Genomic DNA, 279,339 nt, shown 5'->3' on the forward strand with positions numbered 1-279,339 from the left:
GATTGGTTTGCAGATAAACACCGAAATGAAACTGAAGAAACTGGGCTCTATAGTCGTAGACAGCACCTGTGCGCTCTAGCGTAAAAACTGGCGCATCTTGACTTTCGCGCAGTTGCAAGACTCCTTCGCGTTTGGAAATTTAGCAGACCGCTCTGCGCCATGCTCGGCGGTCCGGCGAAACGAGGGCGTTTTCTTTAACATGCCTCTTAGCGCACTTGACAATTTGGTGGCGAAAAGTGGACATATCTTTAGACCGGTTAAAAGCAGGTCTAAGTTTTGGTGCAGGCAGACCAGACCCCAGACCTCAGTCTGTGCATGGGGGGGAGGATGGAGGCGGGACGTTAGGGTGGATGGAAGTGGTAGGGAGGTCTCAGTGCAGGCGGTGGTCAATTATTATTATTATTAGGTGCGTTCGGAAATCACTCTAATGCCCAAGACTCAGGGTAGTGTGTTCAGAGAGGAAGAGTGCGTGTCCCTCTGATTAATTTCTGAATGAACACTATTAGGGATGTAACGATTCACTCAAGTCCCGATTCGATTTGATTTTCAGTTCCCGATTTTCGATTCTATTTTTTTTTTTAACTGCTACAATGCTTGTCTCTGTGCGCTAGTGTGGTGCTGCAGTCATTCATAAAGGCAATACGCAATGATTTTGGTTTTTAAAAAAACGTGAGTGCTGACTAATGCCTCCATAATCCATAGTAGAAACTACAATATGTTAGTGTACCACAACAGGACACAGTCAAGCGTGAAAATGAGTTGTACATGCAGTTTCGAGCAGGGAAAAATCTATACCGTTGATTTTGAGATATAAATGAATTTGAATGTTTCTATTTAGATACAGCTACTATATCGATAAATCGTTCAACCCTACAGCATATATGACCATGACATAGTCGATGCAGTTTAAGGGATCAACAAAGGGATATCAGCAGGGGCATTGCCAACACACACGCACACAAAGGCACACACACACTTCAAACCTACTTTGCGGCGTGATAGGCTGTTACAGATTAGAGTCCCATCAATCAAACATAATCACATTATTGCTTATTATTAATGTCTGAGTGAAAAACAACAATGATAAAATAACAATTATATACTGTGTATATATATATATATATATATATATATATATATATATATATATTGTGTGAAAAACAACTTAACACTAGTATTTCTTTACACAAAAATAGCTACTATGATAAAATAACTATATATATACATACATATATATATATATATATATATATATATATATATATATATATATATATATATAAAATATATATTATATATATTATATATATAATATATTATATAATATATAATATGTATATTATGTATAATATGTATATTATGTATAATATACATATATCATATATAATAATAATTATAATTATTATAACAATGATGATAATAATTACAATATTATTATTATTGTTGTTCCTATTATTATTATTATATTTGCTGATGTCAAATTTATGAATGAAATACGATGACATCATCCACACATCAGCGGAGCGCAGAATCTGGATCAAATCTCGTTAAACCAAAATCTCTTTAAAAAAACACAACTGAGACCTGGCTTCTCCTGGTCAAAAGTTTAGTCTACTTTCTGTGACCAAATATTCAGGTATGCGGGGGGGGGGCGTGTATAGAAAACGTCCTTGGTGCGCCAGAACACCCAGCGAGGCGTTGTGCCGTCTGCCAAATTCCCAAACACGGTAAACTAGACTTCCCCCGGAACAAAAAATATGCGCAACCTTGTACGCCGAGCAGTTGTGCGCCTGCCTATGAAATTAGGGCCTACTATCTCAGGTGGTGTGTGTACCAATAATCATGCCTAATTTATGCATTTTCATTGTAGTTACCAGGTAAGCTAACATTTTCTTAAGCTTCTTCTATTTCTTCTTCGACTACTCTTTCTAGCACCACGCTGGCTACCACAGGTTGGTCTTGGTACTTTTTACCATTTATAAGCGCAATACAAACATGCTGATATTTTTTCCCCATTCTGTGGGCATCCTAAAAATGTGTTAAGCTGTTAAAAATCATATGGGTGCATTGCCCACTTTAGCAGACATTGTTTGATTTGGTCAACTGTTAGAAAAACCCGCAACACAACACACAATGACACTGACTGGGAAAGGAAAGGTGGCACCCATCTGGCCCACCTATTGCTGCATATCAATACCCATCTTCCCGCATATGGTGGTCAGATGGCCTCGTAGAAGGAACCATGGATCTCTTTATTAGGCTGGACCTCAAATGAAAAGATCTCAACGAGTAATCAAGATGACATAGCTGCTAATATTTTTGAACCAAGTGGCTATACTGAGAGAAGAGAAAGACATGACTGATTTAATCCCACAATAAAACTGTCAGAAGGCCGTTTAAAGGCAATAATTTACATTATATTATACTTTGTACTTTTGTTTTTCTTCTTCAGAGTCCAATCTGTAAAAGACCTTCCGGGAAATTACACAACAGATGCAGTAAAACCAAAAGAAAAAAAAAAGATTCATTAAACCCTCAAATGCCAGCATCACTATATTGGCATTTAGCATGGTTTAAAAATAGGTCTATGATAAATGTATGATATTAGAACATTTTTAATGGTGTCCAGTGGGTGTGTGCGCGCGTGTGTAAATATTGCATCTTCTTCCTTACAAGCATGCACGATAAAAAGCTAATATTGCATTCTATCATGCGCTGCTCTCGCTGATATTGCAGATTAGAATTCAATAGGACATGAGCGAAGCTGTACTGTATGGATGCAAAGGCTTAGATGAGTGGCGATGGCTCCCACTAACAGTAAGCCGGCGCTCTGTCAGTAGAGATGGGAAGGTCGTTTGCTCACAGCATCCCGCGGTGATTTCCATTTGATAATACTTTGTTTTGCGCCGCTGGCTGTGCAGTTACACTGACAATCTGTGGCCATTTGTTATGTGAATCCTCTGCAGACTCATTTGAACCAAAGTTCCCCTTCCCACATTTTTATCCTTATGGCGTCCGTCACTGATGTCTCCATTATATATTGAAAGTACCCTCTTCCCCCCTTAAGAAAATACTGATTCCCATTGATTTAGTGACCTATATAGGCATGACCACCCTCCGCTTCTGTCCTCTCTTCGCACTCCCCCGTTTCTGCCAACACCTCGTGATATCCCCTCATTTTCTCCCTTAACGGTCCCTTATTTCCTCAAATAGTGGCCTCTGCTCTAATTAATGTTGTGTCTCAATTAATCACTGACTGCATCATCTCCAGCCTTTTACACTATTCTATAATAAAATGAAAATGTGTTTGTTTTTAATGACGGACAAAACAGAAAAAAAAAAGTTTGAACATCACTAGTCAATCTGGTGGTTGTGCTACTTTGACCGCTAAATGATATGTTGGGTGACAGGTCAACAGCTGTAAACAAGTCAATACACTCACCAGATATGCCAAATTCCTCACTCCCCATTCTCCAAGCCTGTTCTTTTTTGGCTCGGTCCTGGATGCTATTGGAAGCTGATAGTGTTGTGGCCATAGACTGCAATGATATTGTCTGACATTGTTTTTATTTCACTACGCAGTGTGTGTGTGTGTCTGTTTGTACTTGTGCGTCTGCTACATGTGACATCGTAAGTACATTCTCAAAGCAATGCCGCTTCCAGGTCTCATTTGTCAACCCTCTGCCATGTTAGCAGGGGCAACTGTCCCATCAATTGTGCTGGAAAGCATGGACATTAGCTTAGCATTGCCAAAGGCACGCAGCTGGTCGTATCAACTTATTCATATCTGTTGGTTGTTGTTTACTGGAGCAAGTTCTTGTCACGTAGTACGCAGAGGTGTCAAATCCAGGTCCAGAAAGTAAAAACTCTGCCACAGTCTGGCTTTAGCCACAGGTGCTTCTACTCAACCGGCAGGTAAACGAGTTCTTGAGTTGATCAGATTTCAGACTTCTTACAGGAACTCGCAACAGTAAACAACAGCCGTAGATATGAATAGGTAGATACAACACCTGTCTCTGTGGCAATGCGAAGCTAATGTCCATGCTTATGCTAACATGACCAAAACATGGTTAGTCTACTGTACAGTATATCTGTGACAACAGTGGCACAACCCAGAAGCATGTGTACCATTCTCTTTCTTTGATTGTGGGCAATTCTGGAACCATCAAATTTGATAGCTGCTACACATGGACATTTTGAGTGGACCGGACACTATTTTCTGTCCGTTAAATCCGGATTTCGTTGGTTCGGGTCCATTAACTTGAGGTTCCACCGTAATAGCTTTTGGGGTTATGCCATGCAAACCCATCATTATGACATTATCTTGGCAAATGAGAGGTACTCACTAAAACAGATTGACAGATTTGTGAGATTTAAAGAAATAGGCCTTACATTCAAAAAGTCACAGATGTTTGAATAGCACATAAAAATGGGAGCAAAAACATGCTACATTTATATTTTTATTCACTACACTACCTTTGCTCCACCTTTTCTCCTCTCTTCTTGCTCGAAAGCAGAGAGGCTAATAACAGTCGGCAGCGCAATCTTAAGTCATGTCACATGAAAAGGGATTTAGTGCCTGCTGTTTAATTTGATATTGTCCAAGTTTCTCTCATTGTGTTAACCTGGCTCGTCTCATGTGGCGACACTGTAGGAAGACAGATGAAAAGACGCTCTCAAAGATGAAACCCCACTACAGCTGAGAACACAAATGCGTGGCACTGTGTGTGTGCGTTGTTATATGAAGGTGCTCGCTTGTAATTATTCAGCAGGGTGCCTCGAAATTGCACCCCTGGAAACTAATGCTCTGAAGCGTAATGTTGAATATGGTGCAAACAGCGGGAGATTAATAATGTATCACCTTCTGCCATAACATCACTTCTGCTAAAATGTTCAGGAATCATGCTGGATGGTTTCACTGACCCCAGAAACATTAGGTGCAAAATAAATCAACATGGAAAAACACATTCAATATTTCCAGCATTAAACGGCGTTTTCTAGTGGAGCGGGCAGGGATCACGAACGTAATCGCTGCTGGATGCGTATGATAGCGGGATGAAGAGTAGGGCTCAGTATACACCTGTACTGCAAATGTGAGCCATCCCTTTTTACAATCTTTTCCTGAAGCTGTCTTGCAGCACTCTACTGACACCTGGTGGCTATTTGAGGCACACATTCGTTGAAATATTTCCTGGAATTATGATTTATACATTAGAATGAAAGTCATTTGGAATATACCTGCACAGATTCAGGTTATGATGCCACGTGACGTCGTAAACCAGGGACCCTCCCCTATCTAGATTGTATGTTGATCATCATTAGGCTATACATGTGAATAACACTTTTTTCAGGGGTGTCATTTTTTTTAATTGTGGTTCCGAATCCACTCAGACAGACGGTTATAGTGAAAATATATAAATGTATAAAAACTAAGGGACATCAAAGGGTGCCTCAAAGGTCTCAGTGCTTTGGTAAGGTATATACTGTGCCAAAGTATTGGGAATTTTGTTGTGCCGTTTTTAAGCTTACGGGTTGGTTTACATTAGGTACAATAAGGAAACCAAACGCAAATATTTTGTGTGAACATGGACAGATTGATATGATTCTGTGGATGGCGATGCACTCGGGACTTAGCCCTTCAGTGGGTTAAGTGGCCTCCAGTGTTTCCCAATCTTTATTTAGCCAATTAAGGCACTTTTTTTTTTCCAATGTCAAGTTGATTTGTTTTTCTTTTTTATTATATTGTGAGTTCTTATAAAGTAGCTTTATAAAAGCTTTATTTCTATATCGCCAACCTCCCCACAATATTTGGACGTATCGTGGGGTTTGGATTACATCCCTATACTGTATTTTACAATTACAATGCACAGGTGCACATTCAGCCAACCACCTCCAAATATCTGCACTACAATATAGCAGTTCACAATCAATATGTGTCAACTAACATGATAAAGGGATAAAAGACTTTAAATAAAATGCTTCGTACTCACCGTAGAGAATCTGTAGACAAAATCATCCAGCCTTTTTTGCACTTCAAAGCTAGCTAGTGTTGGATAGTCCGAGCTAGCAAGTTTTTGCTGTTCCTGAAGTGACAAGAAAACTTTTCTGGGTTGAAACAAGCCCCAGCCTGCAACAGTGTTGGCCGACTTATCCTCAGAATATCCAGCTTCTCCTGAAAACTTCACCTTGAAAATGATTTTTTAATCATGTCCGACACCGTCCTCCATGGTAAATCAATCTTTGGCGTGCATATCACAACCAATCAGGAGTGCACACAGTCCAGGGCAGGTTAGATTGATATGGCAACACAGAACATGCAATCTGATTGGAGAAAAAAAAATCTACATACACACGACAAGACACAAACACAAAAAGCTCAATCAAAATTTCAATTTTTCTTTAAGGGAAAGTGCAACATCAAGTGTTTTTTTGTTTGTTGGAAATTAAGGATGCAGAAAAATGCAACAGTAACATTTTTAATAGCCTTATTATTTGGAGACAAAAATACATGGAGGACTGCATTTGACACCTATGTTCACATGTCATTTTTTGGGGCATATAACATTGATATTGTTACTCCTTGTGAAAGTATGACCACACTGTCACTGATTTGTGATCTACACACTCAGAAAGGATGCACGTAATGTTGACCAGTAGCAATGGTGGGCTTTGGCACTGCACACCATCTGGGTTGTGTATGACACAATCAAATCACTGCCAGTCAAGAGAAGAATTCCAAAGCACTCCCTGTATGGTGGCAGTGAACTCAACTCTGCTCACTTTATCTATAAATGTTGTTGTTGATGTTTTTACACATCTAATCACTTGGGAAAAATAAACAGGTAAACCTCGGCAGAGCTGCGTCTTGTTATCCTTCGTTTGCATCAAGTCTGGGTAAAAGATTACATACCACACAGATCTTAATTGTATTGGAGCCTGTGGTAAATATAATGCAATCCTAGTACATAATCGATTATGTTAATTCATACATTTGTATGCTGTATTGTTACCTCTGAAGGCCTGGTAAACTTCAGCACATACAGTATTGTGCAAATATATACTTATGTAAAATATCAATCCAAAACCCTGATTCTTTCCAAATCGCAATTGAGTGTGCCCACTATGTTTTACTGTATAGTCTATATTCCCTGTGATTGACTGGCGACTAGTCCATGCTGTTGTGTGCCTCTTGCCCAAAGTCAGCCGAGATACTTCATTTTGCCATTGACCCTGAATGAGTGATAGAAAATGGATGGTTTGAATTTCAAGCACCTGTGAGATGCTTGCAAGTGGGTGTGAATTATATGCTTCGTATTAAATACTGGTGCACATTCACATGCTCTCTCCCTTTTGAATTAAACAACGAAGGACACAATAACAGCAAGAAAGCTGCAGGACCTTGAAAGCATCTCCAGAGATGCGTGTAAAAACAAACATGACCCTGAGTGATTTAGGGACAGTCAGTTTATTGAACAGCAAATCATGACAGGAAACAACACGTCTTTTTTTTTTTTTTCCTTTTTAACCATGGCATCGCAAACAATGCATAGGACATGTGTGTCAATCACCGCACATGAAGATAAACACCCTCTACGTCATCGAGGTATTGTTGCGGATTGGTGGGGTTGTTTTTTTAAAGTGCTGTTTAATGCACAATTCCTCTTGGAGGAAGTGAACAGAGGTCGTGAGGTGGACTCAGACCGTAAAAACGCGAAGGTCCCTGGTCACATTGTTTATACATTATTGTGATGCTGACATTGACTAGTTTATATTTGTTGCTAATGTGTGCCGCTTCTACTTATTGCATATCAGTGAGCTGGTTTTGTGTGCGTGTGTAAATTTTCGGCGAACGTGTAAAGCAATAAATCTTTAAATGATTCACTAAATAATACATCTTATAATATCTAAGTTACATTCTTATATCTGATTTGTTTAGAATATGTAGGCAATATATATTTTCTGTGGATAATTGCTAATAGTGCACACCATCACATGGATCTCTTCTTTTTGTCTCAACCCGGCATATAGAAACTCTTCTATCATTTCAAATTAACTTAAATACATTTCACATTGTAATTTGTGCGTCTACTCTGCACAACCTTTGGAACCGTCAGTAATCAAAGTGTGATCTTATGTGCCTTATAGTCCTCCTTTGTGCTTTCTTTACAAACACTGAAAAGTTGTCATACACCTTGGGCTCTATTTTTGTGACCAGCATAAATCCTGTGTGACGAGTGGCGTATATCTGCACAAAAGAGGGGTAGACCCAATACTGGTATTTTATAAGAGATTGATTTTTTGGGAAGACTGATGCAATTCCAATAACCGATTAATTGCCCGATTAATTTTTAAAAATGTGAGAAAAAAAAAAACTTCTTTGGTCCCTTTAAGCTTACAATAAAGATATGAATTACAGGTAAAACATGACTGTGTTTCACTTTACAACAGAAAGCAATATGGGCCGATATTTGTTGCCATTTTTGGGGAGGGGGGGTGGGGGGATGTTTGAATGTCATTATCTTTGTCTTATGTTGTAATGTGTTCATGTACACCAAAAAGCAATCAACAAAAATCTGCCAATTTTTGGCCAATATCATCCGATTGAGTTACGAAGAATTCCACAGACGAGCCCAGGCTGACGGATGGGTGAGAGGGAGAGCTGCGCAACTGTGTGCGTGGTCACAGCCGACTTCAATCGTGGACAATCAAAGCAGCCGCTTTCATTCCTTTTAATGTGATGCGCTAGAAGCTCACTAGAGTCTCGACATGGCGGAAGCCGTGAAGTCGACTGCCTCGCCCACACCATAGCTGTGCTGCCCAGAAGAATGATTTAACAAATGCAATATAATGATTCAGAGGGTGCTCACTGTTCACATATTTATGAATGAAATACGTCCCATTAAGCCGTCCAGCTGTCTACCCTAAACGTGGTCTGAGCAGGCATGAGGTTTAGATTCACATTCTACAACCAAATTGTCACTCTGCCAGGCACATCTCCAAGACACTCCTTCTGCTGCACCAGCTCGCCCAGCTTGCCGGAGACCTGTCTGCCAAATTGGCAAACAAACGCAGCGAGCCTTGCACTGATAGGAATATCAAGATCCGCCGGCATGTGCGCCAAAGCGCAGATGTGCAGTCTACGAAAAATAGAGCCCTTGGTGCGGTACAACTCTTCTGCACGGGGAGAGAGGGATGGCACGCGAGTGTGACAGACAGACAGAAGCAAAGAGAATCACTACACATCGGCTACAATACTACATTGTCTGGACACACGCACTCACGAAACCAAATTCACAAGGTCAACAATAATTCATGGCATAAGTAAAGCTTCATGACTTACACAACAGTGTCAAAGCTAACATAAAATAAAACCGGGGGGAAAGGTTTAAGAAAAAAAAAAAAAATCATCATCAATGACACTCAAACAAAATAGGCATGATCACAGGAACAGCACACGTGAGGTGAAAACGGCAGTTGGAATGATGCGAGAAGCGTAAAACTCATTTACGATGATGAGCTTACACAAGCTATTTTTCCTGCGGCTCAGCTGTTACACTCATTACGGCCGGAGGTGCCGGGCGACCTTATGGCTTTCGCTTTAAGACTGCTGACAATTGCCTGCATGTGATTCAGTCGCTTTCATTCGTGGCGTCTCCATCATAGCGCAGCCGCTTAATGGAGGAAGCGGCGTTCAAAAAGACCGATGCTACATTTACAGACTCGAGTCAGTGGGTCTCCGTTGACCCTGTCCAAGGGACACTTCCATTTCAGCGGGGCCAAAGGCTATTCGCTTGGAGCGTTGATGTTTCATGTGGTCCAAATAGGCAACAGTGAGACTCCTGAGACCTATGGAAAGCCCCTCGGACAGGTCAATCCCGGTCCTCAAGACCCCCTATCCAGCCTGTTTTCCATCTCTCCCTACCTGAAAACACTTGATACAAATGATCACAATCGTTATCAGGCTTGTGTAAAGCTTTGTGATGAGAGGATCATTTAAATCAGGTGTGTTGCGGGCAAGGAGAGATGGAAATCAGGCTGGATAGGGGCTCTCGAGCACCTGGATTGAGCACCCCTGTCCGAGGGGGCTTTAGTATATGAAACTTGCATAACAAGGAGATGGATATCAAGGTTATTTAATTAACGATCAACCAGATTTCCAGCGAGACCTGCAGACTTGAGCTAGAGCCAAGGAGTACTGACACCTCCAAGCACGCGTGCTCCCGAGTGCATAGCGCCATTGGCTTGCTGCATGTAAGCAAAAATGATGCTTGTTCAATTCCTTCATCACAACACAAAATCACTACACTATGGATAAAAAGGACGGGAGAGGTAGGTGTGCAAATAAGCCATCATGTACAAAAACAACACATCCTAAAGCATACTTCGTACCATCTGCATATACATGTACAATATAATCAAGGTGAACACGTCAACAACACATACAAACATACAGTGCCATACCACCCATAGAAAGGAACACTGATAGATAATTCTTACTCCCACAGACGAGTACACGTTAAAATGTTGCATCAGATATATCTACAGTGCAACAAATACAGCAAAGTGGGCGCTAGAGCGGAATGTGATTGGATTAAAAAGACGTCAAAGTCACCTTGATTTCCGGTTAGATAAACCAATGGCAGGGCTTTGGAGATGCGATGCAAACATTGAGATATAACAGGGCTGCTTTCCCTGGCAGCTTAAAGCAAACAAGCACATGGACACGTACTGTATGTTTGGTAAACAAAACAAAAATTGGTTTGGATTTTGGATTTCATGAGAAAAGTTTGAGATTAGCTCTTTGGGCCCTGCCAGTTAATTCAAGTCCAGAAAAGTGTCATACATCAACAGCCGCTGAACTATTCTGTAAACAATGATTTATAAACTGCCTTCCACGATAAGTGACTGAACTGTTTACTTGCATACGCAATATAGTCTCATGATACTAGAGTTACTAAGACCCCTCTTCGATTTCAACTCCTGTTATTTCACTGCTCTGTGGAGCCACATTTGTTCAAGCGGGGCGATTCTGGGATTGTGTGAGTGGAGGGGGTGGCTGACAGGAGTGCACACTGTACCTCCAGTCTACACAACACAGAAGGATCTTTGAGAAAAAGACAACAGTAGAGTCACTGTGGAATGGAATCTGATCTACTTTACAAAAAAAGAAAAGAAAAGCAAACGGAGGTAATGAAAGTCTTCTTATGGTTTAAATGTTGTGGCTTCTCAGGTATGCTGGTCTCACATCTACACTTTTCCTGCAATGCATCGCTTAAAAAAAAATTACAAAGGGAACACATTCTTATCCCGGTGTAATTCCAAGTCAGTCACACATAAGGGATATAAACTTGCTAGTCATCACAATTGAGAATCAGTTTTCCCTAACTGTTGTGAAAATGGTACATTTGCTCAGTTCTGCATGCTGCCAGTGTCCTCACCACAAGTACATGCATGAGGTCTTATCTGCAGCCCACACAAGTTGCTCAGGCAGAGCAGATCCTGCAGGATGACACATGCATAAATCGCCTTGGCCGGAAGGTATGCTGTTGTAACCAGCAGAGGTGGGCCTGTCATTCGTCATCCGTCAGCAGCCAGGATACACGTCCGTCATCCATTAATCCATCTGTTTGTCAAGCCGAACAAAACTGTAATCGTCTGCCGTCATGTTATTTTAACCATGCTTCCGTCAGAAAAGATCAAAGGTCCGTCAGTCCGTCTGTCATCAATCCGGGGGAAAAAATGGTCCAACAGATGAAAAATCCATCCATTCATCCATCCATTATCTGAACCGATTTGATTAAAATGGTAACGTTTGCTTACCTTAACCAGAATCCTGTGTCACTTTGTTGCCAAAAGTACAATCCTGGTGGATTAAAATGCTTCGTACTCCTTGCATACAAAATAAAGCATAAATTACAATAAAAGAATGTTTTTTATTTTGAATTCTTCTTCTTCTGTCTTTTAGTGGTTGGCAAACAACTTTTGGTGCATCACTGCCACTTTCTGAAATGGAGTGTGGGCATGAAAATACCATTCCACAACCTCCTATATTAAAAATGTATTACTGTATTACTCCTGTATTAAAAGCTACTGGTATTTTATTACCGGTACTTCTTAAAAAAGCAGTTTGGATAATGGATGGTCAGCCTGAATAAGTCACGATTCTCCCTTTGGTGCATACTGTCACCTGTTGTACATATACAGTCAATGCAGTCTGGGTTGTGTTTCCGTCTCTCTTCAACAAAACAGGTGTCCGTCAATAATGGACTGTGAGGTCCGTTTGGACTTGACCACGTTGGTTATGATTTCACAGACGGACGAAAATCAATTTCCGTCTGCGCTTAGTCCGTCTTTTTATTTAAAAGTTTGATAGTTATGTTATCTTGTTGTCAGAGAATTAAACTATGTAATCCAACATACATATTTTACAGTGAAATATTTCATTCATCTAGTGTTCCCTTTATATTTTTCAGCAGTAAAGCTTGAGATACGAGCATTGGGAAATACCCTGAATAGCATTGTTCGTAAAAATTTCGATATGTGTGCTTATAATTAAGGTAGGTGCACTATTCTATTTTTAATGTGTCACTAGTCTATTTGATTTGGAGATGAGCGCTGTTTTAAATAATCAGGTAAGGAAGAGCTTGCAAAACTGCAGCAAACAAAGGCAGTCAGCCAACCTTGAAATGTCAACAATCATAATACAAAATGACATATTTTGTAATTACAAATTCAGACTCCTTCAAAACTTAAACTGACGCTTGTGGCATGATATCAGGATTGATATGCGCCGACACAGGCAGCTTGGCAGCAAACGGAGGCTCCCTCCTGCATGATTCGGACATTCAAGACAACAAATTTGAAACAAAATGCAGCAGACGATCATTAAAAATACAAACATATAGGTCTGTAAGAATATGAGATGACTCCTCACGCAGGTGGCGGTGTGATGCGAGGGTAGGAAAGGCAGACGAGGATGTGCTTCCTAGTTGTCCCTTTTAGGCAAGAAGCTGAGGATATACTCGCCCACGCCCAAGAAGTAGACCACCTGGGCGATGCCAAAGAGAGGCGCAATCACCAAGGCTCGACAGTAGGCCCCCTTTAGGAAGGCTGATGGGCCCTCGTTACGCAAGATTTTCCTAGAAAGCCCATAATGACAAAGCATTACACAAGTTGGAGCGCAAGTCATGTTGTGGAAGCGGCAGCAGTTAAGACACATTGAGGTCACCTGATGCAGTCAGTCACTCCACTGTACGTGTCCTCTGTGCTCCCCCGGTTCAAAGACTGAAGTCTTGTCTTTATGACTGCAGCGCACAGAGTTCCGGTCATAATATCAGAACGGTTCACGTGTCATCAATAACGCGCAGAGGATCGCCACTCACCGTCGACCGGGTTGACTGCAACGGCCGCTGTGCTTCCTGCTAAGCAGCCCGATATGAAGGACACGTAAAAAGGAGCTGGTCCTTCTGCACCTCGCTTTCCAAAGTTATTCAGGTTAGCAAAAAGAGGGAAGTAGATGATGGAGAATGGAACATCCCTAGGACACAGAAGACAATGTGAAATGCTTTGCAGTACTAAATCTTTTACCGCTGTGCCAGCTTTGTTGTACCTGAGCAAGGTTGCACCGAGGCCCTTGTATAATCCAGCAATTCCCTTTTCCCTCAATAATTGTCTGGTGAGCTGCATTGCAGTTGGCGACTTTGGTTCCACGGTGCCTGCTGGCACCGACTCTGGCATCAGCTTCCTCTGCGCCGCTAAGCAGCACAGGAAACAATTATAAGAGAAAACCATTGTACTTTGTAATGATAGGAAAAATCTGGTTAGAATTTTTTCGCGGGTTCCTTCAGTTCATATGAAAAGTCACTTTGTAGTCTAGTCTTGATGAAGTCAAAGTTTTTGATTTTTGTCAGACCTGGTTTGGAATACGCGACTGAGGCATGGTCTCCCTTTTGAAACATGACATCGAACTAATTGACAGTGCAACTTCCACAGTATATACCTGAAAACTTCCTGTCTTTTTTCTGCATAGTCGCATAACAAACGCCTAGTCAAACTTAACCTTTCAGTCTTCAATTCATCGTCACGATGCGTTTGATATGGTAAAGGTGTACAGCGTTGGCTTAGTTCAAAGAAACTTCAATCTGTTCTTTGAATATGTAATGTCGAATCAAACCAATGCTGGACCCAAGGGAGTGTTTTTTTCCAGTAATAGAATATTGTCGTTTTGGAATACTCTTAGCAGCAATGTTTTTAACCCGCGTTCATAGGCAAGTTTAGTTTTAAATGCATAGCTCAATTGTCCTTTGATGGCTTGGTGGTACTTAACGCCACTCATCTTTATTTACATAGCATTTTAACAACAGCTGCAGCTGCAACCTATAAGACCAAAGAAAGCAAGTGAACTCAGTATTTCGCTCAGCAAATCACTACTTAAGAATCATACAGTATTCAAATATTCATCCATTTTGTGACATTTGTTATGAGAAGGGATGCAGGTGAGTGGGAGCCCATCCAAGCTGACTTTGGGAAAGAGGCGGAGAACACCCGGAACTGTCGCCAGCCAATTGCTGAGCTCACAAAAACAACCGTTTACACTCACTCAAGGACAATCTAGAGTCTTCGATTAATCTAACATGCAAACTCTGAGCAGGGATTCAAACGCCAGAACTGTGAGGCAGACATGCTAAGCACTTTGTCCACCATGCTGCCATATTTGGTACCGATACTGTATGTCATTATCATTATTATAGTCAGCACAGTGGTTGACGTGTCTCCCTCGCAGTTCAAAATTTGGGGAAATCTAACTCTGTGTGACTTTTCAAGATCTGCCTGTGCTTGTGAGGGTTATCTGTGTGGGTACTTTGGCTTCTTCTCACATTCCAAAAACATCCATGGTTGGTTAATAGAAGACTCGTAATTGTCCATAGATGTGAGAGTGAATGTGAATGTTGGCTGGCGGCCAGTCCAGGGTGTCCCCCACTTCTCGCCAAATATCATATGGGATAGACCGGAACCCCAATGAAGACAGGCACTAAATAAAATAGATGAATGATTAGCTGGGTCATTATTAGAATTCTAATCATAATAATTTAACAAGTTAAATATGTTTAATGGGGGTTTTCCAAAGCCATCTTCTGAAGTTTCAAAATCATTTTCTGGGGTTAATTTTTTCAATCTGTATGTCTGTACAAAACAAAGATGGATGTAGTTGTTGCAGTCTCCTCAAAAGACCACATGGGGCCACTATTTCTCCAATTTTTGCACCTATACCAGCTACAGTAACAGTTTGAGTTCTACCTCTTACCAATACGTCCAGCATCTTGGAGCTGAATTTTCAACATCTCCATAGGAGTAGTGACAATAACCTATAATAAAACAGAGTTTACATGTTAGCGTATTTTGTTAAACAAAATGTAATTATTGCTATGAACCTCATTGTACTGTACTATGTCCAATAATGTGCTTTTCATTCAAGTTTTAAGTAAACATTAGCTAAATTGTTTATCATTGTTGTATTTGTTATCCAAAAAACATTAACCAGTTAACTGGATTAAGAATGAGATGTTTATGTTAGCAGCTACAATCTTAATCCAATGTCGGCTACATTTAATCTAATCATGTTCTTTAGTCTTCAAGCCTTTGCCCTCATTGACAACGGGCATTTGCTTTGAGACGTAGCCAAACAAAACAGAGCTCACATATCACCTGGAAACAACATTTCACATTCCAATCCTAAAAATAAGCTTCAAAGTTACATATGGCGTTGACTAATTGTTGCTGGAGGCACAGACAAATGAGGGAGAGCTTAGGTGTTCTACAGACACCGGCGGCGCTCAAGGCGGCAGCAGTTCCAGATGGAGAACAGCAGGATGCTATTCAAGCACCACCTCAATTACTCACCTGGCAAGTGCCTGCACCGCACCCGGCCAGCATCTCTTTGAGCAAAGTGAGCTTTCTGGAGAGACAATAAAGAAAGTAAATTTAAAAAAAAAATGAAAGGAAATGACATTTAAGGTAAGTCCTGCTGCAGTGTAAATGCGAGAGTTTAGATTTATTCATGTAGTTTAAAACTGAATCACCACCACCTGTGAATCTTTGTCAGCCCTTTCAACAGGCCGGACACACACGAGGATGAATTATTGACAAGCTGCTGGGTCAGTCAAGTCAATCATTCATCAGCCTGAATGTATGTCACCACACAGATGGAGACACAGCATTGTGTCGTGGGGGACACTAATTAGTAAAAACCTAAGGCACAGAACTGCTAGTGAATATGATATGTGAAATTGTAAATAGGATTATAGACTGGATTACTGGTGTCTTGCATACAAGTAACTCTACACGTAAACTGTTGCCATGCACCTCGGTGACGATAAAAGAAGGCGGAGGACTAAGTGGGGCCTGGGTTGGAACACAGGCAGCTAATGTGTCATGTTACATGTTAGTGAACGCGATAATCACTGCGTGAATGAGAAGCAGCCCGGAAGCGTGTTAATCCCTCACCCATCCTTGGAGAGGTGATGCCTGAAGAAGTCATTGGCGGCCAATTTGATGGCTTTCTCTGGCGTGACTAGTGTCAAGTTCACCGCCGCTCCTGGGAAGGGAATAGTGTCAAAGCATGAATGATTGAATAGGAAGAAAGAAGGAGACCAAGTCATGGGGACAAATGCATTGTGTTTCCAAAATCAGTGGAACCTCTAAATTTAAATTCCCCTAATGTTGTACAGTTGGGAATTGAAAAATACTTTAAGAAAATCTGTAAAAATAAATGCAAATTGGCTTTTACTTGTTCAGGTGCATCTCAAATTCTAATATCTTTAAAAAAAAAGTTTATTTATTTCAGGATTTCAATTAAAAAAGTGAATTTCATATTATATACATTCATTAGGCGCGTTGCGGTAAGGAACGAGACTGAGTTTGACAGCAGCAAAATAAAAAACAAAAAATATAGTCGCCGAGTCGTATCTGCACACCATGGGATTGACCCTTGCACACATAAACTCGGTGTCTCGAAAAAAGTAGTCTTATCAAGAAACAACATTTCGAGGCGCCACATGGACTGTACTGCATTAATTGTCATGGCACAATTGTCAAGAAGCACATTGTCATGGCACAATTGTTATTACCGCAAACTATATTATACATGAAAACATACAGTATTGGTACTAATTGGCCACCGGCTGAATGTGGCTTAACAATTTTTATTGTGAAAGCTCACGTTAGACGACACAGCATTTTTGATCGTACATTTTACGACACGGTTCACATGCGATTCAACTTAAGAATTGCAGCAAAACTATTGGCCGACAATCCGACACTCATGAAAAACAGCTGTATAGCCCCACACTGCACAACCGTGTCATCTGGTGTGCGACGCAATGAGCGTTTACTCATTCCTACCCAATTTATATGGTGCATTTGAAAGCTAAAGATTTTCCTGAACTGAAAACTGTAAACGTCAAAATGATAAAAAATAGAATCATGGAATATTTCCCTTCGTGCGCAGTGAATCTACAAAGTATATAATATAGGCGTTTTACTTTTTGAATTGAACTACTGAAATAAAGGAAGTCTTCCACAATATTTTAAGATTTTGAGATGCACATATGTAGCACTTTTCTACCTTCAAGGTACTCAAAGCGCTGTCTCCTCATTCACCTACTGATGACACAGGATCAGGAGCAACAGGGGGTTCAGTATCTTGCTCTAGGACACTTCCACACGGTCACAGGGAGGACTGAGGATTGAACGTGCAACCTTTGGTGGGGAGACGACCACTCAACCACCTGAGCCATGGTTCTAAAGTTGCACAAAACGTCAGCATATTGCGAAACCTCAGCGTACTTCATGAAACACTGAGTGGTACTGTTTTGAGGTTTTAATAATCCCAGGTTTACTTATGTTAACACTTGTATGACATGTTACAAATCATCGCTGTCCTGGGAAAAGCACCAATTTTGTATTTTTTTTTTTTTAACATTAATGGGATGTCTGCAATGCGGCAACCCCATTAACGTGAAAAACATTTTAAAAATGAAAAAAAATGGACATGTGTTTTTACACAGGACTGAGACGAAATGTTAAAATGTGACTTCAAACATTGGCCTATACGCTTAATTAACGTTTAATGATAATGATAGATAATAAAAGAAGTCTGATCCTGAAACATACTACAGTGTTCCCTCACTTTTCGCAAATCCCGTAAACGATTGTAAAGTAGGCGGGAGCAGTGGCCAGTGAGGAGTTGACAATAGAAGAACAACAAATGCAAGAGTGGCAGAAAATGTAAACACAGAAAAACAAATCAAAGACCCACCAGCGAGTTTCCACTCTAAAGTGTGGAAACACTTCGGTAAAAATGGGCCATCTGCCTGTCCTGGTTTACAAAAAACATGTTTGTGCACTTTAATTTGTCCACATGTACAGTGTTTACATTTACAAGACTTGGAGGCAGTGGGGTACTATGTAAATGCACGTTTCTTTTTTTTTTTACATTAAATAAATGCATAATTACAGACGCTTTCCTTTTTATGGGTATTTTTTTCTTTTCACATATTTCGTGACATAACGTTAAAAACATTTCTAACAACATATTGAATATCGTAGACATTGTGTATTGTGATATTATCATAATTATGGGCCACATATCGTCACAGTATAGAATCGTGAGTTACCCGTATCGTCCCACCCGTCATCAGCAGCTCGTGCTTCAACTGTTTCCTTGTACTGTACTGCCGGACATACTGGGCTCCGGTACTCCGTTTTTCGGGGCACTCTGAATAACCGAACGGCACATATGAACAACACTCTGATTTTCTCTGAGTAAAGTAGTGCACTCAGGGAGCATTTCCGAACGAACACACGATAAGAGAACGGGCCATTTTGAGGTTGAAGAGCTCTAATGTTCAGGGTCTAATTTTTTGTAAAACAAATTTCACCTAAAAATAATATATATATATATATATATATATATATATATATATATACACGAAGTAGCGAGGGAACACTGAGTTCAGTTTTCACTATTTCCTATCGGAATAAGTGACAAGCAAGTCTGCCTCACAGATGGGAAGTTACAGATTTGAATCTCAGTTTAGTCCAATATGGAATTTGCAAACGTATCCCTTATCTGCATAGGTTTTCTCCAGCTGCTATGGCTTACTCCCGGATTCCAAAACCACACATTAGGTTTAATAAAAATTAGGGGTGGATGGGCAAGCGTTTGTACTCAAGGACCACATTTAATTTTTAAAACAGACGGATGAGAGAGGTCATTCATAGATGAAAATGAAAAAAAAAAAAACGTTCAAATAGTTTATTTTAATAATGAATGCGTTCATTCTAATATTGAATTATAATATTAACCAACTATTTAATGGAATAAAAAATTACTCATTTATAATAGTTTATTTTACAAATGTTTTTGTGTAATGATTAACAGTAAATTAACAAGTTATTTCATGAAATAAATGCATTAAGATGTATTTTAATTAACCAGTTTTAGGGACTAACGCCACAAATATTATAGAACTTTTCATGCTCAATGGGCATTTGAGGGTGTACACCACCTCTGATCCAAAGTCAGCTAGGTTCGGCTAGCTAGCTCACCCATGACCCATTGAGGACAAGTGCAATGCGAAAATGGATGGATGGGATAAGCGACGCTAAATAGGAACTATTCAGAGAGGGTGACCAGCATTCCGGAATGGATTGCGTTTGACCTCAGAGGTTCCACTGTAATTATCTTCAGTCGTCAGTGCATTTCATGTCCTTTGACTCTTCCTTTCCAAATTCCTTATCTCAATCTTCCTAAATTTCCTAACTCACCTCTGTACATCCCAAAGTATCCCTCTGACCGGATGGTCTTGATAAGGCAGTCTGACCTAAAAACAACAGATGAGGAACGTTAAACAAAAACGCTGATGTCGGGTCTTATGTGCAAAGAGAAGACATACATGCTGGTGTAAAGGCGAGATCCATTCTGCTGGTTTTGCAAGCGAGTCTTGGCCAAGTCGATGGGAAACACGCAGGTGACTCCAATTAGCCCAGCGACACCCCCATTGATCAATTTGGCAGGCAAACTAAAAGAAGAGACCAAAGCATGAATGAGCAAGATAAAAGCAAGGCAAGCAAGGATCACAACTTTACCTGATCTGCTTGTCAGCCATTTATATGAAGCCCTGGCTCCTCACTGTTGTGTCAATGTGTCTGTTAACCGTGAGTGGTCGGGCAGTCGTTTTATATATTTGCTTGTTTGTGACAGAAGGCTCTTGCAGTCAAGTGGGATTATTGACTCTCAAGGATGATTTTTAGTCTGCTTTGTTTTCTTGCACTTGCTGTAGGTCAAGTTTGGGGATATCTGAAACACAATGAGAGATTTGGACATTGGTACATGGTACAGCAAATTCAGAAAAGAATGAAAATAAGGGAAATGTGTGCTGTGTGTACTTTTTAACATGAAGCCAACTTCATTTCATTTGTTTTGGACGTGAAGTTATGCATATACTGTATTCCAAATGACCTGCTATTATCATCATCATAAAGAAAGATCTTGAGATATTGCTTTAAATTGTGCAATAAAATTAAAGGCCTTACTCAATAAAAAACCTGCCTAATTTTTTTTGACTGCAAGTCATTGTTTTATAATACAATTTTCTTCCTTTAAAGAAATTTAACAATGATGTATTTTCAAACATGTCAAACTGACAACTGAAAATCATATACAGTTTATGAGTCATACATATGCAATTGGGTTTGTCTTCATAGGTGGACAGTCATGTCCTTTTCTGCAGTGGTGGAATATGGATGCTGCTGCTGACTGTGCCATCATGAACTTGTCACCGTGTCACTCAAACTGACAACACAATTCAGATTCCAGATGAATATTAGGATCGCAGTATTAATTCAGGTATCGGAAACATGCACGTGAGAACGTAGAACGTAATCAGACACTTATGTTGCCATGTTAAAAACAAACGTGTGTCTTTAATTTTGTGAGCCTGCGTATCTGTCTCTCGTGACCTTCATGTTTAAATCGACAGAAGCAGCCATGTTTTTGTTGTACCTATAAACAACCATTTTTGACAGCACATTAAATAGACCTAATGATGCAAAGATGTTGCCTATTTTTGACACTGTGCTTCACTGTGTGAAGATGCTTCCTCTTCCCATTCTCAAGCTCCCCACCCCCTACTGTCACCAATCACGGGCCACCTCTGCAGGAAACCAAAGCCCGCCTCCACCTAGTAATGCGCCGCAGTCACGAGTCACGACTCTCTGCTTTTTTTGAATCACAAGCCTGCTGAGTAGTGTGTTTCTTTGTGTACACCCCACATTCGCAAATATCATTCGGCCGTCACACTCTGCTTGGACAGATTGCACAACGTTTAAGGAGGTTTCCATTACAGACAAGAAGGGGGCAGCTGTACCCTGGTGTGTTTTATTTGGATAGCTTGAAGCACCCCCCAGCCCCGCGGCCGCTCCTCCCACCCTCGGCTCCTCCACATGTGGAGAAAGGACTGTGTGTGTATGTGGAGTTGAGGGGTCAGATGAGGTCGGGGAGCTGCCTCTGGCAACTTTTAACAAAGTCTTTTTACTCAAAAGACATGTTTTTAACATTGGATATAATTATTGGAGAAGAAGAAAAAAACAACACACTTTTTATATGCTTGCAGTGAATGACATGACAACCAGCCTCGTATTGGAAATGCAAACACGTGAACATGTCATCAATGCTTTCCTGTGACCTTCACATTTGTGCTATGTCGTAGTGTATTTGGAAAAGAACATAGCGTTTTTTCCAAGGATGAAGCGCATGATAATTTTGTTTGTTTACTGATGAGCAACTAATGTGACACAACAGTAGGTACACTTGCACAAACTAATGCTATCCAGTGCAAGTTCTCCCTTTGCAAAAATAGTGCTCACTTGTTAATACTTTTTGTTTATTATTGTCTGACTTTATAATAGCTTTATGTGTTCAATTAAAAAGGTCCAGATTTTACGCCACATAAATACATTTTGGAGTAAAGTGAGAAAAGCTATCATTATTTCAGAACACTGCTTTCTGGAACATTTTTGTTTGGAGATGTGCCGTGAGGTTTTTCTAAAGTAAAATATGTGACACGGCTAATTAAAAGTTTAGAAACACTGCCGTAGACAAGCTGTTTGAGAGATAATTAATTCCAATATTTTTGCCCCTCTCTGGTAATTATTTAATCGAAATGAAACGGCAAACTGATAAACCATGAGACCATTTCAAATGGTTATTAGGCTATTACCACTTCAAATTGTATTGGCGGTTATTATGGTTCACAACATTTTCTGAGACTATACAGCTCTGATAGTTGCTCAGTTATTGCAACAAAATGAATGATAGCATTGCAGATAATAGAACAATGGGAGGTGCTACTGATATTTCACCACCATGCTTGAAATTAATTTCAGTGACATATCTTCAGCTGTCATGTAAACAGTAGTTCCGTCACATATTTGCTGATGTGTTCTCGCCCAACTTGAGTAACAATTTCAACGAATACCAGCTTTGCTCAACTTTCTCTTATTTGTGCCACTCTGTTTACTTTTCAATTACTAGTCCGTACAGCAAACTGTCTTGTTGTTTACATTGTTGTGGCCAATAGCCCTTGAACCAGGCAAGCCACTGGCATTGTTTACAAATACATGATCTGTTTTGGACTGTTGAACATTACACGAGTGAGACAGCAACACGTCATTTTTGGGTGCTGTTGCTGTTGTTTCATACAAGTCACACGTTTGTTGTTTTTACGATTGTGAGAGGTTGAAATCGAAAACACGATTCAATTTTGATTAATTGCCCTGCACTAATGTGAATTGTCCACACTGTTTCATCTCTACTACTACATAAACTGTACTTCTTAAGTCTGAGTAGCGTATAACTGGGTTGTACTTGTACACACTTCCACGAATCACCCGAAAAACTGCCATCGCCCATTTTTTAGCCATGCCCGCAGCCCAACTTGTCCAGTGTAGGCCATCACCACACCACGCTGTCGCTTCAGTATGTTATTTATTTGACCTACAGTCTTTTTGCTTGGCTGTGCTGTCATGACAATCAGAGTCTGTGTGAACAAGACAAGTAGCCTCAGTGTGCAGCGTCTGCACTCGCTAACGACAGAGGAATTCCTTTTTGGAAGCAAACTGAGGCTAGAATAATTTCTCACTGGACTACACACAACTACTGTACATAAATATGTGGTTTCAGAATTGTATTGTCGTGTTCCATTGTACCAGTCTAGTTGCATTGGGGCCAGGTGGGTCCAAGACCCAACATATCGAGCAGAATTTATCAAATAAAATAAAATTTCAAAATAATTTTAAAAAAAAGGATGGTATGTGATAGTTGGCACCTACTTTGCACCACACACTATCACCACCTATAGGACTGGAGTGGAACAGTATTATCCTGCACATCATTTTACAGTCAGCAAACATTTTAGGAATGTTATGCCATGATGGGGATCTTGTAAGGAGATAAACCCTGACACCAATACATATTTTAAAGTTTGTCCCTTTAGGCAGATAAGCACTGATGGGTAAACAGTTAGTCAGAGTGATTGTGAAAGAAGTCTCTGCTGCAGAACCTTGAACTGCGGACACGCTCAATAAAACCGGTGAATTCGCCGACTGACATATAGCAGCTCTCGCTGTAACCCTTGTTCATCATTTCAACAATGAGTCCATAAATAATACTTCACAGAATACGATAGTGCCAGGAAGAGAGAAAAACAAGTTCAAAATGTCAAAATAACACAACACAATTCAAATACACACATTATGGTCATTTCTGTGCCTGTCATTTAAAAGAACTACAAGGGTCAACATTTAAAGACATGCTTGATCATCAAGTGACAGTTGTAATGTGCTCTGTGAGTTTTATGTTCATTATAAATAATTTGCTGTTGGCAAGCTGCTACAAAACACAGTTGTATTAGGTATGTAAGTTTGAAGAATGAGCAAGGTTTGCAAAACTACAGAAAAGGATCTAATGTCAAATAGAGGCCACTACTGTACAAGATTAGATATTTCTCTTCATTTAATCATAGGCAGGAATAATTGCAGATATTTTGACATCAAGCTTCATTTTTTTTCATTAAACATTCCTAAAAAAATACTTGCCAGCTTACAATGTTAAATAACCTTTACTGTTCCTGTATAAAACTGGTGCTGTATAAAATAAACCAAGTCACTTGTGGTCAGTATAACAATGTGCTTCTTTTTATGAATAACACTCAATTTTACACAAAGTTAATGAGTAAAATACACGGACAGGAATTATTCACATTATAGAGCATCTTCTAAGTGTTACAAATGACAAACTACCTAAAAAAGTCAAGAAAAATATGCTTTGTTTAAAGGAGAATAAAATACATTTACTGGCAGAATGTATTGCCAATGTCAGATATTGTACTGCAACAGTAGTTGCCTGAAAAACACAGCAAATGAAGTTTTAAAATGATACATGAAAATGACACATTTACCAAAAGGTTGTATAGATGGGCAAATTGTCCGAGCCAATTAAAGAGAAAGTAAAAAGCATGCACATTTAGAAGTGTCCTTCCAACAAGACCTAAAGTGACATTGAGCTTTCAATGGCGGCGCAGATAAGACGCGTAAAAGTGATGACACAGCATGGCAGGGACGCTTGATTTGATCAGCTCTGATTCAGGCACAGTAGAACACACAGAAAAAGGGCAAAAATGCAAAAGAAAGAAGTAAAAGAAGTAAAACTGCAAAAGAAGTAAAATCTGGAGCCAAAATGACCTCAAGTTACTTTACAAGGCAAATTCTTTCCAATCATTCAAATCAGAGTAGGGCGTGCGTCACGCCTCCTTGGCTGCCTCTCAGTCCTCACGTGGCAAACAATGGAATAGGACCCTCACTTATTGACAGTGTCACTTGGTGAATCATTACAGGAAGTGGACTGCACTGAGGTAGTCACATGAGTGCTCCTCGATACAAAACTTCAACACAAGCGGGGAGGAAACTATTAGTGCAGAGTGGGTGCTTATTACCAGTGACAGATGTGGTCTAAACTTATGACAGAAAATGTGCTGAAGACCACTTGAAATCTGTGTCAGAGATGTTTTTGTAATCATCTGAAAAAAGCAACTTTTCGTAAAATAACTTCATTGTGTTTCTCATTAACAATTATAGCAGAAACATGCATAGAACTTCGAACTGTGAGCGCATCTCGTGAGAGTTCAAACTTCAAATGATTAACTCTCAAATGTTTTGGCTTTTTTTCAGTCACACAAGACAGAAAACCTTACAGGAGCTCAATAAAGCCAAAAGATTAACTCAAGATGTTTCGATTTTTCTTTGATTTTGGTGGCGTGGGAGTGGGAGGTATTCTGTACATGTTTTCAACCTCAACCTGGCATTGTATACAAATGGTTGAGTCTCTGGAGTTCCTACCAGGGCCCAACCGATTAATTGGCCAGCCGATTTATTCAGATGATATTAATGCTTTTAAAAATGGTAAACATCTATTTATTGCAGATTTTTGCTCATTCTTTTTTTCCACAAATTAACACATCACAAGATGACACAAAGATAATGACATTCAATACCCCCACCCAAAAAACAACAATCATCCAATTTTTGCCAATTTCTCTCTCTGTTGTAAAGTTAAACATATACTAAAGGACAATATATTGTAAAAGTCAAATGTTCTGCCTGTAATTCATGTTTTTTTATTTGTTGTAAGTGTTAGGGGACCAAAAAATAAGTTATTTCATTCATTAGATTTTTTTATTATATGACCGATTGATCAGTTATTTGAATTTTATTCTGTCAAATATTGGAATGGGCTTCGAAAAATTCATATGGAGTGGGCCCCAAGTTCCTACCCACCAACAAGTATGAGATTCAACAAACAGGTGTGATGCCTCTGCACTATCATGTTAAAGTTGAGCAGAGCTGCATTTTGCTGGATGCACAAATTAGCGTTAGCTAAAAACCATCAGATTCTGAAAAGCGGCACATACTTGATGGGTTGGTTGCATTTTTGTTCCGTGTATCTTTGTGTTTGTAAGTGTTTTAGGAGTAGGAGTACATTTTACAGCTCTCATTTAGCATTTGCTGTGTCAGCTGGTTGTTATGCTTGTTTTTGTGGCGATTTGTGAAATGCTGCCTATTTTTGGACAGCACGGCGGAAACAAGGGATGAACTATGTGGTGTCACAGATAAATCTGATTACTATTCCCTCCTGCCTCCAGCATGAGGATTATAAACCAACTCGTTGCAATCTCTCTTTGCACTCTCCCTCTTGGTGCAAGTGAGAGTTGTGAGCTGGCCACGTACAGCAACACATTCCCTGCACAGGTGCCATGTGCGTGATCGAGTCTGCTGCAATGACTACGAAATAACATCTTCATAGCAGTCTCTGCAAGGATGTGGTGTTGAGTTTAGTCTCTCTCCTGACAGCACACATACAGTGTCCCTTTGACTTGCCTGCCTCTCTGCTTTCCTACAGCATGGATATGGAATAACAAAAGCATTGTGAGTGAGCCCGCCTCAACAACACAAAAAAACACAATAAGAAGCACCGAAGCATCTGGTTTCACTTTACAGACTACAATTGAAAAAATGAATGATATCAATTACTTTCTCACAGCAAAACCAGGGCACGGCAAAGCATCTCAAACAAGTGACATTAAAAGTCATTCCCTGGAGGATTTGAGCACGCTCTCAAAGGCTGTGGCATACAGATTAAACGGAGGGGAATGTGCAACAGAGGACAAACGTTGCATAAAACTTCCGATCAGGATGTACAGGATGTCACCCTACACCACGAATGGTCTGGCTCATCAATAATTTGCGCATGGCTGCAGGAATTTTTTGCAGGGCCGGCAAGCCTCGTAATAAGCTAAAAGCCAAATCTCGGGGTGAGGCTACATTGTTGGCCGACTAAAACCAACAATTTTTTTGTTAAGTCTCTCACGCTGGCCTCTAATCCCAACACGCAACTCAATGTAGTTAATTCTTCAACCTTAGTGTAGTTTTGTGCACAGTTCGCAGTGTCCGCTATAATGACCCACCAGGATTAATAGTGACAATATGACAGCATCTGTGAGAAAAGAGGAGGAGGTGAGCTCACGAATCCACTACTAGCAAGATCCCTCCCGGCATACATGACAACAGCGCCGCTACTGAGAGCGCGGAAGCCGGCATAAAACGACCGCGCTTGGCTGGCCCGGTAGAAATGTCAAGGAAAATGCTAAAATTGTACAGTGAAACACATTCATCACAAAGCGGACTGAACCCCCTGTCCTGCTAGACTCCGAACTGCTAGAATGTGGGATATGTAGTAGTAACGCATCAGAACCGCTCTGAGGTAGGTTTTTCTTCCTCCTCACACAGCTTTTTAAATGGCATGTCAAATAACGGCTAGGTTGTTCGCTTCCTATCGCAGACGCAAGGGTCGCGGGTTCTCACGAAGCTTAGCTAGCGCTCTCACGGCGGGGGTTTGTACATTTCTCTATCCATATGACGCAGTCACGTCATTTTCTTCTATACATTAAATATACACATGTCGATTCGAAACATCGGAGGGCGAGCCTCACACAAAATAAGACAACATTGAGTACATACCACAAATATCTGCTCCCGTTAACCCCTATTTCTCCGGTAATAGAATTCAAAGCTTTACACACACTGTTAATGTTTTACGCTGGCAGAGCGGCTGAACATCGGTCTTACGAGCATCTGAGTACGGTGAAGGGAGGGCGAGGAAGTGGGAGTAAGTTGGGGATGGAGGGAGGGTGGGAGTAATGAAGGTAAGGGGAGGGGGAAGCTGGCAGTGGCTGGAGGATGACTTGAATTGGAAAGGAGGGGTAAAAAAAGAAAGCAAGGTGGATACTAAAAAAGGGGTCCTCTAGTGGTTCTATAGTGGAAGTACACACATATTGCATGTGAAAAGGAAAAAGGTGTAAGCCTGTAGGGGCTGGGGGATGGGAAATAGAGTGACCTTGAAAAGCAGTGCATAAAGTACGTCAATAAATATGTATGTCGTCTCTACAGGGATCATAAATGGAAAACTATAAAGATCTTTAAAAGCTCCATGCCAACAAAATCCACATTTTCCACTGTTTTCTGCATAACAGACAAAATAATTGTGACGCCCAAGCAGTTTGTTGTGTATACAATAGTCAATAAAAGGTGAAAAGCACACTAAACGAGTGAATCAAATCTGTGTGACATAGATAGGCTACTCATTAATCAAGTACACACTTGTGCTTGCAACAGCCAATCAACTCAAGAAAAATGGTTGAAAGGCTACGAACTTAATGCAATGTTAAAATTTAGCATCACCTGCCAATCTCAGACGAATTGAGGAATGAATGGCTTAAATTTATTTGGGGGAAGTTTCCTAAGAATTTTGGAACCAGAACTGTGCCGTTTTTGGGCACATTTCGTAGAGGATGACTTTATAAACGGAAGCTTTCACACATGCTAAAAATACATTTCGGCATTTTAAGCGAGCAAGACAAAGCCATGCCAAATAAATTTGCTAAGTACTGTACATATATATTGTGTTTTACAACTATACTTAGAATTGATGTACCTACGGATGAAATACCAAAGCTTGCAGTCAATGTCGCCAAAATGTATGCAAGCAATGAATGTATTTGCCTGTTACATTCAAGTGAATGGAAGCTGAGCGAGCCTCAAAAGCCTGATCACCCGTATGAGCTTCCTGGTGTTTTTGACCGACTAGAATAGCTTGAAATATATACAACAACCATTCACACTCGCATTGACACCAGTGGACAATTTAGAATCTTTGTACAAAAAGCAGTTTTACTAAAAAATACAATGTGAATGCTGAGAAATGCTATTGCAGAGCCATAATACATACATCACACAATGCATCACACAACATTGTGTGCGTTAATATGTGTCTAATCCCCGCCAATGTGTACAGTGTAAATGCACAAACAGGATATACATAGTCAATGTGAACTTGATATCAATTTACACCAGCTGGTGACAATTATAAAATGATACAAATAAACACATTAAAAAGACATGCTGTACAAAATTACAGGGAACGCTTATACAATTAAATATTGTTTAGGTATGGTTATGCTACATTAGAGGTCTGTGTCGATTATTAAATAACGGTAAGCAAAGTAAAACCACACGGCGGTTAGTGGAGTTGTGGAAGTTACCCTCATGTAATTAATGAAAGGAAAAGTCAGCCCATGCCAACTAAACGGGATGTAACATTTAATTAATATTTTATAGAAGCAGTGGATATCCATACGATGAAAACAATGGAAATTTATCAATTCAAAACTAGCATTAGGGTAACCAGCAGGCAGCTAAAATGATTTTTGTGACAAATAAACATGTTCTGTACGTGAGCCAATGCTGTAAGAACGCTCAACAGCAGTTCGTGTTCGCTCAGATGCTTAATCTTAACCTGACAGTTCTGATTATTCGGTCCAATGTGGGCCAATCAAATTCAAAGGTTCGATAACATAATTGAAATGCCTTTCAGATAATGCATTTCTTTTTTTTAAGAAGACTGGTGGAGCGTTAGATAAAACAGATGCAAGCAGCTGGAAGTAGACAGTATGTGCATACTATGGTTGTGTAAAGTAAGACGAATTAACAGGAAAGCCACCTACACCCAGTGAGAACTTCTCTACTGCTGGCTTTCACAGAGGGGCTGCTCCTCCACCCCCAGGCCCACTCTCCTCAGTGACTCTGTGTACTTTTGCCTTCCCAAACTGACTATGTCTTCGAGCTCATCTGCAAGGTCCCTCCTGCCGCTCTCAATCATGGCCGCCGTCAATCGGGACACTGCCCCAGGCCCAGCGCTCTTTTGTCCTTGGGCCCAGTGGAAGAGCATGTCCAGCACCAGAGCTCCAAGATTGTCCCTGGTGAGAAGAGCAGAATGTCACAATTACATTTCACCTAGGTAGTTAATGACTGCAGTGAACCCCAACAGGGAGTAAAGTAATACAAACAGTAGTGGTATTACATAGTGATATTAGCCACCATATTTGTGCATGAAATGTGTATGTGACTGAAAGTGCAGCATTGGAAAATGCTTTGAGCACATCTAAATTAGAACAGTGCAACATTAATGTACCCTATTTATCATTTCATGACCAAGATTTACAGCTTGGGCTGAACGATTTTGTATATATTGAGCCTTCTGATTACCTAGCATACACCAAGACTGCAAATACAGCCAATAGAAGCATGAAAATACCACCTGTCTTACTAAAGGCATTCTGAAGTCCAAATAAAATGAAATAACATTAATCAGCATGAAATGCATCACGTCAAAGCTGCTAGTGTTGCTTGTACGCCTGCAGGATGTGTCATGCGAGCATGAGGAGTAAGCAGAGGGTGGTGGTGGGGGGAGATGAGCATCAGACTATGTGTGTAATCTCCTGCAATGTCCCAGATGGCTTAGCAGCATCTAACAGCGCAGATTAAAACAATCAAAATTCTCTACCATTTTTCTCCCACTGCAGTCATGGTGCAGCTCACTCTCCGCTAGCATAGAAACAAACATCATCATTGTGTCTTTTACATTTTAATCATGATATGCTGTTAAAAGATTGCTAATTGTATGACTTTATTAATACTGTATTTCTCCATGTTTTTTAAACATTAAGACGCTAAGATAAGGGTGAGAACACATTTCAAATTTAGATGCAATTTAAGTTGCATCTTGATGTGCATCCATGACTACTGTATATTCCGCATTTCTTTTCTACTTGTTTTTTTTTAATTAAACACAAATGAAGTTAGTATTGGTTAGTATTTCAGTCAAATAAACCCAAAACATGGAAAAAATGTGTATTTCCACTCTGATTGGATTCACAGTGTAGGACTTTTGCTTGTTTGCAAATACAAACCTGTATTTGTATTGGATGCGGTCTAATTCCTGGTAGCTTAAACCGAGGTTGATACCAATAACGCGCCAATCCTGCCCAATCTGGAGGGAGATGGAGAGCAGATTGGCTTCTGTCAAGTAGCCGCTCTCAGGGTCTCCAAGGTTCAGAGGAGGAAGCTGGAGCTCTTCTGTTATGTACTTGTTGTCAGCATCTAGCTCCTACCGGAACAGCACAAAGGCGGTGATAATTTATCCTTTAAGATAAAATGCTCAGTTTGACAAAGTCAGAAAGATATTCATTTAACATTTTACATTATAAAGAACTGCACTGCATCTAACAACATCTAATATTTTGGTCACCTTATTTAACTGTGTGGTGGCTATTACAATCATTCTACACAATTGTAACCTTTAACCACAATAATATTAAATAAATATCTCCCTGCATCTATATTGTTAATGAAGCGCTTGTAAGAGTTTGATTGTGCAGGTGAACCTAATGAAGTGTCTGGGTTAGTAATATCAGTGTCATAATAACTGTGCAAACCATGATCATATTGAATGACATTAAATTATGAGGGGAAAAAACATGTCAACTGAAAACGTGTTTTCAACTGACAGGAAGTCTTAGCGGTAAAGTTGCAAGCCATTGGCTGTCATGTCCTTTCCTCTTCCTCACTACTTCCTCTGGCAAACCACTGGGAATCTCCCCTCGGTAAAAAGAGACCTGTAAAAGGTGTGTCAAAGGAACACTTTCAGTGTGATAATTGAAATGTATCTTCATTATCTCAACACAATGAACATGGGAAGTGAATATTAAAACGGAACATGGGCATTTATCCAGAGGTAATGTGTGAACAAGTGATAAAAGAGGGAAAAATAATATTTATCAAAAGACCATTTGAGACTTAAAATTGGCTTTTCTAACATTCATGTATTGTACTTTTTCAGCCACTGTAGTTACTTAGCTATTAAGAAAACTGTCTTACTTCTCCTCTCACTGGACCCCGGAGGCCCTTTGCAGGAGAGATGTAAACTTCCTTCAGATTCTTCAGGCTGGAGTAAAACACAAAACACAGCCTTCCCCCGACACAGTCTGGTCTGTCTGGTGAGGGCAGGAAACCAACATCTCAACACTGCTTGAAAAGCCATGAAAAGTCAATTACTTCACGATAGCACATTGCAAAAATTGAAAAGCTGAGCTCTGAAAATATTGACTTGTGATAAAGTTAATCAAATCCGACTTTTGACCTGTGCAGATATCTAAGCCTCTCTCAAAGCCAGCAAAGAACTGTTCTCCTTCCAGAAGGTCACACAGGTCTGAAGGCTGGGGTCCATCGTACTGATCGGACAGTGACTGCACTCTGTCTTCCACCTGGGGAGGAACCATTACAACGACCATCACAAAGACTTCGATTTCACACACAAGATAAAACATGAAACACATTTTAGAGAAATGGTCTTCACCGCACACACTGTCTCTGTGTAGTGATTTCTTCACCATTAGTTTTGTTTTCATGAGCATCCATCCATCCATCCATCCAATATTATGGGGATATTAACAAAACAGCATCAGTGCCCATTTTACTGTAGTACAATACCAAGCCAAGACAAGCACAAACACCAACCTTGTTAGCTGGTAAACACTGCAGCAGGACTTGCGATGGGTCCGTTTTCCGCTGGAGAACCATGAACTGGACTTTAAACTGCTTTAACCTTTGGTACACCTTTCTTACCATGCCACTAACACAGCTCTGGGTCTTGTACCACAGCCAGTACCTGTCATCAAATACAGCGCACAATGCTGTAACACTAGAATGCTTCATGTATATGCATATCGAGACTTGATTAGATACTTACCAGGAGAAATGTGTAATGTAGAAAATGGCGTACAAGTGGGTGACATAGAGGGACACTTGTGATGTGATGTCCGTCCAGGTTTGGGCAGAGGGGTCTCCATGCAGCAGATACAAACACGACTTGTCAACTGTGTGACCTGCAGACAGACCCAACATCAATATTAAAAAGAAATATTTTACATTAAATAAAATACATTTTTTTTAAAAATCAACAAAGATGTCGAATTGTATTTGGATTCAAGGGAACAGAAAGTAACATGGGAAAAATATGTAATAAGCACAACAAATGCGTAGATAATCTGATGTTATTCCAACTGCAGATGCTCAAATATGGAAATCTTCTGAACCTGATTTTGTTTGCAACGTATAGTTGTCTTTTTTTCTTTTTTGTATATAAACACATATGTTATGCATATAGGGATTCTCAACCAATGTTGGTGGGAACATCGTTAAAAGAATACCAAGCAATCTTTTACAAATCCGTATACAGGTGTATGTATATTTTTTAAATCATGTCTGCACGTTGTACACCAAGTAACAAAAAAAAACAAAAATTGTGTAAGCTAATGAAGCGAGCAGATTGTACCTGTAACCCCTGGTGGTAGTGGGACCTGAACTTTGACTGGCTGCAGGAAATGCATGCTCGGAGTTTGTGAGAGACAGAGGAGAGGACTGACACTAGCTTGTGGATCACCGCACAGCGCCTGTACCTCTGACACTGATACCTGCAGCACCTACGACAGAGGAACATCTCAAAGGTTTAGAAAGTATTCACAGCGCTTCACTTTTTCCACATTTTGTTAGAACCTTATTCCGGAATGGATGATGTTGTACATTCATTCTCTACACACAATACCCCATAATGACAACATTGGAAAATCATTCACAGTTTTTGCAAATTTGTTAAAAAAAAAAGAAAGCAAGAAAAACAACGTAAGCATACGTGTAGGTAAGTATTCATATTATTTAGCATGAAGGCTAAAAATAAAGTGCAGGTGCAACCAGTTTTCACTGCTCATTGTTAAGATGTTTCAGAAAGGTGGCCAAGAAACAGATGGTGACTCTCACACGTCCAGCATTCCTCAGTGGAAAGAGGACAGCCTTCTAGAAGAACCAACCATCTCTAGAGCAATCCATTAATCAAGCCTAGATGGAAGCAACCGCTTAGTAAAGCCCACATTTATTTAAAAAAAAAAAATGGGGGTGTTGTGTGTAGAAGGAAAAATGAATTTATTTTAATTTGGAATAAAGTTCCAAAAATGTGGAAAAATTAAGCGCAATTAATACTTTCCCTATGCACTACATGTCTTTTTGAGGTATACAGTATAGGTGCCCCAAAAGTCAAGATACACTTCCTTTTTATCGATTTTGTTTCAGTTATTATTCTGACATGTCTTTCAAACTTTTAACAGTTTAGGGTTTGCAGTTTTTGTAAGTAAATTATGCACTGTTGAACATCAAAATGTTTGTGTGAAGACTTTGAAGAACTTCAGATCTGTACAGGTAAAACTTTATCATTTTCAGAAACAATTGCTAAATCGAGCTTTTGTCAATGCTGAGGACCAGTGTGGCCCTCTGGATAGACAGTCCCTGGTTTTGCGCAAACGCCTACTCTAGGAGTTTGATGTTTTCTACAGTGGTGGTAGTAGCAGTGTGGCCCCCTTTATGGCTAACCCTAACCCGCTTCTCGGATTTAGTGCTGAACTGCAGTTGGGGTCATAAAAACCTCTTGCCAGGCAGTAATTTTGCAGGTGTGCTCCAGTGTTAATTGGTGAGACATGGGCATGGGAAAGATATAGTTACAAAAACAGCAACGGGTAAGATGTCAAATGCGTATTGACCTCACATCTGTCCAATAATACCTGAAACAAAATAGAAAAAAAAAATGGGGTGTATAGTGAATCACGGGACACCTTGTATATATTGCAGATGTGTATACAGCATATAATACACAACACTGTGACTACCTGTAATGTTACGGTGCAGGTTTGACTGGTGGAGTCTGGAGGGAAGTTAAGCTTGACACCAGGGTCAGCGCTGGAGACTAGAAGGGCTCCTGCTGGTGAAACTGAGCAGTTGTCCCTCACTGGACGGGCTACCACAATAAACCAGGAAAATTGGCTCACGGAACAGCAGGCCAGCTACAGAGATGAAATACATTTTACTGTAAAACTGACACTACTGCAATATTCGTTTCAAACACGATGTTTACAGTATGTGATATTAATTTACCCTGGCTGGACGCCCCAAGGAGTGAATGCTGTGCCTCTCATTTGCTTTCCTGAGAGAAGTAGGCAAAGTGCTCCATGAGGTTCCATCATACTTCCGTACCACCACCTCCTTCCATTTTTTGCGGTGATGTGCGATGCACACCTCTACTGGCTGCAAGGAAAGTTTAGTGTTTACATAAGGCAGATTTTGAAGTAAGCAAACAGTATTCAATGTGCAGCACCTTAAGAAATGTAATGCCATGAGGACGAAGTTCCAGCGGACGACTGAGGAGAATGTCATGCTCTTCGAGCAACACCCACTTTCGCTGTGGTCTCCTCTCGGCCCACTCCAGAGTTGTCGGTGACTGCAGGCACCCCGGGGGGAACAGCAGCTGCGTTCCCCCTGGGAGAAAGACAAGACATCCAGCAGACGTAACACGAAAACTGAAGAGTTAAAGGAGCGAAATTGGGTTTATTGTCAGATGTTAGGAACAATGGAAAAACATAAAATAACTATAAACATATCCACCTGTGCTGATTGAACAGCAGATGTAACTCAGGAATACTTGGTTCTGCTTCATCTGGTGACAAGACAGTTTCGAATGGGAGTAACTAACTACCGGTAAACATCAATGAAATAAATAAATGCATCTGCTGACGATACAAAAAAAATTCATTGAAGCACTACTGAGCCCCCCTTTTGCTTGCTCACCAGGTGCAGGGGGAAGAGGCGGAGGAGTCGGCGGTTGTCCCAAAGGATTATCACGAAATTCTATTTTCAGCAACGGCAATTCATTCAGGCAAGGTGGGATGAAGCGGAGGTCATTGCTGAAGATGAGGAGCTCCCTCAAGGAAAAGAGAGAGCCTGGGCACCACCAGGACATGTGATTTATTGGTAGTCTGGTTGATTATCATCTGCCTCACACAAATTATGAACACACCAATTCATTACACTCATACCCATGGTCTCTGGTAGCCTCTTCAGCTTGTTGTGGGACAGTTCGAGCTTAACAAGCTCTCCCAGAGAACCGATTTCATTTGGTAGTTCTTCAAGGAGGTTATCTGAGACATCCAGTGTCTGTAGTTTTTGCAGCTGGCCTAAACTCGCAGGCAAGGAAACCAGCTTATTTCCAATGAGCGAGAGATAGGTGAGGCTGGACAGCTGGCCTATGTCAGGGGACAGCTCCGAGAAGCAGTTGTGACACAGGAGCAAGGCGGACAACGCAGGTAAGCGGAGGAGACACGGTGGAAAGACGGAGAGCTGGTTGAAGGAGAGATCCACGTGCACCAGAAGACAGAGAGAGTCGAGGGATGTAGGCAAAGTGGTGAGGAGTCCTGGTAAGGGGTTTCCTTGTGCGTCATAAAAACAGTGCCCTTAAATTAGAGAAAATCAGTTTGAAAAACACAGGGAAACTCAACAGACATTTTAATAGGTAAACTTGAGCAACACAAGGAAATATTCATTCATTGAGGTAAAAATGATTTTTGCCTAACTATCTAAAGTACAGAATGCCCCAAATGTTGTGCAATGTGTAGTACAACAAGCATTTGGGGGAAAAACATGTGTCAAAAGGTAAAAAAGGGAGTCCAACCCATCATGAAATTTCATCACGCAAGACATCAGATCATCTTGAGAGACTCAGCTTGGTGTATTTTGCTGTGTCTTTTTTTACGATTCCATTACAGATTACTGGCGATGGTAAAGAGGAAAAGTGTCATGATAACATTCGATTGATGCTTCAATGGACAGAACAAATTGGGCGTCGAGTCGCCTTTCTTATCCAGTTTGTCTGGCTAAATGATAAGTGAGATGATACTGTAACTACAAAAGGAGGCACTAAAGAGACTGCTGCCCATGGTTTTATTTTGTTTTACTTTTATTTGGTTTCATTATACAGTGGTTCTCTTAATATTTGTATGACAATCGGGAATGTTACTTCAAATGGTGCCTGTAAAGTTACAACATAATGAATAATGGCAGAGGTTTGACGATTAAACAAATAATTCACTTATTTTTACATTATTTCCTCAAGGTAAAAGGTTTTGAAATTTTAATTCGGAAGTAAACCAGTGTCATGAAACAACTTTGTGCTCGACTATAGTAGTCCCACGAAAATCTGGAAAGTAGTGGCCGTATATTTACTGTAATATTTACATTTTAACAGTATATCTGTTGTAAAGCTTTACGCATACAGTAATAACACAAAATATGCATGTAAGGAGCAGTTATTATTTTTGCCCACTTGGAGTCACCATTCTCACATTCTACACTGTAGTATCTGTGGCCTTGAATGTGTGTGACCTACGGAGTGACGTACCATTGAGCAAGTAACAGCATAGGTGGCTCTTGTTAGCTCAGGTTAGCCAGTCTGCGTGCAGAGTTACTCGGTATGAATTGTGGCCATTGGCAGCTCGTGTATGAATGTGCTTGTGCATTTATTTTGTTAGCATTTGCGGGCGTATTATAAAATGTTCTAACTAGCAGGGGTAAGCTATAGGGATGGGCAAGTCCCTATACCAGTATCGGTATCAGGCTGACGCCAGCCTCATTTCACGGTACCGAGTCCTCATTAAGGATGCTGATACCAGCCACTGGTACATAAAGAAGAAGAGAAGTCAGAAATTGACTTTACAAAAATATGTTATGTGCACCACTACTTGTCTGTCTAAACACGGCATTCTGATTAATATTGCGTTTTTGTAGAATAGAATGTTTTTATCGATCTCAGGGGACGGCCATTTTGGCTCATAGACGTGCTGTTCTGAAACCCAGCTCGGCTTTGCAGTGGATACATTTCACTTCATTTTTTTAATTATAAAATTTAGAAAAAATGTTAAGAGTGAAATGACCCCAAACTTTGGACATCATTTACACACTCTTCCCTCCTGGCTCAAACTTATCGCTACATGAGTCCGAAGCAACCTTAGCCTGGGATAGAGAAAAAAAAATGCAATATAAAATCCCATATGTATGATTTAAAAATTCATAATACAGAGAAATCGCAAGAAATGATCTGTGATACGGCGAGGGACAGCTGTATAACGATCTAGTAAATTAATAATATACATCAAGTACCTCGTATGGCGAGTAAGCGTAGTTCTGTCAAATGTGGGAGGATACCCAAGGCACCATCCAGTGCACGTTTATCCTCAGAACCAAGTCTCAGGTTACGGAGCCCCCTGAGGTTCCCTGGAATGGAACCCCATAACAGCGGCAGTGCAGATGCTCCCCCCGGGTAGACATCCAGGGTCAGCCGGGTATCAGTCAACACAGCTGTAAGCTCCACATTGGGAGGTAAGGGCGGTGTGAGACACAACACAGAGGAGGAGGACGACGATAGGCTGGATATGGAAGGATTGCAGGTGTCCATGAGGCAAGAGGCTGACCCCGAGACAGCATCTCTCTCATCATTATGTCTCTGCACGCCGGCTGACCTCTCTGATTCCAGCTGCTCATTGTACACACGATTCCAGTCCTTCCTTAAAATCTCAGATGAGTCTGCTTCTCCGCATCTGGACGTATGTGTCACTGCTACATGATCCTCTTCCAATGTACAACCAGCAAGTTCATTTAAATCGTCATTGTTAGTTTTTTCTTCCTCGCTGCTTTTCTCCATTTAAAACACTTTACTACTGTACACTTTAGTCGAGTGATGTGGCCGCTTTTTCTTGTCTGCTTCATGTATGTGTACGTAGAACACGTCCTGACATGTTTAGTGTCCGTAAAAATGCGAACACGAGATAAAATACTGAGAAAAAGATATGATAACCTTTCTGTAGGTTAAGCATTGAACGATAGTCAGCCAGTACTCACCATATCTGTAAACGCGAAATTTAACCTTGAGTCTATAAGTTCTATCTAACGATTGACTTAAATATCACGGTTCTAAAATGTACTGTGCTGTTATCTTATTATTGTGTAACAAAAAGTTTTCCTATTTCGCAGAGACCCTGACTCGGTACTTCCTGAAATACAACTGGGTCAAAAAATGAAACGCCAGAAGTCACTTCAATGTTTGCTCGTTTTGTTCACAGCCGAGTGGCGGAAAATGTTTCAACCACGAATTTCAGTTGATAAGCGACATTTCCGCCCCTCTGGCTCTCTTGATGACACAAAAACGAACGTCTCTTGGTGGATGCCGCGAAAGTTTCAATTGAAGGCGGGACTACGCACATGACGGTACAACTTAATGGCTGACTAGTGTGTGCACCTCAAAGATGGGAGTAAGCCCCTGGGTGTGTTTCTATTGGCCAGCCGTCTGCATATTGTGAGCCATGAACTGTTCTCTCGGAAAGACAGATAGACACATAGATAGATAGATAGATAGATAGATAGATAGATAGATAGATAGATAGATAGATAGATAGATAGATAGATAGATAGATAGATAGATAGATAGATAGATAGATAGATAGATAGATGGATAGGTGGATGGATGGATGGATGGACTCGAGAGTCAATTCTAACTATTTTTCAACTGGTCTTAAATCTGGTCTGTATATGGCAATGATATCTTCTTGTGGACACTTGTTTTTACAGAAACTGTGGTTTTCCTTCGAATTTAGTTTATTCCAAGCATCTGTCAATTATATCAATATTTCATGAAATATTATCAATAACATTTATACGCATATCCTAACATGCACCCACGCTAAAATACTACCTACTCCCTGAGGTATTTGCGAAAGCGAGCCATATTTAGTGAACTGCAATATGCTCTGAACAGTCCGACTTTACACCATACATTCATTAAACTTCCAATTAAATGCTGCCTGTAAATCTTCATCATCTGTAATTTGATGTGCAGATTGATTATTGTGCACATAGTCATGAAATTTTATTAAATACAGTATACCTGATAAATTTTAGTAGTTAGGGTCACCAGTCTTTTAAACAGAGAGCTAGCCTGTTGCTTGGGTACTGATTAGTGCACAGGGCTACCGGTTTGATACTCACTTCTGAAATAACAAATTTGATCAAGTTAGCTTTAGTAATGTGGATTTTGTATATTATGAAGACACTGATCATGTTAATGATTTCTCACAATAATCAGGAAAAGTGAATGTCAATATGCAACACGTTCTATCAATCGCTGCCAGTGTTTACATTTTCAAATAATCCCTAACAATACAATTCTTCGAAAATGACAATGTCCCAGTTCTGGTGAGCTAATTTTGCAACAGGCCCGCAGGCTACTCATGTGATCCTTGGGGGCTAAATTGTTCCCACGGGCACAATGTTGAATGGTGACCTCTGGTATAAATTATCAGTCATGTGGACAAGTCTTTGCTTGCTATCATAACAACCCAGCTAAACATTTGAAGATAAATATGGTAGGTTCATTTTAACCTACTTACCTCATGTTATCAGTGATGATGATTATATCAGCGTAGGGGGAAAAAATTCCATGCCTCTTGAGTGACTTCCTTGCCAAATGTCCTCTCTTCTTGCAAAAAGTAAAGTAGATAAATTTTCTGAAAATGTTGTAATTTGGTTTCTTTTAAAGGGTCCAGTATTATAAAGAACAATATGGTGTGAATACGTAATAATATTGGTAAATTGTTTATTCAACCCCTCTCTTTGTCTCTTTTATAGATGAAATAACAAACCAATGCAATTATCATATTAGCAATGGCCAGGGTAAACTTTACTGGTTGGCTGATTTGCTCTCTGAGGTCCTTATGACTCCCACCTTAAATATTATTGTGCAATTATCAAATTGACAAACAGCACACTTCCAAGAGTCTTTCTAGTGACAAAATGTTCAAACATCTTACAAAAAAAACAGTCTTAAAACTTAATGTAATACAGGAATAATAACAATGGTCACAATGTTAATCAAATGGTGTATATGTTTAGTCGATTGGGTTAGCACGTCCGCCTCACAGTGCAGAGGTCGTGGGTTCGAATTCGGCCCCGGCCTTGTGGAGTTTGAATGTTCTCCCCGTGCCTGTGTGGGCTTTCTCCGGGTACTCCAGTTTGGTTTCTTCCCACATTTCAAAAACATGGACGCTCTAAATTGCCCCTTTTGAATAAGTGTGAGTCCGAATGTTTTTGTTTGTCGTTGTGTGCCCTGTGATTGGCTGGCAATCGATTCAGGGTGTGCCCCACCTACTGCCCCAAGACAGCTGGGATAGGCTCCAGCACGGCCGCGACCCTTGTGAGGATAAGCGATTTGGAAAATGAATGGATGTTTTTGTTTTAGTCAAATCTAATCTTGTTTTGACTGTCAACAATCAATACACACACTTTTTCAACTATTGCACAACAGAATATCCTCTCTGGGGACTCATATTGGCACTTGGATCGCCGCACAACAACATTTTGAAAGGAACATTTCGGAAAAACAGCATACAAAACAATCATTAATACTAAGATGACATTCTCTAAGAATGCATGGGATTCGAAATTTCAACACTACTTGTTGTGTAACAGGCTTTCCCTGTGACTTTGCGACCAGTTCACTTGTCAAGTGGCCCCATTTGTACATTGTGCTGTTCCTACAATATGTGTTTTCTAGCACAGTGTACCATCGTTGCCTTGACAACACAGCAAAAACAAATATACTCGCAGACAGATGAAAATACAGCCACCAGATGAATATTCATAAATGTAATGCAGTGATTGCAATCAAGGATGGGAGATTATCAGGAGTGCCGTGGTTATTAACTTGACTTAATTTGTTCGAAAATTATTTATTCATTGTTGATCTATCTATGCCGGTGACGTATAGTGACAGGTAAAACAATTGTTTCCGCTAAATGGGAGAGGGCACAATAAATCTGTTGACAATGTTACTTATATGAGTAGCCTCTGGCTTTCCTGTGATTACATCAGCTTTGTCTTCAATTAAGCAGACCCAGAGTTCACACTAAGTCAAGATCGTCATTATTTAAGTTTGTGACGTTTTGTTTAGTCGGGTGCAGTGAGATTTTTCTAACGTAAAATGGGTGCCTTGACTACGTACGTTGGAAAGCACTGATGTAATGCATATAGGTTGGGAAATAAATAAATTGTTAATATATCCAGCCACATCCGTCAAGAATTGAGTGAAAAGGTGAATTATGAAAATACAACGGCAAATTTAACTAGAAGAAACAACCAAATAACATATTAGCTCTCCACGTGACGTTTGTTTGTGGTGCAAGTCGTCCTATCTGTGATCGTGCTCCCAAGATGACAACACCGCGGCTTGTAATTGGTCACACGGTTAACTCGTCAAATTTTATTGGTTAACATTCTTTGTGTTCTCAATTGTGAGTGGGCACTGAAGTTACTCATTGCCCGCCTCTTTGTGCATAAAAGCATAACTGTATTCCGCAGCAAACTAGGGTAAACCACCGTGTCGGAATTATTTCATCGGGGTCATATTCACAGTGTTAAAGCTTATTTTCGGCACATAGTTTTACTTTTTTTTTTAAACATGTGAGTTTGGCGGTTTTATTTGGGTCAAAGTTTACCTTACGGGCTAGTCAGAGAACTTAACGCTGTTCGCTGCCAGAGTCACCACAGCATGTAAACAGACACTATCAGAACCACGGACGGCACTCCGAGCGAACAACAGCGGACCGTTTTACAAAACATTATTTAGTCCCCAAATCGGGGAGGGAACGTTGTGTTGTCGCCTGGGCCCCGGTCGACGTTCTTCGACCCGCCTGTCAACGCGCGCAATGTTCCCTTTGGACTCGTCATGGAACATTTCTTTCGCAGGTTGCGGATTCCTGGGCATCTACCATGTCGGAGTCGCCAGCTGCCTGTTGGAGCAGGCGCCTTTCTTGGTGCACAACGCCAAGCACATTTATGGGGCTTCAGCCGGAGCGCTCACCGCCACTGCGCTGGTCACCGGCGTGTGCCTTGGTATGTCAATTGTTGGAGCTAATCAGCCTCACATTGTATGTATGCTGCGTGGCCTCTGGAACCAGGACTAGAGTACAGTACACGACGGCTAATCTTTCGCAAGTGAGGGCGAAATCTAAGCCTGAATTGCGTGACTACAGCATACTGGACACTATTGGGGTGCTACTTGTTCTTTGTTTGGGTTAATGCCCGTTAGAGTTGGCAAAATACTTATGCTCGGTTCTCTAAGTACACATGAACGTATAAGTGTGTGTCCAAGTACCTACTACTTGGATTTGTTGCAACATTTGTTGTGACCTTCAGCTTGTCTCGTCTCGGGGCAGTCTTGTATAAGGAAACTGAAAGTGATCATCAAGTAAAAGTACAAGTATCTTAACAAAAAATAACTGATGGTCACCTTGGAGAATGTTGCTTGAGCTTTGTTGCTCATTTACATGAGTAAATGTAAAGGGGTCCGACTATCAAGTCGGTAAAGTAAAAGTAGTTTTTTCAGAGGGGGTGGTTAGTATTTTGATATTTTTCTATTTATTTTAGTTTGTTTTTATTTAAGGCGGCAGGTTTCTATTTATTTTAGTTTGTTTTTATTTAAGGCGGCAGGGTGACCTGGTCCTAGTGGTTAGCACATCCACGTCACAGTTCGAAGGGTGGATGTTTGAATCCGTGGTCCGGTCTCTCTTTTCTACAGTCGGAAAAAAACGTTACTCATAATAAAAGTTAAATTAACAAGTCAGCAACAATTTAACTACCTGTTATCACAAAGCAATAGCGAATGAGGTGGCGTAATACAACAAATGTGCATAAGACTTCTCTGGTAAACAGATACAGTAATCACTTTGCAGTAGCGGTGCGTCGAGAAGTAGCAACATTCCGCATTTAAATGCATTGTGTAATATGAGCAAAGAAAATTCTGCATAAACATCACTAATACAGCACTAATACAGCGCATGTCCAACACTGTAGAATAAACGCCATAACTGCTCGCTCTCAAATGGCCTCATTGTAGAAAGAGAGAAGGAGTGATGCATTGGGCAAGTCCCAAGAAAGTGATAAAACAACGCCATCCACATTTTTCTTTTATATGTTATTATGGACTAAGTTATTTCGAGCCATAACGGATATGTGTGCATTATTTTCCCATGTTGCAGAAAGTAAAGTTTACTGTTGTATGGTTTTAATCGCATGTTCACTTTTTGCCTTTTCTAGTATCATTCTGAGGTATCACAGAAAGTCAAGAGAAAGCAAAACAAATTTAGCTTTTGAATTTTCACTGACATGGTAAATCCTCACAAGATATACGCAGGTTATGTGACACCATATATGATGGCTGTTCAAACTGTAGTTATCTGTTACTTGAGAGGCATTTTATTCCAGAATTCCAAATTGTACGACCTCGGGACAGTTAGTTTTCACTGTACAATTGTACGACCTCGGGACAGTTAGTTTTCACTGTACATTTTTAGGTAGTCACCTGAACAGTACTATTGTCTTTTTTTCAGTCTCAATCTTTATTATGTTGCATACACAGGAGAGGCTGGTGCCAGTATCATCGAGGTTGCCAAGGAAGCCAGAAAGCGTTTCCTCGGTCCCATGCATCCTTCCTTTAACCTGGTGAAGATTGTGCGGTTCATGTTGCAGCGCACTTTGCCCGCTGACTCTCACCAGATTGCCAACGGGCGGCTGGGAATCTCTCTGACCAGAGTCACAGATGGAGAAAATGTGCTTGTATCTCATTTCAACAACAAGGAGGAGATTGTGCAGGTGTGACTGTTAACAAGGTTTATTTATATTTAATGGATGACAATGTAATAGTTATTCAGATTTGCAATTATTCATAGCCATGTAGTAAATGTCTTGTTTTGTTTCCTCCAGGCATGTGTTTGTAGTGCCTACATCCCAGTGTATTGTGGCATTATTCCTCCCACACTTCAAGGAGTGGTGAGTGGCACAATTATTTACAGTATGCATGACAAGGGGCAATAGCAATCGATGGCACTATTAAAATGAGCTTACAGTTGCCACTCAAATTATAATATCATATTGGTATGGATGACATGATCTGCCATATATGTATATATATATTTTATATATTTACGATATTCTTAAAAAACATTTTTTAATCTGCACTTTCTTCACGGAACAATTATGGATGGACAGCGTTTGTGCACTATAGCTCTTGTTTATATTTTAAATTGCTTAATAAAGCTTCTGCAAAACATAACAATATTCTACGGAAATATTTAACAATTTAAAATAAATGTATGCCAAGTCAAGTCAAATTAATTTATATAGCCCTCAATCACAAAGTCTCAAAGCGCTTCACATATTCATAACGGATAAAATATTAATGACATTCCCTCATCTTAAACCCCAGGATGACAAGGAAAAACAAAAAAACAGGTGTTTACTACATCAATTAGAATGGGGAAAAAAATCTTATTTAATATAAGGAGATTTGTGTGACAGTGTAAAAGTGTCACCCAGTGAGAAAAAGAGACGTCATCATGATGTCTATTGAAGTCGTCATGACAACACCCATTCTCATACAGTGGCCACCGTGTTCAGAATAAAGTTGAATAACAAAACTGCAATTTACTGAAAAGTGAATTTTCCCACTCATTTGTCACTGTGATATGTAGACTTGTGACTTCATGTTAGGATGTATCCTCGGGTCACAACCGAGCTATGTGACTGGTTGACTATATGCTGCCATGGACGTGACCTACTTCAGGCCTCGCCAACTAGCGTGATGATGACTTTAAATCTCGTCATGCTGCGATTTAAAGTCAGTTCATGTTCAGTTTCATAATGACTTTAAATCTCGTCTTGTCCTTTTTTCTCGCTGGGTGACACTAATACGACATCGTAGATTTGTACCACATGCGTCACGGAATACAGGCATGTAATTTGTGGACTATCCTCAACACAGATTGTAGGAGAAATACAGCGTCTAGCACTATATACAGTTGTAATGACAATGGATTCAGCCGTGGTCTTTTGACAAGACAGTTTCTGAAATTGTCCTACACGTGATAAAAGTTGCAAATGTAGTTATGATGCGGACTACAAGTATGAAAACTGAATGTTAAGTGAGTATTGAACATCCTGGCTGTCATGCATGTTTAACTTGCTCGCCTAAGTACAGTCAGTGTTTGTGTTTGTTTTCTCAACTCGGCGAGGGTTTTCTGATTGTGTGTATTTACTTAGCTTTTGTTTAGCATGCTTGGGCGGTCGCAAAGTTTTCCTCTTAATCCATATGGCTCGTCGTGGAACGGAATTGCTCTTCACGGTGACCATTTTGGCTCATCTAACAATGTTATTCCCAAAGACGTCAGTCTTGTCACCCCCAAACTATTTACAGACTAGGGACGTGGACATTTGCATTGCCATGAAAATCCACCCGCTTAGATGGCGTCAGACTCCGCCGTATTTCAAACGCGTTTGGTCGGCCGCTAACAGACTCACGTGACTGGGTCCTGCCCGCTGGTTCGATAAACGCTTATCACTTACTCCTCCTTTGTAGTCTATGCACACTGATTTGCAGAGTGAGGATTTCATCATTTCCTCCTACTTTGCATTCATCAACGGACTCGTTCTCCTTTTCGAGGCAGTATATATACTCAATAATGTAAAATTACACATTGTGAAAGCAAGATTGACGATCATATTGATGACGATAATTATTGCCCACCCCTAATATCATATCAACATCAGAAGGAGCGGCAGAATATACATTGAATTGAAGCAAAAAAATGTTGCATCAACTGTTGATGACGATAATTATTGCCCACCCCTAATATCATATCAACATCAGAAGGAGCGGCAGAATATACATTGAATTGAAGCAAAAAAATGTTGCATCAACTGTTGATGACGATAATTATTGCCCACCCCTAATATCATATCAACATCAGAAGGAGCGGCAGAATATACATTGAATTGAAGCAAAAAAATGTTGCATCAACTGTTGAATTCTCTACATTCTATTTAATTGTAATTACTCTGTTTTTATAAAGTACAATATCGTGGAGTGCTATTTAAAAAAAAAAAAAAATTGGGGGCGGGAGGCTCGAATGGATTAATGGCATTTCTAGAGATCTTGAGATTTTTGGTTGGAGTATTACATTGACTATTTGTGAGTATCATATAAAAACCATCCATTACTTTGGAACAGTGTTTTTGTAAGTGGTTATAAATGTGCTGAAACTAAATTTCAGGATTTAGTTTCTCATTAACTCATTCACTTCCAGACATTTTCAGACCCTCTTTTACCCTAATGTTTGAAAAAAAAATGTAAAAAAATATATAAATAAATTCCTGGGATTGAATGGCTGGACTATGAAAAGACAAGTAAATTTGTCAATGGCAGTGAATGAGTTAATGGGCACATTTGAACTTCTGACATTCTCTGAACACTGTCTCCATCACTTAGCAGCACCGAGGTCTTCTACGAAATGTTATTGCGCAATGGTCAGCCATGCAGAACCCTACCCTCTGTGGCCTTTGTGATGGATTTTGGCAAGATCACACATGCTTGTCTGTACACTGGGGTTGTGACCAACATTTGAGAGTGCCAGTTGTGATTGGCTTACCTCTGACTTTTCGGGTCGTTTTGTCCTCTCCGAGCCTCTGTGGAGCAGAGATTGACGTCACTCCGATCACATCAGCTGACAATTAGTGCCAGTTTTGATGATCAACATCCTCAAGCAAAAACATGAATTGTTAGAAGGGACTGCATTAAACCAAATTAGTTTTTCAAAAAAATAAACAAATGTGTATGCCTAACAGTTTTTTAAGCATTTAAATTCAGAGTATCTGTCAAACTAAGTGTAAAGACATTTATTTTATTTCACATTTATTTATCCCAGTAAGGACGTTGAGAACACATTCTCTTTTGCAATGCCAACCTGTCTGCAGCAACAGAGTAGCATAAAACAACAAAATGTATTAATTTCAGTTTGGTAAGGAAATTTGCAGATAGAATCAAGGAAAGTTACTTGGACGTTACAGCAGCTGCTGATGGGGAGAAAAAAAATACTACTTCGATATGTCCTTTTGAACCCAACTACCTCAGCCTTCTTAGCATATCATTCAAAGTAAATAGATAGCTTTTCCTTGCAGAACAATATATCCCAGAACATTGAAGTAGTCTGGTTGAAAATTAAGAGATGAGAGAGATGTCTGGCATCTGATAGATTTCTTGAGAAATAATCTCTTAACGATTGAGGAAATCAATTGAATTCATTGTCATCTCATCCCTTCAGCGGGAAAACAAGCCAATTCAATCGTAAAAAAAAAAAATGTTGTTAAAAAGTACAGCTGAGTGGACTAGTGATTAGCATGTCTTTCTCACAGTTCTAAGGATCGGGATTTGAATATTGGCTTCAGCCTTCCAGTGTGGATTTTGTACATTAAGTTTCCCTGTGCTTATAGGTTTTCTCCAGTTATTCGGACTTCCTACATGATTCTTAGTTTAATTGAAAACTCTAATGTTACTGTGTGAATGGTTGTGTGTCCATTTGTGTCCTTTGATTGGCTGGTGTCAAATCCAGGGTGTACGCCGCCTCTTGGCCAAAGTCACCTGGAATAGGCTCCAGCTGGGACCACAAAGCTGGTGCCCTACCCTGTTAGTTGCTTGTGAGAAATTGCATCAGATAAAAACGGTTGTGTGGATAATGTTGAAGAATAACAAAGTGTTCACAAGTAGTCTTTTGGTGAATCATCACACCACTACATCACTTGTATAACATGTTGTATTATAATAGTCTAGCAATTGGTCCACTATTTACTGTATTCTAAAATGTCTATTTCTTTTATGCAGCGATACGTTGATGGGGGAATCTCTGACAACTTGCCTCATTATGAGCTGAAAAACACAATCACTGTGTCCCCGTTCTCTGGTGAGAGCGATATCTGTCCGCGAGACACCTCCACCAACATACACGAGCTCCGCTTCACCAACACCAGCATCCAGTTCACCCTCACCAACCTTTACAGAATTTCCCGGGCACTTTTCCCACCTGATCCAATGGTAAGGTCACGGAAGGCGTCTTCCTCTATCTGTATACACGTTCCATGAACTACAGTGAACTTATTGATTCTCGCTGTGTCTAGGTTATGAAAGCCATGTGTAAACAGGGATATAATGACGCACTGCACTTCCTGAAGAAGAATGGTACGAATCAGCACGATGTGTTTTGGATTTTTGTTTTTCAAACAACTTAAGAGTTCATAATGTATTTTTATTCCCATTATGTCATACGCCACTGGGTTATCCCGGTTGGCATGCTACTATGCTAACCTACATATTTTTTTGATTCCTATTCAGGATTGCTCAATTTCAGCGACCCTCACATAGACAGAGCCCTGCTGGCTAACAGAGAAGAGCATGAAGATCAAGTTGACTATGTTCATGCTGATGCCAAAGGTGTTGGTGAGGAGGAAAAGATGCATATGGTCGATGGAACATTAACTGTTCATCCCTCAATAGAAGAGCACATCATTGTACGCCTTCCGCCTACTCTGCACAAAGGTAACATCAAATTATACTATACAAGCACTAAATCAATACATAATCGTGGAAAATTGTGGCCAATTAAATCAATTGCTGTGAAAACTGCTTAATAGCAGCTTCTGTGGGCTTTTTTTTATATACAGTGTAGTGATTGATTGTTAGCAATGTGTGCTTGTTTGCCTCCCTCTGCAGCTTTAATTGAGGCCTGCACAGAGAGAAGGAGCCTGGTGCAGTCGCTTAGCAACCTGCTTCCTTTCAGGATGGCATCTGCTATGATGCTCCCCTACACTCTCCCTCTTGAGTCCGCTTTGTCTTTGACTCTGAGGTACTGGTAGATTTCATCACATTTGAACTCATTATCTGAAATAATCGCATATTAAAGATGTATCTGTTTTGTCCTTTTTGTGCATTTATTTCCATCTTTTTGTGTTGCTATAATTTGATTTTGATGTCATATTTAGACTTTTAGAGTGGTTGCCAGATGTGCAGGAGGATGTCGGCTGGATTCAAGAGCAGCTGGTGAAAGTCCTCCAGCATGTTCTGCGCCAGGCCTCCAAAAGCATTACGCAGCATTTTTCTGCCCGGTAGGTGTGATTGTGATTGTATGTAATTTGGTTGATATTCAACATTTTAATTAATTAATCAAGTAAGAGCCGAATGTTTATTTACGTAAACCCAGCATTCCCTTCTCACGGAGGTGCGCAGCAAGTTCTGTGATCAGCAGAGTGCACACTTACAAGAACAAGGCAGTAGATGGCAATGAACGGCCTTGGTTTTTCGGCCAACATTTAATTGGTTTTTGCTCAGCACATCAGCAACCATTTCACAAGGTTTCATAAACTGTTTTTTTTTTTTTTTTTTTTTTTTTTTTTTTTGCGTAATCGTGACAACCTACGATCGATCTCTTGGCACAGTAAATTAATTGAATGATAGGGTTGAAGTTGATAATGCTCCCCTGAAATGTACTTAGGCAAGCAATTTAATTGGTAACAAGCAGGTGTTAGTTACTGAATGATGCTGAGTCATGTTCCAAAACAGTGGAATAAAACCCTGTTTAACAGTTAACTGCTACTCTACTTATTCTGATATGTACTTTAGATTCTCTTGTCAGCTGGAGCTGCACCACTACCAGTCTCTCCCATCTCAAATCCGCTCCACCAGCCTGTATGCCACCTGGGTGGGTAGCAGCACTCTTTCAGTCCAGGACATCTTTACGCGTCTAGATCAATACAAGAGACAGCTGCTGTCCGGAACATTTTGCGTCAATATGGATCTGGAAGGATCCTTCCAAACGGGGTCGATGTCAGTGGACAAAAGCTCTGCTTCCTTCCTCCCCGCAGAAGGCTTCCCAACGCACACAGGTGGTCTTAATGACTCCAAAGATGCCACGCGGCACTTTGATTCAGACTTGCCACTTATAAATCCAGGTGCACATCAAACAAATTACTATCAGTTTTAAATATCTGTTTGCAAAAGCAGATATTATGTTATTTTGCCCTTTGGGGGTGATTCTAAATGGTAAAAAGGTTACCATGCACACATTTGTGTACTGTATACAATTCAAATAAGCCCTTAGCTGCAATCTGCTCACAGTCGCTCCTTGCTGATGTACTTCTGAAGGTCCAAGGCATGTTTATGTATAGTCAGATGCAAACTTGAACAGCCATTTACTGTAAACAAATATGCACTCTTTTGAAGTGACATGGTTGATGGAGGTGAGTGTTTATGTTTTCCTGGAATGTGGTTTGACTTGTAAGTAAGCACAGGTTAGAGTTGGAGTTTGGCCTTACGCATGCAACGTGTAGCATCGGGCCCTTGCTCTATTGTTTGGTGTTCTTTTGAGACTGTAGGAAGGAAATGGTGAAGCCACCACTCGAAGCCTTTTGCAGGAAGTTACTCCATACATTTTAAGCAACTGTCAATGCAGCAATATGAATTCAATACACAGTGTTGTGGTTCAGATGTGTATGTAATGTATATGATTGAATGATAATCGATGCACCTGTATATTATATAAACCTGCTGTGTTTTTATTATCCATAATCTTACAAGTACATGACAACCACTTACAGCTTTTAGAAACATGATGTAATACATGTACTTTTAGTTGTATTCTAAAGGTCTGTTTACCTCAGGTTATTCTATGTGACCTGATTTTTACCTGATTTAAATTGTTTAACCAAAGAATCATCTTATTATGAACAGGACTTTATCACTAAATTTATTTTGTGATAGTTAATCTACCTACCGTACGTTGTCTTGGACTTGTACTTGTACTGTGAGAAACTGTCTTACTGAGCCTCAAAATCCGTTCAACTGCGTTTAATATCTAATTAAACGGAGAGAGGAAACATTTTGTGACCAACAAATAAACTGGCGTTGTTTACCATAGACAGCTGCTGTGACTGTTGTGTTGATATTATCCAGAAAAGCTGTGACATGGAGTGTAGGTTTTTTGTTGTTGTTGACAACTTGGAAACAAATCTCTCAGCATGATTGGTCTTGTATTTATTAGGTTTGTTTCATTGAACAGCCATAGATCAATGCCAACATTCGAGCTACTTCCACAAAGTGATTTATCGCTCTCACAAATCATTACATAATTGTCATCACACCCTTATCTTGTTGTGCTTTCTTGCATAAGCGGTTAAACAATGAGTCACTGATAAGATGAGGGAATCATGGTTGTAAACATGCTGATGCTGCCACAATTCTTGGTACAACACACTCCAGGGGTAGCCACAGTTCATTTGATAATGCCTTCTGGGAAGTGGGTGACATCTTTAAAATGTTGGACATACACTCAACTGCTCACAAAATTAGGTACACCTGCATGAGCTCATAAAATGTTTGACGTAAGCATTGCTCATCACCAAAAGAACACCACGCCTACAGTGCAGCATGGTGATGGCAGCATTATACTTTGTTATTTTTATCTTCAGCTGGAACTGGGGGCTGAGACAAGTGGAAGGAATAATGAACAGTTTGAAATAGTTGTCCGTGTTAGCACAAAACCTTCAGATTTCAGCTAAAAGGTGAAAATAATGTCATGGAAAGCCCACTAGAACAACAGAAAGATATATGGGGGTTGGGTGCACATGAAATGGTGGCCGGTGTGCGCTGACTCCCATTTAACGTGAGTGAGTTTGAATGGGATTGGTTAATTCTGAGCACAGCACCATTACCAGTTATTAGAGGGTGTGCACATAACATTGTCTCCATTGTTGTTTTGAAGGGAGAAAAAAATTCTTTGATTAATGATATAATCCCCATTAGGGATATTCGATAACTTTTTTTCAGACCGATACCAGTATGAGTATTCATGCTTGAGAACTCACCGATACTGATTAGGCTACGTTACTAGTACTAGTACGTCTAATACTGTACATACACATACACTGCCCCTCCATGATTATTGGCACCCCTTGTTGATGTGTTCTTGAGCTTCAAATAAATGCACTTTTTTTTAAAATATAAGACCAAAATTTTAAAAAGGACAATCCAACCTTTAATTCAAGTGCCTTTATACAGTGAAGGGAAAAATATCCCATATTAAGAAATAATTCTTTTACATCAAATCATGCATGCCACAATCATTAGCACCCTGATGTTAATACTTTTTACAACCCCCTTTTGCCAACAAAGCAGCACCTCATCTTCCCTTGCAATTTCGAGTGCGGTTTCAAAAGATGGGAGAATACGGAGAGCGGGATCTTCGACCATTCCTCTTTGCACAATCTCTCCAAATCATGCAGCGACTGGGGTCCTCTCCTCTTCGCCCTCCTCTGTAGCTCATTCCACAGATTTTCAATTGGGGTTGAGGTCTGGGGACTGAAATGGCCATGGAAGGAGCTTGTTTCTGTGTCTGGTGAACCATATCTACAATTTTCAGTATGAGAATATGCTTTGGAAATAAAAATTGAACTTCTTTTGAGACTTTTAGCACATCTTAACCAAGGGTACCAACAATTGGGGAGGGTGGGGGGGGGCACTGTAAATATTGGAAAAACATTTTGAAACATTTATCTTGGTCTGTTTTTTACAATGGCATTTGAACGAGGGTGTATCAACTTTTTATACTCATTGTAATTCTTTCACCACTATGGAGAGGAGCATCTGAATGTGGGAGGATAATTTGCTTAAAATATTGTCTCGTAGTGTTTGTCACACTTTTTGGATTTTTTTTTTTTTTTTTTAATTTTAACTACTAAAATGAAGTCTTTTTTTAGCAGATGTGTATGCACTTCTACTTGAGTGTTTTTGCCAACCCTATTGAGGACATTATCCATTCATTCATCATGATCTAATACAGCGGCACTCAGGTAGGAAAGTAGAAACACCCTTTATTAGAATTTATTGATTTCCGAGGTGCCATGAATGCAACACCTGACTGCCACTCAGTCAAAAGTTTGTCGTCAAGTTCAGCAGCGTAACTTGGGGGCGTCTCTCCACCAGGGGGCGCACCCCCAGGAGAGGCTCCCAATCCAATCCCATCCAAGCAACTTCTCCCGCACCATGAGCTGATTTGGTCCGGGACAGACGAGGGAAGATGGCGGCCACTGACCAGTCCCGGTCCGAAGCTGCCAAACAGCGACGGCAGGATCAGCTTCAGCGATGGCTGGGCTCGGAGACGGACCAGACGGACTTGGAAGCTCGCGATACCGCGAGCAGCTCGGGCACTCGGCGGGCGAGGGTCCGCTTCGCTCAGGGAGCCGTGTTTATGGCCGCCTGCTCCGCCGGGGACCGGGAGGAGGTGGCGGCGCTTCTCCGCCAGGGAGCTGACATCAACCACGCCAACGTAGACGGGCTGACGGCGCTCCACCAGGTCGGTCGAGTCACTCTGGAAACTTTGAACAGAACATTTGTAAAGTGGGGAAACGACGTTAAAAGTGCGTCGGGGGGAAAAAGTGTACTGAGGGGTTAATCGACACATTTCCGTTAGCCGCTAGTGGCGCTTAAACTTCAGTACATCACTTTGTTCTGTTTGGATTGTTTAAAAAAAAATACAATTCTCCTCATTAGCAGCGCCATATGTGTCTCGCTTGAACACTTTGTCTCGCGGTGACGCCTTCAACGTCACATTTGTAGCAAGCAAGAGGCTGAGTTGCACTTTTTGGACATGTCAAATTCCTAATGGAGTGTGTTGGCTGATTGGATTCAGTGGCCTGTTTCATAAGACGACTAAAAATCTCTTCTCACACTGTTCGCCACGGTTTTTGAGACAAGGCATGAGAAAAGTCTCACAGCGTTTAAACAGAGAATAACAATCCGAAATCTATACACGACAGCCCTGAAGATATTTGTAAGTTGGCAGGGCATTTAATTGTTCTGCCTGTCATTATACATCACTGGCGCATAGACGAACAAAGAGATCATTTTTTTGGTAGCAAATTTAAGACCCTTAAAGTGAAATCGGATTATATCCATCTTTGGTTTGGAATCACTGCACAATTATCACAGTTTGATCATCCAAAACAGCAATACACTAACACCGCTTTAAAAAAACAAATAAGAATCATTAAGCGTAAAAAAACACATGTTGATTGCTATGTTATTCTGTTCTTGAGTCCCTCTACAAATCCTCACTGTCACACAAGCCTTCAGTGATGCACAGTTTCCCCTTTTACTGCCATGCATCATGTCATAAACACACCGGCATTTGCCTTATAAAGTCCCCACACAAGCATGGATTTAGCTATAAATTATTTATTTTTGTTTTTTTTAACTGTTGTCATAGTCTTTTTATTCGCTATTGGGGTTTACTTCCCCTTTAAGACAAATAACAACAACCCAACCAATCCCAAAACCCTCAACAATGCCTAAATATATAACCAACTAGGAGTGCACTGACCACGATTTTCCCGCCGATCTTTAAAAAGCCAAACCTGCTGATTCTTTTTTTTTTTTTTAACCAATCCCAATTTATTTTTTTTCCCATAACCAACAGCATACACTTTCTATGTTCCAATCATTGAACAATAACTGTGAAACAATGTAAACCCACAGAGATGGGCATTCGTCTGTGCTTTAGGAAATTATGTTCTCGACGCCGACGAGGGACGGACTGGGACCACGTGGGTCGGGCAGAAATACGATCAACGCGAGTGCGTTGGATATAAATGCATATTAATAATCGTTTTTCATGATAATGCCAATTTTGTAATCGTGGAGTGTAGTAATTGAATTTCAATTGATTGCACAGCCCTAACATACATATACATACATACATACATACATACATACATACATACATATAAATACAAGGGCTGGGACGATACCGATCCGATACTAGGGTTGCGATCCGATACGTATTGCGATACTTGAATATTATAAAAATATATATTTAAAAAAAACTGAGGCATGTGTTTCCAAATTTTTAACTGAAGTGTCATTTGACATTTATTCAAGTGTCACGATTGAAAAGTGCATAAATTGTTCCAGTAACTGTCCCTGATACACAAGAGTGTTATGGATAAAAGTCCATTCTCAAAGCTCAACTTTAAGGACCTCAAATGTTCCAAAAGTATGTTCTATAACGTGCATAACATCACAACGAAAGTATCGCAATACTGTACTTCTGTACTCATACTGTACTCATCAACGTATCGATACTGGTATCGGCATAAAAAGTATCACGATACAGTACATTGTGATACGATCTTTTTTACCACTCCTAATATCAATCTCTATCTATCTATGTCCGTCCAAGTTAATCAACTGTAAGTTAGCCGTAAAATTGCTATTTAAATGTCTGCACACTCCAAAAGATTGTTCTGGCCCGTGTGCACTCCGGTGATGTCACCGGGGTTCAACGCGGTGTTCCTGCCTCCTGATTGACTTGTATGGTGCAGTTTGTGTGTGCCAACAATATTCCACAAACGTGCCCTCTTTTGGTTGAGTCACACGCGTCACCCAGTGTGGTCCCTCCGCTGTGCTCCATCCCTTTCTCCAAGTGTTGCTCATCAGTTGCCGAGCGACCAGAATTAAATATAGTCGCGCACACTCCAAACTTTCCGTCCCCTCCATCCAAAGCCTTTATGTCTTCTCCACCATTTCTCTTCCCTCTGCCACCCCCTCCTCCGCCTTCTTCTCCCCCGCTCACCAATTCCCCATAGAGGGGACTTTTGGGAGTTCAAGATGAGGAAATGGAAAACTTTTCTTCAACAGCAGAAGCTGCTGCTGTCCAAGGCGCGTTCCACAATGAGTCACTTGATGAGCGAGGGGAAGGAGTCTGCTGGGAGGCTGCGCGTTGCCCCCCTCGTAACATACAAGGGTGCCACAAGTACCCTCTGTTCATTCATTCAGGCTGATTACTCACACTGCTGCCCATCTGGAGGTCTTTTATTCAATACACCAAACTGGCAGGCTTGATTGGAAGTATAAATGAGGAAGGGAGGCTTGCAACAGCTTTGAGATTTAGCCCAAAAGCAAAGCCTCTTTGGTGGCTTAAGACGGCCTGATGGACAAGATTCAGCGGGGCTGCAGTGAGAAGCTGCTAAAGCACAACAGTGCTCATGTCCAGTTATTCCCAACTGGTTGGTCAGGGCCCAAAAGTGGGTCGCGGACAGGTTGCAAATAATTACATGAGCTCCTCAGCTTATGAAGGCACTGACATAAGATGTTTTGAGGTTACAAATGGAACACAATGTAGGCTACTCATTTGCTGGACTGGAAATATTTCATCATTCTCAGTTACCGAATCTCCGTTCATACATCCCAGCCGTCGCGAGAAGTGAAGCCACCGGTGGCCATCCTACATTGCCACTTGCTAAGCTTGCCTAACTTGAATACATTGATTTCCCTATAGCGTTTTCACATTATTTTCTGTCTCTATGGAAAAAATACCAGAGTGTTGTACCAACAGGTCTGCGAGAAGCACTGCATGGTACATTTCGTCCGTACAAATGCAAGTACAATTGTTCTCTTATAAGGTATATCTGCGCGTGCGACTCGAACGATTCGTGTGCAACGTGTTGTCAGAACCATCAACAATGAAATTAAAGCAAAGCCTATCAGGAAAAAAAATCACTGAAGTGTAATCCTAACCTCTGTATGTCACGATTTACAATACTGAGATAATACACTCTAGGGGCGGGACTCTATCGGTACCTCACGATTCAATTCTATTACGATTCAGAGGTCTTCGTTTCGATTGCGGTGCATCACTGCACTGGCTTACATTTTATAGTCGATGTAAAACACTGGTACCTTTTTTTTTTTTTTTTTTTTTAAACAATTGCGGAACTCAGGGAAGAGCAGGGATTTACATTTCACACTGACTTTTATTAAAGTGGCAAGGCAACTTGGTTTACAATAGTGTGTCAACACAAATTTCAAAGAGTGCCAATGGCAGCACTTGCTGTAACAAATGCCTATAACTTCTCCTATATTAAAACATTTAAAAAAGTATTTCAAGAGTAACTTAATCTGATTTAGCGTAACCTGTATTTTAATACTTGAAAGTGCAATATGCAGCATCTGATTGTTCCGCCCTCTTGTCACTTATTAGCTAAGCCTCGCTACAGACATCTGGACGCCCCATGAGCTAGCTAAAAACGGGTGGATTTCTAATATTCCACAAACGCAATATTTTAGTTTAGACTAGTGGGCCTGCATAGAAGATATTCTAGAAAAAAACATGTTTGGGTTGTTCCCCTTTAAAGGGCTCACCTGTTTTCTGAAGCTGAGCTATGATTGGTCGTTATTTGAGCCCTGAGGGTGTGTGATGTCATTTTCAGTCGACAGAAGTGACGAAATGGCCGCCCCCAGAGATGGCTAAAAGCGGGTGGATTTTGTTGCGTAACTCATATTCCACAAACACAATATTAATCCGAATGCTGTGTTTCAACTCGTGGGCCTGCATAGAACATATTCTTAAAAAAATAAGTTTAGGTTGACTTCCGTTTTCAGAAACAATTGTGACATTTTTTTTAAATTACGGTACGCTCTGTAGATGGCATTCTCCTGTACGAACACGTTCAAAAATTCCCGTTTTTTTGGGTTACCGTGTACTAAGTTCAAACTGGAATTTCTGTTTGTTTAAAATTGCCCTGAAAATGTTTCTTGACCAGAAAATACAGTTTCCTGCTATACACAATGTGAATGAAAAAAAATAATAACAGTTTATTATATATGAAAAAAAGAAAACAATTGTTCATTGAATCTAATGTCATATTTTTGGTATTTTGATAAAACCTTTGCTTCAGGTAACGGGATAAACCTGCAACAAATTGCTCCTCAAAATTATAACGTAGCTCCTCAAATGAAGTCATTGATTCGCAAAACTGCTCCGCAAAGAAAAAAAAATCTAGCCTTGGCTGGATTGGCGAAACAGTCATGTGACCGATGTTTCTCTGACAAAACAAATTATATTGTGCAAGCAATCATAAATACATGTGGAGTTGTAGACATAAATATAGGGAGTGGGGAGGAGTCTAATGTGCATTTCTTGTTAACAAAAATATTCAAGTTCAAGAAAAAATTATATCTTATTTAAATTACAAGTGAAATGTATCCGAAAAGTTACTTGAGTAGTTAGGAGCTCATTACTGCACGCCTCTGTTCGCAACTTAGTGACAACAGGAAAATGTGGGTCCCAGGAAGACAACGCGGCTTTAGAATCACTGCTTTTAGACACATTGGGCTGTAGCCTCATTCTTTTGAGGCCTGACAACACATGGAGTCAACTAAAACTCAAGTCTGCCAACCACTGAGGCCAGACTGCGGGGATTGTCGCCATTGTTACATGACTCAGATTTGTGAAATGCTGACAGAATGTTACGTGGCAAAAAAAAAAAAAGAATCTCATCAAACTCATTCAACAGATGTTGAGACACTTTATTCTAATCAATGGCGTTGCAACTCAGTGACGGCACTTCCTGTGTTATTGACCTTTTGGGCAGGCAAAACGTGCAAAACTGTTTCCAGACGATTTTTGGTTCAAGGCATTTTAATTTGTAAAGCACATTTCAGACACAAGACTATTAAAAAAAAAAACATCAGACAGAATGTAAAAGCAAAATAGGGCATTTAAAACAAAACAGGAATTAAATGTCTGAACTTCTAACAAACATTCAAAACGGAAATTTAAAGTTAAACAAAATAAAGAACAGATACAGAGTTTAAAAGTTGCAGTGCAGAATGAGCTTGAATGTGTTCTGCAGCAGCAAATGGGAAGGTCTCAAATGTTACAACAATTTGTCAACGCTTAATTGATAATGTGTCTCCACATTCACATGTAATTGTTACAGTAGATTAAATGTATCTGCATTCTCATTGTGTAGAGCAGTGTTTTTCAAACTGTGTGCCGTTTATTTATGCCGAGATATTATCAGGTGTGCCGTGAGAAATTATCTAATTTGTGTGCCTTTGCGGTCTAGTGCCTGGCAGCGTAATCATGTATTTACTACATTGTAGTACTCTTCCATACCAGCAGGTGGCAGCAGCAGCAGGTAGCCAATTGTCTTTGTTTAGAGACAAGCGAATTAGTGACGCATGTCTATCCAAACAAGCCCATGTTTCACACTGAGTCAGTAACAGTATGAAACATTATAAAATTCTTTTTTCTTTGTGTTTATTTAGTTCCTATTCAAGATGTTATAATATAATGTCTTCAATGTTAACAAATGCTTTTATAAACAATATAACACTTGTTCAAAATAAGCTCTTTTTTTTTTTTCTCTTCACAATTTCAGCTGCTGGTGTGCCGCGGGATTTTTTCAATGAAATAGATGCGCCTTTATTTCCAAAGAAGTTTGAAAAACACTGGTGTAGAGTACCAGTAGACAATGAACACACCAGTTCACAATGTCATGTATGGACTATGAAGTTCTCCATCCTGTTGTTCCCTGGAAAAACAGCTCATTCACTCATAAGACATGCTGTTTTGCAAAGTACTCGAGACCTTTTTGCAGCCCACTTTGCTTGAAGTAGACACAACAAATACACAGAGCATTCATTGTTTTTGTGTTTGAAGATGAGTTTTATGCTGTAGATGTCTTTTTTGTCTTCTAACAACAAACCAAAATGTCCTCTTTACCAACCCCCACTTCTAAACATTCCAAACAAAGCATTGCGTGTTTGTTTGTCCTCGGGCAGGCTTGTATCGATGAGAACGCAGAGATGGTTCAGTTTCTGGTGGAGAGCGGCAGCAACGTCAACACGGGCGACAACGAGGGCTGGACCCCCCTTCACGCTGCGGCGTCTTGTGGCTTCATCCAGATTGCCAAGTGAGTCTTGGACCCACTTTAGTCTATCCGCGTTGAGCTAGAGGACTTTTGCAGGCAGTTGTCTGTCTACTTTGAGCTTCACAAATCGGTGACTTGTTTGTGTGTCTTTTCAAAGGTACTTGATAGAACACGGTTCCCACGTCGGAGCGGTGAACAGCGAAGGGGAACTTCCTCTTGACGTGGCCACGGAGGACCCGATGGAGAGACTGCTGAAAGCAGAAATAAAAAAGCAAGGTGATCTGCTGACTTGACACCATATGGTTATAACGATGTGAAGACAGATGGACAGTTACAGTATGAGATGACCTCACCAACTTTAATATCAATTCTTTTTTTTTTTGATTAATTGAAAGTCAGTTATGGTATAGAGGTATGTCTCTATTGACAGACCTGAGATGGATGCATTTAGTCATTGCATGAAATTAATTGTGTGCTTATGTTCACGTTACAGGAATTGATGTGGACCAGGCCCGAAAAGAGGAGGAGAGGATCATGCTTCAGGATGCCAAGGCGATGCGAGAAGGTGGCGGCACTCTGACCCCTCACCCAAACACGAAGGCAACAGCTCTGCATGTTGCGGCGGCCAAAGGATACATTGAAGTTTTAAAGTGAGATTGGGATCGTGCGGGTCAAAACCTGTTTTCTGGCCCTCCCGAGTTTTTAACGTGGTCTTCTCTGCCTTGTCTCACGTGGACCAGGGTGCTGTTACAATGTGGGGTGGATGTCGACAGCCAGGATGTCGATGGTTGGTCGCCCCTGCATGCAGCGGCTCACTGGGGGCAGGAAGAAGTGTGCACACTGCTTGCGGACCACATGTGCGACATGAGTGCCGTCAACAACGTGGTGAGCAGTTTACAAGCAATCTGTCCTCGCCTTTAGCCGCGTGACGTGGGAAGCCTTTGCTTAGGACCCACCCTGCGCTGTGAATGTCCTTGTAGGGCCAAACACCTTTAGATGTTGCTGATGAGAACCTAGTGGACACACTGGAGGAGCTGCAGAAGAAACAGAACGCTGTGAGTGTGCCCGCGCGCAGGCGACACAACTCTTATTCTGTCAGATGAAACTGATATGACTGATAATGCAAGAGCTCTGAATGTCCTCTGTGTTTATGTGTGTTTATATTCCTCTTCAGCTACGCACCGAGAAAGAGAAACAGACGCCTGTCATCGAGACCAGCCTGCAAATCTCCACTGTACCAGTACGCACACGCAGGTCAGTGCCAATTGTCTGTTGACTACCTAAAATGAACCTGAGTAACGCCACTCACCGACCACGAGAGTAGGTCGACATGCACGAATAATGAGATCCAATACAAGAACTGCATCAAAAATAATGCCTTGACCAATGGATAATCTGTTTTGATTGACACTGTTAAAGGCGAAATCAACCCAAACATATTTTTATCAAGAATTTGTTCCCAGCAGGCCCACTGGTTGAAACACGGCATTCTGACGGATATTGCGTTTGTGGAATATGAGTTAAGCAGCAAAATCCACCCCTTTTTGGCCCTCTCAGGGGGCGGTCTTTTTGTCACTTTTGTCGACTGAAAATGACATCACAACTGCTCAGGGCTCAGGTAACGACCAATCACGGCTCAGCTTCAGAAAACAGGTCATTCGTGATTAGACGTTACCTGAGCCCTGAGGGTGCGTGATGTTATTTTCAGTCGGCACAAGTGACAAAATGGCCGCTCCCAGAGATGGCTAAAAACAAGTGGATTAACTCTTATTTCACAAATGCAATATTAATCAGAATGCCCTGTTTCAACTAGTGGGCTTGCATAGAACATACTATTGAAAAAAAAAAAAGGTTTGGGTTGACTTCCATTTTAAAGAGGTATTGATTCAACAATATTTGTTCATTATTGTGGTTGTAGTTGCAGTATTGTCTATCTTGCCTCTTTCATAGATAAATATGGCAACCAAAATATGAGAAGCACATTTCATTATGATGCAGTGGAGTTCAACACTGCAGCAAATTACAACCACAATCATTAATATTGTGAAAATCTTTGAGAGCGCTCTGCTTGCCAATGTAATCGTTCCACGACTACTGTTTGCGAACCATATTATTACAAACCAAGGTAACGTTTCTCATTGAAAGTAATGAGAATGGAATTAATCCATTCCAGCCGCACAACAAAGTTATGTTTGCTGTATTTTTATCAGTGTTTAGGTTAAAATGAATACTGTACACTACGGAAATAAGTTAAAATACACTAAATTATGAGTAAATAGCAGCGTGTTCACCAGCAAATAACTGCAACATTTTAACCTTTTTGCATGCAATACTGTTTCCGATCACTGTGGGTAGAGTTTGCCCAGAATGGCCACCACATGCCACAATGCAACATGGCTTTCACATTGCAGTTTGGCTGTTTAGTCACATGCGTGAACGACTGGATTTTAAATGCAAGAGATGGAAGGGAATTTACAGGACAACATAAAAGCAACACTATTACCAGCGTGCTCTCCGGTCTCGTGGTCGAAGGTGGAACCTGGGCTCACACTCGCTGGTTGTCACCTAGCATGGGCGTGCTAGCTTGATGTTGCCGGCGTCCACAGATTAAGTGCTTTGCTGCCGCTGCATCTACTCATGCAGGGGTGTCCAAACTTGATCCTCAAGGGCTGTTTTCCTGCCTATTTTCCATCTGTCCCTGTGTGCAACACACCATATTCAAATGATCACCTCATCAGCAAGCTCTGGAGAAGCTTGATAACAATCATGATCTTTTGAATCAGGTGTGCTGCAGCAGGTACAGATGGAAAACAGGCTGGAAGGCTGGCCCGTGAGAACCAGAGCTGGACATGTCTGTACTAAGGCTAGATTTTTTTGTTGTTGTTTTTGTTTTTTTGTGTCTTTCTTTGTGTAAACAATAAGTCAAATACTGAGAGCTAATTTAGAGGGAACAAATCCATGTGTGATGCACACAGCACAAGAAAGCACAACTGTGACTTCCACGGCCATGCAAAGACTAATGGTGAACTGTGAATAGTGCACTCAGAACTGAGGTCATTTTTCCTCAAAAATTTGGTTCGGAAACTGAGGTTCCACTGTAACCCTGCGGTCTGAAAAGTCCAGCCTGGGGGTCGTTCACAGTGCAAAGGTCTTGTTTTTAATTACATTTTTTTTTTTTCTTTTTTATTGGCCTGCGGCATATTGTGAAAACAAAATTAAACATGACCCACATCAGACCATGACAAAAGAGGATTAGGGCCACATAGAAAAGAAATACAAAAGGTTGACCTACATTAGATTGGTTTTAGCATATTTAATAAACAAATGATGAAGATGGTGTTTACGTTCGTTTCACTCAGATTTTTAGAGACTTTTTAGTCCCACAAATTGTATCAGAACTCTGGCTGGTGTTTCATGCCAAGTCAAGTGTGTGTGTGTGTGTGTGTGTGTGTGTGTGTGTGTGTGTGGGGGGCGGCTTTACCCACTATCAAAATACTGTGGAAAATGTAAGCTATGTAGAGATTTGTTAGACATTTAACCACTTGTTCAGTCCAAACTAATGGTTCGTAAACACAGTTTCCTACATGATAAGACTACTGCAGGTTTGCCTGTGTAATTGCTTCAAATTTGATAAACAATATGATTTGTCCACACTAGGTGACGTTTGTGCCACCTGATCTTCCCCTATTTATCATATCATATGTCATGTGAACATGCACACAAACCTGGATTGGGTGATCTAACCACAGTTGTGACGGTGCTGTACCATGAAGGTGTTTGGTTGAGTCAGCTAAGATCTTATGAACAAGTTGAACTTGCTTTGTTGCGCGGGCCTCTAGAAGTCACAGAATTTACGTCTTGCATACAGTACATCGGGAAAGTATTTGCAGCGTTTCACTTTTTCCACATTTTGTTACAACCTCATTCCAAAATGGAATAAAAAAAGAACTCCTCAAAATTCATACTCACAACACACAAAACCCCATAATGTGAAAAATATTTATTTAAAATGTTTCCAAATTTATTAAAAATAAAAAACTAAGAAATCACATGTACATAAGTATTCATAGCCTTTGCCGTGAAGCTCCAAATTGATCTCAAGTGCAGCATGGTTCCACTAATCATCCTTGAGATGTGGAGTCCACCGGTGGTAAATTGAGTTCATTGGACATGATTTGGAAAGACACACCTGTCTATATAAGGTCAAGCGCTGAGAAGCCAGATCATGATCCTGACCTTTTGAATCAGGTGTGTTGGAAGAGGGAGACACCTAAAACAGCCTCGATGGGGGATCCTGAGAGCCGGACTTGGGCACCTCTGGCTGAAACAGTCCTGCTCATTTATAAAAATCACCACAGTGACCTTACATCCAAAGAACCTTACATAAATGAATCACTCACCATAACTTTTTTTGTTTGTTTTTTTAGGTGCATCTCTATCCAGTGTCAACAAATGAAAAAGCTGTATTAAATTGTCTGTGAATGAACGAGTATAGTTACAAATATAAAGTACAATGTATTTCACTCGACTTCTTCTGAATTTTGCCTTGGATTCCGATTGCACAGTTATAATGTGCTATTAGTATCATCAACCTTTTGACAAGTAAAGTCATAAATATTGAGATTTTGTTCCATGTTGAGAAATAAAGCACGAATGAGATGCGACATATCTCAAGGACCGCTTGACTGTTGACAGATAGTCGAGCAATTAGTTATTAGTGCTGCCTACACTAAACCATTGCTCGTTTTTAAAAAGTTAATACAAAGTGTCAATCAAAAGTAAGCATTTTCATTTTTAAAGGCAGAATTGCTTATACTGTCCGGCCAGGTGTACTTAAATGAAGTGTGAAGAGAGTGAAATCCCACTGTGGTGAACCATCTTAAGTCTCGCATGTGTTGATTGGTGGTTGCTCCTTGTAATTGGCTGCACATGGGACTGATTAGCTGTCGGTATGCCACCTGTGTCTCCACTCCCTAGGACTTCAATCTCGCGCATGAGCAGCAAGGAAAAAATCTGCCTCCATGAGCGGGAGAAGCACCCACCACCAGCCCTGCAAAGCAGCCCCGCTGAGGACGAGGAGGATGAAGGCCAGGCCGCACGGGGCCAGTCGCAGAGTCAGCCCAAAGCCTCCAGCAGCTCCAGCTCGGAGGAGGAGAGCGAATCAGAGAGTGACACAGAGTCTGGTGAGAGAGGTTTCCCACCTATGAATTGAACTGCCTTACATGAGCCCAATATAATTCCGGACTTCTTCCTGGCTGCAGAGAAAGCAAAAAACCGAGAGATAATCAACAACTTGAACAACAAACGCAACACCAGCAGCCTCCTTCCTACCTCCATGCCAGCAGGCACCACTGCAAACCAGGTCAAAAAGGTACACTATGCGTTTATATTAGGATGGGGGGTCAATGTCTACAACTTGTGGCTTTTTTGGCCTCTCTGTGACTTTGGAAAATAAATGAGTTTAATTGGCATTAGGTTTTTTATTTTATTTGTTTTTTAAATATTCAGAATTTGAAAAATTACACTAACCAGATAAGATGCATATTGTAATTGGCTATTTTGAAAATGTACTGTGTATTTTACAGGGTTAATTGAAATGGTCCTTTTTATAGCATTTATAGTGGGCATCTTTGGTGGCCGCAATCTCAGCTTGCCTTCAATTTCATGAATATGAGGACACAAATAGGCATCGACTTATTTTAAAGTAACCAAGCGTTGTCTCTCCCCATGAGTTGAAAATGTTTTTTGTTACATGCAGAAACAATATTGTATTCGGTGTAGCACTTAATATCATAAATGTAACACTATTATTTTAGCTGCAGCACAAACATGCCTAAAGCCGTCCTTTCTCCTGATTAACAGGAGCCAGGCAAAGCCGCAGCCTCTGAAGCCCCGGGTTCATGGAGAACATCCCTGAGGAAAGCAGGCAGCTCGGTGACTCTGGGCTCAGTTGGACTGTCTGACTCCATCCCAGACCAGAACAAGCATCCAGAGTCAGGCCTGGGGATGACCCGCTCGGCCTCCAGTCCCCGTCTCAGCTCTGAGACTGAGCCCAAGGTACGAAACGCAGTCTTTGGCCATCTATGAACGCTGTTCTTATTTTCTAAATGCATCATCTGTTCTTCACAGGAGCCAAGACTCGCCCGGGTTCCTCCTATTCCAACAAGGAGACTCTTTAGTATTCCAGACAGTAGCTCTGACAACTCCAACAGGTGAGTTTCTGCTCTCAGGCTTTTCTGCACTTGTGACAGCATGCTTTTTCTCACCGCATTCGTTCCCTCGTTCACCTCATCGCTGCCAGCTGGCTGAGTCGTAGCTCGTCCTACACCCGCCGCCTTCACAGCCAATCAGGGAATGATCTCACTAGCTCCAACCCCTGTTTGCCTCGCAGGTTGGTCATGGACGCCCGGCCTGTGTTTGTCTGCATTGTTTGTGCTTATTTTGGAGGTGTTGCACCATATCACATCTTGTGTGTGTGCTTCAGTGCAGATTTTTGTTATTCTTTTATTTTCAGCTCTTCTTATGGAAGGAGACTAGATGAAGCCAGTGTGAACTCAGGTAGCACAGGAACAGGCACATCTGGACTCAGTCGCCTGAACAGTGCTTTGGCACAGAGGTGTGTATTCACTCCTTCTTTAGCCACTTAAACACTGAAATTCACACAAAGCTATGCATCTTTCAGTCTTTATTTTCAACATGCAAACTCACTTTCAACTAAAAACTGCCTTTTTGACCAGAATGAAGACTTTCCTAAAACATTTAAGTCTCGGCTAGAAAAGTAGTATTTGATGTTGTCGTGTAATGTTGCAATATGTAAAATGATTTGAACTCGCAAGTGTGATTATGAGGAGTAATTGCCTTAAAACACTGACTGTGTAGAAGTTTAGTCAAATGCTTCCAAAGTAGGGCGCACGAATACCAACAACCATATTTGAGAATTGTCTTCCCTTTTGAGCAACGGCCCAATTCTTGGATGTCGAAAAGATTGAGAGAGAGTCTTTGTTGTGAGATGTGCTCAGTCAGACCGATATATTTTTCCCTCCTGAGCTGCTCAGAAATAGTTGGGCCGATGATCCTAAGTATTAAATCTGTTTGTTCAACACCAATTTCATCGGTCACAGCCTCTGCGATTATGACGTGAAACAGAATAGTCAGTGGTGTCAGATGGTAGTGGTGTATGTTTGTAGAATGACTCCCAAGTCATTCACCCGAATAAAAATGACAATTTTTCAACCGCGTTGTACAGTAGTTATTCGACAAGCTAAACAACAGTTAGCCAATTAGCTTTTGTGACGAGAGGTTTTGGGGGGGTGGTTGGAATCTTCCAGTGCATTGTGGCATCATGCTGCCTCTCAAAGGTCAGTCTGGGTATTACGACTGACCTCGTATGTGTGTTGTGTCCTGTGCTAGTCATCTTGAGTACGACACAGTTGGAGCAGTAAGCATGGTGATTTTTTTTTTTTTTTCTTCCCCTCCTCCTGTTGGATTGGCATATTTAGAAATCGGTTAAGGTGCTAAAAAATACATTTGTGTGTACCCTGCTATAATAGCTTAAATGACCTTCAATGAGTTACAGCACCACCTGTTTCTTCTTCTTACTTGATGGTCTTGTTATGCCTGTATAAAATCACAATTGGATTAAGATGAAATACCTTCCACCTCAGTGTGATATTTTTTTTTTCTTTAGACTTCCTCAGGAACAGACTAAGAGGGATCAGTCAACGTTGGACACCAGCTCCAACCCTCAGAACACAACCGGCCCCGAAGCAGAAACCAAGCAGCGGCGCAAGTGAGTCAATACAATCTGTGGAACAATGTTCTTGGTGCTATCTTGGCGATGAACCTGATTTTGCCGCCATTAGGTCCTACTTGACACCAGTTCGGGATGAGGAGGCAGAGGCACAGAGGAAGGCTCGCTCGCGACACGCACGGCAGTCTCGTCGCTCCACCCAGGTGCACTCGCAGCTCAAAAGGCTACAGGATGCGTGACCGCACCTCTCGCTGTGGAATCTTACGCAAATGTCACTCTTTGATTGAAAGGGGGTGACGCTGACAGATCTGCAGGAAGCAGAGAAGACCATGAAGCAGGACAACAAAGTGAGAGAAAAGGAGGAAGATGAGAAGGAAAAAGAGAGAGAAGCAAAGTCTAAGAAGGGAGAGGAAGGGGTGAGCTGGTCTTGTTGTAGTTCTGTCTTTTAAAGCTGCTTATTCGTGTCATGTGACCTCAAAAACTTGGTTCTCCAGGAGGTGAGCTGGCGGTCTCGAATAGCAAGCCTTCAGAAGTCCGACCTGCTGGGTCTCACGCAGCCCGCCGGCACCCCACGGCCTCAGACCACCGATGGGAGAGGTAGATGTCTCCACTTGTCTTTCCAAACTACTCAACTTGGTCTTGAAGTGCTAGGGCTGACGGAGTTGGAAATACATTATAATCAATTTGCCTTTACCCACCACCCCACTTCAGTATTGTCATTTAAAGGGGATGTCAACCCAAAGATATTTTCAACAATATGTTCTATGCAAGCCCGCTAGTTGAAACGAGGCATTCTGATTTAATATTGAGTTTGTGGAATAAGACTGAATCCACCGGTTTTTAGCCATCTCTGGATCGGCCATTTTGTCACGAGGGTCTCCCACCACAAAGTTGCAGGCTTTGCAATTTGAAAATTGCATTCTACTACATTACAATGTAGATTTTGAATTTGATTAATTGTTCAACTCAGTGAAGTACTGCACTTTGCTTTAAACAACTGGCTTTATTCCAGCGACTGAGGCCAGCGCCGGGGAGAGCGAGACTGAGCGATGGGCCCTGGAGCACAGGGAGAGGAGACAAGCTCGAGCCAGGAGGAAGGCTCAGAGGAGTGGGGAGGTATATTTAGATCTTGATAGAATAGAAAAGAAAACAGCACCTGGGAAGTTTTTATTGAAAAATACTGTGTCATCTCAAGCTTGATGACAATGATCCCAGCGGGGAGGAAGAATTCTCGGGCAGCCGGCAGGATCCGCAGGTGCGTGTGCTTTATTTGTGGTCTCAACGGACCCGTAACCAAAGACACCACTCATAAATTGTCGGCGTGTCTCCTCTGTTTACAGTCAGACCAGCTTTTGGGTTCCAGGTATGACTCATACTTTTGACATGTTTCCTCCTCCTGTCAGCACTACAATAGATGCGTCTCACTTCCACTCAGGTCCAGTGTGCACTGTAATGAGGGTGGCGAGAGCAAGGATTTCAAAAAGGTCAGCAGACAAGTTTCTTTTTTCCCTCCCCTCTATCCCTTTTTAATTATGGTTATAAGTATGTCCTTTTTGCTCTTGGACTCAGCTTTTTGAGGAGGTGACCAGGGAAAACAGCCAGCTGCAGTCTCAGCTGCAGGACACGCAGAGGATTGTCAGTCAGACCAGGCTGGATCTCGAAAAGGCCACGCAGGTGCCATATCACAAAACGCACACCCACACATTAGATGAGGTTCAAACACTAGCTGTCTCTCAAATCAGGGCCAGCATACTGTGTGGAGTTGAGTCCACTTGCGTTCCTACCCGTTTGTCACAGTGCTAGATGGCTACATGAATTACCAATGTTGTTTCAACAGAAATGCTGAAGTATTTGAGCTATTGGTCTTTTTTCTATTAAGTTTCTCATTGTAGATTATGAATGATGGCAAGTACCACAATAACGCAACTTCCTTTTAAACGACAGTAAGCATTCATTCAGTCATTTCAGATGCAAAACCGAGAATTCCGAGACTGTTAGTTAACCGAAGCATTTTTTTTTTTTTGGTGAATTGGAAGGGGTCCCGGGACGTTCATGTACAAGAACCAAGTTGTTTGCAGTGGGTTTTTTTGGGTTCTGTTTTAATAAATAATTGAAAAAAAAAAGTTCAGTACTGAAGTTAAGGTTTTTATGGAAGCGAATTGCTGCCATAGATAATTTAGTCAGTGCTTCCATTCTTTTCTATAGATATTTCCTTTTTTTTTTTTTTTTTTCAATAGAAGCATTTCCATCAGCGCTATCATTTGCAGTTTTCAATTTTTTCTCCCTTTGGTTCCATACTGAGGCTCTTTTATAGCAAATAATGCATGCAGCAAATTGTTTACACTGTTAAAGCACAAACATTCAGCGAGAATGCCAAGACTCTCCAGTCTTGGTAAACCAAAGCCACATTTGTTTGAAAACCTTAAATCGATTTCTTTGTGAATAGGCTTCTTCTTGATCCAAGATTCCTTTCAACTTGAAAAATATAAGCATGTGCATTTAATTCCCTCACTTAGTCTGATCATCTTAAAGTTATCGTTGTTTCCACTCTGTCTTTGTTGCATTCCAGAGACAAGAGCGCCTCACTGACTGTTCAGCCCTGTTGGACCGCGAAAGAAAGGTAAAGCATCCTCACTGTTCTCACCTTTTTTTTTCTTGCGTTTTTGTGGCCTTCTTCTGCCTCACTACTGCCACTTCCCCACTCTCACTGTTGACACGCCATCTCTCCCAAAACCACTTGTCATCACTCACTCAACTTTCACGGTCCCTCATCACTTCCACTCCTCCTTCCATGTTCCCCTGACACTGTAGGACCGCAGGATGCTGGAGCGGCGGATGGCAGATCTGGAGGAGGAGTTGAAGGTGAGCACTCACGTGTGCTTTTGCATGCTGCCATTTGGTTAGCTTTGCTTTCGCGTGTGCCATTCAACAGCCTCGTGGGCATGATTTTCCGCAATGAATTTGGTTCACTTTTGAGGTACAATCTGGGATGTGACAAATGGCTGCCATCTTTGTTTTTTTTTTTTGTTGTTGTTGTTTTAAACATGGATTGGGCATTTGAAATGTCTCTAAAATCCTTCATAAAATATATTCACAAAAAAAAAATGATAACCAAAGTACATAAATTATTCTTGTGAGTGTCCACACTGCTCTTTTCCACAAATGTTGCATTTGTGCCATTTAAGTTGAGTTTTTAGGGCAAGTTTGAAACAATTTGAAATGCTGCTGTAAATTTGACACATTGACTTCAGCCTATACCAAGTTTATTGGTGGATATTTTTTCCTGAAACTTGCCAGCCATTTGGAGAATGGGTTCATCAATGAGATGTTGAGAAACAATCAAGTGATACTGCTTTACTCTAATTTGACAGGATTTTTTGGACCAAATTTTCTACAAGCAATATCTCACACCATCCCATCATTCATTTTCAAAATTCTTGGTGCCTTGTACTTTGGTTGAATTGGCGATTCCAGCCAGAGGCAGCATTTTGGCAAATTGTTGGGGAAAGTCTTGTCACATTGCTCTTACAATACAAGATCTGATTCAGAAATTATTTCATTCGAAGATGATCTCCCGCTATATATCGGTTCACATTGTGGTGCATTGAAGCCCAATATAAAATTGACTTGACACTGTTTCAGATATATGAATTATGTAACATATTACAAGTGTGTTAATGTTTGTTTAATACATGTCCAAACAAGTTAAGCTCTATGAACTGGTTCTTCATTTCGCACCAGACTATTTATGGTAGGGCGTAATTTTTCATTTACATCAGTCAGGTCTCTTCTTGATTGGCTGCATTCTGTTCCACATAAAAATGCAGTCATTTTTGGTTGTAAATATTGAACACGTTTAATATTTAATATTGTCGGCGTCAACAATTTACTCTTAACACACCTCAGTCAGACCACAGTATACTCTTATAAAACATAAAATCTGCCGTTTGTCGTAATTGGTCATAAAGGGAACAATCTGAGACTGCTGGGACTCAACTGCACTAGTTAAAACACTGACAAACTAAAAGAAAAGAATGTGTGAGGAAGGGGTCACTAAGCGTAGCGTCACCCAGTCATCAGCAGCTTGGCACAAAGACTGGAAGAGTCACAAAAGCATAGAAGTGGACTACACCAAGTTGTGTGAAAAGTACTGTCTGGAATACTAACGGGTGGATGTGCATTCAAGTTGAAATTAAGTTCACCTGGAAACATTGTGCATTTTAGCTCCATCATGAAGTTTCACCCAAAAGCTGAATATCTCTGACTGTTTTTTGGAGTAGTGTACATCTCACTATAGTGAATGTGGCTTTTTACCACCAGGTTCTGGTTGACCTGAGAGCAGATAACCAGCGGCTGAAAGATGAGAATGGAGCACTGATCCGCGTCATCAGCAAACTCTCCAAATAGACAGAGATGGCATGAGCCACAAAAAGCAGGGACCCTCCTCCTCTCCTTTCTTCAATCCCTCCACACACATTCCTCCCAAAGCCAAAGAGCAAGAGGAGGGGGCAGCTGAATGTCAACTTGGCTTGTAATGCCTTTCAAACAGCTGGAGTGGCTTTTGTGTGCCTTGTTGTCTGTTTGTCACAGGAAGAAGCATTTTGGCGTGATTGACCGGTCCCACAGATGCCAAAATGTCCACATTGGAGGGGGCGTGCACACTCCTATGTGCGCATCCTGTACGTCTGATGCCGCACAAGGCCGATCGGTCTTAAATCTCCCACTTGGTATTTAATTTTTGTGAACACATTTGCATCACACATTCACAAGTTTGTCTTGCTGGCCGCCCTGAGCTCGTGGTAACAAGCAGGAAAGGTTTGGTTTCTACAAGATTCAGCCAACAGCGGTCTTCTCACTACATGAAAGTGTTTGAACCCACCTACCTCTCCCACCTATGCACCCCCCTTACTCCTATGTTTTTGTTTTTATTTTATTTTTTTGGACCACACACACTCCATGCTCTTAAATGAAAAGACCACAGAACCAGGTCACGGCACTTTACTCTCTGCAAAGCAATAAAAACAAATAATTGCTGTTCAGTTGAAGCCTGTTAAGCTATGAATGTTTTTTTTATCATTGATAAAATATAAATGTCATAGTTTTTCATTGTAAATTTCTCTCTTCCAAGAGTGCATGGTTTTGTATATTACATGTGTATAAATATTAGTCTTATAATACCCTTTTTGAAGTAAACCGTCATGTAGCCTTCCTTCACATGTTGGCTTTCTAATATATTAAAATGGATGTTTGCACCCCAAAAGAAATGTAGTGCCTGGTTTCAAATACATGGAGAGAACGTCAGCATGATGATGCGCACTTGTAATTTGTGATTGCTTGGTTTAGTACTGTCTTGCACTTGCTCTGTGCATTGCTCGTTTTTTAGTAGACTGGCATTTGGTCACATTGGATCTGAAGTTCTGATAAGAAACCTGCATTTAGTTTAGTAACAATGACGTGTTGTTTGCAAGGGGTGGACAACACGAGGGTCGGTGTCTTACGATCTTCATTGTTTGAAGATCCATCAGTTTTGATTTCATGAGAGCAAAGTAACGGACCACTGTCCTGCAGGCTAGACAAGCAGAGCTCCTAATAAGGAAGGAGCTCTCTGTAAATATCCCGAAGGTCTGAGAAAGGCAGGGGAACAGGGAGGAAAAGGGAAGCGGATGGATCGCGTCCTTATATGGACAAAGCACTGCTTTTCCCAGGGTTTGTGCCGTCGACCCCTCTTCGATTTGATGCCAGATGCTGCACAAGCAGCTCCCTAACGCCATCAAGTGGTGCACCAAATGCTGAGCTTTGCTTTAACTGGGCCTTCTGCCTTCCGGTGATAACAGGTGTGTGTGCTTTCTAAGGTGATTAAAATGGTCGTTATTGCCCGAGGGAGTTGTGTATGAATAGTTATTCACAGCTTGATCTTGGCAAAAACATTTTTCGAACTTGGTGCATTTAATCTCCGCAAGCCTCATGGTCACTGATAAAGTGGAATTCTGCACATTTCGTCCAGTGCACTTCACAGGCTCCAGGTTCAGCAAATATCATTGGTAAAACTCAGGATGGGTCGTTGGGCAAATGATTAAAAGGAGCTCTCTGATCTTAACCCAAACCTATTTTAATTTGATGCAACATGTCAGGCGTGTAAAATGATTGATCATTTTAAATGAGCTTTTGAAGTTTAAATGCTCCATAGGCATGAATCTCTTCAAAGATGATGGAATAGATAGCTTTGTCATTCATGTACAGTGGTCCCTATAGCTGCTTTATGTAGATGGATTTTTTTTCAACACAAAAAGCAAATTTAGAATTGTAGGCGGTTAAAAGCAGATAGGTGAGTTTTCTGTGAAAAACGGGGAGGAAATCCGTACATAGGTGTCGCAAATGTCAAACCAAAACTACTAGTGTACAACTACTGTGCATTTTGATGGTGACGAGGAAAAATAGTAACACAGTTTTCATTCATACAAAGGTGGAATGTAATTGCATGGCCAAAGTAACAAATGAGGTTAATAATGGTAAACAAATCCTCTATTACAGGGTGTCCTCTGTCCTCTAAAGTTGTGGCAACAGTAACTATTTGGATGAAACATACAGTATGTAGGCCTATGTTGAACTCGTGACCGTAAATTAGTAATCATATCTCCACTCCACGCCACGTTTTGTGACTGTCCTACATTCAACTCCAGATTTTGTGAGCTGCGAGCACACCTCCAGTTTTCCCCCACTGACCTCAACTTTGGATCGCTCCACTTTTGGTAGTTTACGGTTTGATGTGAATATTTCCAGCCATCAAAACTCTGCGTTTTACAGACCGAGCTGCAAATTTAAGCTTCTTGTAAACTTTTACTCCAACTTTAACCATCATTGCCCAACTTTCCAGTTCGTGAGAGAGAAACAGTGTCGCTATAAGGGAAACGGATCAAGTTACCGTTTGTTGTTCACTGTTAAATGCAACAATGCACTCTGGACTAGGCTGAGAATTGACAGTGTGTGTGTGTTTTTTGATAGAAGAAGGCAATGTGCAGCGCCTATCTACCGTACAGTCAATGTGCTCTTTGTTTTGCTGTGTTTCATGTTACGTTACAGTGGGTCTACGGCGGCGAACTACCTAATTTGTACGTACCGTATACGGTAAATATGATTTATCTCTATAGGCTCACGCAATAGTAGTAGAGTCTTGATTTCAACAATGAAATTAACAACATGTAGGTATTAACATAAAACAATCGATTAGGAATTAACGGTGGTAATTGAACGTGCCTTTGCAGTGCATGACGATGTATTCTTACATTCAACTCTAACAAAATTCGCTAGTGCAGGAAAGTCAGCTGGACGGCCAGGTCCCACTATACCACCTCACAATAGTGGGCGTCCACTGTACTGTAGTACAGCAAATATTTGAACGAAAAACACATTTAAGTCATAAATAGGCTATAACTGTCAAATGAAAAACAGTAAGAAGGTAACAGCGTGTTATCTTGTGCCACGTGACCATCCGTACGCAAACTAGTTAATTGCGCACTTGTCATAACCTTGATAGTTACAGCAAATAAGTATTTGTTTGAAAAACATTTATAGGCCATAAATATATATTTTTAAAAATCCAATGAAAAAGCAAGCGCAGCGTTGGGTGTCTTGGGACCGTCTTAAACCAAGGACCCTACTAACGCACTACTAGTAAAGTAATAATTACAAAAAATATTTGGATAAAAAACACTTCTAGGCCATGAATTTAAAACAATCCAATGAAAAAAAATTACCTGAGTAACGTATGCATTCTTATATCGCATAACGTATTCTTACACCATTGGGCCTAACGGAAACCCAGGAGTCCGGTATATTTGAAAGCCGTATGCATAGCCAAAAAAACGTACAAAAAGTGTTCACTGTTCACAATGTTTACTCTATAATTTTCTCGAAATTGATTTTCATGCTTTCAGCTGTGGTTTTATAATAAAATAACACTAAAATGTTCACTGATAATCCATATGTGACAGCTCAGCCTCCCCTAAAGACGATCACCCAGCTCCACATGTCGGGTGACCCTTACACCTTCGTCAGCGAGTCTCTCCCCACCGACCGCCGCTTCCTGCCTCCGCTTGCCAACGGCCTTTTGGGATGGCGGGTGTACAACAGCATCATGCACATGGGCGGTGTGTTCAACGGAGAACGGGGGGAATGCCACCGTGCAGATATTCCTTGTCCTCTATCTGTGACGGTTGAGACAGAGGAAGTTGGTCAAGACTCCTACAGCTTGGATGCCCACACAGGTTGTCTCTTGAATAGCTCCTTTTTAATCATCCATTCATCCATCCGTTTGATAACTTGTGTTTGTTCATGATTCGCAGCAGGGCTCTGTCCCTATTCCCCTTAAATGGTAGCAGTTTACCGTAGTACTATATGAGGACTGCATAACAAAAACTGTGAGCGATTCCCTGTTGATTCTCAAACAGGTGTTTTCACACACACACTGACCTCACCCAGCGTAACGGTCTCCCAGTCTTTCTACTCTCACCGCCACCACTCCAACTTGATGGTGATGGAGATTCTGTTGGCGCGCCATGTGACTTCAGAGGTGGCGTTCACAGTGAAGCTAGCCACTTCCTTCTCCCCTCAGAGCAAAGACATTGATTTTCAGGCTTCTGCTTCCTACAGAGGTGGGAGGTGAGTTTCTCCCCCAAAAATCAAATCCTGTTTCGGCGCAGGTTAACATGCTTCTGTGTTCTAGCCACATTCAAGGTCAAACACACACTGCAGAGTTCCCAGGAGGCCCCTGTTCTTCGGTTCACCTCATCTGGACCCCCATTCCCTCCAGCCTGACGCTGCCACCTGAGCAAAGCCATTACCGCTGGAGCTTCATTGCGGCAGTGGCTGACTCTTTGGACGTCGCAGAGGCCAGTTTTGACGAGGGCCTGGAGCTGTTGGCAACGGGCGGCCTGCGTCGCTCTCACGAGGCAGCGTGGAAGGAGCTGTGGATGAAGAGCAAGGTGGAGGTCGTGGGGTCCGAGCGCCTTTTGAAAGCTGTGATCGGCTGCATGTTCTACCTCCTCAGTGCCTTTCCTTCCATCCACGACACAGCCGGCTTTTTTGGCGGCGTCAGTCCGGGTGGACTGTCAAATGGCTCGGAGGCTCAGGATTATTGGGGTCATGTCTTCTGGGACCAGGTTGGAATAATACCGCAAATGTCTACTGCACCTTTTCACTCTGGTATGTCCTCTAACAGCGATGTCCAACCCAACAGGAGATCTGGATTTTTCCCACTGTAGCTTTATTGTGCCCCAAGATGGCCCGTGCAGCACTGGAATACCGGTCGCGGACTGTTGACGGAGCAAAATACAATGCTCAAAAGCAAGGATACAAGGTAAGGTGAAGCATACTTGCTTGTCATAGGGTGACTTGTGTGACTTCTTATTGGACAAATGAAATGAATAAAACCACAAATAGAACTTACTGCAGTGACATGACAATAACAGTTTGGTTCATGGCTGGTGAGATACTGACATAGGAGTCAGATATACAAAGTTACAAGACACACTCACAACAAGAACACTCACACAGGAGCTACTGTTGTGTGCTGGGTTGGATGGATACAAATATTAATATATATAAATGTTTATTCACAGTACTCCATTCTAAGTGTATGTGGGAAAATACTGTGTTCAGAATGTATTGTGAGTAGGAATATAACAATCAATCGCAAATCGATTTAAAACCGATACGTCCGATTAATCGGTTCGATTAATCGAAAAATCTAATTGATTAAATTCATATAGAAAATGATGTCTTGAAACGTTTTTTCATTCCAGATGCATAGCACATTTTGAATTTGTTTGTCAAATTATGCTTTTGCGCCAAACATCGTTGCATATTGCGTTTGTGGATGACTGCAGAACCACACTAGTGCATAGAGACAAGCATGGTAGCAATTAATTAATTAATTAAAGAATCGAATCAAAAATCGGGATCTGAAAATAGAATCGAATCGGGGCTTGAGTGAATCGTTACATCCTTAATTGTAAGGCATCCAGCTGTTCTCTGTGCACAGGGGCTGAAGTTGGCATGGCAGAGTGCCGTGTCAGGGAGGGAGATGTGCCCTGAGGACATTTACGGACAGCAAGAGATTCACATCAATGGAGATGTCGCACTGGCCTTCCAGAATTACTACTACCTTACTGAGGTTTGCTGCTCAGCTCCACCACGTCATCTCGCGTCTTCTCAAATAAACTCACAGTGACTCGGCTCTTTGTTGCAGGATGTGACAATGTTCACAGATGGACAGGGCAGTCAGCTGATATGGGGCATTGCTGATTACTGGGTTTCCAGGGTTACCTGGAGCCCCGACGACCGGAAGTATCATCTCTTAGGTAAAGGCCACATGATAGTTAGTATACCTAATGTTTTAGGTTATCTGACCAATAATCTGCCAATTCTAGGCCTACATTAACAGGGGTACATTCCAATGTAAGTAAAATCCGTGATACATTTTTATAGCATTCCGGGCATAAGATCTTTAAAGCAGCACTGGGCAAAAAATCGACCTTAATAAAAAATTTTCACTACTCTTTTGAACATTGACTTACAAGTACAGTAGTGAATGGGGCTTCATGCCCTGAGGGGGTCTGTATCGTTTTTACTGGCAAAAAGCAACTTTGAGGAGGATGGGATCAACCCTGGCACACAAAAAAATACAAATGTTCTGAATTGCTTTACGGCATACTCGCTTCCTCCTTTCGCTCTAAGGACGGCTCAGGATTTGACGACGCTACGCGCTGGCACGCATGGGAAATGTGGTTGATTTTTGTCAAAACACTGCCGCTTTTGTCCACATGGCGCTGCCATAATCAACAAAAACTGACAAATGACTGAGAGATTGAGAGAGATGAATAGAAATGGATGAGACAAAAATATTGTACAAAGAGTGTATCAATCCCTCGGTGTTTACAGTAATCAAATAACGTTTTTTTCCAAACGAACAAACTTATCATCTCATACTATATAGCGGACCCCCCCACATACTTGCGGATCCACCTATTTGCGGATTTTGTAACTTTTTATTTTTTTATTTACAATTTTAAACCAGTCCGTTCTTAAACTATTCTTCATGTGTCTCTTTGTATTCTATATTTATTATATAGCCCCCATGTGGCCAAAACAAACACATCAGAAGGAGCAGCACAATGTTCATAGAAGTAAAGTAAAAAATGATGGAAAAAAGTCTAGCTCCTTACATTATATTTAATCATGCCACTACTGTATGTTTCTGTTAGGTGAATTGGCAGGGGTTTACTATAAAAGTATTTCTACTCATGGAAGCAGTTCACGCGATATGCTGTGTGTATGTGGATGGACACTTCTCCGAACACAAATAAGTGCTATATCAGACATGTATAATAATATATAATATATATAACATATATAATAATAAATATATAAAATGGAGAGAAAGAATCAAATCAATGGACAATAAAGTGCATCGCAGTGTTTAAGCGAGTTTAAACACAGAAAATAGATGTGTTTATATGGAGCAAATTTGGTTTGCAGCATAACAGCTGCAACATGGCACTTGGAGCACGTCATACTTTATTCACAAGGCTAAAGCATATAAGTACTTATACATGGTGAATAAATGGTGAATAGTTAATTATTGTTCGTTTTAGGTGTCATGCCACCAGATGAGTATTACCACAATGTCAACAACTCTGTCTACACGAACACAGTGGCCAAATTAAGGTACTTGCATTTGCCTATTTCTTCCATTCATGCATTTTATTTTGTAATCGCACCACTTGACACAATAAAGGTCTTGTGTTTCAGTCTGCAGTTTGCTGTGGAATTAGCTGCTCTTCTCAAACATCCTGCACCAAAGGAATGGCAAGATGTGGCAGACAACCTCCATATACAATTTGATCAACAATCTCTTTACCATCCTGAGTTTGAAGGCTATTCTAAAGGTTGGGTTTTTTTTTTTTTCAACTTTTTACCTTGCTCACGACAACACACATTGAAATGACATATATATGCTCTACTCTGTCTTGCTTGCAGGTTATCCAGTGAAACAGGCCGACACTGTGATGCTGAGCTATCCTCTTGGCCTGCCCATGTCACCTGAGATCAGAAGAAATGACCTTGAAGCTTATGAAATAGTTACTGATCCTCATGGACCAGCCATGACTTGGGTGAGGCACAGTTCCACAGTTTAGTCCACAATAATAATTCATTCTATTTTATTGTCCAGGTTTTAGGGTAACAAAATGGCCGAAGGATTGTTCCTCCCAAATCTGCTTGAAAAACGAATCACACACGTATGGATAAGTGGGCTAAATTTCACACATTCACCCCGTTTTACTACGGCCGACTATGTTTCTCATCAGCACTGTGACTGCCGTGGCAGATGTTTTGACAATCTAAAGATCACATTGGGGTAAACATGGCACCCACAGCCCGTTCAGTTGTGTCCAGGATAGGGCAGTGCAATTACTGTTATTGCAAGTTCCCGACATTTTGAAAGCATCCTGAACGCAGCAGTGGTTCTCAAACTTTTCACACTAAGTACCACATCAAAAAATATTTGTATCTTCAAGTACCACGATAATGTAAAATAACACCTGCGTAGTATGCCCAAGTTTTCATGTACAATGGGACCTAAACTCCGGGATGTACTCAAATACTTCCTAAAAATTAAATAAATAAACCTAGATGTACTCAAAGGCTCCTTAAAAGTAATCCAAATACTTCCAAATTTACCTGAAATACTGCTTAAATTACCCAAATATTCGTAAATCTTAAAAATATTCTGTAAATGTTACCTGTACATACTCTTACTAAAATACTCCCTAAAAGTAACCTAAATATACTTAAATCTATGAAATGCTCACTAAATCTTATCGCAATAAATATAACCGAATGCTCTTAAAATTTAAATATGTGAAGTGCTTTTCTACCTTTGGTACTCAAAGTGCTTCACACTCGCAAACTGAATTTGCGCCGAGTTTGTGAACCGAGGTTTTTCTGTGGAAATACAGAGCCCGTTTGCTCTTCGACATGCGCAAACTGTGCTCTCTTCATCGTTCAGGGCATGTTCGCGATTGGTTGGCTGGAACTTGGGGATGCAGAGAAAGCTCAACGTTTGCTTGAAAAGTGCTTCAGAAACATCCAAGGACCGTTCCAGGTATCGCTCTAGGCTACACAAACTTCCTTATGGCTTACTCAGGTCATGTGTTATGGCCTTGCAGGTGTGGAGCGAGTCATCAGACGGTACGGGCGCTGTCAACTTTCTTACGGGAATGGGAGGATTCTTGCAAGCGGTTGTGTTCGGTTACAGTGGCTTCAGGTCAGTCGTCGGTCATCCCACCTAGCTTGTTGAATCAAATCAATCGATATAAAAATCGTTTTATTATTGCTAGAGTTCAGAAGGAATCCTTGGCCTTTTCTCCACTTCTTCCCGATGACCTGAGTGAGCTCTCCATCCGTGGTGTCAGTTACTTGGGCCATCAGCTGGACTGGCTGTTTTGGAGAGATGAGGTGTGCGTCATGCTGAGGGAACAAGAAGGCGGTGCTGCCAGCGCTAAGATGTGCGATCTGCAGGTGGTCCTCAAGGCAACTGGCACTCAAATCCCTTTAACTCCAGGTAATACATAAAATGTAATGGTGAACAGGGCATCATTGAGGTCATGTGTGCCAATGAGAGGAATAGGTCACATGAATCGTGGCGGCTTCGTTTTCTGTATGTTTTTTTATTTTGTTGCCAGTTATTTTACGCTTTTTTACAAAAAAAGTACTCTCACTATCTTTTGACTCACAACGTACCAAAAGGCTCTAATGTTGATTGCAGCCGCTTAGTTTATTAAGTGATTATTAATTATTATTAAGGTTTTGATTCTTCACCGATTATTCATTGATATGTTGTGTCTTTTTAGGAGCACCAGTAACATTTCCACGAGAGCCTGGATGTGTTTGCAGACTTGAACTGTCATCTAACTGTTGGCCTTTCTGAATAATTTGACAATAATTTGTGTTGAATACCTCAAACTCAAGCCGGGAACCTCTCCACAATACTTGCAGCTCAGCAACCGGCAGCAAAACAAATTTTGTCGTTTTGCTGCCTCGGTTAGCGGTAATGGCTTGAAGGTGTGCAGTGCTACAACAATAAAGGCAAATTCACTGTTTTATTTTTCACCAATATTGAATGACTTTTTAGCCTTAGCAATGGGGTTTTCCACCAAGTATGACGCGCTCAAGGCACATTTGTTGATGAATCAGTTTTGAAGGCCTCATTGGAGAGGCACTCGCCGCATATTGTGCAGAGCGGGCTTCGTTCGTTCGTGCGTGGTAATCACCTGTCACTGTAAATCCATATTTCAAGTAGGTCTTTTGGTATTGTCTGTGAAATTCACCTATATTTTTCTTCTTGGGCATTGGCTTTGCTGAATGTTCACTAGGCCTTTTCCCCATTGCAAAGAAACTTTCCAGATTAATCTGTTTATTTTACTCACTTTGCTATCTTGTGAATTTAATACAGTATAGCGTTGCGTGACCGAGACAATTTGACATGCGTCAAGAGTCAGTCATAGACGGATATAAAGGAGAGAATCCGGTCACTTTTGAAAAATAAAGATTTTTCAGCCTCAGATAATAAATAAATCAAAAGTACTGTAAGTTTATTTCATTCATCTGTGCAACCCGGTCCAAAGTGGCCCGGTGGTTGGGTGCCACTGCGGCAGGTGATGTATTTTTCATGATATTTTTTTAGCCTAATTTTTATGTCTTTTTACATTTTTTCATTCAAATCTGTCAGGCTATTCCTCTTGTGTTGTGTCAAATTTACCTGAAATTCTCTTCAATCAAAATAAAACAAATTTGTGCTTGGTCTTTTTTTTTGCTTGTGAATTACTGCCTAAATATAAGTCCCAATTGAAACCTAGTATAAATATAACTATTTGCAGACTTGTTTAAGATGTATCAATTTTGTGATTTCATCACGTGAATTTTACACGGGAAGAATGTATCACTTATAATTTTACCATCTTCGGTTTATGTATGTATGTATGCGTGTATTTATTCATGTATGTATTTATCACACAAGTAGTGTATCTGTACGTATACTTAAGTGCAGAGTGAGAGTATTTTAGCTACTTCTGTTAAAAGAGTATAAGGCTCGGTGACTGCAAAACGTTCCTGGTTTAAGATAAGAATAAGAAGGGGCGGAGTAAGGTTTATCGGTCTGTGCGTGTTTTGTGGATTTAAATCTGGGCAGAACCCGCCTTTGTATTTTCCTTTGGGGTTTGTTCGATTTCACGATTCGATGGTTTGCTTGGCTCGTTTGATGTTTTTTGCCGAGCTACCCGCCCGTTTTAGAGTACGTGGTGAACAAAACGAACATTGGCTTTTGAAAATGACGTTGCCATACCCTACCTTCCGATTGGCCGATGCAGTTTGAAATTTTAAACAGTTTCTGGTTCGGCAGTGTGGAGGTTGAGCTGGATGTCAATGGTCGGTGTAGTTTGCTTGACGTTAATCATATTGTATGGCTTTTTCATAATATAATATTCGATTTCTTGGTTCACGAAGGAGCGAGCGTTGGACTGTGTTGACGTTTCCTCGTGTTATAAAGGTAAATAATGTGACTTTATTTGCAATAGCTGGCGACAAAGTTAGCTGCTGGGGAAAACCTTTGCCGCCAGCACAAAAAGGACAGAAAAATGTTAGGTTCGCTGCTCAATATTGTGATATGTGGTGTAATTCTTTTTTTCAAGTGACAAAATAGCTCTCAAAATAGTGTTTTTTATTTGCTTTATGTGTGAGGCCTAGGCCAGCGCGTGTTCAAATGTCTGATTTTTTTTTTTGTTTCAATTCCGACGTCTGTGCTGTTTTTTCGATTGTTTGTGGTCTGGTCAACATTTGAAACATCTATGAAGGGACTTTCTGTATGCTGTTTCTGAGCAAACTGAACGCCAAAATCGTGTCCCTAAAACCAGTAGTAACCTTTTCATAGGTAACGCGGCGTTCCTGGTGTTTTGTTTGAAAAATATTTCGCCTTAATTATTTAGCCACCAGGGGTGTCAAATTCAATGGTGGGCCTCGAATATTGGTAGCATTCGGGTTTTAGAAGCCATGCAAACGCGCGCAGTGACACGAATATGCCCTTATTCGGGTTTTTAAAATTATGAATATCGTCCCTGGGTTACTTCCTTTACACCCCGAATATGCGTGCATGTAAACTGCAATCGGAATATGCCAAACGCACGGGACACTCTGCGCATGCTCAACCGTAAGAAATCTTGCTACAGTACAGGAAGGGCTTGTATGCGCGCTGTTTGGCGCGCAACCCACCGGAAATACACGTTTAATAATAAACAAAACATGGCAAAAGCTAGAGTAAGTACGAGATCACACTTTTAAAGATTGGAGGAAACCGTCTGCTTCATTCATGCAGTGAGTGACATGAATAGAATGTGTTTTATTGACGGAAGCAAGTAACAAGCGGAGATGACGTAAAGTGCGTCATGCCGTCCGTGCGTCGCCGTTTCAATCGGGTTGTTTAAATGTGGGGGAAACTTTCTCCGCGCAAGCCATGTAAACGTGTTATTCAGAATGACTCAAAAGTGGGAGTTTTGACTTTAACCTGAATATTGGCTGCATGTAAACGTAAAAGTCGTACCATGTGATTATGTTGTAATTAAGAGGTAGCTTCTGTCGGGTAAGTCCCCACTGAAGGCCCTGGTAACAAATGCATATCCTGCCCCTGTCAAACTCATCACGGTCCATATTCTATTTAGGGTTTTCCTCAGGTCTGGCTTTTTTAATGGTAAAACATTAAGCATTGAAAGTTCGTTCTATGTAAATTATTACTATTAAACCACTTTAATGTGTAATCGCTACATATCTGGAAAAAAGTCACTGCAGTTAGTAATGCTAGTTAATAGTAAAATGCACAGTATAGCTTGTTAATGCGGCTTTCAACCCCAACTTTGTTCCTTTTAGAGAAATATTTCACCCAAATTTTATCTGTTTCAGAGAGAGAATCCCCCAGCTGCCATCATGAGCTCTGTAAAATCGTCTTTGCAGTCTCTGAGGACGATGTTTGCGGTTAAAACACAAGATTTTTTGAATGACATTGATAATGTCCACATGGTTTGGCTTGAGGAGATCAAACAAGAGGCCAACCTCATGTTCTCAAGGTGGGTGTAGAAGTCATGTCATGAAAGTGGATATGTTTCAGTGATTGTTATTGTCGACGTTGAATATATCAGGGGAACCTGGACATTCAGTCACAACTTTGTATTTATTGTCTGCAAATGTTTGTGTTAGTTACCTGTACTTGTTTAGTAATTAGGGTTGGGAACTTGGGAGGGTTACTTAAAAATGTATTCAATACATTTACTAGTTACCTGTTAAAAATGTACTGGTATTTAGTAACGTAAACCAAGTAATCATTAGGGATGGGAATTTCGACTAATTTGCCCGCCGACTAGTCTCAATCTCAGTCTCAATCCGTCTGTAGTTATGGCCACATAGTTGACCCGCTCAAACGCTCGTAGCATCTTCTCTTTTATTTGGTTATGGTTACTCTCGAGTTTGGGCGTGATTGTTTTGTGACTTGGCACCGTGCACTCAGGCTCGATATACAGCATTAATTTTTCGAACCCTTTGCCCTCAACAAAAGAAAGCGGCAGCACATCGTGGGCAGTCATTTCACAAATTAGTTGGGTAATCTTTGCTGTGCGGTGAGCATCACAGCGCCTGGAACTCTCATGCTCGTCTGCCTGGCCCCGCCGCCATCCCCGCTGGGCCCGGCTCCGCCATCATCGACATGTATGTTCAGCATAAACTCGCTTACAACTACTCTACCGGAGCGATGAGAAACCACATCCAAAGGAAACACCTCGATGTGCCAAGCGGTGCTGGGTTTTTTTCGTGGTAGCTTCGACATCTTCAGAATTTACTTTTCTAAATATTATTCCCCAAACTTAGAGTCCCCGCCCCCCACTACGTGGGGGTGGAGCAATTCTCTCTCTTGGTGCTCAGCTTTATAGAGGCAGAGACGTGAGGAACAAGATGCGTAATGCAGTGTTTAACGGACTAATAAAATACTAAACGTTTAATAAATGTTAAACGACTAGTCGCGCACATCCCTAGTAATCATAATATTAAAGTATTGTAACTTGACTGATTTTAATCACTTTTGGATTACTCCAAATATGTTATGAAAAAAAAAACCAATATAATATAGGGCTGGGCGATAATTCTACATCACTATGAATCGCGATTGACACGTGATCGATATCAATAGAAAATGCCTTCGATAAAAAAATCAGAAAGCAAACCCGACCGTGGCATTGTGCTTGTTGTAGGCAGATATGCTGACCACTTGTGCGCCATGCTGCAGACATGGATGGATTGATTGAAGGCCATGTGAAACAATTGCAGTTTTGGAACAGCCCCTGAAGTTAATGCCTCACAGATAGATGGAGACGGATAGATTCCATTTGAAACAACAATTTATCTCATACACACATTTGCATGCTTAATTTTCATACGATATGTGACGTCAACAGTAAAAAAAAATATTTGTGTTTTTTTTTTATTCCCGGTGACAAATTTAGCAGATGATATTGTTAATCCATCCGTTATCCAAACCACTTATCCTCACAAGGGTCGCGGGCATGTAGGAGCCTATCCCAGCGGTCTTTGGGCAGTAGGTGGGGTACACCCTGAACTGGTTGCCAGCCAATGGCATTTAAATAGTAAAGCTGTGGGTGATTCAGGATGGGAATTATGTCTGCTAGCTCCGCCATACTAACAAGTAGTCTGGATGAGAATGGCAGCTCACACGTTTCTTTGTGTTATTTAAAATAAATGAATAAATTCTCCTGCAAAAACAGTCACCATCCATTCTATTTGAGTCACTTTCCAAAATGACTGCGCTAAAACCAACACGTACTATTCAGCCAGTGACCTGTCTCATTTAAACGTTGGTCAACAAAAACCTATATGTTGGACCAGTATTGAGCAATATCGTGAATTATCCCCATTAACTCCAGGAAAGCTTGTTTGGCCAACAAATTAAAAGCGGGCGATCCAGGACTCGACTGCGCACTCTCTCCCCTATAAATGTAATCCTGCAAAAGAATCCACATTTTTGATAAATATTCCTGTAATGTGATTACATTTTTTTCCTGTAACTGTAACTAAATAGTTTTTAAAGAAATATATCTTGAATGCGTATCGCTGTTATATGTATTCCGTTCCTCCCCAAGCCTGCTAGTAATTCAGATGTCAACATGGGCGAAGAATGAAGGTTTTGCTTGATGAAGTTAGACATTAATTTTAGTTGACCTGAATTGGAACCAGATTTGTATTTTATTTTATTTTTTTTAAACATGTACAGTAGCATAAACATTGGTGTGATACTTCTTAACTTGTCCTTTCTTTGAATTGTAGGGATTTTAATTCTGAACCAGAGTTGATGCCCAAAACACCATCACAAAAGAAGAATAGTCGTAGGAGGCGCGTTTCTGTTGGCCGGCAGGAAGAAGCTCAAGTCAGGCGAAGGTTTGTTGTAGTTTGACACAGTCTCAATTTTCAGTATCTATTGAAGCCTGGTCCAGTGTGACTTAATTTGCCTTTTGTGATGCAGGTTCTCGAAGAGTCGACGTAGTAATCTTCGCGGCTCCTCTGTCAAGCCACTGGACTTAATTTCTGAAGAAGCCACCGCAGGCGCTTCTGCAGCTGAAACTAGCACCTACACTCGGCCAAAACGCACCACTCGCAAAAACAAACAAACAAAATCGGTGATTGCGGAGGACGCTAACCCGCTTACTGATATAAGCTCTGACACTATAGATGAATGTAATAAAAAAACAGAGCTGGTTGAAGATGACGGCGAGGCTGAAAAGAGCGAAGTGGGAAACGCAGACGTCCAGCCGGAGGAGCCATGTGACGCGAGCCATTCTCCAGTTAAGGTACAGTCACCTGGCGTTGTCGTCAGCATCCCGGCATCAGAGCGTTTGTCTGCTGAGCAAGCAGCCCAGCCCAAACCCTCTCCTGGACGCACCGCTGCCAAAATTGCGATAGCCGGCAATGGCAGAAGCTCGCGGCGCAGCTCTGTGAGGTGCTCGCTGAAGGTGCGTCACTCCCTTGGCACTTTGCGCCGGAGCATGATTCAGGAGTCTCTGCGCCGTACCTCGCGGCGATCCATGCTGAAGAAGGCGGCGGCTCGCAAGACCAACTCATCACAGAGCAGCAACACTGACGGTGAGAACCAAAACATGAGCAAATTTTCTTCCGATTGTCTGGGTATGTTTCTGTATCATTATGATTTTTTTCTTTTTGTAGCCACTTCTTCGTGTGAGTCCGTGGAAGAGACAGACGAAATGTGAGTACTAAAAAAATGTTTAATTTTATTTTTAATTGCTGGTACACCTGCTGCAACATCTGTTTATCACACAGACAGCAAGACAATTAGGGCTGAATCATTTCAGGAAAACTATTTAATTGCATTTTTTCAGGCAGATATTGCAATTTCGAATTGATTCACAATTATTTTGAGTTATTTTTTTACATTTACAAATGTGACATGAAAATTACATCCTAATAGCAAAACAACCACACTACACTACACTAAAGAGGCTGTGTGAGGGAGGCAATCCTTTAATTTTTTTAAAGTAGTTCAATAAAGCAAGAACTACTGCTTGCTGTCATACATATATAAATATGTGATGTTCCAATCTTGTTTTATTGTAAAACGTTGAACAATGCCTGGGAAACAAACAGGTTGTTTTAACTGCATATGAAGTAGTTCTACAGGTAGAAATGAAAAGACTATTAGTCTTCTCAGAGCATAAGGGGAAAGTGGCTATATTTTTTTTTCAGACCTCTGTTGGATATAATATGGACAAAAAAAACATAGCTTTGGTGTTCGCGTTGTCTAGAATCGCGTTTTGGACCCAAAAACGATAAATCTTTCAGCCCTAGGGAAAATGTATTTAAATATAAATTTGGCCCTCACGCACGCCTTTAGACGCATTTAAAGATTTCACTCTCAGATGCGCTATTTAAACCAAGTCATGTAATGTTAATCTAACAAAGGTTTGCTATCTAAAGCCCAGCGGACAAGAGGCGCCATTGGCATTGCGCCTTCGGCTCCGGGCGCAGATGACTCCCAATAGCCGATTGACGCTGTGCTCCACGCACTAGGCGCCGTTGGTATAGCTGCTTAAAGTTGCGTTTCACGTGTTTTGGCTCATATGACCATTCAAGATGGCGACCGGTTTACGTACCTTGAGAGAGACTTTCATCACCTTGTCCTGTTTTTGCTTGTCCTTATATTCTGGGGACCTGACATCGTTAAAGGCAGGTGTAATTTTGCCAAAAATCAAATAATCGCTTAAAAATCTGCAATGTAGTGGAAACGTTACGTATTATTCGTTCCCTATGAGACAAGTTGTATATTAGATTTTTATTTGAAGTGTAAATAGTGTTTTAAGTGTGCAAGTGTTTTATTGAGTGAATAATAAAATTATGAATAGTGTTATCATAATTAATGACCACCACAGAGAATCGGAACTTGTGGCTGCAGATCCAGAACCTGCTGCGACTGATCGTTCAGATGATCCTCCTCTGGTAAGTTATGATAATACATGAACCAGACAGTGACATATGCAGTACCCTCCTGCTGTTTTTTTTTTTTTTTTCAAACTTGTGGCATACAATTATATGTATGCAGACAACAATGAGTGAGCAGCCATGCTTGGCACGTGTCACTCGTTCTGTGGCAGCAAATTCGCCTAAACTGGCCCCACCTTCACTGTTTACCCCTGAAAGGAACAATTTACAAAAGACAACAGGTATTTGCTTATGCTTTTTGATTTCAAATTTTTGATTTTATTTTTTTAAAATAATGGTTGGCTCTTAAAGGTTATTAAATCGTTTTCCCTTTGTTCCAGTAGACAAACAGACTCCACGGGCTAGGCAAAGGTGAGTTTCATACTTAAATGCTTTTGTCCTTGGTGACCCACATATGGCTGGATGTACAATGCAGTTTCAATTGAATGATTATACTGTATTAATTTTTGGTAATGTGTATTTGCATGAGCATTTGACACATATCCACTATGTCTGTATACGTTCACCGAAATTGTATGTAACTCCGCAAGCGACAACACCAGACAGTGACAACACAGAAATAAAATAATTTTTTTAAATGTATATATTAAAATTAGTATATTATTGTGTAGCCCCCCGTTCTTATATGTACACATTTATGAAGTTTTAACCCCATTTGAAAGAGGCCTAATTCTGATCTGATATATCCAATTCTTTGCATTTTTCTTCTGTTTACTCTGCCATTACACATACCACATTTGTCACGTGAACCATAGAAATGTAAATGCAGCTTGTCAATGCCTGATATCACATACATGCACATCAACCACCACACATTTGTAGCTATTAACGATACTGATTCTTCCTACAGGAGTTATTTCACTGTTTTTTTTGTGTGGTTTTTTTTTTTTTATCTGTTCCCGTTCCTATAGGTCAACTAAAAGCATCAAGCGCAAATCACCTTATACTACGGCAGAAAGCCCTACGAAGAGGTTCTCTCCCCCCAAGAAGAGTCAGAGTGTAATATGCCCAAATAAGTCACAGAAATAAAAATGCACAATTGAATGCTCTTTAAAAAGTTATGGTGTAAAATGCCAGTTTTATAAGTGTATCTCTCCCCTCTTACAGGCTCTCAGACCAAACATGAAATCATTTCTTCACACTGTGCAGAAAAATCAGATGCTGATGATGACTCCAAATTCTTTCACCCGTAATAGTGTTGTCAAGTCCTTCATTAAACACACCACTCCTCTGAAGATTGATCCTAAGGTCAGTGTTAACACCCCCCAAACACCCCCCCCCCCCCCCCCCCAAAAAAATACAACAACAGAAACAGCGACTTGATAAGCTTGCATGCACAGAGGACTACTATAGTCATCCTTTGTACTCTTTTATATTAACAAACAGGGGCGTTGTACACAATTTTGTTGAAATTATAAAGCTGTTTTAGTGTAAATCTGTTCCCAGTCAAGCTGTCAGCATTACAAATCCTTTAACTATACAAGCAATGTTTGAGTATATTTGAGCATGTTTAGTTTAAGTACTGATTCATAAAAGTCATTTTATTGACAGTAATGTTAAAAATGCAAATTGAGTCCAAAGTAATGCCGTTACCAAATGTCCTTTTCAATATACGTGCGTGTGCATCTTGTCATGTTACCAAAAAAAAAAAAGTAGCTGAGCAGTGAATCATTGCATTGCTTTTATTTATTTATTTTTATCTCCCCTCCCTAGATGAGCATGAATATAGTGGTAAGTGCTTGAGCACTATGTGTTGGTCATTTGGTGATAGTATCCACTCATTCACTACTAAACTGAAGCCCCGTTCCTACACCTGCTAACCTGTGTACACCCTTCCATTTGTCTTGAAATGAGATCTGTGAGTGAAGTGCCATTGTTGCGGCCACTTGTGTGAGGACTTTCCAGTTTCAAAAATGCCCCAACCCAACTGTACTTGTCAGTAGGGATAGACCGATTATTGGCCGGGCCGATATTCAGCGTTTTGACAAATATCGGCATCTGCCTTTTTCAAAAATCTGATGGCCGATAACGGATTAATTTAAAACTGTGTTGAAATCAAAACAAAGATGTGGAAGTTTAACATTTGTCATTTTTAAATTTTGGAGGGCTTCATTTACTGTTGAAAACTATATGGAACTATTGTTTAGGTTTTTATTGACCCTTTCAAGATGTGCTGATGACCCTGGGTGCTCCCTGACATTTTTGTTAGAATTGTATAACAAAGATGTATATTGTCAAAAACTGAAAATAGTAATAATAATTTTTTAAGAATCAAAAAATTGTTCAATAAACATATGGTTAAAGACGTTGCAACAAAGTTATTAATTTGTTTGAGATTTTGATGCCAATATTTTCCTTTTTACTGAAAATGAATATGGGCTCCAAATATCAGTTATCGGCCTCCTTGACTACTAATAATCAGTAACGGCCCTGAAAAAACAATATCGGTCTATCTCTACTTGTTATCATCTTCTGGAATTGTAACACTTGTTAACTTTTATTGGCAACATAATGCAGCAGCAATTCACCTTGAAAAATTTGACAACCTCACCCTTTTTGTAAACAAAACGAGTTCAAGATGTTACAGCAGGTGTCTTCAATCCTGTTCCTCGAGGGCCGGTGTCCTGCCAGTTTTCCGTTCCTCCCTGCTACAGATATAAACCAAAGGTCTGCAGAAGCTGGATAACGATACTGATTATTTGAATCAGGTGTGTGTTGCAGCAGGGACAGATGGAAAACAGGTAGGACACCGGCCCTCGGGGGAACAGGATGGAAGACCCCTGTGTTACAGAGACAGCTTCATTGTGGCCACAGTGTATTTTTTCTTTTCCATGTCTCGGGCTCTGTGTGCCTTTTTTTTATATATATATATTTTTATATATACATATATATTTTTATATATATTCATTTTTTTATTATTATGTATATATATATATATATATTTTATTTATATTCATATTTTATATATATATATATAATGTGTATATATATATATAATGTATATATATATATAATGTATATTTATATATATATATTTATATATTTATTTATATATATATTTTATATATATATATATATATTTTTTTTTTTTATTAACTTGTGCCACTGTGATTCAATGTTTTTCTGATTGCACAAATTCTACAGGCAAAAGAGCGGCAAAAGCTGGAAGCACTTAAAAAGAAGCAGGAACTGGAAGAGGAGCGAATGAGGAAAATGGAGGAGGAGAAGAAGAAGAAACAAGAGGAATTCAAAAGGTCTGGTCCGGTTAAAAAGGCTGCCTTTGTGTGATGTCATTGGCCAAATGACATTTATTTTTGCCTGATAGGAAGAGGGATGAGAGGCTAAGAAAGGTGTATGAGGCCAAAGTGAAAGAAGAGCTGAAGGAAGAAGAAAAAAAGAAGAAGATTGAGCAAAAAATGGCCAACATTGATGAGAAAAATGACAAGGTGAGCATATCATTTAAATGATTAGCACAATTACTTGGGTTGGTTGTGCCATGTCAAAATGGGTCAATGTTGGTGCATGAACACAGCGTCAAGCGGCAGAGATGGCCAAAAAAAGAACTGCCATTAAACGTCAGGAAGAACTTGAGCAGAAACGGAAGCTGGAGGAAGAAACTAGAAGGAAGAAGATTCAACAAGCAGTAAGACTTTTATTTATTTCTTTGTCAGTTCATATCTAAACCTGCTTTTTTGTGTCACTGTAACAAAAATTGTAGAACATCATAGCAACCCTGCCCCCGCTGTTTCCTTTTAACAATATTAGGAAAGATGTCCATCTGTTTGGGGCTGAACTATGTCTTTGTGTTTCTCAAATTTAGGAGGAGGAGAAGCGCCAACAGGAGTTGCTGGCTAAAAAGGCCAAGGAGGAAGAATTGAAAGCTAAAAAGCTGGCAGAAGCTCGCAAAGCCTTGGAGCTGAAAAAAGAGCAGGAGCGGGAGAGAGAATGCCTAGCTACTGCTGAAAGGTCATCTTTGAAATACGTTTTACAGTCAACACCCTTTTTAATGCAGGGAAATGTCCAAACTCACCAGCAAAAAATGAAAATATGCAATATAGGAATACCACAAGTGTTTTAAATGCATTGAAACTTATTAAAACACACAGTTGACATTTTGTGTAATACTGGCACATAAAACGGGCGAATTAAGCATTGTATATTTAAACATTAAATGGTCAAACATATCATTTACAGAGCTGGGCATTTTCCTAAAAATTTGCGGTCCATTTATCCGCGATTTTGTCCGGCCGGACCAAATAGTAATCGTCTATAGGCCGGTCCGACTATCATTTTAAACGCGCTTCCGTTAGCGTTTCCGACAACCAACTTCAATGAAAAAGAAAAAAAACGCGTCCCGGCGCGAGATCCGCCTGACAAGCACGAGGCATTCAGCGGAAGGACGACAAAACATCGGCAAATAAAATGTTAGTGTTTGTTCAAGTTTGTCTTAAAACAGCTTACCTTAACTAGAATCCCTTGTTTCATTTTAGCCAAAGGTACTTGTTGATGTTGAAATCCAAAGTTTGCTTGCCATGATTACTTCCAGTGACGGCTTCATCGTCTTCAAAAAAAAAAAAAAAAAAAAGAGGGTTTAAAAGTGAATTTGTCCACTAGGATTGTACCTTTGGCTAAAATGCACTGCAGGATTCTGATGAAAATTAACATTTTAATCGCAGGGCGATATTTGAAACGAAAGACTCCCAGCCTCACCGGGGACTAAATGCGTCTCCTTTTTGCACCTTCCAGAGATGACACATCTTTCAAATCGCCATAACTCATGAACTGTTTAAGATACCAATGTAATTCCAAAGAATTCTGAAAGCAGAGAATTTGAGCTTTATCGATCCCACATACATTACGGTAGCTGACATTTTTTTTCCTGTGAGGGGGCGGGGGAACCCATGCATTATAGTGCAAAATGTTTTTCATATCACCGTAACTCATGAACCGTTTGTGCTAACAATGTAATTTCAACAGATTCTGACATGGCATTGATACCACGTATGGGGGGAGCCGTGAAAATAGACAAATAGATGGGGAAAAATGGGCTTGCAACTATGCTTAGTCCGACTATTTATTTTTTATTTTGTCAAGTTTCCCATCCATCGTTTATCACCTACAAAATGGCCGTCCGTCATAGGTGGACCGGTCCATCATATAGGCGGAATGACCAGCTCTGATAATTTCATTAACAAATGTCACGTATTGCTGGCATTGAGCGGAATCCTTGTACCTTCAAAATCATCACTTTGCAGGAGCCACCAAAAATGGCATGCTTGCTCAACATTACATATAACATTGCATCATCAGAGAGCAAGTCATTTTCAACACTTAAAATTGGTCAGTAATTTGTAAAAATAACACCCACGTGTAGACTGATCAATAAATTGGCAAAATGGGTCTGAATACTTATGACCATATGATATTTCAGTTTTTCTTTTTTCTTAAATTTGCAGAAATTTCTACATTGGGGTTTTTTTTCTGTCAAGACGTGGTGCTGAGTGTATATTAATGAGAAATAAAAATAACTTTTTTGATTTTGGCAAATGGCTGCCATGACAGAAAGTGAAACATATCAAGGGGTCTGAATACGTTCCGTTCCGACTGTATGTGTGTATATATACAGTATATGTATGTTCATGTGGAACCATTCTCAATATTACTCATATACAATATATATACCTGTATATTAATTATTATGCTGTTGTTTCTCCAGGGAGCGGGTTGAAAGAGAGAAGGCTATCGCTCTGCAACGGGAAGTGGAGAGAGCAGCTCGAGAGAAGGAGCAACGAGAATTGGAGGAGAAAAGAAAACAGGTGAAGATTTTTCGAGAATCGTGTAGTAGTATTTGTTTCAGTAAAAATGACCTTTTCAGTTAACATTCAATAAAAAACTCTGGTTCATCACCTTTAATGTTATTGTGTGATTTGTTCCAGCAGGAGGAGCAGCAGAGGTTAGCAGCAAAGAAGGCTGCGAAAGACAAAGAGCCTGCTGCTGAACAAGTTGTCAATGCAAAGGTGAATACAAATCAATTTACACGACCGTAAGAATTGTTTTGGGGTTTTTTTAACTTAGAGGCGGACCGGCCTATAGACGTGTATAATTCTGGACATCAATCAGTCTATTGCTAATCTCTCTTTATTTCCCCCCTCCCATCACTTTTTGTTTATAGACTGCTGTTGCCCTCAATGTGACTATGGACATCGAGGTACCGTGAATCTGTTCTGACTTTAACCAAAACAGTCATTTTTGTTATGTGCGTTATTTTGTTGCTCTTCTTGGTGGATTTGCTACATGATATTGCGGTATTCTCACCAATTGCGCTTCCTCGCATATTAAGGGATTGCCTTAAACCATTAAGGCCTAAGGCGCCTGGCTAAACATCTCACTAAAGCCTAAGGTCGACTTTGGAATCACCCTCTAAAATCTGAAGTTTTCCCAGAAATTCAACATCTGCAAAATAATTAATCTCAGCCGCTGTAGCAGATAGAAACATCATTCCTAACGAATTTGAGTGCTTTGACATGTCTTTCACACAGGCCTGAGTCTATTTACGGTTTCAATCCAAAAAGTAAAAATAAAGTGTCAGAAGTAATATTTTTAATTTAAAAAAATAAAGATTGAGTGGTAATTACCATCTTCTATTCTGTTACAAAGCCGACTATCATCATTGTCTACAAACATACATCTTACCATATAAAGCGGTCGACTGTTCAAGGTCCACAAGTGCGTCGTCGTTTTCACTGCCGTCAATTATTTCGGAGCTCCTGCGATCGTCTAAATCCACCATTACGGCTTGAAAAAATTCCGGACATCTCCCGAGTGCTCACGACACTGTCACGTGTATATTATGATGCATTTCATTGGCTAAGAATTGGTTAAAAAAAAAAAAAAGAAAATGCCGTTAACGTTTTCCCGGCTGTAAAGGTAGAACGACGCAACAGTGCTCCTGGTGCTCCTATAATGGTAGAAACGCGGTTATGTGCTCCCGGCCTTAATGGGTTAATAGGAAGAATTTTTTTTTTTTTTATCTCCTCTTCATGTGTTTCACGTTCTTTGTTAAACAGCAGTGATGGACATGTTTTTTGCCTCATTTTCATTTTGCAGCATTCTGTGGTGAAAACACCTGCAGCAAAAGGCAGCGGCCTCAACGTCACTATGGATGTTGAGGTAAATGGGGAGAGTTATGCATCCGAGGCACACAAAGTGCTCATGTTTCTTTTCAATGTACACTACATTGAGATACTTTCTATACACTCTCACAAAGTGTCTTTCCTCCTGGGCAGAAATCACCACAGTCGTACTCCATCACTCCAAAGGGTGGCAACAAAACTCTGACTTTGTCCAAAAATCCAGAAAACTATGGAATGGACCAAAACAGTGATGATTCTACTGATGATGAGTCAGCGCCAAGAAAGCCCATTCCATCTTGGGCAGAAGGTATGCATTTAAAGTATCATTTAAATGATTTAAGACTAAAGTTGGGTGTAACAAAACAACGACATGAATTGGAAAATCGGTTTTGATTTGACAAATCAAATAGTTACATTTTATAATCATTGCATTCTTGAATCGTATCGCACTCCATGTATCGTGATAGGTATCAAATTGTCTTATGGTAGATGTACACCAGATACATGTAAGTCGTTTTGACGTTGCTGATGATCTGTTGTTTCTTTGAATAGATTTTACTTTGGAGAGTTTGGGCTTTGGAGAGCTTTTACGTGTTGATAGATATTAATAAACATGACGAAAGCTACATCCATACCAAATCAAATGGAATCGTAATACCGCTTAATCGAATTGAATCGTTACATTTTAAAATGGCGACATCCTGGCATTGTATCAACAATCAAAGGGAATCGTCTTGTGTTGAGATAAATTTGCCAATGGCAGTGAATAAGTTCATCAAAAAACAAAATGTTGCTCAGTATTCTAATTATGCGAAAGCAATATTTGTTCAATATGTGTACATTTGAAAGGTAATGAATGATATGATTCCCAATATTGAACAGTGTTGTGAATGCTCTACTTTTGTTAATCGGATGTTGCGCTAACTTGTCTTTCCAGTTATTGACTTAGTCACCAAATTTATATGACAATGACCCATATTTATAACATTTATTGCACACTGTCAATGTCTGATCTTCTTCTTCCCAGGTCATAACCTACAGCAGATAATTATGAAGCAGTACTTCAACCCTCCTGACTTGGACTGCTTCTTTGGAAGGGTCGAGCCACCAAAACTGGAGAACCTGTTTTACAAGAGCAAACCGCGCTACTTTAAACGCACCAGCTCTGCTGTGTGGTACTCACCCCCCAATGCAAACAAACACTGATGTAATGATACCGTGCTGTACATTTTTCTCTTTGAAGTTCTTTCCAATAAAGATGTTCTTGTCTGTTTTTACGAAGATATGTGTTGAATGTCTACGCAGGAAATGTTTGGGATATTAAAAATTGACTTAACACTTACTTTTTTTTGTTTTGTTTTTACCACCGTTGTACAGTACAGTATTTAGGCATATAGCATTGAATGAGGTCGTCTTTGGACATTGGGATATAGTGTTTGTGTTTACTGCATGCATGCTTAACAGTGGTTCCAACAAGTGGATCGTCATCCCTTGTCTGTCAATTCCTATAATATAGGTTACTTGCGTATTCACAATAAATAAAACTGATCAAGTTATACAACCCTATCCTAAGCGTGTATGTATAAGTAATAGTGTCTAGGTATATAGTAAAAAATACTTTAAGAGTTGTACACGATAAACATCAAGTGGTCAATATAGTAAGAGCCCGTCATGGTACAGATGATTTACGTCTTATTCAGTAGATAGAACGTCTCTCAACCCACTTTATTACGTTATGGTAATAACAAGCGGGCAACGTCCTTCACTTGTCGCAGTGGCTGCCGTGGGGGAGTTCACTGAAACGAGGTATTGTAAATGTTATTCTGTTGTATCTGTATGTTTGTTTACTCGTAAATAAATGCGTGTGTGTTGTCACTCCTAAACAAGCTAACGCGCTGAATGCTGCTGCAGTGATAATTAAAATAACTATGAGCTAAATGTAGTTTTAGCAACTACAATTGAAAAGTAAAGTAGCTTCGCACAGAAATGATGATAAACGACCCCGTTGAATTTAATGTGTTGAACGACCACGGCTTTCAGGTCTTCTTATGATGGTGGCCGGAAAAGATAAACCTAATGTTTTTGTCCAATCTCTATTAATGTTTATATTTTCAAACTCAGTTTTAAAGCGTCTGTACTGAAAACTAATTAGTCAGTACTTCAACTTTTAATTCACGTGAAAAGTACTGTAAATAACGTACATGAAAAGTAAGAGCATGAAAGAATATTAAAACAAATCGATTCAACGTTGACAAATGTAGAAAACTATAAAATGAAAACAATGATGGGGGGCGCAGGGTCCAACTCCGACCAGCAGAGGACAGCGTTCACTGACTTTCGAGTGGCTCCAAAGGAGGGCCACGCATCCTAAAATCGAAGAGCTACATACATTCTGTGGAACAGCAGTGTTGTGTCGGTGAACTTAACGGTACATTTTGTGTTTTAGAGACAAAACAAAATAAACATAGACAGACTGAGATAAATCTTTTCCCCCAAGTCGAGTTAACATGCGCACAACTGATCACTGTTATCGATCTGAAATCAGTCTCATTCAGTACGATCATATCAGCTCACCCGAATATGATTTTAAAAACTGCTTGATTTTCTGGTTGTATGTTGGCTGGAAAATGTTTTTGCTGTTATGATAAACTGGGTTAATATTTATTGTCAACCTCCTTGAGAAGAATGGTCACATCACACTATGTTGGGCGGCGGCAGTAAGATCATCTCTGCACTAAATCAGAATGTACATAGTGTTTCCTTGTATGAAGAGAATAAAGCAACCAAACGCAATTTCCCGTTTAATGTTTTTATTGAAAAAAACAACGCGCTCTTCAAGATGATGCAAAAAGGCATGGAAGCAACAATCTTAAGGCCTGGAAGTTTTAAAAATCCACATTTAGTCTTCGTGTTTATTTCTTCCCCATTGAAATCTTTTAAGGTGCTTTGTGCCCCACAAGTAGGTTAATTGTTCTGCAAGCACTCACCAGGAAGTGGAGATTACTTGTTATACCTGTTGTTAATAAGGCTCCAGTTGAGTTTAACACTCAAACACCTAAAATAGTTCTGTGTGTAGAGTGGAATGTGACATACAAATCAGCATTTTCTCAGTCCTGCTTCCTGTTCGTAGCTGCTTTGTTCCCGCCGCCATCAACTAGCACGCTCAGCAGGTCACCTTCAGCCAATGAGATTCCGGAATCATTGGGGGAATTTTGTTGATTGGCTTCTTGCTGCGAAGGTGTGGAGCTGGGAGCGGTCAGTGTATTGAGCCCGCCGTTGCTCGCCTTAACATTGGCGGCGAAGTTACTGAAGCTACTAAGATTGGTGGTGTTCAAAAGATTTCCTGTTGTGCCAGCGCCATTGCTGCTTGTCACATTAATGCTGCTCGAGCTACTGGTGGGATTATTTGGATTTGCTGCTCCGTGACGAGAGGGAGGGGTGAACGAGAACGCCCTTTCCCCCCCGCTCCCTGTCGTTCTAGCGCTCGGGGGTCCTGTCTGGCTATCGGCGGAGGGCAAGGTGTCCAGCGCCAGGCACGGAAGCGGAGGCCGGCGAGACAGCAAGCCGTGCCCGCGCCTGAGTTTCGATATGGGACAAAGCTCGGGAGGAGGGTCGGGGAAGGAGAAGGCCTGGGCGGCGGGAGCGTCGCCGTCCTCGCTCAGCCAGGGGAAAGCCGAAGACGGCGGCGGGATGTGATTGGGGGTGTCGGGGGGCAGAAGCTGTGAGCCAACCGTCGGAGGAGCGAGGGAGCTGCAGCTGCGATCCCATTCGTTCTGAGGCCGTCGGGCAGGTCGAGGTCGGGCCACCGCCGGGGGAACGCAGTGGATGGGCGTCTGGGGGCAACTGTAGAAGCCTGCTCTCTCATACAAGGGCAGGCCGGAGAAGGCGTAATCCTGATCTCGCTCTGCGTTTAACGGGTGGCGGCTTTGGTTAGTGAGCGATGGCGTCTCTGGGTGTAAGTAAAGGGGGAAGCGACTCAGAGGTGCTCCGGGACGGCGGCGCAGGAGAGACACCCGAGAAGAGCGAGGAAAACTGGGGGACTGGACACCCAGGAAGCGACCCAGACCTCCCAACAGCGGGGTGGAGTAGTTGGCTTCCTCGTTTTCTTTAATCTGCTCCAAATTGGACTGAAATTCCATCTCCTCTTTAGGGACACTATAGAGTAAAACAATGTCACAATAGCAATTAATCTGCATTCAGAATGACTCCACATCCACTCACATGTAATCATGGTGCCTTGAGATACAAGTCTAATTTGTTCCTTGACCATGTGACCAGAGCTGGGCTCTTTACCCTTTTTTGCTGGTCCGTCCCCCGTCCGCGACCTGGGGACCATTCTGTCTTCAACCCTCCGTCCTTATTCATAAAAATGATCGTCCTCCGACCCCGTCCGTCCTTGTCCTTTTAAAGCGCTTCCGTCTTTACTTAGTCTGTCTTTTTTAAAAGAGTTCCCGGGACGGACATACAGACCGTTCCGTCGCCAGGGAAAGAATGCACACCTCTGCATGTGACCGTATCTCAAAACGTCTTTCTCCACTGAAATGAATAGAAATAGGTTCAAACCTCCCCCCAAAACACAAAAAATGTTTGTGATTTTTAATAAATAAAAATAGTACTCCGTAATCGTGTACTTTATAAAATCATAGAGTCATATAATTAAATAGAATGTAAACAATCAAACTGTTTGTGCATCATGATTTAACGCTGCAATCCAATTCATTGTGCTGCTCCTTCTGGGGTGCCCGCCTTGCCCACCGGGGAGCAGTACAATACCAGGGTTCAAACATCACATGACCAAACCCCGAAAACTAGTGAGCCATGACGTTTGCAATGTAAACCTGTGGCCACTTTGACGTCGATTTCAGTCGACAGTAGGGGGCGTTGTGACATACAACGTCAGCTTCCTTGGATGGCTGAAAACGGGTCGATTAGTCCGCTTAAATCTTACTCCACAAACGCAATATTAATCAGAATGCTGTTTTTAGACTAGTGGGGGCACATTATTGAAAAGACATTTTTGACTTGACTTCCACATTAAGCATACCTGATATCCAGAGCAGAACCCATGAATGAGGGTTTGCAGTGATCAGCGCTGGCAGCAGTGTAAGGAGGGCGAGGCTCGGACTCATTCCAGTACATGTCCTTCTCAACCAGAGGGAGGCTGTCGTACATCTCATCCACAGACAACAAAGATACCTGAAACACAACGGAACACAGCTAGTACTGACAGTGACAGGCATCATCTGTTCGTACTTAAAGCAGTGATTCCAAACTGTTTTTCAACCAAGGTGGATATTTGACATTACATTGAACCAATCATGAAGTGAAACCCGGTTAGTTTCCCCAGCACATAACACGGATAGAATCAAAACCTGTAAATTGCGATCGACGAGCCAGTTGGTCTCAAAGTCGTCATCGTCTTCACCAAAAGGATTGATAAGCTGCTCAGCCACCTGAAAGCAGGACCAGATCAGATGCAGACTCGCCGTCAAACAGACGGGGTGACGTAATCTGTGGCGTCGGACCTTCAGCCAGCCAACGTAGAAGAAAAACTGCAGCAGCGTAAAGACGGGCAGGTAGAAGTCCAGGTCGTGACCAGGGTAGCCTTGGGCCGGATCCAAGAACTGACGACCGATCAGACAAGCCAGGAAGAAGCTGTAGACCGCCACTGTCGCTACCTACGCACCGCACACCAGTCAAGTAGGGACAGGAATTTACTTTTTTGCATTCGGACCTCATGAGCGCTGTTGAATATTTTCAAAAAGAATCAGCACCTGAGTATACACGAGAGGCAGGCTGATCCAGTCATATCCATACAGCTTCATGCACTTTGCACGTAAACTGTTCAACTCCTACATTTTGAAGAACAAAAAACATGGATCAGAAATGCTTTCTTAGATGTTCCTGCCCGCAGTCTGGACGAACACACAGGACATACAGTGAGAATGGCGGTGAGCGCCACGTCGTTGTTGATGCGACCCTCCGTCCGGGCCCGTAAAGCCAGACTGACAAACCACATGCAGGGAACCCAGAACTTGTTATGAGGGGAGGGCAAGTCATCCAGATGCCTCAGTTCTTCAGTTGTCATCAAACCTGATGGGCACACAAAATGCATGAAGACTGAAGATGAGGAGAAAACACTGTAGCGAGCTTGGACCCAACAAAACAAAAAAGAATACACCTGAGCAAACGTTATCATTTAATATCATTATATTCTCAAATAAAAGGCCAGATCTAACAAAATCGCATCAAGACAATAGACTCACTGTCAATCATACTGTGATTGGCTGGAAGCTTATCCACGGTGGACACCCCCTCTCCCTTAAAGTCACAGGGGGAGGTTAGTTCTCACTAAGCCTGTGTAATATCAGTTGTTCTTCGTAGAGGATAAAGAACACTGGTTAAGATTTTTTGACACTGATGTAAAAATGCCTTTTCTTTTTTTGTAGCACATCAGGATTTTGAGATTTTTCCTTTTTTGTTTTTTAGTTTGACCTTTGAGTGCTTACGCTATACGATTATTACCATGCATTGCACTTTATAGCTTTGATGTTCAGAAAAATGAAAATTCCACTTGTTGCCATTTCCATATTTTTTCAATTTATTTTTTCAATTATATTTTTTATTTATTGATTTTTTATTTCGGCAGTTTGGGTCCTGCAATGCAGAAAGAAATATTATTCAAAGTAGAGGGTGGTTCTAAGTGTGTCTTGGGTCGAGCTATTTGCCTATTGGTTGATCGATATGTTAGTGCAGCAATCACCGCCACCTACCGGGCATAGTACTCAAGCTAAGGTTCAGTGGATCCTTTCGACAGCGTACCTGCCTGCACCAGGTGCTCCATGGTGGGGAACCTCTTGTAGACGGCTGTGCTGACAGAACGGTAGATGAGTACGCCGGAGAGGTTGGCGTACCGCATCAGAGTGCGTCGGGTCAACCTGGCGGCCTCGTCGGCTCCACGCACATGACCTCCCACTAGTGACGCCAGGCGGTCGGGCCAGGGGACATTTTCAAACTGACCCCACCAGCGGGACACCACCAAGGTCACATAGAAACCTGGAAAGCAATATTGAAGTTTAGGATCGTTTACTTTAAAACCGTTCACGTTCCAATGTCCCGCATGCGGGACAGTTACGTCACCATTTGGAAACTGATGGATACGCCATTAAAAAATGGAGTTCCTGGAGATTTGAGTAATGCCCAACATTTTAAGATACTATCATATCTGCAGGTTCAGCGAGCACTTAAGTTTCGCAAACACACAAAAAATACGGAACTCACCATTTCAGCCTCCGAAATTTCCAACATGTCAAAATCAACCAAAAATGGTCCTAGTACATTGCCAACGGTCCAGTAAAAGTATTCCGGTAAAATACTTAGTCCACATCAAGCCTTACATTAATAAAACCACGTTATTTGCTGCTGCAAACGTTACAATTTCCCATCAGATATTATTTTCGATTTTTTTTTTTTTTATCATAGATTGAGTTAGCTTGAACGGATTAGCCCTTACTGTAGGTAAAAATGACAGGAAGGTTAAAGTTAAGGGTGATTCAAACTCAATACACTCAACAGTACATTAGCACGCTTGCCGGCTAGACGGCAACAATGCTGGGTGTTGCAGACTTCCAAATTATTAGATTCATACACAGCCTAGTAAGATTTAATCAGCGTTGCTACAGTTACTTTGAAAAAGTAACTTAGTTACGTTATTGATTAGTTGCTTTAAGAGTCACTGATAGCGTAGTGGTACGCGCGCTCGAGTTGTGTGCGGACAGCGTGGGATCGGTTCCCGTTCAGTGATGGTGTGTGTGTGTGTGTGTGTGTGCACTGCTAATAGGGTTGTGTCAGGAAGGACATCCGGCATAAAAACGCTTTGCCAAATCAATGATGCGAATCATGCGTGCACTTGATTTGCTGTGGCGACTTCTGAGGGGAAAAGCCGAAAGGATAACAACAACATTGACTAGTTTCTTTAAAAAAAAAAAGTTACTTTACTGATTACTTGATTGTAAAAGTAACTTAATTAGATTACAAGTTACTTTAATAGTTACATTCAGCAGATACCGACAACAATGCTCAATGTAAAAATGACACACGGTTTTGCCACTTAAATTGGAAGTGCATTTTTTAACAGTGACATTTAAGAATAACGTGTTTTTATTACAAATAAAATAAAGACAACCTTTTTTACTGACCATAATTATTTTGTTTTTTTAACTGACAAATTTTCACTTACCATACATTTAAAAAAAAAAAAAAAAAAAAAATCTGAAATAAAGGCATACATTTGGTAACCTCCTGTAGTCACACAATCTGACGGGACTTTCTCTTTAAGTTTGAATGCAAGTTTGAATGCAATCCACGTTTTTTTGTTTTTTTTGGGGGGGGGGGTTATTGAAGTTAGAAAACACTTTGACAGTGTGCAACAAACCTTAATAATAAACCTTAATAATTGTTTTCAGCTGACACAAACGTATGTGCTATACAATAGTAGGGAAAGGTGAGTCCTCAACGCGCTGAAATGTGACACGATGCATACATGATGTCATTCCCTAAAATGGGAATATGAAATTGAAGTCTCCCACAATGCCTCACTATGTTCAAGCTGTAAATACCAGAGTTCCCCTTTCTTCCATAATGTACAATTATTAGGAATCAGGTGTCCTTCTGCATTTTATTATTCATGAACATACTTGAATGCACAATACGTGCTTGTGCGTGTGCGCATGTGTGTGTGAGAGGGAGGCACGGTGGCGAGAAATATGGCTGTGTGTTTAGGTCTTGTCAATTCTTTCTCACTGCTGAGGGTGATGAACTGCAACTGCCTTTGCTGGTGAATACTGGCTTCACCTTCAAGAAGACGTAAATATATGCTACATATTAACGTTTTGTGATATTTGAAGAGTAACTGAAGTCTTATTGTTGCTTGACTAGTGAAAGTCATGTGTTACTGGAAAACCTGCACATTTTGGAATAATGCATCACTGGATTCAACGCAGAAGGCATTCTGTATTTAAAATAAATCAGCGTGACTCACCGAGAACAAAGGACACTGGGATGAGCTCTGCATAGCGGTTACAGTACATGGACAGCTTCTCAAACAGTCTCTTCTGCTCGACATTTAGCACAAACCTAGTGTGGAAAAGACCTTATTGGTTAACACATTTACAAATCCGCTCATAAAGCAAAACAAAAGTTTGTGATGGTTTAAATAGCTTGGCAAGCAAAAATGTAGAAAAAAAAGCAAAGACAGAATTTTTGGATTGGATTGCATTACATCGTACAAGTATACTTATGAGTAATCTACGTATAAGCATTAGACGTGCAATTATTTGTTAATTCAGAGAATTATTAAATATCCCTTTATGATGTGAAAATCCACTAATGCGGGGGTCACCAACACGGTGCCCCTGGGCACAAGGTACTAGACCCCAATGTCCACACGAGTAGACTGTGGGTCTGTCCTAAAAATAGATCACCAGTGATGTGACATTGGGATTTCCTCGTAATGTTTTAGAAGTGATCATTTCAAAACGTGAACACCGGCAGAGATTTATACTTAGAAAGCGTTGCCCCCAGCTCCAATCCATTTCCTGAGAAGCAGCTCTTAAAAAAGCTGGTGTCCCCTGCACTAATGTATAAGAATGATTATACCAATTTAGAGAAGAAAGCTCATTATAGTGGTACCTATAAACAACGCTGAAGAAGTAGTAGAGCAGGGTGAAGATGATGAGCTCCCTATAGAGGAGCTTGTAGATGCTGCCCTTCCAGCGCAGGAGCAGGTGGAAGAAAGTGCCGAGGCCTGCGTCTGCCACCCTGCGGGAGTAGGTCACTGTCATTGCCGCTGCCGCTTCTTCTTAAAGGCCGACTTCCTCCTCCCGCATTGGCCTGACATGAAGGACACCTCTGTTGCCTCGTCAGATCGCAGAATCAGCGATCGGCCGGCTTGGTCTGCTGTCTGCATGAATCCGTACGGCGAACATTTGAAATAACAATAACAAAAGCCAAATCTGATGTGGCGTTTTCCAAGACCACGAGAGGTCACGGCTGCTACTCACCACTGAAAACGCAAATGTTTGGCCATGGCTGCGATTGCGGAGTGGAGGAGGCGTATGGTCGGCCTCCGTGGAGCGAGAATGTTGGAGAGAGAGAAATGGGACCAGAAAAAGGAGAGCGTGGAGCTTCGACACCTCCGGTCACTTGATGTGTTAAGCTGTTTTGAGCAACAAAGCTGCATTGTGAGCTCCCGCGGGCTCTGTTAATCTCGATAAATCACACACAGCCGCACAACTGGTTCCTTAGATACATATATCACTTTATGAAAGCTATTTATAACACTCAGGTGCTCTCCAAGTGAAAATCCCTCTTTTATAAGTTCACGCTTCCATGGCAATTGTTTCATTAATATTGTGAAATAGTGGGAGCATGTTGAGCCCTCTGATGGAAGAAATGTGCACAGCCGGGTAGTTTGTGGGCCAGGAGGTGTTAGCTGTTAGTGATTATTAACCCCTGCTGTCTAACCAGAAAAGCAGCGGCAAGGGCGAAGTGCGGACCGAGTTCAATCGTCCAAACTCCTTGGTTGCACTGATCTGTCACATTTGAATTGAATTTCAAACAACTGGACAGTTGGTTCCATCGACTTTGGTGAGTATGACTTACTTGATGATGTTATTATAATTTGCATGTGTCATAGCGGAGTGACCTCAGTTAGCAGTGAACAGTCACTTTACTCCAGTGTTGAACACCTTGTACGCTATTATTGTGTGCTGCTGTGAGGTGTGGTGGCACTTTTGAAAAAAAAAATAAAGGTCATTTATATATATATATACAGTACACTATGTACAAGTAGTGTATAGCATTATTATTATAATATGAAGCATTGTGTAACTTCCCTCTCTCTTTTCCAAGGGGCGCCCACAGGCTCCAGACTGCTCATGCAGTTTCCACAAGAGTGAACACAAGTGAACCAAATTGCTTCTTTTGAGCGATATGGATGCTTTTGAGGGAATTCACAGTGTTCGGATTTCATCCTCTCCGCCGCCCGCAACCTCCAGTCGGGCCTACGAAGTCCTGAAGGCAGGCAGGTCGGGAATAGCAGTGTATTCCTCTGCAGTGTTCTTTGGGACGCCATCCGAGGCTGAGGAAAAGGGCTGCGTGGTAGGGAGGTACGCCATCCTGATCATCATGAGAGCAAATAATTGGTGAAAATGTTCTGTTTTATATTGTTTTAAAGAGATCGTAGTGGAGTCGATATTATAACATATGTATATATGTTCATACGGAAAATGAGATTAGAACTACGGCTACTCCAAGCAGGCCTACCACCAGAGAAATTACTTAGCTCCAAGTACGACCATCATGACCAACATTGAAATAGCATAGTAGGCCCGAGTGTTTATCAAAAACGAGGCAACGGTTGTATTCGTAAAATGTATATTCAATATTATTGTTATCCACTGTAACAATGGATTACTGCACTTCAGTATAGGAAAAATGTAATTAAATAATCATTCAGTTAAAATGTATTAAACCTTCAAAGTACAAAATACAGTACATTGAATTGCACTTCAGCAGTGATTCTCTTTCGTACCACTTTGAGAATCGCTGCATGAGACCACATGTTGCCCTATTGTTAATAACACTAGTCAACAAGTTTTAATTTTAATGGTTTTTAATCAGAGATGCAAGTACACTTATTTAGATTATTCATTTTTGAGCTGACTCCAAATCTGCCCATGTTTTTTCTCTAGCACATCAAGCTTTCATAATAATAATAATAATAATAATAATAATAATAACAATAATAATATTATATTATGTAATCTAGTAATATATTTAGTAATATTTATGAATTAAGGATTCGGTTCAAGCAGGTGGATTTTTTTCCCCAAAGTGCCATGATTATAAATGACAGCACATGGTAAATCTGATGTGCTTGAAAAAAAAAAACTAAAGACATTTTTTTTAATTAGCAGCAAAAATGTTTAGGGACACTTATAGCCAGGGCTGGACTGGGACTCATTTTCACCTCTTGAGTGTCAGGACTCAGACTGGCCCACTTTAATTCATCCATCCATCCATTATCTGTACCGCTTCTCCTCACAAGGGTCGCGGGGCGTGCTGGAGCCTATCCCAGCTGTCTTTGGGCAGTAGGCGGGGGACACCCTGAACTGGTTGCCAGCCAATTGCAGGGCACACAGAGACAAACATCCGCACTCACAATCACACCTAGGGGCAATTTAGAGTATCCAATCAACTTACCATGCATGTTTTTGGAATGTGGGAGGAAACCGGAGTGCCCGGAGAAAACCCACGCAGGCACGGGGAGAACATGCAAACTCCACACAGGGAGGCCGGAGCCGGGATCAAACCCACGACCTCTGAACTGTGAGGCGCACGTGCTAACCAGTCGACCACCGTGCCGCTTCACTTTAATTCACAACGTTTTAATTAAGATATACAATTTTACCCTTATACACTTTTACCCTTATATACCTTGATACACTATATCAATCTAAAATAGTTTACCATTCCTTACAACGTTGTTCATGTTGTATTTGATCGATAATCTAATTTACAATTGAATGTGCTTACAAGAATTCTAACAAGTATGAGAATATAGTTAAAATTGGGCAAAATTACAAAAAGGGACTAATAAACAAGCTACGTCTACATAACATAGGATAAGACATTTTACACTTAACAAGGCAGATTTGTCACACGCTGTTAAACCAGCAAGATTAAGGCAAATACTGCATTTACTATTAGGACTCTTATTATGAAACCTATTCACACCATTTCCGGTTTACTCCTAACACATTAATATAATAATAGTAAATAAAGCGAAAAAAGGAGCAAGAAATTAAAAAAAAAAACATTCGCTGTAGTAGCCAGTCTGACGTTTCGGTCACGTGGACACATACCGGGACACTGGCGAAGAGAGTGGGTGCGCTGTCACGTGACTTGGAAGCCAGGCCGAAAGTGGGCACCGATCAGTGTCCGTTGCCTCACTTCGTAAATCACGAATAAACTCAAATGAAGCGGAAATGGAAATGGTGAATGTTGCGGCTGGCAAACGTGCAAAATAAGCATTCCCCCAAACGTGGCCAGTGTTGCTTGCCTTCTGCTGCGCCTGTGCTTGATGACGTCAGCGTCCGCATTCCTTCACGTTGTGTGTGCGGCACTGATTTCAAACTCTCCAAGTTCGTCACATTTCGACAATTTAACAGCACGGACAGCCGGAGGACGCAGGCGGCGGTCAAACTGAACTGGCGACTGGAGCTTCTCTTCTGGACACTGACAGGGTAAAAGTGTCACTCTTTCTTTGAGGGTAAAATATTAACAAAAGTGTAAGTCGCCTGGTTAGCTTAAAGTTTTGACTGTTCATTACCGCGAGACAGGCTGTAGCTTTAACATTATAATGTTGGGAATATTAAAATAGATAGAAATTGATTTGTTATTTTGAATTGCTCATTTCATTATTGTAATTCACGTTTGCAACCATGCCATGCTAGTTAAATTGACATACGTTGTCCTGTTTATTACAACCAGATGTTTGAAGTCACGTGACTTTGAACGAGGATCCCACTCACACTCTGTACTCAAGTAGAAGTACTGATTCAACTCTTGTAACGAAATTAAATGAAAACATTACAGACTCTGAAATTTCCTTTAGTTCAACATTTAAAAATACATTTTGTTGTAGGTGTTTGTAATTTCAAAGATGAATTGCTTTACATTAGACCGGCATTCCCACGAGAGATCTTGTAAATACGATTCCAAGTGATGTGATATATATATCGGAGACAAATATTAAGCAATGTATGAATCTGTAAAACTGGTAAAAAAGCAACAGTTTCTGGCCGACATTTTAATGCAAAGACAACTGAGGTTAAGATTTTAGCTGTGAACTTTTTTGTTGTTGTTGAATCTGAGTTTCAACGTTTCCAACGTTCCTTAATCTCGAGTCTATTTTCAAAAGGCTGGTATAATTGGAAAGCTTACCAAACACTGACACAGATAACGTATAATAATGATGAGCTTAATTATAGAAGGCCAAGGTACCCATGGTTTCCAAAATAATGGTCAACAGCCAAACAGTTTGCAAAATGGCAATCAGGTGATGTGTGGTTTAATTTGGCACTCAAGCATGCATAGATAAAAACAAATTGAGAAAATCGAGAATGAACAAACACTCCATAAGGTGTTAAATTAAATAGGAAGGAATAAACATAGCACAGTTAAGTGGCATTTGTAGTTTGTAAAATTCATTAAATCACTGTAGGAAGAGCTGGAAAATATGAGCCATCATGGCTGGTCAGTGGAATATCATATGGGACCTGGCCAGAGATGCGTCCCAAAAAATGCCTGTGGTTCGACCAATTTACATCACTTTTGGCAGACGAATAAAAAATATTTAATATAAAATATATAATGTAAGGAATAGAAAGTACAGATGTTTTCAAAAGTAGAAAGTAAAAGTAAAAAGCCGTCAGAAAAAAAAACAACCCTCAAATAATTTATAGATTCTGGAAAAATCAATACAGTAACAAAGTACTTGTACATAAACCATCATCTTTGAGGATGAACAAGTTTGTACTCATAATTTGGCTTCATAATGGGCACAGAAGCATACCAGTGAAATAAGAGAACACCAGTTGCAGAGTCAAAAGAAAACAAATGATCAGTGAGACGAATGGTTCCAATTTGCTCTGGAACATAAAGATTGAACTCTGTTGTATTGGGAAAAGGTCATGTGGTCTGATGAGTTCCGGGCGATGGAACCATTTGTGTTGGAGGTTAACGTGATGCAGCTGTTATGTATAGCTTGTACATGTCTTACTTACATGAGCTTGATTCAGTTGACCACATTTAACAATGTTGCTGGAGAAAATGGATGTCATGAATGACGTGGAATTGAGTCGGTCACAATCCAGGGCCTCAGGCCTACAGTATTGTTACTTGTTAGATCAATGCAAAAATGTACCAAAAATAATTCTGATGACATGGCACAATTGAAACAATGGTGCAGAAATGTGGTCAAAAATAAGCAACAGCGCATAATGTGACTTTTTTTTATGACAAAGTGATAAAGTGAGGCCAAGAAAGGGGGGAAAAAAAAAAAAAAAAAAAGAGTACAGCTGCCCTCGTGGCATACAGTATTTCTAGATAGATTACATACTATTGTGGCTCGGTCTTCTAGGGGCATGCTTCTCGTTTAGGGGACCGGAGGTCCTGGGTTTAAATCCCGGACAAGCCCATGAATTTATATTGGGTGCAGACAAAATATTTGTGGGGGCAGCAGGAGCTCATCTGTAAGGATTTGGGCTTCTTCTCTGCATGCATCTGATGCGGTTGTCTGTGTGTTGTGCAACGCAAAATGTAACCATAAGATTAAGTTTATGCTACGGATTATAATGACGATAATGATTTCAATTGAAACTATAAAAAACATTTTAATGTTTGTTTGTGTACAAATACAGTGGAGAACTGTAATGATGGCAAATCTAATGTGGTAGAAAATAAACATGATTGGTTATGTTTATGATCTCATATAGGTTGGTAGATCTGGATCCTGAGCCACAGCCCAGATTGGAGGGAAGAGGCCAGGTTGGGCCCACAATGGAAATAGACCATGGCGTTCAGTCCCGCCTGCGCAGCTCCTCGTTGGAAATGCATGAAAAAGAAATTCGCGAAAAGGGCTCGGAGATCCTCAGCGAACAGTTAGATGCTGCAAAGAAGGTGCTGTCATGACTTTAACACACACACACACTCAGTGCCGGGAGAAAAAGGGGAAGTGCCTCAAGTGAACTCCTTTCGCATCCTTTTCAGGAACTAAAACTAAAAGATAAGGAATGCGAGCGTCTGTCGCAGGTCAGGAATCAGCTGGAACAAGAACTGGAGGAGCTCACCGCCAGTCTATTTGAGGTCAGCATGTCGAAGTCCCACCCCTTCAAATTATTTGTACGCTAAAAACAATTGTATCTTTGAAAAAGCCGGTTGAACTGAATCGGAATTGTTTCCAAATTCACAACAGGAGGCTCACAGGATGGTGCGGGAGGCCAACGTCAAACAAGCAGGAGCAGAGAAACAACTGAAGGAGGCTCAGGGGAAGGTGTGTGATGTAGTCTAGCTCAAATTACTAATTAGTCTCGGAAGAGCAACAATAGTCTAAATGAGGGCTGAGCAAACTTTTGTCCTCAAGGGCCACATTTGATTTTTAAATTTTGTGTTGCAATCATTAGAAAAGAGGATGCAGTTCATGGAGTGAATGATGACTGCCATGTAAAAAAGCCGCTGATTAGCTCGAGCAATACAGTGAGTCATTGTTGCTCATGACGCGTCGGCCAAAATGTGCTATAACGGCAGGCAATATAAGGAACTCTGGCAGTGAATGAGTTGATAGTTTATTTTACTAATATTTTGATTTAGTTATAGTGCATCAACTAACCAAATATTTAATGGGATGAATGAATATAAAATAGAAACAGCTAAATGAATTCAACAAATTTTACAGGACTCATGAAATGCTTGGTCTAAATGTACTTTCGTTCGGAATGCCTTGGAAAAGCCTGAAGGTCATTTTTCACCCGCGTATTTCTGTATCCGACTGCCAGATCGACGTCCTACAAGTAGAAGTGACGGCGCTCAAGTCCCTGGTGTTGACGTCCACGCCGTCCGCGCCGAACCGCCAGCGGCATCCCCAGCTGCAGCTCCCGGTCGGTGGACATAATCACAACAAGAGTATGAGCAGCGGTTTCCCGTCCCCACCTGGGAAACCAAAACCTCCATCACTTCAGCCCGTGATCAAAGAGGACAGAGAGGTAAAAAATGGCATCACTTTTGCAACCGTATTGTTCTTTTCTTCCCTCAAGTCTTAGGTTTTCGTCTCGTAAAGCGGAAGTCTACCCAAACATATTTTTTTGGGGCATTCTGATTAATATTGCATTTGTGGAATACGAATTAAGCAGCAAAATCCACTCCTTTTTAGCCATCTCGGGGCGGCCATTTTGTCACTTCTGTTGCCCGAAAATGACATCACAGTTCCTCAGGGCTCAGGTAACGATCAATCACGGCTCAGCTTCAGAAAACAGGTGAGCCGTGATTGGTCGTTACCTGAGCAACTGTGATGTCATTTTCAGTCGACAGAAGTGACAAAATGGCCGCCCCCCGAGATGGCTAAAAACAGGTGGATTAACTCTTATTCCACAAATGCAATATTTATCATAATCTTTAAGGTTGTTTTTCTTTCTTGTAACATCTCTTTCTTCTCTCAGCCTGCTGTTCCTGCTCTCCTCTAATGCACTGTCTGCTTTCTGGCCAGTCTTTCAGTATTATGGCAGAAGCAGGGAGTGGGGCTTGGGCCTGACAGTGAACAAGTAACTGGTTCCCCGCTGTCGAGCTCAGCCTCTTGCGTCGCCTCCGTTACCTTGACTTTCAGACTGACACTAAAGGCCTAGATAGACCAAAAAGACGTTCACCATCAGTGACAGACGTTTACCCCCTGTGGCGTCCGGCCGACTGTCGGCACATCACGCTGGCAAAACACACCGCAACGACAGACAGTGACGCTGACCATTAAAGTACCTTCTGCGCATGCGTGAGATGTAATACCCTTCCATACCATCGGCGGCGGTAGTCACCATTTCTCATGGTTAGAAAAATCCAACCGGAAAGCTGTTGGCCGGTGGCTGATTATAACAACGTAAACAATGCATTCGGCTATATTCTTCGCTCACGATGAACGCCCACGCGAAGTAAACCATCACGTTCTTGACACGGTATTGTGAAATACTTACATTGTCAACCCTTGCTCTTGTACTTGTAAGAAGATTAAGGCAACGGAGGCGTGCTCACTATTTTTCCACCTTTGTCACTTCCCGTTGGCGCTGATTTGCTAGCTAACAGCCAATCAGTGACCAAATGCCACGTCTGGCGACGCCGATTCAGCATACGTAAACGCCCCCAAGACGCTTACAGACGAGTTACGACTCTACGACGGTGGTCACTACACCAAACAGACGGCGCATTCAGACGCCGCGACGCTTCACGACCTCCTACGTCGGTTTGGTCTATCAAGACCTTAACACCCTTCACTGTGTCTTTGCTGACAAGATGATTGAGGGACTGTCATGTCTCCACAGATGGACTCAGTTCTGTATGCAGAGTTCCTCATGTGGAAGGAGCATTCGAGCCTAGATCGCTCGTCCGCATTCATGAGTCGCATCTACCGAGAAGACATCGCACCCTGCCTCTCTTTTACACGATCCGAGGTCAGAATCTCCTCATCGCAATCAGTTGAGATATATTTTCTGATAACGGAGGTCTGATGGGTAAAGCCGCTTATGTCCACAGCTGTCCCAGCTGGTGCAGAGCGCCGTGGAAAACAACTCTCTGACTATCGAGCCTGTGGCCATGTCAGCGTTACAAATGGTTAAAGCCTCGGCCGTGGAGTGCGGAGGACCTAAGTGAGTTGCTTTGTGTGTGCAACAACAGCCACACAGTCTTTTCTTTCACCGGTCACTGCTCAACTTGGGCCAGCCAATAATAAATCGAAAGTGGAACCTCTGACGTCAAAGATTGTATGTTGTGGGATGCTGGTCAATTTGTTTCGACTTTGAAACCATTTGTCCAACAGGTAGTAATTAACCCCTTAAGGCCTAAAGCGCCTGGCTCAACAGCTCCCCAAAACCTAAGGTCACTTTTGGAATTACCCTTGAAAACCTGACGTTTTCCCAGAAATTCAACACTTACAAAATAATTAATATCTCAGCCCCTGTAGCAGACAGAAACATAATGCCAAAAGAATTAAGAGCGCTTAGACATGTGGCTTTCACACAGGCAGAGTTTATTATATTTACTAGTAAATAATAATATTCTGTTTCAATCGAAGATGTAAAAATGTGTCAGTACAAGAGAAGGACTATTTTAATTTAAAAACAATCGAGTGGTAATTCCCATCTTCTATTCTTTTACAAATATGTCAATATCCTCATTGTCTGCAAACTATATCATATCACATTCGACTGGTTCCACTGGTTCAAAGTCTACATATCACTGCCGTTACTTATTTCAGAGCTCCCGGCGATCGACGGCGTCCGCCATTAGCCTACGTCTCGAAAAAAATCTGCGACATCCTCCGCAGTGTCGCGACACCGTCACGTGTATATTCTGATGCATTAAATTGGCTAAGAGACGGAGAATTGGATAAAAAAAAAGACAGACGTATCTGCTCTCCCGGCTTTAAAGGTAGAAAGACGCAACAGCGCTCCCGGCTCTAGTGGTAGAAACGCGGTTATGCGCTCCCGTCCTTAATGGGTTCAACTAAAAATACAGAGAGGACTCGGTTTCCAATGGTAACCAATGTTCCAAGTTGAAGCGTATTGTTATTGATGTCAAGTACAAGAGGAGCAAACATCACCAACCTGTCTAAGAGACAGACATCTTTAGCATCTGACTTTCTGACTTCATGGGTTCCAGTTGTAGTTCAAATTCCAATTATTATTATTAAAAGTCTTTAACAAGGGAATTCAATCAGTGGGCACTTTTCCAATCACTGTCTCACTTCCAGATCTTGTGTTTCCAGTTACTTTAGGGGAGCAGTGGAGACGTAAGTCCACTCGGAAAGCTTGTCGCTCTTTCACTAACCCGCATTTACTGCAGCATGAGACGACTCCTGTGCTGACGGCACGGAGAGGCCAACAAACGCACCAGATGCATGCGTCTGACCTCTTGACATCAACACTTTGCTCTTCCATTGACTAACCTCACCTCTGATTGTGCACTTTCGGCCTCGTTCTCAGCCGGGATGTGCCTTTTTACCTAAAAGTGCACAATTGATGTTCATTTTCTGCTGGAAAGACTCGACAGCATGTTTCCATTATTGAAGCTGCAGTTCTTTGAACAGTCCAATTTCCTGGCAGAAAATGCGCCCTAAGCGGCGTGTCGCGACTGTGCAGACATCGCATTAAACTCGGCGACAAGGGGAACTACTACTACATTTCCCCCTCCAGCCGAGCACGGGTAAGGGTCGCTGTGTCCGTTTGTGCTTTGTCACCATCTGCTGCTGTTCCTACGATTCACATGGCCTCGTTTTGCCTCCCCAGATCACGGCCGCGTGTAACTTTTTCACGTATATTCGCTACATCCAGCAAGGCCTGGTCAGGCATAACGGTAAGTTCATTCACAAATGACATTTTTCTGCGTTCTTGTCTTTAGCCAAATCTAAAATGAGATTGTTGTCGTTTTGCACGGCTGTGTCCAGCGGAGCAGATGTTCTGGGAGGTGATGCGTCTCCGAAGAGAAATGAGTGTGGCCAAATTGGGTTTTTACCTCACAGAGTAGAGTTAGAGGGCCTGATTGACCAGCGTGATACGAGGACCAGGACACGTCAGGCTTACAAAGCGGTAACTTATAAGAGGTCAACCAAGAAAGCAGTTGTACTACCACAATAAGTCAATGAAAGGCAAAGTAGATTTTAAGATGCAGTATTTTACAGACCATTGGGCGCACTGTATTTCATAGGCGCATATCAATTGAAAAAGAAAAAAAAAAATCATATATAAGACACTAAAAGTCTTAAGGTGCATTATTTTTGTGAAGCATTGTATGTTAAATAGTTTATTCAAAATGTACCATATGTTTATTTGATAGATTTAGCGCCATTATGCTAGCTTCAGATTGGTCGGAAACAACGGGTAGCGCCGTGTGTCTCGCTTGCTTTTGTTTGCCATGCAAATGCACATGGGTAACTCCCAAGCGGCAAAGGAAGCTGGCTGTGTCATTTACCTCGCGTTGGTCCGGTCCCACAGTGTAACATTGGAAATACGCCGCCAGAAAAACTCAGTTTACGTTGTGTCTAACCAGCGTAGTAGAACTACATTTCGCATGATTCTTCGACTCAAAAGCAGGAAGTAGCTCTAGTTCTGGTAGGATGAAAACAGACGCCTGCTAGCGATTAGATGCGGATGACAATGAGAACGCAAACATGAATGTGAAAGTAAATAGGAAGGAATTTACCTTTACGTTTACCTCTCAATCCCACCGACCGCAATGTTGTGACCGCATATTGGAAACACGCAGCCAGAAACGCGCAGCATAAAGATAATAGGACTACATTTGCCATGATTTTTAGACACAGAAGCAGGAAGTAGGACAGAAACAGACGCCTTGTAGCGATTAGAGGCGGATGAGAATGACAACAGGAACACAAAAGGAAGGCATTTGAATTAAAGATGAACTGAAAAACCGACATTCATCCATACATAGGGCGCATCTCATTATGAGGTGCACTGTTGATTTTTGACAAAATGAAAAGATTTTAAGTGCGCCTTATGGTCCGAAATATATGGTCCTTATGATGTTTCCATGCCTAGTTTTTAATCTTGTGCATGAAGTCTCCCCGTTTTGTTAGTCCATACAAATGCGTGTGTGGTTCAGGCATTTGTACCCAAAGAATTAGTTAAGTAAAATATACAGCAAAAATGTTCTTGCGAAACAATATTACATACATTTAAGTGTCAGTTTTACAAGCATCATGACATTTTAGGTACAATTAGCACAGCAGCTCAGCCACAACTGAGTTGGTATGAAAAGAAATGTATTGCCCGGCACAGTTTAGTTTAAGTTTTTCACATCCAAAATCAACATCACATACGTACTATGCTGCATGAGCTATTCACAACAATGTATAAATGTCGTCCATAGCCATGTTATGTAATTTGCATTGGCTTTTTTACCTCATAGTATATATGTATTATTATAGTTATTTCTAACAGTCCAACTGTATTATGAAGGTGAGAACGAGGAAACGTGCGGGTGCGATAAGTGCAATAACCACTTCTTGGCCTCTAAGGATTTGAGGTCTTCAATGTCAGTGTACTGCCAACTGCCAACAGTCCATTAAAATCAGACCATGCCACACTTGTTCCATTTGTCATTTCCTAACATGTGTTTCTTCGTTGTAACACGTAGATTAGTTGAACGTTCGGGAATGAGGACTGGATTGTGGTCATCGCCATGAATGACCCGCTTACAGCGACATAAACCACTGTTGGGACACACCCATAGTTGTTCCACAGGTTTGTAAGCAGGAATTCAACACAGGAGTACTGAATAAACATTGAGGCCACGTCCCACTCAGAGGGGCTTTATGGAAAGAAAATCTTTCTTTCGGAGCAGAAATTCCTGTAAGCCTGTGGTTTCCGGCTTGAAATACCTTTTGTAAGCTTGTTGCTTTGCTTTGCTTCCGTGGCCAGTTTGCAGGAGGGAGACCTTAATAAATCATTTGTTAATAATTGAGTACAGTGGGAGTGCTTGGTGACATGGCACAAAGGACAAAACACAGCCTCACTCTTTCATATTTGTTGACGCTGCTTCAGTAATCTGCACATTTACATCACAATGAAAGCTTTTTTTTTTTTTTAAGTGGTTGCTTAACTTTCCTCTTGGCAACATCCAGCACAGACTGACTCTTCTTTGTTTGGCAAACACCTAAAACAAAAACATTCAAGATTTTTAATCACACATTGAACCGTTCCTGAATGAATGAAAAGTTACATTTCATCGTCCCTTGCGTCTGCGGTGACTCGCCTTCGACAACAGCAAAGGATCATCAGCGTTCCGGCAACACCACCGAGCACAACAATGGCTGCCGTCACGACCAACGCGGCGGATGGCGAGGAGAACTCTGGATCAGTGCACATCAACCGTAACAGTCACAAGAAAGGAAATGCCAAACAATACGTAGTGCGCACTGTGCAGGTTTGTGGTTTGGGATACAGTATGTTGTAAGGGTTTTGTTTAAGAAATTCCCTAAAAAAAAAAAAAACCTGCGCAAGAAAAGGAACCTGGCAGGTTGAGACACTCCATGTTTTGGGGGCAAACCGGAATTTGTTCTTCACATTCATTCATATCTGAAAAGAAACATTTCATTTACAATTTGGGTGTGATTGGTGTGGGTAGGACATTCAAGGCTCAAGGTAATAGTTGACAACTTCCGATTAATTAAAAGTAAGATTTCAATACCCTGGCATGTTGGAGGTGGGGAGCTCCACTGCTGACTTTGTGCATCACAGCTGATAGACGAAGAACCTCGCAGCTCGAGACCAGGTTGACACTCGTACATGACCACAGAGTCGCAGAGCAGGGAGTAGCCGGACTGAATTCTGGGTATGGGGCCACACTTTGGATCTTGGGGAGAGGTTACCGCACGATTGTCACAACATTATGGACTACCTTACCTGTATGGTCACCTTTCTCACCTGAGTGCGGTTCTTTCCACGGGGCGAGGTCGAGGTTGGGAACGAGTGGGCTGGAGCAAGCCAGCATGGCGTCGGGGTTCTCTGTGCGTGAGAAGGGGTCTTCCGGCACATGTGTGATGTGGCTGTTGTCACAAATGATTCGGGACAGAGAGACGGCATGGAGGTGTGTCCTCTGCGCGCTGGTGAACACTCCCTTTCTCTCCCACCAAAACCTTCAGATAGGAGATTTCTCGCGTCTAAAACTGTGTTTGGTAGAGAATGAGCAGACTTATTCTATACCTGTCACCGTCTCTCAGGGCTCTGAATTGTCTGGCCAGCAGGCAGGACAACAGAGGTCCCACTCTACCTCCGGGTAGAGCTGGTTCAGAGATGGCCCCCACCCACACGTCGATGTTGTGCGGCGTACCGTACAGTTGCTGGAATTTGCGAGCTAGAGTTGGATTAGCCAGAATGTCTGCCAGCGTCGACGTTGTGTTGGGAACCGAGAGGCCGCAGAACCTTCGCCACGAGCTGTATCCTGCGTTGGGGATCGGGTGAGGAAGGTCAGCAAACGCTTGTGCCCGAGGTGCTTTTCGAGTCAACGCTGGTACCTGGCAGGCCGTGGTCCCGGCCCCTCTGAAGGTTGAGGGCCCCGAGGTCCAGAGGCATTCCACCTTCCGCCTGAAAAAGACGCTCTGTGAGCTCTTCCACCATCATCTGATCAGGAGTCTGCAGCTTGGCAGGAGACAGCAAGAGGCCACGTAGCACTGGGTCTATACCGCCTGATGGGGATAGCAGTTAAGGACATATCAAGGACACTGCTTAACTTCCATGCCTCAACTTACCCTCCCGGACAACCCTCCACGAGGCGAACAAAGAATGATGCAGGGGGAGCGAAGGATGCTGGGAGTTTGCGGCGTACCCGGGCCCAAGCCTGGCCACGATTGGCTGCACGGTGACATGAGCAAAACGAAAAGCGGCGGTGGCAAAGATGTTGGCAATACTGGGATCCACATCAGGGTCGTACGCCTTGTAAGGAGGCATCTGCGTGTACATGGCCTTCTCTCCGAGGATTCGTGGTAGGTAGTGCTCCCACGTTAGGATCTGGAAAGAAACACGACTTAAGTCAGCCACTGAAGAAAAGTCAGGGCAAAGAAAAAGAGAACTCATTAACAGGTTTTTATGGAGCGCTGTGGCAGGACACCATTTTAGACCTACAAGGGGCTGTGTACTCTTAAGAGGAAGTCAACCCCCCAAAAAGTCTTTACTATATGTTCTATGTAGCCCCTCTAGCATAAACTTGACATTCTGATTAATATTGTTTGTGGAATATGAGTTAAGCGACAAAATCCACTCATTTTAGCCATGTCAGGGGGCGGCCATTTTGTCACTTTCTGTTGACTGAAAACGACATGACAGTTGCTCAGGGTGCAGGTAACAACCAATCACACCTCACGTGTTCTCTGAAGCTGAGTGAATGGTTGGTTCTGAGGGGATGTGGGGGCGGGGACTAAATATTCAAGGTCCACAACGACTGCCATGTTGGAAGCGCAGTACCTGGTGGATGGCTCCTACGATCTTGCGGGCCTCCTGGTAAAGGGTGTTGGGACTCCAGTGGGGGTTTAGGTCATGTAGTTCTTTGACCAGACGGTTGTGTTCCCGCAGGAAGAGTGTGTGCAGGACCACCATGCCGAGATGCTCGTTGGCTCTTGAATCACCTGTCAAACATGACGCATGAGCTCCAGTGCTGGGAAGTAAGTTACATTTTTCAACTGCATCTAATGACAATTTCATATGACGTCAAAAGAGAGCCGTAAAGTGGGTTATCCCCACTATGGTTGCAGCTGATCTGGAGCATATCCCAGCTGACTTTTGGCAAGAGGCTTAGTATACCCTCGACTGGACTGGACTACACTCACCCGCTTGGAAGCAGGATGTGGCGTTGTCCCGCGTTGTGGAGCCCTCTCTCGGGCCGCAGGGATCCGAGTGAGCCTGCGGGCGAGGCAGGAAGGGCAGGTAGGCCAGCTCCCCGTCCGAGTGCTCCGAGTTGCAAGCCATCGAGCCGAGAGGTGACGAGTGGTCGCGTAGCTCCAGCGCCTGGCTATCGGAGCTCCCGTACACCATACTGGCGTCCACAAAAGAGGTGATGGCGTTGAGCTGCTCACGGTGCACAGCGGACCCAACTCCATCCACACAGCTCGGAGCGGAGCGGAAGAAGGGCATGCAACTTTGGATGCCATAGCGAGGATCGGATGGTGGAATCTGAAGAGAAAGAGCTTTTGGTTTAACAAAAAAAATGAGCACACACAAAGCTAAAGATGAAACACCTCTATGGGGAAGCAAGGTGAATCCCGGCTGCAGGTGCCGGTGCAGTCCGCCCCGCTCTGGAAAGCCACCGTGCTGGGGCTCTGGGGGGTTAGCACCAGGTCGTGGTCAATCCACTGGCCCCATTCGACCAGCAGGTGGGACAGAGTGGAGTCCAGAGAGATGTTGTCATTGCGAGTGAACAGAACCTCCTGAGACACCAGTCGGACCTGCGCGGACCACCGGGGAGATTGGGGAGGGAGCAAACAAACCTGCGGTCAACAGGGCAGAGGAGACAGTGTGTAGCGGATCGCTACACTGGTCTTACTGGTGGCAGGCTAAAGTTGTGATAGGTGCGATGTGGATCCCAGCCTCTGGGTGTCCCCCATGTGTCTTCATACTCTGGAGGCAACCAGCGAGAATAGGGAATGTTTGCAGAGCCCCATCTGGGATGTTCTCTGAGCAGGAGGAGCAGCAACAAAATAGACCCATTTCTCTCTTGAAACTTTGTTATTCTCCTTCAGCAAGGTCATATATTCACACATGAACGAACAAAAACAAATCTGTATGAAGTTACCCTTAACAAAGAATACATTTTATGAGTGCCTAGGTATATATTTTTCTGACACCTTACGAGTTTAAAGCGGAAGTCAACGCACACATATTTCTTTTTCAAGACTATGTTCTATGCAAGCCCACTAGTTGAAACAAGGCATTCTGATAAATACTGTGTTTGTGGAATAAGTGTTAATCCACTCGTTTTTAGCCATTTTGGGGGGCAGCCATTTTGTCTTCTGTCGACTGAAAATGACATCACAACTGCTCACAACGACCAATAACGGCTCAGATTCAGAAAACAGGTCAGCCGTGATTGGTCGTTGGGAGCAGTTGTGATGTCATTTTCAATCGACAGAAGACAAAATGGGCGCCCCCAGAGATGGCTAAAACAAGTGCATTTTGCTGCTTAATTTGTATTCCACAAACGCAAAATTAATCAAACTGCCGTGTTTCAACTAGCGGGCTTGTTGGGAACATATTCTTGAAAAAAATATGTTAGTGTTGACTTCCGCTTTAAGTCATTTCATGAAATCATGAAATTTTCATCAAGTTGGAGATAATGTTTTTTTCCCCTGTTGAAATTAATTGAAATGAATCCGTTTCAGCGCCCCAAAGAACTTTTTTTTTTGGCAGTCTGCAAGTTTGCATGTGAGTATGGCCTACAGTAGCTCCCTGTGCATAAGGGACTGCGGCTCTCCTTGCCCACACATGAGAGAGCATTACAGTACATTAATGGCTCCATTTAATTTTTTTTTTGCTTAACTCGAGCTGTGGTGTATCTGAAGCTTTCCTGTAACACATTTTTGGCTCACAGCACAATTGCTGTGACCAAATGATGCTGGAAACTTGAAAAATTCAGACGTTGGGCCACAATTTTCTTTTCATTATGGGGCCGTTAGATTTGAGCCTTATGAAATCTGCCTAGCAACAGTGGCAGGGCAAACTTGGAATGACCAGAACAGAGAATTCAGGCAGTTCTATTGATCAACATTTTTCTGCTTGCTGTTAACGCAGCATAAGTAGTCTCTGCCCTTCTTTCAGTGTCTTTTGTTGTTTTTAATTGTTGGCTTTTAATATGCATGTTGAATTGTTTTGTGTTTGTTTTCCATTCATTTACAAAAAAAAGTGGAGTTGAGCATGATTTATAGCAAGAGAAATGAAAGATGAAATGATCAGGAGCTGACCTGTTGTTGCATTGGGCTGTGATGGACCGGTAGCGTTCTGCCACACAGCCACTCGGACAGTCGGGTGAGTGCAGTTGAGCCAAGCAGCCAGTGGCTTGCAGTAGATTCTCTACATCTGCTTCACTCAGCAGCTCTTGGGGGACAGAGGGAGGGTGCATTTACGCTTATATTTCAGCAGAGCCATTTTGCATTGTTCTTTTTGTCGTTTTTCTGTATCATTTTTTTATACAACTTTATATAGTTTTATCTTATTATTATCAACATTTTTTAAAATTCTTTTCACAAAATAAAACACTAACTTGTTTGGGAAAAAAACACCCAAATCAAACGAATTACAGCTCTTGGTTAGGATGAGGTCAGATTTGCTCATTTTATAAAAAGGGAGAGAGGGCATACTCATTTTCTTAGTATTGGCTACAGCAGAGGACCAACATTTACTGTACACATCCTAAGGGGTTTTCATTACATGTGTCAAATATACTATTAAAGACTAAATTAAAATTGTAATGTTAGTGTTGTGGGCTTGTAATTATGCATGCAGCCTGTTTAAACATTTTTTTTTTTATCCAGTAAAACGAATATCAACAAATACAAACAAATTTCTTAGTACAGTACAATACATTTTCATTTAAACTTTAAGAGCTCCTTGTTAGGAAACATTCAAGTATATTTTTTATTTAACTTTCATGTGCAATACATTTTTAATTGAGTCATCAATCCACACATGAGGGAGCTCCACATTTCTGTATTTTAATGTCGGTCATTTATGATGGTACTTCGAGAGGTAAGTATGCTTTTATTTGGTGACTTGGTGTATAAAGTTTGAGAGCTTGAAGAAGTCAAGTTTCAACGTCAGCATAATTTTACACATATTTTGTGGTTCTATTAAACCAAATTGCTCTCCAAATCAAAAGAGCCGTGTGCACGATGACGACAATAAGATCACTGCACTGCATCCCGATTCTACCTATAAAAATTGAAATCGAAATCTAATTAAATTTTCAGTGATGTAAAAATAAAAAATCAAGTTGAGAATTGTTTGTCTCCAATGGAAAATATTAGAAACTGCTCTACAGTTGCTACTGTTCTACACCACCGCTTACTCCAACCAGAAAAATAAACACGTCATGAACATGCAGGTGTACCTAGTCAAATGTCCGCCGAGTGTATTAGTTCCAAGTTTCGTACCATGACCGCTGGGCTGCGTCACAGTGTGCGTGTAGACCATTTCTCGAATCAGCTCCACCGTGTTATCCAGTAGCTCTGCGGCCCGAATGTGAGTCCTGCTTGTGCTTTGGGTCTGCTTGAAGTGAGCCAGCAGATCAGTCGGTCTCAGGACACCTTCGGACAGAGAGCTCCTCACCCTAAAAATGGCATAGTGTTAAAACTACTGAAAATGTCTTTTTGGGGGGGTAGATGTGGCCATGGCGCAGGCAAGATGTTGTGGACCTTTCGCTTGTGTGAGCGTAGGCGCCATCGGTCAGCTCAGTGGCTCTGCGAAGAGCCTCCGCCACAAGCAGAGAATCCACATGCACTGTTTATAAAAACATTAAAAACATTACTAGTTGGGCCAAGTATTGTTGCTGGAATAGCACGGTAGTTTGCTAGTAAGGTTTAATTGCATACTAGTGGGCCAAAAGTGGAACTACGAAAGGCTGGACAGTGAAAAGACAAATATGTCAATGGCAGTGAATTAAGCGCAATTATCAAACATAGAGCATTTATTCAATTTTGGACAAGGAGGCTACTAGTGCATGCTAGTGCCTACTAGTTGAGCCTAGTAGTGTTACTAGTGCAGCATATTAGTTTATTTGGTTTAATTGCGTACTAACAACTGTCTTCTACTAGTCGCTAGTAGTTTTCTAATCCTAGCTTCCACTACACATTTGTAGTGGAAAAAACATTAATTTAAATCTTTTTCCTATGACACTGAATTGTGAAAAACAAAACAAATGAAGGCTTGGCTTTCTTTTATGTTAAGGTTTTCCATTTTTAAATTATTCCTAGTGATGCCAAGTTCCAGTCTTCCTTGATGCAAAATTGTCTATGATGCCCTTGTATATCGACCTCCCACCCTACATTTCATCTACAGAGAGATGACACACAATAAAAAAACTTTTCAAAGCATTATTTACTGTTTTTTTTATTTTTATTTTATTTTATTTTTTTAACGTATTGTTGCCCACCCTGTGCGCACACATAATACACATGCCAGAAACCACTAATGGCCAACATCCTTCTAGTAGTAGAAAAAAACGGAGTTAGACACAGTCGTTCTCCTAGTGTGCTGATTTGTCTTGTGAGAACTAAGTGCATACTACATGAACCTTAAACTGAATATCACGGATATCGAATTGGTGCTCAAATGGCTTTCTATAAGTAACAAGCCGAGGTCCCACCTGAGGTGTTGTCAAATGACACTGCTCGCTGTGGGAGGGACACAAGCAGGATGATGGTCACCTACAAGGAGAACACGTTGAAAAGAAGACACCTAGCACAACACTATGAATTTCAACCAACTCACCCTGCGTAAAGTGTCCATCTTGATATGTTCCCTGTTAAAATCAGGCTGCTAGTACAGAACAGTATCTTACTGCTCTGCTGACTGAGGCTCATGGGCAGCGCCAGCAGGTGTGTGTGTATCAAATGGCCATTTATACACTAGCAGGTATGTGCAAAATCCCCTTATCAGGCTCGTTGGTGACAGGAAGGCAACATCAAACATAAACCGTGCCGCCTCCACCTCACAATCTTTTTTTTTTCTAATTGAATTTATGATGAAAAGCATTCTGTCATGTTAGAATCATTTCACATAAATGAATGTGTGTCAGTTGTGCTTCAGGGGAGCCACATGAGGGGTGGGCAAACGTTTGTGCTCATGGGCCACATTTGATTTACGAAACTGCCAAAGTCAGCTAGGAATAGGACAAAGTCGATAGAAAATAATAATTATGTAATAAAAAATAGACACAGTGGGACCTTGGGATACGTGTGCCTTGATTACATTTTTTTTCCCATATATGGGCGGTCAATTGAACAATTTTGTGCGATGGGTTATATGAGCAGAATTTCAAATACAAGTGCTTCAAACATTCACCACTAGATGGCAGCAGCATACTTTAAAACATCAATTGATTAGGTTGCAGTTCAGCTGATTTGTCAATAGACACCACAGAAGAAGAACAAGAAAGAAATTACGTTGGGTACAGTTATGTTTCATACTCAGATTTTCAATGTTTGGGCGTTATGTGTAGAGCAAATGCTTTTCCTTTGATTATTTACAGTAGAGCGCAATCTTTCTGATGAAGAAAAAATACATTTTGGCTGTTTTTTGTATGCGTGGGCGGTCACGGTATTAATTCATATGTAATTCAAGTGTAAAAGATAGTCTTCCTCCTAAAAATTTTTGAAATATATTTTTAAATACCTTACTTGTTTTCTGTGTATTAATGGTGCTCCAAAATGAACTTGCCTTTCCCTATATTCATATGTATTTTTTTCATTTAAGTATTAACTAATCAATTAACCAATTTCAGTTTTGAGATGAATGAATAACCTGAATAAATATATTTTTTACTTTGCCCGCCTCTGAGCTACACTGCGTTTGCGTCTTTGTAGATATAATCTAAGATGTTAATGAGGTAACAGTTTTTTTCCAGCATTGTGCCTTAATTGTGCAAGTCGGTAAAAAACATTGAAGCAGCAGTTTGTTTCTGTGCCAGAGTCGGAGAGGACGAACTGAACGCAGGAATGCAGTTGAAAAGGTCGAGGTGACTCAAAGTAAAACGAGAACATTCAAATGTGAATCCCCAATTTGCTCCTTTGATGCGGCAGGTGTGCGATACAATCACAGGAATCATAAGTCCGGTGTCATTAACTTGTTATTAACATTGATCCACATTAGCTTCGTCTGCTGTGTGCATTCAAAAGTCACCTTTTAGCAATGTTTGTCATTGGGTTTTTTTTCTTACCGGTATTTAAACATTGTGTAAAGATGTTAAAACTGTCGTCCATCTATTTTCTACAGCGCAAGCAAGTCCTCATTAGAGTCTGCCTAATTAACATAAGACACTTAAAAATTGCGATGGACCATTAGATAATACACTTTTTAAAAATTTTATTCAAATAATAGCACCTGGTTAGAACATTTGTTACATAGTTAATTACTGATTAAGGTCGTCGGTACATGCAAAACAAACCAATCTGTATTGCACCAACTGTACATTCATTTGCAAACAACATCATTTCCGTGCAAAATAGGAGCAATTAACGCACTTAGATTTTTAAGGTGAGTACCTTCATTAGTAGTAAAGCAAATAAATTAATCCATATCATCTTGAGGTAACCTCGTGTAAAATGCTGGCATTGTTTTGCCATCTTCTCATGCATATGTGTGTGCGTGGTCAGGCGTGTTGAGACCACAGGAAGCGATCGCAGCGCTCCAGCATGGTCTGAATGGTCGCCCTGAAACACAAAACATGGCTGACTCGTCACATGGGAAAACATCCACAAGAGGCAGTTATGCCAATTTAGCACTTTTGTTGTTAGATTTGGCAACTTTTCAGACTACACTAGCACCCCTCCTGAAAAAATAGCACCTAGCAGCAAATTAAAAGTTGTATTGTATTGTATTGTATTGTATTGTAAGTAGGCAATGGCACCCTAATGCAATGGAAACTATTACTATAACTATTATGCAATACTTGCAGGACTTTTTCCACATAATGCAAACTCGACTGTCCGTCTCAAGGCCCAACTCACCGCTGCCTCTTCTCAGCCACCTTCAGCAGCTCGCACACCAGCTGCGAGTGAGGCGAAAGACTCGGCTGCACCCCGCACTCCTCCAGGATGGCCAAGGCGCGCTCCGGTCCGGCCGTGCGGGCTAGGCGCAAGGTCAGGGCCTCGGGGTTGACATTTCTGCGACAGTCTGCGGAGCCGTTGGACAAAGTGTCTCCGTTCACGTCTGATGTACGGCTGCCGTCCTGAGCCAACTGGATCAGGAGTTTCCACTCGGCCAAGTTTTGTGGCTCCACGCCTGGATGTAAAAACGGTCTTTTATTACTCCAGCCACTCAAGATTGCTAAATTGCTTTTGAGCTTTGAGGTTGCCTGCTGCGAGAAAACAGCTCATATCTTGGTAGTGTGTAGTGAAACGAGGAAACTGAAACCCACCACCAGGTTCCTCCAGGAGGCTGATGTCATCCAACTGACAGATTGTTGAGAAAGCTTCGATGCGGCACTGTAGCTCACAACAGAGGTGGAGATAACCTGTCCAGTACCTGCACACACACGCACAACAAACACAATGCACAGATGACATGCATCAATCTACATTGTCTATCTACTATGACTACTACAAATAAATTGGTTTAATACAGATTTTCTAGACATGAAAAAGTGCAAAGACCCGTGACTGCGGCAGGTTTCTGCCATCTTCTGCTTGGATGACAAGTCTGCCGGAAGTTGGATCAGCAGACACAGGAGGCGCCCATAGCCCCAACTGAAACAGTGAGAATTCCACCTGCAACAGAGGTTGTTATTTCGCATGTATGAGTTTTAATTGTTGACGACACAATAATTTCAGGAGAGCTAATACAAGACAACATCCACAATTCTGTCATTGCAAAGACAATTTTATATGAGGTATTCATACCGTTTGTATTGGATTTAACTATCGTGAGCTAGTGTAATCGCTTCGACTTTTCATGCTGCATGACATGTAAACATGAGGACGACACTTGTTGAAGAGGAAGTCAACCCAAACATATTTTTTGAGAATATGTTCTATGCAGGCCCACTAGTTGAAACAAGGCAATATGATTAATGTGAAGTATGATTTAAGCAGCAAAATCCACATGTTTTTAACCATCTCAGGGGGCGGCCATTTTGTCACATCGCATTAACGTGAAAATCCCCGAAAAATTCAAAAATTGGACATAAGTGTTTTTCGCAGGACAGCGACGATATACAACACAATTGCACTGTTTATAATATAAAGCCTAGCGACCGACTAAAATGAAGCAGAGTTTTTTTTATTTTTCAAATTGTATCCTCCTCCATTTGAAAATTGCATTCTACTCCATTGCAATTTGAATTTGACGAATTGCTCAGCCCTAATTTCAACATTGTTCTCCCACATCACAAGCAGACCTGGGCTGTCCCTCGGGTGTCATCGTGTCAGAGCGCCGAGGTGCATCGTGGGTAAGTGCCAGCTCAAGCCAGTCCTGTCGCAGTGATTCTGGCTCGAGAAGAGACTGCAGGAATGACAACCTAGGGAGAATTCATTCAAACTTATCCACATGTGGATTGTTTTTCCTTCAGGAGAGCGTCAAGCTGCGAGCGTACCTGAGTTCTTCGGTTTGGGACAGGACCAGGTTATCCAGGTAGGCCAAGAAGTGACTTTTGTGAGCCATCCGCATCACATCTGCAGGGGTGATGGTGGGATAGAACGGGGCAAAGGAGCGGACGGCCGCTTCTCCGTGCTTCTCGTACAACCTAAAAGTGGACATATTCAGCGACGTCCTCGGCGGAACTTGCACATTAAGAGAGAATGGAGATATTGACTGACCTGTGCAGGTGAGCGAGCAGAACGGGAGGACTCCAGGGCTGCAGTTCTCGCAGGTAGCGTAGTGATCTCTGTAAATCTCCTTTGTGAATGATTTCCACCATTTTACTGGACTGTGTCACACCTTTGGGAAAACAACTTTTTTCCTTAACTTTTTACACGCAATCATAAACAAGAATTGGCATTTCATTGTGTAAAAAATGTGGAACTTTCAGCCATACAGTGTAAAAGCTTCCAACAGACGGCAAATTGTATTCCACAATGCAAGTTTTTATCAATAACAAGCCTCCCTGTCTGCTCAGCAACAAATTGGGGGCGTTAACATCCTGTCAAAAGTCACGCCTTCAAAATAAAAGCATGGCAATGCAATAACAGTTTAATCCAGACTTTCTTTGGTGCTATGGTGACCGATTTAGCAGAAGGGTCCGACATTATCTCATTCACTGCCACTGACATTTGTCTTTTCACAGTCCAGCTATCCAGTCCTACAAATCCCACAATGAGCCATGCTGCGGTGGCACTGGCTCTGTATGTTCATGATACAATAGTTTCAATGACTATTTCATATTTAGCATCATTATACTGTACTATTTAAGCCTCTAAGAAAATATTAGTTCTGTATAGTTACTTTTTTTGCATATTAATTCTGTTTTAAAATATAATATATTGTATTAGAAATTTTCTGGACTTTATATCTTTTTCAAGCCATTCCTGATGGAAGGACCTGACATGCAGCAAAATGTGTGCATTGCGGTAAAAAGATCAATGATGATTGATTCATTTAAAAACTGATTGACTAAAAAAAAATTTAATATTAAAAAAGCAAGAACATGTTCACATAACCATATTTATAAATTAAATTTGCGCCAGTGAACTTCGGGTGGCCACTGTTAATGTAGAACCCCGTTTAGAAGTCACACTCAAACTATTGTGCGCTTGTTTATTAAGTGTGACAAAAACGGAGGAATTTCTAACCTAGCATGGCCTGGACGAAGGAGCTCTGTACGTCCTGCTGCTCCAGAGGGCAGAGCAGACACATGCGTCGAATGCGGTCTCGGTCCAGCAAGAAGAAGTAGCGCCGCAGGAACGTCGCGCAGCTCAACTCCTGGCCATCTGCCTCCTTGCTGAAGCAGCTCAGTTCTGTATAAAGCGTGGCCAGCTGGGTGAGATTAGTCAGGAGATCAGAGGGTAGCGCTTTAGGAGACACCAATCGCACGGCTTCTTCCGGCGCCACCGTGGCGCCTTCTGAGACCAGCTGACGGTCGCGCTCCACCTCTGGAGGCATCTCGGTGTTCTCCTGTGGCGAGCTCGCCGTAGGTTCTTCTGGTGACTCCTCAGGTTTCTGTGAGCAAGTGTTTAAAAGCGGTTCCCGGGCATGTCGGGCTTCATCCGTGTCTGAAAGAACTCCAGCATCGGAGTCAGGATGAGGCGGCCTGAGGACACGCTCCAGGGCCTTCAGCCACTCTTGTAGGGTTTCTTGCAGGAAATGTGGATCCAGCAGAACCAAGGGATCTTGGATCTGGGAACTGATGTCAGAACAAGATTTCTGTCACAAGATGTACTGTTCATACCGATGAAAGGTGCAAATGCAGTAAATGTACTGATTTGGGAATATCACTACAGGGAACTCAATGTAAAAAAAAATATTTGCAATATGTTCAATGGGCCCCTAGTCTAAACACATTATTCCGATTAAGATTGCATTTGTGTAATAATAATCTATCAGTTTTCATCCATCAAGAGCTGCCATTTTGGCCTGTGGCGCCCTCTGCTGTCGACTTGAATAGCGAATGTCACAGCTCATCAGTTTTCTGGGTTTGGTCACGTAATGTTCGCAAAGCAGCCCGAGGGCACTCTGACGTTCATTTCAGTTGACAGCAGAGGGCAGTACAAGGGCAAAATGTCAGCCCCGTGAGATTGGCGATTTTCTACTGTAGAAAATGAATGGCCTGGCAGGTTTTCTGACAATCTTTCAAAGGTATTTGAAGTTGAAATTGCTATGAGAATTGGTGGCCTATATTGTAGATTTTTATCCTGGAAAAAATATCATAAATATTTTCCGTCCTCCAAAAAATCTTTCACTAAAATAGTTCTTTTGACCTCACCATCAGCACAATTCTCTGTACTCACATGGCCTGCTCAGTGGCCGACTGAAGCTCTAGCAGTTCAGACTCTGTGTTCGGCATGTCAGAATAAACCCTGTGGAGTTCACAGTCAACGATTTAATCACATCACCAAAATCCAATCAATTTAGAAGTGAATCTTGCCGTACTCACTCAATATCTGCATCCTCAAAGAACGGAGCAGAGGTGGCAGACATCTCAGCGTGAGCGCCCTCTCTGAAGTCAGGTCGCTGCCAGAGCTCGGAGTTCATCTGGAGCGTATTGATCTTCTCCGTTGTCTTCTTGACGAAACTAGAAACGCTGAGAGTGGGGGGAGAAAAAAAAAACAACTTTGAGTTTCGGGCAGCGAACACCCAGGACTGGTTGGCAAATGAGCGTGATGCGTGGAAATGAAACATGTCAGCCCTATGCAAACGGATGAACGACATGAAAATAAAACATATGCGGGTTGAAATCTTCACTGGAAAGGGGAAGTTAAAAGCCACTGCTACAACTCAGTCAGTCATTTCAGCTAAGTTTCAGTTCATTGTTTGAGGAAAAAGGCAAAAGTAAACTCATCTGCATCTTAAGGTTATTAGAGTGAACAACAACGAACAAAACAACTAAAACAAAAAATTAAAAAAAAAAACATTTTCATAAGCGAAATAAGTGTTTTGAAAAATAGTAATACATTTCTCATTTACAAAATGAACCATAATCATAGTGAAAATGTTTTATTGGTGCTGCTTGTGTAAATATATATATATATTATATATATATATTATCTATTTGTTTAAAGCACATAATCCCCTGTATGTGTCTCGTGAATGGTTTTACTGTAGATTGTGATGCATCTAATTTGACCTAAGAAGCAGTGTTATGCACTGCATTTATTGCTCCTTGAAATTCCCTGCTGCATCCCCATTTAAGACACTGCAGCTGCTGTGACACTGAGTTCACCTGTCTTTGACGGCCTGCAGTGCAATGCGGGGGGGTTTGGTGCGAAATGAGATGGGCAGGTGGAATTGCAGGCCTTGCTCGGATCGCTCGGCGTCCGCGCGCTCGCCGCTCTGTGAATCTGAATGGAGATCCGGGCGAGAGCCAGAGGAGAAACACAAAGATGGGTGGAGCACTGGTGGCGTACGATGAGAGGGTGGAGACCACATGCATGTAGCCGGAGGACGGGGAGAGGTAAATGCTGTGCAGTACAAATAAAACTGAACACACAAAACTGAAAGCTGAATGCGTGTGTAGGATACAATGACACAGAGAAGAGCATTATTAGAAATTTGGTAAAACAAAGTTGGATTATTATTGTTATGTTCACTCTTCAAATGCATCCATTTGCATTATTTCAATGCCAAATAAGTGGTGCCTTGAGAGAAATGGGAATGCCATTAATCCAATTGATCCTTCCGCCAAAAACTACAAAATTTCTCGTAGAGTATTTTAATTAGAAAAAAATAGCACTCCATAATATTGTACTTCATAAAAGGTAATGTCATAATTCTATAGAATTAAAAGAAATGAAATGAAACAGTTTTTTGTCACATGGCATCAACCGAATGGTCATTGCGCAGCTCCTTCCGGTGTGCCCGCCCGCCTTTGCCACCTGTGGGCAGTATAAGACAGACATCTCAACTCCTCTCTCAGCTCATCAGCACAGCACTAGTAGTAGTCATTCTATGCAGAGGACAAGGAACACTTGACTGTGAGTACTGTTATACTGTCTGCCGAGGCCTTCACTGTTCACTAAATGCTACTTAGCGTTAGTATTAAGCTAGCCGACTGAAAGGCTAACCTACGTGGTTGTTTTAAAGACACAAAGTGTAATTCTCTTTATGTTTAGTATGACAATAAACTTCAACTGGGAGTAGCATTAAACAGCTCAAAGTCTCTTTTATTTTTATATTTTTTCACTAATCGTATCTTCTAAACAGCTGTTGTGAAGTGAGTTTAGTCACTGCCACCATAAAGCGTTGGCGTCTCAAGCCTGCACTTGCAAGCCCCACCCCCCCAAAAAAAAAAAGACCAGTTACTCGTTTCTCAAGGCACCACTGTATAATTTAACAAATCTTAATTTCATTAATAAAAGAAGTGTATGATGGCCTTTCACTTTCAAAGCAGGCGTCTCTAGTGTCTCCTACCGTGGTCCGCTTGATCTTCGTCCTGCACAAAGCTGAACTCTTTGAGCCGCTCCTCCTCCGACACGGACTGATTGATGAGGGAGCTCGTCTCTTCGTCGGACTGGCTCCCTCGGCGACTGATCACTCGGTAGATACCGCAGTCCAGGACGTTGAAGCTCTCCTGGATTTTTAGAAGAAGCAACTGATGTGAAGACATTCGAAGGAGGATAGGGTCATGTCACACAGGATGAGGATTTCCTTTTGCAAGCGGAACACTGTTAACAGATTTATTTGGAGCAGGTTCATAGTTTGCCGGCATGGTTCACTAGTAGTTAGCACATCCGCCTCACAGTTCAGAGGTTGATGTTTTCAATAATTTCAATAGCTAATTATTGATTTAAATATTAACTGTATAGTAAAAATGTGAATGTGTCAGTATAATACTGTTCATGCACATTTTAGCATTTTTTATTTTAACGTGGCCCTGGGCCTGATTTAAAAAAAAAAAAAAAACTGTAAGGAAGGACGACTTTCACATACGTGTGATGAGATGCTGCTTCTGCGACTGCTGCAGGCCGAGTCCAGGGGCTCCAGCTTGGCGATCACCTCATCCAATTGGCCGATCAACTCGGGGTGTGTGCTGGAACTGAGCTGGGACCGAAGGTGTTCCAAGCGGTCGATGGGAATTGATTTTCGGGCCTGAATTAGACCAAAAATAAGGCTTGCGCTCAGATTTAGAAAGCACAAGTAAGAGACATGCATTTCTCGAGAGAAGATGATCTGCTTCTGATTGCTATGCAGTTAAAAGCAGAACACTGTTTTTACTGCGACTTCTTTTTTTTTTAAACATCTACCCTGTATGCAACGTTATACCTGTAATAGTTTTAACGTTTTTCATTATAGCTCGTTTTTATTTCATTTCGACTTTTGTTTGTCAAAGTCAGTTAGTTTTCATTTGATTTTTTCGCTATAGTTAGTTTTATAAACAAAAAAATGCTGTTTCTATTATCTATTCTTTTTTAAAATATGTTTTTATTTTATTGTTTATTGTTTTGGACCGCCCCATCTTTCCCCGTAGAGAAATGCACGAAACCATTTTGGATACAAGCCGCCTTACCCGACTGATGCTGATGGTGTGCTGGAACATACAGCAGACCGAAGCCGCCAGAGACCAGGACTCCCGTCGCAGAAGGCGTTCAATGCAGCGTTCTGCCGACAACAGGGCGAGGTGGGACAGACGGCCACCGCCATGGAGGCAGAAGACCTCGTTGCGGTAGACTGCGATGTCGAGCACGTCTGCAACACCAAAAAAGAGGCTTGTCTAATTTACTGTCAATATTCACAAGTGTGAGTATCACTGTCAGTTACTGTACCTTTGAGCTCTGTCCATAGGAGAACTTGGCCATTGTGAGGTGTAAAGATATAAATGGCTGAATCAGTCCAGGTAAGCAAGTTTTGGTCTCTGTCAAAAAAAAAAAAAAAAGGTACATATGCTCATGATGGGCCATTGTTTGTTGAGAAAATGTGTTTTGATTTCACACTCTGTGCAATAAACATTTAAACGTGTGACTCTTACCCAAAATATAGTAGTTTTGGGAAGGCAATTGATTGGGGGCTCTTCTGGCCTGGGTTGTATTGTGGCTCATTTCTGCAGGCAACAGAGGGTTTGAAGGCCTTCAGTGTTATCGCAGAAAAGAACGATTGGTTGAAGCAAGTTCGAGGTAACTTTACCTCTAAGACCTGAAGGTTGTTACCTGTATGTGATGAGAGGTAAAGGAGGGCAGTTGAGCACCTGTTTGAACTGCTGTGTGCTTAAAACCTCGCCATTAAAACTGGCTTCCCATATCCGAGACCCCGGCCGGGCGCAGTAGAGCAGCGGGGGCTGGCCCACCAACAATCCCTTGTTCTGAGGGAAAAAACATGCTCCATACTCCCCGTCACGCTCCTTGTTCCCCACGCGCCAAAACTTCTCCCTGGAGAAAGGATATAAAAGCATGAAAAAAGATGATTGTGCTGAAAGAAATTCCTAGTTGGACTCTCACAGACAATGGCAATAAATCAGTTCTGACTGAAATAACAGTATGTTAGTTTGAAATAAAATAAGTTATTTTGAAAAGAAAAAAACACATATACGGGTAATGACAATAACAAAAAAGGCAAACAATCATTAAGATTCATTATTAATAACATAATTAAAGAAAATCTGAGAAAAATTGGCTTTTCAGAAGTGTGTATAAAACTAGCAGCCCTTTGGTTAAATCACTACCCAAGAAGTGGCCATCACTAACAAAAAAATAAGGTTGGTGACCCCTACTCTAGGCAATCACAACCCAAACTCACTTTTCTGTATCACAGAGATAACAGCGGCTGAGAGAAGACACCAGAAGCCGACTGTCCTGGTACCCAAGCTGAACCACTTTGGAGTCCACAGTGGTGACAGTCTGAACTGGAAACATAACGAATCCTGATCCCTGTACAACAAACAACAACGAAAAAATGATGCTTAAATAATCATCAGCAAATACTGTTATAGTAGAATTTTGATTCAATTTAATAATTTGAATGTAATTAAAGGGGTTACAAAAATGTGCTCCACTGCAGCGTGCCTCAACCACCGTTCCGTGGTGCATTTGCTACCGAGCCGCACAGAGAAACTGGACATGAATATTATTTATTTTGTTTTGAAAACCATGTGCATCCGCCTGTGCTTCTCTACACGTCAAACCAATTAGCTCAGTCGTGATAAAGTAGTAAAAAAAAATTATCAATTAGCTAGCAAAAATCATTTATAAAAAACAAAAAAACACTTGTCTTTGGAAAGGGGAAAGGCCAAATGATGAGAAAGAACCCAAAAACAATGTTTGGCCACTTTCATTGTTTCAATATTTCTACCATGTTCGAGTGAGAGCTCAGAATTTCACGACAGTACACTGCGCTGCGCCGCTGGCACTCATAGGAAATGTGGTTGACGTCACTCAAAACATTACCACTTTTGTCCACGTGGTGCCGCCATAATCATTGTTGCTTTAATATACAGTACATCAAATTTGGTAAACTCGAGTGTTATTTGTGCTTATCACTGTCAGACATCTTATCAACCAGAACTGCTAGTTGAAACAATGCTGAATGAATGGATCAGCAACAAATTAAGATACAACACTTTGGTGGGAGTACCTTTCCCATCTTAGAGGATCCTGCCCGGAGAAAAGACACCTTGCCCGCCGAGTCTCCGACAAAAACCTTGAGCGCGTTGGTGTCCCAGCAGATCGCAGTGATGTTCTGGCCCCTGTGCTCCGAGGACACGCTCACCCTCTCTGGACGTCCACGGCGCTCCAGCTGCAGCTCCCACACCACCACCAGACCCTGACTGGACCACACATTGTCAATCATTAAGAGATGACAAAGGGTCAAATGGATGTCATGTACAACTTTTACCTTGTTGCAACAGCAATAAAGTCTTCATCATGAGGACAGCACGACACCTGAGTAATAGATCCTTCCTGAAAGGCAAGTCAAATAATCAGGAATGACTTTGATGAATTCATTACGTGCATTAGTACCCGGTGAGGTTTTCTCTCAACAGTGAGTCACATACTACCTTGTGAGTAAGTATAAGCCTTTGTTTCCAGCCCTCTCTCTGAATCAGGTGCAACCCTCCAGCCGATGTTCCTAATGCTAGCCACTTCCTCGATACAGCCAAACATGTGCACTGAAACAACATGAAGGATATGCATAGTCGAATGAGCTGTATATTTTATGTATCGGTACAAAGTCTTAGGCTTCATTCGATTTGACGGTTAAAATGGTGAGGAATAAATTGACTTCAAAATGCCAAAAAGCAGCAGGATGTCCACTGATTCTTGCCCAAACTTATCTCGGATAAGCTACAGCCCATTCACAACTCTAATAAAGACAACTAAATTGGCATTATCTTTTATTTTTTATTTTTATTTTATTTAATTTTGACAGTTAATAAGAGATCAATATAAAACCAGGTTGTTTTGGCGCAGCATCAGAATCAAAATGCTTGAACTTCCTGCTCTTTTTTTTTTTTTTAACTTGAAACAAAGATAACTCAAATATTAACACTTCAATTATACTGAAAATTTGGAAAAGTTTTGGGATCTTTTTTGTTTAAGTATTTATTTAAAATTTTAAGTCATGCAGCTGAGCCTAGTAGCTCCCTATTGTTTTCGTTTGAGCTTTAAAACAAACAAAAAAAAACACATTTAACAAGTTTATCTGAATAGCTTTTTAAAAAAATACCCAAACATTTTTTACACTGCAACACAAGTGGAAACAGCACAAAGTAACACTGAAATTAAAGTACGACCAGTACTTCCATGACAAAATATGAATCGTAAAACATACGATCCAGAATCTTACAATCGGCACATTTAGCCATTGTAGGCCTTAGTCGTGTTTTCGGTATGATGAAGGAGGGTGCTTGACCAAGTCTGACTACTGATCCTAATGCTATAGTGCATGCAGATTTTTTTTTTTTCAAACATGAAACGTTAAAACACTTCAACAAGGGAGCTTGTAAAAAAAAAAAAATCCTCAAGAATAATATGATGCTCCTGAAATCAGCAAAATTCCCAAATAAGATGCATCTTTGTTAAAGCTGGGGGGGGGAAAAAAAGTCACATCTTACAGACCAAACTTCACAGTAGTGTGTGATTTGATCACATGTGATTGTATCTACCTTCAGTCTGCCCGAGTCTAAGCGCAGAGTGGAGAGGAGAGGGTCGAGGCAGTCGAATTCTGCCAGGACATGACTGTGGACATCTGGTACGACTGCTATTCGAGGCATCTTTCCTCACGGTCGTCCACAACTGGAAGAGAACGAGACAGACAGCCTTTAGCAGTCACGTTTGTGCTTGGTCACGTATACTGTGGCATCATATGACTCTCAGCAGGGTACTTAAGTCTCTCAAATTGGTCAGCCATGACTTTGGTTATACAAGTGTAAGCCCACACAGCTGCAATGAAACAGCTCAATTGTAAAAAGGAACCCATAGACAGTACATAAGAAAAAAAAACACACATCCTGTTTTTCAAAGTTAAATTACAATTTTGCAGTAAAGTTTTTTTTACAGTGTCACAACAATGTGATTTGTGTTCAATTTCCTGGTGGTGGTTTTTGAAAATATATGAGGAGAGCGTTATAGTAATGAAACGCTACCTTCAGTTTACAAATTGAAACTAAAAGGTAAAAGCTCTATATTTAGAAGTAGTAGTTGATGTCATAATTTCAAGAAATAGTGAAAAGTAGGAGCCATCTCTTATTTGCTCTTTTATTTGCTAGAACTGTAGTGTAAGTGGATGAATATCTTCTTGCATCATAGCATTATTTCTGACCTAAAAACCACAGGCTGATCATTAAGAATTATAATTTTGAACCTAACTTTGCTCTGGAACAAATAACTACGTTATCCTGCATTCCTTAAGGCTGCTTATTTTAGTTTTAAAACAAGAATGATTGTTTCATATAAAAAAAAAAGAGAGCAGAGAGTGTTTGCCAAACTGATTAGCCGTGATTTGGATATCAACTTGTGCCTTCCACGCACTGGCGGGGAAAACTCACTCAGGCCTAATCCGTAATGAAGAAAAATAGGGAGAGTACTACACTTATAAATGCAATTAGTAACAGGCATCTTAATTGGGGATAAATGCAAGTGTTTAGAATACAAAAGCACTGAACAAGTGACAATCTAGTTACAACCAGTAGGGGGTGAAGGAACCAGTAGTGGGTAACGGTGCAGGCTTTTACTAAATCGATAAGCCAGTATTTAAAAACTCACAAATCAATGTAAAAAGTACATTGTATATGATTCTAAACAGCAGAAATCATTACAGCTTTCTGACCTGTAATGATTAAAAACAAAATGTGTTCTTGTTGAAACAGATGATTCTGTGATATAACACTGATGCCAAACCCTTATTGGAGGGACAAAACCTGAATTAATAAAGTCAAGTTAAATGTTTCTAACACTTTTATTGTGTTTTTAACATAAATAAAGACAATACAGTTGAGCACTGTAAAATTGTGAACCTGTAAACTTCAGTACTATGATGTTGAACATGTGCAAACTAAAGCAAACTGCTTGTCAGTCGTGAAAAACATCTAAACTTCTCAACTGAATGCAAGCATATTTCCTTTTCCTGTAATTGGACCAATGCTGACAAGGCTAAGTATTAGCACTTTGTGGCAGAAAGAAGTATATCGTCGCTGTCCTGAAAAACATGCATGTCCAATTTTGTATTTTTTTTTATTATGTTCACGTTAATAGGATATCTGTAATGCAGAAAGTCCCTTCACATAAAAATATAAAAATCGTGGCAAAAATGGACATAAGCGTTTTTCACAGGACAGCGACGATATGGTTTCATATAAATTTAATTCTTAGTATTAATGTACTTCTAGCCTTACATTTTTCTGTATACTTTATAGAAGGAACTTATATACTTAAAGCTTCCATATAAGTTTATCTTTGACTTTGGTGTATACTTTTCAGTACAAGCCAAGTATACTTAAGCATACTTCTGTGAAGTTTAGAAAATGAAGTATTTAAAAAGTACACTTCAAGTATACTGCTTCCATTTTAGTATAAAAAAAGTTTACTTATAGTATACTTCGATAAACTACTTTTTGCTGAGTCTTCTAGAGATCTGAAAAAAGCGGTACGAGCACGTTGCAGGGGTTAAGTGGAAATAAGTATTTCCAAGATGATAAGTAAATATTCATAGCACATCAATGAAATGTTATTCATTTGTGTGCTATAATTTGTTTCCATGGGGAGACAACCTGTAGCACAGTCGCGTCACTTATCATATTAGTTCACGCGGTGTCAGCTCAAGCGTCGTAGATGACTGATAAAGAAAGTAAAACTGCTGGTGAAACTGAATATTGTTAAGCGTTTTGTTTATGAAATGTTAAGTTTAAATGCCCACCCTTAAAGGGAACTAAGAGCTCCTTTTTTGTGGTAAATATATGAGCTAGATATAAAAAAAGACATGTTTAGTATTCGTGTCGATTTCGTTTTTTTTAATTATATTTTTTTATTCATTTATATGATTTATTTTTAAGGCAACTAATTTAATTCCATGTTTAATTTGAGTTTAAAAAATAATGACTGATAAAGACTCAAATTTTGGAGCTGAAATAATGTTTTCATTTAATTGTGTTACGTTCTACTTTTGGAGAAAAATCAACACATAGGAGTTGGTACTCGTGTCCAGGTTCGGGGTTACACAAGACACAAAAAAAGTTTGGCGACCAATGTTCAGCACCCAAATATCGTAAACCGAGCAACTCCCTGAGTGCATGTGTCACGTGACCGTAACAGGAAGTACTGTACATTCAATCCGTTGTAAACTCGCCGAAAGTGACGTCACACAATTGAACTGAACAGTTAACTCGATAAATATTAACGGTTTACGAACCCTCATGTGACAAACACATTTGTAATTACACTGCATATGAACGCAGTGTTTCACTAGTTTCCGTCGATTAGCAGCGCTCACGCAATCAACCTAAAGGGGCGAGTCGGTCACGAGACGACACGCGTCTGCTGACTGGAAATTAAATACTCGTATTCAAAATAAAGGACAGCTCAAGAGAAGTTCACTCCACCATAAACCTGCTGTAAACAGAGCTAAATTGTTTTAAATTCCCTCACAGATTTTTTTTTTGGTCTGAGGACGATAGCAAGCATGCTAGTTGTTGTTTTGGTTCAGTCGTTGTGCCAACAAAAATGATGAAATGCTGAGTGGCAGCACAATGATACATTTTACAATATATTCCGCCTGGCCTCTATCGTTCGCTCCACTTTTTCGAGAAAATCACTCACGTTACCGTGGGAGCTGAAGCCGAGTGGTCAGCCTCCCTCAGCTGGCGAAGAGTCGACTTCCTGAAAGCGTGCTGACTACTGAGCATGTTTTGCATCTTAAGTGGATGGACGACACGCCTCATGAAGAATCCGCTAATTGGGAAAAAAAAGCCAACTATCAGAAGATGACGTTTATTTCTTCCCTGAAATGAAGGCATGAATTAAAAAAAAAACAAAAAAGTCTGCAGTTACCGACAAAAACAAAACGCTTTAACTCTTTAATCCAGAGTAAGATTTTATATTTACAGTACAGTGCAGACTGTGTGAACCGTGTCTCACACACACACCCACACACACACACATACATACACACACCCACACAACACTCTCCAGTGTGAGGTGTCATTAGAATATTGCTAAATTCACTAACTTCACTATATCTGGAACACTTTTCCTTTCTTTGTCCTGTTCCCAGAGGGGCTCTCCGCACTGATGACATGTGTGGTGTCCTCTGTTTGTCATCCCCAGAGTTTACATGATTTCCATGAGAAATGTGGTCATACAGTATTGTACCATTCTAAAAGTCCCATTACTGAAACCAATCTCTCATCCGTAGAAAGAACACAAAGATTAAGAAACAAGTTTTCGTGACTAAAATGCTGTATGCCTGTCGTAAACGTTAACTGATGTGGCAGCATCTATCTGTCTTCATCACGAGCCTCCTGTGAAGCCACCTGGCTGTGATCTGTAGTCTCAGCAGGCGCTGTAGGCCTCCACGGGACATCCTTGCCCACTTTGTCTTCATTGTCCTTTGCCGGCAAAGCGTTTGGCCTCAGGTTTTCCTCATCATGCGACGCGTTTGCCAGACGTGGAACTTGCTGTATGCCGTCTGCAGCATCTGCTCTAAGTGTGCTGTGAGCTGCAGGGGTGTCAATGGAACAAGGTTACTCAAGGAAAGTATTTGGTTATGACAGTACTGTATTCATGTCATGAGCTCTTTATGTGAAAACTAATCAGTAATCAATGGGTGAAGACAGAATGTGAAATCTCAACGCTGCCTGGAACTACTCAAATATTTGTGGATGTTGTTCTCGAAGATGCCACGCGTTTGGTTGTGAAGGAAGGTGAAAATCCATGGTGGGAAGGAACAATATACATATACTTTGTTCATGTACTCATGCACATTTTTCATGTAAATGTACTTTGAGTATTTATTTTACTGACGACTATTTACTTGTACTCCCTACATTTCAAAACAGTTATCCGTACTTTCTACGCCCTGACTGTCAAAATAGACTCATTACTTTTTCCAACTTCTGCTGATGTAAAAAAACAAAGAAATTACCTGGAAAAATTAGAGACGCAGTGCCATGGAGGAATGTCAACCACGGCGCATTAACAATAACAGAATTGTAGAAGCTAAATTTTCCCATCCTTGGCTTTATTTAAGACAACTGTTTGAGCTTCTCCACAGGGGGGGTGCTAGCGAAAGTTTAATCGGACTCGCCGACGGACGGCCGTTTAAAATTAGAGGGGGAGCGGCCTATAGACGGGTACTATTTCCCCCCCCCTGGAAAAAAAGGTGAATGACGGACGACGGAAGGGTACCCACGCTGCAGATGGATGACGAATAACGGACGCTCAATTATTAGTAAAATGCCCAGCTCTGCTTCAAGTTACACAATTCTCAATCTAACCTGCTAAAACACATACACGTCTGATTTCGCTTTTCAGTTATCATTAGCTTATAAAATTTTTGATGAACTCACAAAATTGGTAACGCTAAATGGGACCATTTATTCAGCCAACAACTCCTAAATTACACATGTTGTCATATGTATTTCCCCCCTCCTTCTCAAAATGAGCACTACATAAGTTAATAAAATATGAAAACAATTTTGTGTACAGAGGTTTTTTTTTTTTTACTGAAAACACACTAAGCAGAGTCTGAATCATTAAATACTTACGTTTTTATTCAAGTACTGACGCTGAATCTTCTCTTGAAAAGGACAAAGCTTGGTCGTCTGAAATCTCTCGAGGTTGGACTTCATTTTAATCAACTGTATGAACCAATAAGACACATGAGGGTCTAAGTCAGACTTCACCAATGTGGTGCCAGCGTATTTGAGTCAGTCCAGGCCAACCGAATGGTATGGAATGTTAAATAATTTCATCATCCGCTGTCTAAATTTAGCTGAAATGAAAAAGGGTCATGTTGCGAAACAATTAGTCACCTTATCCTCCAAAAATGGTGTGTTGACGGGAAAACAGGACCAGAAATGTCTCAACAACTCCCCAGCAGCTGTATAAAGATGCTTCAGTTCCCCTTGAATATCAGACGGTACCATCTCTGCAAATATCGCAAATGAGAAAAGGCAAACAACAATCAATGTGTGGGGAACGCCACCTCCATGTTCTATCAGAGAAACTGGGATGTTTTTCACAGAGATTCCGCAACTGCAGCATGACGTACGATTTATGGCTTGCTGCGATCCTGTCTGCATGAGGAGGCCGCCGGGAGAAAGTGCTGCAATGGCGGAGGTTGCTGCTGCGCTGGTCAAAACCTGCAGAGAGGAACTGGGCTGACCTATTTGCACGATCTGATCTGATGCAGAAGTCATCCGATCCAAATCAAGAATAATCTGAAGTAGACTTGGTTGGAGAATGCACCATTGCATGGAGTTCGGTATACAGTACTGGAATTATGTGCAATTCTTTATTACATACTTTAGGGATTTTTTTTTTCCTCAGAAGAAACACTATATGATGAAATAGTAACCAAAAAAAAAAAAAGAAAAATAGTGCGAGAGCAAATCAGGTAAGTGTATAGTGCTCCATCATACCTGAGTTAGGTTGGGTTTGTAATTGGCCATCTCGTGGCGGATGTGGTTGACGGAGTTGATGATTTCTTGGCTCGTTGTATACTTTAAGGACTGAAGGGGCACCGGCCCATGAGCATACCTTTGTAACAAAAAGAATTGAGAGAGAACGACATTAAAAGCACTGTGGAGAAAAATACAAATATCCAAAAACATACACGCGACTGTGCACGGAGGTGCCACTTGGCAAAATATACCAAGCCAAAGCGGAAATAATGCTAACCTGTCTGATTTTTTGAGGTTTAATGCAACCACTTTTGGTCCGTTTTCCCTTTGCAAATCCTCATACTCTATGGCTTCTTGTAATTTCACCTAAAAAAAATTGCTAAAGTGAGTGATTGTGTACATTGTATCTTCATATGGTGGACACAAAAACCAACAAGAGAACCATTTTACCTTCTTAATGGGAGGCTGAAAGACGTCGGAATCCCGCGAGTTGCCGTCGGTGCTGCTCGTCTCACTACTTTGGTCATTCTCCCTGGAAAACAACGGCGGTGAAGCTTTAGGATGAGGGCGTTCTTCGGAAAGCGACATCTATTACTTTTTTGTCTAGATGTGTACCCCTTGCGTGAGCCTGCTGCCAGCACCATGGCACTGTGATGGTTGAAGCGCTTTATAATGGCGTAGTTGCTGCTCTCCTTCACTGTTCGGTTTGAATTCGAAGTGGAGGGCAGCGGTGTGCACACACCGTAACCCTGTAACAAGGGCAAGCAAGAGACTGATCAAAGTGTTTTTTAAGAAGGAAGATAGTACTCTATAATAATTACTTCATAAACACTGAATAATAGTAATAATATTAAAAAGATGATAAATAACAAGAGTTTGTGCATCAGAATTTAACGTTTCAATTCATTGTGTTGTTGGTGGGTGTGATGGGTTGTTCTTAACCCAAAGTTTTTGGGTTGTTAAAAATACACAACGTGTAATTCTCTTTGTTTTATGTTCAGTTTGACAGTAAACTTTTAGTGGGAGTGACATTAAATAGCTTGAAGCCTCTTTTTGAAGTAAGTTTAAGTCAGGTCACTCACACCTCAAGGCAACACTATATTATCCTGTTGGTGAGTTCCTTTGGATTTTATGGGTTTCTATTGCAACAACTATTTCAAAAGAGAGGAGAAAACAACTTGTGGTATTTGGAGTCTCATTTGAATCGGTAAGACTCCAGTTTACCCATGCATGTCTATGTTATGGTTTTATTTACATTGATTTTGTTAAAGGTTGTGCTGTTTTACATATTGCAGTGGTTAAATTCTTTTTGCAGACAAAAAAGTACAACACCATAATCTTTAGAGTTTTCACTTACACCTGCATCATATTAATGAGACTAACTGTTATTATCTCAATAACCTTTACCTCATCCAAGGATTTATCTTCTAATGACTGCAGGTCAACCAGGGGGTTCTTCACTCCTTGCACCACCATTGATTTTAACCCTTATAAGAAACACAATATTTTTGTTACATATAATATGACATTATGACACATTTGCATTCCTACCTACAACCAACCAGCACATACTTGCTGCCTACCTTTTTCGTCCAGCTTGGCACACTCTGTGAAGATGTCCTGTGTGCCGGTGTTGATGCGATCTCGGTGAAAATACTGCGACTGGAAGAAGCGTGTCCAGAACTCCTTCTCGGTCAGTTCATGAGGCACGCTCTCACAATACTTCTGTTTCACTGCAACACCAAGTGAAGTTGATATAGATTGCGTAAACATGTAGAATGCATAAACAAAGGAACAGTCACAGCCCCATTTACCTGCAGGATAGGTTCTGAAGATAGATTCAATGATATCAGCTGTCAGATTATATCTCAAGCCGTTGCAGCCGTCGGTTTGAGGCCGTATGTCAGCCTATAAAGATAAAAAAGGATCTAAAATGTAGCTGAAATTCAGAATCAAATTGTACATGAGCTTTTATTGAGTCACTCACCAAAAAAGCTCCAGAGATACCAACTTCTTGTTTATTGTTGCATACTGTAGGGTCTGTGTGGTTTAGGCCTCCTAATCGGTTAGCCCAGAATTCCTCAGCACTGATCACTTGACTGACCACTAAATCTTTATATAGTTGAAAAAGCACCGGATCTTCTTGAAGCATCCTATGGGGGGGAAAAAGGGAAACAACAGAAACATACAATACCAGTCAACAGTTTCACCATAGTTATGTAGGGTTGCGGTCTTTCTGTTAATGAATCGATTCTTCACTCATATTGTAAAGGCAGACTAAATATTAGAAACATGCTTTGCTTTACATTGTGAAATAATATGATTTTACTTGCCTAACATTAAGCACTTTCATGGGAAACAATATATACAATCAAGGAGTGCAGACAGAGAGCACAACCACTGAGGCAATCTATATTTTTCATGTCATTTTTTTTTAAGTTTATTTCCACAATGTTGTATCAAAAACAAATTATTGCTTTACATTGTGAAAAATGGACTCCCTCTCAAGCTTCATAAAAAGGGGTCCAGCACACCACCACCTAACAAATGTTATTATAGCTCAGCCTTATTCAAGTTCATTTATAGTTCATTAGCAAAAGCTTGCGGTGCAAGGTAAGCGCCTCACTGTTTATAAGGAAAAGGACATGTAGTTCAGAATTTCCGGTGAGGTCCTAAGTAGAGGTAAAATCTTAAGCCCAAGCCCGAGCCCGAGCCCGACCCGGCCCGATGTCAATCAGTACGTTTGGGTCGGGGGGGGGGCTTCTCTCTCGCTGACTTTTAAAAAAAAATAAATATACGTTTATAAAAATGTATACTAAAACGATGTGTGGATACTAAACTAAGGTCCGCAAAAAAACAGAAGTCGCCTCATCACAACACGTACTGTACTAAACTCTTGCAATGACAATTCAAAGAACTCCTTCCTGTCTCCGTCTATTATCCACTTGTCATTGTTCTTCTTTGTCTCTCTGCCTCTCTCTCTCAAAGCGCCACGCTAGATTCTTAAGGACGTACTGCTGCTGTGGTTTATGGCCCAATTTTCAACCCGTCAAAATGACGGACGGCCTTAAATCTTTCCCGTCAACTCTTAAAAAAATCCGTCAATGATGGAAAATTGTCGGTTAATGTAACCTCTGCCGACACAGAAATATAAAAGATGTAAATGTTTATACAGTCTTGATTTCGTTACAAAAGACAGGCTTTCAGTTGTTATCATAAATCACCCCTCCTCTCCACGAGTCCTCACAAATAAAATATGAAATTTCGGGTTTGCTTCGGGGTCGGGCCTGCAAATCAAGTTTATTGGTCGGGCTCGGGCTGGGTCTGGCTTTAATACCCGCGGGCCTGGGTCGGGTCGGGCTCGATTTTTTTAGGCCCGATCTTACCTCTAGTTTTAAGACAAATACAATACACCATGTTCATGTATACTTTACATTGTAGGAACATTCGTAACCTCAGTGATTCATGTGCAAGAGAACAGTTTAACCCTATAAGTAATTAGGCCGCATTTTGTAATCTAGTGAGCACGTTCTACATTGTGGTCGTAAGTAATAGGCAAATCATGGAGATCTGCCAGTGTTTATGGCTAAGAAGAACAATGCATGGGCAGAAAATGCATCCCCATGAGTACCTCTTGCCTAACTTGGAGACAAGACCACCTTCACGAACAACAATAAAACCTTCTCTGATTGGCTAACAAGTTGCAGTTAAACATATCTCACCAAGAAACCCATACGGGCTAAATTATGAGAAGTTAAAATTACTGTCGCTTGCCCTAAAAACTCAACTTAAATAGCACAAATGGAACATTATTTGTGAGCGGTGCAGTGTAGGTAGTAGAATAAGTAATGTATTTTGATGATCATTTGTTTTTTTTTCCCCTTTAATTTATTTGTTACGGAGCATTTCAGAGAAATCTGAAGTGTCCATTCCAGGTTTTTGAGGAAATTCCTGTCACATTGCTACTGAGAAGCTCACCTGTTTTTCTCCTCCAGTTCCTTGTTAGCTTTCTTCTTGAATTTGGGCAGCAGCTGCTGCAGCAGCTCTTTTGCAGTCTCCCGGTCTTTGAGTGCAGTGCTCTCATTTGAAAAGTGGAATGTGGTACTCTCACCGGAGTGAAGGACCAATTGGAGCTGAACTTTTGCTTTGCCGTCAGGGCTGATTTTCTGACCTGAACAGAGCAGGAATAACACTCCATCACATATTGTCTTTGCATTGTAATGTTTACACAAAAAGAGCTCTCACAGCGAATATCGGCATAGAGGTGGCTGACTGTAAAGCGGTCCTTGCCCTCTGGACTCCATGCTATGCGTTCAGCCATCAAATAAAGAGTGCCATCCTGTTTCTTCTGGCGAACCTTTTTCACCACCAGAAGCACCTCTTCTGACAGTGAGGCCATGGCTCGGATGTGTAAACTGAGAGAAACAAAGCGTGTCAATTTTTTTTCAGATCGTTATCAACCGTGCATCTGTTATAATAAAACACGTGTGTGCTTGAGAGGAATAATAAACAATTAGCTTTGACAAAATGAGCTCCGACTCAACGCTTGTCATCTATGCAAACTGATGAATACTGCAACAAACGACACATCGTTTTTAAATACAAATTCGTACCTTCACCCGAACAATTAACTCTGCTGCTTTGACTACGAGCAACACAGTAACTTTAGTGTAGAGTGGTGGAATTAAAATTAAATATATAAATTCAGCTAGCCAGCATAACGTTAGCTAGCTCTAACAGTGAAGAAAGGAAAAGCTTGAGAGCAAAAGTCGGCAGAAAAACTTACTCTACCTTAAAACTGCTGGGCCCCGCTGCGGATACTTCACCTTGATTCAACACATTATCTCAAAACGAATAACTGGTAAGCCCTGAATCTAAATAAATGAGCCATTTGGTTAAAAAAAATGTAGACTACTCTAAAAATGAACAGAGATACTTCAGCGCCGACATAGCTGGCTGACACCGTGTTACACTCAAAATGTTCGACCGTAAATGAAAGCCCAACGTTTGTTCCGACCGGAAAGCGCTCCACGTGTAAGCAAACAAACAAATAAACCTCTTGTATTCAAATTACATTTAAATTTAATTTTACAGTATATTTATCATAAATATACATAAATAGTATTTTATTCACCAGTAATAATAATAATAAAGATACGTAAATGTGGTTGCACTTTGTCGTGGTTTGGTGGACCATTGTAACCATGCAGCGTCTGATGTGTAGGCATATTACTTAATTTAACTTAAATTCATTTAAATTTGTTCAACGTAAATTAAATGACGTTACATTATAATCATTCATTTTTCCTCCATTTAAGTTTACATTCAGGAGTGCCTCTCGGGTTCTTGCAAGAGAGAGCGAGAGAGAGAGAGAGAGAGAGAGAGAGAGAGAGAGAGAGAGAGAGAGAGAGAGAGAGAGAGAGAGAGAGAGAGAGAGAGAGAAAGAGAGAGAGAGTGAGAGTGAGAGAGAGAGAGAGAGAAAGAGAAAGAGAGAGAGAGTGAGAGTGAGAGAGAGTGAGAGAGAGTGAGAGTGAGAGAGAGTGAGAGAGAGTGAGAGAGAGTGAGAGAGTAGAAAGAGAGTAAAGAGAGAGTAGAGAGAGAGTGAGAGAGAGAGAGAGAGAGAGAGATTTTTGTCAAAATAAGACTTAAGTCATTATCTTAAGAGGAAGGCGATATCGCAACTCCATGGCTATTTCAGAATGTGTCAATATGATTAGAATTTTCACGGGCATGACAAAGTAGAATTAATTACCATCAATTAGGAATGATGCATCATACATAGTGGTACTAAATACGTACAGCATAATATTTAAATATTTTTAAATAAACATGTTGAGAGAAGTTGGTTAACAAGTACAGAATAACATTTCACGTTTAACTCAACTGAATGCAAAATGTAAATCGTGTCGTATCAAGTATTGTGTATGTATTGACAGAATACTTGACATATTTGACAATGCACAAAATAAAGGAGACATGAAGAGCTGCACTAAGTAAATGTTTATTGGAATTAAGAGTTATTAAGAATGTCAAGTCAAGGAATGTCAGTGGTCTTGTTCTGCAATAAACCAGAGTACATGACAGAGAAGCAATGTACATAACAGGGGGGTGCATTACAGTATTTCTTCAATGTATTTATGGAAATTAAAAAGTGTCAATGCATTTTTAATTTTTTGGGGGGAAACAAGCTATCTTATTATTTTACTACAGAAATACATTCCTCTTGTCAATGCTCAACAAAGTACACTGCACAATGTACAGTATCTGACTGAATTTTCCCCATTTTAAATCACAAGATTTACAGTATATACTGTACATGCTACAAATATTCTCAAATAAGATATAAAACCTTATCTTATTTAGGCTGAAATGGATCTAAGCCATTTCCATACTTTTGAATGTACAGTTTACAGAAAATAAATATTATGTATTGCTTGGATCTTATACAATTGGTCATTACCTACACTATAGAGCTTTGATTGTCAAATTGTTTTTTGAAGAAGAATTAATGATTTTATATGAACAGTAACTGGCCTCCTCACATGTAATACAGCCTTTAAAAATGTCCAAATTGATGGGTTGTATTTTGTGCACAATGCGTGGGTCGACAGCCACACTTTTCAATTGAGATGTAAGAGTGTTTCATCTTGCTGCCATCAGCGCAAATCATCTCCACTTCCTTCTTGCTGGTGGCTGTTTCTTGACAACATGAGCAAGAGTGCGTCAGGCTGTTGCTCTCCGCAGAGTACCTGAGCAGATAGATAAGGTTTCCCACATCATCACTGGTGCTAAGCACACATTAGGAAAATGTACAATTGATCATAATGAGAAATCTCACATCGATGTTGACGCTCCACAGGATCCCTCGCAGGTTGTCATTTCCACTGGCACAACTGATTTGCAGTTATTTACGTGCAAATAAGTGGCGTTTGTGTTTATTTTACATTTGGAAGGAAGGGCAACTGGGAATGACAACAGATTGCACATTCATATGTAGCAGAACATTCATCAGATCTCATCAATATCTTACTGGATGCGAGGACGTCTATTGCTGATTCATCACTATCATATACTGTATATCATATATTTCATACACAAAAAATATATATGTATATGGTTTAAATGCCATCATTCCCGTCAGAAAATGCCATTAAATTAATTTTTACGTAAGGAGCTTCTGGAGTCATTATTCCGACTTTCATCGTGTGTTGCATCTTGTTCAACTCACCACATGTCAGGATCTGGCAGCAGTCCACTGTTTGGTTGATAAGCACCTCACCTTCCTTACAAGTTATGGGTGCTTGAGTGGGACACACGCGAGGTTCACAGCGCACACTCAGCGTATCCGCATCACAGACACACTGTTGGCAGCCACTCAACCAGGTGTCACCAATCTTTGGGTGGTAAAGCACAAGTTAAGCATGACCAATACGATATTAGTGACCTGAACCAGGAAAACGATGATCCCTATTGTAGCAGGTACCTCTTTCGGTTCGCCATCAGGTCCAGTGCAACCTTTGACAGGAAACATATTCATTAGGGCTTTAAATACTTTTAGTCACATATACAGTAATCTCATAATTGTTTGTGGGTGACCCTTACAGGCGATGACGCAGTTGTCGGAGTTTGAACCGAATAAGATTGTGCCAGGTGGACAGAAACATCCCTCCACAAATGTGTTACAGTCAGACCTCTGGTAATAGTTTTCTCCTTGGCATTGCTGCGTATACTTGTTATTGTATCTACAATGACGACAAGTAGGAAAATGCTATGACATCAAAACAAAATGTTAAAGTGTGTGTGAATTGCAATGCAGAACTAAACAAGCATGCAAGTACATCAAAACAAATGAAATGAGTCATTACCTTGCATTGCAAGTTGGTTCCACAATCGGTCCACAGGGTTTATAGACTTTATGTGCAGGACATTTATATTCTACAATAAGAGAAATTTGTTTATATATCAAGATAAATAAATGAACCCTTTATAGGGCACATATACAAAATGAAGATTTTTTTTTAAATAGTTTGACTTCAAATAGTCCATTCTTATAAACATATATAAAGTATATATAGAATAATGATATATTGTACCCGCATATAATTCTTTGATTTCATTAATTGGTCATTATAATTATTGTTATTATACCTTTCTTCATTGATTGGCAGGGGACAACCATGGTTGTAATCCGTTACTGTGAGGTGTGGGGCATCCATGTCCACTTTATACAGCAAGTTAGTTAAAGCAATGCTGTGTCATATGTCAGTTTTTGTTGATTATGGCGGCGCCGTGTGGACAAAAGCGGTAGTGTTTTGACAAAAATCAACCATATTTCCCATGCATGCCAGCGTGTAGTGTCGTGAAATCCTGAGCCGTCCTTACAGCGAAAGGAGGAAGTGAGTATGTCGTAAAGCAATTCAGGACATTTGTATTTTTTTGTGTTGTCAGGGTTGATCCCATCCTCCTCAAAGTTGCTTTGTGCCAGTAAAAACGATACAGACGCCCTTAGGGCATGAAGTCGTATTCAACTACTGTACTTGTAAGTCAATGTCTTGCCCAATGCTGCTTTAAGATTCCTTGGCGTAAAAAGGGCAACGCTAAAACCAAAAGCTCTTACCGCACTTCCCCTGTGTCGCGTTCCTCCAATCGACACAGACCGACGCCGCAGTACACATCATAGCGTACGCCTCCAAACTCGAGCATCCCACTTTGGAGTTTGGCATGTGGCAAACATCAAATTTACAGGCGTCGTAATAGTCCTCTGGTGCGACGACTTTGTGGCATTCCTCAAACACACTTTGTACAAAATACAGCCATGAAGACAACTGCTGTACTCATGGGCGATACTAAAGAAACAGGCTCAGTTACCTGCTGATTATGATTTCACAAATTTCAGGGTTACAAGAGGGTTGAGTTGGAGTTGGTGTCGGTGGAGGAGGTGGTTTCTTGCAGTATGGTTTGTTCTTATCTGGTACATGCCACTCATGAGCCATATCGGCGCAAGAGGAGTGAATCTGCCCACTGGGTAATCTGCAGTCATTCTTTCTATTATTGTCACATGTACCTGGTGAAATCAGATAACGACCATTGCGATTGTACCGTAACGTGAAGACTTGTTTCATGTTGTTACTATGAGAGCAAATACGTGATTGGCTCACCGCACTGTCCCTCTGTGTTGTTGTGGAAACGGGAAAACGGCAAATCAACGCTGAACAAAAGTCCCTTGAACGTCACAACAGCTTCGATTGCCGGGATTCTCAGGAGCAGCTCGATTGCAGTGCTTGTGATGATGAAGTCCTCGTTGGAGTAAGTTGGAATTACTTTCTTGCCATTGACGTACACCTGAACACATCACTTAAGTAAGATTCGGCACTCAAGAATCCTGCTTCATGTTTAAATTGGACTTAGTATAATTTAAACATTAAAGTGGAAGTCACCGCAAAAATGTCTTTACAAAAATACGTTCTACGATACTCCACTAGTCAAAACACGGCATTCTGATTAATATTTGTGGAATAAAGAATTTGTGAAATTTGCGTTTGTGGAACATGAGTTAAACAGCAACAAAACACCCGTTTTTAGCCATTTCCGGGGGCAGCCATTTTGCCACTTTCTGTCGACTGAAAATGACATCACGGTTGCTCAGGGCTCAGGTAATGGCCAATCACCTGTTTTCTGAAGCTGAGCCATGATTGGTTGGTATCTGAGCCCGGAGCAACTGTGATGTAATTTTCAGTAGACAGCAAGTGGCAAAATGGCTGCCACCTGACATGGACAAGGATTTTACTGATTAACTCAAGATTCCAAAAATGCAAAATGAATCAGAATGCCATGTTTTGACTAGAGGAGACGCATAGAACATATTATTGTAAAGAACATTTTGGGTTAACGTCCCTTTAAGCATCAACAAAATTTAAAATAAACACATGTTAAGGCAAGAAAATGTACCGTGTTGACTGTACTTGTGCCCCTCTCCTGCGTGAGAATGACTTTGTAGCTTTTGTAATACACGATCAAGCTTTTAGCGCAGGTTACTTCACCAGTAGCATCACAGTTTTCATTGTCAATAAGGATGGTAAAATTGTGTCGAGGAATAATCTCTTTAACCAGGACATAGGTGCAGTTTTTCTGAAAACTGTAGTATTGTCCATCAAATGTGATATAATGTGGATCACCCCAGCCGCTGCAAATACCTACAAAGTGATAGAAATCAATTTGAACAGGACTATTAGTGATTTTAGGATCTTTTTTTCAAGAGGAATCCCTGAAATGCTTCCGGTTTAACTCACATGTGCATTCGTAATGGAAACAGCAACCATCTTCATCATAGACCCTCACTGGTGGATGGCCATTTTCGCACACAGGCATGGTTATTGGCTCACATGGCTTATGTTCTGTAAGGACTTTTGCATCATCACAAAATGAAAAGGTACAATTGCTTGAAATCCAAGATTCACCATGCTGAAAAAGAAAAAATACACATTACTATAGAAGCCCCTTTCACTCTGGCAATCATTATCTTTTCACTGTTCTTCTCATGGCATTTCCACTAGAGTTGAGTTTACTTTTTTGTTTTGACTTTTTCAGCGTTAAAGACAAACTTTAAATCCAACAAGCTTCAATTCTGTAATTTCCACCCATGAACAAATCTTTCAGATTAAACGTGCATTGTCAGTGGCAACCACAAAGTCCATCTATTCATTCAATTTTTTGCAGTTCGCTTAACTTTAATTTTAATTTTCAGGATGTCCTATTGTAAGTGCATTTCCTGATTTGATCAAATATTGCCGAGTGATTCATACTGCTTTTGTGAGAGAATAGCCAATAGTTATTCCGAATACCAGCGTTTGTAGAAGTCAGGTACCTCTCTTGGTGGGATGAGGAAATCGCAGTCTTTGGGGGGAGCTTCAGTGGTACTAGCGGTTGTTGTGACAACTTTTGTCGTTATGGCAGTTGTTGTTAAGGTGGTGGGAGGACTTGGGGGAGTGGTTGGATGACACGGTCCTGCAAACTTCTCAACATTGCATGTCTCATTGCAGTAAGCAATGAAACACCAACCTGCTCCATCTGTCCTATTGTAAATGGTGGTACCTAAAAACAATCAATGAATAATAAAGTCAGTTATATATATATATATATATATATATATATATATATATATATATATATATATATATATATATATATATATATATATATATATATATATGGCAACATGCTTACCAGGAGCAAAAATCTGATCAAGGTATTTGCAGAAGCATTCAGTGGTTCTGCCTGCTGTTGTCTGAGCTGTTGACAAAGTTGTTGAAGGTTTTTCTGTTGGCACTGTGGTAGGCTTTGTGGGGATGATGGTTGTAGTGGAGGTAACCAAGGGTCCTGTTGATGGAGCAGTTGGAACAATTGTATTTGTAACAATTTCAGGGGTTGTTGTGGTAATTGCTTTTCCGGTTGTTGTGGGACCTTCTGTTGTTGTTCTTGGTGTCGTCGAAGTGGCGACAGTAGTGGGCTTTTCTGTGGTTACGGCAACAGTAGTACTGGCTTTTTGTGTAACTATGGTGGTGGGGTTTTTAGTAACTGTAACTGTGCTGGGTTTTTCTGTGGTTGTTGTGACAGAGGTGGGTTCATCCGTAACTGTTGTGGGTTGGAGGGTTGCTGTTGAGTGTCTTGTAGTTGTCGTAGTTTTGCTCTGTACTAAATGTAACCAAGGGTCTAGTCGACGATGCAGTCGGAACAGTTGTATTTGTAACTATTTCAGGGGTTGTGGTGATTGGTTTTCCAGTTGATGTGGCTGCCGTTGTTGTGGGACCTTCTGTTGTTGTTCTTGTTGGCTTCGTTGTGGGTACCTTTTCAGTTGTTAATGTGGTAGGCTTTTCTGTAGCTTCTGTAGTCAGTTTTTCTGTGGTTTTGGCCGTTGAGCTAGGTTGTTGTGTGGTTGTTCCAGTAACTTTTTCTGTAACTTTGGATGTAGTGGTGGTAATACGAGCAGTTTCTGAAACTGTGGTTGTGGGTTTTTGTATTATGGTTGTTGCAGTAGTTGGTCTTTCTGTCGCTGTTGTGGGTTTTTCTGTTGTTGGAAGAATTGTGCTTATCTTTTCTGTTGATGCTGTGCTGGGTTTTTCTGTAACTGCAATTGTTGTGGTTTGGATTTCTGTTGCTGTGCTTGGAGATTCTGTAACTGTGGTTGGTCTTTCTGTTCCTGTGGTGGGTTCTGCTGTGGCTTTGATAGTCGAAGTGGAGACAGTAGTGGGCTTTTCTGTGGTTACGGCAACAGTAGTACTGGCTTTTTGTGTAACTATGGTGGTGGGGTTTTTAGTAACTGTAACTGTGCTGGGTTTTTCTGTAGTTGTTGTGACAGAGGTGGGTTCCTCTGTAATTGTTGTGGGTTGGAGGGTTGCTGTTGACGGTCTTCCAGTTGTTGTAGTTTGGGCCTCTGTACTAAATGTAACCAAGGGTCTAGTCGATGATGCAGTCGGAACAGTTGTATTTGTAACTATTTCAGGGGTTGTGGTAATCGGTTTTACAGTTGATGTGGCTGCAGTTGTTGTGGGACCTTCTGTTGTTGTTCTTGGTGGCTTCGTTGTGGGTACCTTTTCAGTTGTTAATGTGGTAGGCTTTTCTGTAGCTTGTGTTGTCAGTTTTTCTGTGGTTTTGGCAGTTGAGCTAGGTTGTTGTGTGGTTGTTCCAGTAACTTTTTCTGTAACTTTGGATGTAGTGGTGGTAATACCAGCAGTTTCTGAAACTGTGGTTGTGGGTTTTTGTACTATGGTTGTTGCAGTAGTTGGTCTTTCTGTCGCTGTTGTGGGGCTTTCTGGGGTTGTTGTGGGTTTTTCTGTTGTTGGAGGAATTGTGCTTATCTTTTCCGTTGATGCTGTGCTTGGTTTTTCTGTAACTGCAATTGTTGTGGTTTGGATTTCTGTTGCTGTGCTTGGAGATTCTGTAACTGTGGTTGGTCTTTCTGTTCCTGTGGTGGGTTCTACTGTGGCTTTGATGGTCGAAGTGGAGACAGTAGTGGGCTTTTCTGTGGTTACGGCAACAGTAGTACTGGCTTTTTGTGTAACTATGGTGGTGGGGTTTTTAGTAACTGTAACTGTGCTGGGTTTTTCTGTAGTTGTTGTGACAGAGGTGGGTTCCTCTGTAATTGTTGTGGGTTGGAGGGTTGCTGTTGACGGTCTTCCAGTTGTTGTAGTTTGGGCCTCTGTACTAAATGTAACCAAGGGTCTAGTCGACGATGCAGTCGGAACAGTTGTATTTGTAACTATTTCAGGGGTTGTGGTAATTGGTTTTACAGTGGATGTGGCTGCAGTTGTTGTGGGACCTTCTGTTGTTGTTCTTGTTGGCTTCGTTGTGGGTACCTTTTCAGTTGTCAATGTGGTAGGCTTTTCTGTAGCTTCTGTAGTCAGTTTTTCTGTGGTTTTGGCAGTTGAGCTAGGTTGTTGTGTGGTTGTTCCAGTAACTTTTTCTGTAACTTTGGATGTAGTGGTGGTAATACCAGCAGTTTCTGAAACTGTGGTTGTGGGTTTTTGTACTATGGTTGTTGCAGTAGTTGGTCTTTCTGTCGCTGTTGTGGGGCTTTCTGGGGTTGTTGTGGGTTTTTCTGTTGTTGGAGGAATTGTGCTTATCTTTTCCGTTGATGCTGTGCTTGGTTTTTCTGTAACTGCAATTGTTGTGGTTTGGATTTCTGTTGCTGTGCTTGGAGATTCTGTAACTGTGGTTGGTCTTTCTGTTCCTGTGGTGGGTTCTACTGTGGCTTTGATGGTCGAAGTGGAGACAGTAGTGGGCTTTTCTGTGGTTACGGCAACAGTAGTACTGGCTTTTTGTGTAACTATGGTGGTGGGGTTTTTAGTAACTGTAACTGTGCTGGGTTTTTCTGTAGTTGTTGTGACAGAGGTGGGTTCCTCTGTAATTGTTGTGGGTTGGAGGGTTGCTGTTGACGGTCTTCCAGTTGTTGTAGTTTGGGCCTCTGTACTAAATGTAACCAAGGGTCTAGTCGACGATGCAGTCGGAACAGTTGTATTTGTAACTATTTCAGGGGTTGTGGTAATTGGTTTTACAGTGGATGTGGCTGCAGTTGTTGTGGGACCTTCTGTTGTTGTTCTTGTTGGCTTCGTTGTGGGTACCTTTTCAGTTGTCAATGTGGTAGGCTTTTCTGTAGCTTCTGTAGTCAGTTTTTCTGTGGTTTTGGCAGTTGAGCTAGGTTGTTGTGTGGTTGTTCCAGTAACTTTTTCTGTAACTTTGGATGTAGTGGTGGTAATACCAGCAGTTTCTGAAACTGTGGTTGTGGGTTTTTGAATTATGGTTGTTGCAGTAGTTGGTCTTTCTGTCGCTGTTGTGGGTTTTTCTGTTGTTGGAAGAATTGTGCTTATCTTTTCCGTTGATGCTGTGCTGGGTTTTTCTGTAACTGCAATTGTTGTGGTTTGGATTTCTGTTGCTGTGCTTGGAGATTCTGTAACTGTGGTTGGTCTTTCTGTTCCTGTGGTGGGTTCTGCTGTGGCTTTGATGGTCGAAGTGGAGACAGTAGTGGGCTTTTCTGTGGTTACGGCAACAGTAGTACTGGCTTTTTGTGTAACTATGGTGGTGGGGTTTTTAGTAACTGTAACTGTGATGGGTTTTTCTGTAGTTGTTGTGACAGAGGTGGGTTCCTCTGTAATTGTTGTGGGTTGGAGGGTTGCTGTTGACGGTCTTCCAGTTGTTGTAGTTTGGGCCTCTGTACTAAATGTAACCAAGGGTCTAGTCGACGATGCAGTCGGAACAGTTGTATTTGTAACTATTTCAGGGGTTGTGGTAATTGGTTTTACAGTTGATGTGGCTGCAGGTGTTGTGGGACCTTCTGTTGTTGTTCTTGGTGGCTTTGTTGCGGTTACCTTTTCAGTTGTTATGGTGGTAGGCTTTTCTGTAGCTTCTGTAGTCAGTTTTTCTGTGGTTTTGGCAGTTGAGCTAGGTTGTTGTGTGGCTGTTCCAGTAACTTTTTCTGTAACTTTGGATGTAGTGGTGGTAATACGAGCAGTTTCTGAAACTGTGGTGGTGGGTTTTTGTACTATGGTTGTTGCAGTAGTTGGTCTCTCTGTCGCTGTTGTGGGGCTTTCCGGGGTTGTTGTGGGTTTTTCTGTTGTTGGAAGAATTGTGCTTATCTTTTCCGTTGATGCTGTGCTGGGTTTTTCTGTAATTGCAATTGTTGTGGTTTGGATTTCTGTTGCTGTGCTTGGAGATTCTGTAACTGTGGTTGGTCTTTCTGTTCCTGTGGTGGGTTCTGCTGTGGCTTTAATGGTCGAAGTGGAGACAGTAGTGGGCTTTTCTGTGGTTACGGCAATAGTAGTACTGGCTTTTTGTGTAACTATGGTGGTGGGGTTTTTAGTAACTGTAACTGTGCTGGGTTTTTCTGTAGTTGTTGTGACAGAGGTGGGTTCCTCTGTAATTGTTGTGGGTTGGAGGGTTGCTGTTGACGGTCTTCCAGTTGTTGTAGTTTGGGCCTCTGTACTAAATGTAACTAAGGGTCTAGTCGACGATGCAGTCGGAACAGTTGTATTTGTAACTATTTCAGGGGTTGTGGTAATCGGTTTTACAGTTGATGTGGCTGCAGTTGTTGTGGGACCTTCTGTTGTTGTTCTTGGTGGCTTTGTTGTGGGTACCTTTTCAGTTGTTATGGTGGTAGGCTTTTCTGTAGCTTCTGTAGTCAGTTTTTCTGTGGTTTTGGCAGTTGAACTAGGTTGTTGTGTGGTTGTTCCAGTTACTTTTTCTGTAACTTTGGATGTAGTGGTGGTAATACCAGCAGTTTTTGAAACTGTGGTCGTGGGTTTTTGTACTATGGTTGTTGCAGTAGTTGGTCCTTCTGTAGCTGTTGTGGGGTTTTCCTTGGGAGTTGTGAGTTTTTCTGTTGTTGGAAGAATTGTGCTTATCTTCTCCGTTGATGCTGTGGTAGGTTTTCCAGTTACTGAAATTGTTGTGGTTTGGATCTCTGTTGCTGTGCTTGAAGACTCTGAAATGGTTGTTGGTCTTTCTGTTCCTGTAGTGGGTAGTTCTGTGGTTGTGATGGTCGTAGCAGCTTCAGTTGGAGGCTTTTCTGTTGTTACGGCGGTGCTGGCCTTTTGTGTAACTGTGGTGGGTTTTTCTGTGACTGTGGTTGTTGTTGTTGGTACTTCTGTGACTGTAGTGGGCTTTTCTGTGGTCGTGGTGGTTTGAGCCACTTCAGTAGTAAGCGTGGTTGCCTTTGTTGGAGTGGCTGTTGATATGGATGGCTTTTGTGTGGTTGTTGTCGTGGTGGTGGGTTCCATTATAATTGTGGTTGCTTTTTCCGTGGGTGGAATGGTTATTTTGGCCATGGTTGTCGGCTTTTCTGTGGTTGTGGGTGCAGTAGTTGTGGCCTTTTCTGTTGTAATTACATTTGTTGTAGCAATTGTAGTTGTAGCTTTGGTTGGAGTGACACAATGGTTGATGCAGCATTTGACTCTAATCTCATAGTCATAACAAATTGGAGGTATGCCTTGTTCTTTGTTGTGACAGATCAGTCCATCCGTTGGGTTGCATGTTACTTTTTGACCTAGCTGATCCAAAGGTACATCCGGAAATGAGTTTGCTCTGCATTCTATTTCAAGTGGTTGTTTACAGTCATTCAGACTTGGATCAGTTATGTTTGCTATAGATTCATAATCTCCACCACTGAGGGTAGGATCAGGGTAATGGTTGTTGATCCAGTCTGACCAGTGACAAACAAAACAGTCAGGTGGTGTTGATGATGTTTTTACAGTAGTTGTGGTGGCCTTTTCAGTTGTAACGGTTGTTAGTGTAGTTGTTGGTATGGATGTTTTTTGTGTAGTTGTTGTGATGGTAGTGGGTTCTTCTGTAAATGTTGTGGGTTGGAGGGTTGCTGTGGTGGGTTTTTCTGTCGTTGTAGTTTGGGACTCTGGAGTAATTGTTACCAAGGGTCCCGTTGACGGTGCGGTTGGAACAATTGTATTTGTAACAATTTCAGGGGTTGTTGAGGTAATTGGTTTTACAGTTGGTGTGACTGCAGTTGTGATGGGACCTTCACTGGTTGTTCTTGGTGGCTTTGTAGTGGCTACATTTTCTGTTGTAGGGGTGGTTGGCCTCTCTGTAGCTTGTGTTGTCAGTTTTTCTGTGGTTTTGGCTGTGGAGCTAGTTTGTTGTGTAGTTTTTCCAGTAACTTTTTCTGTAACTTTGGACGTAGTGGTGGTAATACCAGCAGTTTCTGAAACTGTGGTCGTGGGTTTTTGTACTATCGTTGTTGCAGTAGTTGGTCCTTCTGTAGCTGTAGTGGGGCTTTCCGGGGTTGTTGTGGGTTTTCCTGTTGTTGGAAGAATCGTGCTTATCTTTTCCGTTGATGCAGTGCTTGGTTTTTCTGTAACTGTGATTGTTGTGGTTTGGATTTCTGTTGCTGTGCTAGGAGATTCTGTAACAGTTGTTGGTCGTTCTGTAGCTGTGGTGGGTAGTTCCGTGGCTGCGATGGTGGTAGCAGGCATAGTTGTGGGATTTTGTGTTGTTACAGCAACAGTAGTGCTAGCCTTTTGTGTAACTGTCGTGGGTTTTTCTGTGACTGTAGTGGGCTTTTCTGTGGTTGTGGTGGTTTTAGTCTGTTCAGTAGTAAATGTAGTTGTCTTTATTGATGTAGTTGTTGGTTTTTGTGTGGTTTTTGTCATGGTGGTGGGTTCTTCTGTAATTGTGGTGGGTTGTACTGTAGATGGAATGGTTGTATTGGCCGTAGTCGTGGGCTTTTCTGTTGTTACAGCAACAGTAGTGCTGGCCTTTTGTGTAACTGTGGTGGGTTTTTCTGTGACTGTGGTGGGTTTTTCTGTGACTGTGGTGGGCTTTTCTGTGACTGTGGTGGGTTTTTCTGTGGTTGTGGTGGTTTTAGTCTGTTCAGTAGTTAATGTAGTTGTCTTTATTGGTGTAGTTGTTGGTTTTTGTGTGGTTTTTGTCATGGTGGTGGGTTCTTCTGTAATTGTGGTAGGTTGTACTGTAGATGGAATGGTTGTTTTGGCCGTAGTCGTGGGCTTTTCTGTTGTTACAGCAACAGTAGTGCTGGCCTTTTGTGTAACTGTGGTGGGTTTTTCTGTGACTGTGGTGGGTTTTTCTGTGACTGTGGTGGGTTTTTCTGTGACTGTGGTGGGCTTTTCTGTGGTTGTGGTGGTTTTAGTCTGTTCAGTAGTAAATGTAGTTGCCTTTATTAGTGTAGTTGTTGGTTTTTGTGTGGTTGTTGTCATGGTGGTGGGTTCTTCTGTAATTGTGGTAGGTTGTACTGTAGATGGAATGGTTGTTTTGGCCGTAGTCGTGGGCTTTTCTGTTGTTACAGCAACAGTAGTGCTGGCCTTTTGTGTAACTGTGGTGGGTTTTTCTGTGACTGTGGTGGGTTTTTCTGTGACTGTGGTGTTTTTTTCTGTGGTTGTGGTGGTTTTAGCCTGTTCAGTAGTAGATTTAGTTGCCTTTATTGGCGTAGTTGTTGGTTTCTGTGTGGTTGTTGTCATTGTGGTGGGCTTTTCTGTGGTTGTGGCTGCAGTAGTAGTGGGCTTTTCTGTTGTAATTGCATTTGTTGTAGCGCTTGAAGTTGAAGCCATGGTCGGAGTGACACAATGGTTGATGCAGCATTTGGCTCTAATCTCATAGTCATAACAAATTGGAGGTATGCCTTGTTCTTTGTTATGACAGATCAGTCCATCTGTTGGGTTGCATGTTACTTTTTGACCTAGCTGATCCAAAGGTACATCAGGAAATGATTCTGCTCTGCATTCTATTTCAATTGGTTGTTTGCAATCATTCAGACTTTGATCATTTGCTATAGATTCATAATCTCCACCACTGAGGGTAGGATCAGGGTAATGATTGTTGATCCAAGATGACCATTGACAAACAAAACACTCAGATGGTGTTGATGGCAGCCCAGTTGTAACTGTCGTTGGATTAGTTGTTGTTATGGGTGGCTTTTCTGTTGTTGTTGTAATTGTAGTGGGTTCTTTTGTGAATGTTGTGGGTTGGAGAGTTGTTGTGATGGGTTTCTCTGTGGTAGTTTGGGCCTTTGTAGAGGTTGGTCTTTCTACGATAGCCAAAACATAACAAAACCAAAGATAATCAGTGTGTTGTTCTACAGGACAACATAATATATGCTGTATTTCATGGTTGATCATTACCTGTTGTCTCAAACACAAATTCTGTTGTTGTTGGCTTCTGTGTGGTTGAGGAACTGCAGGGCCTTACTTCTCTTGTAATATTTCCATGTTCTCCACAAGTGGCAGTAATACAGGTTCCATCTCCATCATGAGTGTCATATACTATATCTCCATAATTGTATATCTCCCCATTATATAAACAAGTGCAATCTGCAAAATAATATGAAAACATTACCATGATAAGGTTTGTTTCAAAACAAGTTTAAAGAACTTAAATAATTATCAAAATAACAATGACGCGGCGTGATGTTTTTACCTTCAACGCTGTAGATGCACTGCCTCTCCGATGAAGAACATATACTGAAGAGCAAATTAGATGATCACATTTTTGAAAAATACATGTGGCTTAGGTGTTTCATGGAAAATATCCTACCATTTCTGACAGTTTTCTATCGGAGGCATTGTCTCTCCTTCGGCATAATGTTTTCCTTCATCATCATAGCACCCACATTTCTCCAGTGACACACACTTCAATGTTACCTCTTCCAAATAAGGGTGATCGGGTGGACACCTTGGATAGCAGCCTTAAAGAGAAAAAATGTAACTGTCAATAGAACCAGCACATAATCGGCAGAACAAGGAAGCCAACCCGTAGGAGTTAAAACATTGGTATGATCAGGGATGCATCAAATGCATCCATTTTATTGACTGATACTGATAATGACCAACATACCTTCTAAAGCTGGAATTTGAGTATAGCACTTTCCAGAGGGGTTCCTGCAAGTCTTAATGCAAGATTTTCCACAAGGTTCGTAGTGCCATTCACACTCACCATCAGGATTGTAGTAATCACAGAATAGAGCTGATTAAAGGCAATAAATGAATATTAAAATACAGATTATAGAAGAGATATTTTAATAATTTAAACAATGTTAATCCCTAAAAGCAAGTGTACTTATACCGGTATATACATTGGAACTTTTTATGAATTAACAGAATCTATATTCATCTATAACAAATGAACCGTAGTATAATTTAATTGTGAAACAGTGAGGATTATGCAGTATTAGACTTAGATTTATTCTGCACAAAAAATCTAATCCGAGCACTTACGACAGACAGACGGAGTTCTCCATTTTATACAAGCTCCGGCCTTATTACAGGTGGCTGCATAGGCCGCTACAGCAGAGCAGAAGCATTCGCAATCTCCTCCAGTAGTGCAGCCACATGTGTCTCTTACACAGGCATTATAATAGTGCTGGGGATCTACCTTTGAAGAGTAATCATTGTAAAAAATGAATCGAGTTTTATTGACAGTATAACCAACAAGTGTATTGTTATTGTACGGAATTTAAGTGCAGTATATTGCATTACCTTTGAATGACAGGTACCAAACACTGCACTGTTGATGATGCTGCAGCGCTTTAGTGCCCACGCCTGCCTGTGCGAGTACAGTGTGCAGGGACTTTTAAGCGCATTTGTGTTGGCACAGCTCTGTGACACTTTCCAGCTGTTTCCAAACTCAAAGGCATCCACCACCACCTCTTTGTTTCGGGTGGTAAAATCATTCTTGATGTTTCCGTCGTAATTCCCACACAGACCACAAACTTTACCCTGGGATGAATTAAACATAGTTAGTTTATAGAGATGACAACAATCACTGATGCCTGTTCCCTCACCTTAAATGCGGAGCTCAGTTTGATCATGAGTGTTGTCTTCTTATTCCAGATGAGAACAAGACCATTTTTTGCCTCAATGACAAGGTATAGTCCAATAGTATGGACTTTATAAGGTATTTCTAACCCTGTTTTTTGTTTGATCACAGTTCCCTGTTTAAGGACAATTTCGCTGTTCTGAAACAAAAAGGGAAAAAAAAGTTAATTAATCAAGTTGAAATGTCAATGTGGTAGAATGCATTTTCAAGCTTTAAAAGATTTATTTTGGTTGGTTGGTAGGCTTTTATTTTACATTTATTTTACATTTTATCTTACCAGATGAATTTCAGTGCTTAAGAAGTGCAGTCGACATGTTTGCATTTCACTGTTTCATGAAACATAAAAAGTTGAAGCGATAAAGCCACAGATTTGTTTGCATTATTGTTGTCATCTTATTTTTGATTTATGTTTATGCCACAATTTTTTGGTCGGATATTGTAAAGCTGTCGTAGTGAATGCATAAAAAAATGCAAATCAAAGTGCTTAGTAAGTTATCAATGCTAATTGAAGTACAGTAGATATTAACTTTTCCTATTAATTCATGGTTCATTTTTTTGTTTTAGTGTAAAACTAACCTATAAGATCAAAACATTTATGTATAAAAATATGATATTGTTGATTGTAATAAAGATTCTTTTATTGCTTGTGTTTGTTAAAAATACTACATTGGAAGAGGACCTTGAAAGAATAATCACATATTAAATCATAATCGCAATATTAAAGAAACATTAGCAATTTTTCCTCCTTAAATCATTCAGCTCTTTGCATTTGTAACATTCTCTCTGTCATAATAAGGGGTCCTCAGATTATGAATAAATTCCCTATGGTGGGGATTTAACCTAAATTTGGATGTAGATCGGGACTGTACTGTATCACTAACCTACACTTATGCAATAGTAAAGTAATAATTACACAAAATATTTGTATGAAAAACATTCATCTAACAATCAAATAAAAAACTGTGCGCACAGCAGCAACTGAGTGTGTCTTATTGCGCTGCCTGACATCGTATTTTTATACGAATACACAAATTAGTTCACTGTGCACTGTTCGTGAACTCAAAACTTTCTAACTTTTCGTAAACCTGGAACCCCATACAATAGTTTACATGCAATATCTTATCACAGAATGATGTACCCCTAAGTAGAGCTTGATAGCAGTCGAGCAGGTGTTTTCACTTGGTCCACATGGAATGCTCTCAGTAAGGACCCTGAAGGTGCCACCCTTGTTGTCCCCACAGTAATCCTGGATGAAAATCAGATCAGAAGAATGTACATTTACAATAAAGCATGAAAAGGTAATCAAACATTTAGCACAAGTGATACCTGAGTAAAGACGTAACCACAGTCCCCATTAAAGGAGAATTTCTTGTCGTCATAGGTGATGTAATGACCTTCTCCATATATCGTACAGGTTCCGTCACACTGCTGATTGGTGCATTCCCACTGTCGGCTCTTACAAGTGCTTTCATCATGTAATAAAGTTCAGAGAAACCAAGTAAGATAAGATAAGTAAGCAACACTAATGTAAAAGGACACAAAAGAAAGTGCCTACCAGGTATTGCAGTCCACTTTAACAGTCTCTCCCGGCTTGTAGGATTGTCCGTTATAAGTGCAGGGACAATTAATCTCCTCAATACAACCTCCTTTACCGTCAGACAAGAGGCCAGCGGGACATATGCAGCCTGAGATGCAATGGGTGCTAACCTGTATAACGGAATCACAATGGCAAATTACGTACTCATCAACCACACCGTTGCGCAAACCTGCACAGTCACAAATTAATAACTATCTGACAGTATACACTACTATCTTTACAAAAATAGTATTCATACAGATGATCTCAAACAAAAGTATAATATCAGTTCTGAATAATTTGAGTCTTACACATTCTGTGTCCAGAGTCTGACAAGTCTTTTGGCACTCTGACCCCGGGTCACCAGGCTTTGCACTTGAGCAGTTGAAGAAAGTCATTGGAGCACTGCATGCTGATCAGTGAACACATTTGTTAAAAAGGACACCATGTAAAATACATTAGCATTGGTCAAAAAAAAAAACAAAAAAAAATTCTTTCATAATTTTCATTATCGCTTAACAAGTTTTACAGAAAATGGATGGATAGCTGGATGAACAAATTAATTTTGAACTATTTTAGAGAGACTGTTCTGATGGGTGCTTGTGTATTGTACCTACATTCAGTCAAAAGATTTCCTGTGCAATTGAGTTTCCCACCACGGCAGACGCTGACATGCAAATAAAAGATGGCTAAAGTTAAAGTTTGTCCTTTGTCAGAGTGAGACTCCGCATTGTTTATCCAGAACTTTTACCCGAAAGCCGAATACCCTTAATTTTTTGTGAGTAATATATGGTCCTCACCAAATTTGTCCATGGACCCTGATGGTCTGTTTAGGCCGCAGCACCATGTCTCCCACATGGCAAGAGCACTGGGAGGCTGGCACACACTTTCCCCCCTCGTTGAGGTAAGTTCCCTCAGCGCAGCTGCAGCCGTCCACAGGTGTCAAATCGGCATTGCAGGTTAAGTCCGGCAGACCCAGAGAGCGGCACGTGCGACCACAGCTTGTCATGTGGTAATCAAACACTAAAGTTGAAGGGCAGGCTGATGTGTATTTCCCTGTTGGGAGAACATGCAATACAGTCAGGCTTAATCCAATTGATTACAGTAAACTGCGCTATGTTTGGGTGAAACTGACCACACACGACATCCCGCCATCCTGTCAAGGAGACGCCAGCGGCGGCACACGCGTGGACGTAGGAGGACATGGTAGCACATACAGAATCCAAAATGTTTTCACCAGCACACGTGTCATATATACAAGACTGTAGGAAGAGAACGTATCAAGCTGAGTTGTTCAATATAAATGTATTACCACCACCAAGGAGGTTATGTTGTCATTTACCTGACTGGAAGTGAATTAGCAACTACTGAACACAATTACATGGGGGCGTCGGTCTATAAATGACGTAATATACGATACAGAAAACACATTCGGCTATTGCTGTACTTTCTGTTTTTCATTAGTGTTTTTATATTTATGACGTAAAAGGTATTTCATACAAATATTCACTGTCATGATGACATTTTGAGGTTTAGAGAGTGTGCAAGAAATTGGCTTGCGCAATGGCGTAAGAATACCTTATCACGTGGCATTAAACGACACGCTCAGTTACCATCGTAGCTTTCATCTGATTGTTTTATATTTATGACCCACGATTTTTTTCAGGTTAAATAATGTACTGTAATTCTAACTTTACTTATGCACAAGTGGAATTTAGCGATGGACTATAACACGTTCTGACTTTCATAAACATTCAGGTTACGTTGCTGCCATCAGAGAAAAAAAAAATGTAGGAACTGTCACGAACCGATGAGCCCCCGCTCCCCCACCCCCCACAAATCCTTGTGGAGGGATCGGTAATGGGCCATACATCACATTTGGTGCTTATCCGGCATTTCTTCTTATTTGGTCAAACTGTAATCTCACAGTGAATGTAGCATATCACTGCAAAATGTCAGCCAAATGGACAAATGTGTCTAAAGTTTTTTTTTATGTATGAAATCATGTTTTATATATTAGTGTGGATCCAGATGACCCATAAATGAATTAATTTTGTTTACACAACTAGGAAATTATTGCAATATTTTCCCTAGTCCTTTTTTTTCAATTAATGTATAAACAAAAATGAAAAAATGCAGGCACAACCATTTAAGACAAGTATGCAGAACAAATGCTTACAGCTAGATAGTCCTCTGGGTTAATCTCGGAATGGCACTTGGAAAACACCCCTGCTGTGTCGATGAGTATGGGGCACCAGTGGTGAGCATATTTCTCTAAAAAGACACATAAACATGCAGTATAATCATTTGGGAATGCAGAATAATGTTAAAACATTACTTTAAAAATATATTGTAGTTAATAAGGTTTTAATTTGGTGACTGCCTGACCCTGAAATTGATTTTTTCTAGTTCCAATATTTCCTATGGGATTTTTTTTTACCTCCCGTTATATTGATTTTGGTGCTATTGCTGAATATTTGATAAAATATTTCAATGATATATAACTATGAATATGATTTTTAAAATGTCTTAAATTACAATAACTTACCCTTGTCTACACTCAGAAGGCAGGGGTCACCGAGTGTATTGTTGACATCTGGGCAGCCTCCTTTAGTCTTCCACGAATTGGCAAATGCGGCAGCCGTCCCCTCAATCATTCCACTTCTGGTTCTGAAGTCATTGCATTCAACATCATTAAAATCTCCACAAAGACCTACAAAGTGACAGAAAGATAGAGAAAAGTTACCTGACAGAACAGAGTAGCCAGAAAAGCCAAAGGTTTTGGGCAAATACGACAACTTACCAAGGAGTTTGCCTTTGTGGGGGAGACTGGCTTTGATATAAACCTGCATGATGGGTGTGAGCTGAACCTCAAGGTGAAGCCCGTAAACAGTGTGGATCACGACATAAAATGTGGATGGGTTGAAGATTGTGACATCATCTGTAGGAAAACAAACATGCAAGTCAAATGAATGTCTTCATTTTTCATGACAAGAAATGAAAAGAGAAAGAACGCACTCACCCGTGAAGAAAGGCAGACGAGAGGCGAGTTTGTTGACTAAAACTTGACCGCTCGAGTCAACAGCTATCATCTGTATGTGAAAATGCATTAAAGACGATATCAACCCAAACATATATTTTTTTCAAGAATATGTTCCCAGCATTCCCTCTAGTTGAAACGCGGCGTTCTGATTAATATTACGTTTGTGAAATATGAGTCAAGCAGCAAAATCCATCCCTTTTTAGCCATCACAGGGGACGGCCTTTTTGTCACTTCTGTCGACTTGAAAATGACATCACAACTGCTCAGGGCTCTGGTAATGACCAATCACGGCTCAGCTTCAGAAAACGGGTCAGCCGTGATTGGTCGCCACCTGAGTCCTGAGCAGTTGTGATGTCATTTTCAGTCAACAGAAGTGACAAAATGGCCGCCCCCAAAGATGGGTAAAAACTCTAGATTAACTCTTAATCCACAAACGCAATATTTGTCAGAATGCTGTTTCAACTAGTGGGCCTTGCTCGGAACAAATTTTTGAAAAAAATATGTTTGGGTTGACTTGCTCTTTAAGTATAATAAAATATGTCTTCTATGGTGTGTAAACAAAACTATCCTTACCGTGGATTTTGGTAGCAGTAGAGTGACTGCAGTCAGGCAAGTTGATTTATCGGATTTTTCACATTTGACAAGGTCACCCAGGACAATGAAAGTCCCGTTCATCTCCTACAGAGGAAAACATGCATTGTACCACTGCTTGGGGAATTACAACTATTGCTGTCGGCCAACACATATCGTATGGCACGTCATCATAACCTTATCGGGTAGCTAGGAAAAGGGGTATGATTGAGGAAAAATATGAATCTAGTCAGTCTTAAACAATGTGAAGGCCTTACCTTTGTGAGAACATAAGAGCAGTCCCCATGGAAAGTGTATGTCTTATCATCATAGGTGGAGATGTGTGAGCCACCCAGTACAGAGCAGACACCAGGACAGTCAGTGTCATGGCACCTCCACTCGCCCTGAGTACACGTGCTGCCCAAACAATTAAGTCAGCTTCACAAAGCAACTTCACTAAACCGGATGAAGAAGAGAGTGTAGTCATCACCATGTCTGACAGGCCCTGGAGTAGGATTGGCCAGGTTTGTAAGGCTTGCCGTTGTGCATACAGGAGCACTGGTCCAGGGGTAAACAGCCACTGTTACCAATGTCATCCAAGAGGGTCCCTTGGGAGACAAATTGGGAAATTATTGGTTGATTTGCTTAATGTTTGTGCCGCAGCATAAGTGATAGGAGATGAGGAGGAGATGCAAACTTCACAAAGGAAGACCGGAGTACAGATTCAACCCCCACACGTGCTAACCACTTGTCCATATCGCCACCTTTTGAATTGAATAAGTAAAATAAATCACCTTTTCCACAATTACCTTTTTTGCCACATTTTTTCCTTGAATTAAATGGCTCCTCCTGGTGCGCATGCCTTATAATATACGGTCATAGTCCAAAAGTTAGGATACATATATTTACATTTTTTGAGTATGACATATATGACAGTGTTAAGGAATGCCTGGTGTACAGTCATACAAAAAAAATAGAATACATACAAATATTAAATTTTTTGCGTATGACTAAAGTATAATACAGACAAATATTTTGCACATGGAGTATACTCGGTCTCAGCTCCTCAGTATGGCAGTAATATTAGGCATTCTTCACAGAGGATAAGAAATATATGCCTGTGATTATTTTTGTATTATTGTCATATTAACACACATCGACATATGTTGCTTCAAGCTTTGTGTTCACCTATCCATTGCTTAAAGCGTTATAACACCGCCATGTAGTTGCTATTTGTTAGCCCGTCTGTGGCGTTTCTCATTATGTGGTTTTTGCTCATAAGTCAAAGCAAAAAAAATCATCCAAACAACGGCTTGTACCTCAAAATCTCAGAGTTAAATCACACCAATCAGAAGGCAGCATTGTATCTGTATGTGTGTGACCCTACCAGGTGGACAGAAGCATCCGTCCACGCAGTGTTCCTCACACACTTGGCTCCTCTGTGTGTCACTGCAGGTGTCCACGCAGGGGCTCCCACATTCTTTGTACTCCATGTTAAATGGGCATGTTTTTTTACCTATTAATTAAAAAATGGGAGTAAAAGTGAATGAAAGTGACTCCGATGAATGAGCATCTCAAATATCTGTCTCCCTCACCGCACAAATGTGCATTCCACTCCTGCGGCACACCGCCCGCGTGTGCGCATTGGCGCGAGTACTCTGCCATGGTTGAACACAAACAAGAGGTGGAGTTGCTTTTACAGGAGCACAAGTCCTTCACGCAAGCTTCCACGAAGGCTGCACTGTTGATTCGGTCATGGCAGCTGAGGAAAGAAGCCCCGGACACGAAACTCTCACAATCGGCTCTCTGCGGGGCAAAGCAAAATGTTTGACCTGTGTTTGACAAATATTTATTTGACACCATCCTTCACTTAGATACCTGACTTAGGGAGCAGGTTTGAGGGAAAGGAGGCAAAATTTCATCACAGTTGTCAGTTGGACTGTTGGTATTCCAGGCCTCGTCTAATTCCTCAGGCGTCCCTGGAAAAGAAGGTTTGGTACATTTCATTTGGGATTGTTGTAAATCATAAATATTTAACATTATGCAGGGTGTTCCCCAAAATTGACATGATGTCATAGTCTAATAACAGCCAATTCTCACTTACAAATGATCCTAGAAAAAAAAGTTGAATGTTAAATGTAAATAAAATAAGTTCATGTTCAAATGTAAGCTTAATGTTAAGTGTCTTAGTTTTTCTTTTGACCTTAACTAGCATGGCATAAAAAAAAATCAAACAAAAAGGCCAAAAGTAAAATGCATGTTGAACATTTGTGCAGCTTTGTGAAATCAGTTAGAAAAAAATCTATAGCCATTTGAATACTGTATACAGTATTACTAGAATTTTGATGAATAAATCTTTTATTTTTCATCAGGAAGAGTATTACATTTTGCTTGCCGAAATGTCCCAGATGTAAATATATATTTTTCAGGGGGGCTAGTGGGGTGGGGGTGGATAATTACTCAAATAGGCGAGTAACAATACCAGGTATCTGTATCGGGTCAATACTGTCCACATTTCAAGGCACTGGGTACTCATGAAAGATGTCAATACCAGCCACAGATACTTATAGCAACCAAAAATCTGACATTGAGTAAGTCCTCATCGCCAGTAGTTGGCGCTACACCGCAGCGGTTTGACACATCAGAAAGACCGAAAGGTCTTTGTTCACACTTATCTGTGATTGCGTTAATTATAATACATTTATTAAAATAATTAGTGCTATTAGTAATTGGTATTGGGATCGGTGAGTTCTCAAGAGTGAATACTCGTACTAGTTTCAGTCTGAAAACGGTGATACTGAACATCCCTAGTGCAACATTTACTCACCATCAGTGTGGTCTCCATTGAAGTCACCGCACAAACCACACGTCTGATTCTTGTACTTAGCATCCAACTCAATCTGCAAATTGCACAAAATTTGCATGAAGAGGCCGCTCCTCTATCGCATATGAAAATGTATTTTACTCTCTGAGCAGATAGGGTTCAATGTCATACTCAAGGGCACTTACATATTGTTTAGGATTTGAACCAACAACTGTTCCCATCGGGTCATCAGGTAAATTGATTGACTGTCTTTGGTTTTCATTAATTGTACAATCCAAAAATACAACATCAAACCGGTAACATTTCGTTTTTGGCAATATTCCAACATGAATAAGTAATGTAGCTGCTTTAATGTGCCGCCACTCACGCGCGTTAGTGAGATGTGGGCGTTTCTTTGGGCAGACATGTGAGGGGTGGAGGGAGGAGTGAAGTGAGGCTACATTCAAATCTGGCTAGCAGCTTCAAGACTGCAAACTCTACCTTTAAACAATGCTGTGGCTTTTTTTTGTGGCTTGCTAAAAATTATTCGGGTCCCAGAATTGGATTTTGCAGTATAGGAATCATCAAAAAAATCCATATCGGTCGGGCACTTTTTCGGGGGGGCGTGTTGGAAGAAATAAATTGGATTTACATTCATTTTAATGGAAAAGAATAATATGGTGGTTGGACCTACCCAGAGCGTATCTTCTTCATTCCACATAACAACCACGCCACTTGTCGCCTCAAACTTAATGTAGGAGAATGTCCTTACGATGGAGAGGCCTGTCTGACTGAAAGGCAACGTCACACTAGAAGGAAAAAAATCATTACAGGTATGGGTTAACCTCCATGTATGACCCATAATACATGCCCTGTGTCAAATGTTCACACATACTCACATCTCGTCATTGACCATGATGGAGGAGTTGGTCATTTCCACCACCAGTCCCTCCAGTCTCATAGTGACCCGTTCGAGAGGAGCGGCCGAGTCCGTTTGGTGCCGTTGCAGTTGGATGTTAAAATCCTCATAGCTGCCCTTACAGTTGGATGCAAGGAGATAGTTGCAGTTGGAGCGAAGCTGGAAGAATTCGCCGTCGAAAGTCCTGAAATGGTAGTTTCCCCATGTGCTGCAGAACTGGTCATCGTGGGATGCGCTCACTTCTATAACAGGGTTGCAAATGAAGGGACTTAATGAAACAGCTGAATATATATATATATATATATATATATATATATATATATATATATATATATATATATATATATATATATATATTGCTAATACTGTATTCGGTAGAAGAAAAAGAAGAATTCAGAAAACTATTACTTAAACAAAATACTGTAAGGACAAAAATAACATTGTTTTTTGGTCCCGTAACAGTTACAACAATAAAGATATGAATTATAGGCTGAACGTTGGACTATTTTACCTTACTTTGTCCTTTTGTGTTTGTTTCGTATTTAACTTTACATCAGAGGAGAAATACAATACAATTTATAAATACAACAAATTGGCAGATTTTTTTGTAATGTGTTAATGTGAGATTTTTTGGGGGCCAAAAATTGGACGTTTTTTTGTAAAGGGCTGGTCAGTGTGGTCCGATTTACTGGCCTACAAAAATTTTTAAAAAGTGTTTTTCCAAAGAAAAATTACATTCAACAGTATTATACTGTACTGTTTGAAAAAAAACTAATAAAAGAAAAGGGCTAATCTCGGCACTATATATATGCTTCCTCAACCAACGAATGTGAAATTTGATATGTTCCTTTTCTTGAAAATGTTGGAATTTTTCCATGATTACAAGCAATAGGGGTTGTAAAGTGGAGTATAATTCTTGATATTTGATGTATATTGACAAAAGCACATCACTGACATGTTAAGACAATTTGTCTCCTTTAAGTTGAACTTACCTGTAAATACTGGCATTGTTGTCACTGTCTGAAATGGGCCTTGAAAAGGAAACAAAATATTTATTGTTTCCATTGCTAGCCACACATATACTGCATTATTATGAAATTTTGCACACAACCAAAATGACACATATACATATAGTCCCATTATTATTTAAAATTAAAACCCATATCCAAATTGCATACACTACACAGAAGAACTTGTACAGTAGATGCTTGATACGAGATTTACTTGGCATTGACTCTGAAACTTTAGCACTATGCATGGCTCACACTCACAGGCCACTTTATTAGGAACACTGGCACACGCACTCATGATTTCTTTTTGATCGAAAAAAAAAATCACTCATGAGATTCAATACAAGAGCTGCCTCAGAATTTCTAAAAATTATATCATGGTCATTTGCAGTGGTGTAGAAGAATCATAACTCTAACATTGCCTTGCAACTTTGCATCGAAGTCCACTCGTTCAATGCTAACACAAAATGGGAAACGCAATAAGGCTACCGAGTATATCATACAGTATATTGCGACGTTACACATCTTTAAAGTTCAAACCGTGCCGCAACACGTAGACAGAAATACAATAATACTCACAATCACAGACATATATTCTTTATCCTATGCAAAAAATAATGAATATTACAGGAGCTTACTGAGTCACCTACAGTAGCTGTGAAACATATTCATTTGTCTGAATGACTGTATTATACTATCTCTGGTGGGCAAGGTGCACACACTGGAAATCAACGAATTAATCATGACGCGTTGACAGTTTAACTCTTCATATTCAATTCAATTATGTTATTAGTCAACGTTTTGATAAAGTACAACATTATAGAGTGCTATTTTCCTTATTCAAAAACAAAAATATATATATATCGTATTTCAAGGAGACTGGTACGGTTTAATGGCATTTCCGTTTGAACATCGATGCAGCTCTTGCATTGGATGAGAACGTGCAGGTGTACCTAATGAAGTGTCCAGTCATAAGCCTATACGCACCACTGGATGCAGCAGACAGTCCAAAATAGAGGCTGAGCCACGTTATCACCCATCCAAGCGCCATCCCGTGCGTTTCCATTGTCATCAACTGGGTGGACTGGTCCCAAATGACCAGTGCCATGTAATATAGTTCATTGGCTGTTTGCAGTTTAGGAGGGGTAAAATTGTGACACTATGGGTGTCAGCATTATGTCACACACGTATGAAGAGGTTGCCTACAACAACACATCTTCTCCATTTCCGTGTGACGCACACAGTGCTCCCTTGATATATTTTCATGCTAATCTTTCAACATCACCGTACGTCCTCCTGTAAGTAGAACAAACATTCGAAATGGCCCTAGCGAATTGTCAATGCAGATGGATTGTGGAAATGTATGCTTTCCTTATGTTACTCTTTTGTTCATGTACTTCTCTGGTTTTTGAATACGGCATATGCCAGTGTATTGTATTGTTACTTAAACAAAGAGTGTATGCTCTTCTCAGTCAACTAGAACATTTTAAGCAGTGGGTTGTGCCCCTTTATATACCGAGGTGTTCATGTCTTAATAAAGTCTGTCTGTATATCAGCCGAGCGTACGTTGACTAAATATTAGCCATCTATCCATTCCAATCGAGCGTGAGCCCACTAAAGGTCAAATCTAGCTCAAGCGTGGTAAACTCAGGCTGAGTTGGCACCCTTTAGATTGTTCTTGCACGTACACTGAGCAGGTTGGGCGTTCTACAAGGATGGAAAAGCAATGATAAATGAGGACAACAATTATTTACCTCTCATTGATAGCTTTTTGAGTGTCTAAGTGAGAGGATTTTGGTGAAGGAGAGGGTTGGTGAAAGTTTTTATGTGTTTCTTTCTTTAATGTATTTAAGAAATTGTTATATGGTGCGAGAGTTTTTTGGTATGAGAGTTTATTTGGTGAGCGTGAGAGGTTTTTGACACCTGTTTTGATTTGGTGATTTATAAATAAAATGAAGGAAAAGAAATAGTTGTAGAATAGGTGTATTCTAGTGAGAGTGCAAGTATTTTGGGGTGTGAGTCTGTTTTTTGGGCTGTATGTCAGAAGTATTTTGATGTGAGTGACAGTTTTTTTTAGGTCTACGTGAAAGTATTTTTTGTGAGTGTGAACGTTTTTTTTCAGTGAGTGTAAGAGGTAATGTTATTTTTGGCCTTTACGGCACCAGCTAACTAGAAAAGCACAATTGTATATGAAACTGAACTGAAACTGATCTAGCATAAGACACACAAAAAACATGTAAGTACCTACAGTATATTTCACTTTCATTTATCCAACGTGTTAAACTACTTATTTTGCCACCTTGTTAAGTCCTGAGCCATCTTAAACACATAGATTTCTGTTTGTATAAAAGCAGTGAGTCAATGATGGTTCCGTTTTGTGAAATAAAAACACATGCTGAAGTTAAACAGCATTATGTCAATATGCATTCACAACAATGAGAACGGAGCAGCCTCTCGTCAAAACTGTCCCGAGGAATTTGGCAAACCCTCTGAAAACAAACAATGCCCTCTAAGACTAGCGCCAATGGAGCTTCCCCATCTTATATTGTAGGTGTCGACCACAATAGTGTTTCTCCTCGGAGGACCTTCTTGACAGTGAAGACATAGAGCAGTGCCAGAAATTATCAGGTAATTGTAAAAGAAATATAAGATCTTTACAAAAGTATGAAAAAAAAAATAAACGTTTTTGCGAATCTTTGAGGTGCTGCTGATTAATGATCCTAAAATTCCTAAACTAAACAGTAAACAATTTCCAATCAATTTTAGCGTGAAATGGTTTGACTTCAAATGAACTGTGGTTTGTTTTGTTAGCCATGATAGTTTTTTTTCACTGATATGCTTACTATATAGTGGTTATCAAATTTTTATTTCAGAACCATTGGCCATTCTCGGCTGACCTGTTTTCTGAAGCTGAGCCGTGATTGGTCGTTACTTGAGCCCTGAGCAGGTATGATGTAATTTTCAGTCGACGGAAGTGACAAAATGGCCGTCCCCTGAGATGGCTAAAAAGTGTTGGATTTTGCAGCTTGACTCATATTCCACAAATGCACTATTAATCAGAATGCCGTGTTTCCACTAGTGGGCCTGCTGGGAACATATTCTTGAAAGAAATATGTTTGGGTTGATTTCCACTTTAAGAAAAAAACAAAAAAAACTAAAGGCAAATCCTACTAGAACAGCTCAAATGTATCTCGGTTAATTGAAATGGCTGCAAGTGTGTGCAGACTCCTATTTATCATAAGTTTGAATGTGATTGGATCATTCTGATACACACAAAAACACCAAGAGAAGGCCTGAGATGCTGTACTTTTATTTGATTTTGAATGTCGACAACTGTACAAGTGTACTCATGTCACGTCTTGAGTGTTTGGCCCAAGTGGACTTTGAAATTACAAGAGGGTAAAACTTCGCCTCCTTCGGGATGGAGCTGCCACATGTTTGTTGCAGTCGCTTAGGGCGCATCTACACTCGTCCACGTGGATGTAGGTGTAGGGAACAATGTCTCCATTCAGACACAGTAAGTCAACTGTGCGATTGCTAGAACGGAACCCCTTACAACAGGAGCAGGTAGGCTGCAGGGCGGATGTCTCCTCTGAGTATCTGAAGGCGCAGACAGAATGCCAGATTAATAAATGTGATGAAAAAGTGCATCTTCTCTTCATGGACAGGTGCATGTGTGGAGCTTACTTTGTGTAAGTGTTGCAAGCTCCTTCACAATATGGAATGTCTATCTCCTCCGTTGATTGGCAGTTCTTGTGTGTGATGTAGACTTTATTAGGCACCGGCTTGCAAGCCTTCTCCTGCTCCACACCTTTTCAAAAGAGAAATACAATTAACTTACTTTTATTGACTTCACTGCTAGGGGCAAAAAGTAAGGACATGAAGAGTACTCACAAACTTGACAACATCCATTTGCTGCAGTTTGAATGGTGTCCTAAAGGAAGAAATATGAATGCATGATGGAGCGTTTTTTTTATTGTGAATTATTCCTCCATAGATTGGTGGAACTTACAGGTTGGCAGTTGCTTTGCTGGAATGGCGGACACACAATTCGCGTGCTGATGGCTGTTAAAGTCTCACCACTCCTCAGGCATGTGTAATGCACACACTTATCGTCCAGTGGTGACCACGTATCACCTTGCTGGAGACATGATCTAGACTGTTACTTCTGACTATGCATCATGAATGTGCAGCGCTTGCTTGTAATGCCTTGTAGTTAAGTCCAGCATTTCCCAACCTTATTGAGCCTTATTTAACACTTAGAAAAATGTCAAAGAACACCACCAAAGAAAAATGTCCAAAAAGTACATACTGTATATGGAAATAATGATGATCTTGTCCGAATTAACTCACTTTTTTTTAAAAAGTGAAATCTGGGCCTGTTTAGCTGAACACAGAGCTATTATTCTGTTGCATGGATGGCAACAGGTGGATACAGAGGTTAGTTGTATCTTCTGCCATCTTGCGGAAAAGAATTTACTTGTTCTGCCTGCCACTATATGTCGCTGGCATAGATAGATGAACAAAATATACTATTTCTAGTAAATAATAATTTTCCGACTAATTAGAGCAATTGCAACATTTCCCAAGGCATTCCTAACGGAACCTTATTGTGCCGCAGCATCAGTACGTTGAGAATCGCTGGTTTAGTCTATGTAGCTATCCCTTGGATAAACTCATTTAAACTAAAATAAAATAACATTCAAAGTTATCCCACTCACCCTGAGCAGCTGCTCACTACCACTAACGTTGAAGATGCAGTGTGTCTGCACACACCTTCCACAGCATTCGTTTGTCCTGGCTTCCGCATATCTAAAACCCTGGAAAAGGGAATGCAATGACATAATTGAATAGAATGCAAAGAATGTAACTGTTTTTGTCACACTATTTTGCTTATGTTCAATGGATATTGTGCTTCTGCTTCTGGTGTGTGCGTCTTGGCCACCTGGAGGCAGTGCAATAAAGACATACAGATATATGTTTAATAATGATTCATTATAACGCCGCAACACTGATGCTATTCATTACCTCACCTATGGTGTTTTGCATAGTGTGGTAGCATTAAGCTAGCGAATGTTCATGCGCAAATCTTTGTTTTAAATTTAGTTTCACAATTAACTTCAAATGGGAGAGGCAATAAACTGTGTGAAGACCCATTTTTGAAGAATTATTTATCTGCCAAACTCATGTTTTGTTAATGGTGTTTACTGCCACCATATCACATTCATATCTCTTTTTTTTTCAAAGCAAAAAAAAACAAAACAAAAAAAAAAACAGCTGAATGACGGCTCAAATCTCCCAAAACTCGCCAGTCGGGCCACTCGTATCTCAAGGCGCGCAATACATTTCTACCGTATTTATTTTTACATACCTGTGCACATAGTTGTTGACATTGCAGAATCTCGCAATTTATTTGTAGTAAACCAGTTTTGGGGTCAATGATATTGGTACAGACACACTCCTGACATGGAACCACGGGAACCGAATCACCAGGCTAGAAAATGAAGAGGCAGTGTTCATAATGTGTGTATAATGCAGCACCTTTAATGACCTGAATGTATCAAATATCTTAAATAATGTACCTGATATTCAGCGTTTTTGTGAACACAAACATTTTTCGGCTCTAGAATGAAGAAAGAGACATGCCGAGGTTCACCATATGAATAGGTAAGGCCTATTCGTAGTCACACAAATTCAACCATAAAGTGAAATGCTCACCACATGTGTGTTCTGGACAGCATTTCCCATCTGGCACACTGACAACTACAGTAAATCCAATTGGACACACCATATCGACGTGTGGACACGTGTTGCTTTGACATCCTGCGGATGTGATGAAATGACAATAACAAATACCTGAGACCACCTGTATCTTCATGACGATAAATAGATGAAAATTGACTGCACGTCTTACGGCAAGATAGGACGGAGCAGCACGGGTCTGCTGGGTTGGTCTGGTTGACAAGGACGAAGCCCGGAAGGGTGCAGTTAACAACAGGCGATGGTGGACAAACCTTAGGTTGGCATGTTATGGTCTTGGTGGTCTCCTCACATATGCAGTTTTGGCACTTGTACTCAAACCTTTCATTAAACTGACAGAATAAACCACAGCAGTGATTTACTGAAATTGTTCTTCGGAGCATCAAAGGGCAAAACATTTTGGGACTTGACTCACCTCACGAGGAATACCCTCAGCATCAATACATCCTGTTGGAATATTAGCAATCCCATTAGACTTTATTCATAATTAGTTCTAGAAGTCAGCTCGTTAATAGGGAGAAGGTAAGCTCACCGCACTTATCAACGCATATGCCAGACTCTTTGTTGAAGAGTTTCGTTCCATCGGGACAAAAGCAGCCTTCAGTTACGTAGTCCAGCCTTCGTTCATTAGGACTGTGAAGGTTTAAATCATTGACAAAAAAAAAAAAACAAATACATTGGAAACATTTTCAAATTTTACATATTTTACTCAAAAAGCAAACGCACAACAGATCACAGAGCCAGTATTGTATCTTCAGAGAGAAAGATCGACGATCTGACTTGGAGTGAGTCACAAGGAGTCATGCAAATCTCTTTTCCAAAGCAGTTTTACAAGATACATCCAATTGCCTCAGCAAATGCACAAATAAGCTTCAAAAATAGAAATGCAGTTTTTAATTGCAACATACCCGTCTTCACACGTTGGCTGCTCTACAGGACCACATGGTTTGTAAACTTTGTCAGGTGGGCAATCACTTTCTGTATGAGAAGAAAAGACTTTACTTGTTGGATGGCACTTCTTGAACAATAAAACGTACAAAGCTGTACTTTATGATTGTGATTACACTGAAACAAAATGAGCTTTTTACCACAGTGTGTAGTATGATTCCTCCAGTGCAAACAAATTCCAGCCTGAGCACAGGCGTCGGCATACATGTGCAAACTTGTGCATTCTACTGCTGGGTTGGAGACGTGGCAGCTGTCAAAAACGCATCCTTGATAGTAATCGTCGGGATTGACAAAGGGGTGGCACTCTTCAAAGACACTGCGGAAGAAAAACGCCAAGTTCAAAACGGAATGGGAAACAATTACGCTGGCGAAATACACTGTTACAAAAGAATCTACCCGCTCAAGAGCAAATCACATTCAGAGTCTGGTTTGCATGGAGTTAGTGTGGGTGGCGGTAGAGGTTCATTGGTCGGGACTACAGATGGTATCTGGCAGTTTGGTTGGTAAATGTCTTTGGCAGGCCAATAGTCAGCCATCACACTGCAGCTCTGCACAATCTGGCCTCCGGGCAACATGCAGTCATCTGCCTGGTTGTTGTTGCATTTACCTGGTCGCAACACAAATCATATTAGACAACCTCATAGTAATGGTGTACAAACGTAGCAAACTGGAGTGGAAGGCTTACCACATTGGCCCTGCGTGTTGCTATCAAAATACTTATAGGGCAGGTTGACAGTGAAGTCACTTAATCCAAACGTAATAATCACTTCTATGGCCACAATCTCTACAACCAAGTCGATGCCAGAATTGGAGATCTTAATGCCTTGTTGCAAATAGGGAAGTTTCAAACGCTTTTCATCTTTGAAAGCCTAAAAGACATAGATGATATTAGTAAAGGATCAGTGGCCAACATGTTTGTAAAAAGGAATGTACTAAATACTAGGAAGTTTGGGGTCAAACCATTTGTTAAGAACAACAGTATCATTATTTCTTTTGAATACGAAATGTACATGGGGACATTATTTGGATGTACAATATATATCTAGGACAGAACACCAAAGGTCAATTGTTGTCTTGACAATGTCTCATTTCTCATTAATAGGATCAATCTTACAATGCAAATAATTAAAAAGCCACCCTTTCAAAAATTGTGCAATCTTGATCAACAAAATAGTGCGTTGTCTTTTACACATCTCATAAAAATGTGACGTGCAACAACATGCTTTATTACCTCCAGTTCTGATGCTCCAACAAGATTTAGGCTCTTCAGTACAAATACGTCCGATTTGTACGATATAATCAATGACCGCGGGCAGGAAACCTGTTGAGTTGCATCACAGTAGGCGTTGTCAACATAAATCTTTAAATTGTACTTTGGCTTAATCTCTTCCATTAAGACATAGGTACAGTTTCCTTGATAGTTGTAGTAGAGTCCATCGAATGTGATGTAATGGGGATCTCCCCAGCCTTTACATTCACCTTAAAAACAACAAATAGAAGATACTAATGAAAACTCAAGTTAACAAACACAGTAAGTCAATATAGGGATCAATCAGTCATAAATCAGTGTAAAACACAAAATTGCTTACAGTCACAAGCATAATATTGACAGCAGTAGTTCTCATCATAAACAAGAACAGGATTCTTTCCATTGGCGCAAGTGATGTTCTTTAAGGGTGGACATTCGTATGGAATAATTTCAATCGTATTGTTCTCTATGCATTTCGCCATGGTGCAGTTACACAACAAGAAGGTCTCATTTTGCTGGGGAAAAAAATAGAGAATGTTTAAAAACATGTATTAAGTAGTGCTCAACCTTGATTTATTGTATAAATATGTCAAACTATACATTATAGACTGTAACAGTGCTGCCCTCAGGTATGAGTTTAATTTGTTCAGTGACCACACTTGCTATAAAACTGTACTGGCCTCCCTGCCCCAAAAACAACAAAACTTTTTGTAATATGTTTTTCAATAAGGAAATTAGCACTCTATAATATTGCATTGTACACAAACAGAGAGTAATAACATAGCAGAATGGAAATTAGACTGTGATTTAACACTTCGATTCAATTCCGGGTGCTGCTTCTTCTGGTGTGCCCGTCGTCTTGGCCACCGGGCGGGCAGTATGTTCCAATGGATCAATAAGCTGCACTAACAGCAGTCATATATCGGGTCATGTGTATGTCAGGACAACACTGTACATTGGGGTAAATTCTTACCACGACATCCCATTCAGGGCACACTGGAACAATGGGGGTGGGTTTTGGCAAGGGTGTGGTCCAGCAAGGTTCAGTCTTGTTTTGAATCTCACAAATATCAGAACAAATCATCGTGAGACAAATTCCAGATCCAATGTGTTTCATGTCAAAAATTATTTCCCCTGGACAAAAGGTTGAAAATAGTTGAACAAACAAGAAATGAAAAACTGTGCGGAATGTTTGACGGAATTAATTTCTTTACCTGGATTGTAGTGCTTGCCATTTATTACACAGAAGCATTGTGTAGTGTGGCCGGGAGTAGTAGTGCTTGGTCCTTCAGTTGTGGTGGTGGGTCCTAATGGTGTGGTTGAAGATTTTGGGGTGGTAGTTGGGCCTTTAGTTGTTGTTGTTGGTCGGATGGGGGTGGTGGTAGATTTAGTTGTAGTTGTTGGACCTTCAGTTGTGGTGGTGGTTTCTGAAGGTGTGGTTGTAGATTTTGGGGTGGTAGTTGGGCCTTTAGTTGTTGTTGTTGGTCGGATGGGGGTGGTGGTAGATTTAGTTGTAGTTGTTGGACCTTCAGTTGTGGTGGTGGTTTCTGGTGGTGTGGTTGTAGATTCAATTGTGGTAGTTGGACCTTTAGTTGTGGTGGTGGGTCCAGATGGTGTGGTTGTAGATTTGGTTGTGGTGGTAGGACCTTCAGTTGTGGTGCTGGGTCCTGCGGTTGTGGTTGTAGATTTAGTTGTGGTAGTTGGTCCTTCAGTTGTGGTGGTGGGTCCAGATGGTGTGGTTGTAGATTTAGTTGTACTAGTTGGACCTTCAGTTGTGGTGCTGGGTCCTGAGGGTGTGGTTGTAGTTGTCGGACCCTCAGTTGTGGTGGTGGGTCCAGATGGTGTGGTTGTAGACTTGGTTGTACTAATTGGACCTTCAGTTGTGGTGCTGGGTCCTGCGGTTGTGGTTGTAGATTTAGTTGTGGTAGTTGGTCCTGGAGTTGTGGTGGTGGGTCCAGATGGTGTGGTTGTAGATTTAGTTGTACTAGTTGGACCTTCAGTTGTGGTGCTGGGTCCTGAGGGTGTGGTTGTAGTTGTCGGACCTTCAGTTGTGGTGGTGGGTCCAGATGGCGTGGTTGTATATTTAGTTGTACTAGTTGGACCCTCAGTTGTGGTGCTGGGCCCTGAGGGTGTGGTTGTAGTTGTCGGTCCTTCAGTTGTGGTGGTGGGTCCAGATGGCGTGGTTGTAGATCTAGTTGTACTAGTTGGACCTTCAGTTGTGGTGCTGGGTCCTGCGGGTGTGGTTGTAGTTGTCGGACCTTCAGTTGTGGTGGTGGGTCCAGATGGTGTGGTTGTAGATTTGGTTGTAGTTGTCGGACCTTCAGTTGTGGTGGTGGGTCCTGATGGTGTGGTTGTGGATTTGGTTGTAGTTGTCGGACCTTCAGTTGTAGTGGTAGGTCCTGATGGTGAGGTTGTAGATTTGGTTGTACTAGTAGGACCTTCAGTTGTCGTGCTGGGACCTTCAGTTGTGGTTGTAGTTGTCGGACCTTCAGTTGTGGTGGTGGGTCCTGCGGTTGTGGTTGTAGATTTGGTTGTGATAGTTGGACCTTCAGTTGTGGTGGTGGGTCCAGATGGTGTGGTTGTAGATTTAGTTGTACTAGTTGGACCTTCAGTTGTCGTGCTGGGTCCTGAGGGTGTGGTTGTGGTAGTCGGACCTTCAGTTGTGGTGGTGGGTCCAGATGGTGTGGTTGTAGATTTAGTTGTACTAGTTGGACCTTCAGTTGTGGTGCTAGGTCCTGTGGGTGTGGTTGTAGTTGTGGGACTTTCAGTTGTGGTGGTGGGTCCTGATGGTGTGGTTGTAGATTTGGTTGTAGTTGTCGGACCTTCAGTTGTGGTGGTGGGTCCAGATGGTGTGGTTGTAGATTTAGTTGTACTAGTTGGACCCTCAGTTGTGGTGCTGGGTCCTGAGGGTGTGGTTGTAGTTGTCGGACCTTCAGTTGTGGTGGTGGGTCCAGATGGTGTGGTTGTAGATTTAGTTGTACTAGTTGGACCTTCAGTTGTCGTGCTGGGTCCTGAGGGTGTGGTTGTAGTTGTGGGTCCTTCAGTTGTGGTGGTGGGTCCAGATGGTGTGGTTGTAGATTTTGTTGTACTAGTTGGACCTTCAGTTGTGGTGGTGGGTCCTGATGGTGTGGTTGTAGATTTGGTTGTAGTTGTTGGACTTTCAGCTGTGGTGCTGGGTCCTGCAGGTGTGGTTGTACTTGTCGGACCTTCAGTTGTGGTGGTGGGTCCTGATGGTGTGGTTGTAGATTTGGTTGTGGTAGTTGGACCTTCAGTCGTGGTGCTGGGTCCTGAGGGTGTGGTTGTAGTTGTCGGACCTTCAGTTGTGGTGGTGGGTCCAGATGGTGTGGTTGTAGATTTAGTTGTACTAGTTGGACCTTCAGTTGTTGTGCTGGGTCTTGAGGGTGTGGTTGTAGTTGTCGGACCTTCAGTTGTGGTGGTGGGTCCAGATGGTGTGGTTGTAGATTTAGTTGTACTAGTTGGACCTTCAGTTGTGGTGCTGGGTCCTGCAAGTGTGGTTGTAGTTGTCGGACCTTCAGTTGTGGTGCTGGGTCCTGAGGGTGTGGTTGTAGTTGTCGGACCTTCAGTTGTGGTGGTGGGTCCTGATGGTGTGGTTGTGGATTTGGTTGTAGTTGTCGGACCTTCAGTTGTAGTGGTAGGTCCTGATGGTGAGGTTGTAGATTTGGTTGTGGTAGTAGGACCTTCAGTTGTGGTGCTGGGTCCTGCGGTTGTGGTTGTAGATTTAGTTGTGGTAGTAGGTCCTACAGTAGTGGTGGTGGGTCCTGCGGTTGTGGTTGTAGATTTAGTTGTGGTAGTTGGTCCTTCAGTTGTGGTGGTGGGTCCAGATGGTGTGGTTGTAGATTTAGTTGTACTAGTTGGACCTTCAGTTGTCGTGCTGGGTCCTGAGGGTGTGGTTGTGGTAGTCGGACCTTCAGTTGTGGTGGTGGGTCCAGATGGTGTGGTTGTAGATTTAGTTGTACTAGTTGGACCTTCAGTTGTGGTGCTGGGTCCTGCGGGTGTGGTTGTAGTTGTCGGACCTTCAGTTGTGGTGGTGGGTCCAGATGGTGTGGTTGTAGATTTAGTTGTACTAGTTGGACCTTCAGTTGTGGTGCTGGGTCCTGCGGGTGTGGTTGTAGTTGTGGGACTTTCAGTTGTGGTGGTGGGTCCTGATGGTGTGGTTGTAGATTTGGTTGTAGTTGTCGGACCTTCAGTTGTGGTGGTGGGTCCAGATGGTGTGGTTGTAGATTTAGTTGTACTAGTTGGACCCTCAGTTGTGGTGCTGGGTCCTGAGGGTGTGGTTGTAGTTGTCGGACCTTCAGTTGTGGTGGTGGGTCCAGATGGTGTGGTTGTAGATTTGGTTGTAGTTGTCGGACCTTCAGTTGTGGTGGTGGGTCCTGATGGTGTGGTTGTAGATTTAGTTGTGGTAGTTGGTCCTTCAGTAGTGGTGGTGGATCCTGCGGTTGTGGTTGTAGATTTAGTTGTGGTAGTTGGTCCTTCAGTTGTGGTGGTGGGTCCAGATGGTGTGGTTGTAGATTTAGTTGTACTAGTTGGACCTTCAGTTGTCGTGCTGGGTCCTGAGGGTGTGGTTGTGGTAGTCGGACCTTCAGTTGTGGTGGTGGGTCCAGATGGTGTGGTTGTAGATTTAGTTGTACTAGTTGGACCTTCAGTTGTGGTGCTGGGTCCTGCGGGTGTGGTTGTAGTTGTCGGACCTTCAGTTGTGGTGGTGGGTCCAGATGGTGTGGTTGTAGATTTAGTTGTACTAGTTGGACCTTCAGTTGTGGTGCTGGGTCCTGCGGGTGTGGTTGTAGTTGTGGGACTTTCAGTTGTGGTGGTGGGTCCTGATGGTGTGGTTGTAGATTTGGTTGTAGTTGTCGGACCTTCAGTTGTGGTGGTGGGTCCAGATGGTGTGGTTGTAGATTTAGTTGTACTAGTTGGACCCTCAGTTGTGGTGCTGGGTCCTGAGGGTGTGGTTGTAGTTGTTGGACCTTCAGTTGTGGTGGTGGGTCCAGATGGTGTGGTTGTAGATTTGGTTGTAGTTGTCGGACCTTCAGTTGTGGTGGTGGGTCCTGATGGTGTGGTTGTAGATTTAGTTGTGGTAGTTGGTCCTTCAGTAGTGGTGGTGGGTCCTGCGGTTGTGGTTGTAGATTTAGTTGTGGTAGTTGGTCCTTCAGTTGTGGTGGTGGGTCCAGATGGTGTGGTTGTAGATTTAGTTGTACTAGTTGGACCTTCAGTTGTCGTGCTGGGTCCTGAGGGTGTGGTTGTGGTAGTCGGACCTTCAGTTGTGGTGGTGGGTCCAGATGGTGTGGTTGTAGATTTAGTTGTACTAGTTGGACCTTCAGTTGTGGTGCTGGGTCCTGCGGGTGTGGTTGTAGTTGTCGGACCTTCAGTTGTGGTGGTGGGTCCAGATGGTGTGGTTGTAGATTTAGTTGTACTAGTTGGACCTTCAGTTGTGGTGCTGGGTCCTGCGGGTGTGGTTGTAGTTGTGGGACTTTCAGTTGTGGTGGTGGGTCCTGATGGTGTGGTTGTAGATTTGGTTGTAGTTGTCGGACCTTCAGTTGTGGTGGTGGGTCCAGATGGTGTGGTTGTAGATTTAGTTGTACTAGTTGGACCTTCAGTTGTGGTGGTGGGTCCAGATGGTGTGGTTGTAGATTTGGTTGTACTAGTAGGACCTTCAGTTGTCGTGCTGGGACCTGCGGGTGTGGTTGTAGTTGTCGGACCTTCAGTTGTGGTGGTGGGTCCTGATGGTGTGGTTGTAGTTGTCGGACCTTCAGTTGTGGTGGTGGGTCCAGATGGTGTGGTTGTAGATTTAGTTGTACTAGTTGGACCTTCAGTTGTGGTGGTGGGTCCAGATGGTGTGGTTGTAGATTTGGTTGTACTAGTAGGACCTTCAGTTGTCGTGCTGGGACCTGCGGGTGTGGTTGTAGTTGTCGGACCTTCAGTTGTGGTGGTGGGTCCAGATGGTGTGGTTGTAGATTTTGTTGTACTAGTTGGACCTTCAGTTGTGGTGGTGGGTCCTGATGGTGTGGTTGTAGATTTGGTTGTAGTTGTCGGACCTTCAGTTGTGGTGGTGGGTCCAGATGGTGTGGTTGTAGATTTAGTTGTACTAGTTGGACCCTCAGTTGTGGTGCTGGGTCCTGAGGGTGTGGTTGTAGTTGTTGGACCTTCAGTTGTGGTGGTGGGTCCAGATGGTGAGGTTGTAGATTTGGTTGTGGTAGTAGGACCTTCAGTTGTGGTGCTGGGTCCTGCGGTTGTGGTTGTAGATTTAGTTGTGGTAGTAGGTCCTACAGTAGTGGTGGTGGGTCCTGCGGTTGTGGTTGTAGATTTAGTTGTGGTAGTTGGTCCTTCAGTTGTGGTGGTGGGTCCAGATGGTGTGGTTGTAGATTTAGTTGTACTAGTTGGACCTTCAGTTGTCGTGCTGGGTCCTGAGGGTGTGGTTGTGGTAGTCGGACCTTCAGTTGTGGTGGTGGGTCCAGATGGTGTGGTTGTAGATTTAGTTGTACTAGTTGGACCTTCAGTTGTGGTGCTGGGTCCTGCGGGTGTGGTTGTAGTTGTCGGACCTTCAGTTGTGGTGGTGGGTCCAGATGGTGTGGTTGTAGATTTAGTTGTACTAGTTGGACCTTCAGTTGTGGTGCTGGGTCCTGCGGGTGTGGTTGTAGTTGTGGGACTTTCAGTTGTGGTGGTGGGTCCTGATGGTGTGGTTGTAGATTTGGTTGTAGTTGTCGGACCTTCAGTTGTGGTGGTGGGTCCAGATGGTGTGGTTGTAGATTTAGTTGTACTAGTTGGACCTTCAGTTGTGGTGGTGGGTCCAGATGGTGTGGTTGTAGATTTGGTTGTACTAGTAGGACCTTCAGTTGTCGTGCTGGGACCTGCGGGTGTGGTTGTAGTTGTCGGACCTTCAGTTGTGGTGGTGGGTCCTGATGGTGTGGTTGTAGTTGTCGGACCTTCAGTTGTGGTGGTGGGTCCAGATGGTGTGGTTGTAGATTTAGTTGTACTAGTTGGACCTTCAGTTGTGGTGGTGGGTCCAGATGGTGTGGTTGTAGATTTGGTTGTACTAGTAGGACCTTCAGTTGTCGTGCTGGGACCTGCGGGTGTGGTTGTAGTTGTCGGACCTTCAGTTGTGGTGGTGGGTCCAGATGGTGTGGTTGTAGATTTTGTTGTACTAGTTGGACCTTCAGTTGTGGTGGTGGGTCCTGATGGTGTGGTTGTAGATTTGGTTGTAGTTGTTGGACCTTCAGCTGTGGTGCTGGGTCCTGCAGGTGTGGTTGTACTTGTCGGACCTTCAGTTGTGGTGGTGGGTCCTGATGGTGTGGTTGTAGATTTGGTTGTGGTAGTTGGACCTTCAGTCGTGGTGCTGGGTCCTGAGGGTGTGGTTGTAGTTGTCGGACCTTCAGTTGTGGTGGTGGGTCCAGATGGTGTGGTTGTAGATTTAGTTGTACTAGTTGGACCTTCAGTTGTTGTGCTGGGTCTTGAGGGTGTGGTTGTAGTTGTCGGACCTTCAGTTGTGGTGGTGGGTCCAGATGGTGTGGTTGTAGATTTAGTTGTACTAGTTGGACCTTCAGTTGTGGTGCTGGGTCCTGCAAGTGTGGTTGTAGTTGTCGGACCTTCAGTTGTGGTGCTGGGTCCTGAGGGTGTGGTTGTAGTTGTCGGACCTTCAGTTGTGGTGGTGGGTCCAGATGGTGTAGTTGTAGATTTAGTTGTACTAGTTGGACCTTCAGTTGTCGTGCTGGATCCTGAGGGTGTGGTTGTAGATTTCGTTGTGGTAGTTGGCCCTTCAGTTGTCGTGCTGGGAACTGCGGGTGTGGTTGTAGTTGTCGGACCTTCAGTTGTGGTGGTGGGTCCAGATGGTGTGGTTGTAGATTTAGTCGTGGTAGTTGGTCCTTCAGTTGTCGTGCTGGGTCCTGCAGGTGTGGTTGTAGTTGTCGGACCTTCAGTTGTGGTGGTGGGTCCAGATGGTGTGGTTGTAGATTTGGTTGTACTAGTAGGACCTTCAGTTGGTGTGCTGGGACCTGCGGGTGTGGTTGTAGTTGTCGGACCTTCAGTTGTGGTGGTGGGTCCTGATGGTGTGGTTGTAGTTGTCGGACCTTCAGTTGTGGTGGTGGGTCCAGATGGTGTGGTTGTAGATTTGGTTGTACTAGTAGGACCTTCAGTTGTCGTGCTGGGACCTGCGGGTGTGGTTGTAGTTGTCGGACCTTCAGTTGTGGTGCTGGGTCCTGCGGGTGTGGTTGTAGTTGTCGGACCTTCAGTTGTGGTGGTGGGTCCAGATGGTGTGGTTGTAGATTTAGTCGTGGTAGTTGGCCCTTCAGTTGTCGTGCTGGGTCCTGCAGGTGTGGTTGTAGTTGTCGGACCTTCAGTTGTGGTGGTGGGTCCTGATGGCGTGGTTGTAGTTGTCGGACCTTCAGTTGTGGTGGTGGGTCCAGATGGTGTGGTTGTAGATTTGGTTGTACTAGTAGGACCTTCAGTTGTCGTGCTGGGACCTGCGGGTGTGGTTGTAGTTGTCGGACCTTCAGTTGTGGTTGTAGTTGTCGGACCTTCAGTTGTGGTGGTGGGTCCAGACGGTGTGGTTGTAGATTTGGTTGTGATAGTTGGACCTTCAGTTGTGGTAGTGGGTCCAGATGGTGTGGTTGTAGATTTAGTTGTACTAGTTGGACCTTCAGTTGTGGTGCTGGGTCCTGCAGGTGTGGTTGTAGTTGTCGGACCTTCAGTTGTGGTGCTGGGTCCTGAGGGTGTGGTTGTAGATTTAGTTGTACTAGTTGGACCTTCAGTTGTGGTGCTGGGTCCTGCAGGTGTGGTTGTAGTTGTCGGACCTTCAGTTGTGGTGCTGGGTCCTGAAGGTGTGGTTGTAGTTGTCGGACCTTCAGTTGTGGTGGTGGGTCCAGATGGTGTGGTTGTAGATTTGGTTGTAGTTGTCGGACCTTCAGTTGTGGTGGTGGGTCCAGATGGTGTGGTTGTAGATTTAGTTGTACTAGTTGGACCTTCAGTTGTGGTGGTGGGTCCAGATGGTGTGGTTGTAGATTTGGTTGTACTAGTAGGACCTTCAGTTGTCGTGCTGGGACCTGCGGGTGTGGTTGTAGTTGTCGGACCTTCAGTTGTGGTGGTGGGTCCTGATGGTGTGGTTGTAGTTGTCGGACCTTCAGTTGTGGTGGTGGGTCCAGATGGTGTGGTTGTAGATTTTGTTGTACTAGTTGGACCTTCAGTTGTGGTGGTGGGTCCTGATGGTGTGGTTGTAGATTTGGTTGTAGTTGTTGGACCTTCAGCTGTGGTGCTGGGTCCTGCAGGTGTGGTTGTACTTGTCGGACCTTCAGTTGTGGTGGTGGGTCCTGATGGTGTGGTTGTAGATTTGGTTGTGGTAGTTGGACCTTCAGTCGTGGTGCTGGGTCCTGAGGGTGTGGTTGTAGTTGTCGGACCTTCAGTTGTGGTGGTGGGTCCAGATGGTGTGGTTGTAGATTTAGTTGTACTAGTTGGACCTTCAGTTGTTGTGCTGGGTCTTGAGGGTGTGGTTGTAGTTGTCGGACCTTCAGTTGTGGTGGTGGGTCCAGATGGTGTGGTTGTAGATTTAGTTGTACTAGTTGGACCTTCAGTTGTGGTGCTGGGTCCTGCAAGTGTGGTTGTAGTTGTCGGACCTTCAGTTGTGGTGCTGGGTCCTGAGGGTGTGGTTGTAGTTGTCGGACCTTCAGTTGTGGTGGTGGGTCCAGATGGTGTAGTTGTAGATTTAGTTGTACTAGTTGGACCTTCAGTTGTCGTGCTGGATCCTGAGGGTGTGGTTGTAGATTTCGTTGTGGTAGTTGGCCCTTCAGTTGTCGTGCTGGGAACTGCGGGTGTAGTTGTAGTTGTCGGACCTTCAGTTGTGGTGGTGGGTCCAGATGGTGTGGTTGTAGATTTAGTCGTGGTAGTTGGTCCTTCAGTTGTCGTGCTGGGTCCTGCAGGTGTGGTTGTAGTTGTCGGACCTTCAGTTGTGGTGGTGGGTCCAGATGGTGTGGTTGTAGATTTGGTTGTACTAGTAGGACCTTCAGTTGTCGTGCTGGGACCTGCGGGTGTGGTTGTAGTTGTCGGACCTTCAGTTGTGGTGGTGGGTCCTGATGGTGTTGTTGTAGTTGTCGGACCTTCAGTTGTGGTGGTGGGTCCAGATGGTGTGGTTGTAGATTTGGTTGTACTTGTAGGACCTTCAGTTGTCGTGCTGGGACCTGCGGGTGTTGTTGTAGTTGTCGGACCTTCAGTTGTGGTGCTGGGTCCTGCGGGTGTGGTTGTAGTTGTCGGACCTTCAGTTGTGGTGGTGGGTCCAGATGGTGTGGTTGTAGATTTAGTCGTGGTAGTTGGCCCTTCAGTTGTCGTGCTGGGTCCTGCAGGTGTGGTTGTAGTTGTCGGACCTTCAGTTGTGGTGGTGGGTCCTGATGGCGTGGTTGTAGTTGTCGGACCTTCAGTTGTGGTGGTGGGTCCAGATGGTGTGGTTGTAGATTTGGTTGTACTAGTAGGACCTTCAGTTGTCGTGCTGGGACCTGCGGGTGTGGTTGTAGTTGTCGGACCTTCAGTTGTGGTTGTAGTTGTCGGACCTTCAGTTGTGGTGGTGGGTCCAGACGGTGTGGTTGTAGATTTGGTTGTGATAGTTGGACCTTCAGTTGTGGTAGTGGGTCCAGATGGTGTGGTTGTAGATTTAGTTGTACTAGTTGGACCTTCAGTTGTGGTGCTGGGTCCTGCAGGTGTGGTTGTAGTTGTCGGACCTTCAGTTGTGGTGCTGGGTCCTGAGGGTGTGGTTGTAGATTTAGTTGTACTAGTTGGACCTTCAGTTGTGGTGCTGGGTCCTGCAGGTGTGGTTGTAGTTGTCGGACCTTCAGTTGTGGTGCTGGGTCCTGAAGGTGTGGTTGTAGTTGTCGGACCTTCAGTTGTGGTGGTGGGTCCAGATGGTGTGGTTGTAGATTTAGTTGTACTAGTTGGACCTTCAGTTGTGGTGCTGGGTCCTGCAGGTGTGGTTGTAGTTGTCGGACCTTCAGGTGTAGTGGTGGGTCCTGATGGTGTAGTTGTCGATTTGGTTGTGGTAGTTGGACCTCCAGTTGTGGTGCTGGGTCCTGAGGGTGTGGTTGTAGTTGTTGGACCTTCAGTTGTGGTGGTGGGTCCTGATGGTGTGGTTGTGGATTTGGTTGTGGAAGTTGGACCTTCAGTTGTAGTGCTGGGTCCTGCGGTTGTGGTTGTGGATTTAGTTGTGGTAGTTGGCCCTTCAGTTGTTGTGCTGGGACCTGCGGGTGTGGTTGTAGATTTAGTTGTGGTAGTCGGCCCTTCAGTTGTGGTGGTGGGACCTCCAGGTGTGGTTGTAGATTTCGTAGTTGTCGTAGTTGGACCTTCAGTTGTTGTGCTGGGACCTGCGGGTGTGGTTGTAGTTGTCGGACCCTCAGTTGTGGTGGTGGGTCCTGATGGTGTGGGTGTAGATTTAGTTGTACTAGTTGGACCTTCAGTTGTGGTGCTGGGTCCTGCGGGTGTGGTTGTGGATATAGTTGTGGTAGTTGGACCTTCAACAGTGGTGGAGGTTGGTGTACGTGTGGTTGTAGATTTAGAAGTTGTAGTAGGTCCTTCCGTTGTGGTAGGAATCGTAGTTGGTCCTTTAGTTGTTGTGGTACTTCCCACTGTGGTTGTTGTAGATTTTGTTGTAGTTCCTTCAGTCACAACCGGGGCAGTTGCTGGGGTTGTGGTCTCTGTGGTTCCAGTTACAGGTTCCTCAATTGTTGTTGAACTAAAAGGAGGTCTCGTTGTTGATTTTGTCGTCGTTGTTTGCCAGTTAGTTGTAGTTGGAGATTCTGTTGATAGAGTAGTAGTGGATCTTGTTGTTCTGGTTACTTCTTCAGTTGTAGTGGGAGGTTTTGTGTATGTGGTGCTTGGCCCTTCAGTTACAGGAGTTGTTGGCGGAGGGGCTGTTGTAGTAGCACAGGTTTCATTTCCATATATTACTGTTCTATTGATACATATTGCATAGTAGCACATTCCAAGGTTGTCAGTCACATTGTAAATAACTTCATTTTCCTCATATCTTGTTCCATTGTAAAAGCAACCTTCACATTCTTCAACACATATCTGGTGATCCTCATCAAATATGGGCTTATCTTCTGGACAGACAGGATAACAACCTGCAAATAAATTAGCATATTTTTAATCAATGAATGTCTTAACGCGTCAGCATCATACCAATATACTTTCATCCATCTATCCATCCATTATCCAAGCCGCTTATCCTCACGAGGATCACGGGCGTGCTGGAGCCTATCGCAGCTGACTTCGTGTAGTAGGCGTACCCTGAATTCGTCGCCAGCCAATCGTAGGGCACAAAGAGACAAACAAACATTCATACCCACAGTCATACCGAGGGACAATTTAGGGTGGTCAACTAACCTATCATGCATGTTTTTGGAATGTGGGAGGAACCTGCATTACCCGGAGAAATCTCACGCAGGGACGGGGAGAACATGTAAACTCCACACAGGAAGGCCGGGGCCGTACCCACAAGCCCTGCACTGCGAGGCGGACGTGCTAACCAGTCAACCACTGTGCCGCCCACCAATATACTTATCATTTTTCCTCTATGATCATAGAATAATCTTACCTTCCAGGTTGGGTAAGGGGTTACTACAAATTCCCTCGAGATTCAAGCAGGTCTTGTAGCAAGGTTGATGACATGGGTTGTAGTGCCACCGGCATTCGTCTGGGTTGTTATAGTAATCACAGTACACGGCTAAGGGCAAAGAAAAAAAAACATATTACAATTGTAATTCCATTCATTCATTTTCTTATGCAATTTAGGAGTACAGGTTATTCTATTAGGCTATTAGCTGCCAGTCAATTAAAAGGCACAAAGACAGACAATCACTCACACCTACAGTCACTGAGCTAGATTTGATACCGCACTGGCTGCATAAAAGTCACTAGAGCATGAGTAGCTACATTGTAAAAAACAGAGCTGGGCATTCAGCTATGCTTTAGTCTATCTATGAGTTCCCGTCTATATTTTAGACCCGCCCAGTTGGTCCGAGTCAGCCAAATGGTGTCGAGAACGTACTTAAACTGTGCCACATCACACGCAGGTGCCGCACTCCTGACATGTGGACGAGTAAGGAAAAAATAAATAAAACAGTGTTGCATACCTTTCGGTCCCAGAGATGCAATGACATATGCCCCATTTTGTTTTTATTTCGCTGTGCGTGTGTGTGTCTGTATTTTTCATTTGATCTATTTGGAGGCGTGGCGGCGTATCTGCTTGTGCAGCACCTACGTGTGACGTGAAAATTATGTTCTTGACACCGATTGGCTGTCGCCGATGAGGAACGACTGGGACCACGTGGGTCGGCCGGAAATACCGCCCAGAAGTTATAGATGGATAGACGATGCCCAGCTCTGGTAAACAACTTAACTCAACTTTCTTTATATAGCACTTTAACCAACCGGTTGCCGCATACAAAGTGCTGTAGATGGAGTAAAAATCAATTGTACAATAAAAAAGACAGACAACAGTAAATTAATAACAAAAATTAATAATACATTTTTATCGATTAATAACATTAACCAATTCATTAATCAAACAATGAATTCATTAACCAATCAATTTATCAATTAATACTAACAACAAATACAGCAGACACCATAAAACACTAGATCAATGCCGAGTCTCATGTTGAGGCGAATGCAAAAGAATAAAAAAATGTGGCTCATACCAAGTTTTAAAAAGCAAGGGCTCTTGCCTAACGTTTAATGGAAGGTCATTCTAAAAGGAATAATCATGGGACAGGTTTGATCCCCTCCAAGCCCCCGCTTAGTCCTCGGTATCTCTAGTAGCGTCTAGTCTGCAGACCAGAGGCACTGGGCAGGTTGCGCAGGGGTGAGAGGGAAGGTGGGGCCAGACCATTTAGAGATTTGAAAACAAATAAAAGTATCTTAAAATGAGCTAAAAAATGTACAGGGATCTAGTGAAGGGAGGCCAGAATTGGAGTTATGTGCTCCCTCTTATGAGCACCCATCAGGAGGTGAGCAGCAGCATTTTGGACCAACTGGAGACACTTGAGGGAGGACTGGCTGACTCCAAAATAAAATGCATCACAATAATCCAGCCAAGATGTAACTAAGGCACGGATTACTGTTTTTAAGTGTAACAAAGGCATGGATCACTGTTTTTAAATGCAAGGAGTTTATATCTTTCAAAAATATGATATCATGTTTTATACTGGACAAAAAACGTTGAGAGCTTATTAGTAACTTCAAGTGAATGAACAGTAATCATTTAAACCTCAGTTCTGTTGTTAAGTACAAATTGATCAAATTTACTCACGACAGATGTCTGGTGTTCTCCATGCAACGCATACGCCAGCTTCATTACAAGCTTGAGCATAGGCTGCAACTGCTGTGCAGAAACATTCACAGTCGCCTCCAGTGTCACAGGCACATGAGTCTTTCACACAGTTTTCATAAAATGGAAGCGGATCCACCTGTTCAGAAAAATCATATTCCCAATCAGATAAACGGTATAATTTCTAGTTCAAAAATGTCAAGTCAAATCTGCCATTACCGTATTGTGACATGCTTGGAATGTTTTTCCAGTTATAATGCTGCACATCATTTTCGACCAGTGGTGACGAGAAGGTGTTACCGTACATGGGTCGACGTTTGTTTCCACATTTGGGCAATTGCTGCTGGTTTTCCAGCTGTTTGCAAATTCTAACGCATTTGACACTAACAGCTGACCATGAGTGGTGAAGTCATTTTGTTCGTTGCCATCAAAATCTCCACACAGGCCACATACTTCTCCCTGTACAGCCAAACAAATGAGTACATTTACCAAATTATAGACAGTATTAAGGTGACAAGGACAAGCAGGCTCTAACAATTGTTATATACAGTAAAGTGTATAAGTAAAGATTAATTCATTCTTTACTCTGCTTATTTTGAGGGTTGCGGGTGAGCTGTAGCCTATCCAAGCTGCCTTTGGGTGAAAGGACTGATTGCCATTCAATTGCCACCATTCATATTCAGATTCACATTTATCTCTAACTTAGTCTCAAAGATGTTGAATTTGGAGTTCAAAATCTCTTGATGTAACTTTGCGTATCTAAATGATCAAAGAGCACAATATTCCTTCATTAACATATTGAATATAATACATTAAACTTGAACTTACACTGTGCTGAGGTTCTAAGAGGATGCGAACGGTTGTTTTGCGATCCCACATCACTGCCATGCCAATGACAGATTCTACCACCAGATACATGCCCACCGTCCTTATTGTGTACTTTATGTGGTTGCCCTGTCCCAGATCAAACTCTTCATACTTTCCTTTGGATAGTTTGATTTCCATTCGCTGCAATGCAAACAAAGTTCATGTTGATTGCGTTACAATGACAATAACTGACAATATATCGTACTGTGTCTTATATTATTCCGGTGTTGCATAAAGTCTTACCCCCAACTGGATTCGGACAGTTTTCGAGCATGTAGTGCCGGTAGAGCCACATGGGACATTCTCTGTGATAACTCCAACATTGTCCTGTGCTGTGTTATTGCCACATTTGTTCTTAAAAAGGAGATACATTATAATGTAAATCAATAATTTGTAATTCCTTGCTGAGAAATCTTGTTTAGATTTCTGTATTATTCAAACTCTGTAATTTGACAACAGTGATCCTCAATGACTAAAATTCTATAATTGTAGTATTCTACTAACCTTGACTGCAACATAGCTGCAGAGCCCTTGAAAGCCATATGTCCTCTGATCAAATGTATTATAATGACCACTTCCATAAATAATGCAGGTTCCAGGGCATTTTTCCTCTGTACACTCCCATTTTCCACTTCTGCAGGTACTGGATTACAAACAATAAACATAAGTGTTGTTTATATGTTGATTATGTAAAACAATCACGTATATTATGTACAGTGACAACAAGCTATTACCATGTGTTGCACTGATTTGGAATTTGTGTTCCAGGAGCATAGAATATTCCATCATGTTTACATGGACATTGTGACTTTTCTACACAGTAACCTCTGCCATCGTCAAAAAGCCCATCTGGACACTGACAACCTGATTCACAATCGTTGGAGTCCTGCCAAGAAAGACCAAAGAGCTACCTGAATAATTAACTGGAACTGTTCCCAGGTAAGAGGGGAAACTGGGCAAAAATGACCTTACACAATCATCGCTGTCCAGATTTAAACAGGTTGGTGCACACTGGACTCCAAGTTGTCCTGAGCCAGGATTGGAGCAGTTGAAGTACACCTTGTGTGGAGGACATGCTGTAAGATAGGCAGAATGTTTGCATTGTTCAGCCAAATGCTTCAGTGAATTAAAGAATTACGCTGACAAACATGATTTACCTGATGAGCGGGCTCTCCAAGAGTGGCAATGCAACACTCCATTTCTGCACACACTAAAGACAGACAGAAAACCATACACAGACTGTAGGAAAAATATAACAAAGAAGCAAAGTCTGTATACTTGAAATGTACACTCACCAGCCACAACATTAGACACACTTTCACTATCTAATAAGATCACATACTATACTTCTCAGTTTAGATTGAGAGTGTCAGAAAGATATTCATTTAACAATACGTTTTTTTAAATTGTGGTTGTAGATTGCGGTGGAGTAGAACTGCTCTTCATCATATTGACAGGCGTTTTTAATAGTTTACTCATCTAATTGAGCCAAATAGGGCAACTCAATATATATATAAATATAAAAAGCCCCTTCAAATGACACAGCGCTGTTGAGCGTATGCTTTAATGTCGATGAACTAACCAGTGTTCGTCCTTGATGTTGATAGACTTCCCTGGCAGGATGATGGCCTCATTGTGATAACAGGGACACTTTTCTTTGGGGATGCAGATGGCGTGTTCATCAAGGTATTGACCCTCGGGGCAGGAGCAACCGTCCACGGGCAGGAAGTCAGAGTTGCAAGTCTGCAGTGTTGAACTCAACGATCTACAGGTCAACTCACACCGTTGATGCTTGTATGAGAAGATCTGAGATTGTGGGCAGGTCCTTGTGTATTTTTCTGTTTATAGCAGAATGCAAGAAAGTTACATTTGGCATAATAGCAGATTGTCACAGATGAAAATGAGTTATCCAAATCATCTTTACAGGGTCCCATTGATTGTCACGAGGAATGGAGGTAAATATTGATATTAAAAAATATGGAATTTTTGTCTTTGATCATACATTTTTCACCCCCTAAAAGGTACAAATAATTACCAATAATCTATCCATTTATTTTCTATAAAGTGGGCATAAAAACAATGTCAACAAATAGGACAAAACCACATTCAAATCCTATGTAGACCCTCCCACTTTATAGGACTTACAGTAATATAGGAGAATGTTAATTAGATAACCATAAGGAAGCTCTTACCACACACGTTGGCCCTCCAGTCCATCAAGAAGACTCCCTTTGACGCACAAGCTCGGGCGTAGGAGGAGAAGACAGCACACAGGCAGGCTTCACTCTTGTCACAGTTGCAGCTGGCGTAAGTGCACCGCTGCAGAATACAGCACAGCACTGCTAACTGCTTGTTGTAAACTTGGCTTGAATTTGGTTCGGTTCAGTACAGCACTAATAGACTAATTTCCATTATCAAAAATTGTGAGGGGTGACCAAAATAAAACGAGAAAACAAATAACCAATACATCCATCCTTCCTTGGAACACTGAAATGGACGGTTCTTATTAATTAAGATGGATTCATTGTATTAATAGGGACCTTACCTTGTAGTAGGCTGCAGGATCCACTGAGGAATGGCACTGTTCAAAGGTGCTATTTGGGCGTAACAGCAAGGCGCACCAATGTTTGGCGTACAAGTCTGTAAAAGGTGGAAACCATCTTGTATAATCACAACAAACAAACATAAATGTTTGAAGAGGAAGTCAAACCAAGCATATATTTGTCAAGAATATGTTCTACGCAGGCCCACTAGTTCAAACAAGGCGTTCTGATAAATATTGCGTTTGTGGAATAAGAGTTTTTAGCCATGTCTGGGGTCGGCCATTTTGTAACTTCTGTCGACTGAAAATGACATTACAACTGCTCAGGGCTCGGGTAACGACCAATCCCAGCTCACCTGTTTTCTGAAGCTGAGCGGTGATTGGTCGTTACCTGAGCTCCGAGCAGTTGTGATGTCATTTTCAGTCGACAGAAATGACAAAATGGCCGCCGCCTGAGATGCCTAAAAACGGGGGGATTAACTCTTATTCTACAAACGCAATATTTATAAGAATGCCTTGTTTCAACTAGTGGGCTTGCATAGAACATATTCTTGAAGAAAAATATGTTTGGGTTGATTTCCCCTTTAAGCAGTGTCGACGTGTACCATTTTCCACACTGAGCGAACAGGGGTCATCAAGTCTTTCCCTCGTGTCTCGGCACATGAGGTTGGACTTCCAGGTGTTACTAAATGAGGTCGCTGTCCCCTCGACGATTTCCTGAGGGGTTTTGAAGTCATCAGAAACCATCAGGTTGTAGTTGCCACATAAACCTGATGAAAAAAAGGAACCTAAGTTTAACAAAATGTTGGTGTGACTGTGATAGGCTCTGTCACCCATCCCCGCAAAGTTACTGCAGAAGTACCGGCTACAACTATACCGGATATCGCAAAAAACGGGCAGTTTTACATGAGTGCATTACTGAACTGGATCTCAATTTGCGCCTAATAGTACAGCCATAGTGCTGTGTGCAAAGTTTCCTGTTATACAGATTGTACAATGCAAATTGTTTTATTACTCAAACTGTTACATTTGTATTCAGAGCTGACATATTTGACATTTTTAGAAATGCAAAACTCACCGCGCGTCTTTCCGTTGTAGCTCTCATTCAGCCGCACATACACTTGCATAAGAGGCACGTGCTGAATCTGAATTTGCAACCCAAAACTGGTATGTAGGAGGATGTGAAAAGATGAAGCATGGAATATGTTGATGTCCGCTTTGGGAAAATACAAACACAACAACCAATAGTATCATTTGAATACAAAAGGGCACAAAGTGAAGATTAGGGTTGGATTATGCGATCCACCTGTATGATACGGCAAAGTGATGGTCTGCTGGTTCTGTTTCACTGTCCCATCAGAAATGAACATTAACACCTAAAAACAAACATAATTAAACAGTTAAATGGTGCAACCAACAGGCACAACTCGTATACAACAAGATTCAACTTACATTGTTTCTGTCATTATTTAGCAGGATTTTAAGTGCCTTGAGACAAGTGTCAAACCGTTGGTTTATACAAGGCACTAATTGCACCTGGATGGTAAACTTTGGACTTGAAGCATCCTGGAACACACATAGACATTTAAATCGGATTCATGTCACAGCAGCAGATCGCAGACACTATTTTCTCCACCGATTAAAGCTCGGATTCATTCACCTTGCTTTCCACCTTTGCTAGTGTGTAATAACAATCTCCGTGGTAGGTGTAAGATTTTCCATCGAAGGTGGTAATATGAGAACCCTCCTCCACTGCACATGTAGCCGGGCCCTGAAGATACTCACAAGACCATCTGCCCTGAAAACATGTACTGAAATAACACGTCATTTAAACACATGATCAAAAGGAATATATAATAATATAATAATTATGAAACATCGCACATACCATATCTCCTTGTCTTGCTGGTAGCCCTCGCTAGAGTTGTAGATTCTTCCATGCTTGCACTGACATTCTGATTGCTCAATGCATCCTCTCATGGAGATGTCATCAAACACCGTGCCTGAAAAGTGTAAAGGATGGGGAAAAAGTCATTTAAGAAGTATAACATTAACCTGGATTTATAGATGTAAATGAAATGAAATGAGATGAAATTAAAAGAAATGAAATGAAATGTAGTACTGACCAGGGGGACAGAAGCAGCCATCCATTCTGTGGTCCTCACACAATGAACTGGTATCCTGGTGTGTGCACGTGTCCATACAAGGAGAACCGCTCTCCTCGTACACCATGTTGTAAGGACACTGCTTGGCTGGAGAGAAAGAGAGCGAGATGTAGATTAATGCGAGTAACATTGTCGTAACTGATTGCATTTGTTTTTATTTTGTATGGGGTTTTTTTTTGCATTAAGCAGTTAGTGTTTAGTGTACTGCCAAGGGGTTTTAATTGATATCACGTGAATGATGTGGTTTTAAGTTTTTATCTTTATTTTTTTCATACATATGGTTAAAGCGCTAAGGATTTTTCAGGATCCTTTATCTTTTTTACAACTTCAGTGCTTTCCAATGATTAATTATTAACTTGTTTGTGAATTTAATGTTTTTTGATGAATGAATCCTCTGGTGTAATTCTGTCTAACTTGCTGTTCCTAAATGGACAGGGGTACAGAGTTATAGTTGAGACAGACACTACCGAATGGATTTTTTTTTTCATTGGCCTATTGGACAGTTAGAATTTAACCCTATGCATCCTGCCTCAGAAAAAGCAGTCACGCAAACGTGATGACCCAGGAAGAATAATCCAAACAATGTTTTTTTCTTAGTGTCTGCTTGTTAAACTTGTTTCATTTGTTATATTATAGAATTAATCACAAACATCTAATGTGGTTTATACCACCACTGCTGTTGAAAGAAATTGGAGGCAAAAGAATATCAGACATGAGATTGTTGTAATTTTCCAGGTATGATGCCTATTTTAAGTCATTTTAATATAAAAATGTGACAATAAAATATCGGAAGTAAAACTTTACCACAGAACAGTGGTGTCCTCCAGTTTGGAGGCACTCCGCCAGCATGGGAACACTGTCGAGAGAACTCGGATAGTGTGCTGCAGACACAGGTGTCGTTTGTGCGGTTGCGGCAGCCACACATGTCCTGCACACAAGCCTGCACGTAGGGCGCAGGGTCAATAAGCTGAGTGCAGGGGCTCCAAGACTCTGAAAGAAGCATTTGGTTGCAGGTCGTTCTCTAAAAGAAAACCAGATAGGCATTACTTGTTTGTCAAATAGTGTGATACTTTTGATTAACACAAGGCAAAGGAAACTCACAAACTCCTCGCATGAATCCACAGCTGGGTCATCTCTAAGCGATTCTCCGTACTCCTCAAATGGGTCCTCACAATCATCGTTTGGGTTATGAACCTTCTGGTTATTGCCAAACTCAATGTGGCTGATTATTCGATCTGCAATGGATTTCATTCATACTGTCAAATGGTGGGGGGGAGGAAATGAAGAGTAAGACAATTTCACAAACCAACCATTGTAAATCAACTCATTGTAGACAGGAACACCATTGTAATCGCCGCAGAGTCCACAAGTGCGATTAGCGTAGTCACGATCAACCTCCACCTACAATAACAGAGATCATTGAAGAATGATAAGCGTAATCATCTATAAGATGGTTGTAGAATTTCATAGGGTCAAGTAAAGTCTGTAACCTCACAGTCATAATAGAAGATTAATGACAATTAATATGTAATTAAAATTAATAAAAAAAAATTGCAATCTCAACTAAGGAATGGTGGTAACAGTTATCAGGATACAAGACTGGTTTTAAACAGTGTATTTGATTTATAATCTCAAATTGATGCATTTAAATTTTTCCACGGATGCAAACATTAATTCGGTTCCAAATTTCACTTAAATAAGACTGTTCAATTTAAGTTGTAGAAAACTGTATATGGTTACGGCATATTTGAAAAAGTCTAAGTTAAGATATTAATTTTGAAAAGTCTTGAAAATCTGTTCTTTACCATGACTGCATCGTCACCATTCCACATGACGACAAGGCCAACTTTAGACAGCAGTTTGATGTAGACAGCATTATTTTCCACTTGAACTCCACCATTAAAGTATGGCAGTGCAACCCTAAAAAATACAAAATATATCTCATCTAAGCTCGTAAACCAAAGAAGAGCAACTTGATTTTTTTTTTTGCTTCGTTTTTCGACTTACGTTTGGCCATTGACAGTGACCACTTCCTTGGTGAGGTGGAAAGCAAGGTCATTGATGGTGACCACCACATAGGCGACAGTGGGGTTCCCATCATTCTGATCCCTCCTCATGTGCACTGAGAACTCCTGCATGGCCTCATGGCAGTCGGAAGCAAGGTTGTACTCGCAGGCGCCGGAAAACTGGTAAACATCACCGTCGAACGTCTTGAAGTGCTCTCTGCCCCATGTGCTGCAGATACTGCTGACATGGTTGCTGACTGAACGAGAGGGAAAAGAGTCCGGGTGAGAGTGTGATTTAGGATGAAGTGACGAAAAGGTGTTTGATTGGTCTTACCCAGTCTGGCCTTGACTTCAATGACAACAGACAAAGTAAGGAAACACAAGGCCACACATTTCCATCTCATGGCTGCCACAGTTCCCATCACCAAAGCAGGTAAGATAGGCTGACTCTTCCCGACAGCTCCTTATATTTAGACTGCTCAATTTGATCACACCTTCTTTCAGGCAAGTTTTATTGCCACCACATGGAAAACGTGTTGAATGGATGTCTGACGCCAATATAATGATACCCACATCCTCCTTGTGACATCATTAAGCAAATTTGCTTGCAGATCAATCGAGAGATTTTCATGAACAAGATACTCAAAAACATGATCTGCTGCGATCACGCAAGTATTAATCACCAAGAATTAATAAACTGGATGATATTTTTTCATTTGTAGTCCTCTATAAAGGTTATTGTCCTCTAAGACTATCAGAGTAAAAACAAAAGTCCTTCCTATCAAGAGCAGCGGACATTGAAAGTGAACAGACGTTCTTGTGAATTAAGCAATATTTTAGGCCATATATTTGAGAACACCACGCACGCAGAAATACACGAGAAGTGAAGACAAAACAGTCCTCACACAAGCACCACAGAGCACAGTATCAGCGTTAGCATATCTCAATACACGTAGTTCCCAACACTCAAAGGATAAACACATCCAGGATATGGCACCATTACTCTAAACACAAAACATATTAGGTCAAAGACTGCGTCATTAGAGGAAGGCAGTGTTAACATTTATAAACATGTATATACTGTATATACCGGAAATAAGTTGGTATTTATCATATAAACACACACAAATCATCTTGTCTCTGTGTAATTTTCAAAAAATATTCTCCACAAGGCATGTTAAAAATTTCCCTGAACTACGTTATCTTCAAGCAGAAGACAACCCAAACATATTTTTTTAAGGATCTGTTCTATGCAGGCCCACTAGTTGAAACACAGCATTCTGATTAATAGTGTGATTGATATGATTTAAGCAACAAAATCCACCCATTTTTAGCCATCTTACGGGGCGGCCATTTTGTCACTTCTGTTGATTGAAAATGACATCACAACTGCTCAGGTAATGACCAATCACGGCTAAGCTTCAGAAAACAGGTGAGCCGTGATTGGTCATTATCTGAGCCTTGAGCGTCTGTGTAAGCCGTCTACTGTATGCTGCCCGTACTGCATTCAACAGGAAAAACAAACCTCATTAACACACTGAATAATAATAACATTCTATCTTTCTCAGTCGATGAAGGAAGGTAAATGTGTAAAATAAATATATGCATGAAATACCTTGATGGAGAAAGTCAGCATACCACCCTAACTAAGCTAGGAAATAAACATATACATGTCGGTAGCAACATACTGTTAATGCACTGTAAGTATTAATATAAACCTTATAAAAATTATAAACATACATATACTTACAGAAATTACATCTTGACATTTCTGTCTGCCATTTACTTTCAAATAGTAGAACATAAAGATTGCGTAACGTCACATCGTGAACAAGAAGAGTCAACATAGAAGCGCACTCGCAGACAACTCTAACGGAAGCGCGTTTAAAATATAAACTGATTGACTGATAGGGGATTACTATTTGGTCCGGATTGACGAATAGACAGATAGGTGCCTGGCGGACGGGCACGCAGGCTGCAGACGGATGGCGATTGACAGACTCGCAAATATAAAAAATGCCCACCTCTGCAAATCGGTGACCTCGGCTCTAAATTTTCCATAAGTATGAATGTGAGTGTGAATAGTAATAGTTCTATATCAGGGATGGGCAACTGGCGGCCTGCGACCACACTCTGAGTTAAGTGACCCCTTGATTAATAGCCCCTCACAATTTTATAAACATTTCTTTTTTGTGGTTTTGTTTTGTTTTCATCTGGATCTGTGTTTTAGTCAAGGTGGATAAAGAATTCCAAATCTTCCATTTTGTTTTCAAACGCTGAAGTGGAACATCACCACTTCAAACATTATGTCACCAAGTTAATGCGATTGTAAAAACCAAGCTTTGATTTGTAATCATCTTGGGACCTTGAAACAGTAATCTGTGGTTTTATACAACTCTGCTCGACTACTCTAACACTTTTTAGCCTACTTTGGGATGAGTGAACCTGGCCGCCTAAAATGCTGCTGCTTGAACTGATGTCTGTAAATGAGGGCACATTACTTTTGTTCTGGCTTCCTCTTATTTGTTTGGTTTGGTTTGTATTCTTATTTGTATTTGTTTTGGTTGACTTTGTTCATCATCTTTCATGTGACCCGTTTTATCCTATTAAACAGCATTATGTTCAATGTCTGTTGGTTTAGATGTGTTTGTAAATAAATGTGTTTGTTTTATTGATTGACCCAAATGTCCGCAGAGTAGAAAGTGAAGTCTTTGGCCTCTTAGGAGACCTGATGAGAGCTGCGCACAAAAGATGCCCTTGCAATCTGACACTTTGAGCTATTTTGCAAGGACAAGTGGAAATATATTGTCATGTGTCAAGTTGATGTACTGTACTGTGCTTTTTCACCTGACCTTTTCAATTTGAATTATACAGATGATTATTTCACTTATTCTGAAACTGAAACTTGAAAGCTATATTTTAACAGGCGTGTTCATCCATTGTCTTATTCCTGACTCAGGCTAACCTTGCTGAGTTCATGTTGAGTGCATGCCTTCACAACCTACGTCAGCCTATCTGCCATCTGTTTGATCTGACTGGCAGTAAAGTGCCAACTACACTGTATGAAAATAACCTGTGCCCTTACAAATTCACATTTTACTTTGTTGTTTCCAGTTTCTTACAAATCAAACATGGAAATTCAATGCTAAGAGTTTCACAATGCCATTCACACTCACACATATTGACGTGTCTGCTGCATTTCCATTTAATTGGTTAAACTATATCTAACTCAAAGGTTAGGACATTTAAATTAATGCTGTATATTCATGAAGCAATGCAAGGCCAGTATAGTGTCTAACTGTGAGTGCAAATAGCACAAGTTGATTGCTTTTAAAAACAATGTGCATCTTGATTCATCTAATTTATAAAAAGCTGTTGGAGAGCATGTATATTTATGCCCTATGTGTAGCATGTTCAATGATTACACAAAAACACATCTTTTATTACACATTCTGTGGTGATTAGAATTCTATTTAGACTGGATGCTGTATTGTAAATCCACCTTGCACAATTCCCAGTATACAACTAAAATGTATACAAATGTTTACATATCATATTTATCCTCCCTTTTTTGTTTCCTCTCACGCTATGCTCTTCGCTTACTGTTAATAATTTATATTGTTGTTTTACAAATGAGTTTATTAACTGGACAGGTATCAAATCCCCATGTATAAGTATGTATGTATGCGATCAATAAAGTTGGGTTTGATTTGACTTATTTGGACAATTTCCCACAATCAAGAGTGAGGTGAGGCCTGGATGCATGCATTCATTATTATTAGTGCAGAGATGCTCAACTCGTCCTTCATATTCCCTTATCACATCCCACCACGCATGTTAAATCTATGAAATATGTTTACTTATGTGTTTTATCTGTGATTACTTCTTAAAAACAAACACAGGGTTATTTTGCGTGATCTCAAATAGTGATTTAGTGGAAGCTCCTCCAAGTGCAAACAGGGTTTCGGACTACTCCCACTATTGGACAGCTGTATGATGAGGATGTGTAGAGTCATTCTTGACTGACAGCTTTTACTGTGTGTTGACCAAAGGAGGACATCAGATGCACCAACTTGCCGAACAGAAGTTTTGGTTAGCGTGTGGACAATTTCTGACTTTGCACTTCTTGTTGGTTACATTGGGATGAACTTTCAACACGTTAACTATATTGAATCGACTCGGCTAGGATTTTACTCTCTCTTTTTATGTCCAGACTGCTTCACTAGACCTCAAAGTGTTGGATAGTAAAAACAGAAAAGGAAGAAATTAAAACATACCGGTATACCTCGGTGTAATTATACCTTGTTGGTTACAGTTCCATACACTTAAGTTCACTTTATTCTAAATTTGTGTATTTCAAACCTTGACAACACAACATAGTAGACATCATACAGTGCTTCTACACAGTATTGTCGGAGCTAGTGTTCCTTTCTGCGTGAAAGAACACAAGTACAAAGAAAACAGCTAACTTAACACATATCATTGTTTCCTTTGACATGACAGGTTAATGGTTGTTCCTTAGGAGTGATGACCATATTCCCGAGAGTAAAAGCAAACAAATCGTGCCCATTTGGTTTGGTATGGCTATTTGGTTTGAGATTACTTTGACATAGTTCTATCGTTTAATAGTCATTCATCTATTTTGTGTTAATTCTGAGGAACTTGATTTAAGGATAATAGTAACTGTTGCCACAGTATTTTACTATTGTCTGTCAGAAAAACAATTGTGTTCAGAGCTAACCACTACGATGCACTCACTGCACAACATTATTAGTATACTATGAGAGTTTATCAGGTGTGCTGGGGAGCTTGCTGGTAGGGTGGACAATGACACGGTGGACATTTTTGGTAATGTTAGCATTTGATGAGCACATGGTGGAACCTGACATAGCAACAAGATTCAGTTAGCAAGCTGACTGTACTGTTTAACAACATTTTAAGCTTTACACTACCCAACTGCACAAATATGATGAAAATTGTGTGGGACATATCACAGTCGCATAAATCCAATGACAACGACTGTATAAAATTAAGGAAACACATTGCCTATTGCTATGTGTGCAAATATTTTGCTAAATTTATAAATTTAGAGATTGTGAGAAGGAAACCAAAAACGCTATATAGTATGTGACTTGGCTCAATAAAGGTTGGGGATAGTTTAAACGCCATCGAAATATTTTGTTCAATGTCGCTGTGCACCAATGAATGTTATATAGGGTCAATGTCTATGATGGCTATAGGCACTGAACAGCAAGCATAGCAACTTTAAATAAGGGCCAACTGAAGAATAACGCACACGACCTTGAATTCAATATGTGGAGAAATAAAGAAATCCAAACGTAAAGTTATGTAAATCGTTGGCCACCGACCTTATTATCTAACAGGTAGATCCCATAAACATGTGATACCTCAGTTGTCCGTAGTGGTCGCCATCAACTGTGACGCGTAGCCTAAACGAAGAAGACGACGATGTTGTGACATTGCGCATGCGCTCGTGGTTTAAAACGTTTGGTGGAAATTATTTGAAATGCCTCTTACTGTACTTTGATTCAGATGCTGCACATAATGATTATGGATTAATTATGTCTACCAAATAAACGGCAACAATGGGTGAGTCGAAATTTACACATCATAAGCGTACACACAAAATATTGCTTGCTACAAAACTCCGCCAGCGGTTAGCCGCTAGCTAAAGTTGTTTAGCACATTGATTCAAAGATTGAGCAACAAATTCATTCATCAATATAAGAAGCCCTGAAGGTTTCAGCCTTGCCTCTTAATTACCACGTATTAGCTCAACCATCATCTTGGACTATTAAGGTTGTAGCCTAAAATGTGTTCCATTTTTAACTACTCAGATCTACATGTCAGACTATTATTTGGCGACGTTAGTCTATTTGTTATGCACCGTATTGCAATATACTGTCCTCTCGAAGAAAACATTATTTCTTACACATTGTATACCCTTTTCTTATTTCAGATTGCAGACTTGATAGTGCTGAAGACGGAGCAAGCGAAACATGCTCTCCACATAGAGGAGATCTCTCTCCAGAAATGGAACGTAACCCATCACCTCCTCCGGACTCAGCCGACGGAGATGAAGCTGAAGTTACTGATGCTATTGGAGACACAGTATACAGCAAGCACTGGCTTTTCAGCACACTGTCTCGCCTCATTCAGGTTACGAGACAAAATTCATTAATTACAGTCTTGCGAATGAAAGTTTAGGGAAACAACTACCAGTAATCTTGAATGTGTAAATGATGCATTGTTAATCTGCAAATCTTGCAGTGTTAGTCTCTTTTGTGTGTCACACATCATAATCATGACACATGTGTCCTTCAGATGGTCACCAAACCACCAGAGGAGTCAGATATTCACATACATCTCACTGATGATGAGGAAGAAGATCTGTGTCGAGTTTGGGACATGGCGATGGATAAGGTGGGTATGTCATGCTAGGTCAGCATCCTTTATTCTTTATTTGTTTGTGATCTTGTTTTCCTGTTGTCCATTATGTAATAATTACAATCTGATTGTCTGCACTGTATACATGTATACAGTATCTTCACGACGGGATTATACAAATCATTCTTGACGTCAGTATAATTTCATGTATAGTTGAGTTACCAGTACATAATTCCTTAACATGCATATTTATTGCATATTTATAGAACAGCGTCATCGGTACACACTGTGAATCAAGTATGGTATTCGAAAATAATGCTCAGTCTTGACTGACAGAGAGAATTAGATTTCAGAGGACAAGCTTAAACATGCTGCCTTCACATGAGCACTCATAATTTTTTTTTATTTCACCTACCACTCCGTGGACCACACGCTTGCCCAACCGTGCAAGGAGAGTAATCCATACAGATCATGGATCTAAGAATATACTATGTTGCACTGCCAAAGTGGCTAATGAGTGTTGCAGTGTCACGTGCCACAGCGGAAATTTGGCAGGTTAAGACCTGTATCCAGAATATATTATATTAAATTGTTTTTAACTCATTAACTGACTGTGTGCAGGACGTGGCTGGTTTCCTGCAGGAGTTCAAAGCTCCAGACATTCTTCTTGGAGTGATAGCCAATTCTGGTAATCCACGTCTGACAGTAAGTGCCCCTGTTATACCTGCAACATTTTAAGTTCCAATTCAAATCAATGTTACTTATCACCAATGAGCCTGAATAACGTCTTAAAGGGTCTTTGTTGTGCTTCTTTAGGAAATTTGCGTAGGAATACTTGGAAACATTGCTTGCTTTCCGGACACTTGTTTGACTCTTAGCCAAAATGAAGATTTGGGGTAAATGATTGCCTGTGTTCAAAGATATGTAAAGTTGACATTAATCCTTTTTGATGCAAGTCCCCATTTGTCCACAGGGCTGTGCTGTTGCTTCTGTTCGGGGATACAGATCCGCCAACCCTTCTTGAGACGAGCAGGTGTCATAGGCGTCTTCTGAGAGGGAGTCAGACAACCCTCTGCAAATATTTCATTTTCATTTTCTCTTGTGATCTTTGCAGGTTGGTTCTGACCTGCGTTTCCCAAAAAGATGTCAGTTCACTTTGGCTTCAGCGAATACGACAGCAGACATCTGTGCGCGCCAACCTCCTTTTCATCATGTCCAGTTCAACCAACAGTATTTACCTTTCCTCATTTATATATATCGTTGCTGTCTTGTGAAAAACACTTACGTCCATTTTTTTCAATTTTCTTATTTTTACGTGAATGATGTTACAGACATCGCATTAATGTGAATTTAAATTATTTTCCAAAATTGGACATAAGTGTTTGTCACAGGACACCGACGATATGGTACAGCGCTATGTGCACTCACCGGCCACAATATTAGCTTCAACCGCACAATGTATTAAGATCCTGTACAAAATCTACCTTTACAAAGATCACTACACTAGTAGTGTGCAGACCTTTGCTGCAGCTGACAAAAAATATGTAGAGTGCAATACAATATGAAGCAATTTGTCATCAGAATGCCATCTGGTTTGTGAAAGGTGACATAACTTCCACTTCACTTGAGCCAAATAAAATGGACCAACAGCCATTGTGGTACAATAATAAACACAAATCATTTCATGAAAGTAACAAACTAAAAACACACAAAGCAAAACAATAATGACATGGATTAGCTTTTTGGCGTATGTAATGTTTTGGCCGGTGTATGTTTCCATTAAGTGACTGCATCTTAGATAACATGCGATGCAATTATACAACATTTTGTCCTTGTCACCAACTCTTTGTCCGCTTTGTAACATGGATTGCTGACGTTAGTGGTGTTGTTTTTACAGCGGACCTGCTTGAGAAAGTCGGCGAGCTCGTTGACAAGTTGTTTGACCTTGATGAGGAGCTGATGAAAAGTTGGATCACAGCTCTGCCTAGTGAGGAGGGCGATGGTGGTGACAGCTGTCTGGATTTAGCCCCATGCCTTCTTGAGGCTGCCAAGCAGCTTAGGTATGAGTCTCCAGCTCAAAGTGTAATAAATGTGGTTTGCACTTGTCAGTGTTGTCTTGTATATTCACTGGTTACAGCATCAAGTACACCTGCTCAATGAGATTTCAGATCAGTAATAATACATAATGATTGACACTGTCTTGTGTGTATTGATTTAATACAATACGTTTATTATTTTCGGTGTGGTTGGAGTGGGCAAAATATTACAAGCGCCTTTCTCTATGACTTAGTGGAGTCTTACCCTAGAGTTTTTGATACAGGTCCTCTATTCTACGTACCTAATTTTGTGCCCTTCTGCTGATGCAATGGTCTGTTTCATTAACATACTGTATACTTTTATTAATTTTCACAGATCAGAGAGTCCAAATGGCTTGGAGGTTTACCTTCATGTCATGCAGCTCTTAACTACTGTAAATGAGGGCATTCAAATGTTTGGTAAGTTGATAAACACTGCTATACTGTATGTACAGTATTTCATCTTCAGCTGTTAGTATGTTGTTACTAGTTACTGCGCTCCATTGAACACCGAAAGAAAGTGAATTGTCCCATTTGTTCCTTGCAGCTTCCAGTGAAGGACCAGGCAAAGCTATATGGGATTTTGTGTGTGAGGTTGTCTGTGATGACCTCTGCCAACCAATTGATCTTGCAGTTGTTCTGCAGGAGCAGAAAGGCGCTTTAGTGCAGGCTTTTTCTGTTTTGCAAGCGCTCTATGGATTTCAGGAGCAGTGGGGCAGCAAAGAGGACACAAGTAAGTGTAATTGGCCATGCAACCATTGGTAAAATATCCCAAGCAATGTAACAATTTGTATTAAATATCATTTATATTAAAGAGGAAGTCAACCCAAACATTTTCTTTACCAGAATATGTTCTATGCAGCCCTACTAGTCTAAACCCGGCATTCTGATTCGTTTGCGGAATATGAGTTAAGTAACAAAATCCACCCGTCATTTTTTTAGCCATCTCAGGGTCCGGCCATTTTGTCACTTCTGTCAACTGAAAATGACATCACAGTTGCGCAGGGCTCAGATAACGACCAATCATGGCTCAGCTTCAGAAAACAGGTGATTTTTTTTTTAAACATTACAAACGTATGTTTTGGGTTATCTGAAAGATTTTAATGGATTAATGACATTTTCATTAATTTGATGGGGAAAGATGATTTACAATGTCTTTTGAGTTAAGTGTGGTCACAGAATGAATTAAACTTGCATTTTAAGGCACCACTGTAAATAGTTTTAAGCAAATATCAGGGCTTCAGGCTAACTTTTTTTTTTACTGGGGTCACAGTGGCCTTAACCGGAAGTATTAGGGGTGCAAGTAGAAAATTTAGGGGCATACGCTGTACGACTTGTTTAAATGTTCACATTTTTTCACTCCTTTTAGTATATTACCGATAAAAGGTCTGAAGCGTCGAGCAATGTTGAATTTGTCAGCATCAACAAAAATGTTCAAGAATAAAACAGGAAAAATGTGAATATCCAGGTTGCACATGTGGAGTAGATAACATGCAAAAGTCCATTTAAGGGGAGTCTGGAGCCTTTAATACAGTATGTTGTTCTTTTTCTCTTTTTCTCCGAGGTCTGTCTCTTGTTGGAACCATTTTGCGGGTGATTCATTACCAGAGTGAAAACAAAGAAGAGTCTAACAGGAAGGAAAATGCACAAGATGAGCAGCTCCTGACTTTATCAGAAATCACAAGTGAATTTCTGTCAGACATATGTTGTCAGATTTCCAAGGTAATGTTCAAATGTTGACAGTGAGGCCTACATTCTTTACATGTGCCAAGTATTTTATAGAATGGTGAAGCTGAGACTGACAAAGAAAAAGACTAATAAAGACTGTTCTGTGTTTTTGCAGGACACAGTAGAAGCCTTAGTAAAGAGAGGTTACCTGACAGAGAAGAACTGTCTAACAGCTTTTGGAAGTTTACTTCCCAACTATCAGACATCAGTAAGTGAATCTTCCCAAACAAGCTCACATACACAAAGACGTCAACAAACCCGCGAAGGGGACTATGTTTGCTTGATAAGCTGTGAAATGCTGTTTTAAAAGAAGAAGAGACACATTGCGGTAATCAGTTCTTGGATGTGCCCATGTGTTCCTCATCTACCCCAAAATTTCATAAAAATTACCCTATGTTTTTTTTTTTTTGCATATTCTTGGTGTCACTGAATTACAGACCATAATTGCATACTCAATTTAAGAAATGTTCTGTTTCTGTGGTCGTGGTAAACCAAATTACCCTGTTATGCGACTATGCAGGTAGTCCATCACTAACCTATGCTAATGCAGCAATTAATTAGGACTCCAGACTGCCCCTAACTGATCGCATTTTGCACCTAAAATTTCAGACAGTGCGCGTGCGTTTTTCATCTACTCACGCATGTGCGACCAGTAAATTTGCCAATTTTTTAAAAATGACTATTTAATAAAAATACAATTTGCTGCTGCCAAACTGGTCTGCCACTGTTAATATTGACGACATCGCGGTGCACAGAAAGGAGCTGTTTACTAAAGAGGCACCGTTTTGTAATTGAGTACATCTTGACATTCACCCGTTAATGTGTTGGTTCTGTCATAAACCGAGCTCCCCCCTGTGACAATATAAAAAAAAAAAAATCCTCATTATAATCAATATCAAGTTTCTCTTTGTCATCTCGTCGTAACACTTTGAAAATGTATTTTTGCACCAAGTAAACATGAAGTCGGCTTCCAAAGATCTGACAGTTTCTTTTCGGTCTGTGTGTCAGGTGGAGACATGCGATGCCACGAGCAAGCGGCTGATGTGGAAAATTAACAAAACATTTCTTTCTCCACTTCTTCTTATAGTTTCAGCACCTGCTGCTCACATTGTCCCAAACGTATCCCGAGTGGGCTGACAAGGTGAGGAAACAGTTTCCTGTCTGACGGCTGCCGCAGGTCAGTGTTCAGCCCTCGCTTGGACAGTTTCGCGTGCTTTTTCGAGAAGCCTTTTTTTCCCCTTGAGACCTGCCCCAGTCCCAATATTTGGCTTTCCACTGGAGAGCCCCAGTCATTCATCCAAGACAGTACATCGTTATTGGCAAACAGACTATTATTCTCAGTATTTCCCTCCAATTTGCATTGTTCTGTGTAGGTTATTTTGATATTTTGTGATTATTTTTTATCATTAAAGATGCTCTCTTTTCTGTAAAGTTGGACTTGATGTATTTCATTGCCAGGGAGACGAATGACCCTGAATTAAATCAGATAAAAGATCATCTTTGCATAGCAGCCATTTATCGTTGCAAATTAAAGATTACCAGTAGTTAAAAAAACACTTAAGGATCTCACCATTCACCCAATTAGGAGCATTTGCTCATAAAGAAATACAATAGAGCTCTACCAAAGATTCTGTCTTACAAAATGAATGTTCAGTTTTGACTGCCACAGTAGGAGAACTACTAATGTATCAATGTTTCTTATTGTCGTAGTTGTATCATAATGTGGTTTTCTGATATTTTATTTATAGTATTTATCTACAGTAGGCTACCTGAGAGGGGCAATTAATTAGATGCGTCTTTTTGTATAATGCAATGACATTTATGAGACGTATTACCGGTAAATGAGTACCTCTCAAGATGTGTCAAGAAAAACTGGATATTGCTTTTTGTACCTGTGTGTGTGTGTGTGTGTGTGTGTGTGTGTGTATCATGAAGACATAGGTGAGTTTTGTTTGACAAATGCAGGCTAGCGTCACTCAAACGTGTCTGTATTTAAATAAAATATGGAGGACATATGATGAAAAACTATACACTCAAGCCTTTTGAACCAATTTCTTTTATTTCTTCATGTATGAGATGAGATGAACCTCACTGAACTGGTACTGAGTCATCTGTCCAAGCGTATGAGTAATGGTGCTAATGTTGATGGCAACATCAAGTGTTTACCCGAGGGTGACAGTCACTCAGTAAGGACAATAACGTTAGATGAAAGGCTCGAGCCTGGCAACAATGAGCTCATTTGCTTTCCAAATGCACCATTTCGTCCACTCATGGCAAAGAACAAGCCTGCCTGCGTATTACCAGCGTGCTTACGAGGGAACTCTGAATATAGCAGCTTTTTAATTAAAGGTTGGATTGATATGTAGAACACTCTTTCTAATGGAAATCTGGAGATGGTGAGCATGTAAGCAGGGACACTGATCACCTCATGGGAACAAAACCCTGTCTTTTAAATTCAGTTCTTCCTTCATACAAGCAGTATCTTAACTAGGCTTTGCGATGCACATCGATGACCAGTGCCTCAGTCACATCCTGTTTGTGTAGTGAACGCAAAGAATGATTAAGATAGAAACATGCGTGGCCTTTAAAGATGGCCTGCAGCCTGTGACTTGCACTCTAGCGGGCGCTCGGCCTTTAGGCGGCCCTCCCAGGCGTGTCACGTCACCCAGATGAAGGTGAAGCGCAGATGCTTGCCTCTGCCCTGCCAAAATTAATCGTCGGCCTGCCAGTCTCGGGCGCCGTGTGATATGATCCGACGGCGCGCTCACAGCATCAAGGTGCCGATCCGCGCGAGGCTCTCCATCTGACGCTGATGCCTGATGTCATTTAATAACTTTTGGCTTTTCACCGCCACCCACGCTATTCTTTGCGATGGCCTGACATTTCAGTGAAATGTGTTCTATTTTGATTTTGTCTTTGTGTGAATGTTTATATTTCAATATACAGTATGTACATGTCACAGAGACCAATAATGGGAATGGTGGGTTCATGGTCTTTTGTCGTCGGTCTACCACAATTCTATATGAACGTTATCGTTCTTCCTAAAGATGTATATGTACACGTAACATCAAAATAAATTGTTTGAGGAATTCGTTAGATTTTCAAAGACATTCATCCTTGAAGTTGAATATTAACCATAAACATCTGATATATGACATATATTTGTTTCTATTGTGTACATTTGTATGTATTGAATCACATTTGCACTGGAGAGGGGAAGCGCGCCAATCTCATTGAGTATAATGACAATTACTGGCATTCTGATGAATATGTTTTTTGAATTCAGAAATTTGAGGTGCTTTGGTTAGGTGGAGGTGCATATTTCAAATTGGCATCTAGGGCAGTTAGCCGTCTTTACAAAAGTAATATTCGTGTTTGGATTAACTCTGATAGTTTGTTGCTAAATACACTACTCACAATAAAATCTGAATATTTTATCTTTCGGTTAAGATTTCAGGATAAAACCAAAATGAACTAACGTTCATAGGTGAAATGAATTTGACCCTGTCCAAGCTTTTCAATGCACGTGTCACTTTTCAATAGTTCACTTTGTATAACTTGCTGTTCTCTAACAAGGAGCTGAATGGCAAAATTCACAAACAGGTGTTGGAAGACGAACGACCAATACATTTCCAAGGACATCCGCTTCTGTGCCTTTTTGTGACTATTCCAGTCACATCTCTTTTTTACAAACAAAACAATATGAATTTATTACAACAACCTAAATATTATTACATATATTAATAAAGGTAATCATTTACATTATTGGTTACATTATTTAAACTTAAATCTATGAATTCTTACACCTTGATCCAGTGGTTGAAGCGGTTAATTTTGTGACAGTATCCCAACCCCCATTGATGGGAGGAATCACATCGTTGACATAACATTTCTGTGTAAATGTCCTCAATTGCAAAGTGATGCAAGATAAGGAAGCAAACAACTGCTGTCCAAGTGTAATGGCAGGTAAACGTGTTGTTAGGTGAGCAGGAGCGATTATGAATGGATGAACAACACGCCCGTGGTAGCATGTGTCCTTTGATTCCAAGGCCTGGCCTATTCACAAGCACCTGGTCTAAGTTCATGCTCATAATGAAACGTGTTGCTTTTGGACGTACCGGTAATCAAAGCCCCGTTCTGCTTTGATTGCTTATCTGGCTTTCTGTCTCCTGTCAGCCAATCAAAAAGAAAAGACGAGTGATGTGGGGCTGAAATGACGCAGGTTCTCCCCTTGGTATTCTCTACTTTTTATGCCATGCAGGCTTCTCAGGGTGGATGTTGATAAATGAGATACCAATACTGTGCAGTTACTAGGTCACACACGCTCTCACCACAAATTTCACTAATCTTTCTGTGTCTATATTTGTTTTTATACTGTGTATATATACGTGTGTGTGTAGAGAGAGAGAGAGAGCGAGAGAGAGAGAGAGAGAGAGATAGATAGATATAGCTATATATATAGATGGATAGATACCGTATATAGATATGACATAACTGCTCTGTTGGTACTAGAGTACAGTTGTAATTTTTATGGAAATAAAGTTATGAAAAAGATGCCTTTTTTTCCCAAAATACAGGTAAAGTATAAGCAATTCATTTGAAACCAATAATCTGATACACTTTTACATTTACCTGGTATATTTCAAACACATAAATAGGCTATGTAAAATACTGATACAGTAGAAGGTTATTAACTAAATTCGAGGTCAACAATATAGCCTACATGTTGCAACATGAATAATGACTACCGGGGGGGAAAAAACTAAATTATTGATTTATTGGAGGTTTTACATAAATGGAATGTTCCGTTTGAGTCTTTAGTTTTTAAAGAAATAAAATACAGGAGGAAAAAAAACTGCAGTGATTAAGACAGAGGTTGCAAATGATAAATTGCAGTTACCTCATTTACAGTGCAAACACATTCAAAGAAGCTTTCGCATTAAGGATTTTATTTAGTTGCCGTCAGTGTCAATCTTGTATGCGTGTTGTTTCCAGTGTGAATATAGCAGGTGTTTACAATTGCAGCTCTGCCCTTTCCTTGTCCCTGTGTACACGACGCTTGTCACCAAGTAGCAATGCGCTGTTTGCTGGGAAATGAAAGAATTGGAGACGGGGGGAAGTGCATGTAAGCAGATCATTCACTATTCTCCTTAGTTGTTGTTCAAACAAGAGCAAGGATCATGTGAAAAGAACGGAATTCTATTCACCAAACGGTAATCATCCAGAGGACCTTGAGTTCGCAGTGGAAATTCAGTTAGCATACTTTACTTAATAACACATGTAACAGTTTATAACATTTTGTCCCTGATGTTGATATATATAAGCGGTGAATATTAGAAACCCACATTGATTTAGATAATAGTAGTATTTTTCCGATTCCATTTTTAATACATTCACATCATGGTTTCAGAAACATTAAAGTCGAAGTCAACCCAAACATATTTTGTTTCCAGAATATGTTCTATGCAGGCCCGAACACTGAATTCTGATTAATATTGCATTTGTGGAATATGAGAAATCCACCGGTTTTTAGCTAGCTCAGGGGGCGGCCATTTTGTCACTTCTGTCGACTGAAGATGACATCAAAGTTGCTCAGGGCTCAGATAATGACCAATCATGGCTCAGCTTCAGAAAACAGGTGAGCTGTAATTGGTCGTTACCTGAGCCCTGAGCAACTTCAAAGTCATCTTCAGTCGACAAAAGTGACAAAATGGCCGTCCCCCGAGATGGCTAAAAGTAGGTGTATTTTGCTGCTTAACTTATATTCCACAATTCAACATTTAGCGAAATGCCTTGTCTCAGCTAGTGGGCCTGCATAGAACATATTCTGGAAAAAAATATGTTTGGCTTGACTTCTACTTTAATTAAATTAAGAGTTTAACAAATTTGTTAGGGACTGGTGGCATTGACAGGGGCTTAAATCTGTGTTGATATCTTCTACTTGGTGAATTATTATTGTGTTATAGAGCTTTCCAATGTCCAGTCACTTATAGTGAGATTTTATTTTGTAATGAAATTGTTGGGCAGCGCCTTGAGTGTGATTAGCCATCCAAATCTCCTGAAGCTTGATGCTCAGACACGGACTAAATCCTTCCTGATTAAAGTGAACAGAACTGGGACAGACTCACGCTCAGACACGTCTGCGACACAACATCCCAGAGAAGAAAGTCATGCTAATCTGTATTTAGTGATTCTAAAAAGTAAAAACCTCACATCATCATGTTTTGTCATATATTGGGGCAACGGTGGCACTGTAGTAGTGTGGCTAATGAGGGACAGCTTTGTTGCCTCGAGTAGGATGTGTGTCATAAATGAGATGTATGAATGTAACTATGATATACTCTCTCATTATGTGACTTTGGAGAAGTCGAAGAACCTCACCGGTAAGTGAAAAATCAATACTGGGGTCTTGTTTTCAAGATCGCTCATAACTTGGATGCACATATGTGTATTGAAGACAAACAATATGAACATCCTAGTTCACCAAGACATTATTGATTTAATTCTATTATATGTTTGAAGTTAGCCACCTTATTTACTAGGTGCAGTCTGGGCCTTAAGCAACTGTCAGTCGGTGTCAAGCAAGTGCACATCAATAAAGGAACACACTGAAGTACACATAATGACATCTCTTCCTTGTCAAAACAGGTGATCGGAAAGCCACATGATGCCTGAAAGTGTGTTTTTAAATAGATCCCAGGCAACCTCACCTTAGTGTTTGTGCATCATTAGGGAATACTTGTTATATATAGTCTTGCAGGTGAAAGAAATACTCTGAATATGGTTATTAGTTGTATGTGCCAGTTATACTGTGAATTCAAGGGACTAGCATTAAAAATGAAACATCATTTCAATGTGGTTATGGTCATGTAACAGAGTACTTGTTACCCGCAGGTACGTCATCTTTTTTGCTAAAATAGTTATTTTGGCCATTAATTTTTTTTTTTTTTTAATTCAAATAATCACAATTCAACCTATGATGTAATAAGTTTGTTTTCTCATTGTAAAATGTGATAAGAACGGCTTGGAGCCGTAGTCATAAGTCTTAGCATAGCTTAGTCTTTAAACTGTACAAAATGATTATGCATTTGTTTATTTCTGTGTGTTTGCGCACTCATAATTGTTTCCTCTAGTATATATGAGCAGAGACTCCCTGTGCACAGGGAATCCTGATTTCCAGAGCTGGGCAGTCCGTCCCAGGGCAGGACCAGTTGGACCCTACGACCCGGCCGGATACCCATTTTTTGGGCGGGGGGTGGGGGCTGATAAATTTTTAAAAATGGCTGGACTAAGCATGGCCGGAAGTGGATTTTAGTCCGGCCCACTAATCGGCCCTCATGCGTTTGACGTGGTCGCGAGGCGGCCAAATTTCATCTCAGCCTACTCGGTGAAAGGCTTCTTTTTAGGCTTCTTTCTACTCCCGCTTCGGCGCGAGCGACAACTGCCGCATTGATTCACGTGACCGACGCATTGTGCTGTTGGCAACAGGTCTACAACACATAGGGTTCCCAACTCCCTGAAAAAAAAAATAAGGGACACCTCATCGGCAGAGACGGCCAACCTGACTGCCTTCAACCTTCCTTGCGTGACTTGTATTTTTTGTTTGTTTATTTATTTATTTATTTTTGTGGGTGACACCATTTTTAACTATTTAAACCCGAGTTGGCGGGACGTCCGCCTCACAGTGCATAGGTCGTGGGTTCGAGTCCGGCCCTGACCTTCCTGGAGTTTGCATTTTCTCCTCGTGCCTGCGTGAGTTTTCTCTGGGTACTCCGGTTTCCTCCCACATTCCAAAAACATGAATGGTAGGTTGATTGAATGCTCTAAATTGACCCTAGGTATGATTGTGAGCGCAAATGGTTGTTTGTTCGTGTGTGCCCTGCGATTGGCTGGCAATCAGTTCAGGGTCTACCCCGCTTTCTGCCCATAGACAGCTGGGATGGACTCCAGCACGGTTTGGATAATGGATGGATGAACACATGAAAAAGTTACCCAGAAATGTACTAATACAAACTAACAAAATTTACTTATCAAAATAAATCTCTCTCAAACGTCTAGAAACCTTTCCTGCTCAACTCAAAACTATATACATTAATATAAAACAATAAATAATAAGTGGAAGTTGTAGAACTTAGGAACAGCTCAATGCCACATTATGCGGAGACAGCCTATTTTTTTCCATTTATATTTCTTCTGAGATCTTGCTGCAGCGAGGAGCGGTTTGTCTTTGACTACTGCAGAATAAGAGCGGGGGGTCGCGGCCGGACCGGCAAAAAAATGCCCAGCTCTGCTGATTTCTAATGTATTAATGTTAAAGACAGGTTTGTTTTAAATACTATAAGAGACCATCATTTAACCTGTGTGTTCCCTTAGTAGCATTTAAAACACACATCCGTAAATGCTCACATTAATGTTGACCACTGTTTGCATTAAAAATCATATCTCGAATAAGTGCTGTTCTGGGTTCAGCTCTGACGGGAGGAAGTTGGCCCCGCTGCTTCCTCAATTGTGTAAACCATTTGCCCCTGTCACGGGTGATACAGGCCAGGACCACCTGAGACGGCAGCATGTGCATCAGCCACATGTACCACCACACCACACATCACAGGAACAGCCCACCACAGTCGTCATCTCCTCTTGTTCGTCTACAGTCGGTGAGACTGGCCGTGTTGTTTTAAGGATCTCATAAGTCTTGCACTCATTTTAATTGGCCTTTTTCACTGAGTGCCTCGATCTTATTAAAAGGCTCACTGCGTTAGAGAAAGCAAAACACGTAGATTACCGGTGTCATGTGCACCCAAACCCGAAGCTGCTTACAGTGCAGAGCGGTGGATTTTTAAGGGGGTGGGGGTGTCGAGGGCATATTGGGATCACTGCACAAAGAAGGCAGGTGGTCCACACTCTTAAATCCTCTTAAACCTTGACCTCCTCTTAGGTTAAAGTACAGGAATGGCCTATAAAATGAGAAGGTTTTCGAGCACCAATGTCTGTGCTTCAACATGTTTGATCTCAACATGATTATTTTCATATGCATCATAAATGACTGATCAACCATGCTAAACATTTTTTTGGTTTGCCAAATTCAGGCTTTGCGATTCTTCTCAAACCTTAAAAAAACAGATAGCCCTTTTTTTCCCACCCAAATTACGTAAGTGATGCTGCTTATTTTTCATTTGCTGCTGTCCCTGAGATTATTGCCCTCCTAAGCCCCCTCCTCATTCCCTCTGTGGTTAAATAGCAAAGCGTGCTGCTTCTCACGGTTACACATCCTACTTTACATAGAGGGGGTTACACAGATAATCCACCTGCTACGACTGAATAAATAAAGTAGAGGTGGATAAAGCCAAGCTGCACTTTGAAATGTACTCCAACAGGATCGACGGACCTCGAAGGGGGAGATCGTTTGACTCCATGAATATTGCCTATGAAGAAAAACTACTCAACAATGAGGTAAGAAAATCATTTATTGTCATTCTTTTGACCAGAGGGTGAAGATACTTTGTCACATAGTCTGAGCAAGGTCATGAGCAAGCTGGCACAGGTTCATTTGAGAGTTTTTAGCTTTGTTTTTTTCGTCTACAATTAAATCAATTGAATAGTCACTTATTTTAATGGACAACACACAAATGGAGGGGGACTCCGAGTGGACTCAAAACAATAATACAAGAATTGCAACCTCCATTCAAATAGTTCACAGCAAATTTTTAAAGTTGCTTCTACCTATTTTTATAGCCTTTTTAACACCTTTTATTTTGAAATACATACTTTTCATTAAGCCTGCAAAATCAATAGTGACATACAATGCCAATAACATTGTGTTTAAAAAAAAAAAAAAACATTTTATTTGCCATGAACAAACCGCATGAAGTGAAATTGGGAGTATGGGCAACCCATATCATCCTGTTTCTAGCAGAGTATTTACAGAAAAGTAAGTACTATTCCACACCGGGTGGTAAAAGGCATGCTGCCTGTTCAGATTTGAGCCCACTAAGGGTTAATCATAGGCTTTCCCTTACTCTAAAAGCGATTGCTGCAAGGCGATTTGAGGAAACAGAGACAAGCTCATCTTGGTTGAACTGAGACGCAAAGAGTTGACCCTGGACAACCTGATCCAGTGATGTTTTCAGGGGCTCTACAGACATGGATCCACCGAAAAATACTCACCCGGGTGGTCCGGGCTACGCTTGAAAGGCAAAATATGGTAGGCGGCAACAAAATTTTGTGGGAAAATCTATACGTTCATGGAAAATAATATTTCAACAAGACCCTTTTCTAATTTTTGTGAATTCCAAAAGCTGTGTTTGAAGATGTTTATTATTTTTTTTATGCCAGTATGTTAGAGGTTACTCGAGCAGGATTATAATGAATTTTCCCATGGCGTGAGCATGTGTGCGTCAACATGAGGGTACTGTCCGAGGTTCTGAAACGGGAGTCTCGTGACGTTAATCTCTGCATGCGTGCACATTGAACAACCTCTCTTTGTCTGTCTGCGGCATTGACATACTTACAACGTTCTTATCTGCATGCATGTAAACACTTCTACATTGTGGGGTTTCTTCTCCAATGGAAACAAATAACTTTGGCCAGCCATCCCTTGTGGTAATGCATGTTACCAAGATGATCCTGACTTTTTTGGATGGCTAGATGCTTTTAAGTGAAGATGAGTTGAGCATTGGCTTCATGGCCAGTCCATGAGCTATGGATCACTGATTAGATTCGAGCTATTGGGGAACATGTTTTGGTTCTACATTTTTATTTTGCAAGCACAATGACAAGGTGTATAATGTAGACATTTTGAACCAAAGAGGTAATGAGCCCCTTTATGAGTTCCCATTTACAATAAGAACACATCCAGTATTTTTACTGGGATATGCAAGTAACTTTTAATTGTGCTAAAACAGGACTTTACACAGATCTGATGGACTGGATCGGATGGGCAGATATTTTGCATTTCATGCAAAATTAGTGATTGGTTGTAATGCCAGATTTTTTTTTTAATGTAATGTTTTAGCGGGAGGAAGGTTTGGCAGTTGTATTGGACATTCATCAGTGTGCTGGGAGAATTTCCAGGGTTTAATTGTTATTTTTCCCAATGCATTTCAATGGGCGTCATTTATACATGAATTTCGGCTATTTGTGGGCCAGGCCGGTCCTAATCCCCCGCGAATAGTGCGGGTCGACTGTACAGTAAATAAGTTGTTTAAATAGATTGGTCTATTTTCTGATCAGATCATGATCTGGTATCATTATTTTATTTTATTTTTTTACTCGCCGATAGGCTCCAGAATCCTGATCATGTAAAGCCTAGCTAAAACTGTGGTGAAATTACACCAAGAAAAGTTGCTAATTCCTTTGTGCCTCAAGTTCGATATCTTTCATGGTACATCAATTAAGTATAACGATCAATAATTACTGTTTCCAGATAAACAAATCAACCTTCACAAAAATAGAAGAAAACACAGAGAAGAATTCACCAGAGAAAGGCAGAGCAACAATTATCTTTTCCCTCAAGAATGAAGTGGGAGGACTTGTAAAGGCACTCAAACTCTTCCAAGTATGTACACGTTTTCATATTCATATGGAGTGTTCAATTCTTTAACTGGTGTTTGACAATCCACGCCATACAGGGCATACTGGGGTTTGTATATAGTGGAATAATATTTGTATTTAGTTGACAGCCACATTTACAACACATTCGAATCACAGTTTAAGTGGAAGGTACATTTAACAGTGATTCTTATAATGGGTTGCAGGAAAATCACGTCAACCTTGTGCACATTGAGTCCAGGAAATCCAAAAGGCGCAACTCAGAGTTTGAAATCGTTGTGGACTGCGACAGCAACCACGAACAACTCAATGAAATTATCCAGCTGCTGCAAAAGCATGTGAGCGTGGTGGACATGGAGCCTCCGGATAATTCCTGTTTACAGGAGGAAGGTACAAGTCACATACGGATCTTAGGACCCCACCTAATGCAGGTTGTCAATCACTTTCTAATTCACTTAAGTGTCCACCCAGATATGCATCATGTACCGTGGTTCCCAAAGAAAATATCTGACTTGGACAAGTGTGCTAATCGTGTCCTGATGTATGGTTCGGATTTGGATGCTGACCATCCGGTATGTAGGACCAAGTTCATCTAGTTACGCTCTTACACTTTTCAGGTCTTCTCATTTGTTGTATTATACTACTACAGGGTTTCAAGGACAATGTCTACCGCAAAAGAAGAAAGTACTTTGCAGATCTTGCTATGGCCTACAAACAGTAAGCTTTTGCTAAGTCTCATTTAGGAATTAAGTGGATGTTTTTCTTGCAATTGACGGAGGATTTCCTGTTTTCCGCAGCGGTGAGCCGATTCCTCGCATAGAGTTCACAGAGGAGGAAGTGAAGACATGGGGTGTTGTGTACAGAGAGCTCAACAAGTTGTACCCCAACCATGCTTGTAGGGAATACTTGAAAAACCTGCCACTGCTGTCTAAATACTGCGGATGTCGAGAAGACAACATTCCCCAACTGGAAGACGTCTCTCGCTTCCTCAGGGGTGAGTTTCATTTCATCTATGTATGCCATCATGTTGATTTTGAAATCCTAAAACTTCTTGTGTACTACAGAACGCACTGGGTTTACCATCAGGCCAGTGGCTGGTTACCTGTCCCCTCGTGACTTCCTGGCCGGTTTGGCCTTCCGTGTTTTCCACTGCACCCAGTATGTGCGACACAGTTCTGACCCCTTATACACCCCTGAGCCGTGAGTATTACACAGCATGCAAATGTGGAGAAGAAAGCAGGCATTCATGAAAAACTGGTTATTATCCAGGGACACGTGTCACGAGCTGCTGGGTCACGTCCCCCTACTGGCAGAGGCCAGTTTCGCACAATTTTCCCAGGAGATCGGCCTGGCTTCATTGGGAGCCTCAGACGACTCTGTTCAGAAACTGGCCACAGTGAGTGACCTTGCTAATGCCTGCAATTCATTCAGCACTTTCGTGCTGTATTTTCATGACTTTTTTTTTCCCCTTTTTTTTTCAGTGTTATTTTTTCACAGTGGAGTTTGGCCTATGCAAACAGGAAGGACAGCTGAGAGCCTATGGGGCTGGACTGCTATCATCCATCAGTGAGCTTAAGGTAAAAGCACATTCTCAAATGAGAATCCCCAACAAGACCACCCAATTTGAATCTGGATTTGTTTTTTCATATACGAATTTTTAAAAACAACAACAACAACAAACACAGCCACAATGCTAACAGATTTCAAATACTCTACATACGAGGTGTGTCGGAAACGTTCCAGGACTGGTGTGACAAAAGATATACTCCAACTCCAAACTACAAGGTTTCCTCCTCAAAGGCTATGTCCAAATTCATAGGCTGCGTCCTCGGGAGCCTTTGAAGGACCCTTCGCAGGCTGGGTCCTTCAAAGGCTCCTCCTCATGTAGCCTCCATGGAGTGCATATACCGTGGCGAATTTGGACAGGCCGTTGAGCTCAGATGCATGATGTCTTTAAAACAGATCTCCTTGATCATGGGGAAAAAGGAAATAAATTACATGGAGACAGGTTGATTAACTCTGTAAAGTGCTCCAGCACACAAATATTTTTTGTGCAACAGTCTTTAAACAAGACAGTGTTGATAAGATTTTGGATTAAAAGTCCTTGCCTGTGAACCCAAGAGATAACAGATTCAATCAAATGTCTACCGTTGCTAACGTGTATTATTCTCTTTTGTAGCATGCACTCTCTGGAAAATCAAGGATCATGCCATTTGACCCCAAAGTAACATCCAAACAAGAATGCATCATTACAACCTTTCAGGATGTTTACTTTGTCTCAGACAGCTTTGAGGAGGCCAAAGTCAAAATGAGGTAAACCTGATCTACTTGTGAGTTTTCATCCGAATTTCGGATCATGATGACATATGAGTAAAATTACATTATCTTGTTTCTTTCAGGGAGTTTGCCAAGACCATCAAGCGTCCATTCACAGTACGGTACAACCCCTACACCCAGAGTGTGGATGTGCTTAAAGACACTCCCAGCATCAACAGCGTTGTGGAGGAACTCCGACACGAGCTCGACATCGTGGGCGACGCTCTGAACCGCCTCAACAAGCAGCTCGGAGTCTGAAATTTCAAAACCGGCTTACAGTCCATTTGTGTCGTACCCCCAAGCACTGCTCTAGACATGTTGCTTGTGTATCACCCTTTTCATTACAATGAATATGTGCTAATTTGGGCAAAAACAGCCTGTTGCCCCTCCAGCGTACAGAGACACACATATTATGATGTCAATGAATTGCACAAACCAAAAGAACACTGTTTTCATCCATTTGGCTTTTACCCTGTGACCTACCTGTATGCTTTTGTACCAGAAAGTCCCCTAAATTCAAGTCAACCCTGTTGTCCAACCTGCTGTTGTACATGATCTTGTGATGTTTTTTATTGTTTTGTTTCATTATCCAATTAATCTTCCTCACGCCAGTGATTAAATATAAAATGCACCTTTGTATTCTTATTGTGTATGTGTCATGCTTCTTTCTGTGCAATGTTGATGGAAATTATACAAGCAATGTAATGAAAGTATTTTGGTGGTTTATGCTGACAGATCTAGCCCATGCACCCCTTCCAGTAATGGGCCTACATTTTAAAAAGTAGATATAATCAGAGAGCCCCTGAAATGAAAAAAAAAAGATCTACAAATCAATAAATAGACATAATAATTGGTATATATAGGATGTATGCAAATATTTTTAAAAAAAAATATTTATTGGGTCAAAAATGTGTTTGACTTCTTTGTCTCAACTGGGTAAAAATCATTATAATTTGTATTGTAGTATGTACTGCATGTATATGCATATTTGTAGTCATTTATTGGATTAAATTAAAATACGGTTTCAATCACCTTTTGGAATTCTAGTTCAAGGACAGGATTGGAAACATAATTTTAAAAAAGTCATGTACCAATTTACAAACCACTGCTTGCGTTGGAAGTACTGCACAATACTATTGCATAACCTTTTTTTCATTGATGTACCCTATGTGAAATATTGTTTTAAACCAAGTACCTCCTAACCAGCGCAAAGCATTTTTGGATTAAAAAAAAAAAGAAAGACTTAAGACAGTGCTGTGCGATCACTTTGGAATACCATTTGTAGTCATATCTCTATAACTATTTTGAAATGATAAATAATAAAAACAATTATAAATAAAGATTTGTGCACGTAAACATATTTGTCAACATAAGCGCCCTTCTTTGGGATCATTGTAAAGATCTATTCTCAAAAAGAAACAATGAATTTTATTCTAAATAAAAACAGATATGCCTAAAGAAATATATATTTTAAAATGTGTACTTAATCATTAAAAAGACGACTGACAACATTAACAATTGTCATCAGCGAATATTGCACTGTTGCACTCATTGTGAGTGCAAATTTGTTTGTCTATTGTGCCCTGCGATTTTCTGACAATCAATTCAGAATATACACCGCCTGGCGCCTACTGCGCGATAGATAGATATTGGGATAGGCTCCAGCATGCCCGCGAACCATGGGAGGATAAGCAATTTGGATAATGGATGGATTGGATGGATGGCATAAATGACAATGTCCGACAGTGTCGCGAATCATTCCAACGCACTAATTTACGGCCCATGGCAACTCCCTCGCGGCAGTGTTGTTTACTCGCCTGGGTAAATTTGTAACATCATCAATATATACATTTGGAGTTAGTTGTGTTTTTATTAAGTTTCATGAATGCGTCGTGCGCTTTGATGAATTCAACCATGCTCTTTTTGTACTGTTATCTTAAAATTCGTTGAAAATGATTGAGCTTCCACGCTATACGTAACTTATGCGGCGAGCAAACAGAATTCAAGAAATGTTTGGACACAATAAAGCTGTTTTTAAAAAGCTCGTGGTTGACAGCGAACGATGAATATGTCTGTCAGGGGGCCAACAGTTACGGGCAACATGGTCAGGGACACGAGGAGGACCAGGCAGTCCCGAGGCTCTCGAACAAGGCTGCTCTGCAAGGAAGAACAGTCCAAGCCGTTTGCGGTGGCGGGGGACACACAGTGGTTGTCACTGGTACGTCACCAATATTAAAATCAAGCAAGTCTTTACATGGGTTAAAAACAAGAACAAACGTCAAGTCATACAGTCTTGCCCATTCACAACTTGGATTGGTTAGCTGAGCTCAGCACACTCAAATAGTTTTTAATGCTCCAAATAGTCTCTTTGTTAAACTGTGATACTTTGTCTTCTCAATTAAACACGTAACCTTACCGATGATAGCTTTGTTAATGTTTTTGACTAGCTATGTGTTAACCTTTTTTACACCGGTTTCATGTAAAGACATATTTAAACTTATTTAGATTTTTCATAAGTTTTAGCCTAGCAAGAGCCTTACATCTGGCTCAAGTCAAGTCATGTGACTCGAGTCTCGCACCTCTTATTAAGTGTATGTGTCCTCCTCTCATGATGGATCAGTTTTTCAATTAGTGTAGTTTGTGAAAGGGTTTTCAGGGCGCATATTAAAAAAAAAAAAGAGGGTAAACAAAGTTTCACCATCATGTGCTTTTGTACAGACGGTGGAGAGGCGTTTGTGTGTGGGCAAAATCACAGAGGCCAGCTTGGACTTGGCCACACTGCCAGCTGCTCAACACTTCACCACTGCTCAGTCCTGAATCAGAGGTTCACAAATGTTTCCTGTGGCTGGGATTTTACTCTTCTTCTTACCGGTGATTAATGAAAGCATTTCACTTTTGACACACTTTAGTTCTTTTCACTAATTTCCCTGATGTGTGGTTTTCTGCCTTAGACTGCGATAGACAGAGAAGGTGGGATGATTTTAGTTTTTCCTACCTGGGCCTATGTGGATCCCTGACACATTTACATTAATAACAAATTGCATATTGAGAAAGCAAGAATTATGGCATCACTATACTCTTTTTCACACACACAAATTCAAATATTCGGTTATTTCTGTGTTTACACTCTGGGGAAAAAAAACTAAATATGAATTCCCCACATCAGGATGAAACAGCATGACTTTTTACAGTTAAGCCGTGGAAACATGCCAATAATTCCAGTACAGTACTAATCATCTTTTTTCACACAGATTGTGCTAATTTATTAGCGTGTGGCACTCCGCAGAACTGGTGCTCATTTAGGTGAGCACATAAGAGATGCGGCCATTATGTTTTTTTCTTTGCTTTTGTTCAAATGGAATAGAAAAACAGTGGTCACTGATCTTTGTGAAGAGCAATATCCTTACTTGCCACAATATGAGGTACATCAGCACTATCCAGTGAGAGCTAATAATACAAGCACGGGATATATCAATTCATGAAGTTAAATAGAGTTGTACTGAGTAGAGCCAAGGTCCAACAACTCTCAATATGGCGGGAACCTGCATTATGATGTGATGTTAACTTACTAGCTCTGACACTATCAATCAAAACTGAGCATTTTTTTCGAAATATGTTATTTTAGATCAAATTGAATGTTGCTCTTTCTTAGGGTCTGAAGCAGTGTGTGGTGAACGTTGCCGCTGGCCTGCGGCACGCTCTTGCAATCACAGGTATACACTATAAACGGATCACTGTGTTTACTCTCAGTAATAAATAATGCCCAATCTCATCCTCTGTTCTGCTCCCAGATTCAGGATGCGTCTACAAGTGGGGGACAGGTCTCCGTAGCCTTGCCAAGAGAGCACTGAGTCCAGACCCTGTTCCGTCACACCTCAACTCCAAAGTTCCTTCTCTGGTGCCAGGTGAGAAAAATGCTGGTTAACACAAAGGAGAGGACTGATGCCTAGCTTGATATTTGTTGTGGTGACAGGATTGTTTTGGGTATGTTGCAGGTCTGGACCAGAAGATGCCTCGTGTTGTCGCAGCGGGCTCAGCACTTTGTGTGTGCCTAACAGGTATCGCTTGATCCACAATGCACCACGCATTGGTTAAAAATTTGAAGAATAAAGAAAGGGCAACTATGATAGTGTCTTGGTATACGATAGCCCCAATTTATGACTTTTTGAGTATGAGCCCTTCAGATATTTTTTTTTTCTCTTTTTGCACTTTGACTTCCAAACAGAAATGTGAAGTTCTAGTGTTGTAGCAAACACCAGTTTGGCATAGTGCATAAATCTTCAAAAGAAGAGGCTTCCAAGTTGTTTAATGCACCTCCCAATTAAAGTTTAAACCAGGGGCCTCAAAAACAATTTTCTCCTTTTTATTTTTTTCCTCGTTTCTAATTCATGTAAAACTATCGGAACACCTCATGGCCCGAGGGGCGAATGACGAGGACGCTCCATAGACATATCTATCTACGTATCTATCTACCTGTTTATCTGCACACAGAGACATACGATAGAGGTCCCTCTTAGCCAATGGGATGCCAGAAAGATGCTAGGCTAGCCAATGGCCGAGCAGCTATGAGTATGTTTTGTTCAGGAAACTCAGGAGCTGCGAGTGACAGCCCATACTGTATTTTTACCTTCCGTATCTTGAAATTTCTTTCGTAATAAGAGGCAATATTTTCCTGTTGAGGAGTTTTGTAACTTGAAAATTTCGTATGAAGAGACGTTCATAAGTAGAGGTACCACTGTATTACTATATGTTTTTATATGGTACTATATTATTTACCTTAAGAACGAAAATTAAACTCAGATGCCAAGACACCACTCTACAATAGCTTCTAAGTTCCCATCTTTGCATTGCTGAATAGTTCACTAAGCCTCATAAGTACATTAATAAGTAGCGTTGTCAAGAGACTATAATTTAAAAGTATATATGTGTGTATAATTGCATTTCAAATATTTTTCCAGTGTGACTATAGCAGGTGTTTACAATTGCAGCTCTGCCCTTTCCTTGTCCTCGTGTACACGACGCTTGTCACCAAGTAGCAATGCGCTGTTTGCTGGGGAATGAAAGAATTAGAGACAGGGGGAAGTGCATGTAAGCAGATCATTCACTATTCTCATTAGTTGTTGTTCAAACAAGAGCAAGGATTATGTGAAAAGAACGGAATTCTATTCACCAAACAGTAATCATCCAGAGGACCTTAAGTTCGCAGTGGAAATTGGTGTCACAAAATTATCTATCTTCAATATCACTTGTCCTGACAGGTGACCTGAAAATGCAAATTCTACACAGGATTGTCTGAGCCGAATTTTGTACCTGTATACCTCTTGACTGTGAGGCAAATGTACTTACCACTAGGTCACCGTACGACCTCAAATTTAGGCTTAAACCACAAAACCGTGCAGTTGAGTGCACTGGTATACTGTAATAATAGTAGTATTTTTCCGATTCCATTTTTAATACATTCACATCATGGTTTCAGAAACATTAAAGTCAAAGTCAACCCAAACATATTTTGTTTCCAGAATATGTTCTATGCAGGCCCGAACACTGAATTCTGATTAATATTGCATTTGTGGAATATGAGAAATCCACCGGTTTTTAGCTAGCTCAGGGGGCGGCCATTTTGTCACTTCTGTCGACTGAAGATGACATCAAAGTTGCTCAGGGCTCAGATAATGACCAATCATGGCTCAGCTTCAGAAAACAGGTGAGCCGTGATTGGTGATTACCTGAGCCCTGGGCAACTTCAATGTCATCTTCAGTCGACAAAAGTGACAAAATGGCCGCCCCCTGAGATGGCTAAAAGTGGGTATATTTTGCTGCTTAATTTATATTCCACAATGCAATGTTTATCGAAATGCCTTGTCTCAACTAGTGGGCCTGCATAGAACATATTCTGGAAAAAAATGTGTTTGGGTTGACTTCTACTTTAATTAAATTAAAAGTTTAACATATTTGTTAGGGGCTGGTGGCATTGACAGGGGCTTAGATCTGTGTTGATATCTTCTACTTGGTGAATTATTAGTGTGTTATAGAGCTTTCCAATATCCAGTCACTTATAGTGAGATTTTATTTTGTAATGAAATTGTTGGGCAGCGCCTTGAGTGTGATTAGCCATCCAAATCTCCTGAGGCTTGATGCTCAGACACGGACTAAATCCTTCCTGATTAAAGTGAACAGAACTGGGACAGACTCACGCTCAGACACACTGCGACACAACATCCCAGAGAAGAAAGTCATGCTAATTTGTATTTAGTGATTCTAAAAAGTAAAAACCTCACATCATCAAGTTTTGCCATATATTGGGGCAACGGTGGCACTGTAGTAGTGTGGCTAATGAGGGACATCTTTGTTGCCTCGAGTAGGTTGTGTGTCATAAATGAGATCTATGAATGTAACTATGAAATACTATCTCATTATGTGACTTTGGAGAAGTCGAAGAACCTCACCGGGAAGTGAAAAATCAATACTGGGGTCTTGTTTTCAAGATCGCTCATAACTTGGATGCACATATGTGTATCGAAGACAAACAATATGAACATCCTAGTTCACCAAGACTAATTTATTCATACACTATTGATTTAATTCTATTATATGTTTGAAGTTAGCCACCTTATTCACTAGGTGCAGTCTGGGCCTTAAGCAACTGTCAGTCGGTGTCAAGCAAGTGCACATCATTAAAGGAACACACTGAAGCACAAAGAAGTACACATAATGACATCTCTTCCTTGTCAAAACAGGTGATCAGAAGCCACATGATGCCTGAAAGTGTGTTTTTAAATAGATCCCAGGCAACCTCACCTTAGTGTTTGTGCATCATTAGGTAATACTTGTTATATATAGTCTTGCAGGTGAAAGAAATGCTCAGAATATGGTTATCAGTTGTATGTGCCAGTTATACAGTGAATTCAGGGGACTAGCATAAAAAATGAAACATCATTTCAATGTGGTTATGGTCAGGTAACAGAGTACTTGTTACCCGCAGGTACGTCATCTTTTCTGCTAAAATAATTATTTTGGCCATTAAATTGATTTTTTTTTTATTCAAATAATCACAATTCAACCTATGATGTAATAAGTTTGTTTTCTCTGTAAAATGTGATAAGAACGGCTTGGAGCCGTAGTCATAAGTCTTAGCATGGCTTAGTCTTTAAACTGTACAAAATGATTATGCATTTATTTATTTCTGTGTGTTTTACAGCCCCAACAATTAATATCCTGTTTGCGCATCCATAATTGTTTCCTTTAGTATATATGAGCAGAGACTCCGTGTGCACAGGGAATCCTGATTTCCAGAGCTGGGCAGTCCGTCCCTGGACCGGCCGAGCTAATTTTTATGAATAAGGGCGGGCGGTCGCGGCCACAAGGGTACCCAGGTCAAGGGTGGAAGGTCGCAGCCGGACCGACAAAAAAGGGTCAAGTGCCCAGCTCTGCTGATTTCTAATGTATTAATGTTCAAGACAGGTTTGTTTTAAATGCTATAATAGACCATCATTTAGCCCGTGTGTTCCCTAAATAGCATTTAAAACATACATCCGTAAATGCTCACATCATTGTTGACCGCTGTTTGCATTAGAAATAATATCTAGAATAAGTGCTGTTCTGGGTTCAGCTCTGACGGGAGGAAGTTGGCCCCGCTGCTTCCTCAATTGTGTAAACCATTTGCCCCTGTCACGGGTGACACAGGCCAGGACCACCTGAGACGGCAGCATGTGCATCAGCCACATGTACCACCACACATCACAGGAACAGCCCACCACAGTCGTCATCTCCTCTTGTTCGTCTACAGTCGGTGAGACTGGCCGTGTTGTTTTAAGGATCTCATAAGTCTTGCACTCATTTTAATTGGTCTTTTTCACTGAGTGCCTCGATCTTATTAAAAGGCTCACTGCGTTAGAGAAAGCAAAACACGTAGATTACCGGTGTCATGTGCACCCAAACCCGGAGCTGCTTACAGTGCAGAGCGGTGGATTTTTAAGGGGGTGGGGGTGTCGAGGGCATATTGGGATCACTGCACAATGAAGGCAGGTGGTCCACACTCTTAAATCCTCTTAAACCTTGACCTCCTCTTAGGTTAAAGTACAGGAATGGCCTATAAAACAAGAAGGTTTTCGAGCATCAATCGTCTGTGTTTCAACATGTTTGATCTCAACATGATTATTTTCATATGCATCATAAATGACTTATCAACCATGCCAAACGTTTTTTTTGTTTGCCAAAATCAGGCTTTGTGATTCTTCTCAAACCTTAAAAAAAATAGATAGCACTTTTTTTCCCACCCAAATTACGTAAGTGATGCTGCTTATTTTTCATTTGCTGCTGTCCCTGAGATTATTGCCCTCCTAAGCCCCCTCCTCATGCTCTCTGTGGTTAAATAGCAAAGCGTGCTGCTTCTCAGGGTTACACATCCTACTTTACATAGAGGGGGTTACACAGATAATCCACCTGCTACGACTGAATAAATAAAGTAGAGGTGGATAAAGCCAAGCTGCACTTTGAAATGTACTCCAACAGGATTGACGGACCTCGAAGGGGGAGATCGTTTGACTCCATGAATATTGCCTATGAAGAAAACCTACTCAACAATGAGGTAAGAAAGTCATTTATTGTCATTCTTTTGACCAGAGGGTGAAGATGCTTTGTCACATAGTCTGAGCAAGGTCATGAGCAATCTGGCACAGGTTCATTTGAGAGTTTTTAGCTTTGTTTTTTTCTTCTACAATTAAATCAATTGAATAGTCACTTATTTTAATGGACAACACACAAATGGAGGGGGACTCTGAGTGGGGGCAAAACAATAATATAAGAATTGCAACCTCCATGCAAATAGTTCACAGCAAATGTTTAATGTTGCTTTTACCTATTTTCATAGCCTTTTTAACACATTTTATTTTGAAATACTTTTCATTCAGCCTGCAAAATCAATAGTGACATACAATGCAGATAATATTGTTTTTTTGTTTTTGTTTTTTTTAAACCATTCTATTTGCCATGGACAAACTGCATGAAGTGAAATTGGGAGTATGAGCATCTGCAACCCAAATCATAGTGTTTCTAGCAGATTATTTACAGTAAAGTATGTACTATTCCACACTGAGTGGCATAGGCTTTCCCTTACTCTAAAAGCGATTGCTGCAAGCCGATTTGAGGAAACAGACAAGCTCATCGCGGTTACACTGAGACGCAAAGAGTTGACCCTGGACAACCTGATCCAGTGATGTTTTCAGGGGCTCTACAGACATGGATCCGCTGAAAAATACTCACCCGGGTGGTCTGTACAGTGACCAGATCCAAACTCACCAGCTGTTGGACAGGGAGTATGCTTTTGGGGGACAATGTGGGACGCAGCTGATGTTAGCGACGGACACCAAAAATGCATATGACACAGCTTGTCAACAAGACAGAATTGCAGTTACAAAAATACAACACAAACTGCTAATAAAAAGGTAAATCTCTGAGACATTAATTTCAATAGGTCACAGGGGCGGAGCCAGAACGTGGCTAATGGGTGGGCCTGGAAAAATCAGGGTGGGCCTGAATATTTCTCTCACTGAGTACAATCGTCCTGTCCCGACATCGTATATTCAAATAAAATGACAAACTGAATAATATGGAGTTCAGATCCTCCTTAGACAACCACAATTATGCCATTCTTAATATTCAATACAAGATTTTTTTTAAAATGTAATGTTTTTAGCGGGAGGGGGGTTTGGCGGTTGTATTGGACATTCATCAGTGTTTTGGGAGAATTTTCAGCATTTAATTGTTATTTTTCCCGATGCATTTCAATGGGCGTCATTTATACATGAATTTCGGCTATTTGTGGGCCAGGCCGGTCCTAATCCCCCACGAATAGTGCGGGTCGACTGTACAGTAAATAAGTTGTTTAAATAGATTGGTCTATTTTCTGATCAGATCATGATCTGGTATAATTATTTTATTTTATTTTTTTACTCACCGATAAGCTCCAGAATCCTGATCATGTAAAGTCTAGCTAAAACTATGGTGAGATTACACCAAGAAAAGTTGCTAATTCCTTTGTGCCTCAAATTGGATATCTTTCATGGTACATCGTTTCAGTATAACGATCAATAATTACTGTTTCCAGATAAACAAATCAACCTTCACAAAAATAGAAGAAAACACAGAGAAGAATACACCAGAGAAAGGCAGTGCAACAATTATCTTTTCCCTCAAGAATGAAGTGGGAGGACTTGTAAAGGCACTCAAACTCTTCCAAGTATGTACACGTTTTCATATTCATATGGAGTGTTCAATTCTTTAACTGGTGTTTGACAATCCACGCCATACAGGGCATACTGGGGTTTGTGTATAGTGGAATAATATTTGTATTTAGTTGACAGCCACATTTACAACACATTCGAATCACAGTTTAATTGGAAGGTACAGTGATTCTTATAATGGGTTGCAGGAAAATCACGTCAACCTTGTGCACATTGAGTCCAGGAAATCCAGAAGGCGCAACTCAGAGTTTGAAATCGTTGTGGACTTCGACAGCAACCACAAACAACTCAATGAAATCATCCAGCTGCTGCGGAAGTATGTGAGCGTGGTGGACATGGAGCCTCCGGATAATTCCTGTTTACAGGAGGAAGGTACAAGTCACATACGGATCTTAGGACCCCACCTAATGCAGGTTGTCAATCACTTTCTAATTCACTTAAGTGTCCACCCAGATATGCATCATGTACCGTGGTTCCCAAAGAAAATATCTGACTTGGACAAGTGTGCTAATCGTGTCCTGATGTATGGTTCGGATTTGGATGCTGACCATCCGGTATGTAGGACCAAGTTCATCTAGTTACGCTCTTACACTTTTCAGGTCTTCTCATTTGTTGTATTATACTACTACAGGGTTTCAAGGACAATGTCTACCGCAAAAGAAGAAAGTACTTTGCAGATCTTGCTATGGCCTACAAACAGTAAGCTTTTGCTAAGTCTCGTTTAGGAATTAAGTGGATGTTTTTCTTGCAATTGACGGAGGATTTCCTGTTTTCCGCAGCGGTGAGCCGATTCCTCGCATAGAGTTCACAGAGGAGGAAGTGAAGACTTGGGGTGTTGTGTACAGAGAGCTCAACAAGTTGTACCCCAACCATGCTTGTAGGGAATACTTGAAAAACCTGCCACTGCTGTCCAAATACTGCGGATGTCGAGAAGACAACATTCCCCAACTGGAAGACGTCTCTCGCTTCCTCAGGGGTGAGTTTCATTTCATCTATGTATGCCATTATATTGATTTTGAAATCCTAAAACCTCTTGTGTACTCCAGAACGCACTGGGTTTACCATCAGGCCAGTGGCTGGTTACCTGTCCCCTCGTGACTTCCTGGCCGGTTTGGCCTTCCGTGTTTTCCACTGCACCCAGTATGTGCGACACAGTTCTGACCCCTTATACACCCCTGAGCCGTGAGTATTACACAGCATGCAAATGTGGAGAAGAAAGCAGGCATTCATGAAAAACTGGTTATTATCCAGGGACACGTGTCACGAGCTGCTGGGTCACGTCCCCCTACTGGCAGAGCCCAGTTTCGCACAATTTTCCCAGGAGATCGGCCTGGCTTCATTGGGAGCCTCAGACGACTCTGTTCAGAAACTGGCCACAGTGAGTGACCTTGCTAATGCCTGCAATTCAATCAGCACTTTCGTGCTGTATTTTCATGACATCTTTTTTTTCCTTTTTTGTTTCAGTGTTATTTTTTCACAGTGGAGTTTGGCCTATGCAAACAGGAAGGACAGCTGAGAGCCTATGGGGCTGGGCTGCTATCATCCATCAGTGAGTTTAAGGTAAAAGCACATTCTCCAGCACACCCTCCAAGGACTTCAAAACATAGGCTGCGTCCTCCGGAGCCTCCATGGAGTGCATATACCGTGGCGAATTTGGACAGGTTGTTGAGCTCAGCCGTGTGTGGATGAAGCGGAAACAGAAAATACAGTCTGTCACTCACTCGTGAATCTTAGCAAACGACCAATCAGCAGCCAGTGTCAGGCGGGGGAGGGACTTTACTAAATGTACTGCCATTCTATTGCCGCTCACGAATGAGTCAATGTAGAAAAAGAGCGGCATAAGACGGCATAGAAGAAGAGTAGTGCAATGTAGGCTACGAAAGTGTGCTCCGAAGCAGCCTTCGCTCAGGGCCATCTCCATGGAAACAAAGGTGAGATTTGAAGTCTAGATTTGAAGGCTGCGTGAATTTGGATGAATTTGAATTTGCATGCGGTCACGGCGCATCGGAAGTTACGTCATGTGGCCGACAAATTCACCCTTTGAAAGTAAAGTCATTCCCAGGGAGTCGAATGATCATTGCCAGCCTTCTCTGCCATGCCTTCATACACTCCTGATAGAATTCTTCCAGGATTCTCCGCAGCCCCGTCGTTACGCCCATATTTATGTCGTTGATGTCTTTAAAACAGATCTCCTTGATCATGGGGAAAAAGGAAATTAATTACATGGAGACAGGTTGATTGACTCTGTAAAGTGCTCCAGCACACAGATTTTTTGTGCAACAGTCTTTAAACAAGACAGTGTTAATAAGATTTCGGATTAAAGGTCCTTGCCTGTGAACCCCAGAGATAACAGATTCAATCAAATGTCTACCGCTGCTAACGTGTATTATTCTCTTTTGCAGCATGCACTCTCTGGAAAATCAAGTATCACGCCATTTGACCCCAAAGTAACATCCAAACAAGAATGCATCATTACAACCTTTCAGGATGTCTACTTTGTCTCAGACAGCTTTGAGGAGGCCAAAGTCAAAATGAGGTAAACCTGATCTACTTGTGAGTTTTCATCCGAATTTCGGATCATGATGACATATGAGTAAAGTTACATTATCTTGTTTCTTTCAGGGAGTTTGCCAAGACCATCAAGCGTCCATTCACAGTACGGTACAACCCCTACACCCAGAGTGTGGATGTGCTTAAAGACACTCCCAGCATCAACAGCGTTGTGGAGGAACTCCGACACGAGCTCGACATCGTGGGCGACGCTTTGAACCGCCTCAACAAGCAGCTCGGAGTCTGAAATTTCAAAACCGGCTTACAGTCCATTTGTGTCATACCCCCAAGCACTGCTCTAGACATGCTGCTTGTGTATCACCCTTTTCATTACAATGAATATGTGCTAATTTGAGCAAAAACAGCCTGTTGCCACTCCAGCGTACAGAGACACATATTATGACGTCAATGGATTGCACAAACCAAAAGAACACTGTTTTCATCCATTTGGCTTCTACCCTGTGACCTGCCTGTATGCTTTTGTACCAGGAATTCCCCTAAATTCAAGTCAACCCTGTTGTCCAACCTGCTGTTGTACATGAACTTGTGATGTTTTTTATTGTTTTGTTTCATTATCCAATTAATCTTCCTCACGCCAGTGATTGAATATAAAATGCACCTTTGTATTCTTATTGTGTATGTGTCATGCTTCTTTCTGTGCAATGTTGATGGAAATTATACAAGCAATGTAATGAAAGTATTTTGGTGGTGTATGCTGACAGATCTAGCCCTTGCACCCCTTCCAGTAATGGGCCTACATTTTAAAAAGTAAATATAATAAGAAGATATGAACCTGAAATGAAAAAAAAAATCTACAGATCAATATATAGACATAATTAATGGTGTATATAGGATGTATGCAAATATTTAAAAGTATATATATATATTTATTGTGTGTTTGACTTCTTTGCCTCAACTGGGTAAAAATCGTTTTAATTTGTATTTTCGTATGTACTGTATATATATGCATATTTGTAGTCATTTATTGGATTAAATTAAAATACTGTTTCAATCCATCCATAATTATCAACATAAGCGCCCTTCTTTGGGATCATTGTAAAGATCTATTCTCAAAAAGAAACCATTAATTTAATTCTAAATAAAAACAGACATGCTTGAAGAAATATATATCTTAAAATGTGTACCTAATCATTTAAAAGACGACTGACAACATTAACAATTGTCAACAGCGAATATTGCACTGTTGCACTGATTGTGAGTGCAAATTTGTTTGTCTATTGTGCCCTGCGATTTTCTGACAACCAATTCAGAGTGTACACCGCCTACTACACGAAGATATTCGGATAGGCTCCAGCATGCCCGCGAACCATGGGAGGATAAGCGATTTGGATAATGGATGGATGGATGGCATAAATGACAATGTACGACAGTGTCGCGAATTATTCCAACGCACTCATTTACGGCCCATGGCAACTTCCTCGCGGCAGTGTTGTTTACTCGCCTGGGTAAGTTTGTAACATCATCAATGTATACATTTGGAGTTAGTTGTGTTTTTATTAAGTTTCATGAATGCGTCGTGCGCTTTGATGAATTCAACCATGCTCTTTTTGTACTGTTATCTTAAAATTCGTTGAAAATGATTGAGCTTCCACGCTATACGTAACTTATGCGGCGAGCAAACAGAATTCAAGAAATGTTTGGACACAATAAAGCTGTTTTTAAAAAGCTCGTGGTTGACAGCGAACGATGAATATGTCTGTCAGGGGGCCAACAGTTACGGGCAACATGGTCAGGGACACGAGGAGGACCAGGCAGTCCCGAGGCTCTCGAACAAGGCTGCTCTGCAAGGAAGAACAGTCCAAGCCGTTTGCGGTGGCGGGGGACACACAGTGGTTGTCACTGGTACGTCACCAATATTAAAATCAAGCAAGTCTTTACATGGGTTAAAAACAAGAACATACGTCAAGTCATACAGTCTTGCCCATTCACAACATACTTGCACATTAGCCACATTGCATTCAATATCTGTACTGCATTGGTTGGCTTAGCGCAGCACATTCTTACTCAAATAGTTTTTAATGCTCCAAAATAGTCTCTTGTTTATAATGTAATACTTTGTCTTCTCGATTAGACATGTAACCTTACCGATGATAGCTTTGTTAATGTTTTTGACCAGCTATGTGTTAACCTTTTTCACACTATCCACTGGTTTCATGTAAAGACATATTTAGACTTATTTAGATTTTTCATAAGTTTTAGCCAAGCAAGAGCCTTACATCTGGCTCGAGTCAAGTCATGTGACTCGAGTCTCACACCTCTGATTAAGTGTCTCCAGTGAATTTAACATATATTTTTTTTACATTTACAACACTGACAGAATCTTCTGTACTCCTCTCATGATGGATCAGTTTTTCAATGAGTTTGTGAAAGGGTTTTCAGGGCGCATATTAATAAAAAAATACAAGAGTGTAAACAAAGTTTCACCGTCATGTGCTTTTGTACAGATGGTGGAGAGGCGTTTGTGTGTGGCCAAAATCACAGAGGCCAGCTTGGACTTGGCCACACTGCCAGCTGCTCAACACTTCAGCACTGCTCAGTCCTGAATCAGAGGGTCACAAATGTTTCCTGTGGCTGGGATTTTACTCTTCTTCTTACCGGTGATTAATGAAAGCATTTCACTTTTGACACACTTTAGTTCTTTTCACTAATTTCCCTGATGTGTGGTTTTCTGCCTTAGACTGCGATAGACAGAGAAGGTGGGATGATTTTAGTTTTTCCTACCTGGGCCTATGTGGATCCCTGACACATTTACATTAATAACAAATTGCATATTGAGAAAGCAAGAATTATGGCATCACTATACTCTTTTTCACACACACAAATTCAAATATTCGGTTATTTCTGTGTTTACACTCTGGGGAAAAAAAACTAAATATGAATTCCCCACATCAGGATGAAAAAGCATGACTTTTTACAGTTAAGCCGTGGAAACATGCCAATAATTCCAGTACAATACTAATCATCTTATTTCACACAGATTGTGGTAATTTATTAGCGTGTGGCTCCAATGTGTTTGGACAGCTGGGTAGTGGTCAGATGACTTCACACTCCGCAGAACTGGTGCTCATTGAGGTGAGCACATAAAAGATGCAGCCATTATGTTTTTTTCTTTGCTTTTGTTCAAATGGAATAGGAAAACAGTGGTCACTGATCTTTGTGAAGAGCAATACCCTTACTTGCCACAATATGAGGTACATCAGCACTATCCAGTGAGAGCTAATAATACAAGCACGGGATATATCAATTCATGAAGTTAAATAGAGTTGTACTGAGTAGAGCCTAGGTCCAACAACTTTCAATATAGCGGGAATCTGCATTATGATGTGATGTTAACTTACTAGCTCTGACACTATCAATCAAAACTGAGCATTTTTTTCTAAAGATGTTATTTTAGATCAAATGGAATGTTGCTCTTTCTTAGGGTCTGAAGCAGTGTGTGGTAAATGTTGCCGCTGGCCTGCGGCACGCTCTTGCAATCACAGGTATATACACTATAAATGGATCACTGTGTTTACTGTCAGTAATAAATCCTGCCCAATCTCATCCTCTGTTCTGCTCCCAGATTCAGGATGCGTCTACCAGTGGGGGACAGGTCTCCGTAGCCTTGCCAAGAGAGCACTGAGTCCAGACGCTGTTCCGTCACACCTCAACTCCAAAGTTCCTTCTCTGGTGCCAGGTGAGAAAAATGCTGGTTAACACAAAGGAGAGGGCTGATGCCTAGCTTGATATTTGTTGTGGTGACAGGATTGTTTTGGGTATGTTGCAGGTCTGGACCAGAAGATGCCTCGTGTTGTCGCAGCGGGCTCAGCACATTGTGTGTGCCTAACAGGTATCGCTTGAACCACATTTCACCACATTTCACCACGCATTGGTTAAAAATGTGAAGAATAAAGAAAGGGCAACTACGGTAGTGTCTTGGGATACAATAGCCCCAATTTATGACTTTTTGAGTACGAGCCCTTCAGATATATTTTTTTCTCTTTTTGCGCTTTGACTTCCTAATAGAAATGTGAAGTAGCAAACATCAGTTTGGCATAGTGCATAAATCTTCAAAAGAAGAGGCTTCCAAGTAGTTTAATGCACCACCCAATTAAGGTTTAAACCAGCGGTCTCAAACTCCGGTCCTCGAGGGCGACTTGCCTGCATGTTTCAGAAGTTTTTTCACCTGCAACACACTTGATTCAAATGATCAGCTCATCAGCAAGTTCTGCAGGGGCCTGATAGCAGTCCGGATCATTTGAACCAGGTGTGTTGCTAGAGGAAACCTCTAAAACAAGCAGAAAAGCGGCCCTTGAGGAATGGAGTTTGAGACCCCTGCTTTAAACTAAACCAAACATAAAATACAGAAAATTACACGTGTATTAAAAACACCACATAACTTTAAATCCGCTTGCCTAATGCTAATGCATAATGGGTAATGCCATAGACAGGCTAACGAATAGCATCTATGTGGCGGTGTTTTAACGCTTCAAGAAAGAGATACTGGAACACAAATAGTGCAGCAACATACGTGGACAGACAATATTACACACCCTGCCATGTATTCTTACCTCAGGTCCAGCTGGACTATGCATTCGTACTGAAGCTTGATAGTGCTTTGTATTATTTTGCACTAATCATTGGTTTATGTTTAAGTAAGACCAGGGAGAAAGGTGAAAGGCTAGTGACTAGCTGGTTGGCAAAATGACTTGCTGACAGACTGTTTGGTCTACCTTCTATCATGTTGATGATTTCGTTTCAGATGGTATATGCACTTTCTTCTTTCATTATTGGTTTGATTAAGAATAGATATGAAATCCATTGTGTAAATTAAATGCTGTTAATCCCAATGGATTGTTCTGTGTGTATTAAGTTAAATTGACTGGCATTTTGAGTTCAAAGAAAGAAAAATTAAGTTTAAATAAAAGACATTCAAAATTCTTCATTTTTCATTGTTTTTTATTTTACAAAGAAATCGTAATTGTAAAATCGGGTTTGAGAGAAAATAATCGGGATTTTCTTGTTAGGCAAAATCGAACAGCCCTAGATCAGTGGCTCCTGATTACTGCGCTGCCTCTGCCAAATGAAGGCTAATGCTGCCCCCATCATTACATGCAGGAGATGGTGATTTATTTCTGTGGGGATGCAACAAGCACAACCAGCTGACGGCCACCGAGCCCTTCTTGTCCACTCCTGTTCCACTCGAGCGCTCGCTATTGAATGGAGAGAAAGTTGTAAAAGTATGGAGTGGTTGGACTCACATTATTGCCCAAACAGGTGAGCCGTAGCCAAAGCATCATGTTTTTTGAGGCTCACATCTGCCATAATTAAAGAGAGGCTTAAATTGCAGACACTGGGAGAGTGTTCACTTGGGGCAGAGGGAATTACGGACAACTGGGCCGACTTTTGGCAAATGGCCCAAATTCTGAGCACCTGTCTGCAGACAATGGCAGGCAGACTTCCCTGCCTGCCGAGGTGAATGCCCTCTATGGAGCAACACAGGTAAGACTTATTATTATTCGAAATAAGCGGTTTCGCATCGCAGTTTGCGAGTCAAAATTTGTATTTTGCGTTTCATTAATACACATTGAATAGCAAAACTGAGAATGAAATGCCGTGACAACCGTCAAAAGGAAGAAGAAGACGACCCTCTGAGGCTGTTCCAAAAAAGCTTTGCTGGGCTTGCATTACCTACTGCAGTTAATCGGGAGGTCAAGGGAAGCTCTGTGCTAGTTACACAGAAGCAGCTAGCTAGCAGCAGCTTCGGCTATCTACTAGTGTGCCAAAACATTTTGCGGAGTCACTCCTAAGTCAATAATCATCGCCTGCATGGCAGCAAATACGCTACGTACATTTTTGACCAGTATCTTAACTCATGAAGGGATGACGAGAAGAGACAGAAAAGCCATGCTCAATGCTAAGCCAACCTAAAAGAACTTTGGTTGATCAGAACACTTTCCACAGATGTCTGGCTGGATCCGCATTTAAGCTTCAAACAACTTTGAACAGCAAAATAGCAGGACAAGAGTCTTGAGTTTCGACTGACTTTTGAGGTTTGAACAATAAATGTTTTCAAAATTACATTACAGCAGAGCTTTTTTTTTTTTTTTAAATCAATTTAGCTTTGCTTCTAGACTAGAAAATAAAGTTTGCTTTTATTCATAATGTGAATTTAAGAAATAACAACTGTTGATTCTATAAAAAAAAGAAAAATAAATTGGTTGTTCATTACGTAATCATATTTCCATTGTTTAATGAAATCCCTGCTTCAGTTCCATGGGATTAATCTGTAACAAACAATACATAAATAAATGAGAGAGTGAGAAAGTTGCTCCTCAACTGAAGTCATTGATTGGCAAAACTGCTCCGCGAAGAAAAAAATATTTTGAGTCTTGTAATAATATAAAGCAATATTAGTAATGGGGAGCAGGTGACATAGTGCTTACCATGTCATTTTTGTGTTGAGTTTGTATGTTGGCCTCGTGCCTGCGTGGGTTTCCTTTTGGGACTCCAGTTTCCTCCCACATTATAAAACATGCACGTTTGGTTAATTGAAGAATGAAAGTTGTCAATAGGTGTGGATGTGACTTATTTATTTTTGGTCTAGATGTTGGGGTTCCTGCAATTTTCAATAAGGTTCAGTTGGTCTTCATCGTGTAGTACTTGTGTAGTCCAGCAGGAGGCAGCCAACACCCACAAATGGAAGAAAAGGAATCTGAAAGTTGCTCAGTATGGGATGTGTCACGGTTCGCCTAGTGAGAGTGAGACACCTTGATGAAATACATTACATTTGCAATAAAAAAAAAAAAAACATGCACACTTTCTCATTATCATTCAGAGGGGAGAGAACCATTAATATCTCGCACAGTCAGAGGTTTCTTCTCCCATAGGGGCCATTGTATGGCAGCATGGCAGTTAACCTGTATTCCAAATGGTTGCTGCATGACAGGAGAGGTCTGCTTATAAAGCCGATGTCAAGGTTGGCCAAGGGTGAGCTCTGAATTGCTCTTATCCAACGCGCGGTGCTCGTCGATGCAGGGGAGGCGACGTATGTCATTGTGTCGCCACCTTAACGTGCGTAAAGCCAAAGGTGAAGATGGATTTGCTGAGTGGACAATGAATCTCCTGGCCCGCTGGGGCAGTGTGTGACGTGCGTACACACCCACAGAGTCAATGTTTAGTTAGCTGCCGCATTTTTATGAGGCGTACGAGTATGACAAATAATATCCTGTCATTGGGCTTACCTGCCACTCTTGTATGCTGAAGCGGAAACAGACAGTAAGCAGACAAAGCCCTATTAGTAAAGATGTTGATTGCAATAGGAGAAAGATGTAGCCATTTATAGCAGCACTTGGAGACCTCTGTGATTCCACTTATGTGGGGATTTATACATTTACTGGTAGGTGTCAGTTCTCATTTCTGCCGCTGTTGCGAATACTGGAAAACCTCCAGAAAAAAAAAAAACATCGCTTTAAGAAAGAGGAGAAAAAAAAAAGATTTTAGTCAGCAAAGTTAGGTTACCCTCTCGTCCTTAGCATGAACTGGTCTGGCAACACAGCAATGTTTTGTTTGCTTTAATAAGACCACTGCTCGTTTTCCTGACCAACGTTCAACCTATTTAAAGATTGTATCACGAATAAAGGAGGTTGTTGTTGTTTTTTTGGGGTGAAATCTGAAAACGTTTCAATACTGTAAAGTTTACTGTTATCTTCGTTTGCGGTTTGTGGTGGCTCAGCAATCTTTGGCAATGACGTCCTTTGTGAAAAGTTCAGTGTCAGCCTCCAGCATGCATTTTAATGTCTTGTCTTTTTCCCTGCAGATTGCATGTGGAGCTGAACATAACCTTGCCATTGTAGGTGAGTACTCTCCTTAAAGATACAGTAATCCAAGTGTTTGTTTATATCGTCTGCTGCAGATGATGTAATATTAGTAATTAAGATCCGGGCAAAATACCAATAAAACAGTACTGGAAATAAATAAACAATGCTAAAGCGATTACGACATATTATTATTATTACAATTGGCTCAAACAAGAGAGGGAAGACATAAATAAGTCACGTTGACTTGGCAAAGATTTACTGGGGAGTTGTCCAGTATGTTAGATTTGACACATTATTGTGAAACATTTATCCTTCTGTTGGCTTCCGAAGATTTCTTAGGGCATTTCATTGTTCTGTGGCCTTTTCCAGAAGGAAGTAATTACAGCTCACTCGGATGGGATCACTGACAGATGCAATTATGCCAACAGGCGTGTAAATGAGCTGTATTAGTCACACACAGATTTTCAGGCGACTTTCTCGTCTTGGAGGATTTGGAGGGTGACTGAAGACACACAAGCGCAAAATATTACACAATTCTGAATGAGAACCCAACAAATCGTCTTGTGCGTCCTCATCAAATCTACAAAGATTTGCACCTTTTTCCATTCCCTGCCTTACAACCACCAACATGCCCCATGAACAATTTTTAGAAGTCACATTTTTGTAACATTAAATTTTGAACACTGACCCAGTTGTTACATCAGAGTGAGTATAAATACATCTGAGGAAGATGAAGCACGAGCGGAATGTTCCTTCAACGCACATACAAGGTATTTTGAAAAAGCTGCATTGTATTGCTATTCAGACCGTCGACATGAAGAAATAGAGAAAGAAGAAACGTGAGCGGGAACGCGTCATCCGTATCGGCTCCCACAAAGCTCTCGAGCAGAGACGGGCTAACGTTTGTGCTCCAGGGCCACGTTTGACTTTTTAAACAGGCGGGTGGGCCATTCATAAATGAAGTCGTCGGAATGAATCCATTTTGGGGCACGGGAACTTGCTTCATATAACATTCATAGATTCCGAACGAGCTGTTTAATGTCTTAATGCAGTCAAACGGAGCAAATGAATGAGTAGACGTTGGCGTGGGCCGCGTGTGGCCCGCCGGCTATGCTTTGCCCACCGCTGCTCTAGACTATGAGAAGGCAGAACAGGGAAAGGGAGCAGACAAGTCAACCTCGCGTAACTCCCTTCCTCTGCCGCGCTCCCCTCGTTTCTTCCAGCCGTCTTGAGCGAGGCGGCGGCAGGACCAATGAAATAGCAAAACAGGATTGGAAGTAGAGACCTGAGTGCTGCTATTTCTGGTGCTCAAGTAGGTCAGGCGGAAATCAACCAAGAGCTCTGCATGCCGCTTATATCTGTGGCCGGCTCTGCCTCTCCACGTTTACACCTGAGAAAATGCCCCTCACCCATGAGATTTGTGGTCTGCGGTCCAAGGTGCGAGAGGGTCCGAAGGTGGCCTTCATCCAATCTGAGAAAAGTTTTTGGTTTACGGCAAAACATTGCTCACACTCCTAAAATAGTATGAGAAGTCTGCCTAGAACTGCCTAAGTGTTAATTATTTGACATTTGGACGGTCGAACAGAAAATGATTATCAGCGGGATGTGTTGAAAAGGAAATTGCTTTTTGGTTTGAGCGTCTTGATTTCCATCCTTTTTTTTTTTTTTGTTGTGCAGAAAGTGCAGCACTTTGTTGCCATGGAAACACTGATGTGCGGTACGCTCCTGTCAGTGAGTCCATGAATAAAGCACAGTGCCCAAATAAGGCTCTCACCCCCATTGAGCACAACGCTTCCAAACAGAAAATTCTCTTGGAGATGAACACTTGTTACTGGCTAGCAAATAGTGATTTGGAAGTCACTGCGTTATTTGAAAGGCCGTGGCACATGTCTCTTCGTAGCCCTTGCTGGCAGTGTGCCACGCTGACATAAGCTTGTGCTGGCATGACATCTTGGTCCGCTCGGTGGCAAACGCATATGTTTCGCTGCGCGCGTCCAAATCTACGACGCCGAGCAGGAGAGGAGCCTCGGCGATGCGGACGGACAACAGACAAAGCATGAAAGACACACGACAGCCAGAATGGGAGAGCTCGAGATTCTGTTACCCTTGAGGAAGCAAGCTCGCTTCTGTTGCCATGGTAATGGAGCCTGTTAGGTAACTGTGTTGCCATGGCACGTGCCTCCTCGGTGATGTAGCCCTGACCACACCCACTAACAAGTCGCCCAGCTGTGATGAGCAGGGAGGATTTATTACCCGCTGATTGGGTGTCAGCGTGTGTGTGTGTTTGTTTTCTGATTTCTTTTCTTCTTTGCAACTTTGCTTCACCCGCCCCCAGGCTGCTAATATTAGCTCACGCGTTGCTACACTGACCCCTGATCCCTCTGCTTCTCAGGGGAGCGTCTCCTTTCCTGGGGCTGGAACGAACACGGAATGTGCGGAGACGGTTCGCTGGCCGACGTCTTTGAGCCGCAACTCGTTCCCGGCCTCAGACCTCTTGCCATCGGCTGCGGGGCCGGACACTCTATGGCGGTGTGCCTCGGCAATACGCGCAAAGACAAGTGATAAACTCTGCACGCGCGCCACTTACATTGGAGCCAGCATGCGACTCAGATTTACATCAGAATTCCTATCATGGAATTATTTTATGAATGAACGGATTTATCTGACTGATTATACACTGGTCAGCAGCAAATTTGAATCAGATGGATTTATATGTCCGCACTGATCTCAAACATGACTTTACTTTTTTTCCCAGCACATCAGAATTTTGACGGATATTTTTTTTAGTTTTTGAGTTTGACTTGTAAAAGCTTGTGGAATACGGATTAGGCTTTACACGAACAGGATTTTGTAGCCCATCGAGTTTTAAAAAAAAAAACAATCATTGATGCAAGATCGACCGATCCATCTAATATATCGTTGCTGTCCTGTGAAAAACACTTATCTCCCTATTTTTCTTATTTTTACATGAATGGTGTTTCCGCGTTACAGACACCGCATTAATGTGAAAATGAAAAAAGTTTCGAAAATTGGAGATGCGTGTTTTTCACAGGACAGTGACGATATTTAAACTTATTTACAGTATAGAATAGCAGGGGATTGGGACTGACCAACATTTGGCTATAACTGACACCCATTGAAATGCATTGGGGAAAAAAAAAATCCCCCCAAAATAAACATTCAATACACGGAAAATGGGGTGAATAACAATAGCAGCACAGAAGCTCCCTGGAGTAAAGATTGTGTTTGCTGTAATATCTTATTTTGAGGATCCGATCAATGATGTCATCTAATACGGGTTTTACCGTGCGTTATAATTTATACCTACGATATTTCAGGAAGAAAAAAAATCCACTTGTTGCTGAACCTAACCCTCAATTCGCGAATAGGCCTATTACTAAATGTATTACCACATTATTGTTATGTTAATATTATTATGAAAAGCTGATCGGCTAGAGAAAAAACTAGGGCAGAATCAGAATCAGCGCAAAAAAATTAATGTTAAGGTTTACTTGCACATCTGATTTGAAAAATAAAAAAGTAAACATTTGTTGACCAGTGTTATGTTCTGGCCTCTCCTAGCAGCATTATGCAGCAACTTTCATCAGATGTTTATTTTTTGGGGTATTTAAGTGGCAAAATCTGTGTCACGTGTGTGTGTGCACGAGTTATGACTGAGAGGTCTTCATTTCTCTCGTCGGTGTGTCATTTTGATGGCCGTGATCGAGGGCGGGCTCTGGCCGCGACATGGCCATTTCCACACCTCGCGGCCCTCTAGCCATGTTGGCCCCGTTGATAATATGAGGCTGAGGGATGGGCCCGGCCGGCTGTGGTTACAGCTTCATCCCTCCACGTCAGCGCTTTTATTGCATTGATCTTGAGCGTTAGGAAGCACTCGAACTCTGATGCCTGTTCTGCGGAGTGAATATTTCATATCACCTCATGATTTACTTCTCACATATAGGTATTTTTTTGCCAACTGTCACATTAAGAATTGTCATATTGCTACATTCATACCGTACATGTCATTAATTCCATTTGGGGAAGTTTGCCTGCTGCATTTGGCCCAGCTTGAATATTTATAAGCTATGCAGTGCAGTACCTGGTGTCCACATGCATGGTCAAGGGCAATGGGCCCTTGGGTGATGTCGTATTATGTTATTTTTATTTATTGCTGTTTTTATTTCGATATATTTATGCTAACATATAATATGGACAGTACACCAAGTTTATAATCAAGATTTTGAAAACAATAAACGAACACCCCCTGCAAATCTCTCGTGTTTGTTATTTTTTAAATTTTATTTAACACTATTTCTTGTACAAGTCTGAACGGTATTGTTCAGAAAAGACACAAAAATCCCGCACCAACATACCAATTTAAACTACCACTGAACACCGACTAAGAGAACTAGCCACAAAACGCACGGTGTTCAAAACACACACACACACCCACACACGCTTTAAATCTCACTCAGTGTCACACATTCGCTGCCTCGTATGTTTTATGAATGTTTTTAATTGTTGTGTTGCTGATGTTTTGTTGCGTGTCAGACAGTGACTAGCACACAGTTCCCAGTGATTGGTAGGCAGTGTAATTGCAGTCGCTTGTTAAAAAGTTGGTCCCTTTCATTTTCAACTTTTCCAAACAATGAGAGCTGCGCTTCGAACAAGGCTATCGCGGTTGTTATCTACTCGATACTTGTTGCCTGTCCATACTGATCCACACTGAGGTTCTGTGCATATAAAAAGTGAACACCCCCTTGTAAAATATCTTCTTTTTTTTTTTATTGTGAAGATAAGAGTTAAAAATATAAAAGTAACTTATCAAAAGTGAACTGTGTACTTCTGGTGTCGGGCGGAAACCTCTTATCTCCAAAATAATTTTTGAAAATAAAAAAAACGGCATGTTTGTTGAGCCATTAACATGGCATCGACATTTTCAAAGGACACAAAAAAAATGTGAAAAAATAAGTAATTTACCAAATTTGGACAGAGGTTTCCACCTGATGCCAGCGATACATTATGGGCCAAGTTGTAGTGGCCCTGCCACAACATGCACTGGCTCTGATTTAAAACAATACTTAATAAAATTCATAATTATTTATGTAGGTCTACCTGTGTCTCAATAGCCAAAATGTACCTAAATATGGACAATCAAGTCGCTAAAAAAAAACAAAAAAAAAAACACTCCACATAATATAGATATTGTGACTAAAAATATATATATATTTTTTGTGTAATTACATTATATACGTAGGTCTACCTGTGCATGAAATAGTGAAGCATCAGCTTCAGTGAACTTAGAGTGGCCCGACAGTCGCGCGGTGGCCCCGGGCCGTCGAGCCACTGTTAACGTCGGACCCCGATTATGTGATGGAATGTTTTTAAAAATTCACAAGTTGAATCATGAGTTTGAGTCAATAAAGGTTTTCTGACGGTGACAGTTTAACACTAGAAATGATTATTTCTGTTTGCATGCATTTTCCTATTAAAAAATAGTCTTGGAGTCGGAACAAATCATTGAAGGGATTTTGTTCAAACTTAATTTCTCTCTCTACTATTCAAAGTTGCTGCACAGTTGTGCTACAACATACTTTATAACATGAAATCGGTGCACACTTAGGCAGCACCATTTTGGGGATTTCCTTTCATTTTGCATTTTTCTGTAAAATTGATTTGCTTCTAAATAATTTGATTCGATTATTTTTATCCCCCAAATTTGGCCTTTTACAGGAGGTGTTAACTTTCTATATCGACTGTCTGTGTGTTGTTTGAGCTCTGTGCTGATGTTAGTCTATCAATCTCTGTTGATTGATAAAAATGAAATGATCGGTATCTACGATACATTATTTCATCATGTTGAACAACTGAGTGTTAAACATTTGTATGACAGAGGCACTTGTCCAGTACGGTGCATAAAGTGTTTTGGCATCTGTAAGTACAGGTATTACTAATTTCAACAGGGGGGATACTATGCCAATTCTACATTGACAACTATTTTCTGTGAGTTCCTAACAGCACACATGACCATGTAATGCATCAAAAATACAGTTCAAGTATGACACTTTAGGGGGATGTTTGCTGAAAACTCATCAAAGGAATGTTAAAAGTAGAGTGGTGCAAAAGTCTCAAAAGAGGTGAGCATGAGTGTGCAAAATTAACGGTGTGTTCCCAAGTGTTTGACGTGACAGGGGGAAGGTGATTTCAAATCAGAGCAACCATTTTTGCCTTTGAACACAGGAACCACACAAATATTTGATGATCACTCCAAAAACATTGGTACACACAACGTCAGCACAGGCACACACACACACACACAAAAAGCGTATTTACAGCACTGGCACACACGGAAAATAGGCACACATATTACAACACAGTAACCAGTCACAGATACTTAGCTACATAAGGCTTGACAACAAAACGTCCTCAGTGCTACATCTATGGCTGAGTTTGTGATGTTCAGGTTGCCACTTTCACACCCATTTAAAAGTACTAAGTAATACACACAACAATGCTACTGCGCTATCAGGTGGGTGATGGGCCGTTATGGGTCATACACATAGTGGTCGGTACACCATGGTTCATAACACAAACTGACTCAGTTGGTTGTCTGCTCCGGTGCTGTCTCTGGGTCTCTATAAACATATAAACAAAACAAAAAACAACAACAACAATAATGAAAAGAAATTATTACACCAAGTATGTTTTATGTCGGACTTGATGTTGATGGTTGATACCTCTGCGGCACGGGGAGAGGTGAAATGACACTTGAAGGGGAAAGAAAATGTGCTCCGTTATTCGCTCATGGTAAAGGCAGGTTTACCATGTGTATTCCCATGCGTAGCCAAGGCATCAGACAAAAACGTATTGTCTGGTCCGGACTCGGAGTCGGTTAGTCAACATGCCCGAACATGCGGCCTTTTACAGCTTGAGATACACTTTTCAGTCATTGTCATGCGGATATTTTGTCATGCTCTCACCGTCGGTCACCTTGTTTTGTTTTTCTTCTGTACCCGCACATGAGTATCGACAAAAGGAAAGATGTGTATGCAGGTGCTGTTGAATAAAAATGGAGTCTAAACGCTCATTGAGTACAAAATTTATTTCATGCAAGGACTTATCTGTACATATTTTTATTTGAATACTTTTCTGTTGCATAAATGGAAAATACATGCATTTACCTTTCCCCAAGAAGACCCACATCCCATTGTGTTTTGTGTTTTTTTTTTTCCACCTCCATCTCTTCACAACAACTCTTCACAAGTTTTTTGTTTTTTTTTTGTTCTTAATATATAACGCCCATTAATCACCACAAAAGACATGACTTGAAATGTAAAACTCTGCTCATTCAGAATGAACGTACTCGTATACCTAAGTATTCTAGAAATTTGTCAAATTCCTGATTGGTCAACATAAAATCTGTTAAAGTGCCCTGAAAATAATTGCGTATAATTATTGGGACAGTATCAGAAGATAGGCAACTGTATGATATTTTTCGAATTATTAGATGCACGCTGCACTCCTCTTGACATCTGCAATTTATTCTAACCTGATGTATGTATAGACAGTACTGAAAATGTTTTCGAGTGGCCCTTGATAAAAACATTTGTGCTTCATTATGCAAACAGATTTCTGCTCCAAATGATTGTTTAGTTGTTAAATGCTGTTAACATAATAACCCAAAAGTTATTTCCTTGCAATTAAGCTGTGTGTTGTAAAATGAAATCATAAGCAGCTTTTAAATGTATTTATGCTACAACAATGTTGTAATGTGTCAAAAATATTTCTTCATTTTTACTTTGCCTCACCTGGTACAAAAGCACCATTGTTAGAATTATTGTCTCAATTTCTGCATCCGCATGAGCGGCTGATGCAGACTTTTTTTTTTCTTAAAGGTCCTAACTACCGGTGGATATATTTGTTTAAAAAAATATGCTCACGCCAGCTTTATAGCTGGCTTTATAGCAAATACTTAAGTGAAATAATTTCAGTTGTCAAATGAATACAAGAAAATATATGATATATTGGGGAAAGGCAAAGAATGGCAGCTACATGACAATCTTGCTATGACTGAGTCTCTTGTAAAGCTGTCTCAGAAATGCATAAAAATGGCAAAGCTTTGCGATGCTTTTGAAAGACAATGTTTTCTCTTACAGGTACCGCAATACAGTTAGCTTCTTGTAGAACATAATTTCTCATGCAGTTCATGCAAAGGACCAAACAGTTTTAGTTCTGTTGACATTATTCATCACTAGTATCATAGGAATCGTCATCATCTCCATAGTGCATTCATCATCTTGATGTTTTTTTTTTTTTGATTTTTTTTTAATGTTCTTTTCTTTTTTTTTTTTGTATATGGCCACGCCAATAACATTGGCTGGTTTGCGCGTTCAGAATTGTAACGTCTGTACTTTGCAACATACAAAGCACTTAAGCGGAGTTTCCTTAACACCTGGCAATGGTACAGTTTGGATATGTTTTAAGAGCCATGTGATTTTAACGTCCAGCATAATGTTACATCTGATGAAAGTTTCTTTCACAGAATTGTCAAAAGCAGATGAGAATTAAAAAAAAAAAAAAAAGTCGTTGGCAGAAAAGTATGCGAGATCAAAAGCAACAGAGCAACAGGCAATGAAGTCAACATAGGGAAAAGAGGTTGGCCTGTAGAGTAGCGCTTTGCCAGCAACTGAGGTGACCCATGCATGTGTGGCGTCTCGCCAGTATGACTTCTAGTCTAGGATATGGTGACACCCCCCCAAGGGGAAGCCTTGGGAGTATCAGAACAGTTGAGATACAGTTTTCCAGGAAAAGGAAAATAAAAATGAGAAAGCAGGAACGAAGGTAAGTGTCAAAAAGGAAAAAAAGAAAAAAAAAGGGGCGGGGGGGTATCTGACAGAAAACAATACGAGGAGAAGTGTGGACTGGCCTTCCAATGGCATTGTATCTGCTACTCAACCATGCTACATAATGGATGGGATGGGAGAATGTGAGTGCTGCATTAGACAGGGTGGGCTGCAGGGCAGGGCGGACACTGAGGACACTCCAGAGGCGTCCCCGCTCATGCCAGACATGCTGTTAAGGCTCCAAGGCTTTTCATAACCTTCAGTTGAAAAACAGAGAACGTTCTGAGTACACTGCAGCACTGGATCCATGACATGAGTGTTGTTGTTTTATTTTTATTTTTTTTTTGTGTGTGTTGTGTGCTCCACGTTGGTAATACTACACCTGTTGCTTTCTTGTTTTTGTCTCCAAAGAGAGGTCAACACACACTCGAGACGGATCAGATTTCTCCATGCATTGAGTGCATCCGGAGTACGAGGGCATGCGCCGGGTGGTACTGGAATGGTTCGGAGTAGAACACTATAAAAGGTAGGCACCTCAGGTAGGGAATGTTCAGCTACTGGTGGTACGTAGTCTTGTGACGCGCAGCTACACGCTCCTGTAGCTTCATTGGGAATGTTTGTGTATAATCAAAAATTGGGACTTTAGCCTCTTTGAATCAAATCTCAAATTGTGTTGTGCTCCTTCACCATTCTGATAGCACCCATCAGCAAGACACTTCATGCACCATTATGGCCGAGAGCAATGTACTCAAAGTCAGGATCCCACATGGTATTTATCATTAAAAACACATACATACATGGTACACGCATAGCACGTCAATTCTTAAGCATGTAAGACAGCACACTCTAGATCATATAAATCTTCAAAATATTTTTTTTTCTTACTGGTAAATAAATAGGGGTATTACATTATGCATGGTATCAAAAAATATATTATGTAGATGTAGACAACTATTATTGACATTAGTGGTGATTGTGCTTGGCCTTAACTTGGAATATGTACAATTCCCGAGGGAATAATCGAGGAGAAGCAGCGGCTGTGAAGGTGTGTCGCATTTAAGAGGTTTGCAGTTGTGTGTGAGCGTGTTTTCGTGAAGTGTAACACTCTGAAAAGGAGGGGAGGAAAAAAAGGGGGGCGTGTCCTGTCTAGGGCCTTAGAGCGTGTCAGTATCTTACAGGGGCCTGTGATTGGCTGTTACTGTACGTACCCCTCCTCACTCTGCCCCCTGTGTGGTTGGGCCGCTCGGCCGTGGTGACCAGGAAGCAGGGCCGCTCTCTTTCGCTGGGGCTGAAGATTTCCTCGGGAGATATGGCCTGGTCGATGTGAGGGCAGTCCTCATTGGCCAGGGCGGCGTTCGCAGCCTCACCGTTCAGCTTGGAATCTTTACATACAACGACAGAGAACAAATAAAAGAGCACATAGGGGGGCGGGGCAATCTAGTGGCCTGTTTAATATCTCTGTTTTCCACTCTGTGGCTCCACATGTGGACTATTTGTGCATTGGGTATCTGCTGTGTAATGTTTGCCTTGCAATTTGTCTTTCTAAGGTTTGTGTGAAAATGTAAAAAGTTTCCAAAATCGGAGATAAGTGTTTTCCACAGGACAGCGACGATATGCTGTCTAAAAAATATGTGGCGCTCTGAAATTTGTGGTCCTCCCGCATTTGGTTGAGGAATTTTGTTAGAGTATAAGTGAATCTAAAATAGTCATGTCGTTTTACATCACCTTAATGCTCACGTTATGAGGAATTAATTGTCTGTTGGCAGATTATAGAAAGATCTTTGGGAGCATCCATCTAGAAACGTTGTTTTGTCAGAGCTGCTGCTGATTGCAGAGACTGCATCTTACTACAATGTTGCACCACTCCAAGATTATTTTCTCACAATTCAAAGATGGCGGAGTCCTGCATGTGCTCTACTGACTGACATACATTGGTCTTGTTTTTCATGCTCTTTAATATTTCAAAGACACGAGGATGACGGACATGTTGCCCGTCCCTAAAAGACGATGAATGAATCACCGAATGATTTGCCTAAATCTCTACTTCTCCCCATTCAAAGTTCGAAAATCACGTATTTTATTGATCGTGTGCTGGGAAAGTCTGTTGTTTAATCTCACGCCTGACTCATCAGCTGACTGAAGTGTGGGAAGAGAGAAACAGCTGGATATGTGTTTTTTTTTTCAGGCCAGCAAACTGTTGATGAGTCAACAAGGTATCGGAGTGTTTTAGTTATATTCAAAGAGTTCTATCCTACCTTGAAACTTTATCTCGAAAACGTCGTCGTGGGCGACAGGGCTCTGATGTTGTGAGCTGATGCTTGATTTGCAGAAATTTGGAGAACCGGGTTGGGGTGCGCGTGGAATATGCCTATTTTTTTTCTTTGGTAGTTTCTGTTTCGCCATGGCCAGGGAGTAATACATTCCAAAGTTGTTGACAATCACAGGGACAGGCATGGCGATGGTCAGCACACCTGCCAGGGCGCACAAGGCTCCCACCAGCATACCGGAGGTGGTCTGAGGGTACATGTCGCCGTAGCCGAGGGTCGTCATGGTCACCACGGCCCACCAGAAGCCGATCGGGATGTTCTTGAACTGCGTGTGCTCGCTGGCCCGAGGGTCGTTGGGGTTTGCGCCAATGCGTTCGGCGTAGTAGATCATTGTGGCGAAGATGAGGACGCCCAGGGCGAGGAAGATGATGAGGAGGAGGAACTCGTTAGTGCTGGCTCTCAGCGTGTGGCCCAGCACCCTCAGACCCACAAAGTGGCGAGTGAGCTTGAAGATACGCAGGATCCTCACAAAGCGGACCACTCGGAGGAAACCCAGCACATCCTTAGCTGCCTTTGAAGAGAGCCCGCTGAGACCCACCTCCAGGTAGAAGGGCAGGATGGCCACAAAGTCGATAATGTTCAGGGCGTTCCGGATGAAGTCAAATTTGTTTGGACAGAAAGTTATTCGCATTAGGAATTCAAAAGTGAACCACACGACGCAAACGCCTTCAATGTAGGTGAGGTAGGCCGCCGTCTCCGGCTCCTGGTAGGTGTGCTCCACCGTGACGTTGTCCACCAGCTCCACCTCGGTGCGGTTGATGATGGGGTTGAAGGCCTCGTGGGTCTCCAGACAGAACGTGGTGATGGAAACCAGGATAAAGAACAGCGAGGCCAGAGCCACCCACTGGGCGGGAAATCGCAGAGGGTGAGGGGAAGCCAATGGGAAGGGAGGGGGGAATGGGAGGGAGGGGGTCGGAGGGTGAAGGAGGACAGAGGAGTGAGTGAGCACAGTAATACACGCAATGTAATCAACCCCGGGCAGCCGTTCTCGGCATTGCAATTCAATCGGAGGCATTGTCATCTGCTTCGGTGACGGCTCCGTGCTCCGCGTCTTGGTTCCGAAGTGGCATTAAAAGGGAACAATCAAATGCGGGCTCGGCACTCTCACACCCCAACCCCCTCCGCTCCATCTCAAGGTCACGGCATTTTCAAGGTGAAGCGCTGCCGGCAGTTAGCAAACGGGACATTTACAAAAAACCTGAAACTGGGGCTTTTGTATTAAGCCCCGGCGGGTCTTTGCCCACTCAAGGTCACTTTGACCCGATAATCAACTCCGGGGAATCATGGCGGTCTCGGGCTGATTAGGATGAGGTCCGCTTTTATGACGAAGCGGCAACATCCCTGATGACTGTAGAGTGCTTTACCTTTCATCGGCATTGATCCGCCGATCGCATTTCATCACATTTAAGCCTCTGATATTTCTGATACGTGTTACATATGTAGGTGTAACTGATACAGTACGCTCTCCTGGGTATTGATCGTAGCCCTGTCCTTGCGCTATCCTCTGATCAGACTGGATTACAGTTTGCATTACCGCGCCTGCCAGTTGGGGAAAACAGCTGGAAGCGTGCCACCAGCAGATCCAGTCGATGCGCTGGGAAACGGGTGGCGGGATCAGTTGGCACTCTGCGAAATCACCAAATTTGTAGCCGTTTGCATTTAGTGGGCGCTCTCAAGCTAATGCACGGCCTTGTTAAGAGGCTGGGCGGAGTAATGAATGAACGCGGGAGGAACAACGGGAAAACAGCATCTCAGTCATCCCAGTCCATTCACGCAGGCTGAGATGGAAAGCAGGCCCTCATTACGCCGAGTCATCAGTGGCAATTCTTTGAATCGCGCCGAGGAAATTGTTTGCTCATGAACGCCTGCTTCCTGTCCGCGTAAGCGTTATTGTTGACTTGAGTCCAGCTCAGTGGCTTTGCTTCCGTCAACATCAACCCTGCCTTCCGTTAGCTCCAGCATCCCCTTTTTAACCATGCAAATCTCAAATCAAACGTGACCGCAAAATGTAGTCGCGAAAGTTTGGCGCTGCTGCATTTACGCCTCTGCAAGCTTTGTGCACATACGCGAGCCCCCGCAGCCACGCACTCTAAAATAAAAGGCGAGCTCTGCGCCGACAAACACCACACACATACCACGCATGCTCAAATTGATGTGTTTGGCACCTAAAGTGCGATAGTTTGCGACCACAACTGTATGATTACTCTTAATGCTGAAGTGATTAGAGTGAGTCGCGTGCCGTATTAGTTTCGTGTGACATTTCATTCACTTAACAGGCTCCGCTCTTTATTGTTGTTTTTAAGAAGTGAGTCACACAAGCCTCGTTGTATTCAGTTTGGTTGAGGTGCGAACACTTGTGCGTGCTTTTGTTGTGATGTATTGCGTAACGTTGTTGTGTGGCACGCCTCGTCCTCTACGATGTGCTGTGCGCAAAATGACTCCCTACAATAAAATCCCAATACGATCGAGTGTAAACTACAACCTCATAAAAGCAATGATTACGTTCAGAAAAAATGCCTTGGGAATACCTAATCTCTAACGTATAGCAATAATATAGATCATGCGTGATTTACAAGTCGAAAAGGCCATTCAGCGCCTTACATTGATGGATGTTTGATGTCAATCGCTGAGCTGAGTTGTAGTCGACTGCAATGCAATAATGTTGATCTTTGTATTTTGCTAGCACAAAGTTTGTTGTAATATGGGTACAGTACATGCTTTTGGCAAACGATTTCATTATTATTGATTTCTCAGTTTGAATTGCTTCCCCTGACTATTATGCGTTGTTATTTTTGGCAGAGTCGAGGTCATTATCGGTCAGCCGCCATTAGTGTGATGAAGCCTCTTTGCTCTGTTCGCCAGTGGCTTGCTCAAGCCTGCGAACAATCGCACCCTTCAAACGCTTCATGTCATCACACCGCCCTTTGCATGATGTGTCTTGGTGACTCTTGGGAACAGTGCAAGCATTGGGGGAGGGAGGGTGCCAGGTGAACACCACCGGCTGCTTATTGGTTCACTCTCACTGTTGTCGGCAAACCGCGAGCTCGCGCTGATGTGCTGTGACAAGGCTTTTCCACTGATGTATCCACTGTGAATAGAGTCTGTAATTAAGTCTGGGGCTCAGTTCTAATTAATTTTTTTTTTTTTTTTTTTTTTTGCCTGTCTTAGTGGCGCTTTGTCCAACCTCGCTGTGCTTTTGTCTAAACAGAGAAAACGTGCTGTGCATCTTGGCTGTGGGAGATTTCAAGGTGATGCTTGAAACACGACGCAATGTATGGCTTTAAATTGCTTTGTTTTGCGACATTTTCTTTTCTTTTCCAGCAGAAGCCTGAAGGTTTTGTGCCAACACTGACTTCCAGTTGGAACTGTTCATAATTCCCACCACCTTGCCCTTCACATAATACCAAGTGAAAACCAAAAAAAATGTCAGGAAAGGCCTACTTTGTGGCTGTTTTTATTCAGCTGGAATTTAGGGTCTTTTTTCAAGGTGGAAGAACAGCTCCAAATAGCTGTCAGTGTTAGCACAAACCTTCAGTTTTCTGCTAGAAAGCAAAAATTGAGCAGCTGAACTTTATTTGGGGATAAACAGAGGAACTTTAAATGGTGGAAGCTGTCCTGAACCCTATCTAACATGAGTTTGAATGTGAGTGGTTCATTCTGAACTCTGCCACATCCCAGGTAAGAGTGTGGGCACAGTTGTGCAACCACATTACCTCAGTTGTTTTCACTTGCTCTCTCCAAAAGATTACATTTAATTATGTAATTTTCCTATGATTTCATAGGTTATAGATGACTAAATGATTTATCTCGGTTTCATTTTTATATCACAAAAATCTGGCTCACACGGGTGTGTGGACTTTTTATATCAACTGTATAAGAGTGAGAAACAGCAGATACAGTCGGCTACCGCTGGATGGGGGGGCCTGATAATCAGGCTGCTGCAGCTGCTGAAGCAGCATGCATCACAGCAGGTTTCAGAGGAGCACATTTGTCAAAAAAAAAATAAATAAATAACATGTGAAGATCTAATTGTCACTTTTTAGAGGCCCAAATGGAAAAATGCCCCAAAGCAAGGACTGAAAATGTCACCTCCGACAGCAACCTGATTTAGTCTGGAGGCTTGCCACTGAAATGTTACTGCGTGGTGCAAAAGATCTGCTTCCCTAATGTGGTGTTGACCCATTTAGCCAGTCTACGCAGGGAACCTTGTACTCCGGAAAGATCATTCCGAATTTTTCTTATATGAGCTGTGGCAACTCAGGATCAGGGGCAATTTATATTTCTTTGTGATATACAGTATATCACTAGTCTTCAAGGAGCCCAGCTGCCTTTGGGGGACAGATGTTTTTTTTAAATGAGATTAGGAAATCTTGCCCTGAACATTTCAAATTGAAATGAACAGAATAAAAACATTTGCTTAGGTGTTTTTATAGGAACATGATCGTTTGTTGAGCTACTTAGCCCTGTCAGAAACAACTGGAGGATGTTTCGGTGGAATAAAGTGTCGTTGTCTACAACCGTACATTTTAAGTTCCCTAGTGCAGTGTTCCCTAACATTTGTTGAGTCAAGGCACCAATTTTAGTAACCACCCCTGAATAAAAATGTCACTAAAAGTATATACCGTATAATGAAACGATGATGATCTCATCTCACTTTACTCCCAATTGACCTCCTCATTGAGGAATCCGGGCCGGATGAGTTGAACACAAATCTGATCAATGCTAGAGCATACTCGCAGGAAGACATGATTTGGGTTTGTGTTTTTTTTTTTTTATGAATGGTGGTACTACACTGGTACCCTCTGCCATCGAATGGAAGACTATTTAATTGTTATGACGGCCTGTCACTATATGACAAATTAAGTGATATTGGATAATCTCCCACGGTACCCTGATTCTCCCTCACGGGCACGAGTGCCACGAGTCACGACACCGCTGCTTGAATGCATTTCTTTTAGACTTCCTATTCTATTGGCCATCTGTCCAGGGCAGAGAACCGTCAGACCCTTGTTTGTCAGTCAAACAGCATCACGGGTTGAGCCCTATGAACTCTGCCTAGCAACAAGTGTTCAAAATATTTGTATCTGCATGATTGCAGTTGTGAAGTTTTATAATGAATCACCTATTACAGGTTATGCTATCCACAACAATGGAAGACAAATGGGACTATTAACGAGCAGATGATGAGAGTGTACTGTAGTTTCATGGTATGTTATGCAAAGTTTTAGTTATTGTTCCTTTAGCCAACAAGATTTTTGATTTATGATTTTATCAGCCACGCGTCCCATCCATGCATTGGGAGATCAATTTCAAGGTCACCAAAGCCTCTCATGCAGTCACCAGTCATTGTTGAATTCACCCGGGCTGGGGGAAAAAACTGAAGCATGCAAGCAACTCACCCTTGCATATTTGGAGGAGTAAGGGTCCTCAAACAGAGCCCAAACGCGCTTCTGCCAGCGGCTCCACAAAGCGCCACTTCGAGCATCAGGAGAGTCTCCGTGCGCCAGCCTCCGCGTCATCTCATCCACGTCGTCCTCCCCATGCTCCTGTTCTGGCTCGGCATCGTCGTTGCCCAGGTCCAAGAGTCCCCCCCCGCCGAAACTATCGAGGGCCTCCTCCGCCTCCCGGTGCTGGCGATAGGTCATCCAGCAGCACGGCTCCACGTCCGTCTCGTCGATGCCCCAGAACGCCAACTCCTCCTCGTAGAGCGGCCCGCACACATCGGCCGGGCAGTGCAGCTTACCTGTCCTGTAATAGTTGAGGATGTGCGCGAAGACGCCCGGGTGGCGGTCGAAAAAGAACTCCTCGATCTTGGCGTCATAGTCAAAGTGGTTGGGAGCGTCAGGCTCGGCCAGCCACGACAGGCGGGTGCCGGGTAGGGTGCGAAGGGTGCTGCGGTACGTCTGGTGCCGGATCCCTCCCACGTTGATCACGATGCGATCCTTGTCGTCGCTCAGGCCCATCGCGTCCCTTAAACATCGCTCAGCCAAGTTCCCCTCGTCATGGTGGCAAAGGTGAGAGCGACGCGCCGAGCCACCTGTCGTCTCCCCGCCAGGAAACAAAAGCCAATCGCCGCCGGCTCGACGCGCGTCAGGCGGCGGCGCGCTTTGGGGATGTGGACGCTGATGTGCCCGTGAGGCTGCAGGCGAAAGCCAAAATGAACGCGGCCAATGGCATCACACGGAGAATGGGCGTCACATCGTCGCCAAATCCAGCGAGGACGAACGGACAATTTTGGAGCCAATGGAGCGTCTAACTATTCTTCACCTTTTATTGGCTCATGGTGACTGCGGTGCTGGTGCTGAGCGGACAGCGCCCGTCCTTCTGCTTCTGGTCCTCTCGGTGTTCGATCCCTCCTCCAGACGCGCCTCCTTCACACCGACGCGCAGCAGCCCAGTGCGGCTCTTTGTCTCGGCAGCACCGACACGTCTCCCTCTCCTCTTCTACTGTTGCTGTAAAAAAAAAAAAATAGAAAGAAATAATCCAGTCAGTAGCAGACATGCACGATCGAGGAAGTGGAAAAAAAAAAAACAATATGAATGTATGTGGCTCACAACATGCCGTCTCATAGCAGATGGAGCATGCCTAGTGGATGCACCCTAATAGTGCTCTCCAAATACGGCGCCCAATTTCCCCCTTGTCAGTCAGGAGGTGTGAGCAATGATCCGCCCCTCACTAAACAACAACAATGAATGAAAATGATTGAAGGCGTCCACTGTGATGGATCAATGCATTGTAATTTTGCGCTAACAACAGTGTGCAGGCAGGCACTAAGATTCTGCCTTTGTTTGGAATAGCTCGAGAGTTGGAGTTACCATGAGTCAGATGTGTCCGTGCGCATCTGCTCAGAACAAAAGGGCTGCTTTTAATCCGCCGTTAGAGGGAGCTGTTGTTCCTTGCAAAGAGGTGACGCTACAGGCTGGCCATTATTATATTTGCTGATGTCGAAAGTATAGCTCATTCACTCCTAATAGATGCATAGCCCCTCTGGACACTTCATTATGTACTTTTGCAGAATCTCGTGGTTAGGGTAATTCCGACAGTGCTAATATAATAATGGCTGCTTTTGACACAAAGGCAGAAAGGTGGAGGCAGTCCACTGTTTGGGATGCGGGGTTCAAATATGTGCTTGCGTAAGTTTTCTCTGGTTTCTTCCTAAAAACGTGCATGTTAGATTCATTTATGACTCTAACTTGTCCAAGGTGTGAATGTGAGTGTGAATTTGCCTATACGATGAATTCAAAAAGTCTCCATACTTCTGTTCAAATGGCAGGATTTTTCTGATATGAAAGAATGAGACTTAATATAAATCATTTGGTACTGTTCCTAACTTCCTCCATCTTGACTAAGGCCACCGTTCCAGCTGAAGAAAAATGACTCCAAAGCATAATGCTGACGCCACCATGACTTGTTGGTGGTCTTTTGAGATGTGCAGTGTTTTGTTGGCTCAGACATACCTTATGGAATTATGGCAATAACTTTCCACCTTGCTTTCATCCGACCATAACATGTTTTCCTGGATGGGTTTGGGCGTTTTTGTTAGGCAGTGGCAGCATCATGCTTTCCGGATGTTTTTTTTTTTCTTCTTTTTAGCTGAAACTGGAGCTTTAGACGGGGTTGAATGAATTATGAACATGCTAGTCACTGTTTGCACATAACCTTTAGGCTTCAGCGAGAAAGCAAAAACAATGTCAGGAAATGCCCAATGGAACATCTCAATTTTACTGTAAATGGTGACAGGTGTGTCATGACTCCCATTTATCATGAGTTGGAATGTGGTTGGTTAATTCTGAACACAGCCAGGGATCCCCAGTTATAAGAAGGTGTGGGCAACAACATTATCTCCGTTATTTGTATGTCCCCTCTCAAAAAGATTTGTTCAAAAATCCTTTGAGTTTTAAAGGTTATAGATCACATTAATGGTGAAAGATGATTTTCCTCCCTCTCGCTCTCTCTCTTCCCATATATATCTATATATATAGAGAGATATATATATAGATATATGTGTGTGTGTGTGTGTGTGTGTCATCCGAAAGGGTTGTGTACTTTTTTTTTTTAATCACTATGTGCTATGTGCTCAGTTGATTGGCTTGTGTCCAGTCCAGTTGAATGTGATAATTTAAGACAGTTGATAGTTCAACATTAATCTGCCAAAATGTTTTTGTTTTTCTAAACTATGTGTATATTGGTGTTTCCTGTAGCTTTTTCAGAGCCAAAGTCAAACTAATTTATTTTCCATGTAATGCATGTTCAGACTTGGGGGGGGGGGGGGGAGAAAAGTGGGGCACCCCCATTCCCTCGTGCAGACTGGGGCCATGTTATTCCCTCAGTCTTCCCCCTCCTGGTGGGCAGTTCCGTGTCTCAATTTTCACTCTTCATTCTAAAGGAGGAGTTTGCAGCATTGAGGCTCTTATACCTCAACTGGCAGAGAGCGTGTGTGATTCTGGATTGTTGACTGGCCTCAGATCCGAAACTGGGATCAAAGAAGGGGAACTGACAAAAAAGCTGGCAACATGGCGGTGACAGGATGCACGCAATGCATTAAATATATGTTATTCTTCTTTAATTTTATTTTCTGGGTAAGTTGTTTCTCTTCATTTGAACCTTTTTTTTAATGTTTTGGGTTACAAACTGAACGTGCGTTTGACTGAGCTAGATAACATTTGAGCACATCTGTGTGGTTTATGGATTCGATGCGGCGCATTTCCCTCCTTGTTTGCTAATTGTGTGAAGGGGCATGTGTGGGAGAGCAGCATCAGTTGAGGAGGCAAAGCGCACCAAATGTCGCTCCAACCCCACAGTTATTTTCTGCATGGGCAAGTAGCAGCGTGGGGTGGCTGAAAGAGAGGGGAGGATTTCATGCTGGGTGGGCTTCAATCTAAACATTTACTCGTCTTTCTTTACATCTCACATTAAGCATGTGACCTTATCTGAAATAAGAGTAACGGGCTACAGGGAAAGACTTCCAAAAATCCCAATTGATGGATGATTTCTCACAGACACCCCCTCTTCAGAATAAACACTTAAGAGATCTGAACATTGCTATGAGAGATTTTTTTTGGGGGGGGAGGGGAGAGCTGTGCTGCCTTTGAACCTTTCACAAACTCAGGAAACACTCACGCAAACACACTTCTGTCCCTTGCTTTACACAAATTTCTATATGTAACTTGATTCCATCACAAAGTACTTCCCGAAAACATGTTCACGCTTTTTATTCCTGCTTCCCAAACACACGGAATTGACCAGCTGTGAATTTCCACTCGCTTTTTCTCACTACTTATCTTTTTTTAGATGGGCAGCATATCCTGGACACGCCACACATGAGTGTTTCCTCTGCTTGCTTTGCCCGCCTGCTTGTCATTGTGAAAAAAAAAAAAGTGCCATTTTTCATGTCGAGGATTTGGCTTCCTGTTTCTTGGAGAACAATGCAGTGCAGTCATGGCACTAAATGTGTACATGAATTTGGATTACCAAGAGACTAACAACACATTTCGACAAAATATAACCTGTGTATGATCACATCGTGTGCCACAATGTTGCACATCTCAGCCTGCGGTCGGCATTCCTTCAACGTAGCAGGAGAGATAAACTGAAAGGAGATAATGTTGAAGAGTTCATTTTTGGAGGCCACGGACGGTGCTGTGGGTCACCGCCGTGTCAGGATGTCCTCGCATCACTTCCCTTAAAGGCCAGCGGACAGTTCACAGCCTCCCAGCGGAGCTAAACACATAAATATTAGGAGAAGGTTTCAACCAGTCATCTGGTTTTATAAGGCTGATGTTGCAACACGTATCACTTTCAATACGTTTGGATTTCTCCTTGCATGATTCCACCGAAAGGACTGAGAATGACGATGACATCAGACTGACATTATCCCTCCTTTCATTGCAGCTGGCTGGAGGAGTGATCTTAGGAGTGGCCCTGTGGCTCCGTCACGACAGTCAAACAAGCAATCTCCTCATTCTTCAGTTTGAAGGCCAACAGGCACCAGGCACCTTCTATATCAGTGAGTCAAGTGGTTCCCTGACCGAAAACAAAAATGGGCAGTTTTGGAGGAAAATTGGAGAAATTCCGTGATTGGCTTTTGACAACTTTGCCCTTAGGAAATCACCTAAATTGACATTCAAACTGCTGCCGTCATAAAGCCCTAATTAACCGTACGGGCAACATTTTTAAGTGACATTTTAACATCTGTAACTGTCGATAAAATGGTGAAATAACCACTATCTAATATGACTAATTAAAAATAAAATAAAGATTTAAAAAAATACCTAAAGCTGAATTGAGGGAGAACAGGAAGGTGTTTGCATGGTAATGCCAAGGGCGTAGGCATAATTTCAGAAGTGATATACAGTACATGCAAAGCACAAGTGCTCTTTCATATTGTCATAAAAATACGTACAAAGCAGTGAGCAGAAATTCTGAGCAGCAACTAACGATTGGGGTTGTATATAGCACTAAAATCCTGGAGCTCGAAAGCAATGTTGACATACTGTAGGTAACAATGCTGTATTTCGTTTTAGCGTCAGGCTTCCGATTCACACTATTGTTTTCTCACCAGTGGAAAAAAGTGAGCCATAGCAGCCTTGTACACTTTTTACTTTAGGACACATATATCGTGTATTAAAATACTCACAACTTCTGATCTGGAGGAGATGTCGGTGATTATAATGTTGAACAATGAGGAACACATCTTGAGCTTTGGAATTGCTTGTTTAAGATTTTTTTTAAAGACATTTTCTCAACATTGTTGGTTGTGGGGGCAAAAAGTGGTTAGTTGTACAACTTTTGAGGTGTTGGACTTTGTTTAAATAAGTGTTTCCCTTGCAAATAATTTGTCGTTAGTAGAGTGACGACCACCATGGGGGTTGAACAATAAGCAATGGAAAAAAAAGTTTTGAGTAAGTGAGCCAACAGCCTGGCCCCAATGCAAGTGGACAGTGTTTCTTTTATTGTTTAAAAAAAAAAGTTTTTATTTACTGAAGCCAGGAGTAAAAAAAGATTTAAAATGAAGAAAAAACATAAATAGTCATGATTAAGCACATAGGACACCTCCTATCCAGATATATGACAAAAATGCTATTTTAAATAAGGACAAAATATGTGTCTTTGTCTGTATATTTTTAATGAACCAACGTACAGAAAAATAAATTAATGCTCAAATGAATTAATAAGATCCACTCCTTAACTACAAAGGGTTCTGTTGCATGAAAAATCCCATTCAAAGATGGCACAAAACAGCAAACCAACATTAAGTGCAAGACTCCATTTCTCACAAAAAGGTTTGAGGTTGATGTAGCGGCGACTAATGTTGAATTCTTTCATGGCTGATAGTGTCACTTTGCAAACTAGGCAGATAGGTTTGTGTTTAAAGTTTGTGAACATTTAATCTTCTACCCATTTTACACGACATCCCTGATCTAGGAGCTGACTTGCAGTCAATCTAAAAGCTGATTTTGAGCCAGTCACAAGAAGGAGTCATGCCAGATCGCTAATGGCAAAACTCCTTCCAACTCTGCCTTTACTAGCGTCTCAGTTATGTCAGCACACAGCGGCAGTCGGTGCTGGCCTCTCCCAGAGTAGTTTTGCTCGGGATTGATGCGAGACTGACCACACGTATTCAATCGCCACACACTCACGACGAGTTAAATATCAAACAAAACGTGTTGACAGTGTCAACACTGACCGTTATTCAAGTGAGTAAAAGCAGATGTTTTGATCCTGGATCTGATTGTGTATATTGAATGAAGTGATCGTTGAGTGGGCGTCCATCTCCAAAGTGAAGCTTGAATATTTAATAGTAGGAAGGGAAATGTTCGTTGGAGGGGAATGCTAAATGGAGCCTTGGCACATGTCCTTATTAAATCACACTATATTTTATTTTCTAAATGTATTCAACCCTTGAAGTCGGCCAGTCATAACTTACTGACATCTCGTCTCTCGTGGTACTTTGTTTCATGGGACGGGAAGGTCATTTTTAAGAACACACAAGTGCTGGGGCTCACTTTCAGCCGGGGGCACAAATTCAAACTTGCATTTGACCTCTAGCAGGTAACGGGACCTGCGTAAATTTGCAGCGTGACATTTTTACCCAGCTGTCAGTCTGACACTCCGAAGGTGTGCGTTCAATCTTACACCCCCAAGGTTTAAAAAAAAAAGAAGGAAAAAAAAAAAAAGGCCTGCTCCAATGAGAGAGGCCAGATGTTGTCAACAGATGTTGCGGCTGGTGTGGGCACTGAGTAGCGGGCGTGTGAGCACGGTGCAAAAATAAAGCCATCATGTGTGTTCACCCGCCTCTGATGTTCTTGACTGTTATTTCGTTTCCTTTACAAAATCGGAACTGAATTCCAGAATCAGGAATGCGCTCCCCTCAGGTTGCCTCGCCGCTTGAACTAATGGCATCCATCATTTTCCTTCAGTGCCTTCAGTCACCCACAAGGCGAGCCCCAAAACATGCGAAACATGATACAATTCAAACATTCTCATCTTGTCGCCTTGTTGTGGCGGTGAACTGCTGTGAACCCCTTCATTTCAATTTGGCCCCGTCCCTGTTCTCCCATACTTCCCTCCTCACTAAGTATAAGGAAGCATCACAAACTCACGCTTTTTATAGAGGAAAGGCCCACTAGTGATTTTGGAGGGGCCCACCCAAGCGAGATCAAGGGAATGTTTCTTTCTTTCGCCCGCCCTTAGAAATACGCCCCAGCATAATTCAAATAACCTTGGACATGTGCACATTAACCCTCAAATTAGAGTTTAGCCTGGATGCTTTTAGCACGCTGGCACATCAACCCGGTGTTTAAGGAAGGCTCAAAATACATATTGTCCAAACTCTGAGGCAGTGCTCGAGCGCAGTTGCTGCTGGCACACGGCTCGGGGAAAGCTCCCAACTGACAATCTTCTCAGACTTCTTTCAGAATTGAACAAAAAGTAAGGACAACAAAACTCATGTTGATGGCCAATGTAACGTTTTGAGACACACCTCGCAGCTGAATTGTCTTGAGTTTATGATAGACCCCCAGAGTCTTAAAGCGGAAGTCAACCTAAACATATTTTTTTTCAAGAATATGTTCCCAGCAGGCCCACTATTTGAAACACGGCATTCTGAATATAAGTTAAGCAGCAAAATGCACTCGTTTTTAGCCATCTCCGGGGGCGGCCATTTTGTCTTCTGTCGACTGAAAATGACATCACAACTGCTCACAACGACCAATCACGGCTCAGGTTCGGAAAACAGGTCAGCCGTGATTGGTCGTTGTGAGCAGTTTTGATGTCATTTTCAGTTGACAGAAGACAAAATGGCCGCCCCCGGAGATGGCTAAAAACGAGTGGATTAACACTTATTCTACAAACGCAATATTTAGCAGAATGCCCTGTTTCAACTAGTGGGCTTGCATAGAACGTATTCTTGAAAAAACAAAAATGTTTGGGTTGACTTCCGCTTTGCAATAGTATGTTAAATTCCCCCCCCTAACCTAAACGCAGAAGTTTGATTAATATTGCATTTGTTGCCTGAGAATTAACTCATTCACTGCCAGACATTTTCAGACATTTACAGAAAATAGCCAAAAATGTTGATGATTGTTTTCCAAAGCGAAAGTAGATATTTGCAAAGGTGCTGTTTTGAATAAGAATAAAAAGTCTGATTTCATGGAGGTCGATGGAAATGTGAGAATATAAGGCTGAATTTCCAAGTATTTGAACAATTTTAACATAAACAAGGTCTCTGAATGATTTATCGTTTATCAAACCAAATCGGCGAGTTTTAGACAAATCGATTGTTGCGCATCTACTACCCACAAAGAAATGTCAATGGCGTAAACAATTTATGTCCAACAACTGACATTAATTTCACTGCCAGACATTTTCAGACACTCTTTTACCCTAACGTTTGAAAAAATTTGAAAAAATATAAATACATTCCTGAGATTGATTGGCTTCACTGTGAAAAGACAAGTAAATTCGTCATAAGGGTAATTATTAATAATTATTATTTTTGGTGCCTGTTACCTTTATGATTCTGATTATTTTTAATCACCTTAGTGGACAAGTGCTTGTAGCGCTCACTAGTCTGTGTGCTCATCCACTTTCATTCTAATAATTCTAATTTTATTCTAATCGTATAGAGAATGACTCCTTTTGATGATTAATCCTTATCGCAGATCAAAAAACACTCGCTGAGACTGGGAGCGATGCGAAAGACAGCGGGGACTTGACTTTGCAACCTCTTTTTGTAAATAGTGGACGAGAGGAGAAGAAGACAGACATCCAAGTGGGGCTTTTAGTGGCTGTCTATCCTTCCTCCCCCTATAGAGATTACACAGAGAGACAAGAAATAAATGAACTTCCCTGGTGCCATCTCAATGGCCTTCAAACCTCAAAGGGTGTTGTCATAGTAATGGAAGGCAGTGGAAATAATGGCTGCTTTTGCCACATTGCTGGGTTACCAAGCCTGCTAGCTGAGCTCATTCTAACACAAACACACACACACAAACACACAAAAAACTCAGGGTCCTTAAAGAGGAGGGGGAGTATAGCAGGAGGGTTGATGGGAGTTATATGGAAGGCGTTTGTGAGGTCTGCAGGTCTGCAGAGAGTCGGAATCTGTCAGTCTCTTTTTCGACCACTGTCAGGCTGCATTAGTGTGGAGGTTGTTTTCGCAAATCAGACTGCTCCCAAAGCATCTGCCTGAAAGGATTTCATTCTTCAGGTGACGTTTCAGTGGAGAGAGGAAGATAAAGGGCAACAGGCCTTGGAATTGCTGAGTTTTAAAAGCACTCTGACACACTGTTGAATCTGCAGAACTGTTTTTTTTTTTTTACCTTAATTTCGCTTTTACTTCATGAATTCTGATGTGGTGTCAGTGTATACAGTATATCGTATTGAACTGAGTGTTTATTTTGGTTTTATTCTAGTTATGTAGTGGCCCAAGAGCCAACAGACAACAAGGAAACCACAACCGCATTCTTGATGGAATTGTCGCAATTAGTTGTTTCTTTTGAATTGTCTTTACCACAGTACATGTATTTACAGGTATATACTCAATCAAATAAAATCCATCCATTTTCTACACCGCTTATCCTGCTCAGGGTCGTAGGGATGGATTAGGATATTGTGGTAAACTTAATGTATTGCAGTAGTTCAAGTAAAAAAATGTATAGACTAGATTCACAACAGTGAACAATGTTGCAGAGGTATTTATTTCACGGTGTAAACGTGCTGTGTGTCGTGGTCATTTTATTTTAGTCCGCCTTTCGCCTGAAGTCAGCTGGGATAGGCTCCAGCTCCCCAGGGCCCCGAACATGAAAAGTAGTCGATAGAAAAATGCATGTATATTATTATTTTTAATCACTGAATTCATCTTGCTGCAGGACCACCTGTATACCGCCGTTCAAATCAATGGATGTTATTGTCGTAATCATTAGAGAATGTCAAGAAAGATATCATCTATTTCTATATCTAGATGTGTTTATCTTTGCCGTGTTCACGTCTCCTGTGTGGAACGGATAATGCAGCGGGTGAGAGGTCAGGGGAGTTAATTGAGCGGAGGGGGAGGCTGAGTGTGTCTGGAAGGCACTTCCCGGCCCGAAGCTCTGCCGCTTCAACCAACACAGGATCTGGGAGCTGTTTATCTCCAGGATGTCAATAATGTCGTGTCACCCTACGGGGAGCGCGAGAGACATCCCGGAAGTCCATTACCAAACAGTGCGTACTGTCGATCAATGAACAGGGAACATAAACGCTCTCCGTTGTCTTTGCCGCCTCCTAGTGGTGGCGGTGAGCATACTCCATGGCCTCATGTATTATTTCACGTTGGCGTGTGTGTGTGTGTTTTTTGGCAGGTGTCTACATACTGATAGCTGTAGGTGCTGTGATGATGCTGGTGGGCTTCCTAGGATGTTACGGTGCCATTCAGGAATCTCAGTGCCTGTTGGGAACGGTGAGAAAATATCGGCTTTTATAAAATACTAATGACACTAGATGGACAAAAGTCTTGGGACACATTGCCTGATTAATCAATTAGGGATTCATGTTAATTCTTTTCCGAGTCAGGCCCCTCTCAGTACATGGTTAGGTTTCTTCCTACATTCTAAAAACGATTGACAGGAGGGATTGATAGCCGACTTCGATTGATCAATATTATTGATATTTTTTTCAGTTGTCAACTCGCTCACTTGTGTAACGAAATAGAAATACAGGAGAAATCTTGGCAATAATGTAACTGCAGCAATCCTGCACTTGTGTTATGTTGAGTGCGGCAAGAGATCCGACTGTCTGTGAGACCATGAAGGTGTCTGTGATTTGTGATTAGATGAGTTAGTCGGAGGGTGGGATCAGTGGGAGGAGAACGAGAATTGAGGGGGGCTCCCTGATGAGGGCTGACGGTTGAGAGAAATAGGTGGGGTTTTTTTCTCAGGATTAATCAGACGATATTAGCTGTTTTAAAATCGTCAAAAAGATGATTTTTCACACATTAACAGTTACAACATAAGACAAAGATAATGACGTTCAAACACCCCCAAAAAATTGCAAAAAAGAATCTGCCGAGCGTTGCCAATTATTCTCTCCGTTGAAAAGTGAAACAAATAAGGGCAAAGTAATGTAAAACTGTCAAATGTTTTGCCTGTAATTCATATCTTTATTGTTGCAAGTGTTAAGGGCGCAAAAAAAGTGATGGATGGATGGATAATTGGCCGATTCACATTTCATCACAATTTTATTCTGCCAAATATCCGAATCGGCATCAGAGAAGCCATATCATTTGCGCCTAGGTATCCAGTGTGGAGTGTATTCATCGATGAACACTGCAGGACTGTAATTCCGTTCTAAATCTTTTCTGCAGTTCTTCTTCTTTCTGGTCATCCTGTTTGCCTGTGAAGTGGCTGCAGCCATCTGGGGTTTCATGAACAGAGACACAGTGAGGACACTTGCGACAGTTGCTCATCACATCAGTGATTGTGATTGACAATAATAACAACAAGCTGTCCGCAGATCTCCAAAGAATTGATCAACTTCTATGACTCGGCATACATCAAGGCTGTGGACGTCTCGGGCTCTCCCAGTAAAGACGCTGCCATCAAAGTGCTGGATGTTTTTCACACCACGGTCAGTCAAACAT

The 279,339-nt window shown here is 41.4% G+C and overlaps 21 protein-coding genes across 58 annotated transcripts in view; 10 read left to right on the top strand and 11 right to left on the bottom strand.

Annotated features, from left to right (window-relative positions):
* Positions 1-7,446: 7,446 nt before the first annotated feature.
* Positions 7,447-27,808, bottom strand: slc25a22a (solute carrier family 25 member 22a). Of its 5 annotated transcripts, XR_015086461.1 has the most exons (12): positions 27,634-27,808; positions 20,149-20,359; positions 19,956-20,081; positions 19,828-19,883; positions 16,504-16,594; positions 15,901-15,955; positions 15,305-15,365; positions 13,610-13,754; positions 13,383-13,537; positions 13,229-13,304; positions 12,935-13,139; positions 7,447-12,828 (listed from the first exon to the last, which is right to left on the bottom strand). XR_015086461.1 is itself a non-coding variant. In XM_086028088.1 (11 exons), the coding sequence occupies exons 2-11, from the start codon at positions 20,166-20,168 to the stop codon at positions 12,986-12,988; spliced, it is 939 nt and encodes a 312-aa protein (XP_085884214.1). In that variant the 5' UTR covers positions 20,169-20,359; positions 27,634-27,808; the 3' UTR covers positions 7,447-12,985. The 5 variants fall into 5 exon arrangements, 4 of the variants coding, with proteins under 4 accessions (XP_085884214.1, XP_085884217.1, XP_085884215.1 ...); XM_086028088.1 differs by having other exon boundaries at positions 7,447-13,139; XM_086028091.1 differs by lacking the exons at positions 20,149-20,359; positions 27,634-27,808 and adding an exon at positions 17,624-17,757 and having other exon boundaries at positions 7,447-13,139; positions 19,956-19,971.
* A 1,014-nt stretch (positions 27,809-28,822) lies between these two features.
* Positions 28,823-38,947, bottom strand: pidd1 (p53-induced death domain protein 1). 2 transcript variants are annotated; one of them, XM_086029587.1, is made up of 15 exons: positions 38,044-38,947; positions 35,928-36,341; positions 35,680-35,832; positions 35,497-35,548; positions 35,210-35,411; positions 34,990-35,139; positions 34,725-34,898; positions 33,344-33,491; positions 32,759-32,894; positions 32,527-32,677; positions 32,150-32,273; positions 31,888-32,003; positions 31,518-31,625; positions 30,921-31,117; positions 28,823-29,927 (listed from the first exon to the last, which is right to left on the bottom strand). In XM_086029587.1, exons 1-15 carry the CDS (start codon positions 38,582-38,584, stop codon positions 29,693-29,695), a joined length of 2,901 nt encoding a protein of 966 aa, XP_085885713.1. In that variant the 5' UTR covers positions 38,585-38,947; the 3' UTR covers positions 28,823-29,692. The 2 variants fall into 2 exon arrangements, with proteins under 2 accessions (XP_085885713.1, XP_085885714.1); XM_086029588.1 differs by lacking the exon at positions 28,823-29,927 and having other exon boundaries at positions 31,015-31,117; positions 31,888-32,034.
* Positions 38,948-42,267: 3,320 nt separating this feature from the next.
* Positions 42,268-51,727, top strand: pnpla2 (patatin-like phospholipase domain containing 2). The gene is made up of 9 exons (XM_086029024.1): positions 42,268-42,825; positions 44,351-44,583; positions 44,695-44,760; positions 48,644-48,853; positions 48,937-48,997; positions 49,151-49,354; positions 49,529-49,661; positions 49,798-49,920; positions 50,435-51,727. Exons 1-9 carry the CDS (start codon positions 42,639-42,641, stop codon positions 50,793-50,795), a joined length of 1,578 nt encoding a protein of 525 aa, XP_085885150.1. The 5' UTR covers positions 42,268-42,638; the 3' UTR covers positions 50,796-51,727.
* A 2,044-nt stretch (positions 51,728-53,771) lies between these two features.
* LOC147148795 (protein phosphatase 1 regulatory subunit 12A) lies at positions 53,772-73,573 on the top strand. Of its 4 annotated transcripts, XM_086028868.1 has the most exons (25): positions 53,773-54,161; positions 60,434-60,564; positions 60,680-60,798; positions 61,016-61,172; positions 61,263-61,407; positions 61,503-61,577; positions 61,697-61,776; positions 65,500-65,705; positions 65,784-65,893; positions 66,385-66,579; positions 66,652-66,734; positions 66,824-66,913; positions 67,037-67,138; positions 68,210-68,311; positions 68,385-68,475; positions 68,563-68,688; positions 68,767-68,869; positions 69,285-69,388; positions 69,468-69,527; positions 69,613-69,635; positions 69,708-69,756; positions 69,842-69,946; positions 70,842-70,892; positions 71,084-71,134; positions 72,593-73,573. In XM_086028868.1, exons 1-25 carry the CDS (start codon positions 53,886-53,888, stop codon positions 72,677-72,679), a joined length of 2,721 nt encoding a protein of 906 aa, XP_085884994.1. In that variant the 5' UTR covers positions 53,773-53,885; the 3' UTR covers positions 72,680-73,573. The 4 variants fall into 4 exon arrangements, with proteins under 4 accessions (XP_085884993.1, XP_085884995.1, XP_085884996.1 ...); XM_086028867.1 differs by lacking the exon at positions 69,613-69,635 and having other exon boundaries at positions 53,772-54,161; positions 69,676-69,756; XM_086028869.1 differs by lacking the exons at positions 69,613-69,635; positions 71,084-71,134 and having other exon boundaries at positions 53,772-54,161; positions 69,676-69,756.
* Positions 73,574-74,954: 1,381 nt separating this feature from the next.
* pgghg (protein-glucosylgalactosylhydroxylysine glucosidase) lies at positions 74,955-83,134 on the top strand. 3 transcript variants are annotated; one of them, XM_086029653.1, is made up of 14 exons: positions 74,955-75,021; positions 76,264-76,536; positions 76,720-76,930; positions 76,995-77,430; positions 77,508-77,627; positions 78,312-78,443; positions 78,519-78,630; positions 79,924-79,996; positions 80,081-80,217; positions 80,309-80,442; positions 81,339-81,434; positions 81,499-81,596; positions 81,670-81,893; positions 82,183-83,134. In XM_086029653.1, the coding sequence occupies exons 2-14, from the start codon at positions 76,299-76,301 to the stop codon at positions 82,257-82,259; spliced, it is 2,088 nt and encodes a 695-aa protein (XP_085885779.1). In that variant the 5' UTR covers positions 74,955-75,021; positions 76,264-76,298; the 3' UTR covers positions 82,260-83,134. The 3 variants fall into 3 exon arrangements, with proteins under 3 accessions (XP_085885779.1, XP_085885778.1, XP_085885777.1); XM_086029652.1 differs by having other exon boundaries at positions 74,991-75,397; XM_086029651.1 differs by having other exon boundaries at positions 74,991-75,381.
* Positions 83,135-83,655: 521 nt separating this feature from the next.
* Positions 83,656-98,300, top strand: incenp (inner centromere protein). Of its 7 annotated transcripts, XM_086029326.1 has the most exons (22): positions 83,675-83,755; positions 83,834-83,876; positions 85,280-85,443; positions 87,707-87,817; positions 87,903-88,519; positions 88,601-88,640; positions 89,821-89,887; positions 89,991-90,111; positions 90,211-90,241; positions 90,802-90,889; positions 90,998-91,138; positions 91,604-91,621; positions 93,035-93,144; positions 93,216-93,336; positions 93,423-93,533; positions 93,711-93,856; positions 95,607-95,706; positions 95,827-95,907; positions 96,063-96,098; positions 96,998-97,060; positions 97,177-97,330; positions 98,051-98,300. In XM_086029326.1, the coding sequence occupies exons 3-22, from the start codon at positions 85,304-85,306 to the stop codon at positions 98,227-98,229; spliced, it is 2,475 nt and encodes an 824-aa protein (XP_085885452.1). In that variant the 5' UTR covers positions 83,675-83,755; positions 83,834-83,876; positions 85,280-85,303; the 3' UTR covers positions 98,230-98,300. The 7 variants fall into 7 exon arrangements, with proteins under 7 accessions (XP_085885459.1, XP_085885457.1, XP_085885455.1 ...); XM_086029331.1 differs by having other exon boundaries at positions 83,657-83,876; positions 95,830-95,907; XM_086029329.1 differs by having other exon boundaries at positions 83,658-83,876; positions 90,214-90,241.
* A 1,525-nt stretch (positions 98,301-99,825) lies between these two features.
* On the bottom strand, positions 99,826-110,513 carry best1 (bestrophin 1). Its single transcript, XM_086028987.1, has 11 exons — positions 109,950-110,513; positions 107,085-108,201; positions 106,714-106,984; positions 106,064-106,158; positions 103,846-104,079; positions 102,962-103,116; positions 102,798-102,875; positions 102,549-102,701; positions 102,396-102,476; positions 102,068-102,219; positions 99,826-101,178 (listed from the first exon to the last, which is right to left on the bottom strand). The coding sequence occupies exons 3-11, from the start codon at positions 106,863-106,865 to the stop codon at positions 100,131-100,133; spliced, it is 2,148 nt and encodes a 715-aa protein (XP_085885113.1). The 5' UTR covers positions 106,866-106,984; positions 107,085-108,201; positions 109,950-110,513; the 3' UTR covers positions 99,826-100,130.
* On the top strand, positions 107,537-118,947 carry rab3il1 (RAB3A interacting protein (rabin3)-like 1). Of its 3 annotated transcripts, XM_086028990.1 has the most exons (11): positions 107,537-107,670; positions 107,935-108,191; positions 112,584-112,767; positions 112,858-112,953; positions 113,063-113,140; positions 113,643-113,849; positions 115,170-115,298; positions 115,381-115,493; positions 116,949-117,048; positions 117,132-117,198; positions 117,290-118,947. In XM_086028990.1, the coding sequence occupies exons 2-11, from the start codon at positions 108,016-108,018 to the stop codon at positions 117,367-117,369; spliced, it is 1,230 nt and encodes a 409-aa protein (XP_085885116.1). In that variant the 5' UTR covers positions 107,537-107,670; positions 107,935-108,015; the 3' UTR covers positions 117,370-118,947. The 3 variants fall into 3 exon arrangements, with proteins under 3 accessions (XP_085885116.1, XP_085885114.1, XP_085885115.1); XM_086028988.1 differs by lacking the exons at positions 107,537-107,670; positions 107,935-108,191 and adding an exon at positions 109,946-110,330; XM_086028989.1 differs by lacking the exons at positions 107,537-107,670; positions 107,935-108,191; positions 116,949-117,048; positions 117,132-117,198; positions 117,290-118,947 and adding exons at positions 109,946-110,330; positions 116,597-116,903.
* Positions 118,948-119,579: 632 nt separating this feature from the next.
* On the bottom strand, positions 119,580-126,854 carry epx (eosinophil peroxidase). Its single transcript, XM_086027362.1, has 15 exons — positions 126,837-126,854; positions 126,712-126,772; positions 125,762-125,846; positions 125,501-125,676; positions 124,313-124,445; positions 122,899-123,028; positions 122,594-122,800; positions 122,186-122,528; positions 121,824-121,984; positions 121,112-121,370; positions 120,878-121,048; positions 120,567-120,804; positions 120,288-120,499; positions 120,052-120,216; positions 119,580-119,713 (listed from the first exon to the last, which is right to left on the bottom strand). Exons 1-15 carry the CDS (start codon positions 126,852-126,854, stop codon positions 119,580-119,582), a joined length of 2,493 nt encoding a protein of 830 aa, XP_085883488.1.
* A 1,558-nt stretch (positions 126,855-128,412) lies between these two features.
* On the bottom strand, positions 128,413-143,115 carry hps5 (HPS5 biogenesis of lysosomal organelles complex 2 subunit 2). Of its 3 annotated transcripts, XM_086028959.1 has the most exons (24): positions 142,963-143,115; positions 139,810-139,939; positions 138,703-138,813; positions 138,540-138,604; positions 138,279-138,471; positions 137,445-137,575; positions 136,859-137,077; positions 136,681-136,752; positions 136,478-136,566; positions 136,222-136,400; positions 135,645-135,803; positions 135,126-135,285; positions 133,939-134,056; positions 133,153-133,299; positions 133,007-133,075; positions 132,150-132,402; positions 131,852-132,035; positions 130,880-131,000; positions 130,657-130,806; positions 130,462-130,581; positions 129,719-129,832; positions 129,484-129,590; positions 129,074-129,347; positions 128,413-128,776 (listed from the first exon to the last, which is right to left on the bottom strand). In XM_086028959.1, the coding sequence occupies exons 2-24, from the start codon at positions 139,915-139,917 to the stop codon at positions 128,716-128,718; spliced, it is 3,204 nt and encodes a 1,067-aa protein (XP_085885085.1). In that variant the 5' UTR covers positions 139,918-139,939; positions 142,963-143,115; the 3' UTR covers positions 128,413-128,715. The 3 variants fall into 3 exon arrangements, with proteins under 3 accessions (XP_085885085.1, XP_085885083.1, XP_085885084.1); XM_086028957.1 differs by having other exon boundaries at positions 131,852-132,402; XM_086028958.1 differs by having other exon boundaries at positions 131,852-132,402; positions 142,958-143,068.
* Positions 143,116-143,200: 85 nt separating this feature from the next.
* gtf2h1 (general transcription factor IIH, polypeptide 1) lies at positions 143,201-150,765 on the bottom strand. Its single transcript, XM_086028960.1, has 15 exons — positions 150,553-150,765; positions 150,007-150,176; positions 149,740-149,932; positions 147,749-147,914; positions 147,576-147,669; positions 147,345-147,494; positions 147,169-147,248; positions 146,377-146,510; positions 146,212-146,293; positions 146,039-146,127; positions 145,780-145,897; positions 145,410-145,500; positions 145,171-145,286; positions 144,904-144,996; positions 143,201-143,855 (listed from the first exon to the last, which is right to left on the bottom strand). The coding sequence occupies exons 2-15, from the start codon at positions 150,158-150,160 to the stop codon at positions 143,769-143,771; spliced, it is 1,647 nt and encodes a 548-aa protein (XP_085885086.1). The 5' UTR covers positions 150,161-150,176; positions 150,553-150,765; the 3' UTR covers positions 143,201-143,768.
* A 981-nt stretch (positions 150,766-151,746) lies between these two features.
* LOC147148803 (intestinal mucin-like protein) lies at positions 151,747-163,694 on the bottom strand. Its single transcript, XM_086027363.1, has 14 exons — positions 163,500-163,694; positions 156,985-157,507; positions 156,626-156,852; positions 156,051-156,222; positions 155,710-155,954; positions 154,920-155,103; positions 154,630-154,825; positions 154,379-154,557; positions 153,627-153,696; positions 153,364-153,503; positions 153,245-153,276; positions 152,990-153,155; positions 152,600-152,723; positions 151,747-152,510 (listed from the first exon to the last, which is right to left on the bottom strand). The coding sequence occupies exons 1-14, from the start codon at positions 163,692-163,694 to the stop codon at positions 152,318-152,320; spliced, it is 2,646 nt and encodes an 881-aa protein (XP_085883489.1). The 3' UTR covers positions 151,747-152,317.
* Positions 163,695-165,305: 1,611 nt separating this feature from the next.
* LOC147148804 (mucin-2-like) lies at positions 165,306-176,509 on the bottom strand. Its single transcript, XM_086027364.1, has 26 exons — positions 176,494-176,509; positions 175,482-175,743; positions 175,277-175,391; positions 174,607-174,679; positions 173,658-173,758; positions 173,378-173,585; positions 173,167-173,295; positions 172,270-172,387; positions 172,058-172,196; positions 171,783-171,887; positions 171,189-171,258; positions 170,970-171,107; positions 170,715-170,879; positions 170,346-170,440; positions 169,302-169,428; positions 168,967-169,222; positions 168,784-168,833; positions 168,478-168,578; positions 168,146-168,297; positions 167,917-168,055; positions 167,729-167,836; positions 166,556-166,729; positions 166,251-166,490; positions 165,990-166,146; positions 165,610-165,738; positions 165,306-165,460 (listed from the first exon to the last, which is right to left on the bottom strand). Exons 1-26 carry the CDS (start codon positions 176,507-176,509, stop codon positions 165,306-165,308), a joined length of 3,522 nt encoding a protein of 1,173 aa, XP_085883490.1.
* A 3,302-nt stretch (positions 176,510-179,811) lies between these two features.
* On the bottom strand, positions 179,812-206,766 carry muc2.1 (mucin 2.1). The gene is made up of 45 exons (XM_086027365.1): positions 206,697-206,766; positions 206,364-206,619; positions 206,162-206,276; positions 205,667-205,757; positions 205,458-205,591; positions 205,161-205,377; positions 204,318-204,443; positions 204,080-204,194; positions 203,852-204,002; positions 203,644-203,757; positions 203,498-203,567; positions 203,270-203,407; positions 202,797-202,961; positions 202,195-202,289; positions 201,842-201,968; positions 201,232-201,487; positions 200,807-200,859; positions 200,622-200,725; positions 200,384-200,535; positions 200,154-200,292; positions 199,893-200,003; positions 199,611-199,790; positions 199,002-199,241; positions 198,765-198,921; positions 197,049-197,177; positions 196,356-196,575; positions 185,683-188,336; positions 185,442-185,602; positions 184,809-184,983; positions 184,451-184,698; positions 183,905-184,088; positions 183,616-183,826; positions 183,360-183,535; positions 183,180-183,249; positions 182,804-182,904; positions 182,687-182,718; positions 182,426-182,603; positions 182,230-182,334; positions 182,094-182,134; positions 181,883-182,005; positions 181,233-181,331; positions 180,524-180,652; positions 180,406-180,445; positions 180,199-180,322; positions 179,812-180,111 (listed from the first exon to the last, which is right to left on the bottom strand). Exons 1-45 carry the CDS (start codon positions 206,764-206,766, stop codon positions 179,901-179,903), a joined length of 8,787 nt encoding a protein of 2,928 aa, XP_085883491.1. The 3' UTR covers positions 179,812-179,900.
* Positions 190,137-195,535, bottom strand: LOC147148806 (uncharacterized; the record flags this gene model as incomplete). The annotated part of the gene is made up of 5 exons (XM_086027202.1): positions 190,137-190,148; positions 190,342-190,364; positions 190,519-191,406; positions 191,467-193,182; positions 194,302-195,535. Coding segments are annotated over 5 exons (3,873 nt in total), but the record flags the coding sequence as incomplete, so codon positions are not given.
* Positions 206,767-211,779: 5,013 nt separating the features above from the next.
* Positions 211,780-218,004, top strand: saal1 (serum amyloid A-like 1). The gene is made up of 13 exons (XM_086027533.1): positions 211,780-211,972; positions 212,343-212,542; positions 212,708-212,806; positions 213,392-213,475; positions 213,587-213,666; positions 213,744-213,803; positions 213,885-214,000; positions 214,668-214,830; positions 215,183-215,265; positions 215,393-215,578; positions 216,410-216,567; positions 216,689-216,781; positions 217,661-218,004. Exons 1-13 carry the CDS (start codon positions 211,969-211,971, stop codon positions 217,736-217,738), a joined length of 1,404 nt encoding a protein of 467 aa, XP_085883659.1. The 5' UTR covers positions 211,780-211,968; the 3' UTR covers positions 217,739-218,004.
* A 7,544-nt stretch (positions 218,005-225,548) lies between these two features.
* LOC147148808 (tryptophan 5-hydroxylase 1-like) lies at positions 225,549-231,081 on the top strand. 5 transcript variants are annotated; one of them, XM_086027306.1, is made up of 12 exons: positions 225,551-225,721; positions 225,948-226,023; positions 227,996-228,127; positions 228,327-228,510; positions 228,592-228,692; positions 228,770-228,837; positions 228,918-229,114; positions 229,185-229,320; positions 229,390-229,516; positions 229,602-229,697; positions 230,300-230,433; positions 230,520-231,081. In XM_086027306.1, exons 1-12 carry the CDS (start codon positions 225,627-225,629, stop codon positions 230,692-230,694), a joined length of 1,521 nt encoding a protein of 506 aa, XP_085883432.1. In that variant the 5' UTR covers positions 225,551-225,626; the 3' UTR covers positions 230,695-231,081. The 5 variants fall into 5 exon arrangements, with proteins under 5 accessions (XP_085883431.1, XP_085883433.1, XP_085883432.1 ...); XM_086027305.1 differs by having other exon boundaries at positions 225,549-225,721; positions 228,327-228,692; XM_086027309.1 differs by having other exon boundaries at positions 225,551-226,023.
* A 1,139-nt stretch (positions 231,082-232,220) lies between these two features.
* On the top strand, positions 232,221-243,859 carry LOC147148809 (tryptophan 5-hydroxylase 1). Of its 7 annotated transcripts, none has more exons than XM_086027299.1 (17): positions 232,221-232,654; positions 233,155-233,307; positions 234,089-234,149; positions 234,228-234,341; positions 234,432-234,494; positions 238,120-238,225; positions 238,948-239,023; positions 240,542-240,673; positions 240,866-241,049; positions 241,131-241,231; positions 241,309-241,376; positions 241,457-241,653; positions 241,724-241,859; positions 241,929-242,055; positions 242,142-242,237; positions 243,080-243,213; positions 243,300-243,859. In XM_086027299.1, exons 2-17 carry the CDS (start codon positions 233,269-233,271, stop codon positions 243,472-243,474), a joined length of 1,809 nt encoding a protein of 602 aa, XP_085883425.1. In that variant the 5' UTR covers positions 232,221-232,654; positions 233,155-233,268; the 3' UTR covers positions 243,475-243,859. The 7 variants fall into 7 exon arrangements, with proteins under 7 accessions (XP_085883425.1, XP_085883426.1, XP_085883424.1 ...); XM_086027300.1 differs by having other exon boundaries at positions 240,896-241,049; XM_086027298.1 differs by having other exon boundaries at positions 240,866-241,231.
* Positions 243,860-244,573: 714 nt separating this feature from the next.
* sergef (secretion regulating guanine nucleotide exchange factor) lies at positions 244,574-260,419 on the top strand. Of its 3 annotated transcripts, none has more exons than XM_086028941.1 (11): positions 244,574-244,693; positions 244,952-245,090; positions 245,693-245,845; positions 246,226-246,320; positions 246,670-246,730; positions 246,811-246,924; positions 247,015-247,077; positions 248,346-248,504; positions 248,578-248,729; positions 251,047-251,083; positions 260,305-260,419. In XM_086028941.1, exons 1-11 carry the CDS (start codon positions 244,589-244,591, stop codon positions 260,349-260,351), a joined length of 1,125 nt encoding a protein of 374 aa, XP_085885067.1. In that variant the 5' UTR covers positions 244,574-244,588; the 3' UTR covers positions 260,352-260,419. The 3 variants fall into 3 exon arrangements, with proteins under 3 accessions (XP_085885067.1, XP_085885066.1, XP_085885068.1); XM_086028940.1 differs by lacking the exon at positions 260,305-260,419 and adding an exon at positions 253,440-253,748; XM_086028942.1 differs by lacking the exon at positions 260,305-260,419 and adding an exon at positions 251,417-253,419.
* On the bottom strand, positions 255,326-269,003 carry kcnc1b (potassium voltage-gated channel, Shaw-related subfamily, member 1b). 4 transcript variants are annotated; one of them, XM_086028937.1, is made up of 5 exons: positions 268,775-269,003; positions 267,620-268,672; positions 262,149-263,064; positions 261,102-261,275; positions 258,135-260,150 (listed from the first exon to the last, which is right to left on the bottom strand). In XM_086028937.1, the coding sequence occupies exons 2-5, from the start codon at positions 268,181-268,183 to the stop codon at positions 260,011-260,013; spliced, it is 1,794 nt and encodes a 597-aa protein (XP_085885063.1). In that variant the 5' UTR covers positions 268,184-268,672; positions 268,775-269,003; the 3' UTR covers positions 258,135-260,010. The 4 variants fall into 4 exon arrangements, with proteins under 4 accessions (XP_085885064.1, XP_085885063.1, XP_085885062.1 ...); XM_086028936.1 differs by having other exon boundaries at positions 267,620-268,359; positions 268,488-269,003; XM_086028938.1 differs by lacking the exon at positions 258,135-260,150 and adding an exon at positions 255,326-257,685 and having other exon boundaries at positions 267,620-269,003.
* LOC147148812 (CD81 antigen-like) overlaps positions 260,280-279,339 on the top strand; it is a 23,379-nt gene continuing 4,319 nt past the window's right edge. The window contains exons 1-5 of one of the 3 annotated variants that reach the window (XM_086028944.1): positions 260,280-260,419; positions 272,112-272,226; positions 278,063-278,160; positions 279,064-279,138; positions 279,213-279,326. In XM_086028944.1, the coding sequence (XP_085885070.1) occupies positions 278,095-278,160; positions 279,064-279,138; positions 279,213-279,326 (255 nt within the window). In that variant the 5' untranslated portion in view covers positions 260,280-260,419; positions 272,112-272,226; positions 278,063-278,094. Of the gene's footprint in view, positions 260,420-270,564; positions 270,800-272,111; positions 272,227-278,062; positions 278,161-279,063; positions 279,139-279,212; positions 279,327-279,339 lie in introns of those variants that run through there. The other 2 variants (XM_086028943.1, XM_086028945.1) reach the window with 2 other exon arrangements.

Source organism: Filicampus tigris, chromosome 4 (assembly GCF_054856515.1).
Source record: "Filicampus tigris isolate MCC_2025a chromosome 4, RoL_Ftig_1.0, whole genome shotgun sequence".
Lineage (NCBI taxonomy): Eukaryota > Metazoa > Chordata > Actinopteri > Syngnathiformes > Syngnathidae > Filicampus > Filicampus tigris.

Excerpts from the sequence above, each read along its gene's own strand:
- slc25a22a (XM_086028088.1), bottom strand. The coding sequence starts at position 20,168 with ATGGCTGACAAGCAGATCAG. Across the intron at positions 13,755-15,304 it reads CCAAGATGCTGGACGTATTG|CGGCGCAGAGGAAGCTGATG; the intron begins GTAAGAGGTAGA and ends TGTGCTGCTTAG. Across the intron at positions 13,140-13,228 it reads GGAGTGACTGACTGCATCAG|GAAAATCTTGCGTAACGAGG; the intron begins GTGACCTCAATG and ends TGGGCTTTCTAG.
- pidd1 (XM_086029587.1), bottom strand. The coding sequence starts at position 38,584 with ATGGAGAAAAGCAGCGAGGAAGAAAAAACTAACAATGACGATTTAAAT. Across the intron at positions 35,833-35,927 it reads GAGGCTACCAGAGACCATGG|GCTCTCTCTTTTCCTTGAGG; the intron begins GTATGAGTGTAA and ends GGTGGTGCCCAG. Across the intron at positions 29,928-30,920 it reads CGCATCCAATACAAATACAG|GGACAATCTTGGAGCTCTGG; the intron begins GTTTGTATTTGC and ends TCTTCTCACCAG.
- pnpla2 (XM_086029024.1), top strand. The coding sequence starts at position 42,639 with ATGTTCCCTTTGGACTCGTCATGGAACATTTCTTTCGCAGGTTGCGGA. Across the intron at positions 42,826-44,350 it reads GGTCACCGGCGTGTGCCTTG|GAGAGGCTGGTGCCAGTATC; the intron begins GTATGTCAATTG and ends TTGCATACACAG. Across the intron at positions 48,998-49,150 it reads GCACTTCCTGAAGAAGAATG|GATTGCTCAATTTCAGCGAC; the intron begins GTACGAATCAGC and ends ATTCCTATTCAG.
- LOC147148795 (XM_086028867.1), top strand. The coding sequence starts at position 53,886 with ATGGCGGCCACTGACCAGTCCCGGTCCGAAGCTGCCAAACAGCGACGG. Across the intron at positions 68,870-69,284 it reads TCAGACCACCGATGGGAGAG|CGACTGAGGCCAGCGCCGGG; the intron begins GTAGATGTCTCC and ends GCTTTATTCCAG. Across the intron at positions 69,528-69,675 it reads GCAGCCGGCAGGATCCGCAG|CACTACAATAGATGCGTCTC; the intron begins GTGCGTGTGCTT and ends TCCTCCTGTCAG.
- pgghg (XM_086029651.1), top strand. The coding sequence starts at position 75,339 with ATGTTACGTTACAGTGGGTCTACGGCGGCGAACTACCTAATTT. Across the intron at positions 78,444-78,518 it reads ATTACTACTACCTTACTGAG|GATGTGACAATGTTCACAGA; the intron begins GTTTGCTGCTCA and ends TCTTTGTTGCAG. Across the intron at positions 81,894-82,182 it reads TCAAATCCCTTTAACTCCAG|GAGCACCAGTAACATTTCCA; the intron begins GTAATACATAAA and ends GTGTCTTTTTAG.
- incenp (XM_086029326.1), top strand. The coding sequence starts at position 85,304 with ATGAGCTCTGTAAAATCGTCTTTGCAGTCTCTGAGGACGATGTTTGCG. Across the intron at positions 93,337-93,422 it reads TTGATGAGAAAAATGACAAG|CGTCAAGCGGCAGAGATGGC; the intron begins GTGAGCATATCA and ends GCATGAACACAG. Across the intron at positions 93,534-93,710 it reads GGAAGAAGATTCAACAAGCA|GAGGAGGAGAAGCGCCAACA; the intron begins GTAAGACTTTTA and ends TCTCAAATTTAG.
- best1 (XM_086028987.1), bottom strand. The coding sequence starts at position 106,865 with ATGACAGTGACCTACTCCCGCAGGGTGGCAGACGCAGGCCTCGGCACT. Across the intron at positions 106,159-106,713 it reads TTCTTCAGCGTTGTTTATAG|GTTTGTGCTAAATGTCGAGC; the intron begins GTACCACTATAA and ends TTTCCACACTAG. Across the intron at positions 103,117-103,845 it reads GGAGCACCTGGTGCAGGCAG|GTTTGATGACAACTGAAGAA; the intron begins GTACGCTGTCGA and ends TGTGCCCATCAG.
- rab3il1 (XM_086028988.1), top strand. The coding sequence starts at position 110,086 with ATGTTGCGGCTGGCAAACGTGCAAAATAAGCATTCCCCCAAACGTGGC. Across the intron at positions 112,768-112,857 it reads AGTTAGATGCTGCAAAGAAG|GAACTAAAACTAAAAGATAA; the intron begins GTGCTGTCATGA and ends CATCCTTTTCAG. Across the intron at positions 115,494-116,948 it reads GTGGAGTGCGGAGGACCTAA|AAAATGCGCCCTAAGCGGCG; the intron begins GTGAGTTGCTTT and ends ATTTCCTGGCAG.
- epx (XM_086027362.1), bottom strand. Across the intron at positions 120,500-120,566 it reads GCCCTGAGAGACGGTGACAG|GTTTTGGTGGGAGAGAAAGG; the intron begins GTATAGAATAAG and ends TCCTATCTGAAG. Across the intron at positions 120,217-120,287 it reads GTGGAAAGAACCGCACTCAG|ATCCAAAGTGTGGCCCCATA; the intron begins GTGAGAAAGGTG and ends CCTCTCCCCAAG.
- hps5 (XM_086028957.1), bottom strand. The coding sequence starts at position 139,917 with ATGCCTCGAATAGCAGTCGTACCAGATGTCCACAGTCATGTCCTGGCA. Across the intron at positions 138,605-138,702 it reads GGCTTATACTTACTCACAAG|GAAGGATCTATTACTCAGGT; the intron begins GTAGTATGTGAC and ends CTTGCCTTTCAG. Across the intron at positions 130,807-130,879 it reads CTGCTCGCTCACCTGCACAG|GTTGTACGAGAAGCACGGAG; the intron begins GTCAGTCAATAT and ends GTCCACTTTTAG.
- gtf2h1 (XM_086028960.1), bottom strand. The coding sequence starts at position 150,160 with ATGGCCTCACTGTCAGAAGAGGTGCTTCTGGTGGTGAAAAAGGTTCGC. Across the intron at positions 145,501-145,779 it reads ACAAACCCAACCTAACTCAG|GTTTTGACCAGCGCAGCAGC; the intron begins GTATGATGGAGC and ends TCCTCTCTGCAG. Across the intron at positions 144,997-145,170 it reads CACCATTTTTGGAGGATAAG|TTGATTAAAATGAAGTCCAA; the intron begins GTGACTAATTGT and ends TGGTTCATACAG.
- LOC147148803 (XM_086027363.1), bottom strand. The coding sequence starts at position 163,694 with ATGACAAAAACCACACAAAAACCAACAACTACACCAATAAAGACAACT. Across the intron at positions 154,826-154,919 it reads CAACACAGAGGGACAGTGCG|GTACATGTGACAATAATAGA; the intron begins GTGAGCCAATCA and ends TGATTTCACCAG. Across the intron at positions 153,156-153,244 it reads CTGATGGCGAACCGAAAGAG|ATTGGTGACACCTGGTTGAG; the intron begins GTACCTGCTACA and ends TACCACCCAAAG.
- LOC147148804 (XM_086027364.1), bottom strand. Across the intron at positions 173,759-174,606 it reads CAATGGAGACCACACTGATG|GGACGCCTGAGGAATTAGAC; the intron begins GTGAGTAAATGT and ends CTTCTTTTCCAG. Across the intron at positions 166,491-166,555 it reads AACTGAGCTCCGCATTTAAG|GGTAAAGTTTGTGGTCTGTG; the intron begins GTGAGGGAACAG and ends AATTCATCCCAG.
- muc2.1 (XM_086027365.1), bottom strand. The coding sequence starts at position 206,766 with ATGAGATGGAAATGTGTGGCCTTGTGTTTCCTTACTTTGTCTGTTGTC. Across the intron at positions 206,277-206,363 it reads GTCACTGTCAATGGCCAAAC|GGTTGCACTGCCATACTTTA; the intron begins GTAAGTCGAAAA and ends TGTATTTTTTAG. Across the intron at positions 200,536-200,621 it reads ATCTGGACAGCGATGATTGT|GACTCCAACGATTGTGAATC; the intron begins GTAAGGTCATTT and ends CTTTCTTGGCAG.
- saal1 (XM_086027533.1), top strand. Across the intron at positions 214,001-214,667 it reads CATGTCCAGTTCAACCAACA|CGGACCTGCTTGAGAAAGTC; the intron begins GTATTTACCTTT and ends TTGTTTTTACAG. Across the intron at positions 216,782-217,660 it reads TTCCCAACTATCAGACATCA|TTTCAGCACCTGCTGCTCAC; the intron begins GTAAGTGAATCT and ends TTCTTCTTATAG.
- LOC147148808 (XM_086027305.1), top strand. The coding sequence starts at position 225,627 with ATGCTAAACATTTTTTTGGTTTGCCAAATTCAGGCTTTGCGATTCTTC. Across the intron at positions 228,128-228,326 it reads AGGCACTCAAACTCTTCCAA|GAAAATCACGTCAACCTTGT; the intron begins GTATGTACACGT and ends AATGGGTTGCAG. Across the intron at positions 229,698-230,299 it reads CATCCATCAGTGAGCTTAAG|CATGCACTCTCTGGAAAATC; the intron begins GTAAAAGCACAT and ends TCTCTTTTGTAG.
- LOC147148809 (XM_086027298.1), top strand. The coding sequence starts at position 233,269 with ATGTTTCCTGTGGCTGGGATTTTACTCTTCTTCTTACCG. Across the intron at positions 234,495-238,119 it reads ACTTTGTGTGTGCCTAACAG|GCCAGGACCACCTGAGACGG; the intron begins GTATCGCTTGAT and ends CGGGTGACACAG. Across the intron at positions 241,377-241,456 it reads CTTGCTATGGCCTACAAACA|CGGTGAGCCGATTCCTCGCA; the intron begins GTAAGCTTTTGC and ends TGTTTTCCGCAG.
- sergef (XM_086028940.1), top strand. The coding sequence starts at position 244,589 with ATGGATGGCATAAATGACAATGTACGACAGTGTCGCGAATTATTCCAA. Across the intron at positions 246,731-246,810 it reads GCACGCTCTTGCAATCACAG|ATTCAGGATGCGTCTACCAG; the intron begins GTATATACACTA and ends TTCTGCTCCCAG. Across the intron at positions 247,078-248,345 it reads ACATTGTGTGTGCCTAACAG|GAGATGGTGATTTATTTCTG; the intron begins GTATCGCTTGAA and ends CATTACATGCAG.
- kcnc1b (XM_086028937.1), bottom strand. The coding sequence starts at position 268,183 with ATGGGCCTGAGCGACGACAAGGATCGCATCGTGATCAACGTGGGAGGG. Across the intron at positions 263,065-267,619 it reads ACTCCTCCAAATATGCAAGG|TGGGTGGCTCTGGCCTCGCT; the intron begins GTGAGTTGCTTG and ends TTTCCCGCCCAG. Across the intron at positions 261,276-262,148 it reads TTTCGAGATAAAGTTTCAAG|ATTCCAAGCTGAACGGTGAG; the intron begins GTAGGATAGAAC and ends TTGTATGTAAAG.